This window comes from Cydia strobilella, chromosome 1 (assembly GCF_947568885.1).
Source record: "Cydia strobilella chromosome 1, ilCydStro3.1, whole genome shotgun sequence".
In the NCBI taxonomy this organism is placed as follows: domain Eukaryota; kingdom Metazoa; phylum Arthropoda; class Insecta; order Lepidoptera; family Tortricidae; genus Cydia; species Cydia strobilella.
In genome coordinates this window covers 28,060,096-28,290,397 of record NC_086041.1, presented here as the reverse complement: position 1 = coordinate 28,290,397, position 230,302 = coordinate 28,060,096, and the positions used below count along the sequence as shown (strand labels likewise).

The 230,302-nt window shown below is 37.1% G+C and overlaps 9 protein-coding genes across 10 annotated transcripts; 5 read left to right on the top strand and 4 right to left on the bottom strand.

The window, feature by feature from the left end:
- The first annotated feature begins 10,274 nt into the window (after positions 1-10,274).
- LOC134747437 (uncharacterized) lies at positions 10,275-13,685 on the top strand. The gene is made up of 2 exons (XM_063682064.1): positions 10,275-10,545; positions 13,401-13,685. Exons 1-2 carry the CDS (start codon positions 10,329-10,331, stop codon positions 13,670-13,672), a joined length of 489 nt encoding a protein of 162 aa, XP_063538134.1. The 5' UTR covers positions 10,275-10,328; the 3' UTR covers positions 13,673-13,685.
- Positions 13,686-19,788: 6,103 nt separating this feature from the next.
- On the top strand, positions 19,789-33,591 carry LOC134743641 (interleukin-1 receptor-associated kinase 4). The gene is made up of 4 exons (XM_063677224.1): positions 19,789-20,135; positions 30,532-30,698; positions 31,748-32,706; positions 33,032-33,591. The coding sequence occupies exons 1-4, from the start codon at positions 19,972-19,974 to the stop codon at positions 33,419-33,421; spliced, it is 1,680 nt and encodes a 559-aa protein (XP_063533294.1). The 5' UTR covers positions 19,789-19,971; the 3' UTR covers positions 33,422-33,591.
- A 1,756-nt stretch (positions 33,592-35,347) lies between these two features.
- Positions 35,348-40,497, bottom strand: LOC134743098 (spermidine synthase). The gene is made up of 5 exons (XM_063676424.1): positions 40,343-40,497; positions 39,944-40,162; positions 39,249-39,374; positions 37,244-37,542; positions 35,348-36,780 (listed from the first exon to the last, which is right to left on the bottom strand). The coding sequence occupies exons 2-5, from the start codon at positions 40,145-40,147 to the stop codon at positions 36,546-36,548; spliced, it is 864 nt and encodes a 287-aa protein (XP_063532494.1). The 5' UTR covers positions 40,148-40,162; positions 40,343-40,497; the 3' UTR covers positions 35,348-36,545.
- A 455-nt stretch (positions 40,498-40,952) lies between these two features.
- On the top strand, positions 40,953-42,148 carry LOC134747430 (ubiquitin-like-conjugating enzyme ATG10). The gene is made up of 2 exons (XM_063682055.1): positions 40,953-41,399; positions 41,704-42,148. Exons 1-2 carry the CDS (start codon positions 41,107-41,109, stop codon positions 41,903-41,905), a joined length of 495 nt encoding a protein of 164 aa, XP_063538125.1. The 5' UTR covers positions 40,953-41,106; the 3' UTR covers positions 41,906-42,148.
- Positions 42,149-42,322: 174 nt separating this feature from the next.
- On the bottom strand, positions 42,323-64,205 carry LOC134743593 (U4/U6.U5 tri-snRNP-associated protein 1). Its single transcript, XM_063677155.1, has 16 exons — positions 63,969-64,205; positions 56,539-56,677; positions 55,896-56,068; positions 55,315-55,447; positions 54,703-54,808; positions 53,969-54,103; positions 53,473-53,586; positions 52,856-52,981; positions 48,109-48,186; positions 47,007-47,135; positions 46,578-46,659; positions 45,751-45,884; positions 44,889-45,047; positions 44,249-44,529; positions 43,633-43,867; positions 42,323-42,784 (listed from the first exon to the last, which is right to left on the bottom strand). Exons 1-16 carry the CDS (start codon positions 64,105-64,107, stop codon positions 42,659-42,661), a joined length of 2,289 nt encoding a protein of 762 aa, XP_063533225.1. The 5' UTR covers positions 64,108-64,205; the 3' UTR covers positions 42,323-42,658.
- A 13,222-nt stretch (positions 64,206-77,427) lies between these two features.
- LOC134743091 (aminoacylase-1-like) lies at positions 77,428-86,153 on the bottom strand. The gene is made up of 9 exons (XM_063676409.1): positions 85,993-86,153; positions 82,511-82,680; positions 81,605-81,776; positions 81,149-81,295; positions 80,653-80,723; positions 80,151-80,267; positions 79,354-79,449; positions 78,877-79,010; positions 77,428-78,321 (listed from the first exon to the last, which is right to left on the bottom strand). The coding sequence occupies exons 1-9, from the start codon at positions 86,072-86,074 to the stop codon at positions 78,117-78,119; spliced, it is 1,194 nt and encodes a 397-aa protein (XP_063532479.1). The 5' UTR covers positions 86,075-86,153; the 3' UTR covers positions 77,428-78,116.
- Positions 86,154-87,468: 1,315 nt separating this feature from the next.
- On the top strand, positions 87,469-90,031 carry LOC134744189 (uncharacterized). Its single transcript, XM_063677912.1, has 4 exons — positions 87,469-87,741; positions 87,864-88,199; positions 88,953-89,140; positions 89,813-90,031. The coding sequence occupies exons 1-4, from the start codon at positions 87,585-87,587 to the stop codon at positions 89,843-89,845; spliced, it is 714 nt and encodes a 237-aa protein (XP_063533982.1). The 5' UTR covers positions 87,469-87,584; the 3' UTR covers positions 89,846-90,031.
- Positions 90,032-90,896: 865 nt separating this feature from the next.
- On the bottom strand, positions 90,897-92,034 carry LOC134744144 (large ribosomal subunit protein uL4m). Its single transcript, XM_063677847.1, has 2 exons — positions 91,269-92,034; positions 90,897-91,149 (listed from the first exon to the last, which is right to left on the bottom strand). Exons 1-2 carry the CDS (start codon positions 91,922-91,924, stop codon positions 90,933-90,935), a joined length of 873 nt encoding a protein of 290 aa, XP_063533917.1. The 5' UTR covers positions 91,925-92,034; the 3' UTR covers positions 90,897-90,932.
- A 1,416-nt stretch (positions 92,035-93,450) lies between these two features.
- On the top strand, positions 93,451-207,150 carry LOC134744118 (uncharacterized). Of its 2 annotated transcripts, none has more exons than XM_063677823.1 (7): positions 93,451-93,564; positions 153,821-154,026; positions 176,173-176,308; positions 177,003-177,136; positions 188,510-188,629; positions 198,778-198,922; positions 206,808-207,150. In XM_063677823.1, exons 1-7 carry the CDS (start codon positions 93,516-93,518, stop codon positions 206,891-206,893), a joined length of 876 nt encoding a protein of 291 aa, XP_063533893.1. In that variant the 5' UTR covers positions 93,451-93,515; the 3' UTR covers positions 206,894-207,150. The 2 variants fall into 2 exon arrangements, with proteins under 2 accessions (XP_063533893.1, XP_063533885.1); XM_063677815.1 differs by lacking the exon at positions 93,451-93,564 and adding an exon at positions 138,947-139,096.
- The last annotated feature ends 23,152 nt before the right edge of the window (positions 207,151-230,302 follow it).

Here is a 230,302-nt window from a genome sequence, read left to right as displayed (position 1 = left end):
TCATCATTACTTTAAATTTTCATAAAAAACAATGTACACCGTGTATATAGCTGGGTAGTTCTTATTCTTATGCTTTTTTGTGTTACACGTAAGAATAGCATGTATTTTTAAGAAAATAAGTAAACTCTATATCAATATACTTAGCAATTTAACTCTAGTTTTAGGTTAACCTAAATGTATTGTCCTAAGAGTATTAAAAACATATAAATAAAAAATTACAAGTGCGAAATGTCATGGACCGTGTAGTGTGCTTAAGGAAATTTTTCCGGATTTTGTGCATTTTTTTTAATATGAAGTGATTTTGCAATAATTTATATTAAATATAAAACACTAATCCCTGTTCTACAACAACACTGTTTAAAAATTGTATGGATATATAACGACTTTATATAATTTGAAACAACATATATTTTGAGCTCAGTTTTCGTGTCACGGTTTCGTGTACCTATGTACAAATGTACCAACGACAAAATGTACGTCGAAGAGTTGTGACTCCATTTTAAATGTAACACCGTACACCAAAAGTCAAAAGTCACAATTCAGTCAGCAAGCAGCAGCACTATCAAGTCAACATCGAGAATTGGAGATCGAGTAGAGCGGGTAATGTAATATTGTAGATCGTTCCTCGAAATCAAAAAACAATCGTTCTCTTAACTAACCGGTAAGAAGAGAAAACTAAATTTTAAAGTTCGCGTTCCATCACTTAACCGGTTTTTTTATGAACGAAAATAAATAACGGTTTAGGAACGATATTAACCGATATTTCAATACCGGTTCCGAGCCCAGTGTCACCGCCGCGCATGGTAACATAAAAATTTTATTCCGGAATACAAATTTCCATATTGTATTAGTAGCTTATTACTAAAATGTTTAACCTATGTTAGTGATACTATTAATTATGTTATATGTAACTTAGTTTTAGAGGGCGGGCAAAGATATCCGGAATTTTTAGCCAACATTGCCCACGTCAATTTTGTGCTCAAATACAGTTCCTATGATGATGATGATATCCAAGGATCACAAAAAGTTTTTGGGCAATCCTACAATTCCCTGTTAAGTAATAACTTAGCGATGTGTAAAAACTTTTGAATAAATTGGGTGGGCAATGTTGCCTACCCGTTTTTGCCGCATTATACAAATGCTTTGCATGATATAAATGCTAGGATTGTCACTTTTGAGGAAAATCTGTTAGAATAGTGTAATGGCCACAAATATGATTTTTGCTGTATTTTTCATGCGTTAAAGGAATAAGGCACCTAAAGAAAGAACAAAAAGACAAATTAAATACAGTACATATTTATAAACTTACTTTAGTGTACAAACATAACCTTCTTTTACTTGTGAAGTTGGATAAATTAATCGAAAGTGACAGTCCTAAGCCGTTTTTGGTGGTGGGCAATGTTCGCATCCATAGGTCTGTAAATTACCGGATTACATTTCCCACCGCCCAAACTTTTGTGTCTTTAGGCCGTTTTAGTTTAAATCTCAATGGATATACCTAATCTATGTTTCATGTTTTATAACTGAAACCCGGAAATATATGTCAAAGGGTTCTCAATTTTTTTCTACATAAATTCAATTTTCAAAATTTTTTTGCCCGCAGAAATATACCCTATATATGACAACTCGCTGAAAATTCCCAAATCCATAGTTTTGTCACAAATATAACCTATTTTCTACTAAAAATAGTCATCATCATCAAGCCGATTTCGGCCACAGCGACTACGTTTTACCGCTGAGAGCGTCGCTGGTGGGCTCTCAGGTGACTGACATAGCCAATTTATGCAGCGAATCTGCGACCACACTCGCTGCAGGTCAGTACCCCTCCGGCATAATTGTAAAATATTGCCACAGGACTGGTGGTCTAGCCTTTAGTGTTACTATAATTGTTATACATTTATCCACGTTAACGAATTTGCTTAAAAATGTGTTTTTCGGCAAAGATACCCTTGGAGGCAAAGTTGGCTAGTTTCATGGTAATTATCACAAACACTTTCACATTCATAAGATTAGTACGGGATATTTATGTAATTCAAGAATATTTCACTTTCGTCATACAACGTCAGCGACGCGACGCGAAAATATTGTTATACTGACTTAGTCATAAGTAGGCACTTCATTAACAAGATCAAGACCAAAACGTATTCGAGCACTCCATTTGCCGTAACTTTCACGGCCAGAATGCCGCGACTGCGTGTTTATTTTTTATTTCGGTGCAGAAAACATGTCAGCGTCATGGACCAAAGAATGCACGGACGCCGCGTCGCTGAGATAGGGATTTGATTCCATAACACACTGATTTCGCACGCTAACACATAGTTGAGCTCATAGCTGATTAAATTATTTTCACTTCTCCAGCCCAAGCCGAAAAGTTCACCTGATATTTAGCTCTATTGTTTCATGTTTGCGCGTTTACCGCTAAGAAAACCCCATTTACTGTGGTCCCACAGTTCGAAGGCACAGCCCTTACCATGTCAGGGAGTATTGGGATCCTCGGTGTCGACATCTCCAGTGACGTCCAATTCCGTAGCCACCTGGAAGGGAAGGCTGATCTGGCATCCAAAAAACTCGGTGTGCTCAATAAAGCACGGCGATACTTTACTCCGGGGCAAAGACTGCTGCTATATAAATCGCAAGTCAGACCCCATATGGAGTACTGCTGTCACCTTTGGGCAGGAGCACCTGGATGCCAGCTTGGACCCTTCGACTCAGTCCAAAGGCGCGCTGTACGAATCGTCGACGATCCCAAACTCACAAGCGGTATCGAACCTTTAAGTCTAAGGAGAGACTTCGCCTCCTTGTGTGTGTTCTACCGCTTGTACAATGGGCTGTGCTCTGAAGAATTGTTTGACATGATGCCAACGGCCGCTTTCTATCACCGCACCGCTCGCCATCGGCAGGGTGTTCATCCTCACACCCTAGCACCTAAATGGTCGCGTACTGTGCGGTTTAAGAGGAATTTCCTCCCGCGTACGCTTCGGCTGTGGAATGAGCTCCCTGCCGAGGTTTTCCCGAGGGGCTACAGTATGGGGTTCTTCAAAAAAGGAGTGTACAGGTTTTTAAAGGGTCGGCAACGCGCGTGTAATATCTCTGGTGTTGCAGGCGTTCATAGGCTACGGTAACTGCTTACCATCAGGCGGGCCGTATGCTTGATTGCCACCGACGTGGTATAAAAAAAAAAAAAAAATGTGTATTGATTGCAATCGCTTTGATTTCCGTAGGCCTAAGCATTATCAATTTGATTTAATTGTCTAGAATTATTCGTTTTTAATACTATTATCATAATTTAAATAGCTCTAATCTACAAAATATATGAGTCATATAATATGACATTAAAAAAAACTAACATCTATAAAATATAACTAAATTAAAAGTAAAAATTAATACTAAATAAAATTAAAACACGAAGGTGGAACACCAACAAACGTGCAAACAATACCGCGAGCGGAAGTTAGTTACTGTATAAACGTAGTACGTAGGTAACTACTTTAATTATATTCGACATTTTAAATTTGATTAACACAGCACATTAAATATCGCTAAGAAATAAATCATACGTACATACCCAGGGCGAATTTGAGAATTGAGTCGTGCTCTGGGGCGGTATTCAAATTCGTTATAAAATCCGTTATGATTTTATATTAATATGATACGAACGCTCGCGCTAATTTATGCAATACAAGCGTGTCAAGGTACATATCATAACAACAACAAAATCATAAAATTTTAAACTAGAATCGGCTTCCTGCTCTGTCTCGCAATGATTTTGTCGAACGGCATGGCTCCAAGTTACCTGAAATCCCATCGGAATTGTTAATTTACGTGGCAAATTATTCCAAGAACACTTGTAAGCAACTTATTATACCTGATTATACTAGGAATTTGACGAAAATTCTTTTATTACTAAATTCGTTATTTAATTCTTTTTTTTTAATTCAGTGAAAAGAAAGGAATTCAAACAAATTTAGTCAATCGCCGCCATAACTTGCATATGTCATGCAGATGTCAGATGTCAGATATAAAGACACGATTTTGCACCATTTGCTGTCTGAGCTCATATTTTTATCTAAAAATAAACCAATGTCCTCTCATTGGTTTATTTTTAGATCCAATATTTGCAGAACAGGGCACAGAAGTCGACCTTTTAAAAAGTGAAGTCATAATAACAATATTTATCTATCTCTCACTATTACGTTAATTTGAGAGAAAAAAAAAGGAAAGTAATATATTTATGAGTAGGTATTGTGTCAGAATGACATAATAATGGTTTCACGGTGTCCATAAAGTAAGGGGTGTACCGAAAAAAAACTGTAAATTTTAAACGGCTGTAATTTTATTTCCAAGCAAGATGACAGCTTTCTAACCGCAGTTTTTAATAGTCCTATTATTAAATTATATATTCCAATATAAATAATTAAATACTCGTAAATCTGGTTTTACGCCATGCGAGTCATGCGACGTTACACCTAGTGCTCTGCCTTATGGGAATATAGTTCAGATCCGGAAACCGCTATCAAATTTTAGTATGCTGTTGGGCATGGTACTGGGTCTCCAAAACTGCCGGGAGACAGCGACGCCGGCCATCTACTTCAGCGGAATGACGTCATCAAAATGACTCCCGCCTTGTTGCGAATATTGCATTTTGCACCCGAACTATGCATTGCACATACACGTGTAGGGTATTAAACGAAAGCCAATAAAATATTATATATTTCACTCATACACTGTGTACCCAAAATATATAATAGTTTAAGAGAAATTTATAAATAAATCAAAAATGATGAAAAAAAAATTCGATTATTTGGGTTTTTCAACCAAACCAAAAGTCTGACGTTAAAGCAATGTAGTACAAAATTAAAGCTGATGTCTCAAGCCATACACTCATATTAAAATAATCAAAATCAGACCAAAAATGTGAAAATTATGCATCAAAATGTAGGTATTTGCTAGAACAAATGAATGAGTTAAAAAAATCGAAATTGGTCATTTTCAGGATAATCCTCATAGGCTTCTAGTGTGTTATTACCAATCTAAAAAATGACATAAAACTGCTGGGAGACAACCTCTATAGTGCCTGAGTGACAAATAATGGCGTCATACATGTGACCGCTGCCGAAATTTGCAAAATCTAAATTATAACTATACCATGAGTCATACATACACGTGTGCTATATCAAACGAAAGGTTATTAAATATATTATGATTCGTTAATACATTATTTATAAAAACAATGTATATTTTAGGAGTTACAAACAAAGAAAAACCACTTTTTTTGAGAAAAGTTCGTGTATATATATTTTATAGCTCAACTAAAAACGTTATAACAATGTTGCGTCTAATATAAAAGAAACCAGTTATTCAACTATACGTCACAGCTTAAATTTTTAATTTTCGACAAAAACTGTGGAAGTTGTACAAAAAAACTAAAGCGCGCCAACAATTCTACCTTAATGCGCTTATATTATGCAAAAAATAGTCCCAATTATCGGGTATTAAATGAAAGAACATTACATAAAACACATGAAAACGATATTTTGGAGTGGAATTATAATTTATAAATTGAATTTGTTTGATAAATAAGCAAAACAACGGTTTCTTTTCGTACCTAATCTGAACTAATCTCCTCCTTTGAAAGTCGGTTTAAATTTAAGTTTTGTGCACGGGCTACAAAGGCGAATGAATTTGACGCCTCATTTATCAAAATCAGTTCAGTAGTTCCATGTAAACAATACATCACACGTAGACAGCAAATTCTGCCTATTTCTATTGTCTGGGAGACGACACTGACTTCTGTAACAGGTTTTTTTTACCTAGCTTAGAAGTCAGGGACTTCAACACCTATTTTGTACTTGCTTAATCAATATTTTTTTTAATTTTTTTTTTTCAAATTCATTGTATAAATTATGATTCCACTCCAAAATGTCGTTTTCATGAATTTTATGTAATGTTCTTTCATTTAATGCCCCATAATTAGGACTATTCTTTGCGTAATATGAGCGCATTAAGGTAGAATTGTTGACGCGCTTTAGTTTTTTTGGTACAACTTCCACAGTTTTTATCGGAAATTAAAAATTTAAGCTGTCATTGTTATAACGTTTTTAGTCGAGCTATAAAATATATATACACGAACTTTTCTCAAAAAAAGTGGTTTTTCTTTGTTTGTAGCTCCTAAAATATACATTGTTTTTATAAATAATGTATTAACGAATCATAATATATTTAATAACCTTTCGTTTGGTATAGCACACGTGTATGTATGACCCATGGTATAGTTATAATTTTGATTTTGCAATTTTCGGCAGCGGTCACATGTATGACGCCATTATTTGTCACTCAGGCACTATAGAGATTGTATCCCAGCAGTTTTATGATCCTTTTGATATTGCTAATAACATACTAGAAGCTTATGCGGATTATCCTGAAAATGACCAATTTCGATTTTTTTAACTTTCATGCATTTGATTTGTTCTAGCAAATACCTACATTTTGATGCACAATTTTCACATTTTTGGTCTGATTTTGATTATTTTGATATCAGTGTATGGTTTGAGATATCAGCTTTAATTTTGTAGTACATTGCTTTAACTTCCTACTTTTGGTTTGGTTGAAAAACCCATATAATCGATTTTTTTTACTTCATCATTTTGATTTATTTATAAATTTCTCTTAAACTATTGTATATTTTGGTACATAATGTATTAGTGAAATATATAATATTGGCTTTCGTTTAATACCCCACACGTGTATGTGCAATGCATAGTTTGGGTGCAAAATGCAATATTCGTAACGAGGCGGGCGGGGAGTCATTTTGATGACGTCATTCTGCTGAAGTAGATGGCCGGTGCCGCTGTCTCCCGGCAGTCCCGGCAGTTTTGGAGACCCAGTACCATGCCCAACAGCATACTAAAATTTGGTAGCGGTTTACGGATCTGAACTATCTCTTCGACCGTTTCCCATAAGGCATAGTACTAACCGGTGAATAGAAGAGATCACTGAAATTTAATCTTTTCCAAATGGCAAGAAAATTTTCAACATCCTCAATGCTTGCTTTCGATACACTTAAAATTACCTCGAAGTTTCGTGGATTTCATAATATAAATAAATAATTTTGTACGTTGTCTCTTGAACAGAGGTCTCGATCCGGCGGACCTCTAGGAACAAGTGACCCTAGGACCATCAGAAAGATTGTTAGGTAATATAATTTGCGCCTGCCCCCGCATGCCGTCATATTTATCGTGAAAAATTGGGGTTCATATGCGGCTTAAGTGAAACGAACTATAAAAAACATAGTATATAGATTCGTACAAAAGTTAGGATAGCTAAAGTAACCGAAAATTTACGTTATTAATTTATGGGCCAAGTCGAAAATCATACAATTTCCTTCGTACAAAATGTTGCATTTTGTAATAGCAAGCAAGCAAAGCAAGCAAGGCAAGCAAGGCAAGCAAGGCAAGCAAGGCAAGCAAGGCAAGCAAGGCAAGCAAGGCAAGCAAGGCAAGCAAGGCAAGCAAGGCAAGCAAGGCAAGCAAAGTAAGCAGAGCAAGCAGAGCAAGCAGAGCAAGCATAGCAAGCATAGCAAGCAGAGCAAGCAGAGCAAGCAGAACAAGCAGAACAAGCAGAGCAATCAGAGCAAGCAGAGCAAGCAGACAAGCAGAGCAAGCAGAGCAAGCGAGCAAGCAGAGCAAGCAGATCAAGCAGAGCAAGCAAAGCAAAGCAAAGCAAGACCACCATACATCCTGCAGTGCCGTTCGTTCGACTATTCAGGGGCTCAAATCAAGAGTGTATTAAAAGAAAAGCATAAAACAGCCAAACAACTTTAACAATTCCAGCAGGTGTTGGGATGGTGCAGGCAAATATGAAAAACAGCTCCGGAAAAAGCTGCCACTGAATGCGCTAGGAAAAAGCTTCTTATTACTCCTGCAGACTTAATAATAATAAATAAAACCTGTCAAGTGCGAGTCGGACTCACACACGAAGGGTTCCGTACCATTAACTATAAAAACGGTCACCCATCCAAGTACTGACCCCGCCCGACGTTGCTTAACTTCGGTCAAAAATCACGTTTGTTGTATGGGAGCCCCACTTAAATCTCTATTTTATTCTGTTTTTAGTATTTGTTGTTATAGCGGCAACCGAAATACATCATCTGTGAAAATTTCAGCTGTTTAGCTATCACAGATCACGAGATACAGCCTGGTGACAGACAGACAGACGGACGGACAGACGGACAGCGGAGTCTTAGTAATAGGCTGCCGTTTTTACCCTTTGGGTACGGAACCCTAAAAACTAATAATTATTTAAATTAAAAGTAGCTTCATATTCTAGTAATCCTAAATTCCAAAAATCCTTATCAATTGCATAGGTTTTTTCCATTGGAATTTACAGTTTTTTTTTTTTCGGTACACCCCTTACTCACATTCTAGTAGAGTTGTGCATGCTCGTTCACTGAAAAGATCGCTCCCAACTAGTGCAATCTCACAACTGTACTAGATTGGTCTTTTAGTACAGTAGTACACAGAGAGAGTCGACGTTTAGTTTTAGTTCGGTCGGATGAGTCGGATCACTCGGATCATATCGCTTTGCTGTCATTGTCACTCCTCGGTCCTCGCTTCCATTCTGTTTCATTCAGGTGTAGTGTACTAAAACGTACTAAGAGCTTCTGCTCTTAGTACGATGATTCTTCATTAGGGAATAGTTCGGTCTAGTACAGTGGAGGGAATCGTGTCTTTTTGATTTTAGTACATGTACTACACAAGCCTACATGCTAGGCTTTATCATTCGAATAGGTATATTACGAGTACATATAACATATGTTTCCACTTTTGACTACAAACTGATGACATAGTACGGTATATGCTTCATTCATGATAATCATGATCTATATCTATACTTACCGTCACAATCCGTCAAGTGAGACTGGGGTCAATGGTAAGTTTCTATTAAATATAAAAATCTCATGGTTTTACGAGCGCGTGACATAAAACCAGAAGCTAGTCAATAGAGAAGACTGTCAAACTTCGTTGTATGGACTACGCCGTGAGAATTCTCGTTGTTGTAGATGGCGCTAAATTATAATAAAATAATAATAATAAAATAATTTTATTTTGGACATAAATTCATAGTTGTTAGTTACATACATTAATATTTAACTTATAAAAATAGTGTTAGTGGAATTACAAACTAATCTTAACCTACATACCTAAGTATGTAGTGTGTGTATGTATTATTATGTTAACATTTTAGTTATTTGGGTTATGAAAACCTTAACCTTAAGTACCTATACGTTTACCATTTGTGCCTACGCCAGCATTCGGACAAGTCCAACTTACGTTTCGACAGTTTTCATACGCACCAAGCTGAAATGCAATAATAGTAAGTAAATTTATAGCGCCACCAACCGATGATGCATACGGTATTGTATGGAGAATGTCGGTCTCCTTTACTTACTAGCCTCTGATAAAACTGTAATTGTTTATACTTAGCCAAACAGGTGAAAAGCAAGTAAGCGAAGCCATTGAGGTCGATGAACGAGATATAAAGCTTATTCGCAATTTCTAACTGGTTCCGGCGGTTCCGTTCCACCCAGGTTCCGTACCTATTCCCTGCAGACTGAAGGTCTTTGACAATCGCAATAATCCTGGGATTGAGAAAGTTGTTTGAATATATTTAGATGCCATGTTGACTCCTTCCAGCATAGTAAATTTCGTTAGGGATATATAGTCAGTATAATGACGATTTGTATAAAACAAACGACCATTGACACTAACATGTTTCTAGATTTTGACAGATGCTCCTATTTAAACTTAACATAACGAAGAAAAGATTCCGGTTCGTTACAGCCAAATATCATAATGCCCTTTTACATATTTTACTTAATCTCAAATTGCCTTAGTTTCAAAATGCCTAAATTCCCAAATTGACTTATTTTCAATACAATAAAATGTCATAATAACCGCATCTTGCGCTCGGATAAAAAAATAGCTAAATTAAGGTTAATCGATTATATTTTCTATCGAGCGAAAATACAACAAATCAGCATAGACGTGTTTGGAAATGTAAGGTCAATGCTCAATTAATTTATGATAAACTGCGTGAAAAACAGCTGCGTGTGATACGCGAATTATTCATCAGACTTTATTGAAGTTATATCACCGTGACGTGATAGCAATTTTCTAAATCACCCGTTATATGCATGTTATGTCATGCAAACTCGTTCCGAAATTTTCCATGCAGGGCAAGATCGAGATCTCAGTACGAACCCAGTTCGAAGCTGTTGGTCTGTTAGGGGGGAGTATGCGCGGCAGTACACTGCCAAAGTGTCCGGCAGAATGGGCGCACCGCGCACGCTGCTCTGCCTCGCGCTGCTGGCGGCCTGCGCCGGCGCCGGCGCCGGCGTCTCGCCGCAGAATGTGCCCGTACGTGCTGAAAAACAAATTGAACTTTTCGATGGAGTCACCATGCTCTTGCCGACTCCCGAAACCACAAACAGGACTGAGAATGCAATAGTTTCCTTTAAAATTGACACTACAAGGAGCATACAGGAAGGTGTGTAGATTTTTTTTTAAATTAAAATTCGTTGTTATATGGCCGTGTACCGTGTATACCGTGTTAAAAAGCTAAACGTGTATTTAGTGGAACATGCACGTGTTATAAGTTAATGAGATAGCTTTTTATTTAAATAAAAACGTGTCAAAATAATTATACAAACATATATTATCCTTATAGCTACAACACGTGACAAAATTAATGTTAACTAAAATTTAAAACTGAAAATTAAATTGTCATTAGGTATTGACGGATAAGTACAAATCCCGCAAATGAGAGGATTGTGCAAACAGCAGGCTTATTTACAACTGCATATGTACATACATAGGTACATTAGAACCCTTTAATCAAATGTAGTTAAGTAATCTCTTTTTTCAGACAATCATCATGATACAAATTCTGCATTGTACCTAAAACATTAGTTTTACAATGCATGTGTTTTTCTTTTTTAAATTGATATGACTAGATTAAAATTGACAACAATGGAAAAAATACAGGCTAAATAGGCTAGGTATTCTCAATTATTCTTTTTCCCATGTTTAACACTGATAGTCCAAAATACCTTTTGCACATAGTTTAACTACAATCAGTTTCAAAAGCAGAAATGAAAGCAGATTTTATATGTACCGGTAAACGAGTTGTTGAAGTCAGTCGAATCGCATTTGAATAAAATAGTACTTAAATAATATTTACCGTTTGACTCAACTCATTTATAATTAAATTTTAAGCGCATCGTGCATAGTATTAAGGTATTAATATTACCCGTGCTGTGCTAACTCGGGGCACGAATACTAAAGTGATGTTATTATGATGTAGCAAAATATTTTTCATTTCTCATGCTCTGAAAGAGGGTCATTGTTGTTCTAAAAGGTGCGCAGAAAATGATACGTGTCTGCACTAGAGCATTTTACGTTCGAAGTACGACTTTTTTAATTTTTTTACGATACGCAATTGAAATTTGAGTTTAAATGGATTTGTAATAAATTTTTCATTTTGATATTTGACTCTCCATTCCATAAATAACGATACTTTTGTCTGAATTGTTAATTGAAAGTACCCTCAAGAAATACTATAAAAATGTATACTTAGTCATGTTTTAAAAAAAATACATGCATTTTACTTTCCTCGTATTCGAAATGAAAAGTAGAGTGTTTAACTCGGGTGAAAGGCATCATTTCTGCCTCAGACTATTGGCGCTCTCACTGCATTCGAGCGCCAAAATACCTCGGCAGAAATGAGTGCCTTTCATCCCTTGGTTAACAATCTACTATTACAGTACATATGGTTAGCACCACTAGTACGTAAAAGAGCACTTTTCGTGCATATGTCCAAAGAGGATATAATAAGATAGAGCGGTACTGTCATAGTAAATTTTGTAACCACTGTAAATTCACTGCCATCTATCGACATACTTTCAAATTAAAAATAAAGATTTATAAAAATACGTTAAAATGTATTCAAACATGGATAAATGATTTTTTTAATTGCATTAATTATTATTATATGATTTTGACCCATGTTCTTTAACGGATATGCGTTAAAATTATAAATAACAAACGAAACCGTCAACGCCCTCTATACGAGAGTAGGCCAAAACTAGTGGTGCCATCTTATCGAGAATCAAATTTTCGTGATTTTCGAGGCACGTTTTTTCCTTAGACTGTATCCATCTATTACGGAGTTATATCTATCTTTGATGTCGAAAGTTTAAAGGGCCATATGTACTGTAAAATGTTGTACGATACACGTGCGAATAGCTTATTCGCAACTCAAGTCGATTTAAAACACTCCCTGCGGTTGTGTTTTAATTTATCGCCACTCGTTTCGAATTTCCTCTTTTCCGCACTTGTATCGTAAATAACTATGATGGCACCCGCCCACGACGCATTAAAGAAAAGTAAGAAAAACGCATTTGATTCCAAAACTATATAGAGATTGTGTTCGAAGAGTAAACAATAGTTCTTCAGCTTGAAAGTCTACAAAATACTGGAATTGCGAAAAATTAAATTTTTTCACAATAACGTCCTTTGTAAACCAGCCACGAAATTTGGCCACGAGAAAGTAGAAATTGCCTTTCGTGTCTGACGTGTATAATAATCAGAGCAGCCGCCTGTCGCGGCCCGGGCATGCCGCCATCATTAAATCGATCAACCATCTGCAAAGAAAGTGAAATGCAATAATGTGCATTCCATTTTTTTTCAACTGCGTTTTAATAATTATGACACTTATACAATTAGTACACAACGCTTTCTTGTTAGGTGTAAAACGATATAAAATCTCATTATCATTGACAAGGCATCGAACAATGCTTGGAACACAATTTTTGACTTCGTAACTTTGTTTGGACTAGTTAGGAGGTGAACATATTAAAAGTCCCCGGCCGTAGCCCTTGAGCCGGGGGGGAAAGAGTGGTTTAAAGGTCCATTTTTCGGTTTTTCATTTATATTTTGGAGGCATGATGCCTGGATGAGCATGGCAGGCATACTAAAGGCATAGGAAGCGGAACAATAATATAAACAATGAAATTTACATACTTACAGGTGGCCCAAAACTACGTTGACAAAGTTTTTTCCAATTATTTTATTAAGTACCAACTTACGTAACTAGTACAAAATAAGTTAAAAATTAAAACTACTTAGTCTTTTTTATGCAACAAAAATTAATTGTCATCAAAATAGCCTCCTTTCGCTTTGATACACATCATGTCATCAATGTCATTAACGCGTCTAACGCGATTAAATTTCATTATTTTACCTTTTTTCCGACATTAATTACACCGACATTAATTATGTGGACAAAACGCTAGAGTTTAAAGTGTTAAATATGTATATACCTAGTTCCTACTAAATTTGCAGGTCGCGGTAAACAGAAGAAGCTGATGGAGCGCATCCTGCCGATGTTCATCATGCCATTTATCATCCAGTCCACCATCGTGCCCATGTTCCTCAGCATGCTCAAGTTCATGCTCTTCAAGTCCATGATGGTCGGCAAGCTGGCCTTGGCCCTAATCCTCTTCAACGCGTTTAGAAACCACAACACCTTCAAAGGAAGGAAGGAGGAGCAAATTGCAGATGTTCACTACGGCTATCATGGGCAAATGGAAGAATACGGAGCTTATATTAATTGAGGATGCATCAACAAATAAAATGTGTGACTTTAAATATGCTATTTTTCGGTTGAAAAGGCGGTAAGCTTAAAACGACCATATTTAAAATTACAAAATATTCTATATTCAATTACAGTCGAGAACTTTTATTTATTGTTTTTAGTCAAGCAATTTATTGAAAATGGTTTGCAAATGAAAGGAATATCCTAATAAAGTACATACAAACAGAGAGCAATACGGTAATTAAAGTGTGTAATAAATAATCACACATTGAATATAATGAGTATGTAGTATCACGAGTACGTAATTCATTTTCTCATCGGGGCTAAATATGAGAAAATATTGTGAATGCGGTAGGTAGGTAAAGTACCTAATGCATATTAGGTACATAATTAATAAATTATTAAAATGTATCCATGAGTGGTTGTGTACATATGTGAATTAGTTTGACATGTTTGACAGTTTGACATGAAGAAAAGCCTAGGTCGACTTGTATTTTAGAAAACATGCCCATACAGAAGATTGTCAGGACAATTCTCATTAAATGCATATTTTTAAGGAAAAGACCGGGGTACAACGAGTACCTATGTTTGGTATTCGTTATTTGTAATAATGACCTTTTATTCCGGCACTATAACGCAAATTACATGAACTCAGTGCATTTTTGTGGTATTTAATATCATTAGCGGTCGGCATTTTTTGAACTGACTATCAAGCAGTGGTGGCGTACGGGGGGAGGGGGGAGCGGAGACAAGACAATAACTTTCGATGATGTACTTAACAGAGAATTTTATAATAAATTCCCGTAAGCAAGTCAAGCATTATTTCTATGTTTTGGTGTGTTCAATAAAAAACCGCTCCGGGTGCCAACCTACGCCACGCCGCCACTGTTATCGACATTTTATTATGCAAAGGCTTTAATTAACTATGTCATTATCTTATTAATTATGTAAATACCGTATATTCTTTGTAACTATTTCTAAGTATTTAGTAATAGCTTAATATAGACTATTTCTCAGAGTATGTACCTACTGTAGCAGCCGTTAGCCATATAACTTTCTAAAAATAAAGAAACACATTAGACCCGAGAAATGATGCTGAGTATGACCATTACTATTTATTATAGACATTGCAATACATACAAATATATAGGCAAAAAAATTTAGAATAGAAAAATCACATTTACTTGTTGACAAAATATTGGAATTATATCGTACTTTGCTTTGTCTTTACAAGACATTCAAAGTACAAGGTGAAAACTGTGATAGTTTTTTTACGTTTATTGTAAAAGGAAATGAGATCGTGTGGCGGTTGGTTCCACTTCCCGTTCCACTTTGCTCAGTACAAAAAATGTCCGAGAATCACTAGCATTCAATTGTGTTGTTGTTTTACCAGAATGCGACTTGCATAGCGAATTGAGCAATCCTGGTAAATAAACAAAACATCCTGATAATATAGACTATATAGAGGTATATAGGTATTCAATAAAAATAAATAAATAGATCGTTTCCTAGTAAAATTAATACTCATTAATACTCAACTCATACTCAAGTTAACTGTTCACTTAATAATAATAAACTACACAAGAGTGACAAGATAACCAGCTATGCGTTACCGAATAGGTAATGTCAAATTATTGTTAAGTATTAAATAATATTAGTACATTGTTGAAGAGTCTGGAAAGTGAGAAATAGATGGATGGGATGGGTTAGTTCCCTCAAAGATACAAGTTCATCTATTGCGCTTTCGGCCGAGAATTTATAGCGTTTGTCACACCTACTGTGAGGAGTGTGAGGAAATAAATTAATATTTCATATTATAATTATTTTACAGAGGAAAACATTTTCATATTATACCTACTGACCATTAACAGATTGGTAATTTTACAGCCACTAGAATTTAATGGCGTTACCTAATATTTTAATATTATTATTATTTTTAGTATAGATAGTCCCATGAATGCTTATTTTTTGCAAAGTGTATTGCAAAAATTAACCATTCATTAAACAAACTACTTAAATCCAGTCTAATCATTTCCGAACAGTGACGGGAAAAAACTATTCATGAGAGTTTATAATTATGTTTCTTGATACATACATATTAATATTGTACATAGATGTTTAATTTATTGTTATTTATATAAAAAATAAATAAAAAAAAAACATCTTTTTTTTTAAGACACGATAAGCATAGCAAGCTCCCGGCCAAGTAGTTTACCAAATTACCACCAAATCTCTTCTCAAGGTCACCTTCGGCAGTCCAAAAAAACTGGCGAAGTTTTTACAACATAAACAAGTATATACAAGTAGTTTTTTATAATACTTAATATTCTAATACACCTTTTTTGTAATATGAATAAATCTGCACTATTTGTGCTATTACCCCACAAATTGATCCCGTATTGGAGCCACGTCTGGGTAAATGCATGATAAGCACTAAGAGCCGTTTTTAACCCTGTGGTTTTTTTAATATTTCTGAGGGCATAAGCAAAGCATGATATTTTCAAGCTAATTTTATCTATATGCATTTTCCAATTGATATTCTCGTCAATGACTATGCCGAGGAGATTGCAGTGCTTTATTGGTTGAATTTGGGTATCTAGGTAAGTGAAATCAAAATTTAATGGGGTTCGTTGATGGGGTCGAAATTGAATTAAATTTGTCTTTTTTAGGTTTAGTTGTAGATTATGATCGCTGAGCCATTGAATTACGGTTTCAAAAATATTATTTAATTTATTTAACTTATGAGTTAGATTGTTACTGTTTGAACAAGAGAATACTATAGATATATCATCGGCATATAGGAAACATTTTGTATATTCGGTATTTATTATTTTTGCCAGATCGTTAATGTAGATTAAGAATAGGATGCAGCCTAAAACACTGCCCTGAGGAATAGAACCTGTGATTTGTCTTTTTTGTGAAAATGTTTTTAAAAGAGAGTTAGTTGTCGTCTTGATCACGGGAGTGTCGTAGGATACGTTTTATCCCGAAAGTCCTACGGGATACAGAGATAATATTTTTTACAGTACATATGGTGCTACTTTCTCGCACTAGTGCGTGAAGTGCACTTTTTGTGCATATTTCGAAAGTTTAAAAGGGCCATATGTACTGTAAAACGTTGTTCGATACACGTCCGAATAGGTAATTCGCAACTCGTGTCGATTTAAAACACTCCCTGCGGTCGTGTTTTAATTTATCGCCACTCGTTTCGAGTTTCCTCTTTTCCGCACTAGTATCGAAAATAACTATTTTACATTCACTTTGAAATAATTTGATATATGAGGTATCATTAGATTCATCTTGATCACGGGAGTATCATAGGATACATTTTACCCCGAAATTCCTACAGGAACATGTTAATTCTTCGTAAACGCAAGCCACCCACGCGTTAGCAAGCAATTAGCAAATAACTTGTTCTGCAACTCCCGCGCACCTCTCGCGTAGCGGTCTGGTAGCGGGCAAAGAAGGGCGTGGCCTGCCTTGTGGCGCGCGGTGCGGTACGGAGGGGGATATTCTCGAGTCTACAACCCGGGGCACATGCACACGCATGACATGAGGGCACACGTCGTTGACGGTCGACTTTTCTAAGTGATTTTTTTCGATACTTCCTCGTCCGAAGCGAAAATTATAAAGTAATAACTCGTTCTTTTTTTCAACTAAAACGTTATAAATAAAAAAATATTTTTTATAAAAAAACAAAAAACCCGACTGCACACTAAAAAGAGGAAAACAAGCCCCACAAGAAATATTGTTTAATCAAATGCTTTAAACCAAGCTATGGAATACCGTTTAAACAATATAAAAAATGCACTATGAAATGTGTATGTAATCGATAGTTAAATAAATAAAAACTTATGAAATAAAACTATGAAAACGGATTATATCGCGTATATTGAACCACCCACACACACCCCCCCCCCCCCACAGTCGAGCGCAGGCCTGCCATTCTGCCTTTTGTCAGGGGGGTCACGGACAGGATCAGCCACATCTTGAAGCGTGCTTCTATAAAAACATATTTCAAGCCAATGAAGAAGATGTCACAATTCCTGAGGCCTGTAAAATGCAATACCCCTCTACAGACTGCAGGAGTGTACAGGCTGGACTGTGAGTGTGGCCTATCATATGTCGGGCAGACGAAACGGAGCATTTCCACTCGGGTGAAGGAACACATAGCTGATGTCAAGCACCGTCGACCTAGGTCTGCTGTCTGTGAGCATGTCATGGATAAAGCCAATCACTCAATCAAGTTTGATAAGCCTCTGGTTCTTGCCAAGGAGAAGCGTTACATACCCAGAATGCTGCGCGAGGCCATTGAGATTAAGAAATATCCAAACTTTAATAGGGAAGATGGCTTTTCTCTACCACCAGCTTGGGATCCTGTAGTCCACCTGATAAAGGAGCAAGCGAGACATAGACTGTGAGACCGTAGTGTTGGATGATGCTGGACATTCTGATGTTTTGAAAAGATGTGTCCCGCCGAGTTTGTTGCCGGTCCCATATTGGGATACCCTCCTACAATTTAGGAGGGAATTAAATCTTCTCGGGTCCGTGGTGTAGGGTTGGAGCCGGCATAGTTTATTTTTATCGCGTATATATATATATCTTTACTTGAAAAATAATTATAGTGTATAACTAGCCTTATGAACCGATTTTGCATGTACAACCAGCCTTAAAGTTTGTAGTCTATGATTGTTCATTATTTTAGTATGTGGGTATTTTTGCATTTTGTAATTTTTCCTCAGTCACCCGTTGACCACGGACGCTGTAAAGAGTTCGAAACGTCGGGATGTATTATAAATTCAATATACGCGATATAATCCGTTTTCATAGTTTTATTTCATGAGTAACTATCGCGGTAACCGAAGACAATATTAAATAAAAACTTATTCTAAATACTAACTAAATAATTATAATTTATAAATGTCGATGGTAAGTATTGCAGGCGGGGACGACCAACGAAAATACCTACCTAAGTAACATTCTGCTAAATAGTGAACTTAACAACCATCAACCAAAATGACTATAAGTAACCCTGTGTTGGTCCCCGCCTGCGATACTTACCATCAACATTTATAAATTATAATTATTTAGTTAGTGTTTAGAATAAGTTTTTATTTATTTAACTATCGATTACATACACAGTTCATAGTGCATTTTTTATATTGTTTAAACGGTATTCCATAGCTTGGCTTAAAGCATTTGATTAAACAATATTTCTAGTTTAGGGGCTTGTTTTCCTCTTTTTAGTGTGCAGTCGGGTTTTTTGTTTTTTTATAATTTTTTTTTTTTTAATTTCTACTCTTTTTTGCCAAACTGTACCTTAAGCTCGCTCCAGACGACGCGGCACGAAGCCGCGAACGCGAGTGTGGAGTCGATTTCGCTGATTAGCGAACTAGACTCCACACTCGCGTTCGCGGCTTCGCGCCGCGATTCGCACACGAGTGTGTAGGGCCCTTTACAGACTGCCGCACACGTGCGCCAGTGTTGCCAAGTGTCCCATATTTCCATGTTTTTCGTGGAACGGAACGGAAATATGGGACACTTGGCAACACTGGTGCACGTGTGCGGCAAAGAATATATGTGTGCGGTAGTCTGTAAAGGGCACTCCACACTCATGCGCGAATCACGGCGCGAAGCCGCGAACGCGAGTCTGGAGGGCCCTCCACACTCGTGCGCGAATCGCGGCGCGAAGCTGCGAACGTGAGTGTGTAGTCTAGTTCGATGATCAGCGAACTAGACTCCACATTCGTGTTCGCGGATTCGCGCATGAGTGTGGAGGGACCTTAAAGTCTAGTTCGCTAATCAGCGAAATAGACCACACTCGCGTTCGCGGCTGCTCGCCGCGTAGTGGAGCGGGCTTAAGGTAGGATCGCACCGTTTTGACGGTTCGGTGCGATAGTGTGGAAGCCCACGCCAGTACTACCTATTCCTAGAACTGCTCCAAGGTCGCGGTGCGGTGCGATGGTGTGTTACGACCTTAGGGATTGACAGGGCAAGCTATGCTGGCGCCATCTGCTAAATACTTCGACCGGCCAATAGCTGTGAGGTGTGTATATACCCTTACACTGTTATGTCAAATTCGGTAAAACGTCAAAAATTTACAATCTGTCAAATCAATTTTAGTTAACTTAGGTCGGGTCGAGTTCAGATTTTAGTTTTTCCACGTTTTACTGAGTAAACCCAAAGAGTTAATAATATAAACGTTGCATAGATTACGATCCTCTTAATTATTGTAACTACTGTGTTAGTGTGTTCAGCACTATTCGAAAAGTGGAGTGTGCTAAGTTTTAAAAACAAAGTTGTGTTTTGTTAAAGGTCATGTTGGCAAATACAGAAATTCGGAACTTAAAAGAGGGCACTCTCGATACCATAATAAAAATTTTGCATATTGTAGAAGACGATTGGAAGAAATTCATGGCCTTTATACCAATGGACCCTCAGAAGGAAAACTCCGATCGTAAATATAATAGTGAAAACATAAGGTGAGTCACAAACTGAAAATTGGATTGTGTTGAATTTGAAAACAGAATTGGAAAATAAAATTTTGAATTATAGTCTCTGCTAAGCTTTTAAGTACCACATTGTCGGTTGTTGATAACCTTGATTTCAAATTGAAGCTATATGGAAATTTTAGCACCTTATTGACAACTGACAATAAGTACCCTTTTGGTTGAAATTGGCACAAATATGAGTCATCATCACATAAATAAGCTAGTTTAAGTTATATATTATGTATGTAATGTTCCAATCGTCATTGGTGAGCAATAAAGAATATTTATTTTGTATTGTATAAATATTATGTCCTATTATAAAAACGTTTTTAAACAAGAGGCTAAAAATTAATCAAAAACCAAATTGTTTAAAACCACTGTCATTTTTTTATTCAATGAGGGCTACCACGTTTAATTTCGCCGCTACGGGTGCTAGTGTAGATGGAGGTCTTTCCAAATGTCAAATGCATAGAAGTGTTTGGGGGTTTCAAGCTTTTTTATCGGGAATTTGCACTCCTTATTCATAATTCAATAAACAATAGATACTCGTATAGCTCAATAAATGTTAGTGGTTTAAAAAAAGGGCCAACTAAAAGATATGCAAAATTAAACAGATTGAAAAAATGGCACATTTAGACATTAAAATACGTTTGTGTATAAATACATATTGATTTTATAAAAATAAGCCTAGAAGAATTTTGACATCTGTTCTTCTCGACCTACATCTATAGTGGAGCCAACTAGTGAGCACAAAAATGGTAGCCCTCATTGAAGTGGTTCATGGCCACTGGTGAGGAGCCATTAAGAGCCCTTATTCCCTGGAGCGTTCATCGATTTCACGAAATAACACTCAATAGATGGCGTTGACGCGCGGTACGCGAGCGCCGGCAACTATAACGCGTTTTGAACGCAGTGAAGAATAATCTTGATTGTTGTCGATTTCAATAGCAAGTAACATTAATAATATATATAGCTACATTACGACTGATTTCTCATATATACGTTTTATTTGGAAACTAAAAGGGTTACACCGAAAAAAAAAAAAGTATTGTATAAAGCTCAAAAAATGTAGGTCCAGAAAAATATGGATTTTTTGGACAAGTGGAAGACGAGGATTCCGCATAAGAGCACGCCGAAACGGTAAGACTTAGTGGGGGGGTGCTCGACCAAATGTCATAGAGGACCCTGGGCAGTTTCTGAAGCCGCCATTTTTTTTTCAAAATGGCGGATTCAAAATGGCGGCCAATTTTCAAAATGGTCCTAGCGCGCTGAAATTTCGGTCACGTAATCTCGGGGTCCCCTAGATTGGTATGGAAAAAAAAAATTTCAAAAAAATTCAAAATGGCGGAAAAAATGGCCACTTTTTTTTGTATGGGAACTTTTAAACGGTGCTAGATAGGTGGGGGGTGCTCGACCAAATGTCATAGAGGGCCCCGAGAGAAGTACGACTGCATTTAAAATTTTTCAAAATGGCCGACTTTTTTTTTTTTTTTTTTTCAAGTTGGTCCGAGCGCGCTGAGATTTGGCATGCGGCGAGCCTCGGGGCCCAAGATTAGTATGTCGAAAAAAATTTTTGGAAAAATCCAAAATGGCGGCGGACAGGGGCAAAGTCAAATTTTCGAGTAGGCGAAGCGAGCCCGAAGGGCGAGCTTCAGGCCGGGAGGCCGAAGGCCGACCCCGCGACGGGCCGTCAGGCCCGGAGCTTCACCCCCAACGGCCAGGCACCCCCAACCTCCAGTAATTTTGGGCGAGGCCGAAGGCCGAGCTGCGTTAAGGACGAACAAAGCAAAATCCTATACAAAAAGTGTCTTAAGCGAGCCCGAAGGGCGAGCTTCAGGCCGGGAGGCCGAAGGCCGACCCCGGCGGAGGGCCGAAGGCCCGGAGCCTTCACCCCGACTCCCAAGCGTGCCAACTCCAAGTAATTTAAAGCGAGGCCGAAGGCCGAGCTGCGTGAATGCAGCGCTCCCAAGCGTTCTACCAAGTCAACTGTCTTGATAAGCGAAGCCGGCGGGCCGAAGGCCCGACGGCAAAGCGTCTAGGTTTGCGAAGGCCGAAGGCCGAGCTCCGCGTAGGGCCGAAGGCCCGAAGCGTCACACGAGAGGGGGAAGTTGGAGCTTAAACACGACCCAATAGTGAAAATGTCTTAGACGAGCGAAACGGCGGGCCGAAGGCCGAAGGCCGTAGGCCCGACGTGAGCTTGTCAAGACATTTTTACTATTGGGTCGTGTTTAAGCTCCAACTTCCCGCTTACCGCCCAAAGCAGAACCAACCCTCCAAGTGTTTTAATAAGCGAAGCGGCGGGCCGAAGGCCCGACGGCGGAGCGTCAAGGCTTGCGAAGGCCGAAGGCCGAGCTCCGCGTAGGGCCGAAGGCCCGAAGCGTCACACGAGAGGGGGAAGTTGGAGCTTAAACACGACCCAATAGTAAAAATGTCTTAGACGAGCGAAACGGCGGGCCGAAGGCCGAAGGCCGTAGGCCCGACGTGAGCTTGTCAAGACATTTTTACTATTGGGTCGTGTTTAAGCTCCAACTTCCCGCTTACCGCCCAAAGCAGAACCAACCCTCCCCAAGTGTCTTAATAAGCGAAGCCGGCGGGCCGAAGGCCCGACGGCGGAGCGTCAAGGCTCGCGAAGGCCGAAGGCCGAGCTCCGCGTAGGGCCGAAGGCCCGAAGCGTCACACGAGAGGGGGAAGTTGGAGCTTAAACACGACCCAATAGTGAAAATGTCTTAGACGAGCGAAACGGCGGGCCGAAGGCCGAAGGCCGTAGGCCCGACGTGAGCTTGTCAAGACATTTTTACTATTGGGTCGTGTTTAAGCTCCAACTTCCCGCTTACCGCCCAAAGCAGAACCAACCCTCCAAGTGTTTTAATAAGCGAAGCGGCGGGCCGAAGGCCCGACGCTGAGCTTCGAAACCCAGCGAAGGCCGAAGGCCGAGCTCCGCGTAGGGCCGAAGGCCCGAAGCGTCCCCTACGATTTCCCAAGCACGCGAGGCCGAAGGCCGAGCTGCGGGTATGAAGTGCTCGCATGCGGATCTTTTCTTTCTACCAAAAGTACAACTTTATTACTTTTTCCATTGGAAAACAAAACTACTGCACCAACAACAACAACACAACAACAACAGCACAAACAACAGCACCAACAACAACACCTCAACAACTACAGCACCAAAAACAACAGCACCAAAACAACAGCACCAAAAACAACAAGACCAACAACAGCACCAAAACAACAACAGCACAAACAACAAAACAACAACAACAACAACAACAACAACAACACGATGACCGCGGGGCCCTCGGGCCCCGCGCACCGCGCAAAAAACTAGTTAATATTATATATAGCTACATTCCGATACATTTCTCATATACGCCTTTTATTTGGAAAGTACAAGGGTTAAGAGAAAACCAAAAAAAGTTTTGTATAGAGGGCGGAATTTGTAGGTCCAGAAAAATATGGATTTTTTGGACAAGTGGAAGACGACAAAAATGTTGGACGGCCCGGCTAAACGGTGAGAGGTAGGTGGGGGGTGCTCGACCAAATGTCATAGAGGACCCTGGGCAGTTTTTGAAGCCACCATTTTTTTTTCAAAATGGCGGATTCAAAATGGCGGCCAATTTTCAAAATGGTCCTAGCGCGCTGAAATTTCGGTCACGGAATCTCGGGGTCCCCTAGATTGGTATGGAAAAAAAAAATTTTGAAAAAATTCAAAATGGCGGAAAAAATGGCCACTTTTTTTTTGTATGGGAACTTTTAAACGGTGCTAGATAGGTGGGGGGTGCTCGACCAAATGTCATAGAGGGCCCCGAGAGAAGTACGACTGCATTTAAAAATTTTCAAAATGGCCGACTTTTTTTTTTTTTTTTTTTCAAGTTGGTCCGAGCGCGCTGAGATTTGGCATGCGGCGAGCCTCGGGGCCCAAGATTAGTATGTCGAAAAAATTTTTTGGAAAAATCCAAAATGGCGGCGGACAGGGGCAAAATCAAATTTTCGAGTAGGTCAAGCGAGCCCGAAGGGCGAGCTTCAGGCCGGGAGGCCGAAGGCCGACCCCGCGACGGGCCGTCAGGCCCGGAGCTTCACCCCGAATGGCCAGGCACCCCCAACCCCCAGTAATTTTGGGCGAGGCCGAAGGCCGAGCTGCGTTAAGGACGAACAAAGCAAAATCCTATACAAAAAGTGTGTTAAGCGAGCCCGAAGGGCGAGCTTCGGGCCGGGAGGCCGAAGGCCGACCCCGGCGGAGGGCCGAAGGCCCGGAGCCTTCATCCCGACTCCCAAGCGTGCCAACCCCAAGTAATTTAAAGCGAGGCCGAAGGCCGAGCTGCGTGAATGCAGTGCTCCCAAGCGTTCTACCAAGTCAACTGTCTTGATAAGCGAAGCCGGCGGGCCGAAGGCCCGACGGCAAAGCGTCAAGGTTTGCGAAGGCCGAAGGCCGAGCTCCGCGTAGGGCCGAAGGCCCGAAGCGTCACACGAGAGGGGGAAGTTGGAGCTTAAACACGACCCAATAGTGAAAATGTCTTAGACGAGCGAAACGGCGGGCCGAAGGCCGAAGGCCGTAGGCCCGACGTGAGCTTGTCAAGACATTTTTACTATTGGGTCGTGTTTAAGCTCCAACTTCCCGCTTACCGCCCAAAGCAGAACCAACCCTCCCCAAGTGTCTTAATAAGCGAAGCCGGCGGGCCGAAGGCCCGACGGCGGAGCGTCAAGGCTCGCGAAGGCCGAAGGCCGAGCTCCGCGTAGGGCCGAAGGCCCGAAGCGTCACACGAGAGGGGGAAGTTGGAGCTTAAACACGACCCAATAGTGAAAATGTCTTAGACGAGCGAAACGGCGGGCCGAAGGCCGAAGGCCGTAGGCCCGACGTGAGCTTGTCAAGACATTTTTACTATTGGGTCGTGTTTAAGCTCCAACTTCCCGCTTACCGCCCAAAGCAGAACCAACCCTCCCCAAGTGTCTTAATAAGCGAAGCCGGCGGGCCGAAGGCCCGACGGCGGAGCGTCAAGGCTCGCGAAGGCTGAAGGCCGAGCTCCGCGTAGGGCCGAAGGCCCGAAGCGTCACACGAGAGGGGGAAGTTGGAGCTTAAACACGACCCAATAGTGAAAATGTCTTAGACGAGCGAAACGGCGGGCCGAAGGCCGAAGGCCGTAGGCCCGACGTGAGCTTGTCAAGACATTTTTACTATTGGGTCGTGTTTAAGCTCCAACTTGCCGCTTACCGCCCAGAGAAAAACCAACTCTCCAAGTGTTTTAATAAGCGAAGCGGCGGGCCGAAGGCCCGACGCTGAGCTTCGAAACCCAGCGAAGGCCGAAGGCCGAGCTCCGCGTAGGGCCGAAGGCCCGAAGCGTCCCTTACGATTTCCCAAGCACGCGAGGCCGAAGGCCGAGCTGCGGGTATGAAGTGCTCGCATGCGGATCTTTTCTTTCTACCAAAAGTACAACTTTATTACTTTTTCCATTGGAAAACAATACTACTGCACCAACAACAGCAACAACAACAACAACACATCAACAACAGCACCAACAACAACGACACATCAACAACAGCACCAAAAACAACTGCACCAACAACTACAGCACCAAAAACAACTGCACCAACATCAACAACAGCACCAAAAACAACAAGACCAACAACAAGACAACAACAGCAACAACAAAACAACAACAACAACAACAACAACAACAACAACAACACGATGACCGCGGGGCCCTCGGGCCCCGCGCACCGCGCAAAAAACTAGTTAATAATATATATAGCTACATTACGACTCATTTCTAATGTATACGTTTTATTTGGAAACTACGAGGGTTGGACCAAAAAAAAAAAAAGTTTTGTATAGAGCTCGGAAAATGTAGGTCCAGAAAAATATGGATTTTTTGGACAAGTGGAAGACGACAAAAATGTTGGACGGCCCGGCTAAACGGTAAAACTTAGTGGGGGGGTGCTCGACCAAATGTCATAGAGGACCCTGGGCAGTTTTTGAAGCCGCCATTTTTTTTTCAAAATGGCGGATTCAAAATGGCGGCCAATTTTCAAAATGGTCCTAGCGCGCTGAAATTTCGGTCACGGAATCTCGGGGTCCCCTAGATTGGTATGGAAAAAAAAATTTTTGAAAAAATCCAAAATGGCGGAAAAAATGGCCACTTTTTTTTTGTATGGTAACTTTTAAACGGTGCTAGATAGGTGGGGGGTGCTCGACCAAATGTCATAGAGGGCCCCGAGAGAAGTACGACTGCATTTAAAAATTTTCAAAATGGCCGACTTTTTTTTTTTTTTTTTTTTCAAGTTGGTCCGAGCGCGCTGAGATTTGGCATGCGGCGAGCCTCGGGGCCCAAGATTAGTATGTCCAAAAAATTTTTTGGAAAAATCCAAAATGGCGGCGGACAGAGGCAAAGTCAAATTTTCGAGTAGGTTAAGCGAGCCCGAAGGGCGAGCTTCAGGCCGGGAGGCCGAAGGCCGACCCCGCGACGGGCCGCCAGGCCCGGAGCTTCACCCCGAACGGCCAGGCACCCCCAACCCCCAGTAATTTTGGGCGAGGCCGAAGGCCGAGCTGCGTTAAGGACGAACAAAGCAAAATCCTATACAAAAAGTGTGTTAAGCGAGCCCGAAGGGCGAGCTTCGGGCCGGGAGGCCGAAGGCCGACCCCGGCGGAGGGCCGAAGGCCCGGAGCCTTCACCCCGACCCCCAAGCGTGCCAACCCCAAGTAATTTAAAGCGAGGCCGAAGGCCGAGCTGCGTGAATGCAGTGCTTCCAAGTGTTCTACCAAGTCAACCGTGTTGATAAGCGAAGCCGGCGGGCCGAAGGCCCGACGGCGGAGCGTCGAGGCTTGCGAAGGCCGAAGGCCGAGCTCCGCGTAGGGCCGAAGGCCCGAAGCGTCACACGAGAGGGGGAAGTTGGAGCTTAAACACGACCCAATAGTGAAAATGTCTTAGACGAGCGAAACGGCGGGCCGTAGGCCGAAGGCCGTAGGCCCGACGTGAGCTTGTCAAGACATTTTTACTATTGGGTCGTGTTTAAGCTCCAACTTCCCGCTTACCGCCCAAAGCAGAACCAACCCTCCCCAAGTGTCTTAATAAGCGAAGCCGGCGGGCCGAAGGCCCGACGGCGGAGCGTCAAGGCTTGCGAAGGCCGAAGGCCGAGCTCCGCGTAGGGCCGAAGGCCCGAAGCGTCACACGAGAGGGGGAAGTTGGAGCTTAAACACGACCCAATAGTGAAAATGTCTTAGACGAGCGAAACGGCGGGCCGAAGGCCGAAGGCCGTAGGCCCGACGTGAGCTTGTCAAGACATTTTTACTATTGGGTCGTGTTTAAGCTCCAACTTCCCGCTTACCGCCCAAAGCAGAACCAACCCTCCCCAAGTGTTTTAATAAGCGAAGCGGCGGGCCGAAGGCCCGACGCTGAGCTTCGAAACCCAGCGAAGGCCGAAGGCCGAGCTCCGCGTAGGGCCGAAGGCCCGAAGCGTCCCTTACGATTTCCCAAGCACGCGAGGCCGAAGGCCGAGCTGCGGGTATGAAGTGCTCGCATGCGGATCTTTTCTTTCTACCAAAAGTACAACTTTATTACTTTTTCCATTGGAAAACAAAACTACTGCACCAACAACAACAACTACACATCAACAACAGCACCAACAACAACAACACATCAACAACAGCACCAACAACAACACCTCAACAACTACAGCACCAACAACAACAACTACAGCACCAAAAACAACTGCACCAAAAACAACAAGACCAACAACAAAACAACAGCACCAAAAACAACAGCACAAACAACAGAACAACAACAACAACAACAACACGATGACCGCGGGGCCCTCGGGCCCCGCGCACCGCGCAAAAAACTAGTTATTTGTTATAGCCACTCTTTTATTTTATTTTATATGCATGGTAATAGTAATTTTAGTTTATTATGTTAAGAAAATATACATACTTGTACCCAAAGATGACCAGGGTGCCTAGCCAAGATGCCAACCGTTTAGGTACTTATAGTTTACATTAAAACCAAATTTGCAGCTGGCCTCTGAAATGGGTAATAGAAACGCGATCCGTATGTCTTTCGCTTTCCAAATTACCAGGGTGCCTAGCCAAGATGCCAACCGTTTACGCTCCGTAGCAAACGAAATGTAACTGTCTCTGTCGCACTAATATTGAAAAGTGATAGAGAGAGATTACGCTATTGTTCGCTCCGGAACGAACGACTGGAATCTTGGCTAGGCACTCGGGTTTAGTACCTACAGTTTACGTTAAAATCACTTAAAACCAAATCTGTAGCTGGCCACTGAAATGGGTAAAAGAAACGCGTTCCGTATGTGTTTTGCTTTCCAGATAATCAGAGTACCTAGCCAAGATGCCAGTCGTTCGTTCCGTAGCGAACGATAGGGTAATCTCTCTCTATCACTCTTCCATATTAGTGCGACAGAGACGGTTGCGATTCGTTCGCTACGGAGCGTAAACGGTTGGCATCTTGGCTAGGCACCCTGGTCATCTGCAAAATGAAACACATACGGAACGCGTTTCTATTACCCATTACAGTGGCCAGCTATAGATTTGGTTATAATGTAAACTATAATAGGTACCTAAACCTGGGTGCCTAGCTAAGATGCCAGTCGTTCGTTCCGCAGCGAACGATAGGGTAATCTCTCTCTATCACTCTTCCATATTAGTGCGACAGAGACGGTTGCGTTTCGTTCGCTACGGAGCGTAAACGGTTGGCATCTTGGCTAGGCACCCTGGTCATCTGCAAAGCGAAACACATACGGAACGCGTTTCTATTACCCATTACAGTGGCCAGCTATAGATTTGGTTTTAATGTAAACTATAGGTACCTAAACCTGGGTGCCTAGCCAAGATGCCAGTCGTTCGTTCCGTAGCGAATGATAGGGTAATCTCTATCTATCACTCTTACATATTAATGCGACAGAGACAGTTGCGTTTCGTTCGCTACGGAGCGTAAACGGTTGGCATCTTGGCTGGACACCCTGGCCATCTGGAAAGGGAAAGACATACGGAACGCGTTTCTACTACCCATTCAGAGGCCAGCTACAGATTTGGTTTTAATGTAGACTATAGGTACCTAAACGGTTGGCATTTTGGCTAGGCACCCTGGTCATCTAGAAAGCGAAAGATACAAGGAACGCGTTTCTACGACCCATTTTAGAGGCCAGCTACAGATTTGGTTTTAATGTAAATTATATTCTAGGTACCTAAACGGTTGGCATCTTGGCTAGGCACCTTGGTCATCTGGAAAGGGAAAGACATACGGAACCCGTTTCTACTACCCATTCAGAGGCCAGCTACAGATTTGGTTTTAATGTAAACTATAGGTAACTAAACGGTTGGCATCTTGGCTAGGCACCCTGGTCATCTATAAAGCGAAATACACAAGGAACGCGTTTCTATGACCCATTTTAGAGGCCAGCTACAGATTTGGTTTTAATGTAAATTATATTCTAGGTACCTAAACGGTTGGCATCTTGGCTAGGCACCTTGGTCATCTGGAAAGGGAAAGACATACGGAACCCGTTTCTACTACCCATTCAGAGGCCAGCTACAGATTCGGTTTTAATGTAAACTATAGGTACCTAAACGGTTGGCATCTTGGCTAGGCACCCTGAACAGACCCGATCACCTAGGCGAAAAAATTTAATATTTGTGCTATAAAATGTACTTATGATCACCTAAGGATCTAGATTTTCTAATCGCAGTATACACCATTTCTCGGAACTAGCTCGCTGGTTACGAACGAAACAAATGCCTGACGATCGAGCACAGGTCCGTCCCCTAAGCGCGCCCGGCGGCGACTGAGCGCGCAGCGTCGGTGCAGCGTGATTTATACGTCTTTTAAAAATATTTAAATTTACGGGAAAATAGGTCCTAGAGTAATCTCCATAAAGTTAGAGTTTGCTATAATATTATTTTGAGGGCAAAATATAAGTACAATTTGCGATAAAAAAATATAATGCGACCCTGTTTTCACCGAAAAAATGAAGAAAACACGGAAGGTATTTTATCAATTTTTTTAAATGAATCTTTGACTTTCAATCATTTCAACCCCTCGTACAAGATATGGTGAATTGAATTGTAATCATTTATGTACCAAATGATTCTTGTTTACTGCAAAATTGGCAACCGAAACGACACTTCTCACTGCAAATTTTGAAAAATACTCCCTGGAAAACTCATTTATTTTAGGTTTAAAAAGAGAAAATGAAAACTTTAACTATTTCAGCCGCTAGTTTAGGAAATGATTATTTAAGAACGTTAACAGTTTTTGAATAAATACTAATAGTTACGTCGTAATGTTGAATGAAAAAGGAAGCATTTTGCAAAATACGCTCGTTTGTAGGAATAAGGCCTCTATTTTTGACCAACTCCTGACTGTCACTTTTTGTTTTACAGATTGATTGAGGATCATTCCAGGGTTGTTAATGAAAAATGTGCAAAAATTTTGTTTGATGAATGGGGGACCTCCGGCCAAATCAGGCCCACGCTGAAGACAGTGCAACAAATTGCATTGAAAGCAGAGATGATGCGACTTGCAGATGAAATAGCTGACATTTTGGGAGGTAATAAATGTGTAATATGGCATCCAATTATAAAATTAATAAATATATTTTTCATTATTGTTCAAGAAAATGAAATAAGGTCAGGTGGGATAAGAGAAACATAGTTTATTTTGTTGGTGCAAGAGAAAAAAATTGAGGAATAAGAGTATTTTTAATTTAATTTTGTTTGTGCATTATTTTATTTTTAATATTCAAGTATCTTGAACTGTTTATTTTCCCTAAAAGTGTTTCTCTAGTCCCAGGGTCTTTCTTACCCGACCTAATCTTATATGAATCCCTCTAATTTAAAATCTGGGTAAATATATAATATATAAAAACAAGGTATTCCTTTAAGGAGCTCAAACTAGACTTAATTTGTAACAAATGAGACACTATTATCCGTGGGTAAAAAATAAATGGTTTCCAAGATAATAACCCTTTTGGTGCCGTGTCAAACACAAAAGTTGTCACTCGGACGCCACATCACCAAAGTGTCAAAGCTGAAATTGAACTTTATGCATATGCATGTAGGTCTATGTTGCTCTGTGGTCTATGACCGATTAATCAGTCTTTGGCGTTGAACTTACGGTGCGTATATATCGGTCATTGGCGTCCAAAAGGTTAAGAGTCCGCAGTAAGCTCGGCCGAATTTCACCTTCCCGTACAAACGGAGTTTCATTCTCATTTTAAAACTACGTGTCGGATTGTAATAAAACTTTGCACATACAATAACATAAGGGTCTTTTAGTTACTTTCAGTGCCAAGCTCCCCATTTCCAATACAAAATGAACCCACCTAGCAGGTTCTTGGCCGTGAATGTGTAAATATAAAAATGAAGATTAATTGTGGATTAAATGAAAATGATCCTAACATCTCATTCTCGGAGCTCATCTGAGGTCAGAAATAAGGGTCTCATGGGAAGATCAGCACTAGAACTCACCAGCATCATGCTCAGATGAGACCATTAATTCATGGCATTTCTTTCTTCCTATTTTTTCTGTTTTGTATAATTTTCTCTTCTGTGTTTGTTTTAACAAATAAAATTATTTTTATTCTATTCACATTTTCAGAGCCTCTTCCCCCGCGGCCAACACAAGGACCGGGAGCTCCTGTAACTGAAAACATCTCTCTTTTATTGAATGAGAGCACCTCAGAAATAAGGGACACAACTGCACAAATGAAATCTGTAAATAATGAAACTAATAATGACATACAAGGACAGAAAACTGAACAAGTATATAACATGCCTAATTTTAAGCTAATAGCAAAGTCTGTTGGCAGTGATGAATCCTATAAAAAAGAATCCAGCAATGAACAGTTTAGTGAACAATTGAATGATCAACAACCCTATCTTCAACAACTTAACTTCCAGCCTTCCAGTCATCAATTGGATTATCAATCTGAATATCAGCAATTTCAGACTTCTGTGCCAAATATTCCTGTATTTCAAGGAACAACTGAAGGTCTGACCCTGAGTAGTAAAATAGATTCATCAATCCTCCAAGATCCGGACTTGACTCACTTTGATTATGAGGAATTACAAACTGCCACAAATAATTTTTCTGATATTTGTAAAATAGGATCTGGTGGGTTTGGGGTTGTATTCAAAGCTCCCCACCCGAGACACGGCATGCTGGCCGTCAAGAAAACTCACAACCAGCCCAACCAAGCAGAAGTGATGAGAACATTTAATTCCGAAGTACGCTATCTTTCGCAGTTTCGACACATAAATATAGTTCCAATATTGGGATTTTCTAAAAATGGTCCGGTGCCTTGTATTGTTTGCGAATTCATTGAAGGTGGTTCTTTGATTGAGAAAATAGCTGAAAAAGTGTTAAATGAGAGACAGAGGATAGCTGTCATGCAGGGAACAGCGGAGGGGCTCCACTACCTGCACAGCAACCGAACAGACCATCCCGCCGCGCCGTCAGCAACAGACCCCAGCGCACAAAATGTTTCCAGAATTAACTTCGTCCATGGTGACGTCAAAAGCGCAAACATTTTGCTTACGAAAGACTTTGTCCCCAAGGTTTGTGTTGAACTACATAATATGCATGTTGATGAAGACTATTCTGTACGCTTTGTAGACGAAACTGCAAACAAATGTTTTCATGCTATAAGTACAATAAAGTCTTATCGAGGCAAAAAATAATACAAATAAAATTTTGCCACAGTCAACTACATACTCTTTATTAGACCAATGCCCTCATTTTCTTTAATTTCAAGTAGAACTAATCATATACATCAATGACTCTCCTCACTATGAAACTGACGTAAAAAAGACTACTCCTACAATTAAATGCTTTTTTTTATGTTAGTCAATGCCGATTAAAAACAAAATGTTTTTGTTACAGCTCTGTGACTTCGGTCTAACGAAATCGTACGAGGAAACATTCATCATGCCAACAACATTTGGAACACAAGTTTACATGGCACCCGAGGCGATGCAAGGAACTGTCACTCAGAAATCAGACATATTCAGCTACGGAATCGTCCTACTAGAACTCTTAACTGGCCTCAAGCCTCTTGTCCTAACAGACAATACAAAAATAGACATTAAGACTTACATTTATGAAGGTACGAGTTGTGGGAAAAGTATTTATGAATTTCTGGACCAGACAACTCAATGGACAAAGGCCGGAGAGATCTTTATGTTAGTTAAGAAATGTTTGGAGAACAACAGGCATGACCGGCCGACAAGTGAAGCTATATGTAATATATTGAATGCCTTTAATGACAACTGAGGTGCTATACATCCGTGATGATTTAAGGACTAAGACCTAGGTCCTAGAGACCTGAATTTTGAGTCTATATTTTAGGAGTTATATCTTGATAGTCAAAATATTAAAATATTTATAATATAGGTATAAGTGTAACATATGTATAAGAGAAAGATGAATCTACACGTCATTGCAGATTACTTTATTATAATAAGGTTTTTTAAATTGATATTATAAAATTATGCTATAAAATAATAGTTTGAATACCTTATACTTTTTAGTTTCCCATGCTTTACAAAAAATTAGAAGTGCTTGAGAAAAAGTGACGGCTTCAATTCTGATTCTGACTCATACTTTGTGCAGCAAATATTTTTTCACATCACCAATTCGAAAAAGGGGTTTTTCTTCCCTGCTAGGAGGGATCAAAGTGGCACTTTTCTACCCTGCTAGGAGGGATCAAAGTGACACTTTTCTGTTCTAGGACATTATTTTTAATTTTTTTTGCACATTATTTTTTTAGCTTAAATAATATTTTCAAACATCATAATTACCTCATAGGTGATGTGAAAAATTGTATGTGTCACATGGTAGCAAAATTATTTACATCTTGGGCGTAACACACTTTAGAATCCCTCGTTACTCTCGGGATTCTATTATTGAATCCTTCGCTTCGTTTAGGATTCAATGTACGGCCTCGCCGTAAATATGTCATTTTGCTCCCTTGTAATACAATCTACTAAAATTTACAATGTTTTTATTTATTTATTCTAATGTTACCGATAGCTTTGGAAGGTCGGGAAGCAGCTGGTAGCCTGGTGATAAGGCGTGTGGCTTCCAAAATTGAGGTCGTGGTTTTCGATAACTCACTCACCCGCTCTGTGCAACCGTGCCAATGCCAACTAGCGGACGCTTGACGCGCTGGCCACGACATTGCGCGACTAGCTTATAGGCTAAGGCGTCAACGACAACCATAGGTGGAAGCGAAAGCCCCGATCGCGGTGTCTCGCTCCAACCTATGGTTGTCGCCTTAGCCTAAGGTAGTTGCGCAATGTCGTGGCCAGCGCGTTAGGGTCGGTTATTTTGATAGAGAAAAATGCATAACTTACGCATAGTAGCTCTGATCTGATGTCATACGGAGTTCTAAAATGTTTACAATCACTCACTAAACATGTATGCACAGCACAGCGCGATATAAGAACGACTATGAAAAAAAATCGCACTGGAAAGTGGAAAAATCTTTTAGTCTACTGACATCACTCACTGACGTGACATCATTATTTTTTGTTTAAGCTTTAAAATCGGAAACTAGAAATAGGTTTGCAAAAAAAAAAACAAAAAGAAAGATAATTGTAATGAGGTAATGAGCCCTGAAAGCGAGTATTTAATTTTTAGGGTTCCGTACCCAAAGGGTAAAAACGGGACCCTATTACTAACTCCTCTGTCCGTCTGTTTGTCACCAGGCTGTATCTCATGAACCGTGACAGCTACAGTTGAAATATTCAGAGATGACTTATTTCTTCTATAACAACAAATGCTAAAAAGTACGGAACCCTCGGTGGGCGAGTCCGACTCGCAATTGTCCGGTTTTTTATTTATACATTGTAGGTACCTATATGTTACATATACCTAATACTTTTAAAATAAGCCATTTAAACCTATGTTTATTACATACTCTGTTCGTCTGGCTGCCTATCAAAAAGACTAGCTTGTTCTAATTTAAATTATTACTATAATTATAGTCCGTTAGCTAATCAGCGAATCCACACTCGCGTTCGCGGCTTCGCGCCGCGTAGTCTGGAGCGCGCTTTATGCCAAGTGGTTCCTCAAGAATGGTAAGGAGCTTATAGGGATATGTATGCTTACTGCCAAGCTTGTGCAAAGTTAGTGTGGCTAGAGTGTAGCATATTTACTGTAGGCCTAGGCATGTTGGATGGAGAAAAAAATACACAATAAAAAACATAATTTATTGTTATCGATGTAACTTGTACATAAATGTTTTATAAATAGGTATACAAAAATATGTATAAAAATGTCGTATTATATAGATTCTGAGCAAATCTTTCCCAATAGTCTAAATGCATTTTATTTATTAAATTCACTACAATATTGTATACTTATTTGTATAATATTATAAGTAAGCTTGTACGTTATGTTTGGTAATAAAAAATATGGAATGTCAGAAATGAGACAAGCTTCAGACTATTCAGACGCGTCTTCGCAAATATCAAAGCGTACATATATGTATGGCCTTATAACATTCAGTCTTACATTATAACCATAGCCCTATTAAAATAATCAGTACCTTCGTTTTCAAAGATATGGAACAATTTGGAACAGTTGTATAAAAATAAATTTTTTAGACAGTATAAAAAATAAATGCTCAATGAACAAAGTTTGGTACGGAGTACAAAATTTTAATGTCTTAACGAATAACTATAAATTAACAATTAGCCAACAGTGAAAACATCTATAAACAACAACAGAATGATATGCCTTTCCTTATTGCATTCGCTATACCTAAATAGGTATAAAAACTAGGGGTATTTCACATTTGAAATTGTTATAATAAAACTGTTCATAATCGAGAGAAAATACTAAATTTGTTATTTCATAATAATCATAATTTAGAGTCAGTGGACTACTTATAAATTTCACTTCCCACTGTGGCACACGCTACGAAAGTATGGTCATGGATGGTCCTTGGTATAGTCTAGTTTTCAAGTCGAGCTAGTTTGGGATTAATATACCTATTATTGTCTATTGTATTAGAAACCGCAAACCGGAGGTGCCCGAACGCTATTTAATGTTTATCTATTGTCATCCCAATGGTCCAAAGCAGTTGATACATAATGAACTGTAGTGTAGGTATATAATGAGGCAGGTGGATAATGCCGCTGGTTAGTACAAAGAAGGCTTGCAAAGTTAGCTTGGTCCGACTCTAGCCTTCTGAGCCTTCTTTTATGGCGCCTCCAGTTTGCGGTTTCTAATATAATAGAATCTCAAACTGGCTTGGCTTGACAACTAAAGACTATGCATATGACTTACGTCGCGCATGCGACGCAGTGGGCATTTCTTTAAGAGCAATATCATTATACAAGTGAACTATGCTTAAATGTACCGTTAACTAGACCCGTTCCGAGTTAAGTACCTACGCGAGCTGATATTTAACAAACGTCGGCAGCACGAACGCAGCCTTGTGCACCTCCGAGTTGTAGTACCTCAGCTTCATGGCGGCTTCCTCGTCTTTAGTAAAGGTAATGGTGGGAACGTCGAAACGCGCGTCGGGGGTGAGAGAACCGATCACGAACCCGATCTGGCCGGACGGGTAAGTCGGTACTGACGCGTAGGCGTAAGCCGCTGAGGGGAACTGTTTTCTGCAATGGCTGTAAAAAGTATGTGTTAAACATAGGTTTTTCAAAAGTATCCTAATATAAATTTGTCATTAACTGCGTATTCCAAGGCCTTCGGGATATGTGTGTTGTGTGCTGATTCTTAAAAAATACTAATTATAGTTTGGCAAGTCCCTTTTTACTGCAGTTTAGGTGGAGAAAATCATACTGTCTTTTTTCTAACACTAGTATTACAGTACACCCACAAAAAGGGACGAGGATAGTCATTTTAACCTACCGCCACTGAAAAAATTGGTTTGACGGACTTTATGTACCAATTTGAACCAGATAAATATTCAAAAGAATGTTGCCATTATTATTTAAAAAAAATATATATATTTTTATTAGCCTAATTTTGTGTCCCACTGCTGGGCAACAACAGCAGAATGATATGCCTTAAATATGAATTATTAAATACTGTGAATATTAAAAAGCTCGTAGAAAGAGGTAAACTTACCTCAGTGTACTCCTGACAAGTTGCAAGTCATTCCAAATAGTACCCGCCTGCGAGCACACAATACCGCCCTCCCTCAAGGCACTCTTCATTAAGCTGAAGTAATTCTCTTGGAACAGAGTGACGGCCGGGCCGACGGGGTCGCTGCTGTCGGTGATGATCACGTCAAACTCAGCGCTGTGATGCTTCATAAAGTCGAAGCCGTCGCCAACGTGCAGCGTCAGCTTTGGACTGTCGAAGCCTACGGCCATGAAGGGGAGGTGTTTCTTTGATACTTCTATTACTTTTGCGTCGATTTCCACCTGGAAATAATAGTTTTACTTACAATATAGTGGATTTCTGGCTATACTCAGGTTATTGTATCAGCTACGCAATTAACTGACTGTTGGTAGACCTTACTCAGTCGCAATAAGGTTCACGTTTGGTTATCTGCGTTAACGAGGGTATTGCATTACCAATAAAAGAAAAAACCTACACAAATATTTTCGGAATGAGAATAAACGAGCAAAGCTTAACGCAGATGGCGCTGAAATCGTTTAAAATAACGTATTGAGAGGAGCTGAAGATACACTTAACCTTGTACCTTTTTCTTTCGGGCGACAGTGATTAAGTAAGGAATAAATTGCTACAATGTTCATAAACGTTTTAGCTAGCCCAAGTATGAATTACTTAAATATGTGGGTTACTTAAAGAAGGGTCCTTATGCTCATGTGCACCTATTATCAGAATTTCTGTTTGAATTTCAGATAAAAAGGACCTTATTGTACATGAAGCATAAGGATCTTTCTATGTGGAAAGCCACATATAACATACCTAGGTATATTATCAGGTTGACCGCCGTTATCGTTGGTCGTACGTCCAATTATTTCAGTAAGTCTTTCAATTATGAGTAGACAAATATGCAAGTGCGTGTCTCACTTAAAAAAAATCTTTAAATTAGAAACTTACCAACCTTATTATATACCAACAATAGGGTATTTGACTGTATCTAAAATAAGTTATTTTACACCATGCATGAAATAAAGCACCAGAAGATTAATAGAGAAATGTAGACAGCAGTTATTTTTAGACACTATTATTTGTATTTTAAAACCCGTATAAAACTATAAAGAGTAGGTAATTTGATTGTGACATCACATGCTAGTGTTTCATATAAATTCCATAGTAGCAAAATCGTTTTGACAGATCGAAAAAAAGACTGATTTGACTGGTAGTCAAATACTCTATTGTAAGTAACCTACCTATGCTGCTAGCTGAATCGAGAATCCGTAATTTCAAAGTTAGCATACTGAATAAGTTGTCTTTATAGGTACATCCTGTTGTTGCCGGGTCAGCCTGGGGTACTGATAAGAGAGATAACCACCCGACCTTACAATTCCAAGTTCAGATAACAACACATTTAACTGTCTATCAGTCTAAGCAAACTAATACTTTATCTATGCTTTATTACTAACAATGTTGGTATCATCAACTATTTCAAATCCTTATCTAAATTACTATTCTACTGGTATTTAAATAATTTTGGTTATTAGGTGTGTTGAGGGTTAATATGCAGTTATTGCAATTACTAATGAGATTGTAAACAAGCCTCATTGTACTTATTATTGTTTAATAGCATAATTAACAAGAAGCATCATTACTAAGCAATGATTTTTATTATTCCAATATTAATGAATAAATAATGATTGCCATCTTATGCTGTTTCAATTTAAGGCACTATAATTAATTACAAATAAGTACTTACCTATAAATAATGTGTATCACTGTTTTCATTATTAGAGTTACGATGTTGGATGTAATTATCATATCTACTTTTAACACACTTGCATCAAATTCAATTGTAAAAAACAATTTAATAAAATCTAACATGTTGATTTTACCCTAGCCATATCATTTTGGCCATATCCATTATAGCCATATCATACAATAATATATAATACAGATGACAATACAATAATCAAATACCGAAAACCGTCAGCAGGTTTTTTATGTTTCATATAAAGCTTACCTGAACAATTTGTTTCACTTTGGGATGCTTGGCAACTTCTCTGGCTACTCCGCCATCACCTCCACCCACAATTAGTACTTTTTCAGGATTTTTGTGGCAACATAAAGGCAGGAATGATATCATCTCCTACAAAAACACCATGTTATTTACACACAATTTAACTTAATTTGAACTGATAGTAATTTTAACAAACTCAAAACTGTATCATTGGTAGTGTTCATAATACTCCAATATTATAAATAATGTTCTCATATTTTAATACATACATTTTTTAATTATTTTATAAATTTTACAGCTATCTTCACAGTTTCCCAATGCGATAGTGTAGGCAGGCTATTAACATTAAAAAAATATTTACTATAACTAAGTATAACACAACACAAATAAATTCAAACAATGTAACTTTTGTAAATTTACTTTCGGAACAATAACATATGTCAGTTCAATTGGCAACTTGGTTATGTGCGCAGGGTTTGCCATCATATGTATGTTGCAAGTTGAGTGATTCAGCTTTTTATTCATTATTCTTTTTGTTTCAATGAACACTGTAAACTGTAATTCACCACATTTGTACTTATTTAATGCAAATAAATGTTTGTTTGTGAACTGTAACATGCAGTGATTTAGTTCCACTAATCCTGTATTTTAAATTTCAATAGGTAACTGAAAACTGAAATAAACCCAGTAAAACTTACCTGATAAGAAAATTCGTCTTTTTCAGTACACTGTATGATCCCATCCAGTACCAAAACTTTACCTAAACTTGTAGTATCAAAAACTTGAACATGTTGGTATTCAGATTTCTCATCACAAAGCACCTCCTTCACTTCGAACGAAAACGTGCCTCCGGGCCATAATTCGCATGCCTCAGTAAACCAGTTTTTTTTAAGAGAGTCCATTACGAGAAATTGTCTCTAGAAATACAAATAATTCATGAAAACTTCAAAACCCAAATATTGAAAAAAAATTACAGAATTCTTATTTGAATATATTTGAGAAATAACCATAATTAATTGAAAGGTTACAAGATTTTTGAGTTATTTCAGACAAAATGTACCAAGACGGTAAGTAATTAGTTTAAAAAATTAACTTACTTTCTGATGCGCGAACAAAATCAGAGCACAGAAATGAATATATGAACAAAATTAATATGTTTAATAACTCTTGAAGCGTCAGAATGCGTTAAAACTTCGCCGCAAGTTTAATCAGACTACAAGCAGTCGAGCAACTTCGTAAACTTCGCATCCAGCCATCCACTATAGTTTGACATGGTTTGACAGTATCAGTGACACTGACAACTTGACAAACGTGTCAGCTGATCCTACCAAAGTATTTAAGATACAAATTAAACCTCGTAAACGCAGATAAATATGCGCTGTTATATTTACTAACATTTAATTTTAATTTTGTAAAAGGAGAATCTAAAGGTTCCTCCACACACACGTGCGCGAAGCCGCGAACGCGAGTGTGGAGTCTAGTTCGCTAATCAGCTTCGAGCTTTCGAATAAAATGAAAACTAATGTAATGAAGGCAGCTAAAATTACCATAATTTTAATAAATATGGTTGTGTTATTTATTCAAGGGATGTCTCAAACTCTCAAACACAGACCTAGAATTCGCTGTCTCAAACGTTTCCAACCTGTCATTTGTCATTTTTATGCCAATGTCATGTCACAGACTCACAGTCACGGTCACACCCTCACACCGCCGACCGAACCGTATTGTCGGTTGTTGCCGTACCGGCGTACCGTATCGTAGTCCGTATAAGTTTTGTTTTGATCAACAGCGATAGCTTAATTATTAAAAAATATTACTGTAGTTTATTGAACCTAATTGCTTTTATTATGAGTTTTACAGTATGAGCGCAATATCTTACGAAGTCTTTATCATTGCTGCTGAACAGTTTTTAAAGATATCGCAAAAACTAAACGACGGATGGCAACTGTTGCAACTACAAGATAAAAGTAAGACATACCTCAAGAAAGAGAGCTTTAAAGTTTGTGAAGAAACAGATGACTCTACTCTTCTAAAATTTGAGTATGTAATATATTACAACCATAGTTATGGCGTACCATCATTCAGTTTTAATGTGTGGAACTCAACAGGAGCCCTCCTGACTTTGGAGAATATTAGACAAATGTCTTTTATCAGGTAAAATTTGTATTTGATTTGGCTAGGTTGTTTACGCACCATACCCTCCACTAGTACTTTTTCCCAAGTTCCTATTTACCGTTTTCAAACATTTTGATTATACAATCATTAACTTTTTGTCATTACTCAAGGTTTATTGATAATGGCAACAGAATGGGAAAAAGTTGTTTTTCACAAATACACTGCAACATAAGCACTAATAATAAAATGCATTTCTTTTTCAACAATCTACTTAACTACAATGCTATGACCATGTTTAGTTTTCTGGATAGGATTCTTGTAAGATTTTCCAAATTTGTTTCAGTATCAGTGAAAAGGACATTTACTCTGTTGTAACTCAACAGGAGCACCCAATTTTCTTCCGTCCATATTTCATGGTGCACCCTTGCCACACTGAAGAACTGCTCTTGGTTTTTAAGAACAAATCAAAGAACATTATTGTGACATTTCTTGGATTAATAATTCCATTGATAAAATTAGATTTACCTGTAGAATATGGCTTGTAAGTTAATTTTATTTATTTCTGATGTTTTATTTTATTATGTAGCTTACACTATGTTTTTATTTATTTGTAAGCCGTTATCGCTGATTATTTGTGATTTATATGTAAGATTAAATCAAGTCGTTTCTGTACCAGCGTATGCAGTAGACACAGTCATAATTTTTACCAGGGCACTGAAAAAATTAATAATACATATATTATTTAGTAACTAATATTTTTTCGTACAATAAAGTGTTTATTTAATTACTTTACTAGTTTCGACTGAAAAATCCCAACTACAGTAACTAAGGCGTTACGCAAAACTAGTTTTAATGAGTTTTAAAACGCGTTTTCACTTAAAATGGGTTAACAATGCGTAACATGGTAACATATTTATTTGTGTGTGGACTGTGGATGGGTCAAAATTAAAAGTAAACACAAGTAGTCTAAACAAATTTATTTCCAGAATACTATTATTGAAAACTCATCATCATCTCAATTATATTTTTACTTCCAGTAACTGAATTTCATGGTTATGTCAAACAAATTCTGTTTAGAATGCAGAATGAATTAATTTGGTATTTTTAGCAAACATTTTGTGCATTTTTTGAAATGCCAGAAACATTTGTACATTTGATTTATTAGGCAATTTAATTGTATTACGTTCGGAACTCTGATGGAACATTTGACATATTATTAGTATGGATAGGCCCTAGTCTAAATGCCTATATTTAAAGGGTTTATATATCCACTTTTACCAATATCTGCTACATTACAGTTAGCGCGGTGGATCGCGCTTTGCACCCGACAGCACAACATAGGCTGATTTTGTCTCCTTCTGCTTATCCTGAAGCATCTGCAGCGTGCCTAGCGGCGTATCTGTTGAGCTCATCTTCTTCATCAGCTGTAAAGTAAAAAAAAAATGTAATACCCAGAAAGCTTAGCAAACCAAAATGTTGCAAACTATATGTAAAATTTATTATATCAAATGTTTACAGTCAAGTGAATTTCATGGTATAATCAAGATACATTTTTAATTTAGGCTGATAGTGGATTCAGAATGATTTACACTATTCCACTGTTGATGAAAGGACACCCCTCTGACCTCTACATAATGTAGTGCTCAGGTACGCCTTTTAACAAAGTTTTTACGTCCTTATTGGACTATTTCTTATTCAATTTATTTAAAGGTCTCTGCCCACTACACCATATCATATTATGACCGAGTAGTCAGATAACAAAAAATCTTTGTATTGAAAAGTTCAGACTATACCCGTGGTAGCCCGTTTCGTGACCGACCAACACCATCGCGTGGCATGCAGGGAACGTCAAAAATTGTCGGCGGGAATATTTTGCCGGTGCCGAAACGCTCCGTGCATGACACGCAACGTTGCCGGATTGGTGCGTGCAGGCGGCGAAACTGTGAGCATACTGGGTTATAATTATAACACTTATAACCGCGTATGGTGATGGTTAAGCCCGATTAAACGAGTTGCTGTATCTGTTGCTCGCTCTTGCCAGTCCGATAACGATTCGCTCGCTCTTTCTGACGAGTCTGGCTCTCGCGAATACAACGCGGGTACTAAGGGATGCTACGGGGATGACACGCGGTTACTACGGTCACTAACAACGTTATGCATGGTTATGAAACAATGTTTATTTAATGGTCATGGTTCAATACGATATGGTATAATGAGTAGAGACCTTAAACCTTGAAATCATGAAATAGGGCCTAAATAGCTGTATACTGACCCCCTCCTGCAACTGTTTCTTGATGCGCTTCTCCTGCTTGTTCTTGCCGGGCCCCTTGCCGTGGAACTTGTGCGAGAGGTAGCGGAAGGCCTCCTTGGGCGCCAGCGGGCGGCCGTCGTCGTCCGCGTACTCCAGCTTGATGCGCGGCCGGAACGAGGACTTCTCGCGGAACTCGGTGAGCGGCCCGCCGCCGCCGCCGCCGCCGCGCTCGCGCCGCCCGTGCTTATCGTCGTCGCTGCACACAAATTATTGCTAAATAACTCCATCGGACGTGCTAGAAAAACCCGCTCGGTTACCTAATTACGTACGTCATTTATGCTAAAAGATGATAAAGAAAAATTGATCTTTGAAGGTTCCTATTTATCTTCGGTAGCCCAAATTATAAGGTCAGGGCTACCTCCTTAGCACCTGGAATTTTTTTCTCACCTATTACCACTGGGTAAAAGGTGGAATATAAGAGCCAAGTTTTAACCATCTACCTACTTATTTATTTAGGTGCTTTTGCTAGTGGGAACCGTGGCTGTTCGCAGTGGGAACAGATGTGTTTCTTTTTTTTCCTTAACCCAAATGATCCATAGGAGGAAATTCTGGGTCGTAAGAAGCGTTGGAAAGTTACCCTTGCGTCTTGTCCTCGATGGAGTAGTTTTTGGCCTGCAGCAGGTGCGCGAGCGCGGAGCGGGGCGCGGGCTGGGGCCCGGCGCGCTCCAGGTAGCCCTTGCTGAGCGCGAGCTGCAGCGCGCCCGCCACGCCGTGGCCCAGCGCGGGCTCGGCGGCCAGCGCGGCGCCGCCCGCCAGCAGGTCGGCGGGCGCCTCCTCCGCGATGTCCACGCGGCTCCACGCGCCCCCCGCGCCCTCCGCGCCCTCCGGCTCCGCCTCCGCCTCCTCCCGCTCGAAGTCCTGTATGTGTGGAATATCGATGATGACTAACGACGAGAGACGAGTTTCGGGAATGACAAATGAAATGATAGCCCATGGTTTCTTTTTTATCAACAATGGTAAAAGTCGTGACAGAGGACGAATCGAGGTACTCTGTCGCCTTTCTTAAAAAAACACCTACAGATTGTTCTATCTGGAACCTTTTCATCGCAAATATGATGCATTCTCTCCCAGCTAAACTTAGGACAAAACAGAAAAAATAATGTTAAATATCAAAGGTGTATAAGGAATTATGTGAAAACCGTTGTCGCTAAAAACGACCCTCATAGAATTTGTGTGTTTTTCCAAAACTGACTACGTATTTCGCCAATAATATTTACCATAATCTCCTGCGTTTGGTCGCGGTTGCCGGCCTGGCCGTAGGTGGGGATGTCGCCGAGCGTGCGGCAGAACTCGGCGCAGGCGTCCAGAACCATGACCCCGTCGGCCGGCTCCTCGCATACGGGCTCCTCTTTCTCTTTTTCCAGGATTTCCTCCACCTTTGAACAAACACGACCGTATACATAAAATTTTATAACACATGCGGAAAAAAAGAATAACAGAGATCTCGTCTATTGAGCAGAATAATAGTTATTTGTTTTACAAGGGGGCAAAGTTGTTGTTTAACCTCTCGTGCTAATATAATATTGATACCAGAACAAGCGAAAGATTCCAAAATTCGATAAATTGAATTTTGAGCGTGGCGAGGGTTTCAAAGCACGAGGGTTAAACAAATTTTGCCACCGAGTGAAACACAAAAAATTTCACCACACCAACACAAGGAAAATACTAACAGTAAAATATCAAACAAAATCAAAGCATAATCGATTCAACATGAATGTTTTTAAATATTTATCATTTAAAAGTCAATTCTACCAGCAAACATACGAAAACAACTCAAATTTAGCATTTGATTACTTTGCCTCACATGTGAATAAAATGCAACTTTCTTATCAGTTTTTGAACAATTAAGAGAGCCTTTACCAGCTGGTGTGGTGAAAACAAATATGTACATAATTGTGACTATTAATACAATAGATCAACGCAAGTGTCCGACCAACCGTGGTAAAGTAAGCATTGATGACTAATTTTTTACGCTAGAAACGTACGTGTAGATGTAGATCTCGTGTAAATAACATAAATTCCGTGCATTTTGCAAACTTCAATAATATTATATTAAATTGCAATAGTATCGTAACTGACCTTGGGTACGATGGGCGTGTGCTGTGCCTGCCGCAGGCGGCGCGCTCGAGCTAACGCCGTTTGCAACTCGGAGTCCACTTCCACCTCTTCCTCGTCGATTACCAGAGAACTCTTCAGCTGCTCCACCTTTACATCTGCAAGGATAAATTACATTTATAAAAAATACGAGGATTCCAGGTAATCTATTCGGTTAAAATAACTACAGAAGATGACTAGACAACCTACAAACAAAGCTTTAGTATTACATACTTGTGTATAATAAAAAATAGCGTAAGTTGAATGACGGCATTTAAAACGCTTTTACATATTAAAGTCTTTATAATATAAGGCAGAGGGAATATATTTCCCACCTGATTTTGAACTTTATTTCAAAATGATAGATTTAAATTTAGCATAACTGATTAATGCCTTATAAAGGGTACCTATAAAACTTCCACATATTAATAATTTCAAAATAACGTTCAACCTACTTCAGTATTACATAACTCAATTGATGTTTAGCAGACTCAAAATTTAGGTCTTGTTAAAGTAAAATTTATATCTCACTAGCTTTTGCCCGCGACTTCGTCTGCGTGGACTTAGTAACCCCAGCTAGAGTAAGAATAGCGCATGGAGAAAATCTTATAGCAATTATTAAATTTGAGCATATATGCACACAAATTAGCAGACACTTCATTACTTAATTATCTCAATTCCACCCCGCTTTTTACTTTCTTAAGGGATGATTTTCGGAATAAAAACCATCCTATGTCCCAGGGACTCAACCTATCTCTATGCCAAATTTCATCTAAATCGATTCAGCGTGCGCAAAGAAGTTGCGAGCGTACCTGTGTCGTCGGTTTCGAGAGGTGCAGCGTCATAATCATCGACATCGATTGGCTCCTCCTTCGCCTTCTTGCGTATCTTACCCTGCCGAAACACACACACAAGTAGTTATTAATATGCTAATACATAATTCTTAGATTAATGAGCTTAGCTGCTTATTTTAAATATCAATCAAGACAAGAACTAAAGACCTGTATAGTACTACACTGTTTTTGTCACTAGTGTTTCTATTGCAGAGTACTTGCACTAATATCGCGTATTTATAAAATGACGACGGCCACTTTATAGACTGGCAAAAAAAAGTAGAAATTTAAAAGTGGCAACACTGTAGTGTTGTCCCTTTCAAATCAATCTAAGAAGAACGGGACGACACTTATGTTGCCATTTTTTAATTTCTACTCTTTTTTGCCAGACTACCAAAGAGCACCTACCCTGCGCTTGGTCTTCTTGAATTTGGCGTTTAACTCAGCCTCGCTGAGGTAGTCGGACGCGAGCTTGAGTTCGGGCAGTTTGAGCGACTCCAGCCTCTTGTCTGGCCCGCCACGCATCCGTTCTTGACGCTAGAATAATAATAATTAGGCGTTAATTCGAATCAAAGTAAACAAGCCACATTCTCGACTCAAATATTGATTTTACGTATCGACCACAGCACAATTCGCAAAGATTTATGCCCGGTACACATGTTGAGTCAACGTAGGCCAATCTAACTAAAGGATACAATTATGCAACAGAGGGAGCCAGCAAAGTATTTTTCTCAAAAATGGACGGCAAAGTCGACGTTGCCGGTTAAAAAGTAGGTCGCGAAGTGCGTAGTTTATGGTCAGTCAAAAAATTAAAAAGTTAAAAACATTGCAGTCTCGATTTTGGGACTTGGGACTCCATTTTTAATTAAAAAAATAAAACGGCGGCAAAGCAAGTCTTTTTACTTTTTTCTGTGAAAATATATACACAAGAACGTTGCTTCTGTAAAATATTTCTACTATATTTGCATTTATTGCGCCATTTTTGAGAAAAGCACTATATATGACTCGGCTGGAAGGCTACTTGCTGGCTTCGGATTCAATTAAACGGACTCCCAAGGTCGTCCGTTTAAAACGAATCCTCAGCCAGCAAGTAGCTACTTCCGAGCCTCGACAATAATGTACTATTATTGGCTATGAGCCATGCGTGTGATACGGAGAACTCAAAGCGATGATCGCTCGACGTATTTGATATCTATCGACAGTGAAATGAGTCATGTGTTCCACAGCCACCAGGCTAGCGCCACTTGCACACAGTCAATAAAAGCATAAGGCTCAGTTTAATTGGTCGATATACAGCGTGCGGTGACTCCCCGTAGGCGGTAAAACGACCAGTGAAACTTATAATAGCATGCGTTTTGGACTGCCGCACCCCGCATGCGGGCCCATAGAGCAATGAAAACAGTTACCAGAATGCGGGGCCTATGGCATACTTTATGGAAATCTCCCCTGTCCCGCATGTGGTATCAACCAATGACAATGAACCTTTATAGTAGAAGCAGTGGGCACTCACCATCATGTCTCGGAAGCGCTGCGCCTCGATGCCGGCGCGGTCGCCGAGAACGAAGCCGCGACGTTTTTCCGCCGCTTCCTATGAAATAATCCACAATAGTGGAGTCAATATAAAGTTTAAGTTACATTAAATGCACACTCAAATTTTTCTACATGGGTGAATTCTATATCATATTGAATACCCGTCTGTAAAGTAACAACTTGATATCAGTTCCCGTTTTTGAGAAATAAAACTTTTTTTTAAATCTTTTATACTACTTAAACAATAATTCCCACATAAGATATTTTTCGTAGAATGGGTTATGAAGCTTATACGACTACACGGTCAGAATATCTCTCGACAATAATGTAAATTATAGATTTATTGAAACAAATTATTATTTTGTAAGTTTTTCATGACCGAGGAACTCCCACACCGAGAGAAAAGTTTACTATAGTGGTTATGAAGTAGTTGTATCGATCATGTTTAAAAATCTCCCGAGTCACTACTATATTTGTAGAATAGCAGCAAGATTTTGGAAACAAACAGCAAATAATGTTCTGCACAATTAATGGACATTTCTAGTTTTTTGCCAGTAACTGCACAAGTTATGGAAGAATAACATATTCATTTTTCTCTCGATAATTAAATCAATTTCCAGCATAAAAAATTTAAAAAGTATGCGGTTTTTCCAGGCATTCACAGAGGCCAATTCGAACTTTATTTAAGATGTCAATAATATATCATTTTGTTATCATTCGCCCGACCGTCTCGCTCGCACCAAAACATATTTTAACTAGTACGAGCGAAACGCACACGCAAATTAAAAAAATGACATCTTTAATAACAAAGTTCGAATTAGCCTCAAGGTATATTAGGAAATTATACCTTATGGCTTATGGCATTGCGTTAAGGTTCAATAGTTCAATGCATTAAGTGTCTGTCTTTATATGAAAAACGATAGCTGTCAAATTTTTATATCTATTCACAAAACGTTTAGAATACTGGATGCTGTGTCAGATATAAATAGACCCTTGAAGTCTTACAACTATCTATTATGCTTGATCTGAATCTTACTGGTTAGTAAGGACCGTCCACTTAGTTATACTTCGAATAGCCGCCCGGACAAATTATAAAGCTAATTTCGAATTTTAAATTTTGACAATTCACGAGAAGAGTAACGTAACGTCAAACGATATGTTTGTCCCTTTTCAACGATCCTGTCATCCGATGCTTTTAGTAGCGGGTGCTGTGAGAGTGAAAAGACGCAAATGTCAGCAATTCTTACCGCTTGGTATTTGTCAGCGAGCGCATCGCGACATGAAACCAGCATGAACCTGGCCCTCGATTACGTATAATTGTAAGGAAACTTGGGATCAAGTTATATTAGTCTAAGGTATAACAGTTGAGAATAAGACGTGCTCTGAATATACAGTGTGGAAATTTTTTATGGGCCCTGAAGGGAAAGTGCCTTAAAACCTTGTTAGTTCATTTTATTTCTAAAAAGAAACAAAACTGCATTTAAAGGTTTTTTGAAATTCGCTTGTCTCGCCTGGGAATCGAACCGACTAAAAATTCCAAACAATAAACACTCCCTATTTTATTGTACTAGTCGATACAGTTAATGTTAATGATAACATTTCTTCAAGGAACATTAGGTCTTACACTCGTCTGTCGTACAAAATTTCCATAAAATCGAATATTTAGTACTCAAGAATATTTTTAGACAAGCAAAATTGAAAAAAAAAAACCTTTCAATGCAGTTTAGTTTTTTTTTTAAATAAAATGTCTCCTTTAAGTAAAATGAGCTTGAGAATTTCCCTCCAGGGCCCATTAATTTGATTATTAAATTATAGTGGTAAGTAAGCGCATTGAGTATGCACTTTTGTCTCAGGCGATGCCGCTTGGCACGATTGATTGTTCCTTACGGCAAATAAAACTGATTCAGCCCGGTAGCCACGAGATCGTAACGCCCCCCAAAAGGGGGGTGAAAGGGTCGGCTCCCCAAGTCCAATCTATGCTATATTTCTTCCTGTTCTTAGCAACTAGGGCAACTTATATATAATTTTCGTATAATTTAGGAACGAGGAATTCATTTTTGAAATAATTATTAGACCTTTCCATACAAAAAAATGAGTTGTTTACAAAAAAATTAAATGTTATGTAATTTTTTGTGACAATTTTCCCTGTTACAATTACAGTGTGGCGATTTGCACTAAATATAAAAATGGACAATGTAGCCCATTTATTGTTCATTCTGGAAAATATCACTTTAAAGGAATAGCTGCCGAAACGCCTGTCAAAAAAGAGGCGTTTTTTCTTACTAAGCGGCTTTTTAAGTTTCCAAAGTTTTTATTGCTTACTTGTTGTTTTTATTCCTCACTTGTTGTTTTTATTATTTTTTCTCAACTGTGTTAAAAAACGTCGTTCGATACACGTGCGGAAATGTCATTCTTCACTCGTCCCGAGTCTTGCCAAGATACCTATCTCGGTACTCGTGAAGTAATGACATACTTTCCGCACTAGCATCGAAATGTACTATTTATTTCATTTGAGCACCAAGAAGTATGTTGGTAGTAAACCTTTTAGTGCGAGTAAAATAGTATGTAATAATGATTTAATATAATATTGTTAATTTACTAGTTTCATTATTGCGTCATTTCATCTTATAACCCTACTACCCATTGAATTGAATGACCTTTTTCACGTTTTCTGCAGCAATGCAGTCGACTGCAGCAATATTGAAGCGCAACATTGCTGTCGACTGCTACGGCAGTAGCCGTAAATGTCAAAATCAAATTTCCTGTCTGGTTTTGGACGTTCATTTAAAATAAATAATCAAAGGGGATCATCGATTTTGGGCCCGGAGGACAAACCATCGCGTATATTATGGTACACTACACAGACGGTTACAGTAATTATAAACGCATTTACGGAAAAGTATATAATATTGGGTGTAAATGAAACGGGAATGTACCTATATTATACAATAAAATAAATTATATCTATTATTAGTTTCCGTAAATCACACCATCATTTATTAGCATAGCATAGCTTAACGCTCAATTTCGCACAAACCGTGAGGTTTTCACTAAGGAGTTTAAAATTCTCTTTGCACTAAACTTTATGGTTGGTAGAAAAGTCTGTATTCTAATTTGGCACTAACTGCCACTGTCTGTCATTGCTATGTCATAGCCTCATAGCTGACGTACGTGAGATATATGCCGCAATGTATGCATTGCGCGTTTTATCGGAGCTTTGCCTGAGGTGTGTTAAGTAAGCGCGCAATCAAAATTAAACATGCGTAAACAATCGTTACGCGTACCGATTAAACTGGGTAAGTTAGTCATGGGAGAATTAACGGTCGACCGCATCGCGAACTCTCGGCAGTTCAAGCGGACCGATCGTCTACCGCGAACATTGAAGTGAGACGGAGATATGGAAGTCGATCAAACGTTCTCTACAGTGAATCAGTACCCGTCAGTTAGTGTCTGCGTGGGTAATTTAAATAGCTTGGACGTCGTAATAATTATGGTTGTGTTCCATACAATATTACATATACGTGAGAATTTTTTTGTTATTACACTAACATGAGTAAGAGATTTATGAAGGTGAAACAAAAGTCGAGTGTCCATTTTCTATAAGCAACAAAAAAAAATTCGAAACAAAAATGGTTAATAGTAATTAAACGGATTCATTTACGTTAGAGATTTTTTTGTAGAATATAGTAAATATAAAGAGCTTAATTAACATGTAATTTTTATGTACACATTAGTTGTTATTTTTATGTAAAAAAATTTTTTAATAAAGAAAGTTATTGGGGGCAGGTTTCTGTGTCAAGCTGGAAGAAAATATAAATACTTAATGAGTATATGCTTGAGAACAGCATATTAGAAAATCTCTAGTGTGGGGATTGATGTTTTGGTTTATTTTTCTATTTTAGTAATAATTTGGATTTATAAAAAAAAATTGACATATTTTGTGGAGATTTTTTTCAAAATATATTATTTGTAACATAGGTAATCACATCTCAAAAAATCTCTAATGTGAGAATTAATGTAGATTTCTCATACATTTTGAACTGTGGTGACCGGCCTACAATGTTAAACTCACAATGTGATTGATAGTGAAAATTCTATTAAGCGTATTGTTGTCAAAATTATTTTATTTCGAGTTGTGATAAGTCTGTAATGTTTTTCGCTGGAACTTTCCAAAAGTGCGAAACTTCTACAAGGGAAGTTTTCGGAAGCCTCATATTTTTATATGAAGATTGAAACATCCCGTCTCCAATTAATTGCTATGAAATTTTCCAGAAATTTTTGAGAACATTTCCAACTTTTAGGAAATTTTCCGCAACCCGCACCCATTTTAATAAGGATAAGAAATGAAAGCATGGCAAAATCTTGTAATCGGGATTTCATAAATTTAGAAATTTATTCCACCAGATTGTCGCTTGGGCACGCAATTGTCTTGTTTTTTTTTTGCGATATGTAGGAAGCCGTTTTGAGTTGACACAAACAATTTTAATTCAAGCCATGAAATATCGTCAACACTATTCTAACATTTTAGAAATTTAAAAAGAGCAGCTTTCGAACATGATGCTCTACTGGAATACTCCGTCATCCTAGTGTTTTCTCATTTGTCCCCGCCCCACGTGACCGCCGTCATACGTGAGGCGGGAAGAAATGGGAATGATTAATATGAAGCGCTTATTCCCATCTGTGCCCGGCGGGGACAAATGGGAATACACCATCATCCTCTTGGTTACCTTATCCAATTCTTCATCGTATTTGGAGAGCACGGGTTTCACATAGCCCAGGGCGGCGGCTTCCAGGTCCGCTTCGTCGTCGTACGCCTGGTAGCCGGTCTTGGCCTTCTTGCGGGACTCGATGTTCTGAGGACAGATATAAAACATGTTGAAACATAAATGGCATACATTTATGTTATGTGTTACACAAATAAAATATAAGGATTTGTTTTTTTGTTATCGGGGCATTAATCTGATACGAAACAAAACATTTAAGCCTTATTTACAGTTAGCTGTTGAGGGCAGGGCAGTGAGCAGGGACATTAAACACCTTGACGCTGTACAAAGTAACTTGTTGAGACTTGAGGCAGCAGCAAGAACATAAGTAAAGGTTAAAAACTATTCCTTGATCACGATACGGCAAACTGTTTTAAAGTTAACACAATATTGAATAAAATCAACAGAGGCTTGTTCTGTTTATAAAGATGAGCGCACCACTTTAGATGTTTCCAGGAACCACCAGTTAAGGACCACTGTGCTACAGTATAGTTGCGGAAATATTTCCGACAACAATCTGTCGCTCAATGTCCTGCCCGCAGCGCAGCGGCAGAGTGAGCGTGTTATGTATCGTGTCGTACCTTCTTGTAGCGCTCGTCGTCCACGATGTTGACGTTGACGAGGACGTCCTCCGCGTCCTCGGCCAGCACGTCCTTGTCGGCCAGCGTCAGCACTGTGTCGCGTTCGTCTGCCAACTGGTGAATAAATACAGGTATTTAATTTACACTTAATTCTACTGACAAAACCTTATAATATATATAAAGAACTGACTTCACAAAACATGCCATCATTTTATAGTCTTCACCAGCAGTTTGACTTTACCGTCATTATTCAACCAACCATCAAGTATACCTTTTAAACTAATACAGGATTTTTATAATTGGCCCAGGAGCCTTCAAGTTAACAGGGAACATACATAGTAAAATATCCCAACAAATTGAGAAGCTCCCCTTTCAAAGATTAAAATGAATTATTCAACCTTCAAATTGTCTAGGTTACTGCCTATGCAAAATAAAACCATTTATCGCCTTAAGGAGCCCTGTTTCCATAACCCGTGGATCCGAAATGTGTACTTACAGAGTTGAGGTCGTGTGCGACCCGCAGGCCCGTCAGCGCAGATGCACTGTAGGCTAGGGAGCGGTCGGCACGCTCCTCCTCTTCGACCAGGGCTGACACACCGAATACTGCGTCCATCTCATCCAACAGGGCCGCCTGATGACAACAAACAATTATTATAAAAAAATCTTTACATTTTATAAGTGGATATGGTTTCCAGTCGCTGAAAAGCTTATTGGAAGGTTCGTTCAGAGGCCGTAGATTATTATACACTGTATATTTCTCAACGTGGCGTTAGGAAATCCTCAGGGGTTAGAGTGATTGTAAAAGGTTCGCTATAAATGAGTTTTGAAACAATTGCTTAAAGATGAGATTTGCAGTTGTGTGGCAGATTTTATAAAAGTATGTAAGGTTATTAGCAATAGTTTGAGAAACCCTGGTATATCGGAAAACTGTAAGAATGTTTTGATCGGAAAACTGTAAAAATATGTCGACGCATCGTTTTTATAAGTTGTCAAATCAATTTGATATGTTGAAGATTGACTACGTGAATTAGATGAATTTCATAAGTTTAAGTAAGTAAGTAAATATTCTGTACTGTAAACACAGATATTTTTTTAACCTATCATGTAAAATTGCAATTTTTTTATGTGTCCCAATGTTTGTTATTCTTAAGAGCTCTTCCTACTATTCGGTCATCTTAAAAAAATCTAACTATACAGTCAGCACAGACAATACATTTGAAAATAGATTACCCTCTTAGCAGCCTCTTGTTTCTGTTTGTCAATGTCGCGAGACTTGTTCACCCAGGCCGACGCATCTTCATCGTCGGAGCCCTCTGCCAGCAGTGTTGTTTGTAGCCTGAAATATTATTACTCTTATTATATATACAAAAACTGGCAGAAGTGATATGATGACTGTAGCTTTAGTGCTGCAGCGAGAATTGGACCATGTTACTGTTAAGTTCCTTGACAAGATGAACAATGAAGTTGAACGTTCCAAGCCAGACAGCAATGTATATAGTAACTACAAGGTAATTTATAAACGAAAAATTGACAGTGACAACGCCTGTATTCCACTGCAGTAACGCTGCATCAGTCTTAATCCGAATATGACCTTAATCCACGTAAGTTTTTACTGGGTTCTGATGCGAGTTCAAAATATTTTGTTGTGACCACCATTTTACCTTTCATTTGCAACATAAATGTAAACATAGCTTCAAATAACTGATTGTTCTAGACATTCTAGACATGTCCAGCCAAGTTCAAAGAAAAAGGTTACTTATTCCCATCCTATTTAGCCATTAAGAAACTATTTTGCCAGTAAACCTTGATCCTTCGAATCAAGTAAATCTTGATTGCACTTACTTCATTTCCATTTGTCTTTTTTCTTTGCGCAACTCCAGCCGCTCGCGTAGTTTCTCGGTGCGGCGCTGCTGCGCGAGGTTCGCGGCCGGCTTGTGGTAAAACTCCCCCAAATCATCTTTGAACTTGCCGTCATCTGTGGAAGTAGAGCAATTTAATTTATAATTTAATTTAATGATACAATAAAGCTGCATTCGAGCACTAAGAATTTTCTACAAGATCTGCCATAACTTCTCGTTAACCGGATATGTTGCTCAACAAGGATCAAAACTCCTCGTATTCGACGATCGTACCTAAAATACATTATTTGTCAGACTAACCAGCTGCAGCGGGGCGTCAAACTTATTCGTAAAATCGAAAAAGAGGTGAGAAAGAGCGCTAACCGGTTACTTGCAGCAGTGCTGGTACTGATCGATCAGGCGTCTGGCGTATTATTTACCAAAACGAGCTTGAGTCAGGCTTGGCTTTCGGTCTATTTCTCAATGGAGAGACTATGCCAGCGCCGGTGCTCTTTTCTATACTTGCGATTTAATAATAAGCTACAACTTACAAAAAAATATATCTTATGCGTTGCTACTACTTACCATCTGGTTTCTCCTGAACTTCTAGAGGCTTCAGCCCGAGCTTGGCTCGCAGTCTGTTCGTGTCCTGGATGGAGAGGCTCTCCCCAGCGCCGGCGCTCTCGACCGCGCTCCCACCTGCGCGAGGTGACGATTCGCGCGAGTGACTGTCCCGCGGGTAACTGACTTCGCGCGTGCTGTAAAAAAGGAGAATATTAATACTCGCAAACGTGCGGCAGAGGCTTTTGCCCGATGCTATCGCAGGCTGCGCTGCGCGACTAAAGCGATTGGCCTTTATAATTGTCTTAAGGAACCTCGTACTTTATCCACGCAAAGTATGTAAATGTGTATGGATGTTTACGCTAACGCGACTACTCGACTGCTGTGGATCCAGCAAGATAAAAATAAGAACATGTTAGTATATTTCATTACTTATACAGGCGTTCGGTTTTTTATTCAATAGTATTTAGTCCATCAATTTCTCCAAATATTATTAAGTCTAAATAGTCTTTACGCCGGCGGGTGCTGCCTCTGCGAGCATCCCATGACACGGGCAAGGACACATCTACTCTGTATCCCTCACATTTCATTAAATTATCAATAGGCCCTAAAAGTGTGGTAAAAGGTGGCGGGTATCTATCTGATCCCCAACTAAACTACAGCATACCTGACAGGATCCTCGCGCACGCGCTCCCTCCGCAAGCTGCGCTCTCGCTCACGCTCGCGCTCGCCGTTGCTGCTAGGCGACGACTCGAAACCCGGCTCGTACCGCTCCGTTAAATGAGAATCCACTGGCACCTCCTCAACTGCAACAAATAAACACAGTATTAGGGCAAATTATACTTTGAAGCAGGGACCGGCCCGCTATCCCTTATCGGGGTTTTATAAGGGTATTGCATAAGGCTTAACTCACCATACCCTTTGCCAGACGAAACCCTTTGTTTTGGTTTTAAAAACCCTTATATAAAGCTACCACATTTGAGTAATCGGTAGCCCAAATACCCTTACAAAACCCTTATCATCCGCTCACCAACACCTTGCATATTGCTTATAAGGGTTAGCCTTATAAAGGGCTTCCCTTTTAGCATATAAGCATGCTAATTTAAGTCGTCTACCTTGTTCATAAAGCACACATTACTTCGAATCCGAGCGATCGTCGGCGGCGACGGCGGCGTTCTTTGACTAGGCACGTATTTTCCTTACTTTTCATACACTACCGTAGATATATACTAATCCTGTCTCTTTCACGCAAAGGGAAACCTTTATAAAAAGCGCTTAAAGATAAGGGTAACCCTTATTGAGAGCTAGCCTTATTTTTGGTTAGCTTTTCGGTAAGGGTTAGTCAAAGGTAAGGGTATGAATGGGCTTGCAGTTCAAAAGGGAAAGTCTTTCAATGTGTTAGCCGTGTTTAAGTGTCGCCCATTGAAAGGGTTTTATCGCGGAAAGGGTTGTCCGGTCCCTGCTTTGAAGTGTGTACGCCCTCCATCGCGTTCGTCGGGGCATACCGCGTAGCGTCGAGCTTTCAAGGGATTTGAGCAGCGGGCACGGAGGCAGCTCAAATACGTTTCCATTGGCTTACCATGGACGCCCCGTTACGTTACGTTTTCCTGAGTTATAAGCTTTTCAAAGCTTCGTGTTAAAGAAGCTTGAGTCGGGCTTGGCTAAGCCGGAAAGTGCAGTGTGCGTTTTAAGACCATTATCATTGACAACAAACATAACATTGTCATTTTTTGACATTGGCATTTAATATGGATATTGGAACATTCCTTTTACCTGACACCGACAGCGCAACGCAACGGAGGGTAATGTGTTTATCAGTCTATGGGTCGGTTGCACCAAACCGTCAATCAGCGTTTTACCGTTCGCTAAATTTTATAGTATGGAAAATTTGAAAGTTCTCTGCTGCTTGACGTTAATCAGTCTGTTAATTGTGGTTCGTGCAACTGGCCCTAAGTATGTACTTATGTCTTCTTTTGTGGCATTCTGGAGACTATAAACGAGTGGGCCGTTTTTGATGATTCTTGCGTCAATCGATTTGTCTTAAATGGCCGAGTGTTACTAAAGACATGAATATAAGAAATAAACAACATAGCGACAATCAGACGCCATATTTTGAAAAAGAAAAAAATACTTGAAAATCATCGTTGTATACCACGAATTAATAAACTAGTGGATGTGAAATGACTCCTATTTAGTATGAAAACCAGTGTCGCTAAACTCACACATTCATAGCCACGTTAAAATACGTCACACACTTACAAAATTGCTCTGATTCGTAGCAACTTTCCATACCAAAAGGTTATTACCGGTGGACATTTCTCGAACGAATATCAACTGTAGGCTACATGAGTGACGGTTTAAAATATAATGTCAAAGCTATATGACATACGACTCTTTCATTATCTCATTAATCTCACAAAAGCTCGCTCAACGTTCACCTAATACAACTACTCAACACCAGATGGCGTTATTTTATAGTTTTAAAATCACTTACTTATTACAGGCGAGAAAAGGGCTAAAAAACCAGTATAAGTAAGGTCTAATTACGCATGGTTTGTTACGGATCTCACGGTCACGTTACACTGGTGTTTTCGAGATCTCTACACGCCTGCGAGTAGCTAACCGTTGGAACTTCGTTCCATTCGATATAGGGAGGGGACAGTGTAATCGGAGTGTTTTATCGATATTTGTGTGTTCAGTTAGGTATTGATATTTCATTACCGTATGTTTTAACACATTTAGATGATACTTTATTTATGATTATAATATAGGTAGTGATAATCGTGATTGTTAGAAAAATAATATGTAGTACAGTACAACAAATATCTAACTAGAAATTTGTTTCTTATTAATTGACCAACTAGGTTGTTAATGTGAACATTAAAGTCAAACAGATAAAATCATAGTTCTTTAAAGGTCTATTAACTCGGTATTGCTGTTATTTTGTAATAACAAATCTGCAATTACTTACATAGGTAAGTATTCGTCTTTAACAATATATTTACTTGTAGCAGCATTTAAGGTCAATCTAGACGGGACAACCTGATTAAATTGTCAAATTAATTGTATGGTGTGAAAGCATACATGAAACTGGCTCATCGATCCCACTTGATTTGATTGTAAGATTGTGACCTATCAAATCAGGAAGGGGGGCGGCAAAATTCCAATATTTGACGCTAGTTTGCGTGGTATGGAACACTTAATAATTACTAAATTAGTAACTAAGTTTTAGGCGTGTGGACGCTAGATGAGATGTATGGCAATTTTATCCCCAGAAATCTTTCTCTAAGAAATGCTCCGAGCAAATGGTGCTATATTTTTGCGGAAACTAATTTTCTTGCCCAGTAGCATTGATCCATTTATTTTTAATATCGGCATCTTGTGGGAACCTACAATAATTAATAATAAAGAAATAGAAAATATAAATCGTTTATTCATGGCACATTGCATGCATTGTACGCATAAGTACATTAAGTACCTAGTCTAATTATTTTAACGATGAAAATATGATGGGTGTAAAAAACAAAAACGTATGTAAAGGAATACGAAGGTTTGAAAGATTGCCATGAAATGACCCCGACTTAACTTAGTGCTTGATGACCAGAGCTGCCATATTTACTTAGACATTGATTATCCCAAATAATAATTAGAAACGTGTCTAAAATAATAATTTATTACCGAACCAAACATCAAACTTGAAATATCGTAACTTTAACTTTATCGATATAAATATCGACATTGCGCAGCATCTGAGTAGCGAAGTTATTTGACATTTAGGATAGCGAACATTCCAGATAAACGTAAAGAATAGTGACAAAGGATTGTGAACTCTAAGTTCTAACTGATAAAATATAGATTTACTTAACGAACATTCGTAAATAATGCAAAATAAACAGATTTTTCGTATTAATCGGATTATATTTAAATAAATAACCACCGGTGATGGGAAATACCTCCACGTGAAAGATTTTTTAAACCGCTGTGATTTCTGCAGCTTAATACTGCACAATACGGCATTTTAAATTTAATTATCAATTTTTGTTAGACGAGCGTACGTACGACGTGAATGTCATTCGAGCATGAAGTTTACACAACAACTGAGCATAGTCTGTGCATAAAGTGAGTCGGTCGCTACTAACTGTCGGATAGACGGGAACGCCCACTTGCCATCTCCATCCTACTCCGTGTTGTATACATTGATTTGATTTAGGTATGCACTTATCTAAATTAACTCTAGATGTATTACACGTAGACAGCGTTGTAAAAAAAGCGTACCAAATGCTCGGCTTCATAATACGTACATCTAAACCGTTTAAAAAGCAGGGCATTCTTATCTGTATCAATCACTGGTAAGATCATATCTTGAGTATGCTTCAGTAGCGTGGAGCCCATACTATCAAATTTATACATAGATAAAATAGAAATCGTGCAGAAGAAATTAAATTCCTTCGTTTCTGAATTTCAAAATAAAGAGTCCGCGTTACGCTGATCTTTTGATCAAGTATAATATACTGTCTCTGGATACCCGACGAGCCGTTGATGACGCAGTGATGCTGCGTAACATCTGCGTAGCCGATGTAGACTGTCCGCAGCTCCTCTCACTCGCAGCCCTACAGTTCCGCACTCCGCAGAAGTTGACCAGGTCCAAACACTTATTTAGTTTACCGCTTACGCGTTCTAACTCAGGCAAACGGGCTCCTTTACACAGAACTTGCGACCACCACAACAAAGCTACTTTGTAATGTTGATTCATTCTCATGCTCCCGTGCCTCATTCAAGGCTGCTGTCACAAAATTACAAAACAAAAAAATAAATAGATAAGTAGTAATATAACATAACATAACATTCATAATATAATATACTAACTCTTGCCCGCGACTTCGTCTGCGTGGAATCAGTAACAGCAGCTAGAGTAAGTTTAGCGCCTGGATAAAGTGTAATAGGAATCATTCAATTTGAGCACAGGCAATTCATTAAATCTCTCAATTTGACCCGCCTTTTCACTCTCTTCCGGATGATTTCCGACATAAAATCCTATTCTGTCCTTCCCCGGGACTCAAACTATCTCTAATATCTCTATACCAAATTTCAACTAAACGGTTCAGCGGTTTAAGCGTGACACACTTTCGCATTTATAATATTAGTATGGATAGTATGGATTATTATGTTTATTAACTGTAAATTCAAGTAGTTTTTGTAGTTAAAATAATTAAGTGCTAGGTTTAAAAGTAGTTTAATTTAGATTTATATTTGCAACTCGTGTTTTATCTGTATTTTTTCGCATCATCTTATTGATAAATCTACTGAATTTCCTAGTCCTCACGACACAGGCTTGACCTAGTGTGAGGGCTACTGCTAACCAAATTGTCATATTTGTAAGTGAAACCAATTGTTTTATCCTATATTTCATCTATGCCTGGTAACGAAATAAATTTTTTGTATTTTTGTATTTGTATTTGTACATTCTAATACTACTTATGAGTCGCTTAACTTCAAACTCGGGTAAATCCATTTGTCATGCGATGTATTGTATGTATATATTCTTTATTGTACAAAACACAAATATGACACAGGATAGGCAGTACAAAGGCGATTTCGGTATTAGGAAAAGGTAATAGGGTAGATATTTGCTGTGAGGGTCGAATGGATTTACCCGAGTTTGAAGTTAAATGTTCTCGGTGAGATATGCTCAAGGAAACATCGTAAATATCATAATCTATGTAGTTATGTATATTCTGTCGATATTGTTCTTCCTCGTATGCTTCTGTTTTATCTTCTTGTAATAAAATAATTAAAAAGTTTTGCAAACTATATTGTGTGATATAACAAGTCGTAAGTACTTCTGTTTGTGTGTTATTGTGTGTGTCGTACTGGCCTAGTTGTGAGAATATAATATATACTACTGATAAGAAAATAAGGGCCACAAAGAAATTTGATCATTACAGGAAAACTAATTTAATGTTTATTGAAATATGTGAAACAATTGACTACTTATTTAATTTCTATAAGCCTTAATAACAACCAAAGCCTTGTTTTGCTGTTATTAAAACAAAATACAGGATGTTTTGTAAAAAATACAGGGTGTGTAAAATGTAAGATAGATTGGGAATTTGCTATCTTTTCCGGCCACCAAAAAATCTAGTGCCCACGGATTTTTAAAATTAATATTGAAAAGTCACTTCCACTTTTTTAAACTTTAAGTTGAAATGGGAAAGATCTTTAGGACTTATCAAAATTAACTTTAAAAGGTCCTAAAAAAATTATCCGCGGGCACAAGATTTTTTGGAGGTCAGAAAATATAGTTAACGATCTAACCTAACATTAAAATTTGGCAAACGAGGCACCTTTTAGTTAAGTCCGTTTATTAGCCGGCCGCCACTTGGCCGGTTTTTTTGAGTTTGTTTTAGTGTGTTTAAGGAAGTAAGTGTTCATCTCAATAATATAATTATGTTCCATACAATGTAACCTATTATCCTGTTGCATACTTCTGTTGATTCTACAATAAATAAATTAAAAAAACCGGATAAGTGAGAGTCGGACTCGCCCACCGAGGGTTCCGTACTTTTTACTTTTTAGTATTTATTGTTATAGCGGCAACAGAAATACATCATCTGTGAAAATTTCAACTGTCTAGCTATCACGGTTCATAAGATACAGCCTGGTGACAGACAGACGGACAGTGAAGCCATTGTAATAAGGTCCCGTTTTTACCCTTTGGGTACGGAACCCTAAAAATGGCTTTTATCTGGCCTATCATCCTCTGTTAAGTGAACTTACACAAAATGAACAAAATGCATTGGCTGGTTTTGTTGTTCTGCTACAGGTTGTATTTAGCCTAGTCAGTATACAACTGGAGACCTTGAGTTTCAATCACATTAAAGGGATTTATTTATATGTTTAACACAAAGATTTCTCCTTAACTATGGACTTAATGTATTTAAGTATTTATCTATCTATTATCATCATCGTCATCATTTTAGTCTTCAGTCGCCCACTGCTGAGCATAGGCCTCTCTTCATGTACGCCACTTATCCCAGTCTTGGGCTAATCACATCCAAAAGTGCCCCGCGATTTTTCGAACGTCATCCACCCAACGAGCCAACAGATGGAGATTGGATTGGCTTTCGTATGAAAGCCAATGCAATATGTCAACATTTAGGTTCACCTGCCCTCACTGCCTGGCAACATGTCCCGCCTAACTCTATGGGCCAGTTGCACCAACCACAATTAACAGACTGATTAACGTCAAGCAGCAGAGAACTATGAAACTTTCCATAGAATAAAATTTTGCGAACGGTAAAACGCTGACCGACGGTTTGGTGCAACCGACCCTATTACATGTATTGTCATCTAGTACCAACCCTTATGGAGCTTTCTGTGAGCCTAGGCTGATTCATCTAAGATTGTCACATAATATTTACTGTTTTTTTTTTGTTGATGTGTTGTCCGGCTGGTTTTGTTCAGTCCAATCTATGCTATGTTTTCATTGTGTGTTTTTGTTTTGTTCAATAGCCAAGAGGTTTGACTGCCCATAATTGAGGCATTGTGATGATTTGCATGTTTCTAGAAGTACCTATTATGTTTAACAATTATCGAGGTACTAGAAATTAATTATTTCTTCCTTTATGAAATATAGTTTTTTAACATAGCTACAAGTCCATCGATACTAACCATAAATTCGAGTCTGATAGTTACTTGAAATAAATGACATTTATTTATTTATTTTATTTTATTTGCCTTAGGGTTGAATAGTATGAACTATGTATGTGGTTTTGAAGAGAAGGAATACTGTTTCAATAACATTGGAGAAGAGGCAACTATATTACAGTACCCACCTGCCGGCACCAGCACTCCGGGCGCAGGGGCCCGACGCGAATGCCACCGAGTCTGAAATAACGAGCAGATAATGCCATTATCAAGTCAAACGGGGGAGACGTCCCGCCAATTATCATCTCTACACAGTACACAGGGTGACAGAAACAACGCATAAAGACTAATCATCTGTTGCACACGGTTGCACAATCACAAATGTTCCCAAAAGAGAGATGATCAACGGCGTAAGACGTAAAAAAATAAAATAGTGGAGGTGAAACTAACCGTCTGGGGACCGGTCCTTTTTGCGATCCTTGTGTTTTCTGTGCCTTTTCCGTTCACGTTCTTCGCCTTCCAAAGGAGACCGCGACCGACTCCTGTGCTTCTTCTTTTTTGACTCCTTCTTATGTTTTTTGGAACCCATTTTGAGGTGTTCGATTTAAATACAAAATGTATGTATGTTTTCTGATAATAACACTAAATTAAACAGCTTCAAACACATTTAAACACAACACGTTTTATCTGTCAAATACAACGACGCCATATTGATTTTAAAAAGATGAAATGAACGGAACGAACGGAACGAAATGAAATTCCACAGACATCACAAACCCAGAATTTCAGGGACTCTATTTCGAAATGATTTTGAAATATGGGTGTTTATCATCAAAGAGTAGTATAATATTTTATCATTCACGAGTGAAGAACAAAGAGTAGTTTTCTTAAGGTCCCTCGCGAATCGCGGCGCGAAGTTGCGAACGCGAGTGTGGAGTCTAGTCCGCTAATCAGCGAAATCGACTGACTCCACACTCGCGTTCGTGGCTTCTCGCAGTGATTCGCGCATGAGTGTGGACGTCCCGCACTAACAGACAACAGTGCCTGAGTGAGTAGCGGTCACATCGGGGGGGCGTCACGTACTGCTCTCCGAAACATGTCGCGCGAGTGACTAAAAATACGTGAGTGAAACCGCTAAGTTAGTATGTCTCACGATAGTTTAAATTCGGTCAAACTTCTATGAAATCATGACGTATAAATACACTATACACTTGCAGTCTTATCTATGCTATCAAAGCGCTGCAGAGTTATCTGTGTCTAACTCTAGAATCCTTTTTGTAGAAAATTTTATGTGAACATTTTCCGCTATGTCGTTTACGATTTGTTTAAAAAAACTAAAAGAAGGGACTTTTACACGACAGATTACATTTTATTATCATACCTATTTACACAAAACATTGCTCAAAGGTCAACTGGAAGAGATCGCTTAAAGGGATAAGTTCGCCTTTGTTTTTGTAGAATAGTGTTGTACCGGCTTGATTTAGTTTTTAAGTTACCTCCACACGTAAGCGAATCGCGGCGGGAAGCCGCGAGCGCGAGTGTGGAGTCGATAATCGTATATCTGCGACCCCGCTCCACACTCGCGTTCGCGGCTTCGTGCCGCGAGTTGCGCACGAGTGTGGATTAGCCTTTAGAAATAATATATACATTTTTATTACCTAAAGGGGCCCACTGACTATCAGTCCGCCGGACGATATCGGCCTGTCAGTTGTTCGGAACTGTCAAATTTTTGTACTAACTGACAGGCCGATATCGTCCGGCGGACTGATAGTCAGTGGGCCCCTTAAGCTTATTCTGCCGTCTCAAGGAAAAAAACCATAACTGACAAAAAGTAAGTTTCGAGAAAAAGCCAAAAAACTTTGCGCTCCTGTTCAAATAGGTTAAATTCTAAGTACAAAGTTGAAACTTTTGTTAATGAACAAAGTAATAGTGTAGAATTTTTATGCATTATAAATTATTCGATTATCTATTTATTTAAATAAGTTATTTAGAAAAAATAGTTACTACCTCGTAAAACAAATAGAATAAACTTTACTAAGATTAAATGACATAAGTGCGTACTTATGTTTTTTGTGTTAGTATTGCACTATGATGTCTAAGAAATAAAAGCACAAGTACACAGTTGTGCTTATGTTACTAATCGATCTAGAAGCTGAAAAAGCACAATTGGGTACTTTGTGGTTTTTTTGCTTAGTTAAAGTAATCAAATTATGATTTATCTCGTTAAAGGAATTCATAAAAATACGATGAGGAATCAAAATTATTTATTAAAAGAAAGCAAATAAGATACTTTTAGAAATCTTTGAGTAATAATGTAACACAAAACTAAAATTAACCACAATTTTATTGCACTAAGTAATTACTAATTCTTTGAGATACCCTTAATAATAGTAATAATGTAATACAAAACTCAAATTTATTACAATTAGATTCCACTAAGTACATATGCTTTTAGAGATCTTTAGGTAATAATGTAATGAAAATGAGGTACAATATAAAGATCGATAATGTCACTACTAGAGGAATTTAAAATAAAAATTGCAAGTGGTAATACAAGAATGAACAAAGGATACATTATCGCAACTCATAAAACAATTACGATCATCGCCAGGCTCAAATCAGAGTATCGTCGACTTACGAAAATTGCTTCCAGAATAAGAAAAAACCAAAAACATTAAGATGTCACACCAGTTATGCTCCGTATTACGAGTTTAGAAATTTTTTGTGGTGGAAATTGGAGGAGTTACGATGAACAACTGAATTGTTATAATTACAAGTTATTACATGAAATTTCGGAAGAAAAAAAGGTCTCTCTCTTGATAACAAAATTAAATAGTAACATTTATGACACATTGCCATTAGGTGCTCCAAATATACCCAACTGTCGTCAAGCTCACTATACTTATTAACCTATCGAATGAGCTGATGCCTTTACTGAATGAGCTGATGCCTTTACTGATACTGGAAAAACGATATGTAAACATACTGCATACCTATACGAGGCCTGGACGTTAGTGAGATGACGATAATTCATTGCTGGTGTCCTACTTTGTTACCTACGTATAACATGAGTTAAACCTGATTATCCATCTGGTTACTTGGGCTTCATAGTCGCCTCCAACCTCCCCTTATAGCGACCCCTTTCCGCACACTAAGTTTACCTTAAGTTCATATGATGAGTGGTTACACTTTCTCGTAACTACAATGTGTTCTATAATTCTAAATTACTAATATCTTGGGACGAAACCCTTCGTATAATTATGATTGAACTTCACTTACATTAGCCATGAACAATTCCCTCGGATCACTGTTGACACTCTGAATACTGATATCACAATGAATGTTAGTCACAATCTACAATAGACACCTCATTATTCTAATAACACCATTAGAAACTCCTTGAATAGATCCTAAAGCAAATATCACTCTTGCCGTAGCTTTGTTCGCACACAACCTCCTTTTCTTACTGTCGTTCGCGCGTATACCCTCTTGTTTTACCCTTAAAAATCACAACAACCTAGAAGCGGTTATTTCACTTAAACGTGACTACGAGCGCCATCTACTCCATGACGTTGGCAGCTATTAGCCGATTCGCGATATTCGCGACACTCGCGCCCCGCAGGAAAAAGCTACTCTTTTAATTGAAGTTAGATGCCAATAGGCAAACATGTAAATAAATCAACAATTAGATGATAATTGAAACACCAATAAGATTGAGTTGATGATAAGAACACTAATGTGAATTATAATGTATTTTAGCCGTTCAATCTCGAACTGCCTCTCTCGGCTTTTGCGCTGTGAATTGGTATGGCCTGAGATTTCGTATAATTTCTGATGACGTTGTAGAAATGCGCTGAGGCACGCCGTTTCTGAGACTGATCTGATTGTTCATCTGTATTTTTGCTGAACTGATAAAGAATCCCTGAGACTGGTCTGAGCATTCATCAATGTTTGTGCTGAGCTGATTAATAACAGGATACTGGGACTGGTCTGAGCATTCATCAATGTTTTGTGCTGAGCTGATTAATAATATGATCCTGGGACTGGTTTGAGCATTCATTAATAGTGTTAAACTGATTGAAAGCAGAATTCTGAGATTGGTGTGAGCGTTTATTGATGTCTGAGTTGAGCTGAGTAGGATCACGGCTGCGGTTTGTCATCTCTGATCCGTTACTGGTCTACCTATGACCAATGGTATTACTCACACTCTAGCGCGTTCTGTTCCAGATTGCTTCGAGCAGTCCTTAGTTACAATCTAGTTCACGAGAAAGATACAGCGTCATGCGACCTAATATGTCAGAGAGTGGCCACGCAATTTGATATCAATCATCGGTGTTGTTAGACTGTGAGAACTCCGTTCGCGATATATTTTATCTATGACTACCATCTGTGATGTAATATGCTGCTTTGCTCTTATGATATCGTTAACATCTTATTTCACTACTTCAAGTGTCACAACTTTTACTACAGCAGACGTAAACATAATGACCAGCATAATTTGCGTGTATAATTAAACAACTGCAACTTTATTAAACACCGCGTCAACCGCGTGATCGAACTGAACCCACGTTTTTATAAGCACTGATAGTTATTACACAGACAAATGCGACCGTCTTATCCGACCGGGAAGTGTATGTAACCTAAGTTCCCACTTCTCTTTACTGAATACTACTGGCAGTAATCTACTATGTCAAGTATTTTAATCTATTCGCTTATCTATTATACCTAAGTAATTGACATATCCATCTCTGGGTGTACCTACTTAATATCCGGTAGCCCTCCCAATCCAAGGAAGAAACACGCTATTCTCATATGATCACAAATCAGAATGTAAAATAGAACCTATCTACAACTCACAAGAGCCACATTCTTTTTTTTTTTTTTTATTAAGCTAAGCTAAGGATTATCAACCGACTTGCCAAATCAGGCTGTTATTTCGGACTGTCAAATCCAAAACAAGTGATGTGATGTCAGTTCATTCTGATTTATTGTGGCCAAAATAACTGCGGTTTTCATTTCTCTAATCATTTTCTGGTGCTTTTATTTTTCGCCTGGTGTGAGATAATCTGGTTTAAATAAGTTGGTACAGTCAAATCGTCAGCCTCTATTAGGTCTAAAAGCCATCAATGCATTTAACCTAAGCTACACTCAAATAATTTAAACTAAGTACCTACATTATTTTTAATTAATTACAAAACCTGAAAACAACTCTTTTTTACTGCGTTACATCCCCGTGTACATAATCAGTCATGCTAAGGACCGTAGAAACAGCATAGCAATAGTAATACATATACTGTACATCCGAGGTGCCTATTAATTACGACTTTACATGCCTATTCCTTAATTGATGTAATCGATCAGATCTTAAATTAAGTGTAATAATCGCCAACTTCCCGTACTACGGTATTTTAACTGCTGTGTCTATCAAACTGATCCACTTTGTTTCCTTTATTCACGAATTTTCACATCACAACTCGGTAGCAAATACTCAACGTGTGGCAATTTTGGCGCAGCGTCTGTATACTCTTTATGGACATGTGCTTTATTGACTTCGCAAAGGCTTTTGATTTCCTTAACTGGAGTAAAATGTTCAGGGTTATGAGCGAAATGAGGAGACCACCTCACGTTATCTTTTTATAGTTGATCAACTGTTCACTAACATCGGTGTGTACATAATGAGTAGGAAGGCTGTGAGGGTGGTGTCTATGTCTGAGTTGGTGGTCAGCTAACCAATAACCTCCGTTTTGCAGATGACATGACTATATTAGGTTAAGTGTCTGTGGAAAATAACTTGCGGTTCTGCTTCAAAAATTAAGCATGTCAGTAATTAGTCCATACTCAGGATTCAGACCAGATCCATACCCTAGGATCAATAGAAATAAGACGAAGTTGATGAATGTCGATCCAGAATTTTATTTTATTCTTGAGGCTTGAGGATAATTGAGGTTGGTTTACTTGGGATTTTAAATAAGCGACGATGGCGCCTGCGACCAAAGCATGGCCAGAAGAGCTCAGATGGCCAAAGCTGTAGATGGCTGGGATGGGCAGTCGTATCTCGAATACCAGCAGTATTCAAATTAGTCATAAGTAGTTATATAATTGTAATACAATTGTATTGTGATATGCCCATTATGTTAACTTTTTCAATTAAGTATTTCTATTTGACATTTTATATTAATTTAGATTTATTGTGTGTAACTTTATTGATATTAAATTTGCACGCTTGCATGCAAGCTAAATACATGAACTGTAAAACAAATGTATTGTAACATCCCCAAACTGTATCAGTGCATATAAATAATTTCTGATTTCTGCAGTGAAACGACTCGACAGAGAACATAAAACAAGGATAAGACTAATGCGGACGCCTTATTCTCTCGTACTTTCTGTAAGTACATGTCCGAAACCTAGACCATTACAAACTGAAACCCATCATAGGAAAGATGCATTTGAGATGTGGTGCTGGCGATGAATGCTTGAACGCACTAAGTGCAATTGCACCAACTTTCGATGAACTCAACGTCAAACCGAGGTTATCCACTGTTTGTACCCATCGCGTACTTAGTTTCTGCGGCTATCGAGGCAAAACAGGACCATGTAGTCTGCAGAAGCTCATAATCACTGGCCACATGGCAAGGAAGCGTAGGGATGGACGTATGGCCACACGTTGGGCGAACAGATAATATTAAAGACAAAGTCACATTACAGGCTAGCATACCTACACCGAGCCCAAGAAAGAGCGGCTTAAAGAGCACTGGTGAAGAACCACACAGTACAGGTGTCCAACTGTTCACAGTGACACATACGGCAACGAATAATACTGATAAATCAGTCTTGTGATCATTGCTGCTGTAGTAGTCGTACATAAAACAATTACCACGTCCTGAACAATACGATATTTTAGGGCAATATTATAATATTAAAATTAATGAAGAAGGATATCGCACTTCCTTATAATATGAGTAATATGACATCTGATTTTAATTGTGATCCTGATTTATGTGTAGCTCCAGCCTGCATTTTATATATCAATCTGATTAAATCTGATAAACAAGCGAACAGTTGATGTCACGTTCATACGCCAATACTTATTTGGCCCATGATTAAAATATTATCTTCCTTTTACTATAACATAAAAAGTTTAATACTTAATTGAAGTTACCTATAGCCCTTCTTCACAGGTTTAAATCGAAACATTATATGTTAAAAATAATGTTCACTTGCATCACAATGTCTGTTGTGAAAGACGACAGACAACCCTACGTGCCAAAAGTATGCTTTTGACTGGTTTTCAATAACAGGCATTATAACTAATATTACAATCACCTAATGTTGGTACATTCTGTATTAGCCATACTATTGTATTGACATCTAAGCAGAACTCTGTGTTGAGATAGATAAAATGCTAATTTCTAGCTAAGTGTTGAAAATATACTGTTACTGTTTCGTCTAGCTCTAGTATTATTGCAGTTTACTACACAACACCTATCGTGACCCATTTTTATCGTAAATATGATTTTTAAGCAAAAAACGTGAACAAATTAACTGAAAAGTATGGGAATTGACACTGCTTGCAAACTTGTCATTTTTGGCCACATCAAGCGCTGCGATCGTTTCGGCTTCCCCCACCATTCGCTTTACATGCATCGAATACCTAGTGTTCCTTTTCGTAAGACATAGGTAAATACTCTGAAACATTACTCTTGTATCTTTGTCATTAGGCCATTATTTAATTTCAGAACTACTTGCACGGACTGAGACAATAATTACTATCATTGTTAAAAATACGTTATCATATTAATTAGTTTGCAATGTGGTAGGTACCATCATAATACTTTTATAGGTTTAATGGTCTGAGACTTTTGCATAGTAAAATAATTAATAATAATGTATAATATTTACTTAGTTAGATTAATTTCACTAAAGGTCCTTTTTAATGTTTCCAAACATAATATTATACAACATAGGTACTATCTGAACCTGTGCTGCAGCTGAGAGCCTGAGCAGCTTTAACATTTCGGATAGGTGGAAAGCGGAATGGTCTGCTTCGGCAAAGTCATATATCTGACCCGACTAAAAAACCATAAGGGTTTGAGCTTCCACGGAAAATCTGACGCCGCCTGAACAGGCTGAGAATCAGCCTGAGCCTTGAGCCTGCTGAGGACCTGAACACCCTGACACCTGACTTGGTTGCTTGGCTTGGCACCCTCAAGGCTACACTGTGATTGGCCTCAATGTATAACATGCCATACGATTAAATAAATACTATCTGAATTCCTTCTGTTATCCCGTTTATTAAAATAACCGAATACTTGAGAATTTCCTCTCTAATTCAGAAACTTTTCCACCATGGTCTTGCTACCGTCTCTTTAATTATTATGAATACCTATATAGGTTCGTATACTCCTATGTACATCTACGACAAGTATACTCGATTGGGTAGGCGACATTAATTCATTTATGTATTACTCGCAATTCATTTAACAAATATCTACCACCTTAAATTAGATTAAAGTATGTATTGTGTACTTAGAAGTATCTAAATCATTTAGCAGATAATATAGAAATCACTAGCCCATTCAATCAGTATGCCTTCCATTTGAAACCTTCTCAATAATTATTTAGTTTAGCATTTTTAACCCTTTACGTTTGGGTCATCGCATGTACATAGGTACATACAACAACAACAACAACATGTAACAATTGTTATCAATAAATATTTTCATTTCCATTTTACACAATTCAGAAGTTTAGTTAATCTTTATCTAATCGCTAATCTATGGACTTTCCATACTAAGAATCAAGAATCAATGGTTCAATAATAATGGGAAGTCATTATACCTTAGGGTAAAGTGTATTGCTTCGCTGCAAACATATTAGCGGTCGCTTATTTATACCACAGATTTGCCTTTGTCATTTACTGTTTTATCCAAGTTGATATTACTGATTCTCTTATAACAATCTCTAGATTGGAATGTTAATTGGGAATAAATCGAGATACTGTGCTGTGCTACATCAAGAGAAAACCTTTTGGAACCTTAATGTAACGCTGATTAAACGCAATCCATAAAGTGAATATTATTTAAAAATAATTAGTGCGTCATGCTTCAACCATTTATTCTTTCAGAGCAGAAATATCATGCATGCCAATTGAGTACCTATGTTACTACTGTTAAATCCATTTTTGGCAGTTTGCTGGTGCCATTAGTCGGAATGGCTGCGCGATTCTGATTGAGTCCCAGTGATGGTTCTGGTCCTTTGAGTTTGGGTAGCCATGTGCATTGTACATATGACATCAAATTGTAATCTGATTTCAATTGGCTTCTGCATTTTTACTCAGGCACATTACAGGTTACTACAACTAAATGATACCAACTTCTAAGAAACCAACTCGTTAGGTACAATTACAACTGTAACAACAAACAACATCGAGGCATGAAATTCCATATTAACATCTCTTATGATATGAGTTGTTCTAGTCCTTCAAACGAGGTGAAAGGGTAAAATTCGAATTTCGAATTAAACTAAATGGTTCTGAGTTTAGCTCAGTGAAAATATGGATGCGCAAAAGATACAATTATAATAGCCCGGTTTGTTTGTCTGGAAGATATCGCTCTTTAACGATAAGACCGCCTGTTGTGTACCATAGTTTAATGAAGTTTATTTGTACTGTATTGTTTTAAACATAAATATTTGTACATAAAACAAATTTTGTTTCTTTCTAAAAGAATATGTAGGTACGGATCATATAAGTATAAGGAACGATATATTGTTGAATCTAGTTCCTATACCTAACACATTAAACATGATACGTTCGTCTCATATAAAGACGCGCAATATATTTATTTTGTTTTTGAATTCACCACACTTGCGCGCACGACTAGTTAAATCAGGGCTGAGCTGATAATTTGGATGAAGCGGGTATTATGCAAGCAATGCATGTTATAGAAAAGCATGCAATCCGGTAAGAATGAACTTGGCACAGAACATCATGATTAGGCGATCTAATTCACAAAATATTGTATATCACCAATTTAACTAGATCCCGAAGTAATAGAAAATATACCAGACCTGATGCCACGCCCATAACAGGGTCGTTCACCATGTCTAATTACGAATGCTTCCTGATACCTTTTAGTAGGTATGTAGATGATCTTTTCTGATGTGACAATCTTTGCCACTCTCATTCTTATAACATAGAAATGTTGAATCTGCATAATAATGTCGCACATGACCACGAGCGTAACAAGTGGTTGAATAAGTGGAATCCTGAGCGCTGCTAGGGTTTCAAGGCACGTGAGTTAAGAACAAACTGCTGCCCTGGTGAAACAAACATTTTTATCAAATCAACCAGTAACAAATACTGGCTGTAAAACGTTAAAAATATAAATTAATGCTTTTAAAAGTTTATAACTTCAAAACCATAACTTGAAATTCTATCCTACTGCTTACCACGAGGAATCAACTTCAAATTTGCACTCTATAGAACTGATTGATTAATATTGTTTTCAAAGATTAAAGATAGCATTTTAGTATTTTGTATTTCAAATAGAATTTTTGAAACTACGTGAAACCGGAATAAGTGGGACCTGGGCGGTCCTGTCGATTTTTTCGTCAAAATTACCTCTATAACTGAGACAGTGAGTGGTTTTAACCTCTTTTACTGAGACTTATGTAGGACGAAAATAAATTTCCGTTTCGTTCTCAGTCTACTCGCAAATTTCGGACTTTGGCTTATTGTGCATAATGAGATGAGTACATATTTGTAATATGCCGAAACGAAGCCTTAAGCCTTCATCAATACGTGAAATACAACAGTCAATATCCGATTTTGAGTGGCTAGCCACGCGATGAAATAAGTATATATTTGATATAATTTATTGCATTGAAAACATCTTAGTGCTGATGGTTCCCAAAGACAAACTAAAATGACAGATTTCTTTGAGTGATTCGCTTCTGTGTACAACAAACGGAAACTTGATTATTTTTGTTGATTTGTTACCTTTTTGTGATTACCTATATCTAAAGATTACATCTGTTTGTTTAATATTTACAAAAAACGGTTGTTTCATTTAATTATCTCACCTCCAGGTATTACTGAACCAACCTGTATTTTTGAGACCATCTTTAAATGAGACACATTTTTTTTCTTCAACCTGGATATCTGAGAAAACTGTGTAAGTGGAATACCTGTTAAAGTGAGACTAATTCACAGATCCCTTGAAATCTCAGTTTTCCAGGTTTCACTGTATTTTGCATTTAAATAATATACCAAGAAAGTGTTTGTATTTTGTTAGGTACTTACTTTTTAAAAACTATATTTTTTTTATACCTACTGACATTTGCAATCTCTTGTATACCAAAGATCAAAGAGCAAGAATGTTTAATAAAATGTAGGTACTTAATTGCCTATGTGTTCCGGTTAACTACTAACATTATCGCCTGCTTAACGCCTTTTTGCAAGAAAAGGATTACATAAATATTATGGGCTTCATGCCTGAAATAAAACATTAAATTGAACTGAACAAGCCAAAAAATTTAGCACTTTAATTCTACAGTCAGCTGCAGAGAAAAACTACCCCCTGCATAGAAATTTGTATGCAAAGGTGCTAAGCTAATAGTATTGTTGACTGTGCATGCGTAAGAAAATTGACTTTTCATCTGTTAGAGAGAAACATACGTTACATTTGATGATGATAACAGTGAGTGCATAAAAAATCCCAGCATCTCCACCATGTCGTCAAGCTCACTATACTTATTAACCTATCGAATGAGCTGATGCCTTTACTGAATGAGCTGATGCCTTTACTGATACTGGAAAAACGATATGTAAACATACTGCATACCTATACGAGGCCTGGACGTTAGTGAGATGACGATAATTCATTGCTGGTGTCCTACTTTGTTACCTACGTATAACATGAGTTAAACCTGATTATCCATCTGGTTACTTGGGCTTCATAGTCGCCTCCAACCTCCCCTTATAGCGACCCCTTTCCGCACACTAAGTTTACCTTAAGTTCATATGATGAGTGGTTACACTTTCTCGTAACTACAATGTGTTCTATAATTCTAAATTACTAATATCTTGGGACGAAACCCTTCGTATAATTATGATTGAACTTCACTTACATTAGCCATGAACAATTCCCTCGGATCACTGTTGACACTCTGAATACTGATATCACAATGAATGTTAGTCACAATCTACAATAGACACCTCATTATTCTAATAACACCATTAGAAACTCCTTGAATAGATCCTAAAGCAAATATCACTCTTGCCGTAGCTTTGTTCGCACACAACCTCCTTTTCTTACTGTCGTTCGCGCGTATACCCTCTTGTTTTACCCTTAAAAATCACAACAACCTAGAAGCGGTTATTTCACTTAAACGTGACTACGAGCGCCATCTACTCCATGACGTTGGCAGCTATTAGCCGATTCGCGATATTCGCGACACCAACCCAAATTTCGTATTCTAGACAAGCTAAATATAATAGGCTTGAATAAATGTGCCAATTTTCATATGTGCAGGTTATATAAAGGTTTCAAGTTATGAAGGGGTCAAAAGTAGCTTGAAATGGTTTGTGTAATATTACACACGGTTGCTGCTTTTTCTTTTAACTTGGCTGGACACGCTGCCGCGTGTCGAGATGTTCCAACTAAACAGCTAGGCGTATCTAGAGAAAATAAAAAAAGAGCTCTTTTGTATTTGAACCAGGCTGGGGTAGTTTTAAAAAGGCAAATATAACCCTGAAACTGAAACCAAATGCCGAGCCAAAATTTTTACCTGCAAAAATGTCCTTTTGTATTAAAATCTAAGGTTGAAACAGAATGCGGTACCAATACACGTTAACACTTCTCATGTTTTTCAAAATAGGCAGGAGTATTAATACGTGCTTACTGCGTCGTACTCGCAACGTCTTCCAAAGGAAAAAAACCGATCAAGCCGCGCGCGCCAAGTGAACCGCCCGAAATCTGTCTTTGAGGAGACCGGAGGGGGACTACCTACTAGCCTGATAAAGCATAACTGACAACAATGTTTAAGAAATAAACCACAAGTTCACTGTTTTTGAAACCGACACTAAGCAGAAAAAGCATAAGGAAGAGTCATACGAGACAGAAAAAACATAACGTGCAACTTATGTTTTTTTAGGTTCCAAGAGTTATGACTAATAATATTTTTTTACTAACAAAAATGAACATTTCAGTCAACTTAAGGGTTTTTTACATAAAAATTTTATGTAATACTAAACTATGGTTTTTCTTCTTATAAAATAGATGTTGGGCTTAAATTCAACACAAAAGGGAAAAAAACACAAGTCGTCACTTTAGTACTTTTCTGTCTATGAATATATACTTATGCTTTTTCTTTCTCAAAAAGGAACTAACTTTACCAAAATGGCGTGTAGTTATGCTTGTCTAAATCTTGACCTGTTAGAGATAAAGAAATAACTGCTAGATAGAAAAATCACATTTTTCTTCCTGATTTCGAGGGTGTCAATAACTCAATTTCGCAAAAATTGTCACTTATGGTTTTTCTCCTTAAGGCGGCAGTATTACGGGCTTGGCGGAGTTGGTATTCTACCTAATCGTGATCAAAGAATATAATACTCACATCGTGATTACTTAAATAGATTAATATTAGGTAAAAAAAACTAATTCAAAGGGGTGTATAAATCGTTTAATAAAATTTACAATATTAACAAATAAAATGCATTCAACTTAACATGAAATAATATTAATTAGTTTTATATGGAAGACCACAATAAGTTATTAGTTTCATTTACGTGCATTTTTATAAATAAATCAAGAAATAAAACATTTAGCAAGTTTTTTCGAATTAACTCAGTAGGTATTCATTCATTCATTATTGTCTTAGTAAATGAATCATATATAAAATCATATATAAAATGAATATGCTTAAAGAACTTGATGATATATAAATTATATACCTAATTGTAAAAATGTAATTTTACATACGGCTATAAACAAACCACGTAATACTAGATAACATGTCGGGTATAATTAATCACTAACTACATCAGCGGCCTCCAAACTTTTAGGGCAGAGGGCCAGGCTATTGTTTCCTTTCTGCGGGTCTAATTCTATAGAATTTGGCACTTTTTGCGGGCCAGGCTTCCAGGCTCCGGGCCGCGGGACGCAGTTTGGAGATCCCTGAACTATACAAATATACTTCTTTACGAAATGTGTTACATTAAATATTAATTAACTCTTACCGGAAATCAACTGACAACGTACTTAGAGTAACAAAATTTGCTCAACAACATAAAAAATTACAAATTAATTTTCGTCAATAGGTAAATAAATACTACAGTACAAGTAGTCCAATAATGATATAAAATCCATATGATAATAAGGCACATTGTAGACATTACATACATAATTAAACCTATAGGTTTATTATCCAAAAGAAGCTATTTACCACACGCACTTATTCTTAATCTTTTGACAGCCATAACCGACAAAGATTACAATATAAAATGAACCTTAAAACATCCTATTAAAGTTTACTATTGCGTGTTATATAAAATACCCAGGGTGGTCAACAGTGCCTCGAATGAATGAGCATAAATTATAGGTTAGCGACAGCTGTTATCAGTTTAACATATATATCAATGCCCTTTAAAAAGGTGTCTGCCTTCAGAAACTCGTCGTGGTCATGTAGCAGCACTGGGGTATAGTTCATCGGCGAGAATCCCAGGGCGGGGATACCAACTTTGCGAACGTACCTACTATCCGTAGCAGCGGGGAAGATTCTGCAGTCCAGTTTAATATTCCTGAAATTTTACCAAAGATATGTAGATATTCAGGAGTGTCATACAGTTAGTCAATAGTACTAGTGCGAGTGAGTAACAATCCTGTGGTTTCATTCTCTCTTTCGGACCGTTTTCTCTAGTCTGTCTTGCTCGGTAATAAGAGACAATTTTGATTAGCAAAAACAGAAACAGTACTATTCGTCATCTATACGTGAATTTTACAGACTTCTATGAGCTATAGACTATAACCAACTACTAAATAAACAAACGGTAGAGAAATGGATTATTGTCTACAATTACAACATAACAACAACTTTACAACTTTAAGCAGGTCAACATTCCCAATAATCACATTGACCTTTGTCCCACATACGAAATTGTCAATTGAAATGTTTAGAGATTACTAAGTATAATTTCTGTAACTAACGTAATTTATTGGGGCTATAGGGTGGAATTCTTCAAAAAAGGAGTGTACAGGTTTTTAAAGAGTCGGCAACGGGCAATTTAAAACCCCATCCGGCGGACCGTACGCCTGTTGGCTACCGACGTGGTATTAAAAAACCTATTGATACTTACATCTCATCGCCGGCAGCTTTGAATGCTACCCAGTAAGGGTTGCTCGCGTCTAGTTTGGTGGACTCCACCTTGTCGTTTCTCTGTTCAAACTCGTAAGTTACGCCCTCCCCGGCTTCTTGGCACCATTGTTTGATCTGAGAAATAAGCAAAACAATTGAAAAAAAAATTCTACTACCGTCATAATGAACAATTGAATATATTTATTTCAGACACCAGGAATCCATGTATGTTTACAACATTATGTTAGTAACAATAAGAAATAAATAAAATGTGTCTACTTTGCTCCCCATTGCGTATTTGTGCTCCAAGTTTTTATATATGAAAAATAGGTATATCATAATCTCACTTAAAAGTTATAATATGGTAGTATTGATAGTCTACTTTAAATTGATATATATCAACATACCTACCACAATAAATTTTGTACATAAATTATTATTCAGATTGTTATTCATTTCATTTAGAAATTAGGCTTACCATATTCTCGAATTGCACATGGTCGACGGTAATAGCCAGCCTCATATCGAAAACCACACTTAGTTTTTCGGGAACGACATTTGATTGCACACCACCCTATTGAAGAAAATACAATTTGGTCAGCTTTTGAATTTAACGAAAATATTGTCCTTTACAGATTTACTACTAGGTAGTTCTTTATAACATTTTGTCTGATTTAAAATGACAAATAAAACGGCTTAAAAGGAGTGCAAATTTATTAATTGCTTCTGGCCACTTACCATTTTCAATTAAGTGGTCAGCTTGAAAATAAATCGCACGTTGCTCAATAATTTCTCAAATTTTTCCAATAAAGAGTTAGACCAAGCTAAGTTGGCAGACCGGAAGACGAACTGCCGGTAGGCCTCCAACGAGGTGGAGCGACGACCTGGTGAAGGTCGCGGGAATTCGGTGGATGCGAGCGGCACAGGATCGGTCGGAGTGGCGAGCCTTGGGGGAGGCCTATGTCCAGCAATGGACGTCTATCGGCTGACATGATGATGATGATGATGAAGTTGGCAGCGATTTTGATAGCCCAGACTTTGCAAGTGTTATTCTAAACGTCAATCTTCTATGAAATTATGACGTTTAAATAACACTTGCATATTAACATTTATGAAAATAGTTCGCCTTAGAACTCGTCATGGAAATAATATTGTCACCTAAACGACGATATTAGTTAGATTTGGGCCATATTTGGGAGAATAAGGACAATAGTTGGGTGGTTTTATGGTACTTTATAATCTTGTGACATACAAAAGGTAATAGAATAAACTTACAAAGATCTGCGTCATATTTATCGTGGTCACATCTCCAGTTGTTAGTTTGGGGTCACTTTCCAGGATGCGTTTTTGTTGTTCCCGCAAATCCATAAACTTATCGATGATGTATCTCAGCTATAAAATAAACATTATTGGTGAAAAAAAATACTAACTAACAGCAACACCAACACTGTTAACGTCTTAACTTTTAAACCCCTGGCTTTATGGTCTTATAAATAACCAAACATATTTTTATGGCAGTTTATAAGTCCTTTTTAAGGTTCCGTACCCAAAACGGGTAAAAACGGGACCCTATTACTAAGACTCCGCTGCCTGTTGAAATTTTATAATACTAATACAAATAAAAAAATATTTAAGTGGGGCTCCCATACAACAACCGTGATTTTTTTGCAGTTTTTTGCGTAATGGTACGGAACCCTTCGTGCGCGAGTCCGAATCGCACTTGGGTCATTTACTAAGCATATTTAGTAGAATGAGAACGTAGTATAACATTTCTCACCTTTTCACCAGCCGTGTTCGGAAGAATGAGGGAACCATGTCCGGGCGTTCCAGGGCAGTGAACGTGAATTTCTAAAAATACATAATATTTCTTTATTTCGGGTCACATAATAGGTATGTATGTACAAGAAATTATTAATTTTCTCGTGTCTAAAAATAGTAAATACATTTAAAAGCGAGTACAATTACATTAATAATGCCTATGCATATCTCTCACACCTGAGACGAATTTAAAAGCTATGGACCGTACGAAAACTTACGTGCATACATACAAGATTGGATTTATAATTCATAGGAAAAACATAACCCTCGGCAGTCGGGTAAAAAGTTAAACACCTACTGTCATCATTGGGTCTAAACCTACTACACCGTCTACACCTATGAACACTAAATTTCAATCGCAGCGCTTATCGCATATTTTAAATAACTTAGGTATAATATTAATGTTGTATAACGATTTTTTGTTTAATAAAAATTGTTGGATTTTAAAAACTTACGCCATATGCTACGCTCGCCATAGAACAAGATAAATTCTTCATCAGGGCTCGCGATCCCTTCGTCTAACCCGAATCCCACGTTTAACGCCTTGAACTCAGGAGTATGCACGAACTTCATCATGCCATCATGACCCCCAATTTCTTCATCTGCAAAAGTTACACAGTACTCAAAACGTTGCTCTTAATAAAGATAAATTATTTATCTTCGACGAAACAGTATTTGTTCAAACAATGAAAGTACTCGTTTAATAATGGCTCAGTAAACATCCAGACACGGTATCTTAATTAGTATGTTGATAATAACATTTTCCTTTATACTTATATATATGTTTTAAATGATAGTTTACTCAGTTTATATACTTGCATTACATCTCAAAACTTTTTTGTAGTAGGAGAACTGCGTTGCGAGACTTGCATCTTTTTACATGTAATGTTTTTGATGGGATTACTATTTACCTGGAACGAATGTGATGTGAAGAGTCCTCTTTAACTGCACTCCGGCAGCCTTTAGTTTACGAACAGCCTCCAGGTATTGTATACCAACGCATTTCATGTCTTGAGAGCCACGGGCAAAGATTTTTCCGTCCTTATCGATGTGAGCACTGAAGGGTGGGTATGACCAACTTTTCTGCAATAATAACAGATGGTCACCACTAGTTTACATAGGGTAGATCTGTTATAATAGTAAGTATACGATAACAGCGAAAAACTTTTTTAAACTTAAAGCAACTTAAGCTCTGTGCTATTGCTAGTTTCACTGTGTGATCCTGGCCTGACTACGACTAGATTAAGATTTGAGTATATCACATCTAAATATCCTACTGCAGCTGCGGTCTCCTCATAATCGTCAGACATAAATCCCAATTCATAACTATAGGATCGGAATCAGAGTACCGCGATAATTTAAATGTACTATAAACGGATTAATGACACTAAATATCACTAACCTTATTATCGTCCCGTGGTCGGGTCATGAACCATGAAACAGTTTATCTCCCTCCCTTCCAATAGTTAAATTAACCCCTCGCATCCGATCGATGCGAAATCGGGTTAGTAAAGTGAATCAACTTTCAATTGTAACTTTAACAAATTTAGACCCTTGAGGGTTGTGGTAAACAAATATGGCGTTTATCCTCCGAGTCCCACGGACGCGAACCGCGAAATGACAATCTAAATTCAATTCTTAATTTATAAACGTCAAGGTACTTTTTTGATTTGCAAATTTTTATTTATGGTGGATGTTTATTAGCGAGCAGTCGTGTTGGAGGCCAGCAAGACACTTTGGGCCGCTGCGCCAGAGTACCTATTTTTTTTTTATTTGAACCCCGGTCCAGGGTTCAGTGGTACTTATAGAATACTAACTTCGAATACAGGCACGACATCCATGTGAGAGTTCAGCAGTATCGAAGGACGAGCCGGCTCCGAACCTCGCCATGTTAAAATGACGATTGGCTTCTTCGGTACGATCTCATGAACTACAAATTCCAGACCGAGCGATGACGCTTGCTTTTTCAGGAAACTTACGCACGCATCTGAATAACATAAATATTAATAAGGAATGCATAAAGATGATACTTTTTTTTGTAGTTGTTGAAGATCACACCAGCCTATGTCTAAGAGTCACAATAACCCGCCGCAAAGAAGCCCCAATACAATTGAAGATACGCTTTTATTTTAAGACGAAATGCTGAAATGGGGCATTTTCAATGAAAAGGGACCTTATTGTCGATGGCGCTTACGACGCGCGGCATTGTATTTATATCAGAGCATCGTTTATAATGGCGTCAGCGCCATCGACAATAAGGTCCCTTTTTATAGAAAATACCACAAATAACGTAAAGTTTGGTACAAACACTAAATTAAGTAACAAAATATCTATGGCTGGTATTAGTTTTCGTTGCTAAAAGAATATCACGTATGGGAGCATGCCAGTAAAATGAGAGCGTAATTTAGATTGGATAGCAGCGGCTAGGTTTTTGTGACTTAATTACCTATGATATTTTTAAGATGTTGGTGTCCAAATTGTAGACACTTCGCTGATTGAGATATCGTCACTTGAAGTGGCATAAAACATTGAGATACCTATCTTGACACTATCAAAAGTGGGCACTATTCTCATTATTCAATTGTGCCAGGATAAACTCAATTGGTTGCACGTCAGCCCTATCTTACAGGCCAAATGGTGCACATCCTGAGGGTTACTGCCACCTAACTAGACCTTGTTTATTGACAGTAATAAGTTATATATATCTATAGCTAATGCTATAAACCGACATAATGTAATGAATTTCATAAGACCTTGACAAAAATGTGACAAAAAAGTGATCTGTTAAATACATGCCAAACCTTACTTACTTCCTTACTTGCTTGCTGAACCCATGTTTTATGAGGAATTGGGGAGCTCTTCAATTCTTGATGGATTTAGATCCAGACCTTTAAATTTGAAATATGTATACCCAAAATACTGACATGACTGTTTGTTCGTCACTCATAACAACACTAAAAAAACCGGACATGAGTGCGAGTTCGTACAAATTTAATTTTTAGTATTTGTTGTTATAGCGGCAACAGAATACATCAACTGCAGTGAAAATTTTAACTGGCGGGAACGAGTTCGTCACTCATAACAAAACTAAAAAAAACCGGACATGAGTGCGAGTTCGTATAAATTTAATTTTTAGTATTTGTTGTTATAGCGGCAACAGAATACATCAACTGTAGTGAAAATTTCAACTGGCGGGAACGAGTTCGTCACTCATAACAAAACTAAAAAAACCGGACATGAGTGCGAGTTCGTACAAATTTAATTTTTAGTATTTGTTGTTATAGCGGCAACAGTTACATCAACTGCAGTGAAAATTTCAACTGTCTATCACGGTTTATGAGATACAGCCTGGTAACAGACAGACAGACAGTGGAGTCTTAGTAACAGGGTCCCGTTTTTACCCTTTGGGTACGGAACCCTAAAAAAAACTTCAAGCGCGAGTCCGTCACGCACGTTAGCCGGTGTTTTTTATGCAGATCTACTCTACTCATTTTTTTTTTCAAAGATGAGACGCTTACATCGTGTCGCCCATGGTAACGACACGATTTAATCGTAACGCACAGCAGTAGGCCCTGTGCCGGTGCGGTGCGAAGAAAGGCCTTACGGTGGAAAGGAATGTGTCGGCATACAAACAGCCGGGCTAGCACAGGATTGGCGCGACCGTATCTCGCCGCGAGATAGACTGCCCGTCTTTTTCTAACTGCATTAATTAAAGAGGGACGGGTAGTCTATCTCGCGGCGAGATACTGTCGCGCCAATCATGCGCTAACCCGGCAGGGGATGTAAATTTATGGGATTGTATGCAGACGCTTTTATACTATCGTGTCGTGTCGATTAACAGTATATCACGTATGATATTGTCTATGATAGTATAAAAGCATCTGCATACAATCTTTGGTTCTCTGCTGTGTTGTCCACAGTAATGACTCATTACTGTTGACCAGGAACCGGAACCGGTTACCTTAACCGGGGGTTTCCATAGGGTTATTTTAGAGGTGGTTATTAAAACCCTTACCATATTGGTTACCGTTTGATTCGGTAACCGTATTAGATCGAGTTAACCTCCAGCACAAAAAAGTTTTTGCCGGTAACTTCGCTTATTGTCATATTTGTTTAGTGGTCAATATTATAATTTAGCCAAGATTTAGCCTAATAACATCAATAAAAAAATGTTTTTAAATATAAACTAATTATAAAATTCAGGTATAAAAGAATAAAATAAATAAAACGAATAAAATATATATGATAGATAAAATAAATAAAAATAAAATAAATTAATAAATGAAATAAACAACATAAACGACAAACGAAATAAAAAATAAAAAAATAATAAAAAAAAAGTACCTAAATACAGAAATAATACATATAAAAATAAATGCCAAAAAAATAATTTTTTATATATCATACAGCCACAGATTAATGGGAATTTACTGGGTATGGTAATTTACTGACGGCACATAAGACTGTATAGAAAGCTACTTTAAATGTAGCAAAACTAGTAAACCTTTAAGCAACCAACCTATTAACCGTGATGGGGTTTTGAAATTAACTCAGTTAAACGTTAAGGTTACCCTTTCAGTAAACTTACCGTTACAACCAGGTAACAGTATGATAGTGTTACCAAATGATAAGGTAACTGAATTGATTGGGTTACCAAATTGATAGGTAAAGAGGGGTTTTCCGGTCCTTGCTGTGGACGACCATGATAAGGTATAAAAGCACCCAATGGCTTCTCCTCTAAAAACAGCAGACCTCAGAATTTGTTATGCATATCAACTTGATCTTGGAAGACATATGGAAGGAGTGATCATTTTAAAGATTATTATTGTAATAAATAACAAATACTGCATAGAGTTAGACCCAGCTAAGTTGGCAGTAATTTTGATAGCCCAGTCTATGCAAGTATTTTACACATCAAACTGTAAGTTTGTCTATCTGACCTGACTAGATTTTTCTACTCGTCTACTCGAAGGTTAGCTGGAAGAGATCCAGGGATAAGTTCGCCTTTGTACTTCCATTTTTGTAATATTTTTTTTAAACCTGTGTTGTGAAATTATGACGTATAAATAACACTTGCACAGTCAGTGCTATCAAAATTGCTGCCAACTTAGCTTGGTCTAACTCTATGTCTAAATGCAGATATAGCTAATTGTACAATATAATATTGTTTTCATTAGTGAGAACTGTTAAAGGAATAAGTCAACGTTTAACTGAATATTTGCAACCTTATCTCCCACTTATTTGTTTCTGTATGCTTTACAAATAAGTAATTAAAATAAAATATCGTGATATTGCTTACCATAATTGATGTTTGGCTGTACACTCGGTATTTGCAGATATTCCACAAAGTTTGCAATGGCCGGGTTACTGGCATACGACATGGCTGTAGGTGTACTATGTTCATTCAGAGCTCTAGGGCAGAAATGATAGCAGATTCAAACTCCGCACCTTATATATATACCAGCCTACGTCGTCTAGAGATAACAAATTTTATACTCTTCCAACTATGATAAATGTCTCTTTCTTGTAATGTTCCATTAGTTTATCATTTTATCAATAAAACAAACAACAAAGTTTTTAATAAACAATCGTGTGTATTTCAATTTAAGTAGAATTTCCACAAGATAAAAACTGCTTTTTTGTTCCAATTCACCGTTTAATGGTATAAATCTTTGTACATTTAATAATCCAGGTAATTTTTTTACTTAATGTTTTTAATACTTACTTTACTCTTTTCTTTGATATTTTTTATGATTTAGTTTAGTTTGACTTTTTGACGTAACACGAGTCTTTTGACAATGACATTGACAGATTTATTAACGTAACAGACTACCGCACCGCAGCGGAACCTTGGTGCGCCAAACACATGAATCTAGTATAAAACTGGATTAGCATGAGTGGTGGGGGGAACTGTCAGAGCGGGATAGTCTTATGTATCTTTTAGGTTCTCCTAAAAAGCAGCAGCAGGGAAAGCGTTATTATTGTTTGTCCTTGTTACAGTCTCACATTTTTTTTAATTCCCCACCGTAAATTTGTATGGTTTATGGTGACTACAAATCTACTCGACCAATCATATTGTCACGCACGGTAGGCCGCTTCTATAGGATCCTACCTTCTATGGCCGCACCCATATGTGAGAGCGAGGAAGAGAAGGACACAGCTATAAGTGAGAGTGTGCGCGATTCGCGCACGAGTGTGGAGGCAGCTTAATGTATGTTTCCGTAGGAGTAGCAGACAAAGCGCTATTATTGTTTGTCCTTGGCACAGCCTCAGTTTTTTTATTCCCCACCGTAAATTTATTATTATTATTTGTAATGCAGGCAGGCAGTTTAAACAACTGATAATAATAATAATAAATAAATTATTTATTTGGCAGGCAAGAAACCCAATTTTTACAATTTACAAAAAAAAAAAAAAAAATACAGTGCAAAATACTAAAACTTACAACCTAAAACAATGAAATAAAACATTTACAAACTTATGGTCTAAAGATGGCCGTTCTCGGACCGGTGCATAATGCCTGTATCCAGAGTCATAAACCGAGTTCTCAGTGTTGAGTAGAATTTGCTGCTTATCTAATTTATTCTTAAACTCATTGACACTTTGGGCCGCTACTACATCCTCTGGGAGTTTGTTCCAAATTTAGTATGGTTTATGACAGTATCTCTTATTAGTCTGTGTTTATGACAGGACGCACCAGGACGCACGCGTTTAGCTCATCTATAGTATCTATGAACGAATGTCAAATGAACTGTCAATGTCATTTTATTTAGGACGCACTGCGTTTTGCTTTGCGTTGCGTGTTCTTGGTTGACCAATAAGTGATCGTTGCAGTTAAACAGCGCAATTTACATTATTAGATTTAAAGTTACAAGTTTTCGGTGAAATTTCATGACGCACTTATTAAATCGTAGTAATAACAGTTCCGTTATGGATGACGAATACCATAAGCTAACCGCGGAACTTGACGCTAGGGAAGTACTGCAGTACTTAAACCATCTAGGAATTCAAAATATAAGCGGAGAGGTTTTGAAACACTTTATCACAGGTATGGTGCTATTATTTAATGACTGAAGCACTTTCGAACTATTGCAGGTGTCGCCTGGTATAAATTAAACAAAGTAGTATTTGTTTTTGTTTTGAAGTTCTAATTTGTTATTGCTTTCACAGATTTAAAGAAATTAATCAAGTATGACCTTCAGCAGAAATATGCATCTGATCATGAGAACATTCCAACACAAGGTCCGGAAAGGCTACACAGTGCTAGTACATTTTCATCCAGAATTAGATCTCGAATGTCGGATAGCACAGATTTGAAATGTAATAGAGATTGCCTGAGTAGAAGAAAGGCATTGCATGTCCGCAATATACAGTCTGCTCCTAACATTCAACAGACAGTGCCCGACGAGAAACCGTTAAGAAGGGCTTGCTCTTGTGTCCAAGTTGAGAAGAAGGAGTCTACATCCAGCCATACGAAAACAACTAATACCACCTCAAACAATAATAGTAAGTTGTGTAATTAAATAATGCGCCATGACTAGAGATGGGCTAAATATGGAATTCGCCGAATACGATTGTTCGGTATGAGCTGAACCGAATATTCAGTTGGGCTTAAACTGCCTAAAATGCACCATACAAGTTTATACAGATCCACGGTCTGCACTTCGCACGTGTTTTCAATTTCTGAAGTAATCCACATGTAAATCAAATATTTGTCAACATCTGAACTAAAAACTTGATTTGATAGTGCTCAAGAGTCACAAACTTTGTACAATTTAATTTACTGCTTTAATTTAATGTTATAGGATATATCCTATAAATTACCAAAAAAATTGCTCCAGTTATGTTGGTAGATTTTAATATTCATATATTGTCTATTAGCAAGATGGAAATTACACAGTCTGCAATATTAAAAAACCGGCCAAGTGCGAGTCGGACTCGCGCACAAAAGGTTCTGTACCATTATGTAAAAAACAGCAAAAAAAATCACGTTTGTTGTATGGGAGCCCCACTTAAATATTTATTTTATTCTGGTTTTAGTAGTTGTTGTTATAGCGGCCACAGAAATACATAATCTGTGAAAATTTCAACTGTCTAACTATCACGGCTCATGAGATACAGCCTGGTGACAGACAGACCGACAGACAGACAGTGGAGTCTTAGTAATAGGGTCCTGTTTTTACCTTTTGGGTATGGAACCCTAAAAATTACATTTATTAGTGTCATGAGTGTTAAAATTAATTATGATTATTATTTCAGTAATAAGAGTAGTAAAGCCACCAGCAGTGAAGAAATGTGATCCCGTAAACCTGTATCATTATTACACATCACTCTGGGAGAAGTACAAGCCCAATGTTCCCGGTGAAAATAACTGGTCTGACTTGAGGTGGAGTGTGAGACAGAAAATGGCAGGTCAGACCAGCCAAACAAATAATAAAATAAGCAAGGTGAGACTAACATTTTAATATGTGCAATAAAAACAGGTCAATTTGTATGGAACTGTGTGTAGCATGTGTAAGTTTTACACCTGATACTTAATCAATGTACCACATTCATATGTCTGTTAGTAGTTGAGAGATAATCTGCTTATTGCTAGCTGCTGCTAGGGTAATAGTAACATGCGGTCAAGGAATTCAATTTTGTTACCATTTCATGCCTTATAACAGCAATAGTCAGTATGAAAGCTGCTAGGGATCTCATATTATTGCCAGTGTGACAAGGTACCAAAAGGTACTGAAATCAAATTCCGTCAGCCTACAAAGTCATACAATTAAAGAGATAATAAATTTACTTTTCTCACACTTCTTAGTAATTATTAGAAACATTAACATGATCAGAGAATAGTATCATGAGAGAGAGAACAGAATGGGCAGACTTTAAAGGAACTTGCTGTGCATAGCTCAATATCACTTGAGGCTTTGAGGCTGCATGTGTTTACTTACTTTGTGTGAGTTATTACATTTATACACAGAGTAACCTGATTTGTGTTGTGTGTCTCAAGACTACTCATTCTGTCTGGAGCCGCCTATATAAAAAGGTATTACTGTGCATGTAAATACAATAATACATAATATGTATTTTTCTTTCTTGTTTTATTTATAGTTTTTATCTTGTTCCAGATTCCGGATAATCCCAAAATATTGGATAAATGACAGATATTTTTTAACATCAATTTATCTGTGGAATCCAGCCTATATTAACAATAAAGTTGATGTAAAGTAGCAAATATGTATTGCTAATATTGTTTAGCCCCTCGTATGCTTAGACAGGGATCTGTGCATGGGAACTTAAATCCATTGTATTGGGACACGTTTAGGGGGGGGGGGGGTCAATGAGACATGTTGTGACAAGGGGGAGGGGGAGGTAACACACTTTGTGATGTCACATTAACTTATTTAAAATATTTTATTCGCTGTACAGTTAAATAAGTTTTATTTTCGTAACGTTTAATTTTCTTTCCTATTCTGTTTTGGGTTATAAAACTACAAATATTTTTGTCAAAACTATTTTGAATTTTTTTTAATAATACTTAATTCGTTTTGCCGATTTCATTGAAAAAATGTCACACCAGGGAGGGGTTTGCCAAATGTGACCAAGTGTGACAAGGAGGTGGGGAGGGGTCAAAAAACCTCTAAATTCGTGTGACGTAATTAATGGATGAACCGTTCACTTCACTTTTTCAATCGTTCATCAAATTTGACAGGCCGCATACGAGGGGTTATAGGGCCAGTTTACACTTTGAGTAGTGTTTAGTGTAATAGTGTTACACTAATCATTAACCAATGTGTAAATAGGGCCATTTAAGTGAATGGTGTAACATTACTTGAGAAAAATACAATTCATTATTATTAGTTTCTTGTGCATTGTTTAAAAAAAAACATATGTGACTATGTCCATAATATTGCTGCAGCTTCTGTCTATATTCTCTTTGTAAAATGGCAGCAAAGTGGTAATAATTTTCAATGAATAATATCAGATAAAACCATTTGTTTCATATTAACACATTCCTTGCCAAACAAGACATCCGCACCCGGTCACAAAAATATAGTTGTGTATAGATGTAGTACCATGATCCCGATTATCAGGGCGTCAGGCCTGGGAACGGAATCATAAAATACCATATAGGTTTTTTGCACTGAATGTGTTAAGCTAAATCACACCTGGTGCTGTAAATATAAAATGAATAATACCTTATATTTGCAATTATTTATTTCTAAACTTACTTTTTGCCCTAAATATTTAAACCTGATCTAATTTATACTGTGACTGCCTCTCAGTCGTAATGCCGTGCAAGTGGCTCAGAATCCGATCTTCAATTCTTTCAGCTGCAGACATTGTCAGAATTAATGTGTCATGTTTCAACATGGAGTACACATTCAGTCCATAAACTGGCATAATATTGACATGTGGCATAGCATCCGTGGCCACTGTTATATTTCTTGATACAAAATCAGTACTGAAAAAGATACAAAATTAGAAAAATCAAAAACTGTTTATTTTAACAATGCAACTATTCATTTCTATACCGTTGTATTGTGCAATAAAATGAATAATAATTTATATGATTAAACTTACTCATCAACAATTAGGACAGATGGTCCCCAATTCCTTTGCTCAATAAGCTCAGCAAAATATTCTGGTTCATCTGTGGGCAGTTCAAGGTCTCTGACTATGTGTAGGTCATCTTGGGCAAATTTAGCAGATAGCGTAGATGTCAGACCATGTAGTCTTAGATGAAAGGGCAACATGAAGAAGTGGGTTGTGCCTGAGCGGGGTCCATGGGCTATACCGCCTCCACGCCATAAAGGCGAGCGAATCGAGCCGTGTCTGGCTCTGCCCAGACCTTTCTGAGGCCAAGGTTTTCTACCTCCTCCACGCACCTCTGCTCTGGTCTTTGTGTGAGCCCACGACACCCACCGGTACTTCCTCTGCCACACCACATTACGATGAATTATATCTATTCTAGGCACCGTTGCATATACCGAAGGGTGCAACTCGAACAATCCCAACTTCTGTTCCTCGATTGTATCCAAGTTTTCAATCCATACTTCGCGAGGCTTGGTATATTGGGGGGAAACTTTCCACTCTTTTTTGCTCACCGTTAACGACTTATCCTTAGGTGTTATAACAGAAGCATTGGCGGAAGCAATGGCTCTTATTTGCGGCTTAATTGTTATATGAAGGTTTTTCAATGCGTTTAACAGTATCGAATTCATTGTTAGTTTCAGCATATAATAGCTTTTAACCAGAAATTGTATACCATAATCGCTTTTAATTCTAAAATTAATCAAAATATCAATTAATTAAATAACATAACCTCAACACTAAAAGTCACTTTGCTAAAATTAACCACAGATATGAGAAATATTTGCTACGGAACGGAATACATGAAAATCATAGACAACTAAACAAAGTAAATAAGGCGTAACCACACTACACAATAAAAGTATAATAGACTACCGCACCGCACTGCGATTTTGGTGCGGTGCGGCGCACGTATCGATAGTGTGTATGGTGGTCGCCGTACGTGCGTTATGGACGCAGCTATAAGTTAGAGCGAGTAAGAGATATTTTGACCGCACCAAGGTCGCGGTGCGTTGCGGTAATCTGTTATGGCTTTAAGATTAGTTGACGATAAAAAACTTTCATGAATAGTTTTGACAATAGTATTTTATACAATCGTGATATAATGGAGAGCTTTTCAGACGAGTACAGTGGTAAGATTGAAAAACTTTATTATGTCAATATTGTATACAATATTTTTTCTACGAGTAGCGATTCATCTAAAATAATACTTTTTTTACTATAATTACTATAAAACCTAAATAATGAATAACAATTGGTAAGTATCTCATTAGACAAAAATGAAGTACAAAAGACATATAAACAGACATATTAACTCAGAGGATGCATTACCACCAGTTAATCACACTTTCATCACAAAGGCTGTGACTTCAGGCAAACTATGCGTTCCTAGAATTAATAACTACTACTGGGATAGAACCCTTAGGAAAAGAATTCCATATTTTCTTAATAGTTTGCCCGAAGCCATAAGATGTGAAAATAAGAAGTCTGAATTTAAATCTATGTTAAAAATACACTACCTCAATATTTTGTAGTAATTGCACTACTATAAAATTAAGTTAAGTACATATGTAACTAGAGACTGATGACCCCACAGTCAAACTCTTTATTGAGTTTTGCGGGGCTATGATTATTGTAAGAATACTCTGTATTTTATTAAAAAAAAAAAAAAAACGCGCTACTGTTGTCGCCCGTTTAGTCTTCTGTGGGAGCGCGGCGGCACGTGATTGGTATTTTTTTTATAGTTGACTACAGCGTATCGAAACGAATATTATAATTGAGTTGGGAGCCCATACATGAAAAGTACGCAAGCATAGTTTGGTATATGAAATCTTAATTCAATAATTACGGATTTAACACACTACCGCACCGCACCAAGGTCACGGTGCACTCATTAGTGTGAGCGAGAAAGAGATATCTCTGCGGTAGTGTGTTACGACTATTATAGTCGCAAGTAAAAAAATGATGATGAAGGTGAAGATGTATATAAATTATAAAATTATAATATACAATGTCTCACATGGACCCTGTAAGGGCACTGCATATCTAGCTTATTATATTTATTGTATTGTATGTTACGTTACGTTCTCGAGACATATTGACCGGGATATAGACCGTGATTACCTTTTGCATTGTTTATGAGCCGACGCGCAAGAATGAGGGTAGACCGAGCGCGGTCTACACAACTTTAATTTGACACCCACCCGCTATCTTCACCTTCAGTCACCCGTGAACAAGATGCATGTAACTGCGTCGAAATATCGGGAGCTCATGAACAATTCAAAAGGTAATCACGGTCTATATCCCGGTCAATATAAGTCTAGTGAAACTAACCGTGAATCATTCAAAACGTTACGTTCTGTTCTGTTCTGTTATGTTGTGTTATGTTCTTCGTGTTCGTGTCTGTGGCCGTGACGTCCGTGTCCGTATCCGTCATCCTCATTTTCATTCTCATTCGTCTCATTACGTATTTCTCAATCTTATGGGTCGTGACGGTCAAATTTTACACTATTTTTCACGCCGTGGCCAGAAACGCGCCGCTTATCCAGAATCAGAATAAGATATTGAGCAGCATAATATATTAATTTTTATTAATTTTAGTAAGTATTTAACATCTCTTGTTATAGTTGCATCGTCCGGTTACTTTGAAAAGGACGCTCAAGGCCCACCTATTACCAGTCCGCCGGACGATATCGGCCTGTCAGTTGTTCGGTACTTAACTGTCAAATTATAATGAAATAAGTTTTTGGCAACAATTTCATTTTTGGTACAAGCTTTTCTTGCTGACTGTACTTTTTTTAACCACAGGCAACTCATCCAGGCAATTCTAAAAACCCCAAACACAATTTGGTTAATTGCGTTGTTTCATCACAGAATTCTACTAACTAAATAACAAACTTACATACTGATAGGGCAAGTTAAATAAAAGCTTGTAAAAACTGAAAATGATTTGGGGTATTAATTATTAATTACAGAAGAGATGCCCTTAAAACATATCATATTATTTTTAGCGATGTATCTCTTGTCGCCCGTATACATTCCGCAACACCAAAGGGATTGTAAGTGTGTTGCCGTTAAGATGGGAGTACGTTCTTTTTTTGAAGGTTTGAAGGTCGTATCGGTCCGAAAATACCGCAGGCGAAAGTTCATTCTATAGTTTAGTTGTGCGAGGCAGGAAGTTTCTGGAGAAACGCAGTTGAGGACTGCCAACCTATCTATAAGTGGTGAAGATGGAAATGTAGTCGCGTAGGGGCCTCATGCTAAAAAATTGGGTGAAGCCCTTCGGTCGAAGTGCGCTACCTGCAACTCATGCTGCATGCTACAAACGCACCGCTGTTAAGTATAATATATAAGCCGTTGCCTAAAAGCATCATCGCCATTCATTATCATTTGTCAGAGGGGTGGGTAATTAATTAATTATCACCTGCCGAAGTGGGCTTCGCTTGCCATCTATCTGACCAGTGTATAAGATATATAGTAGCCAGGCCGCGTAGCCAACATGCCAATCGCTTACGCTCCGTAGCGATCGAAACGCAACTGTCACTGTCGCACTAATATGGAAGGGTGATAGAGATACACAAAACGTTTCGTTGTCTAGGCCGCACCTTGGCTAGGCCGGCAGGATGGAATGATGTATTTTCATATTTCATATTATTTCATATTTGTATATTCATAATAATTCGTATTACATGTCGTTTTCATAATTACATTAAAAATTTAAAAAAAAACAATTAAAATAAAATTAGCGTTATAAATACAATAATTACATTCAAAATAAAAAAATAAATAATTTACAATTAACTTACAATTAGCGTTATCAATATACATGTCAAATAAAAGTATACCTACAATAATCTGCAAAACTATAGAAAGTGTGCTCGATAAGCCACCGTTTTAGCCTGGATTTAAAACTGTTTAGTGACGGCGCTTCTGTCACGTGTGGTGGCAGACGGTTGTAAACCGCCGGTCCCATTATATGTGACTGTTTTGCGGATTTAGTCAATTTATGCCTGACGCCCACGAGTTTTTGGGCGTTTCGTAGGTTTCGCCCATGGATATCCGCTCCACTTGAGTATTCGTCAAGGTGACATCGCACGTATGTAGCCACTTGGAATATCACAAGGGAGGGCAGAGTAAGTATCCGAAGATCCTTAAAGTAAGGTCTTGCGGAGGAGCTTTGACTCACCTGCACAATTGCTCGGACGGCTCTCTTTTGCATGCGAAAGACGCGCTCCCATTCGGCAGCGCGACCCCACAGCTCTGCGCCATATTGTAGGAGCGAGTGTACAGTGGCAAAGTAACACGACCGTACCACATTTCTGGGCACCACTCTCGCTAGACGGCGCAGGGCAAAGCAGGCGCTCGCTAGCTTGTTACACACTGCCTATGTGCGATTACCACTGCAGCCCTCTGTCCAGTTCAAAACCCAGGAATGTGGCAGTCTGAACCTGATCAACTTGGGTACCATCCACAAACACTCGTTTCTTGGGCCCCGACCCCCGAGTCTTTAGCCTTATAGTAACGACATCACTACATTTTACATTTGAAGAACTTATTTTATAAGTAAGTCAGGTACATATGTATGTATGTATGTATAAACTCTTTATTGTACAAAGACATAGAACACAAATATGGCACAGAAATAGGCAGTACAAAGGCAAACTTATCCCTTTAAGGGATTTCTTCCAGTTAACCTTTGAGTAGATGAGAATTGATGAAGAACGGTAGACAAATATAGCACTGCGTACAATAGACTAGAGGAAAGTCAATAAATTTATAAAAGAGGGCGAAAATAAATAAAATAAGATAAAAAATTGAAGTAGCAGTATAACAAATATATATAATACCTACGTTTTTATATAATAAATATACATCCATATATACATATATAGGAAGTAGGTTCGAATGTTCTGGAATAAAATAGCCTAGGTTATAAAAATGGAGGAGAGATGATATTTAACAGCTGCCGACTGGACTTCGTAGAAACGAAGTTGGAATTTTCCTTTAAGTAATTATACTCATGATCGACTTCAGTTAAACTTTTATTGGAAATATATATATATATCTTAAGAAAAAACTTCTCATTATTAACAGTTCAGTTGTTAGTAGGTACCTATTACATTTAAATTGTTACCTAATTGACTACGATTAGGGTAGCTACGATTTAGTATTTAAACGATTTATTTATTTTATAGGTAATTGTTAATTTATGTAGTATTATGAGTGCACATTGTAAGTAGTGTAGATACTAACTTGGTAGTCTTGGTACCTACCTATTGTACTAACAAGAGCTGGAAAAAAGTGTTTGCGTTGTTTGAAGTTTGAGATACCTACCTAATCAAAACCAGAAGTCATCTCAGTCAGAATCTGTAAATATTGAAAAATTGAACATTTATATACTTCGAAATTAAACTATCGTGAGACATATTTCCAAATATTTAGATCAGTACGGTTTCACTCACTATTATTTTTAGTCGCTTCCCTAGAATCCGAAACATGTCGCCAAAAGAGACTAAAAATAATAGTGAGTGAAACCGTTCTAAATATTTATATACTTTTTTTTTAAAACATAAACGGCATGTATTTTCATCGTCTTTGCAAATGGTATGCAGAATAGGGTTGTTGACACATGTTGAATTTTATAACTACGAACTAAATTAACCTAAATATAAAACTAAATTAATCTAAGACAGATAAAACAGATCATATTTTTTTCTGCTTTAAATAAGCCTTAATTTGAATAAAGTGTTGTGAAGTATGTTTAAAGCTCCGCATGCGTATTGCAAGCCGCGTTTTGCCGAACCCTGGTATAGATATGTAGGTGTAGCCCCGATACAGAAAACACGATACATTAATCTGGATTCGAGTTATTTGCTTTCGTGTACGACGTATTTCCAATACAATGTAATGTAAAATTCAATACAATGCACCGAAACCCAAAGTAAACAGGGGTTTAATTGCTTTTGGTTTAATCTATTTTAAAATAAACTTGTAGCAAAGAAAACTTTAGCGAGGTTTTTAGAAAGAGTTTGTGAGTTGAAGGTTGCTGGCTGGACTGGAAACCCTTTTGGCATTCATTGTCAATCATGTCAACATGCACTTGAGTGATACAGTGATACTGATAAGTGATACCTAACCTTTGTACTTAGAAAAAAAAAACATGTTTAGTCACGTGGTCCGAGTAGGGTGACCATAAAAGAAGATAAGTAGGGATCAAATTTCCTTTTTTAGAGATAATCTTCAGCAGCAGTATCGGAAAACATGGTTACGGTTTACGATTAAAAAACATCCTGTATAGAGTAATTAGGTAGCGTCAGACCAAGCTAACTCAGACTTTGAAGTGACAAAGTTGGTAGGTACAGTTTGCTTACACGGACTCTGGGTAGTTGTTTTTTAACTTCAATGTTTAATTAAGTAGTGTTTGTCCAATACGCAAGATGGATGTTGAAAATGTAGACATTAGACAAATTTTTTCTTGTTTCAGGTAAGCGCCTTCCAAAGTTTACTTACGAAACACCTTTCCTGGAATAGATTGAGCCGACCGTGGCCCGTGGCAAATACGATGGATTCCGGATATTTAATACGGATAAAGAAATGGCAATTTCCTCTCCCGTTTATAGCACTGGGGTATTTTTTGTATCGGCGAAATGTGCGCATAGCAGTCGCGTGAAGGCATTAATTACGGCATTCCCGGCCGTAGAACTCCCTCCGCCTTAAGATGCGGCTACACGATAAGTGCTGCTGCGCTACCTAAGTTCCCTTTACTCTACATTTTATATTTGGAACGAAAAAAATGCAGCAAAATTTTTTTACGTCAATCTCAGATGAATTTTAAATTGTTTTTCATTTAAACTCCAGGGGTTACCTATCAAATAGGAGTAGCTATTGAAATACTTGAAGATGCTCCATTGAGCTGATATTTATGCTTACATACCTATGTAAGTAAGTAGTGCATAATTGTTTGCCATCGTATTTTCACGGCAACGCACGAAGGTGTTTTGCTATTTCAGTCAGTCTCAGTTAAGCATAAATTTTAGGTCTGTGGTCTCAGTACAATAAGTACTGAGGTTGACAGAAGTAGCATGACAAATACGAACAGTTCAGAGAAAATACGATGGCAAACAACTATGCACTGCATCTGTACCTACATTTGTTTGAATCAGGGCCCTATCCCACGAAACTTGCAATTTACAAGTGACAAGTTACAAGTATGTATTTAATACAATTGGGCTTATCACAAAATTTGCAAATGACAAAATTGTGATGAAAAATTTATACACATGTAAATTGTCGCGACAAATCTACAATTACGCGTATCATAAAATATTACATTTAACAAGCAATTTTCCGGATTTTTTATATATTTTGTAATTGACAATTGTACTTAAAAAAATAGTTACAACCAATTGTAGAAGAAGGTATACATATTTGTGGAAATATAAATAGAAGTTGGCAATTCTCTCAGCGTGTGCCAAAGCACATTATAATTATTGTAGATCCATTCTACCGCTACAGTAAGTCACATTGGCAAAACGTAACATTAAGTGTTTGAGTACCTAGTGATTCCACTCGTATTAGTTTCAGCAAGCAATTTTAATATTTACTTGTATTTGGTTGTTGGCAAAACCACTTGTTATATAATACACACAACCCCAAAATTATACTTTTTTTATAATTTTGTGTGGCTCTGCACAAATTAGTGTTCCATATACGATGGACTTATAAGTGCTACAGAAGTCTCACAAGAAGAAAAAACACTGCCAGCACCGCAAAAGGAACCTAGTTAAAATACACAATCTTTTATGATCGTACCAATTACGATTGAATCGAGTTGTAAACCATTATACTTCGCGTGTAGCACCGCCTTAAGTAGGTATATGGCGCCATTACACAGCCCAATCTCAATTTCAATTTTATCTCGCCGATTTAGCTCCGAATTAGGTGCGATTTATTTTCATTCTGTACGTTCACTCGGTGGAAGGTAAATGTTAAGGTTCTCACAGATTTATTGCTTTTCCTGAGCGACTTGACGGGCCTACTGTTCTATTATCACTGAGGTGGAACCACTCAAAGCGATTTGATAAAGGTTCATTTTATAGGTACTGTATAATATAGGTCGATTAACCAAATCTGGCGTGGAAGCTCGAAGGAAATAATAACAGATTAGTAGCATGGATGTAAGTAACGGGAGGTAGATATGGTACCCGGCGCTTGATCATGAGATTCGGGAGCCATCAAATTTAGGTTCCGGAACTTCCGGAACCTATATTGAGTAAGCCGTACGGCTGACGCCAATGTGTCAAGATTCACAAGATTGTCATATAACAATCATCTTTTTCATTCTTTTCATCATTTTAGTTTTGTCAACTATGAACGTCACGCGTCTATTATTAATAAAAGGTCATTGATTAGTAGACACTTTGTTAGTTCTTATAAATTAACATAACTATTATGTAATTACTTGCAGGCTACTTTCCGCCCGCATCTTCGTCTGTATAGGTATATATGTCGACCGCATTTCTATCTCCCTTCAAATTTTGTCTAGGTCACTGCGAAACTGCTGTTTTGACTGAAAAGTCCTAGAGTTAAAACTAGTCGTCACAAAGCCTTTCTGAAAAGTAGTTTTAACTAAACGCATACGCTAAAACGCATTTTCACTTAAATCGGGTTTTTACGGTAACATATACACAATTACACATAGTTTGCGTCTGTTATAATTTATCAACTATTATTTTCATTTTAACAGGAAGCGGTATCCCAAAAGAAATTACAACATATTAGCCGGTAAAAACAACAACCCTTTTCTCCTCTAGGAGTGCGAGATCAAAAAGCTAATAAATAATTACTTCAGAAACAAAAGAGAAGGAAGGAACTAAGTCCCTAACTATAAAAATACCTAATAATGCTCCATACATCCATTAACACATTTTTTATATTTCCCCCAGGGGACCAATTGTCAAAAATGTTGAATTTCATTTTATTTTATTGTAAATAAGGGCCTTTTCCACGGAGCGTCAAGTATTCCGGGAACTGTTTCCCGCATTAATAAACTTTGCCCTGTGCTTTGCCCCTATTGGGAATGGAAAGAATATGCGCAGTTTTTTACTAAGTACCTGTATAATAGTTACCTAGTGTACTAGTTTTGTCACGTAATGCCATTTTTATAGTTTACTATTTTAAATATTAATAATTACATTTAATAAATAGGCGGCCATTACAAAATGTCATATCAAAGGTACTTATGCTGACGGTCTGCGTAGAATTTTTCTTTATGTAATTTTCATTACGTTTAATATGTAGAATGAAAACTGAAGCGCAATATCGCTAAGAACATAGCAAATTATCGCCCTACCGTAGAATTTTCAACTTTTTAAGATACTTACTTCAGACCTAAGTCGCTTTTTGATAAAGTGGCGGGTGTGTTGCATTTTCATCCCTTCTGTCTCTGATGACGTCTACAGGTTATAGGTAACAGGAGGCCGATTGTGATTTACAATTTTTTTTTTTTATTTTTTTTTTATTCATTACATTTCACAGCATAACAGTGATCCAAAGCACTGTGAAACCAATAGACATTTCATACACATAGTACACAAATCTAAATTAACATATAACAGAAGAAGGCCGTTCATTCCTCGTCTCGCAGAACCTCAAGCATTCATAACACACGTCCAACCATCCACTCGCAAACACATCACAGTTTGGTGCTGATTCGAGGAGCGAGTTTAGCAGGTGCAAGGCTTGAACAAGCGGTGATGTTGCCAGTTTTATCTCGTTTTGATACGACCTTGACAATAAGGGCCACCCCATACTATTTTTTAAGCGTCGGCGTTTAGTCAGCGCTATGGAAAATGGCGTCGCTGCGCAGTTGCGCCAACGTTGCGTCGAGCAATAGCCATTATAGAGTTAACTAGACGCAGACGCTAGTGTGGGGTTTAACGATTAACGATAACGACGGGAAATGCAAAGAAAGTCTTGTCTTAAAACGATCGTTAAGGTCGTATCGAAACCGTAACAAATTGTTAAATCAAAATTGGCCTCCAGTCTTCACCGTCCCAATTCCCTGTCGAGTGGTTTCGATGCCAGCATTGCCTGCATTGCTCACTTCAAATAGAGCAGCGATCGCAAACGCTGCAGTTCTAGTGTCAATTTGCTCAATCTTTGAGATCGTCATCATGTACTTTGAGAGGGTTGAATATGCTTTGCAAGGATTTAACTGTTTATGTTCATATTCCTGTTTATGGAATGCTTAAATTGGTCATTGAGGGTACATATACCTACCGTGCTGCTACGCGATAATGGTCTTAGGGAACTTTTCCCAACTTTTATTTGAAGATGATGAATAAACGATTTCTTTTTTAAATTATGATCTAGGTCAAGCCACCTAGAAAACTTCAAATCAAAGACCATGTTTACCCTACATTAATTATGGAGAAAAGTAAACATTTTCAAGTGGTTTTTTTACGCCAATTAGTCCTAACAGCTAACACGCTTGAGGCGATAATAAACATGGAGGAAAAAAGAAACGAATACGCGCTGGATGAAAGGAATGATTGGAAAAAAAATATACGACAATTACACAGATCGAAATAGAAATAGTTTATTTGGTGTTGAATACAAGCTTAACCTATAATACAAATATCTTATTCTAATACAGGACACCAAAATGGATGCGACTCAGCATGTGCCGATGATTATCGTTCTTAGCCATGGCACTGGTTTTCAGGGCAACCAGTTTAAATTAAAAACACATTATTAATAGAAAAAAAAGCAAATCTTAATACAACATGTGGGAGAAGAGGTGACAGTTGAGTTAAACTATAATTGACAACAGTACATATTCCGTGCTTGAACTAAAAAAATAACAACATGTAATAACAATATCTAGCGCAGTACGTCAGCTCATGTGTTGGAGGACTTTTAAAAGTTGCTATTGTCGAACCGTTGGCCCACGGCAGACCTCAATGGAAAGAGCTATAGGAGGCCTTTGCCAAGCGGCACACTGAGCTACGGGACATACTCTAGCTCAGAATAAAAGGGCTAGATAGATAGATAGATTGTCGAACAATCTTTAACAGGAGGTGGCAGATTGTTCCAGCACTTCGTGGCGGCGTATCGAAAGCTGCCACGAAAGCAGACGTACTGTGCTTCGAGCCAACAAGCCGTTGCGCGCTCCGCATATTCACGTTTAGAGCAATTTAACTTATTAAATAAATATGAAGGTTTTTTGGTATGCCCATGACTCCAAAACTCAACAAAGAGAAGTGTAAAGTTCGCCTGTAGATATATTCAGTAGTTTATTGTTGTAAGCTCAAACAGGCTTGTGTTGTAATGGTATATAATGATAATGGTAGATTATTTTTGTTAGTTTTAGTGTTACAATTGAGATGTCTTTTACGAGTGTAGTTTTTGCTCTACACTTGATTGATTATTGGAGTAAAACAAACATGAAAATTTTTACTTTTCGTGTAGTATAAAGTTTCTTTTCGTATAGTAAGGAGTCTTATTTGCTAGTTTTAACGTCTAAGGTGTTTCTAAAACGTTGCTTTGCGGTCTTAACTATTTCAATGTCATCTTTAGCATTCTCAAGTTTCTCGTTAAAGTCGGCCCTGGAAACAGCTCTTTCTTGTGCAACAGTACTTTTAGCTTTCAATTTTGCTTTCTTATATTTTTCATGGTCTTCTTTTGAGCTGCTATTTTGCCAGACTTTAAAACAATCTTTTTTCTGTTAGAGACTTCTTTTAATGTATGGTTCCACCAGGTGGGATCTTTATGTTTTATTACGCTTTTTGATACACCTAAGATGACTTTTGCTTCAGCTGTACATTTCTCTTCAAACTTGGACCACATATCTGTGCTGTTATGGTGTTCAATGTTCATATCTCTCTCTAAATATTCATTTAATGTTTTCATCAGGGTTCCACCCTTATCACAAGATAAATTACGCCATTTAATTAATTCTACTTTGTCTACTTATTGTCTAATAGGTTTTGGTAGCTTAAATTTTGTCAATAGTATTCTGTGTTGTGCGGTTAGAGACTCGCCAGGGATCACCTTACAATCTTTGAAACAGTGTCGTAGCTTTTTATCTCCAAGGATAAAATCTATCTGAGAGGATTTTCCGCAGCTTTTGTAGGTGACCAGATGTTCTTCTTTCTTTTCAAAATATGTATTTACCAAAAGTAAGTCATGCTTTGTTGCAAAATCTAAAATTTCTATTCCCTGTGAGTTTACACTACCAAATCTATGGCCTCCATGTACATGCTTATAATTTTTCGTCGTAACTCCAATATGCCCGTTTATATCACCTACTATGATCTTATGTTCATCTGGTTTAATCGATATTACGAGATCATCAAAATCTTCCCAAAATGCGGTTTTTTCCCCTTCCATTTGAGGAGCATAGGCATATCTTACTTACTGGTGACTGATCTTCCAAGGCAATCTTCACTGAGATAAGGCGCTCTGATTTTCTTTCTACGTTAATGATTCTATTATTGATCCATGGTAGATTAGTTTATATCCTAGTCCAATATCTCTCGACTTTGAGCCCTTCCATTTGGTCTCCTATGAATACAGCAGACGTGAATGTTTCTTCTTTTAAGGACTTCGCTCAACTCACTACTCCATCCCGTTAGCGAGCCCAGGTTCCAAGTAGCGATCCTTAAGTTGTCAATAGTACGCAAATGTTTTTTGCGCTGTCCGTCGCTTACGGGGAACGCGTTCGTATAGTAAGGAGTGGTTCGGAAAAAAAGTTGCAGCACATTATGTGGCGTTTTCATTATATTTCGTGATTATTTTTAAGCAGTGCATTTTTATAGTAATCTGTAGATACTATTCGATAAAATCAAATACAATCGTATTTAAAATAAAAGGGCGAATTCAAGTTCTCGCTTTTTAAGTTACGTATCTCCTAACACATTTTGGACAGCGTCTTCTGAGAGAATTTATAAGGTGTTTCTCATACCCATCGTTTTTTCTTTAAGTTTGATGAGCTAATTAATACCTTATTAAATTGTCTTTTGTTCAATATTTAACTTTTTTGGTATTTGCCATTTTACAGAAATTTGTCTCCCATAGAAAAACCTCTGTCAGAGGTTAGATTGGAGAGACTTCCTGACTACCCAAGATAAAATCCATTTAATTGGTATAACTTATTCGTAGCATGATAATCCTAAAAGCATAAAACAAGTTGTGAAAATGGAAATGCAATTGTGGCATTGGGGAAAACGGCAAGTGAAGATTGTCAAATTGCGTTGTTCAAAAGTTTTTTAAGTACATTGCAATAAAAATGAGTAAAATCATACAATCTCATATTTTTCAATATGATTTATTTTTATTTTATAGTATATATATATATATATATATATAATGTGCGTTACACACAATGATCTCTATGTGGAGGCGAAATAAAACCAAAAATGTGTTGCTCTGAAAAGAGATCATTGTGTGTAACGGACATTATAAAAAAACATTAAAGTTATTATTCCACCAAGTATTTATTTCTAATTTTCTATTCAATATTAATCTTATATGCGATCGTTACAATGCACTTTTTATGAACACCGTCTGACGTTTAACCTGTCAACTGTCAATGTGTCATTGACTGCCACAAGTCCAAACTGAGGAAAGATGAATGAAGTTAACAATGCTTCATCTACATATATATATACATATTATACAGATTACCTACTAAAAAAAATTAACTGCTTCTTAAGTTTTAGATAAATGACGATCATCGATAGTTACTTTATAGTATATATATATATATATAGAGATTACCTACTAAAAAAAAATTAACTGCTTCTTAAGTTTTAGATAAATGACGATCATCGATAGTTACGTGCATTTGTCGAGAAGTAAATTTTGCGGTTGAGTGGGTGTACTTTTTCTTTTCATATGTACTTTAATTTCCAAGCAAACGTTCCACTAAGAGAACCTTAAATGCGGAACCAAACGATGTGGGCGGCGTATTATTTATAGTATTTACCCAGGACTCGTGTTTAACAGCAAAAAATGCCTTTGAAGTCTGGATTTTTATACAATGTACATATTTGCTTTAGCTTCGAATTTAAATGTATTTTGGAGCATCATTAATCGAGTGTGTACTGTATTTTCCGGAAATCGTTTTTTCCAGAGTGCGATTTTTACCATTCGCAATTTTTACCATATTATTTTTCTCAATAGCTTCCTTTCCCGAATTTCCCATTTCTAAGCATTCTCATATTTTCCCATTAATTTTATTTTCCAATAGCCCATTTTCCTATTAGGCTTTCTAACCAATCGCATAATTTGGATATGTATTCTTATTATAATATACGAGACACTAACTAAAAAAACCGGCCAAGTGCGAGTCGGACTCGCGTTCCAAGGGTTCCGTACAAAAACCCGTAGGGGTCGGATCAAACACTAACTAATTAAGTCCGACTCACGCTTGACTGCACATTTTTATAGGTTTTCCTGTAATCTACAGGTAAAGATCTATATAGTGTATTTTTTTCAAAATTTTATACCCAGTAATATAGTACTCCGAAAGGAGATAAGGGGGGGAATGGTCATGGTTTTTGCCTATTTTCTTGAATAACTTCTAAGCTGTTAATCCTAAAATTATTTAAAAAATATATTTGAGATCCTCATAATAAGCTCTTTCATTTGCTATGTAACACGATATAGTTTGAAAAACTATTTTGTTTAATTTTCTCATTTATCCCCCAAAAGTGGCCCCTATGTTTAAAATTAATGTGTTTACGTTACATGTCCGTCTTTGGGTCACAAACTTACATATATTTTTTTTTATACTACGTCGGTGGCAAACGGCCCGCCTGATCTTAAGCAGTCTCCGTAGCCTATGTACGCCTGCAACTCCAGACGAGTTACATGCTCTCCTACTCTACTCTCTACCCTCTCTACTCCTCTCCCTCGTTGAGCTCTGGCAATCTTACTCACCGGCAGGAACACAACACTATGAGTAGGGTCTAGTGTTATTTGGCTGCGGTTTTCTGTAAGGTGGAGGTACTTCCCCAGTTGGGCTCTGCTCTAGATCTGGAATGACATCCGCTGTCCTGTGCCCTACCACACAAAGCGAGATGTCATTCGCAGTGCCTATACCTCTCTTGTGGATGTGTACCAAATTTCAACTTAATTGGTCCAGTAGTTTCGGAGAAAATAGGCTGTGACAGACGGACAGACAGACAGACGCACGAGTGATCCTATAAGGGTTCCGTTTTTCCTTTTGAGGTACGGAACCCTAAAAATAACTTCTGTTTGTAAATCAGTATCGTACAATAAAATAAGTCGGTTCTGGCGCTCGACGGCCGCTACCGCGGCACGCTCGCTATGCTCGCTCGGCTCGCAGATCACCTAACACGATTCTCCTCACTTCGCTCGTCGTCGCACCTATCTATTTTCTGTCTTCCGTGATTGTAAACAAATGAAATAGAATGGGAAATTATTAAATATAATGGGAAAAAATTAAATGGTAAAAATTGCGAATGGTAAAAATCGCAATCTGGAATAAACGATTTCCAGAAAATACAGTACACACTCCTTTAAACACGGAGCGTTGTACGTTATTATCACTAACTTGATAAAATATTGTAGACCATCAGTTGCTATGGACGGGATATTAATTAGTATTAAGTTCGTCTATGTAAGGGACTGACTCGTAATTAAGCCCGCCACTGAAGCATTATTAAACAGACACCGTATTATGGATTGTTTACGAAGAGTGAGCGCGAGTCTACGGGAGTGCCTGTGTGGTGTTCGCGAGTTGTCAACATGCACCGTCTTGTAGTCAAGGTGATCTGCTCCCTGAACACACTACTTATGTCCAGTCGTCTTTCGCATTGCTTACAAGAGCCTCGAACCCCTAGGTGTAACTTGAATCTTGAGATCCATAATCATAGGGTAATACTCGTCGTTGTTAACGTACCCACACATTGTAGATACATCGGTGGACCTTGTTTCCTTTGTAATAAGGGCCACCGATGTACAGTTAGGAGTGTTGCTGTTTGTACCTGTTTGCATTATCCTAAATTCCTCTTAGATGCCTCTTACTTTCTATAATCTTCTTTTATTTAAACAAAGTAACAAATCATTTGCAAAAAATATCAGTGTGGTTACATTTGGATGGCGACTGTATCAGTGTTGACGCGAGTGATGTTAGGTACTGTCAATTTATTTGATAAATTGCGTGGCTGTCGTTGCCGCAATTTAGTTGCGATTAGAACGTACAATCCGTCGCACAAATTATCAAGGAGATTTTCAGTGATCTCGCGCATTTTCCGCTGCTATATATAATGCTGCACCAGGAACGCTTCATCTGTGCTGCAATCGCTAACCGAATCTCAATTTAAAAGTGTCACAATGCGGCCAGCGGTACAGTCACAATCCTGTCATACACTAAAGCTAATCCGTAAAGGACTGGTTTGCCTCAACCTTTGTCTGTACTGTTTGCAAGCGATTAGAACATCCCTAGAGAGTTATTCTACGCAAGCAGGCAATAATAAGAACAAATTGCCGTCATTACTTAGAGTCAGAAGCCCCGCCCGGCGAGTTACCGCAGACTCGGATTGGGATACACAATGACCTGCCCAGTACCCGCTCTCGGTTACGCAATTACATATTTTAATTGGTAACTTAGGTATTATCACTGGGTTCTCTCATGATTAGGAAGCTTTGGAAAGGTGTTTTAACTAGATTTATAGGTGGGCCTTTTGTAACAGAATATGAATCCACTCTGTGAAAATATGAACGTACTATTAATGCCTGCTATTTCATTTGTGATAACAAGTAACCTCTTGTCCAGCTTTTAACAATCCATATCGGTCTGCCTGTTTTTACTACTGACACAATTGGGTACTTGACACATGTTGAATATTATAACAAAATTTAGCTAAAGCCTGACCAGAAATATATGATCATTGTCAAGAGGGCGCTGTTATTCTCATGTATAGGGTGACAGTTCAGTATAGTATGAAAAAAATAGTTCCATGTGAAATTCCGCAACATGGCGCGTTATCATATATTCCTGGTCAGGCTTTAAATGGATAGACGTCTTGGCAACATTTTACATAAAAACGTTTTTGGTGGGATGGTATTTTAGGGCCACCCCACACTAGCGTCTCCTGAGCGTCGGCATCTAGTCAACTTTCTGGCTGCTGCTCGGCGCAAAGTTGGCGCAACTGCGCAGCGACGCCACTTTCCATAGCGTAGACGCTGACGCTCCAAAGACGCAAGTGTCGGGTGGCCCTTAATCTGCCTTCTGATCTGAAGAGGGAGGGAAAGTAACATAGACCACGAGTATAAATAACTGCTGCAGCCGCTAGTATAACTTATCTAATATGTAGCTACCTAAACATTCTTAGAATAAATTTTTACCGGAGCGTGTTTGTATGGGCTGCTTTGCTGAACACAAGCACATCTACAAAGTACAGCACATAAAGGGATAAAGTCTGTACAGGACAAAATCCGGGCATGCATGATATGGTAAATCTTTTAAATGAATGTGCATTATCAAGCAGCACTTATTTTTAAATCATTTGTGGTTATCAAACTGCCTACATAATAAAATCACAAACATAATTTAGCATTAGGTTGTCTGTGACTTAGACCATTATATGTATATTCCACAGTACCTACCAAATTAAAATAAAAGAACCTTTTAAATATGTGCATCCGGTAAAAAGATATATAGCTGGTCAAGCAAATGTTGTCAGTAAAAAGGGCGGCAAATTTAAAAAATGTAGGCGCTCGATTTTTCTACTGAAAAGATTTGCTTGACCAACTATACCAGATCATGCATGCCCGGATTTTGTCCTGTACAGTCTTTAAGTGCTTTTGAAATACCTTTTCATTGTGATGATTAGGAACAGAATTGCTGAGCATAATTGCGTTAATTATACTCCGCAATCTCGTTGCGCTATTAAGACGTTCGCGTAGGTTGGGGAGTGAATGAACAGGTTAAAATTAATAGTATGTTCTTAATATTCAACCGAAATCAAATAAATAATTTTTGACTGAAAAAAAGCAAATTACTTGGTCTTAAAATTGAGTTCGTCAACACTTTTTTGTACAGAAAATTACAGACAAGGCGTCCCCGGACCCCGGTTAAAATATATTTTAGAAAAATAATAAAAACCCTTATTTATATTTTAAGACTTACTTTTATTATTAGTTTCATTACACTTAGGTCTCGTCAAGTTTACTACAACATTTCCTAATAAGTATGTGTACAGTAGGTATTTGACTTACTGCGGACCCCTGATAATCATGCTACGAACCCCTAAGGGGTCCGTGGACCCCACTTTAAGAAACCCTGCTTTACTTTCAGTACACCCAAAAAAGTTATGATGAAAATGTTACAAAATTTATTTTAATACCTGCATCAAATACGCTGGTGCCTTTCATGCCATACCTTGAAATCGTGAATAATTCGAGGCACATAATAACGTGAATCCGCAACATTGTAATTATACATTCCTTGATATATTCTCGCTCATTTTAGAAATGTTTGAATTTTCTCCACAGTATCGCGCTATACAAAACTCATTAATTTAGGTAGGTATTTACTTAGCTATTCAACGATCCTTCTAGAATGATTTAGATTTAGATATTTATTCTCATAATATAAACATATAATATCTACATACTCGTATCGAAAGTGTCTAAAAGATGCGAAGTAAAGGCTTCTATCCCGTAATCGAAAGGACGTTAATGTTGAACTTGAACAATAACTTAAAATAACTTTAAAATTCAGTATGACATTAAATTTGTAGAGAGCTGTGTGGCTACCACCAGTTTGGCACTGACATAAACGCTATCGAGAACGTAACTTACTTTCTATGCATCTCGCTCGTACTCGTATATTAGTGCGAGCGAGATGTATAGAAAGTAAATTACGTAGACGTTAGCGTATATGTCAGTTTTCACACGTCAGTGATTCATGGTACGGGTACTGTAATATTTTACGAGTAATTGAATAAAAACGCAATCTGAAAGTAGAAAATGTTGTATTCAACGGCTACTTATTCAAAGTGACACCTTTGTTGTAATTTATTTTAGAAGTGAAACTTGTGGCTTTAAGTTAACACTTTTCAAAAATAAGTACGGTCTGCTGCAGATAAAAGGTAGCCCCACCCCCTGCATAGAAGTTTGTATGCAAAGGCGCCAAGCGAATAGTATTGCTGACTGTACTTACATTGTACAACAAGGTTGAGTATCTACATACGGGTACAACTGTATTTACATTATGATGCCCAAGTAATGTACCTTTACGATTAGAAATATCGAATTACTTTAAACGACGCAAGCACTTTCAGAATTCTAGTGAGGACCCTTTCGTTGATTTAGTCTTAGAGATCGTGATTCTGCTACTTGTCATCCGGCCTATTTACAAGGGAGTCCATCCACCCCTGCGCATGGGGCCTAGGGCGACGACCCATTCAGCCAGAATAAACAATTTTCCGGGTCGGGAACTAAGCATATGTAGCGCTTGATAGCAGAGCCTTCTTAAATACACGGTGCTTTTTCATCAACCTTTAGCCACATATCGCGAGGTAAATATAAGCAATTCCGAATGACATTTATCAATTTATCAATTACCAATAGTCCACCTAGTTTTTGACCTAATTACGCTTAAGCCAAAAAAAAGAGGTTATGTATTTGACCTGAATATTTATAAGAATGTATGTATGTCCGTAGAGTTAGCAATGATAGAATACGCAGTGCGCTATAACGCACTTGCACTGTAATAACACTGGCACTGCGTGTGCTATCAAAATCGTTGCAGCCTTGTCTCACTCTACACAGGAGGAATGGAGAGGTTTGGTGCACAAATAACGACCTCATGTGGTAGCGACCCTCAGTCATGAGCAAACGAGGGAGAAGAAGACTTTCCCTCCTTAGGTACTTAAATAACGTCTGAACCGGTTTAAATTAATGGCGTGACGTTAGATAAAAACGATCTAAAAGGTGGATTTTCAGCAAAGAAAATTATGGTAGCAAAACTAAAATCTTAACATATCGAGTTGGGTATCAAAACAAACCCGTAATCGTATTTAAGTTTTGAAATTTTATATTTTTTAATCATAATCGTTTTGCTAAACTTATTTTATTTTCTTATCATGAAAATAAGTGTGCATGTGAGTGTGCTATTAAATGAACAAATACGATGATAAAAAAAAATATTCTCCATAAAAAAATCTGGTATTCAAATGAACGGAACTTTTTAGAATGTCATAAGCCGTAATAACGGTTATACGTATCTAATAGGCATATTCATCACTAACATGTACCATGTGAAATTTTATATTATGAATTCAATATTTTCATTCATTATTTTCCACGGCGGCAGGACCGCTTAACCTTGAGGCAGAGTAGGCAACTTTACTGGCTAGGGGCCCTGCATCGGCTTAAGGCCCCGCGGGCGCATAAAAAAAATGAAATGTGCCCCGTGAATTGCATTGCCTAGGGCCTGGACATGGTTAATCCGGCCCTGCACGGCGGGTCGAGACGTCTTTTAAGATGCAATCCAGCGCTCCAGCGGCTGGAAGGGGAGTACGCGGCGCCGCGCGGTCGCGCCCGCGTTGGCACAGATCTACTTGGCGGCCGCACTCAATGCGTCGCATGTGAACCCGCATTCATTTCGGGATCTGAGGGTATTCATTCACTTTTACGCGATGGCGATCTTTGCAAAAGTCAGACCCAGCCTCTGCGCATACTTTGAATGCAGTGACAAAGTGTGATGCCACATAAACGTCAAATTTCTATGAAAATGTTACGGTTATACTGGTATTCCACACTTTGTTCTGTCAAAGTTAGTTTAAACGGACTATATAAGACGAGCCATTTTGGTCATACAAACGTGGTAAGTGGTAAGTAAGTACTTAGAATTAAACAGGTAAATGATAATTTTTCGGCGACCGTTATGCATATATTTAATTAATTATCAAATTATGGGTCATATTTCTCTTCAGGTTGGTTAGAAAATAAACGTCTGGAGGGAGTAGGTTTCTCTCAATCTAGCGAATATGCTGATTCGTGGCATATTCGCTCGCGAGCTTTTATAATATTAAGAAGCAACTATAATGGACCAATTTCACCTGATACGGTCGCTGCATTCGCGGTCGCAAAACAAATGGTTTAAACTGAATCGGATTCATGCGTAGTGCATAGTGCTGTCATGCTAGCATATCGGTGGGATACGTGTCGCGCTCGCGTTCAAGCGTTCACTGGCCATGTAATTTTTTGTATTATTTTGTATAAGTAGAAGTTAAATCTTATATTCATAATTTTACCTGTTAAATAGTTACAAAGGGCCAAAACCTCTGTCCATCGATATAAAATAATAATAATAATAAGCCCGCAGGGCAGCTTGTGGCGAGCTGTTGGGGAGTGACGACCCACGGACCCGAGTGCTCCAGAGAGTCGGTCAGGGTCTCCGTCTCCGGCGTGTCTTCGTCGGTCGGAGTGGACCCCAAGGGGACCCGCAGGACTCTCAGCTCTGGCTTGCCTTCATTGACCGTCCAGAGGGGAGTCGTAAGAGCTATATGCTCCAGGGGTGGAAGTGAAAGATGCATAAGACGCGAGTTGGCACAGTGGCTGTTAACCCCTGAGCCGCTCACACCGGTGTTGCTCCTGGTCGTCTTCACGACGGCAGTTTCAGGGGCCCATCTAGTCAGCGGCAAGTCACCACCTGCCTCGATAACGTGTTTTAACATTGTTATGGCAGGTGTCCGGACTTCTTTACAATAGCCCAGTCTCATTGTCCACCCAAACTTCAATCCATAGACCAGTATACTGTTCACTTTTTCTGCAATAGTCCCAATGCCTGCTGCGACCGGTTCATGGGTGTCTATTGTTGCGCCTGTGAACGGGTTCCAGCAGGCGTTCTACATGACATTAAAGCTCTCCAAGGGGCCTCTACGTGTTGGATCTATATCCCCACGCAAGCCTATCAAAAGACCGGGATTTATAGGCCCGTGATATCCAACGAGATACAAATAATAATAATGCACAAGAGACGCTTCACTTCTGAGTATACCTGTACTGTAAATAAGGCGCTGAAGGCGCTCTCAATCATTGGCTCTCGAAGACGCTTGCCTTAATAGAATACATGAGAAAAGTTTAATGTTTTAATTATGAAAGTTGCTCATCAGCAAGATCACGAGCTGCTTTCACTCTGATCAAACTTCCCTCGTTCCTTTGGACAGCTAATTAAACAAAGAGGAGCGATGAAGCGCGACGGATTAAACTTAATCCACGAGTGTGTCGCTCCTTAGTCAAAGACATAGCAGCGTACTCGAAAATATTTAGTACCCGTAACTTTAAATAATGTACCAGATCAATTAAGATCCTGCCGAGACGTATCAAAGGTTGTGTATAAAAAACGATTGAAAAAAACATTTTTGCTTAGACTGGAACGGGTCACATGATTAAAATGCCAACCGATTGCTTTAAGGATGACTCACGTTAGACCGGGTCGTGTCCGGGCCGGAGCTTCCGGAGCTTCGTTTTCTATGGAAAGCATCACGTGATCACCTGTCATGTCATAGAAAAGTAAGCGCCGGAAGCTCCGGGCCGGACACGGCCCGGTCTAACGTGAGTCATCCTTTATGCTTTTTGCCCACAACCTTATGTTAATATGGTTTGTCAAAGGACTGTCTCATTTCTTTGTCTTACATTAGTACTGGCACCCAAAAGAAAAGGAAGTGAGAGAGGGGAAGATCTCATTTACTGACAGTTTGGTTTGACCAACTATACCTTTGCACGTGTTACCGTAAAACGTATAACTATGTATAACGATAAAATAACAGTTACAGTGCTGAAGGGTAGGATAAGTTTTCTGCCAACAAACTGCTATGCAGTTTGGTAGATAAGTAGCAACAATTACTGTACCTCTTTTTTTAATAATAAATAAATTGAAAAAAAAGGTATATAAAATGAGAGTAAGGAAATCGCTTATTAGTTTGCCCGCAAAACTATTCTGTTGGGTAAAAGGAATGCCAAAGTACGACTTAAGTTCCGAAGTTGTATAATTTATAATCATTAAAATAAACAACATTAGGTACCTACTAACTACACATTATTGCGGAAATAAATCCGCAGACGATGACTATGAATAACGTTGTACAGTCCGTTAATCTCTCAGAATGACATTCGTTTTTCGGGTAAAATCGGACGTAATCGCGTAATAGAAAATGACAGTGTCTTACTGATTTAGTTGCAATCCAACACGAGGTTTAGCCTAGCAAGAACTTGCATGCAATTTACGTTACATTGCTGACTACTAAGGTAAACTGCATTCAAAATGTTTATCAGATACCGCAATGTAATGAAAATTGCATGCAAGTTCTTGCTAGTAACCTCACTAGAGTGCAGTCGTCTTTTCAGCCTTAAACTATATATTCGGCAATTAATTTAATGGGGACTCATCTCAAAAAGGGTATTTCTGTAAATGGTCAATTAAAAGGTCAAGTATAAAAAGCATTAAATAGTGGGAAAGCACGTCAATGGGAAAATACGTAACGCAAGTAATTAAGTACCTAAATTGAGGACTTCGTAAGGGATAAATATATATGTAGGTACGGTATTTCGGCTTGAAGCCTTAAATGCGTTTCGATAGTTGCTTATAGCTGTCCTGTCAAAGCGGTCAGGTCACCCATCTATTTACCAACTGACGGTGGCTGACATTTAATCTGTTCAACGGATGCGAATGTGCCAGCACCACAAAGCCATAATCGTTTCACATGAGTCTTAGTGGATATAAAGTATTTGTATTTGTCAGGAACAGTAGCGAAGTGCACAAAGCTTGCAGCAAGCACGGGTGGCATGGCGTAATTAATCTGGCCACAAATTCACAATGCTAGCCGAATGCAGGCGACTCGGACGCTCAGACAAACCAGTGCGATCTCAAGACCTGTAGCCTCTGTATGTAATCAGAGAGCGTACTTATATTGGTTGGCTTGAGTTTTCCTCTCGTGTGCACTCAGTAAACAATTGAAATGACATCGCAGATCGGCGCGCTATGGTGGCCGCTGCCACCCCGCATAGCCATAGCCTGGCTTCAGATGGAGCGCCGCCGACCCCGCAATACCGCGTATCGTCACGTACGCGCTATTCCGCAGACATCCATATGATTTCTTAATAAAGCGCGACCCAGCCCGGAGCGTTCGTCGCCCATATCAATAAGAGGCACGAGAATTTAATGAAATTCCCTTGAAGAATTCCTCGCAGCTCTCATACCTAGCAATATTCCTCGGCTATAGCATATCTCCATTATTTTAAATTAGACGCAAGATTACGTTTGGTGGAATAAACCTATTTTACTTTCATGTGAACGGCTAGATATATTTGAAAGACATGTTTACACGCTAACCATCGTTACACACGAAAACGCGTGAATTACGTATTTCCCAGGCTAATTGAAAGTTTCAGCTAAGGTCAATGTGGGGAAGACCAGCATGTACCTATATATATAAATGGCGATTTACTGCGATGGTTCATATCCTATATCGAGAATAGGACCCAGGCTTTCGTTGTGAATAATTATATGTCTGGTTGGGTGACTGTTCCTAGTGGGGTACCGCAAGGGTCACTACTAGGGCCATTGCTCTTTAATATATTTATTAATGATATTAATAAATGTCTTCTGCATTCAAAGCTTCTTTGTTTCGTCGATGACATGAAAGTTTTCTTAAAAATAAATTCTATTGTTGACTCAATACTACTTCAGTCTGACCTCGCACGCCTTGATGATTAGATTTGAATCCCTCTAAATGTTTTGCAATGACCTTCTCGTGCCAACAGTAAGCGCCAAATAAGTTGAGTTATGTATATAATAATACATTGAGATATTATTGCTCGCACACATACACAGGTAAATGTTACTTTTCTCGGAGCAGGTTAATTTATTTGTGCAACTTAAAGGTCAGACTAAGTAAAATTAATTAAATATTTTCGTAGACATAAATACAACAGCAACAATAGTAAATTGGAGGGAGAACAGCTTTCTGCCCTTTTTTTGTCTGAACCTTTGTAAAGTTGACGTTAAATATTGGTTTACATTTTTGCACCTTACTCCAATGTAATAAGGAGGAAAATACGAGTACCGAGGTATATCTATCTACTTATCTTTAACGTCGTCTGTACATAGGTTGTAAAACGAAGTACATTTTCAAAACAGTCTGCAGCTGCTGTTTTTCCATTCTATTTGACTCCCGCTTTATGTAGATCCCGCGGCACGGCATAAAATGCGCTACGTACATTGACAGTTAAGAACAGGTTTTTCAAACGGCATACCTAAGCTACCACATATTTTTTTGTTTAAAAAGCGCAGTATTTAAATGTACCTATTTAAATACTGCGCTAAGTTAATAAAAGACAACTAATCTGGATACCACTTAAACATACCACATATTATTTTTTTATCTGTACCTAATAATTGTCTTACTTTCACCCGATAGAATTACATTAATGCTCCATACTAATTTTATAAATGCTTAAGTCTGTTTGTCTGTCTGTGTGTTACCTCTTCACGCTTAAACCGCTGAATTGATTTAGTTGAAATTTGGCAAAGAGATAGTTTAGTCCCGGGGAAGGACATAGGATAGTTTTTAGAGTTCCGTACCCAAAGGGTAAAAACGGGACCCTATTACTAAGACTCCGCTGTCCGTCTGTCTGTCACCAGGCTGTATCTCATGAACCGTGATAGCTAGACAGTTGATGTATTTTCACAGATGATGTATTTCTGTTGCCGCTATAACAACAAATACTAAAAGCAATATATGTATTTAAATGGGGCTCCCATACAACAAACGTGATTTTTTTGCTGTTTTTTTCTGTAATGGTACGGAACCCTTCGTGCGCGAGTCCGACTCGCACTTGGCCGGTTTTTTTATGTTGGAAATCATCCCTAAAGAGAGTGAAAAGGGGGGTGAAATTGAGGGATTTAATGAATTGCCTGATAATTGGTGTCAAATAATTAAGCTTATGCTCAAATTGAATGATTGCTATTACACTTTATACAGGCGCTAATCTTACTCTAGCTGCTGTTACTGAGTCCACGCAGACGAAGTCGCGGGCAAAAGCTAGCATTATAATATTAGAATTTATTCGTTTCATTTCAATAACAGAGGCCGGAATTCTCGTGGGAATTTGAATTGTCATTAGGGACTTCTCATTTATCGACTTTCGATATACCAATATCGATACAATGTAGAATACAACATATTAAAAATATTTTCCCCTCACTAGCTCGGAAAGCCGTCTTTTATCCTTTAAAACAAGCGGGGAAAAACGCATTTTATCCACTAGTGGGGAAAGTAGTTTGACCTTGGATGGAGCGTGTTTAAGTAGCTTGACAGAGAACAAAACGTAAAACGCTCACAATAATGGTTCGTTCGATATTAATTATCATTAAATAAATGGTTTGAGAATCTAATAAAAAATACCAAATGTAGCTTTATTTAATAATTTTAAGTCATAAACCTTAAAATTCCATAAGAAACGTTAGATTTTTATAATGATGTTAAATATAATTCTGAACGCACAAGTTGAGTCGATGCAATTTCAAAACGCATCGTTGACATTTCATACGTCAGAACAGAAATGTCAACATTGTCAACAAAATTTTTACTGTTCTTCTCACCGACTCACGTAAAAATCAGAATTTCTAGTGTTTTTTGTTATAATATCGTAAAAAAATTAGTGATTCCAATGATGAAGATGATCTAACGCCTGTGGATGTTGCACTTTCCTCGCTATAGTGAGGGGAAAAGTTTTGTGTTACACACGGGTGCAAATGTATTTTACTTCTCGTGTGTTGAAACACTCGCTACGCTCAGGATTCTATTTTAGAACCACTCGCTTCGCTCGTGGTTCAACTATAGAATCCTTTCGCTTGCTCATATTTCAATTCCACACTCGCGGGTAAAATACAACTTTGCACCCTTGTATAACAAATAACTATTTCAACACACTTGAATATATTGAACCGCTTTTAGGCTAATAATCCTAGATATTAAACACGCGTGCTTTTTCTTTATATTATAGCACTTGTGTGTAATTAATGATAATTCGACTGAGTTAAGAAGGTAAGGTAACCAATTCCTAATAACATGTATAGAAACGGAGCCTGCTTAATTGGTCAAGTAATATTTTTTTTGTAAACCAACTAAGTAAGCGGTTATAGAAGTTCAGAAGTTTTATCTAGCAAAACGTAATTTATAGATTACATTCTCTCGTAAATTACAATAATAAATAAACATTAAATTGTCAGTAAATAAGAACAAAAAAAAACTATACTCATCCTTTTCTTTTGGGTGCTAGTACCAGTGTAAGACAAAGATAGTATGATTCTCTCTGTCTATGTTTGAAATGACATGTCCTTTGACAAACTATAACATTTGTTCGATTTAGTCTAAATCCATCGCTTATAAATACGAAAATATTAGTTTTTTACATTTTTGATATTGGCTGTTTGTCGATTCCGTTCTCGCCTTTGCCATGCGCGCGCAGTTGGATCGCGCAAAAAAAAAAAATAAGGCGCCATTTTCCGTCCTATTTGTTACGACATTGGGATAGTTTAATAAGTAACTACAAGCCCAGTAGTAGTAGTGCAATTATTCGATGTTAAAAGTGGAAGACGTGCACCATTTTGTAAAAATACTTTTACTGTTTTAAAAATTAAAATTTGATTTTTATATTAATCAGTTTAGTTTTTTTCCTCACAAGTGTGTTGAAAAACGTCGTATGAAACGCGTGTGCATTGATCATAACACACATCAGCTCTCTGGTTACATCTCGCTTACAGCTCGCGCGCCCAATATCGCCTCGTGTGTAATATGCAATAAAAAGAATGAAACTAAATAGTTAATAGTTTCACATTTAATTACTTCAGTTCCGTGTTTTTTTCAATTTCAGGTTCAAAGTCTGTTTTAGTGCTTACAAATATTTCATTATTTTCTCTATAAAAGAAAAAAGTAGTCATCTCTTTTTCCATATTATCTGCTTAAATTACTTCTTTTACAGTCAAATATTCATTAACTATAATAACTTTTTAATATTTTGTGTTCTACATTGTATCGATATATGTGTATCGGAAGTCGACAAATGAGAACTCCCTATGACAGTTAAAAAATGCCACAATAATTCCGATCCCTGTTCATTACAATCACTGCACTGATAATAGCAATGTTATTACTTAAAAGTAATGTCATTCTTACTGATGCTGGCATTTCGTAATTTTACTTTTTTAAATTGTATTGAGTTGAGTCACAAACTTTCATAAACGAGCAAAAATGTGGTCCAATCCGATACAACGATCCGATACGACAATGACAATAGGAGCCAAGTTTAACATTAAGAATATGTTTGTTTGTCGACTACAATGGCAAAAAAGTTAAATGTAAATTAGTGCCAACTTCATAATTAGGTAGTTACATACATATGTAACTTATAGAATCGGATTTCGCTATTATCATGTCAAGTGCTACGGGATATGTAATATTGCGTTGTCACTGCCGACTCGGTCTAAACTTATAGCTCGGTCGGAGTTTAGACTAAGATAAATTTTGGTGACCTAGGTACTACCTACTTAATCTCCCACTTTGATAAAGCAAACGAGTCAGAGAGAGAATACATTTGGTATTAAATTTGCATAATATTACCTTAGAAACTCGTATTTAGTGGAAACTCGTTGTCCCTATATAGTCAAAACTAGTTTAAACTGAAATTAATTTTGACTAAATAGTGAAAACTAGTATTTACCAAGACTGAGAAATCGAGTTTTAAGTAAAAAATCCTAGTTAAAACTAATTTTCACCACTGGCATTTCGGAAAACTAGTCTTAACTAGAGTAAACACATTTACATTTAAAACGGGTTTTTACGGTACGTAACTGCATAATAATATACATTTTCTGGGGCTGGGTCTCTGTCTATTAGGATATAAATTAAAGCTCTAGACAGTCTTGACTTGGTTGGCACTTGGCTAATTTTTACTTTCAAACCTAGTTTTTAGGGTTCCGTACCCAAAGAGTAAAAACGGGACCCTATTACTAAGACTCCGCTGTCCGTCTGTCCGTCTGTCTGTCACCAGGCTGTATCTCATGAACCGTGATAGCTACACAGTTGAAATTTTCACAGATGATGTATTTCTGTTGCCGCTATAACAACAAATACTAAAAAGTACGGAACCCTCGGTGCGCGAGTCTGACTCGCACTTGGTCGGTTTTTTTTATAAAAAAGATACGTATGAAAATCTCTTTACACACACATACATTCTCAAAATTGTTGCCTTGCTATAGTTCTCTAATCAAAAAACGCATCTTTAACTTACCAATTCCAGAAGTCCGTTCCGCCTGTGGGAAACGTTTCGGGGAAAGAATCCGAGTGACCACTTACAACGCTTTGCTTAAACATTGTAACCTTAACGACTGCACCATTGTAGAAGCTAAGATACTCTTATTTAAATTTTTACATTCACTTTCTTATGCCGAGACAGAAGATATTATAACTAAAATATTTTAGTTTAGTTTTCAATATTGTATAAACAATTTTTTCTTTTTTCATACTTTCAAGTACTTCATTTAAGTTTGTTTTTTCAATACCTACTTTGTTGTGTAGTACTCTATATTTTAACTATTAATAATTTTAATTGTACCTGGTTCCCCGCGATACAGGCGTAGCCTAGTGCGGAGACCCCTGATATTCTCTGTTAGATATATATTTCATTGATAATAAATTTATTCTTATTCTTATTCTTATGTGGTTTTTAACTTCCTAGTCGAAAATTACTTACATGAGAATACTAGCCAAAGTCAGGGTCCCTTGGTAAGGTCGACAAAACTGTATCAAAAGAGAATCGGGGCAAAATCTAATTAATTATCATCAACGCCACAAATAGGAACAAATTTAGCATTCTATCTTGATATTTTATGATTGGCTCACTGGCTTTAAATACACTGCCACGAAATGCTGGAATAATATACCGCCTCCTCTTAGGAACTCATTGTCAGTAAATTCGTTCAAAGTGAATTACAAAAAATACATTTTAAGTGTACAGAAAAATCGTTGTTAAGTCTGTGCTAATTATTTTTGTGTACTTATGTGTTTCTGGCTTCTAAGTGGATCTAATTGTACAAATAAAAGAAGTATGACTGCTACTGTACTGGTCAATAGTTTTTATATTTTAATGTGGATCAATAGTTATAATAATTCAACTAAAATTATATTTAATTTGTATAGCTGTAGTATTATATATTTATTTATTTATTTTATATTTGATTCGTATAGCTGTTGTAATTATATTTAAGTTGTATTTGTTGCGCTCTCTCGGAAGGGTTTCCACGGAAGACCAGCGTCGGGGGCCTCATAGGTTCCTTGACATGAAGCTGAGTGGAGACCATTTCAGGAACGCTTTATAACCAGCAATCTATGTCAGTGTTATTAGTTAAGTTTTAAATTAAGCGTTTTTGAATAAAGCATCTTCTATTCTATTCTATTCTATTCACTGCCATATTTGAAGTTAATGATATTATTTTGATAAGTACTCCTAATATAGTATGTACTTAATTTACCTATGTATATTTACCTTAGTTAGGCTGTTTACTCGACTAAGATATCAAATATCGTAACTGAATGATTTTGCTCTATTGAAAAGTTTAGAAAATATTGGGTACAGTACACTAACTAGGTATTAATACGTTGATACGGAAAATGAGATCTCAGCTTTAACAAAAGGGTTTGAACCAAGTAAATATAATAAATGTTGTTTGATCTCATATTCCGGACCCGCTGGGGAATATGATAATTGCGAGCTAACTCCCGCATCGATCATACACTCCCCTCCATTGATACGCCTTTATATGTGCCGTCCCTAATCAATCATCTTGATAACCGAACTGGCGCGTAACGTTCCCTTCTTAAATAAACACGCTGTTCCGTGGGTAATGGACACTGTTTTGGTCGAATGGTTGATAGAGGTTTACTTTCATATTATCAACCTTTTGTTAAGTTAATTAACAATTAGTCCGAAAATCCTTCTTGCGCGTCAGACACTATTGTTAATTGCATTTATTAGGTTGATTATCTGATGAGACGAAGCCTATGAGATTCAATGTGGGTATTAGTACCTATTTATTGTATACGGATAGCCTTTAATCGACTAGGGTTGTATACCTACTTTTCTTACTCTTCTTACTAAAAAAGTAGCAGTGATAGTACATTACTACAGAGGCTGGGAAGTAAGGGGTTGCCGGCCGAATGCATATATACGGCCGAACGTAGTGAGGCCGGATAGTTATAAGGCCAACAACCTCTTTCCACGCCGATGTATGTATAGTGCTGTTCTCAAACATGCAATGAAATAAATAAAGAAATCTCCACGAAATTAAAGTTTTATTTCTAAAGAAACTAAAAGTAAACAAGGCACAAAATATAACTACCACCTATACGTATCTTTATCACACGTGTCGTATATTTTACACATGTAGTTTACACAAGTTTTTAAGATATATTTATGTATCTTTGATTTTTTTCGCCTTGCATCCGTCTGGCTGTAGTTTTAGCCACACAACTAAGATGACATAGTTTTTTATGTTGATATTATGCTTCACATACATCGTTGCCTTAAACATGAAATATAATTAACAGGTATTATCTAATGTAATATTTTCGTCGAAACTCATATTAAATAACACAATAAACAACGCACAATAAATCCAATAAAATAGAATTACAGAATTGAAAAATGTTCAACTTTACCTCCAAAACGATTAAAAAAATACCTACGCGTGTTTGAGTAGACATTTTTACCGCTAATATTTAAATGAAATATTTTAAATCTGTAGTTGTATTATAAATTTGCAATTTAATATTATTGGAATTTGTTAATAATGTTTTATTTGTGATTTTTTGGAAATTCTATACAAATAAAACAGCAAAATATATCAAATATCGTTTATTGTTTTTTTATAGTCGTATTGGCAGAATGTCATTGCAAACCAATAAGCAAATATTGGTTATAGTTTTATTTATGGTTGAATGCTATGATGCTGTGTGTCACAAATATATGTAAAATGGAAATTAAAAAAAAAAAGCCACTTCCCGGCCTAGGCCTGCAACTTTGTATGAAATTTCATTACAGTCCTCTCGTCTAGCCGCGCCTGAGACGTGATACTTCCCAGCCTAATATAAAGAACGTAATATCAATATTACATAACATGTTTGAGAATAGTACATTTCGATGCTAGTGCGGAAAGTATGCCATTACTTTACGAGTACGGAGATATCTTGCCACGAGCCGTAGGCGAGTGGCAAGACTCGGGACGAGTGAAGAATGACATATCCGCACGTGTATCGAACGAAGTTTTTTAATACAGGTGCGAAAAAATAAGAAAAGCAACAAGTAAGGAATGGAATTCGAAACTTTTATATTATTAATTCTGTGACACTGACATCATTGACATTGACATTATGAAGAGGTGTTTTTCTAGCTTTTATTCGACTAAAATAGATTTTGTTATTATTATTGAACCCACTTTAATGAAAGTTTTTTTTTCAAATGCATGTTCTATAAGACAGAAACAATTGTAAATATTAAAACATTGTACTATTACTACCTAAATATAGTTATTTACGATTATTTGTGTATCGTATATTTATAAAAACAATATCGAATGTTGCCTTTGAAAACTTAAAACATTCTTGCAGTAAGAAAATACGCCTCTTCTTTGACAGGCGTTCCGTTCCATTAACTTATTAAGAACGGTTTTACAACATTAAAAAATAAACGTGTTATAATACTTATAATGATGAAGAGGTAAGTAATAATAGTTATTTGTTATACAAGGGTGCAAAGTTGTATTTTACCCGCGAGTGTGGAATTGAAACACGAGCACGCGAAAGGATTCTATAGTTGAACCACGAGCGAAGCGAGTGGTTCTAAAATAGAATCCTGAGCGTAGCAAGTGTTTCAACACACGAGAAGTAAAATACATTTGCACCCGTGTGTAACACAAAACTTTTCCTCTCACTATAGCGAGGAAAGTGCAACATCCACAGGCGTTAGATCATCTTCATCACTGGAATCACTTATTTTGTACGATATTATAACAGAAAACACTGGAAATTCTGATTTTTGCGTGTCGGTGAGAATTGTTTTTAAGTAAAAAATTTGTTGACAAATGACAATGTTGACATTTCTGTTCTGACCTGACGTATGAAATGTCAACGATGCGTTTTGAAATTGCATCGACTCAACTTGTGCGTTCAGAATTATATTTAACATCATTATAAAAAATCTAACGTTTCTTATGGAATTTTAAGGTTTATGACTTAAAATTATTAAATAAAGCTAAATTTGGTATTTTTTATTAGATTCTCAAACCATTTATTTAATGATAATTAATATCGAACGAACCATTATTATGAGCGATTTACGTTTTGTTATCTGTCAAGCTACTTAAACACGCTCCATTCAAGGTCAAATTACTTTCCCCACTAGTGGATAAAATGCGTTTTTCCCCGCTTGTTTTAAAGGATAAAAGACGGCTTTCCGAGCTAGTGAGGGGAAAAATATTAAATATGCATATTTTTCGTATTTTTACATTAACAGTAGGTTTTTATGTTGATTACGACGTTTAAAGGAAACTAATATTAACACTCATCAATAAGTTGTCATGAATTGGAACAAGTAAACATTTAAAAAAATTGGTAAAGTAAAAAGCACTAGTTCGCAAAAACCAACTTTCCGCACGCTAAACAGCCACGAAAAATAGCACTTTTTGAGCAACTGTATTAAAAAATTATCTTACTTACTTACTCCGTTGGCTCAGCGACCGAAAATGAGACTTGGCTTCCGACACAAGACAGCGCGACTTTTCTCGGTCCCGTGCGACCTCTCGCCAATTGGTGACTCGAAGTTCGCGCAGATCCGCTTCCACCATGTCCCATGTCGCACCAGCGATACCTCCAATCCAGCTCCAGCGATAGCGTCCAATCGGACGTCTTCCTGCTGGGCGGCCTAGGTATGCTCTTCTCACGTGAGTGAATTATGTGGTATATTTTTTTATCTTTTGCTAATCTCTGACAGAGGTTTTTCTATGGGAAACAAATTTCTGTAAAAATGGCAAATACACAAAAGTAGCAATTCCATGTAACTACCTCAAAGTGAAGTCTAATCAAAAACGTTAAATATTGAACAATAGACAATTTAATAAGGTATTAATTAGCTTATCAAACTTAAAGAAAAAACTATGTTTATGAGAAACACCTCATAAATTCTCTCAGAAGACGCTGTCCAAATAGTGCTAGAAGAGATGTAATATAAAAGGCGAAAACTTGAATTCGCCCTTTTATTTTAAATACGATTGTATTTAATTTTATAGAATATCACAAAATATAATAAAAGATTCACATAACGTGCTGCCACTTTTGTTATGAACCTCTCCTTAATTGAATTAGAGAGGACTGGTCCAGCATATAACGTGCCCGATTTACCCATCTTTGTTGACTCAGCGAGCACCCAAATAAATTATTATGTTTCCTGATTTACCCTAAACCTTATTTCCATTTACATAATATATATATATATATATATATATATATATATATATATAAGTATAAAAGGTTATATGTATAATCAGAGACCGGAATTATTGTGGCATTCTTGAACTGTCATAGCGAGTTCTCATTTGTCGATTTCCGATACACATATATGGATACAATGTAGAAAACATAATATTAAAAAGTTATTATAGTTAATAGATATTTCACTGTTAAAGAAGTAATTTAAGCTGATAATATGAAAAAAAGATGACTAATTATTTCTTTCTGACAAATGGAATATTTCTTAGCACTAAAAACAGACTGAATTTGAACGTGAAATAGAAAAAAAAACACGGAACTGTAGTAATTAAAATTGAAAACGATAAACTATTTAGTTTTCATAATATTGTCTTCGGTTACTGCGATAGTTACTCATGAAATAAAACGCCATACAATACGCGATATAATCCGTTTTCATAGTTTTATTTCTATTCAGTTTTCATTGTTTTTATTGAACATCTCTATTCGCACTTTCAACTACTCAAAAGTTATCTGGAAGAGATCGCTTTTTAGCGATAAGACCGCTTGTTATTTACCTCTACTTTCTTATATTATGTTGTATTCTACATTGTATCGATATAGGTATATCCAAAGTCGATAAATGAAAAGTCCCTAATGTCAATTCAAACTGCCACGAGAATTCCGGCCTCTGGTATCACAATATTTGTAACACAAATGTGTCCATTCGTTTTGGGTTATTTATCTATTTGAATCGACACCCTAACTTATTTGTCTGCGAATTTTTCCTTTTGCTCCCTTACTTTTGCAACTTGTAGGGGATGACATATTATTTGTTGTCAAAGGGAGCATTCGATTGATAAGAAAAACACGCTACGTTTTACGCTATTAAAGCCGTTTCTGTTAAATGGGACATTGATGTACACAATAGTTTTATATAAAAAAAATATGATTTTTTTATGAGCCAACAGCTCCTGAAAAAAAAGCTATGAAGATTGCAATTTTATAAAGCTGTCCTAATAATATTTGGTTTTGTTGTTTTTTTTGTCCCCAAAAATTTTTTCGGAGTATCGGAGTTTCGGAGCTTTTTGTATGAATTGAAATATAGCTTTTAATTTTTCTCATTTAAAATGTAGGGGAAGGTGGGGAGAGTCGATCCCTAGGGGACACTCGATTATCTTAATTTCTAATTTAACCAAACGTGATAAAAAAAATTACGCTAGCAACACTCATTCATTAGTTCCTAAATTAACAGTCTGTCATGGCGCCGTTTCGAAAGTCAGTGATTTTGTATTTTAAAATTAAAAGAACATGGAACATTATGTGTCTGATTTCTTGATAGATTAATTTCTTTTAAATCAAATCAATAAAGTAACTTGGAATCAAGTCTCGAAATGTGGCATTACTGCTTGAAATCTATTAACAAAGTGTCCCCAAATCTTATTGAAGACATCTTATTGCCGGAAATATAACTTCTAAGTATGAAAGATACAGTACATATATGTTTGCTATGTGTTTTCCTAATTCTAGATGCTATTTGCGATCCGAGTATCAATGAGAATCTGATAAATCTGTTTAGGTACCATGTCTCCCAAGAACCTGGGACCCTTGATCCCTCTGGGATCATGGCTCCCAATTAGGGGTATACACGTCTCCTTGACACTGGGGACACATGGTAAAAGTCTACAGTATGGCGTTTCATTAAATAATGGTCTAACTTGTTGCACGATCCTGTTCTAATTCAAACTATTAATGAATAGATAAATTCTAAATCGGTATATAAAGTTTTTCAATACTACAAATAATTAAGAAAATTCATTCCAAAATCAAAAGGGCTGATCAACCCTCCCCAGTTTCCCCTAATCTACAGCTAGAAAGACATCGAGTTTTTTATTTATTTGATAGAAGACACAAATACAACGTGTCAGAGTGGTCAGAAACAAGACAACAAAAACAATTTAACCCATTACAGCGGACCTATTAGTACTGCCAGTGTCCTACCCTTAGGTTACGATGTTCAAAAGCCGATATTGTGGAATCGGTTTATATTCATGGATCTAGGATAGAGGGTCGTGTCTCTTCTTTTATGTTTAAAGTGTACATTTACGACAACATTGTGCTAGTTTTAGGTACTTTTTGCCGGTAGAATAGTTGAGAATGTTTTTTTTGTGTTCATGTCGATGTCAACTAAAAAAATATGAAGATCCTCGTGAAGAATGTTGATGACTAGAAACATCAAAAACGTGCTCCCCGGCACGTGGTCGGCAAGCTTTAAAAGCGTCAATTTTGTTATTTGTGTTAACGTGCTTAACTAGGGATGGCCCGAGCAAACTGTACTTGGTTTACTTTTCGTATTATTACTGTATTTTTGTGAAAAGTGAAACGTTAATCCAATATTTCACTGGAAATAATCCATTGAATCCATATTAATACAACAAATCAAGGTTAAAGAGCATGCAACAGTTTTAAACTAAGTAAATGCATTTAAAATATTCAAGGTAAAATTACTTCTAAATTAGGTTTGTCGTGTTATCAATTGTTTTTTATATTTAAAAAAAACTTTAGATCAACAATTAATATATTTCGAGGTAATCATAAGCTAGGTGGAATCTACGGCATTAACCCCACAGCTGAAGTTTAAGTGATCAATGTTAAATAGAAAAGCAATTTCAGCTAATAAGTTAAAGTCAATTGAAGCAGGGCGGCTGTTTAAACACGGACCGATACGGTCTCCATTCCAGAACAAATACACAGTTACGGCACAGATTTCGCTCAATACAGCACTTTAAACGGGTGATTTTTGTATGTAGACGATATACAGTTACAATGATAAAAGAACGTGCTATGCTTTAAAATTTATTAAGAGTATTTACAAGGTAAATATTTAATTCCAGCCTTAATTGGGTAAATGCATTAAAATGAGTTTAAGACTATGTCATACTATGTCATATCATATTATATATATGTTATGCTATTGTATAATAATATCACCATAAGGTAAGTAAAAAAACCATCACAGATTAACATTTTGAATAAGTATAGCTAAATAAATCTAAATCTGAATATTGGTATTTGAACTAAACGTTTCCATTACAGGGTGAAGAAGGAATGCGCCTGTAGATAGAGCATGAAAGGAATATACCAACTGCCACTTGGACCGATTTTTGTTCAATAATCTCGTGCAGTTTAAAATAGCGTTTCTCAATCTTGAATTTCCTCTTTCGAAATTCAACCAAAACCTAAATACTGTATAAAAGATAACGGAAATTGATCGATCGATAGGATCGAATTGCTAAAAGTTATAAGAAGGCCCTCTGTTATATATTAATCAACGAAATAACAATGGGATTCAAAAGTATAGTTAGTACAACAGTACGTCTTATAACTTATCCATGATATTTTCATTAATGTACGCACGCACCATGTTACGGAATTTCATTGGAACTAAATTTTACATACCAAACTGAACTGTCACCACATACATGAGAATAACAGCGCCCTCTTGAGAATCTTCTATATATATAAACGTAAAAGTCCTGACTGACTGACTGACTGACTGACTCACTTAAATCAACGCCCAGCCCACACCGTTGGACGACGAGAGAGCTGATTTTTTTTTACAATAGGTAGTTTTTATAACGTTAGTATCCACTAAGAAGGGGTTTTTCAAAATTCATCCCCCAAAGGGGTGAAATGGGGGTCCAAAGTTTGTATGGGGTTCAAGTTTTATTTTAAGCTATGAATTCGAACCTTGGGTAAAAGATATATTATTAAAAAACAAGAAAACTACTTTCAGCGTTTTTGAAAATTCATCCCCTAAGGTGGTGAAAAAGGGGTTAAAAGTTTGTATGGAGATCAAACAATTTATCAAATGCGGGACTTAAAACTTTGTATATAGGCATATTATTAGAATACGGGAATAGTAATTTCAGCGTTTTTAAAAATTCATCCCCTAAAAGGGTTAAAAAGGGGTTGGAAATTTGAAACCATTACAAAATATTAATGCCTAGAAACTTCTTAGAAAGGCATAATAGCCGCTTACAAAAAAATATTTCGACGTTTTTGGAAATTTTAACAGGGGTGGGGAGGGGGTTAAACACGGGATGAAAGTTTGTCTTGGGGTTCAAATTTTATTATAAGCTAGGAACTTAAAACTTTTCACAAAGTTATTATATGAAAAAAAAACAAGGAAACTAATTTCAGCGTTATTAAAAATTCATCCCCCAAAGTGGTGAAAAGGGAGTTGAAAATTTGTATAGGGTTCAAATTTTATTTTAAGCTAGAAATCAGAAACTTCGTGAAAAGTATATCATTAAAATAGTAGAAACGTGATTTTAGCGTTTTTGAAAATTAATACTCCATGGTGGTGAAAAGGGGTTAAAAAGAGGATGTAGTTTATATGTAGTACAAGTTTTCGTTTAAGCTAGCAACATGAAACTTGGTAAAAGGGCATTATATTATAATAGACGAAAACTGATTGCACCGTGTTTGATGTAAAGTTTGTATAATGTTACAAATCCACACGTACGAAGTCGCGGGCAACAGCTAGTGATCATATATTTCTGGTCGGGCTTTAGGTAATATATTCATTGGTAAATCAGTGCTATCTTGTCAAGTGTGAACACGTATTGAACACGTGTTGTTGTGCATGTGTTGACACGTATTTAAAAGTATTATTTACAAGCTTTTATTTGTTCCACCTTTCCTGCTGTATCTTGCAAGCTAAATTAGACCAACTTTCCAATACTCGATTGAGCTGAAACTTCTCATACTAGGAAGTTGGGTGGCAATGGAATTATGGAATATTATGGAACCTTTAAAGCTGATATGGAGACCGGAGGCGGCCATAGGAAATTTGTGATATAACTACGCAACCCCATATGTGTTTGAGTTTCTTAGAATTGTCTTGTTGAGTATTAGTTGACTGCTGTAATCAAAGTGCAGTCGGTGATAATAGCTTGTATCAAGAATGAAATATTTGACAAACAGAAATAATTTATTTTGTTAATGATTTTAATTGCCTGTTTTCGAAGGAGGCTATCTGGCCCAAGTAAATGTACTCATCAACATACTGTATATCCTGCCCATCTACCGTGACCCTGTGTTTTGCTCCATTGGTCATCAACTGAGTTTTCGCTCTGTTCATTGTGAGTCCAATTTCGAAAACAGGCAAACCATAGAGGTCAATAGACGTATTGACAACGCCTGGAAGAGCTTCTGGTCCAAGAAGGCGCTATTGAAGGGCGACCTTCCCCTGTGTCTCAAGCGCAAACTCATCGACATGTGTATCCTGCCTATCCTAACCTACGGTGCTCAAACATGGTCATTAACTGAGGCGTTAAAGTCCAAACTCAAGGTTTGCCAGCGAGCGATGGAGCGCAGTATACTAGGTGTTCGCAGAACTGATAGAATCAGAAACACGGAACTGCGCTCCAGAACTCGAGTTGTAGATGTAGGTGTCCAGACCGCTAAGCTTAAGTGGGACTGGGCTGGGCATGTCTGCCGCATGCACCCTGAAAGGTGGGCCAAAATGGTTACCGAGTGGGACCCACGGAACACCATAGATGGTGCTGGCCGGGGTGCAGGCAGGCCGAAAAGGAGATGGCGGGACGACTTAGACGCATTTTATCCGGATTGGCGGGACACTACAAACGACAGGGTCGAGTGGAGGAAACGAGGGGAGGCCTTTGCCCAGCAGTGGGACACTAAATTAGGCTAGTAAAAAAAAAAAAAAATGATTTTAATTTTCGGTTATATTTAAACAGTTACGCAACAGTTACATAGCATTTGTATTTTTTTCCTAGTTTTAGAACGTTATTGTACTAGAATAACTTCATTTATCTATTTGCATTTATGTATAATTTAAGTTATCCATATTAAAGTTATAAAATACAAAGACTCAAACGAAAGATACGGCTCTTGTGGGAAAAATATTAGCACATGAAGTTATTAGGTACTTAGTTTTTAAGTTATTACCTATTAGGTAGGTAGGATATAATAACATTTGAAAAATAGTAGTTTATGCAACTGATCATTATGTATGGCCTTAAACACAAGTGTATTAAACTGTAAACACACCTGCATTGCTACTTAGTGCTACTTGTACAATATACAATGTACAATACTTGTATAGATATTAAAATGATGCAATAAAAAACAAATTTGAACAAATACAGAAACAAACTACTCATATTTTCAATTAAAATATAAATTACAAATAATTTTTCACAATTCTACTTTCGTAACAGCAAAAAATCAATAAACAAATGACAACGTAATGGCGGCAATTCGTTCCTCCAAATTTAAACTCATACATAACCTTACAAAAATCTATAATGTAATAACATTAAAGTACAGATTTTACCTACTACCAGATAAGAAAGTTCTCATAGTAAAATTGGTTGTAATAATGCTGGTCATTTCCTACGGTTTCTGAACGCATTTTAGAGCACTAACGATATGTGCGTAGATAAAATATATTTATCTACTAGATCTACTAGATAAGGTTAGAAATTAGAACTTACTTATAATCTAGCTATTAAATAGTACAGTCAGCAGCAGAAGTTGCTAAGCAGGCGAGGTGTTCAAAATTACCTTGACACGCTCTTATTCTCTTAACAATAAAGTCGCGTTAAGATCATTGTGAACACCTCGCCCGCTTAGCAACTTCTGTTACTGACTGTACTGTGGGTTAGAGGCCTACGAGACAGAATTCGAAAATAACACTCACTAGCGACCCGCCCCGGCTTCGCACAAGTTACACAAAACCTTAATAAATTATACACCTCATCCTTCCTCAAGAATCACTCTTTTGATAGGTGAAAACCGCATGGAAATCCGTTAAGAAGTTTTCGAGTTTATCGCGAACATACATACACACAGACAGAAACGGTGGGGAGCTTTGCTTTATAAGGTGTAGTGATACTGTACCTAGGTACCTGGTGTAGGTTATCCTAACAGTATCCAAGGGCTAATTGAATTTCCAGTGAGAAACCCGAGACAAACCCTTTGAATAGGAACGGAAATCCCTGCATACATTATTCACTGTTCATAATTTAACCATTACGATTTTCAAATTTCTCTCGAGTGTTCCGCTCAGCTTATGAACGCTTTGCAAACGTATTTAATATACATGAAGTACGTGTGAATTGGTACGAATCTTACAAATGTAAATTGTTCATTAATTTTCGGTTTGGTTAGAAATATGTCAGAAGATAATGTTGACTGTAAGTATTTATTTCATTTCCTAACACAAGCTGGCCAAATTCTTAACAGATTTCCATGTAGTGTAAGAGTGTAACTGAGACTAAGGAAGTTAGAACAAAAAGTAGGTAGCCAAGGACAGAAGAACTTTTTCCACTTCTTCAATAGATATCTTCCTCGTTTTAGCACCCAAAATTCCAATAAAATCTCTGTTTTCAAAATTTTGCGTGGGTACAATTTTTTTAATCTGCTTTAAGACCTCCTCACCGAGAAACTAGGCCTTGATTTTCAAGATAAATAAAAAATAAAAAATACTCCAAATTTTCTCGTATATGTTCCATGATTGGTGCCTTTACTATATATTATATGGATATGGATAATAACATTGACCCCGGAATAGGCGAACTGCATTATTGGTGCAATATTATTTCATGAAAACTGAACGTCGATATATTATTATCTCATGTACCTACTACGTGTTTTCCTGCTTGCGTCTTAAAGGAGCTCGGAGCCCACTTAGCTACATTATATTTTATGGGCGGGACAATCGGCCTGATTCAAACTTTAAGATACGTCAAAAATTTGCTAAAGATCCAAATTCCGAATAACACACGTTAAAGACAAATCTTGCACACCTCGATCTTCTCTTTTTGTGTACGGACGAGTCACAACACGCATCGGCATAGGCACAGGGCACAGTAGTGCCTATGCTTCGGCAGAGGGGAAATAGTACGAATGCCATCTCCCTTCCGTGTTGCTCGAAGGTCAGAATGACTAGGTTGTAGGTAACGTATTTCTTTACGAGTATAACCATGACACACACATCACACACATGCATGCAAGTACAAGTATACGCATATAACTTACACAGGCGTATAACGTATAACTAATTATTAACTATACCTTTAAGTGCTACATTGGTTATAGGTGGGAAGCGTAAGGTTGGAAACTTATTTCGCAGACACAAAAATTATATAAACCAGATGTTAACAATTACCTTCTTAATTGACGATTTACAAAAAAAGACAACCGTCATTAAAAAAAACCGGCCAAGTGCGAGTCGGACTCGCGCACCGAGGGTTCCGTACTTTTTAGTATTTGTTGTTATAGCGGCAACAGAAATACATCATCTGTGAAAACTTCAACTGCCTAGCTATCACGGTTCATGAGATACAGCCTGGTGACAGACAGACGGACAGACGGACAGCGGAGTCTTATTAATAGGGTTCCGTTTTTACCCTTTGGGTACGGAACCCTGATTATTAAATAAACTATTGTCCTATTTAAGTATATGCGTTACCATCTGATATGTTTTAAGTTGGTGTCAAGCCAAAAAGTAGTGTCAAGAATATAGTTTACTTAATACCTTTATCATTTATTTATTTTCTACCAAATGAAACAATTATACCTATTAACACTGATGTGGTAGTGGTGGTAGGTATAGTGACCTAGAGCACAAATTATAGATGGCGCTGTTTTTGTATCGTATTTACTTTACAAATACTATACCCTGAGTTAGACAATGTTCGAGCTATAGTTAGCTCGTTGTTACCCTGAGCTATGGGGCAGCAAAGTACGATCTGCTGTAAAGATTCTTTTGAGAAAAAAGTGAATCGAATATAAAATAAACAAATTGTCAAGTAAGAAAAGGCTTTCCTTCAAATGAAAACGAATTATTATGCAGTCCTGAATTTGTCCCGGGGCCTCGGAGCGAAATCACACAGAATACTGAAGAGTCGTGTGCTGAATGCTTAATGTTCTTTACGCGGCTTAATTTTTTCAAGCCCTCTAGGGTGAATTAAGAAAATTTACTGCCAGATGTCATCTACTCTTGCTGTAAGTAGTCTTGCTAATATTTATTTTTGTATTTATAATTAATTTAACAATTTCATCTCATTATGACATTACCTGCCGGGGCATCTAGCTCGTATTTTTATGTATTGGTGCGAGAGACAAGCATTGTGACTACTATTGTGTCATATGAATAATATCAATAGTATCAATACCAAATCAATAACAGATTTTTAATATCTGAATGTAGTTTCTTGTAGCAGTAAAACGTAAAATGTAGAGTAAGCCACGCCTGTAGGCCGAGCACATGATTGACGCGACAGTATCTCGCCGTGAGATAGACTACCCGTCTTTTACTAACTGTATGAATTAAAGCGGGACTACCCGTCTATGTTGCGGCGAGATACTCTCGCGCTAATCATGTGCTAGCCCGGCTGTGGCTCACAAAAACTAGTTACGTTACAGTCAGCAAAACTGTTAGCTTAGCACCCCTGCAAACAAAAGTGCATGCAGCGGTGCCAATAAGCTAATGTACTTAATATGTAACACAATTTTTAGGTTTTGAATAAATTGCCTATGGATAGATAGACTGACGAAACTATTAAGGCTAAGTTTTTGTAAGTAAGTAAGTAAGTATCATCATATTATTATTTCTTATACTCGTAATTACCCTATTTCACCTCTTACTAAGTTTATTCTGCTTTACTTGTGTCAACCAGAAATACACGCGGAAGCAACTTAGTTTCAATTACGGAAATTATTACGTGAGTACTTTTGGAATTACCTATGTGACGTAATACGACGTTCCTCATTAAAGCTGTCACATAATGTACATAGTAAGTATAGGTATACATAGTATAATTTGCTTCAACTTTGTAGCGTTCATAGTTTGTATTGTATTGTATTTATTTATTGCATTTCACATGTACATTACAGGTTTTACAAGTACTTAAGAGTATAGGTAGGTACACAAATGACACATGAAACCCTGATGGGCGCAGCAATGTAGGTAGATAGCTAAACAATATTAATCGTTTCATTATACAATTAGGTACATTGTTATTATCGCACCGAGACACAGGTACACAAACAAATATGAGCAGATAAACTGGATGAGCTATATTTAGTATTTACTTACAAGTAGGTATTTAATTTAGTTGAAAATATACCTCTTGTATGTGTTTAAAACCTGAAACCGATGTGAATTTAGTAGGTATTTAAAAGTTAGACCAGCGTTTATATTTATTTCCCTGTTTACTCGTTTTCATTAAAATCAGTTTGCGCGTTTTAAGCAATTTCTAACTAAACGAAATAACCTTCAGTAGACTATTCTTGAACGGTGCCAGGCTTGGTCGTAGGTGAAGCTCTTGTTGACGTTCTTCGATCAGTTGATTTTAGTAAAATGTTGACATCACGAATAATCACGATAGTGTATACCATGTTCGAATTTCAAAACTACTTTCATTTTTAGGGTTCCGTACCAAAAAGGTACAAAAGGAACCCTTATAGTGCGACTGTCCGTCTGTCTGTCTGTCTGTCTGTCACATTGCTAAATATCTCAAGAACTACTGAAGCTATCGATTTGAAATTTGGAATTGTTATGAACAACGCTAACCCAAACACATTGGAAGTATGTATGATATCGAGTGGGATATCATTTGAAAAAGCTCGAATTGACCATAACAGAACAATTTTTTATTTGTTTTTCATAGTGAAAAAAAATTTACTTATGAAGGAAAATGTGAAAGAAAAAAATACCATTCCCCCCCTTAACTCCGAAGTTTACCAACGAAAAATTATAAATTTTTTACATAATAATAACATTATCATAAATATTACAGGAAAAATATAATCACACCGTCTTGAAAACTTTTTTTTAATTATCATAAAACATTTTCTAATTTAATTTGCAATGTAAGCCCATTTGCGGGTGTATGTTATACTTGAAATGTCTATGAGATTACACTAAAAACACCTTCTTTCAAATTAAACAAAAATTGTTGAAATCGGTTCACATGATAAGGGATTATCCCAGAAAAAACCAACATACAGGTCGCGCCAATTAGTTAGCCAATTTGCCGATAAATAAAGGAGTGTACAGGTTTTTAAAGGGTCGGCAACGCGCGTGTAATATCTCCGGTGTTGCAGGCGTCCATGGGCTACGGTAACTGCTTACCATCAGGCGGGCCGTATGCTTGATTGCCACCGACGTGATATAAAAAAAAGATGGCGCTGTACACAATTACGCTTTATACTTCTGGCCAAAAGTCTTTCGTGATTCTATCTATATGAGAAAATTTAAAGTTTGTACGGAACCCTCGGTGCGCGAGTTAAACGAACTCGCACTTGACCGGTTTTTAATGTAATGTGTAACTAGTTTTTATCCAGAACATGGCGATCATTAGGAGATAATCGTACTTAATTATTCTCATATTTTGTTTAATAAGTACATGAATTAATAAAAATTGTTGACATAAGATTGATTATTTTTAAGACATTTTAAATTTGTATCGATAAATTTATTAAATGATATTATGTAAATATTAATGACGACCATAATATAAATTCATGTAGATTAGCATAATTGCAATTTCATATTATGAGAATGAATGTGACATGTTCAACCAAAAGGTACCACATTGTCGCTTGTCAATAAGGTTGATTTCAAATTGAAGCTGTATGGAAATAACGCCTTATTGATAACCGACAATAAAGACCGTTGTCATACTGTGCGGTGAACACCACGGGGCATAAAGAATGAGCGCGATTTGTCATACGCGCGTATAATCCGTTATAATTACTTCCCTTAATGTCTGCGCATCACGAGAAGTACTTACGACGTGTCCCCCGGCGCGCACTCGACACGCGAATCACAAAACTAGCGTCATCGGCATTAGGCTATTAAATTAAATTAAATATTATTTATTTTCAGGCAACTAAGGCCCATAGCTACATACCTTACAAACTAACATATATACAGTAATATAATAAAAAATCTTAAAATCATTTTGGAGACGCAATTTTCAGGATTCGGCAGATTCCCACGGAACCGCCGAAATATCACACCGAACCCGTCAACAACTGCATTCGTTTTACTAAGTAAGTAATTCTCCAAGCTGCTCAGACGTGTGCCTGTGCAACAATGTCATCAGCAAAGCAAATAAACTGTATGTTTTTTTCCATTAAATTCAACTTCTCCTTTTCCAGACTACAAGTTTTCTCATACCGCACTATAAAAAAGCTAACCAGCTGAAAACATACTTTTCACCACACCAGCAGGTAAAGGCTCTCTTGATTGTTCAAAAACTGATAAGAAAGTTGCATTTTATTCAGATGTGAGGCAAAGTAATCAAATGCAAATTTTGAGTTGTTTTCTTATGTTAGCTGGGTAGAATTGACTTTTAAATGATGGTTTTGAATGATAAATATTTAATAAATTCATTTTAAATCGATTTTGTTTGATATTTTACAGTTAGTATTTTCGTTGTGTTGGTGTGGTGAAAATTTTTGTCTCATTCGGTGGCAAAATTTATTTAACCCTCGTGCCTTGATACCCTCGCAACGCTCAAGATTCCATTTTAGAATCTTTCGCTTGCTTGGGTAGCAATATTAGCACGAGAGGTTAAACAACAACTTTGCCCCCTTGTAAAACAAATAACTATTATCCTAGAGTTTAATGGACTATTTTTTATATTTTGTAAAATAGTCTCATGTAAAATATCAAAAGTATCTAAATAAATGTACGGAACCTTCATTTAATCAAAACCGAACTTGAAGGGATATATTTATACGTTACAGTTATTGCTCGAAATGCTATGAAAACATTAGAATATCTCTCACGTAGGTACATTTATATTTGTAGAGCCTATTGTTACGGACCATGTTATATATTTTTCTCGCGAAAATAAGGTATAATCCCTGGCTGAGCAAGACAAATAGGGAAAAGTGGAACATTTCATTTTAATCCTGACGGGAGAAAGGTCCTTGTTACCCTGGCGGGCGCTCCGCGCAGTCGGCTCGTAGGCGCGCTACGGACGGACGCGTCTACGCCCACATCGCTACGAACTGTGCGTATTTTGTGCTACGAAAAGTTTAAATTACGTGTATTTATAATTATTATTATATCAGTGTATATTCAGCGGGTATCGTTGTAAATAGAGATTTCGTGTTCAGTGCTTAATTGTTCAGTTTATTGTTAGGAAATGATTTGTAAATTTAAGAAAGTTTTATGGATACTTCTCTATACATTAACTGTTCAAGGTAAGATTTTTCATTCATGATCGGGCCAAGCATAATGGAGGGTTCCGTACCTTCATACGATATAAAAAGCCATAGCCATAGTCATAGTTTATTCATAAACAATTTTCATTGTATTTGAAATTAATTTACATATAAAGGCCGTATCTTTCCGGCACTTACGTCCTTTTAATAAGAAGAAAGAGATAAACGTATTGGAAAATACTCATTGGGATGTTTAAATAAATTTTTGTGGAAAGTATTTATTTAGCTTTATATTCGTGTTTTTTTTTCATATATTTCATACGCCCGGTTCGGTTCACAAAAGTTAGTGGAGGGGGTATACTTTTGTCGACTTTCGAAGCGGTTATTCAATATAGCTGGTTTATACTTCTTCAAAAAATAAATAAAAAACTTAGCCTTATTTTAAAGACCTATCAAATGATGTGTATGTATACTCATCGTTGATATTTCCTAATTGCACATTCGGGCATCTGTAGCTACCTAATGAATCTAACCTACCTATTGATTTAGTTTTAGGGTGACGTCTGTGAAAACATTACACTTTGGGGAAAAAAGCGTAGGTAGGTAGGGAGGTTAAGTGGGCGTTTTTAGAATTAAGGTCCGTAGCGTAATGGAATTCACCCTACAAAAAAAAAATAACTAAAAGTGGGTTTAATTAAATCTACTATTTCCATATTTTATGAAAATGTTGTTTTCTTTCGATATACAATATTTATATTCTTAATAAATTAATTTAAACGTAATGACACCCAATGTGACTATCCATTACGTCACACATTTAAGGTAGGTTTTAAGTGAAGATTGGAGTGTTCTAAGTGATCTAGTCTTTATTTATTGAAATACAAAACAAAAATAATCGTCTAAAAACGAGTAACATCTGCAATACTAATAAGTATTATAATGAAGTAATTTAACAGTCTTTCCAATAAGCTACATTTTTGTTTTAATCGTTGCTTTACAATAATTTTAGCTTAAAATACGTAAAATAAAATACGCAAGGTAAAAGTACTATTAAAAGTTGTTTTTCACATCACCAATTCGAAAAAGGGGTTTTTCTTCCCTGCTAAGAAGGATCAAAGTGGCACTTTTCTTTCCTTCTAGGAGGGATCAAAGTAACACTTTTACATAATTTTGTTAGCTTAAATAATATTTTTAAACATCATAATTACCACATAGATGATGTGAAAAGTATGTGTCACATGGTAGCAAATTTATTTCCATCTCGGCCGTAACACACTTGAATCCATCACTACGCTCAGGATTCTACTTTAGAATCCCTCGTTACTCTCGGAATTCTGTTATAAAATCCTTCGCTTCGTTTAGGATTCAATGTACGCCCTCGCCGTAAATATGTCCTTTTGGTCCCTTCTAACACAATCTACTATTTTTAATTGTTTATTTATTTCTTTCTTTATTTCAAGGCGAGGTAACAAAATGTAAATTGGATACATACATCTTAATAATATTATTATACTAAACTTACATTTCAATAACTACCAAGCACAACATTCATTAGGAATTATAATATTTATTAGTAAACAAAATTATTTATGAATCTTATAATTACTAATTAACTAGGTAATCTAGATATGTAATAATTTTATTCTACTCGTCGAGTATAATCTGTGTATTACAACTTCATATGCAACACTACAACCAAACTACAACCTTACTCTTTTCAATGCTGGATAGTCTATGGCACTTCCGACTCGAGCATAAGAATTGTATCGATACGGTTTAGTCAATTATAAAATTTTTGAAAATAGAACTTCATACATTTCGATAAAATATTTCTTGTTTAAGGAGACTCGATTCAATGCAAATTGGTACTTAAACACGCTGCTGCGTCGCATCTGCTTTGTGATTGGTTGGCCAACAAAAACATTTTATTTTATGTTGTAGTAGAAACAATTGCTTCATAAGTCAGAAACGCGCATGTGACACCCTTCATATAGTAACATCCATACCTTACGAAAACCGCTTAGCGTTGCTTGTTAGTCTCCATAGGCTACGGTGGCCAAAATCGAGAAAAAAACTGTCTTAAAATTGAATTTAGCAAGAAGCAGGTACCAGGGCCTCATGAGTTACGAGGAGGTGTCGTTGACCAACCCGCCGGGGGCGCGTACGAGTATGAAGGTACCACGGGCTGCGGCAGCTAGCGTATCTTAGCTGTATACTTTTGGTTTGTTTACCTATATGATTCTACTAGTTGAAAGAAAGTATTATTTTTTTGTCTCGTAGACAAAGTATTCTATACAATAGTGATATAATCAAGCTTTTCAATCTCGTACCTTAACTTAAGCAACTCAGCAAGCTTCGTTGTTTAAACACGGCACTCGACTGAAAAGCTCTCTATTATATCACGATTGTATAAAATACTATATTCGACTGTTTCTAAATCTATTATAACTCAAATGAAAAATGTCTACATCATTACAAATCTTGTGGTAAGAAGTGCATATACGAGCCAGGGGACTATGTTGTGAAACATTATTTTCTCAAACATGCTATGTAATATTGATATTACGTTCTTTATATTAGGCTGGGAAGTATCACGACTCCGGCGCGGCTAGACGAGGGGCCTGTAATGAAATTTCATACAAAGTTGCAGGCCTAGGCCGGGAAGTGCCTCTTTTTTAATTTCCATTTCACATATATTTGTGACACAGCATAATGGCATTCAGCCAAAAAAAAACTATAACCAATATTTGCTTATGGTTCGGAATGACGTTCTGCCAATACCCCTTTAAAAAAAACAATAAACGATAATTAATATATTTTGCAGTTTTACAAAAATATATAAATAAAACACTAACAAATTCCAATAATATTGAATTGCAAATTTACCTACAAATACAGATTTAAAATATAGTTGGTCAAACCAGTTTGTCAGTAAAAAAGAACAAAAAAACTATACTCATCCTTTTCTTTTGGGTGCTAGTACCAGTGTAAGACAAAGATAGTATGATTATCTCTGTCTATGTTTGAAATGAAACAGTCCTTTGATAACCTATATTTCATTTAAATATGCGGTAAAAATGTCTATTCAAACACGCGTTGGTGTTTTTTTAATCGTTTTGGAGGTAAAGTTGAACATTTTTCATTGTGTATCTGTAATTCTATTTTATTGGATTTATTGTGCGTTGTTTATTGTATAATATGAGTTCCGACGAAAATATTAAATGAATACCTGTTACTTATACTCCATGTTTAAGGCAACGATGTATGTGAAGCATAATATCAACATAAAAAACGATGTAATCTTAGTTATGTGGCTACTAACACTACAGTCAGAAGGATGCAAGGCGAAAAATCAAAGATTCATAAATATACCTTTGAACATTTGTGTAATAAATTGATTAACTACATGTGTAAAATATACGACACGTGTGATAAAGATAGGTACAGGTGGTAGTTATATTTTGTGCCTAGTTTACTTTTAGTTTCTTTAGAATTAAAACTTTGATTTCGTGGAGATTTCTTTATTTATTTCATTGCATGTTTGAGAAAAGCACTATACATACATCGGCGTGAAAAGGGGTTGTCGGCCTCATAACTATCCGGCCTCACTACGTTCGGCCGTATATATGCATTCGGCCGGCAACCCCTTACTTCCCGGCCTCTGTAGTAATGTACTATTGTAGCAGCTGGAACTAAAACCTGAGTTGGGTTACGGCATGGTTTAGGGTACACCCGGAATTGTATGTTATTAATAAGGTCAGAATCTATTTTATTGTGAATAACTTTATGTAGTAGTAATAATTTGTTAATATGTCTTTGATTTTGCAAACTATTAATTTTGAAACGCTGCAGCCTATTATATGTGGGTAGTTTATTTTTAAGGCGCAGTTTAAATACTAGATGGCGTAAAATTTTTCTCTGAACAGACTTGATGCGATCTATGTGGGTGTGGGTAGTGCGGTGACCATACTGCGGAACAGTATTCTAGAGAGCTTCTTATTATAGAGCGCGGTAAATTATTAAAATACTATTGGCATTGTTAAAATGTTTTACGGTTCTAAAAACGAATCCTAATAGTCTAAATGTTTTTCCTACTGTATACAAAGTCCAGGAGTCATATGATGTACATGCAAACTTCCACCGAAAATTGGTTTGAACGAGAAGTAGTTTTTTTTTAATACGTCATAAATCGTAAACCGCCATTTACCTTTCACTCACGTTTCACATAAAAAATACATTGTTAAAATTAGGTAATGTACGGAACCCTCGGTGCGCGAGTCCGACTCGCACTTGGCCGGATTTTTTTTCTTTGGAGCAGCCTGTATGTATAAGTAGCTCCTGAGGTAATAAATAGTATGAAACCTTCTTCGACCTTATCGATTATCTTTTTTATTTATGACATTAATAAGATTCTGACTTTTGACAAATGTCATCATTGCCGCACATTTGCCGCACATTTTTGAACAAATTGTCAAAAACACTGCCAATGATTAATACAGTATGTTTCTTTTTGTTGTCGATCATTGAAATTAATTTTATTGAATTTTTTGTTATTATCTTTTGTTTTAATTTAAAAAATATTAACGTTAGAGCATTCCTGAGAAGTAATCCTACGTGGGATTTCAGGGTTTGTCCAATGGCTAAGGTCACCCTGTATATATTCTCTCCAGACATAAATAAGCTCTCATATTTACAAGTGGTAATAAATGGAACACACGCAGATACGAAGTTCTCAAGGAACGAAGCCTTCGACTACTTTTTTTAAAGGGATCGGCTTTCAATTCAACCAACTCGTACGTTATAATGGGCAAAGTTTTAAGCATGAGGGCTTAAAATTGTTTTGATCGACGGTACGAGTTTTTGCTGGCCAAAGTTATTTAATTATGTAGGCAAATGATAATTTTATAGTACATTGTGATACAAGTGTGCTATGTTGGTCATTACACACGAGGCGATATTGTGCGCGCGAGCTGTAAGCGAGCGCGCAATAAGAAAGCCGATGTGTGTAATGAGTTAATGACCAATGCACACGTGTTTCATACGACGTTTTTCAACACACTTGCACACATATACATACAGATTGGTCCCGTTTTTGTCAAAACGCAGTTCTGATGATGGGATCCATGAGGAATCGAGGGAACTCCTCAAATGTTAAAGGCATACATATAGTGATTTTTGTATTTTTATCAACAAATCCAGCAGTTACATTTGAAAAAGTGACATTTGATGAAGTGGAACTGCTGATGATGATCAGAGCGGAGCTCTTTAATGACGCATAGTTTATGTTTGGCGATTTGTCCTCTTCTTTATGTTTGTTAAGCAACTTAAGTTTTCAAGACACATTTTTGTCAAGCTCGAGTTCTGATGATGGGATCCATGAGGAACTGAGGGAACTCCTCAAATGTGAAAGGCATACATATAGTGATTTTTGTATTTTAATCAACAAATCCAGCATTTACATTTAAAAAAGGTTATATTTGATGAAGTGGAACTTCTGATGATGATCAAAATGGAACTCTTCATTGACACATAGTTCATGTTTGGCGATTTGTTCTCTTCGTTATGGACCCAGACCCAAACTTGGACCCGGACTCGGACCCGGACCCGTTCTGGACATGGACCCCAATTTGGACCCGGACCTGGACCGAACTCGGACCCGGAATTGAACCCGGAGTCCGACTCGGACCTGGACCCAAACCGGACTCGGGCCCAAATTTGGACCCGGACAGCAGGACACGGACCCGGACTCGGATCCGAAGTCCGAACTCTGAACCCAGACCCGGACCCGGAAATCCGGAAACCAAACCCGGAAAAACCAGAAAAGTGGGTTAGGTTAGGTTAGAACTGCGACGACGACGGCTTGCCACCACTGCAACGGAGGAGCCGTAGATACGGCCCAACACACGCGCGAAGAGTGCCCTGCGTGGGCGGAGCCCCGCGCTACCCTGTCCGCAGCTGTGGGAAGAGACCTCTCACTGCGGGCGCTAATACGCCGCATGCTTAGCAGTGAGGTGGTATGGGCGGCAGTAGCCACCTTTAGTGTCACTGTCCTGACACAAAAGGAGGCTGCAGAAAAAGTGCGCGAGGACGATGCAAATTCGCTCCCTCAGCGCCGTAAGAGGCCAGGCTGGCGACGAAGGGCCTACGCAGCCCGAATGATGCCGCCTTAACGGGGACCTGCGGGCGATGGGCCGGGAGTTCCATCACTCGCCTGAAGAGGTTCTGAGCTGGAAGAGGGCCTTCCAGCTCAGAACCGAAAGTGTTCCGAGGCGCCTTCAGCGGAGTAGGCTGCTGGAGCAGCCCCAAAAGACGAGCCCGCGAGGGCAACGCCTGCGGGGTATCGGAGGTCTAAAGTCGCGATCCCGAAACCCCGTCCACAAAGCGTGCGGCGGAACACCCCAGGGGGTTTAGTCCGTGGGAGTCGGACATACCCACCTGGCTTCTCCCGGGCCGGTGGGATCCATAACGGATTCCTCCTAGGTAAAAAAAAAAGTTAGAACTGCGACCCTTCCAGAAACGAAATGCTACTAGAAAAGTGGGTGGTTTTACCTCCTTTTTTACATTATTAGGCAAAAGATGCTGTCTTTTTCTCTTTGTCTGGAATCTAAGAGTGCACCATCAACAATAAGTAATCTTTCAACGGCATCCCCCATTGAAGTTGGTTTTTTTTCTTAAAAATTTGGCCAAGCCCGCAGTCACAACTGCGGCAGCAAAGTGTTCCGTGAGCCGTGACTATCGTACAGTCATCTACAATAATATGTTACTCTTCGAAGACCGCAAAAATGTCTGACATGGTCTTATTTGTAGAGCCTGAGCGTGTCTCATATTTTTGCGGCATTCGAAGAGTAACATATTATTGCAGGTGACTGTACGCATCGTTATGATGCATTAAAATTTAGGCATATCTCAAACACTATCTCTCTCTTTATATCATTATTTACCAAACACCAAGATAGAAGCGAGAAGAGGCCGCGGAAAACCACGAGCAAGCTACACACAACAACTGAAAGCGAAAGCAAATGTCGTGTCTTACAGGGACCTAAAGAACCTGGCCGAGGACCGAGAAAACTGGCGCATACTCCACCGACAAGAGCCATGCTCTTAAATTATGAATGAACCAAACACCAAAATAACAACCATATACGTCAAAGTTGACAATAAAAATGACAACTTCGTATGTAAAAAACTAAATACGTCAAAAACAGTAAGTAGGTGCAAAACCTCATGTTATTATAACCTATGATTGTTGTAGGTATGTGAAACTTATAGACTGGACACGACTCAAAATGAAAAGTCAGTTTTTGTCTATTAAATACGTTTCTTACAACTTTACCGAAAGCAATAAGAAAAATACATTTTATCTATATTGATTTGAGTTTGCCTGTAGCCGCGGACGTAATGTGACGTTCAAAAAGTCAAGCCAAAATGATAAAAGTAAGTGCATTTTATTAAATCCCGTTTCAGTAATAAATTATGCGACATTTAATTTATCGCCATTCTCTCGAATTCGCGCTGATTGGTCACGGTTAGCCTAACATACTCCTTCTGGCTTTGCTCATCGTCGCACCTATCCTTTAACTCTGGCAGAATACCTACAGTGAAAACTAGTGTCACCTAATGAAAATGCGTTTTCCCGAAAAGTCAAAACTAGTTTTAACTGCAATAAATTTGAAATAATTATTTATTTATTTACATACTCCTTTGGAGTTGCAGGCGTACATAGGCTGCGGAGACTGCTTAACATCAGGCGGGCCGTATGCTTGTTTGCCACCGACGTAGTATTAAAAAAAAAAACATTATTGCCATGAACCTGTGTTGTGCCATATTGTATAAATGACCATTAATTTGTAATATGTATTAGGTTCCTAAATCATATCTGTCCATCACACAACCCTTATCCAGGTTTACTTAACTCGACAGTATAATTTGACTAATCAGATACTGAACTTGTCAGTCGTAGTTAAAATTTGAAATAATTAACACTATTAAATAAATTAATTTATCTAGCTATCTACGATTTAGTAACTCTATGCACATATAAATTCCACAAACAAATTTACTAAATGACTTAAATATGTGAAAAATCCCGTTCCAAATTTAAACATTTCTATTCGAATAAGGTTGTTTTTTTAAAGTTAGGTCAACCATTGTAAAGTACAGAATTAGCAAGTACTGATTCCCTAAGTAACCTAAGATCAGGCTGCAGTCAAAAAACTAGTAAAGGTTACGTTATCCTGATAATTTTCCCGCCGTCTTCATGCTCGTTTTAGTTGGCTATTGTCTGGTTAGCTACCTGTTAGCTATAGTTTTTGCGAAAATCCCCAGGACAGAGGCAAATATTTTTGTACGAAAACTTGCAACTTTAAATGCATTTTTATCGAAACTACTGCAGTCTAAAATGAAGTCAAAATCATTCCATCGACTAAATTTTTTGCAAGCTTCCTAATGGTACCCCACACGATTCTTACAAATGAAATAAAAAATCTGGTTACCCCTCTCAACCCCCTAAACTTCCCCCTAAAATAAGAAATAAGCGGTTTTGACTTGTTTGCAATATTAGTGGTGGTAATTGCTGTAACTATTTCAAATTTTAGGTATCTACGTAAAACGAAGTGATCCCATAAAATTGCCATTGTCAAAACAAAGTTTTAAACGGAACACTAAAAATTATGAATAATTCTAATTGGCCACAGTGCGCGCATGCAGCCTTTGAAAAGTTTGAAAACACTTCCACATCACTATTCCGGATCATTTTTATTTGCTAGATAATTGAACGGACAACTAAATTTAAACATTTATTTCGAACGGCAAAAGCCGTTAGAAACTGTTTTTCAATATAGTCTGCTAAATGGGGTACAAATTTCAAAAACTCACCAGCAGTTTAGCTTCACGACCTTCCAGATAGAAAAACAGCAGCAAGCCAATGACTTGGAAATTGATTTATTTCGTTAAAGTACAATTTTAAGTTTACATCATGTTGTTCACGTTTGTAACGAAATGATTCCTCCGTACCTACTAGTAAAAACTGTATGACGGCAGGAAGCACCACCTCTCCCGGATCACATTTACTCTTATCTAGCAGTAGGTATACATGTATTTGCGCAGTACTAGATATACATACTTATATATATATATATATATGTAGTATTGTATAAAGATGACAAGAAAATAAAAAAAATAAAACAGGTTGCAACAAGAAAAAAACAAAGCAAATAGTATTGGAAATAAGTGTTTGTGTATGTGCACGCGCGCGCGCGCGCGTGTTGTGTGTGTGTGTGTGTGTGTGTGTGTGTGTGTGTGTGTGTGTGTGTGTGTGTGTGTGTGTGTGTGTGTGTGTGTGTGTGTGTGTGTGTGTGTGTGTGTGTGTGTGTGTGTGTGTGTGTGTGTGTGTGCGCGCGCGCGTGTGGTTTGTGTGTGCGCGTGTGTGTGTGTGTGTGTGTGTGTGTGTTTGTGTGTGTGTGTAGTTGTTATCACTAGTGAGATTCTAAAGATCATGAGAAGCATAGCATGTATGGAAGCATATATGGATATGTAATATTTATGTGAGGGAAGCACAACGTATATAGAAAAAAATTGATATCAAGATTATCAAGCATTGCGTGACTGATGGTTCATTTTAAGTGGAGGGTAATACTTTAAAAGTCCAGGTTTTGCTGTAACTGTCAAAGAAACTTCCTGTGGTGGGAATGTGGGAGAGAGAGGGACGTATAGGTATACTAGAAAAGGACAACGATGACCGACAGCAGTGTTGCCACTCTCAATACTATCTTTAGGTTCCGACTAGGTATCGCTACAGTTGTTTAATGACTTGGATATCAGCCTGATATTCTAAGAGATATCTTACAACTTACAAGAGGACCTGCTGAATTGCGCATTATGTCAACCTTCAACCAAAAACGACACTTTTGACACTGACAGATCAGTATCATATGTATCAGTTCCACGGATTTAGATTTTAATAAACCGGATGGAGTACACGGGCCAAAAAGTGTGTCCACATGAGAAGTCAAAGTGGGCGGTTGCATCTCTTTCTAATTAGGGTGACCATAAGTCATATGTATGTGGGATATTAGGATAAGTTGGAATGTATAGTTTGGCCAAGATCTTTTTTCATTCATGCATAGGAAGTCAGAGAGAATGGATATAGTTTTTTTCTCCTCTGTAAAACGCTTCTCAAAACCTTACTTAATTTAGTCGTTATAAAAGCTGTTACTGATGACAGACAGACTGACAGACGGACAGCGGAGTCTTAGTGATAGGGTCCCGTTTTTACCCTTTGGGTACGGAACCCTAAAAATGGTCACTTTTTTTCATTTGTAGTCTGCCTCTTTCGCACTCATGGTATGTTCATATACGTAATGGCTTCTCTTTTGCACACTTCAGCAGAGCTATTCTTTAAGCGTCATCGTAGTTAATTGCACCATTTTTTTTTTAATTTGCCGCCTTCGTGTACTGACGGAAATGTGTGCTCAACTTATATAGAATATTATGTATAAATGTGTCTGTAATATTTAAGGATTTTGGATTTAAATTTTGGCAATTATATAGCTCTCATTACGTGCACAAATAAATCATTTATCTATCTATCTATCTATCAACCAAATAATTAAACATGCCGAAATAAAGATATACTTATTTAGGTAAACTTATTTTTACATTTTACATTAAGTAAGTACGTAGGTAATAAGAACTCTGTAAGGCCGATTCACATCGTGCCGACATCATAGTCACCCTAATGAGTTTGACAATGTTTTCTTGTATTTTTATCGTAAACTTTAATAGTTGAGGCTTACCTGTGAAAAGATATACCACAATCAACAAAACTTTCACTTCTGCAACCTTTCACACAATATCTTTTACCCATTTTATACTTTATTTCGCAAATAAATCTTGAGCGCCGCCATTCATGTATTTTGAAAATTTCTTTATCAAGTTGGGGATACCAATTAATATTCAAAGTTACTACAATGTCTACCATATTAAAATTAATGTATTTTTTGTTGTGCACATGCTTGGTTAAATCAGTTAATAATATTGACATTATAACTATTTACAAATTACGTAAAAGATATCAGAACCGCACTCTGAATACAGCACTTAAATAATATAAGAAGGTATTTAATTTTAGTAGTTATTGATATAAATACTACCAAAATGGTATTTTTTTAACATTGGCAACATGTGCGAGTGGGACACCGAGACCCACTTTTGCTATCTCATGTGGACCGTTTTCTCTAGTCTGGTACGAACACCTTTCTGGCTCGGTGATAAGGTTCAATTTAGTATGGCAAAAAAAGTGACAGCTCGCTCCTGTTTAGGGTATAACTTCATGATCAGTTCTTGAGCTTACCGTGGGGCTTAGTCAATTTGTGTAAAAATGTCATATAATATTTATTTTATCATATTGGAAATAGATCGAATAACTAAAACTGGAATTGGCCTGTAAGTCAAATAATTGTTAATTAATGTGACAAATTTCGTATTAATTAGCGTATGAAGTACAGTCTTCCCAAAATTATTATTAAACTGTCCTGAATTCGTAGTTTTACACAAAAATTCGCGCGAACTATGCTGCATATATATAGTTGTAAAGGTAAAGTTTTAATTAGCATAAACACCCGGCAAAATTTCTAACATTTTGATAAGGAAATACAGAGTAACTCGGAGAGCACATTATTGCAGGGTTCCAAGTCGGCACGAAAAGTTTTTGACAATCACGCGCAGCTACTGGTTTCCCTCAGGGAGCAAGAAGCTAATTAATCTTCAGGCAAAGTATTCAACAAACTTGGCAAATTCAAAAATACCGGCACTTGTCCTTCTTCTGCTACGCCCTTGGCATTTCTAAAGTTTAAACACAATAAGCCAACCATAATAATCAATTCTCTAGGGTAATCTTACAGTTTCTTCATTTAACTGCTGCAGTTCTTTAGATAAGGTAGTTTTATTTAGCATTGCTTTTGTTACGTACAATAGTTTTTAATTTATTTTACTTACTTACTCACTTACTCCTCTGACGCAGCGACCCAAAGTGTGTCTTGGCCTCCAACACGACAGTTCGCCACTGATCCCGGTCCTGACGGGTAAATTTATTTTATATTGTGTAATTATTTATTTAAAATTAATGAAGTATTTTACCGAGAATTCCAGGTATTTTACATTCATTTTTTCGGTCAAAGATACGAAATAACTTCCACCCAAACAGAAAATTAACCTTTATTGCACAACACAAGAAAGAACATATGGCGGACTGAATGCCTTAAGGCATTCTCTACCAGTCAACCATTGGGTTAAACAGAAACTTACAATTGGTGCGGAAAAGAAAATCAGTACAGAGAGATAAAAGTCACTATCTAAATAATACTGTTATCAATATTATACATACATAAATACACAGCATAATACATACATTAAAAAAAAATCTACGAAATGTCCATCACATTCGGGCGAATCGCATCAAACAGCTCCGTAATCTATAAAATTGGTAAACCTGTATAGGTACTATTACGTATTAAAACACTCCCAACCCCAACAAACCCACACTCGTATTTTAGTGCCTTTCATTATGTAGGTAGCATAAACTACTAATTGGACACAGCGCAAAACGTAGATACCTATTAATTAATTTATCGACACTGATTCTTAATGTTTCTTTTTTCTTATAAGTTATTGTGACGAATTTTACTCACTGATAACTGTGATGGTTGACTCGTAGAGAATGCCCCATGGCATTAAGTTCGCCTTTTGTACATTAAGTTGTTCTTTTGTGCAATAATGTTTAAATAAATAAATAAAAAATTTGCAATGTATGTATGCTAAACGTAATTAATAGTGCTGAATTAAGAATATCATTCAGGTTCAAGGGAAAGTTCGTAACTGTAAGTGTAAAGTACTCATGTAAACAATATTAAATTTGTTTTATTGTGATTTTTTCGCAATTGTTTTTAAAATATTTTTGTCAGTGCATATATTTAATTTACAATTAATGAACGTATCGATATATAAATCACGATAAATCGATTAATTGAAATTGACAAATGTCAAATAACCGGTTGGTTTCCTTTCATATTTCTTTCCTACATAACTACAATGTTTACCAAAGCTTGACGTCACAAACGCTGAAATACTGCGTTTTTCGGAATCAATACAAGCGTACCGACAATAATATTGTCTTCGGTTACCGCGATAGTTACTCGTGAAATAAAACTATAAAAACGGATTATATCGCGTATATTGAATTTATAATACATCCCGACGTTTCGAACCCTTTACAGCCTTCGTGGCCAACGGGTGACTGAGGAAAAACTAATCCCATCAAAATCATTACATGTAAAAAGATGCAAATCTCGCAACGCAGTTCTACTACTACAAAAAAGTTTTGAGATGTAATGTGAAATCAAGTCGGTTATTTTAGTCAGTGCCAGGGGGTGTTAAAACCGTAACAATATTAGATACCTTTATTTTTTTTAATACATACCTATAATGACTTGGCAGTCGCACGGCTACATAGTGCATGACGGGTAATTCGTCAACTATTTAAAATAATCCTAATTGAACATAGCGGTAGCCCTAATGACATGCATTTTGAGCAATACAATGTGTACAAGTAAAGCATTGTGCGCGATTGCCAAGTCATTATATGTATGTATTAAAAAAATAAAGGTATTTAATATTGTTACGGTTTTAACACCCCCTGGCACTGACTAAAATAACCGACTTGGTTTCACATTACATCTCAAAACTTTTTTGTAGTAGTAGAACTGCGTTGCGAGACTTGCATCTTTTTACATGTAATGTTTTTTTAATGGGATCTCATCTCTTTTTGTAGGCAGTCCTTCTTTTCGTGTACTCATACCCATACCATACTCGTACTATGTATACACATATCATATTTATACACATCTTAATTCATACTCACATCGTACAATGTAGTGTACCTATACTTAACCTACTAATTGTAGGAACTGCAATCGTAACGTTGTTATCGCATATATTTATATAGGATTACAAACTTACTTGTGCAGTTATTAAATCTTTAAAATGTGACTGATATTGCAGTATTTTAAAGTTTTTTATTGGCTTAATACGCTGAAACCTAATTACGTTTCGAATTTATAGCTTGTGGGTCTGCTTGAAGTACCTTAGAATTATGATGATCGTGAGATTCGTGAGTGTGTCAGTGACAAAACTAAGGAACTTTGACATGCAATAATTCCTTAACTACATGTTTAAATTACATGTTATTGAGTATATATCTAAATCATGTCATGCTCTAGCTCTAGCTTTAGCTATCACAAAATTATAAGACGTTGAAAATGGCCTGAGTGGCTTCGAGAAAAGGATGGTACGGCCGTGAATTATTGTTTTGCTCGACTTGGCGGGGGCACTGCCGTGCCCCCAGAAAAGTGCAGAGTTACCCACATACTAAAAATAATGAACCATCAACATCATAGACTATAAACTTTAAGGCTGGTTGTAACATGCAAAATCGGTTCATAAGGCTAGTTATACGATACAACTATTTTCAAGTAAAGATATATAAATATACGCATGTATGTGGATGTATTATAAATTCAATATACGCGATATAATCCGTTTTCATAGTTTTGTACCGACAATATTAAAAGGGATTTAAAAATTTGTCATCATGCCAATTATCAGATTTATTTATGCTAGGAAATTCTTCGGTATTCTTAGCCGAGGTGTGTAAGTACATACCAGCGCTTACATATTGACATTATTGACAAACAACGGCTTTGTTTACAGGATCCTTATGCCTACGCAACGTTCACGTGATCGTCCCAGACGCCGCGGAGAGGGGCTCCAAAGTGCGGATGCAGTGTCTATACGACCTGGAGCAAGAAGTGCTGTACTCTGTGAAGTGGTACCGTGGGGACCGCGAGTTCTGTCGGTACCAGCCGCGCGATGTGCCGCCTTTGAAAGTTTTTAGAATTCCTGGGATCGAAGTTGAGGTCAGTTGGCTGGAGTAAAATGTATTTTCTAGTCTTAGCGAACGACTTGTATTTTAGTCAGTATAATGTTTATGATCTCATCATTATCTCATGTAAATAGGTTAAATTAAGTATAATGTGTCGCCTCTCTTCAATGAATGACTCCGAATCTTACTATAAGGCACTAGTGGTATCAATCGTTGGGCAGTTTACCATACCTATACTTAAGCCATGTATTCACTATAAACAATGTTTGGGATACACTGTTTCTGAAACACTATGCAGATGTTTATAGAAACAATGTTTCAGCTCAATGGCGAAAATCAATAGTGTTTTACCGAAACTATTTCTTCTGGTAACGAAGCACGTGGATTTCTGTCTCTGAAATCGAGTTTTTAAACAAAATGTTTACAGAGAATACGCGGCTTTACAGAATATTATTGAACAGACTAAGAAAAAGTTATTTTAATAATCAAAAAAAGATCAAATTTCATATATCAATAAACAAGACAAATCAAAAAAATATTTCATAAAATAATTTGATTAGTTCGATAAACAAGCGGTAACAATGTCTCTTTTTCTAACAATAATTGTATCAAAAGTTACGGGACACGAGATATGGGAGCATACTGAGGGAGCGAGTTGAATTGAGTTATCTTGCAATACTTATTCATATAACCCTTGTCACAGATTAGCCCTTATCAAAAATTACATTAGGTATCGTATAACTTTTTAAAGGAAAACCAAATATGGTAATAAACTCAATTAGTAGTATTTGCTTTCTTGTACAAAATATATATTTTTACACATTCTTAAGAGTTCTCGACAAGCTCGGCCGAATTACACCTTCCCATACAAACGTAGTTCCTCTCTCATTTTAAAACTACGTGTTGGATTGTAATGAAACTTTGCACATACAATAACATGAGGTATATCTAGGTCTGTTTAGTTTATATAGCTCCAGTTTATAAAACAAACGAAATAGAACAAAAACAAGTTTTGTATGAAAAACTTAAATTCGCTGTATTTTTTAAACTATGGTATCTGAAGCTACATAAACTAATTACAGACTAGGCTAGACTATAATGATATACTTTATCCTATTACAAGTACAAAGTTTCAGAGCAATCTATCTAGTCGTTTTAAAATGAGAGCGGAACTACGTTTGTATGAAGAACCGAGTTTGCCTGGGACCCTTAAGAAATGTACCTAGGTCTGGTAGAAAGGCGCACCCGTCGAGCTTCTATGGAAATTCGTGGATATTAGTGAATTTATTCACAAAAAAAACAATTTGAATTATTCCAAAAATAATGTATAGTTCGTTGTTTTTAGCATTAGAAAAAAGGTCTTGACCTGTCTTGAGAGACACTGCGCCTTCACGTCATGTGAATCAAAACCGCCATAAAATAAGCAATTTCGTCAGAAAAACAACAGCTTATGTCAATGTATTGATGAAAAAACCGGCCAAGTGCAAGTCCGACTCGCGCACGAAGGGTTCCGTAACTTCCGTACCATTACGCAAAAACGGTAAAAAAATCACGTTTGTTGTATGGGAGCCCCACTTAAATATTTATTTGATTCTGTTTTTAGTATTTGTTGTTGTAGCCGCAACAGAAATACATCATCTGTGAAAATTTCAACTGTCTAGCTATCACGGTTCATGAGATACAGCCTGGTGACAGACGGATAGACGGACGGACAGACAGACGGACAGCGAAGTCTTATTAATAGGGTCCCGTTTTTACCCTTTGGGTACGGAACCCTAAAAGAGACTACACTGTTCAAATATAACAAAGAAAATTAAAAAGTAAGAAAACCCGCGCAGCAAGTGTACTGAATTAGAAGGAGACTATCACCTAGTAAGTTAACACCAATGAAATATGGTTGCTATGTTTAGAAGCGTAACTTGAGACAGCTCTGCGGATTTTGATTTATGAACCGCATGTAATACATAGACTAATAGCTATCCGCTGACTGGATGACCAGGCAGTCTACTTTCAGAAACCACAGTTATTTATAATAAATAAACCTTTACAACTTTCCTTAGTTACGGCCAGTGCCGGCTTGAGTCCTTGATCAGGGTAGAGCGAAATCGGGTTTTGGCGCCCTTCGTTGAAGCTTTTTACCCAAAAGCAAAACGAATCGTATTTTGGGCCCGCGTCACACTAGCGTCTTTTAAAACTTTTTTTCTCATTTCCCATTTTGGCGCCCCCCTTGCCATCCGGCGCCTAGAGCGGCCGCTCCACTCGCTCTACCCTAGATCCGGCCCTGGTTACGGCTATTATTTCGCTAGAACAAAAACAGAATAGGAAAACATACACACTCACAACATTTGGAGTGTGTATGTTTATGAGTAAAAATATACTTAAGTCTCGCACTAGATAACTTAAATATTCAAAGAGATGATGATGTGACGTTTGTCTGTCTTGGAATTTAATATTTAACGGGAAATTATCCAAGCAAATTACAATATTTCCCATTATTTATTATAATTAAATAGTTCCAAAGAAACTAGACAATGCCTTTCTCGGTCGCGTTTTGAATAGGTAGTTAACAAGCTGACTTGCACATAAATAAGGGTGCAATGACATTGGATCGTTCACCTAATGCGGTCGCCGAATCAAAGTAAGGTTGCCGACTTAGAGGATATAACCAAACGGAGACGCCTTGTTTGTAATAATGTTTTGTACAAAACAGTCTGCTGATTTTTGCGGGCAAGTTAAATGTATACGATAAACATCAGTCCATACATTGTGTATGACCATTGGCCGCCTATTTTCGACAGAGGGGAACGCCTGTTAATGGCTACTCCGTTTGGTTATATCCTCTAAGGTTGCCTAGATATATATTTAGGAACCTACATTGTTTTCATGTGACGGACGACCCAGTATAATTGCATCATAAAAAAGGCCTGCGCAATTTTTACAAATTGATTGAAATAAAAGGGACATTTGCAAATACAGTCGATTACACCAGAAAATATTGAATGTTTGGTCATCGGGCGTTCCGAGTGTTATGTAACGGTCAATTGAGTGTACAGTCAGTTTACAATAAAGACCGAGTCCGCCGGGTTGTTCAAAAGACTTCACAGCGAGACGATATTGATTCCCGGACGTAAGGTTTTCATCTTAAGTACCTAGGTACTTAATTTGTTTGAAAGCCACTACACCCACGACACACTCTAAATCCAAAATGTCGCTTTTCTGGCCACTGTTAAGCCTGACAAGGTTTATTGAATTTAATATAATTTTAATACAGTTGCTCAAAAGTGCTACTTTACGTAGCTGTTTAGCGTGCGGAAAGTTGGTTTTCGCGAACTAGTGCTTTTTACTTTTTAAATTTTTTTAAATTTATAGTTGTTCTAATTCATGAATACCTACTTATTGATGAGTGTTAACATTAGCTTCCTTTAAATGTCGTAATCAACATAAAAAACCTACTGTTAATGTAAGAATACGAAAAATATACATATTTCATATTTTACAAGCTTTTTATTAACTTGTAATGTACCTATGTATGTAATATGTATGCAACATGTTTGTAAGGGTCAAATTTTGCAAGTTAAATTTGACCCACTTCCTGGTTTCCGATGAAGCTGAGAATTTGCTTACATATGTAAGTCGGGTGACAATGCAATATTATGGTACCATCGAGCTGATCTGATGATGGAGACAGGTGGTCATAGGAACTCTGTGATAAAACAACGCAACCAAATTGTGTTTGGGGTTTTTAGAATTGTCTCGATGAATATTAGTTGCCTGTGGAAAGAAAAGTACAGTCAGCGATAAAAGCTTGTACCAAAAATGAAATTTTTGCCAAAAACTTATTATTACCTATCTCTTCATCATTATAACACGTTTATTTTTTAATATTGAAAATTGAAAACCGTTCTTAATAAGTTGTCTGAATGGAACGGAACAGTTGCCGAAACGCCTGTCAAAGAAGAGGCGTTTTTCTTACTGCAAGCATGTTTTAAACTCAGAACAAGGACGTTCTTCTTCTTTTATTTAGTGGCGTTTTATTTAAGTTTCCAAAGGCAACATTCGATATTGTTTTTATAAATATACGCTACACAAATAATCATAAATAACGACACTTGGGTAATAATAGTAAAATGTTTATATTTACAATTGTTTCTGTCTAATAAAACATGCATTTGACAAAAAAAAAACTCATTGATGTAGGTTCAATAATAATAACAAAATCCATTCTACTCGAATAAAGCTAAAAAAAAAACACATCTTCATAATGTCAAAAATTTTCACAGCGAAAGTTCCTTACTTGCTGTTTTTCCTATTTTTTCGCAACTGTATTAAAAACCGTCGTTCGATACACGTGCGGAAATACTTTCCGCACTAGCATCGAAATGTACTATTTTCTTGCATCTTTGACAATCTTTTTGTCGTTTTTGTGGTAAAATCGTATAGTTGAGAAATATTTTGTATATAGTGGCACTTTTCTGTTCTAGGGCATATTTTTGCATACATTTTTTTAGCTTTAATAATGTTTTGGGAACATGAATATTTCCTCATAGGTGAAGTGAAAAGCGTCAACGTGACGTGGTAGCAATAGTACATTTCGATGCTAGTGCGAAAAGTATGTCATTACTTCACGAGTACCGAGATATAGACCACGAGCCGTAGGCGAGTGGCAAGACTCGGGACGAATGAAGAATGACACTTCCGCACGTGTATCGAACGACGTTTTTTAATACAGTTGCGAAAAAATAAGAAAAACAGCAAGTAAGGAATTCGAAACTTTCATATTATTAATTCTGTGACATCATTGACATTGACATTATGAAGAGGTGTTTTTTAGCTGGGTGTTATTATTATTGAACCCACTTCAATGAAAGTTTTTTTAAATGCATGTTCTATAAGACAGAAACAATTGTAAATATAAAACATTGTACTATTATTACCCAAATATCGTTAATTAAGATTATTTGTGTATCGTATATTTATAAAAGCAATATCGAATGTTGCCTTTGGAAACTTAAAACAGAAAGAAAAAACGCCTCTTCTTTGACAGGCGTTCCGTTCCATTCAGACAACTTATTAAGAACGGTTTTTCAATATTCAATATTAAAAAAATAGACGTGTTATACTGATGAAGAGGTAAGTAATAAAATATGAAATATGTACATTTTTCGTATTCTTATATTACAAGAAGGTTTTTGTTGATTACGACGTTTAAAGGAAACTAATATTAACACTCATAAATAAGTGAATTGGAACAAGTATAAATTTAAAAAAATTGGAAAGTAAAAAGCACTAGTTCGCGAAAACCAACTTTCCGCACGCTAAACAGCTACGTAAAGTAGCACTTTTTGAGCAACTGTATTAAAAAAATATGTTCACATCTACGTGTTGGCTTCGGCTCCGCGCACGCCTCCTAAAGGTCCGTAACACCATTGTTCCGTTCCGTGATAGCAAAGACATACAATAATAATAATTAATGTGATACCCCCATCCCCCATGATGAGAATCTAGTGAAAGCCGTGAAGGACAAATCCAGTAAGTACCTAGACTTGGCTCACGAGATAACCGCCATGACTGTGGGATGTTGATTCGACGAGCATTGTACCGATAGCTGTTTCAGAGAACGGTCTAAGAGTCTCGATCAGCATCTTGAGAGACTATCTCTAGGTGGTTGGATCAAGGGTTAGATGTAGAAGGCGGTGATTTTGGACACGGCGTGGATATTCCGGCGGTTCCTCTTTCTGCGGCCCTGACCACCGGCAGTTTGGGCCTTGCAACGCTGCTAGCGGCACCCTAAGTTAGGTTTTTTTATAAAATAAAATAGAATAGGATGTCATAATTTACTACTTTTATTCCTCTATTAATAATGATTTCATGTCAAAAGAGCAATAGGTACCTACAGGATAAAAATGTCAACGTATTTTAATTTATAATTCCGACTTATGTACGCAGGATGGAACTATCAGGTCTGTCGGCGATAACCTTCAGTAGTATCCTGTTGTCGCTGCGTCGAATGCGGTTAAAATAACGTACACAAATTAACGCACTTTCAAAACATAGGTACTTTGAAAATATTTGGAGATTCATTGAATATATATAATATATATGTATCAAAACCATTTTTCTGGCCACTTACTTGAAATTGCAAACTGATCACATTTTTCGATCAAATCGACTACGGACCTTTGATTGCACGCACATGACTTTATATTTACAAGTCGCGTAGATTCATTCCGCGCGAGTTGCTGCAAGAGGTGCACGTGTATTATGTCTATAGTATTTTGTAATGTACCTACGTTTTTGTACTCCGGCACTCTTATTTGTGGATTAAATGACTGCCAGTGAGATCAAAATCAACTTCATAAGAACTGCGGCGCGCGGCCCCCCCCTGCAGTGTTCTTAGGAATATTCATACAATATTATGCAACCGTTGTTTTTTAACTTCGGCTTGTAACTTGAATTTTAAGAACCCTTATTATGTACTGTTGCACAAAATACTATTTTGGTCAAATCAGCTAATATGATCGCTCGCCGCTTGTCGCTGCCGCTGCAGCCACCGGGCGATGTTATGGCCGAGCCATTATGTCGGAAATAAAGAATAGCGTTCGTTCGTGGTTAATAGCCCTTGTAAATCAGACTGTTAATGACTTTTTAAGTCCTGCGAGAATCACGCATTGAATGAAATATAACCTTTGAAAACAACTGGCTATCTGAAGTACAAATGTGACTTTATCTATACCCGGAAGGTCCTGTTTGAAGTATCGAGATTGAACCCAAAAGTAGGTATCGCTTATATACCTACGATGTTAACTGGGCCAATATTTATATATTATATTGTGACAACCACTTATAATTTAATTTTGATTTAAAATTTATTTTGTTACTTGTAGCGCTCTTAAATATACCAAATGTGAAATAATCTAATAATCTAATTATGTATTGACCTATAACTGTGTGTTATGAATAATAAATTTCATTTCATTTCATATCATTTCTTACATATTTTAACCGACTTCAAAAAAAGGAGGAGATTTTTCAATTGGTCGGAATGTTTTATTTATGCATTAGTTATATAGGTAGAACCAAACAAAGATTATGAGTAAGAAAATGAAACGTTATGACGAAATTACCTAGCACTTACGCCGCCGCTAAGACGTTCCTGTACCTACCTGTTCCACATCCGCATCCGCATTAAGCTCCGCATCGATTTTATGCGGATGCGAATAGTTTGTTATATGTGTATTAAATTATTAATATTGACTGTTTATTTTGACGTGTAGGCACTGAAACTATTGTCAAGAAACAAAATGAGTAATAAAATGTTTGTTTCTAAAGAAACAGACCAATTCGAGTTTTAGTTATTCGACCCGTTTCCGATATGATACTGAAAGTGACAATGTCACTTTTGACACTGACAGATCAGTATCATATCGGAAGCAGATCGAATAACTAAAACTCGAATTGGCCTGTAAGTCAAATAAGTTTTGCAAAACTTTTTTTAGTCATTTCCATATTGCAAGCCTAGTCCACATTTAAGGACTTTCCTTTGTTTAAGTAAATTGAATCATTCAATAAAAACTTGATATATTAATCGCTGAGTGTAGGCCAAGACAAGTACCTATGATTTACCGTGCAGTACATTTTGGCTAGCTAATATTACTTGATGTTAACAGGGTTAGGTTAATTAGTAATATCCCTTTATCATGATAATATTGTTTTTCGGTTCACGGAATAAATAATATACTCGCTTATGGTCAGAAAATGCACAAACAATACTTTGCTTGTAGGGATCCATTTAAGAAATTTGTGATTCATAATTCTTTATAAATTATTTTAATTATTAAAGTCCTCTATAATATTGTTATATAAATTTTGGTGTAACATAAAATAATAGTATAATATAAGGCATTTACTTTTTGTCTACACCACCACCATATTAATCTAAAAAAAAAGCCTATTAATTCTCTACATATTTTTTTTTAAATATGTTTATAAAAGTAAAAAAAAAAGTTTCCACCCCTCTACGGGTGAAGGCCTCCTCCAGATTCAGCCAGTTTTTCCTGTCCTTGGCCTTCTGTGACCAGTCTTGACCGGCTGTATGCTTGATTTCGTCGAGCCATTTTTCTTTAGGTTTCCCTGTTTCTTGTCCCCGAAGGGCCCCGCCATAGGGTGGTTATTTTTGCCCATCTGTCCCTATGCATACGTGCTGTATGGCCACACCATTTCCATTTTAATTTTTGCGCAAATAATAATGCGTCGATTACACCAGTTATTTGCCGTATGTCTTCTTTTTATGGATTAATTTTATATTAAGTATGGATCTTTGGCGCGTTGGCAGCGTTGTATTTTATTCCGCGCTTGTTGATTGTATATCCATGTCTGGCACGCATATGTCAGGCTAGGCAGGAGACAGGTATCGAGTACTCTTTTTTTCAGCTTCATTGGCAGACTTGATTTTAAAATTTCTTTGTATTTCCAAAATTTAGACCATGTAATGGCGATACGTCTTGATATTTCGTCTATATTTCTGTTTTTGTTGAAGGATATTAGTTTACCTAAATATACGTATTCTTTCACATATTCCAGTGGGCTAGAGTTTACGTTTATTTCTATGGAATCTAAAATCTATTACGTATTAATACTTACGATATTAATGCACCGTCACGTCTATATTTCACATCATTAAAAAGTTTTTATAAATTCACCACATTTCACGCGGCTAGCCTCCGTGAACATAAATTTTTAACTCCCTTTTACGCGGATGTCGTTTTCGACCCTTAAATTTTATCACACTGCCGCCACACAGCTTAATTACTACCAACCGGTAGCGCAGGAACCTACAGACCACAAATTATTATGGAGGTTATGTTACAAACTTTGATGGTTTATACTTCATTACTTAGGTTAGGTAGGTAAGTATTGGTTCTGTTTGTTGAATCATTTTGGTTTATATATGTCGGCGGCAGATCGTAAAACCGGGCATATCGAGATATTCCTAGGCATATCATGAAACACCGCCATTTCACGATCTGACTAGCGACTACCGGCCATATCGTTCAAACATCAACGTTTGACGATTTGCCCGGCGACGTTTAGGCATATCAAATAAGTAGGGTGTGATATTCCTAGGCAGATCATGAAACGCCGGCATTTCGTGATCTGACTAGCGACAACTAGCCATATCGTGCAATCTTCAAGGGTTTCAAGTGGAAAGATAAATATCATTTTAAATTAGAATTATATTGTATTAAGCGACTATATTTTACGGTTTTACAACAGAACAAAATGGAAAAACAGCTAAATCACATATGATGCCGTAGATAAACTAACAGTTTAACTCGATCAGCTGATGGTTTTCCGCCATTTTGCCGCAAACCAAATCGCGAAATCGCCGTGAAGGGGTGATATTCCTAGGCAGATCATGAAACGCCGGCATTTCATGATCTGCCTAGCGACCACTAGCCATATCGTGCAAACTTCAAGTTGAGATATTCCTAGGCATATCATGAAACGCCGCCATTTCATGATCTGACTAAGATTAACCCAGGCATATCACGATATGCCTTACAAAAGATGCGGCAGATCGATAGGAGCAATGTATTCGTCGAAATTCCTAGCTTCATACCGGGCGCATCGTAAAATAATTGCATTTTTTACCAATGGTGGCGCTGCATTCTATGTGGCGCTGCGTCCGCCAGTGTTGCCAGATCGTACCCATTAGTGCAGAGCAAATTTAAAAAATGTAGCCGCGAAGGAATATCGTAGGTACGTATCTTTTCTGAAAATTGTGTATTGGTAAAGCGCCCTCCAGACTATTACAGTACGAACAGTAATAATAACACGTATTTTCTGAAAGTTTGGAGTAACTATCTGTCATGGTTCCAAATACACAGCCCTTTAAAGATTAAACAAAAAATGTCGTCAGCGCCGGACCGAAACCCCAGTAGTGAGGCCTCATTTGGGCACAAAACGTATCTGAAGGGCTTTAATTAGATTTTATATTATATGTATTAATTAATTAATTTATTCAATATTTTAGCCATTTATGAAGTCATTAGGACATTTAATATATGTGCTTACAGTAAAACTTTTTTTAGTGTAAAAATGCGTCTATTATAAGAATATGAGCATTCGAACGAATATGTAATTAATCAATCGTTTCATTAACGAAGGCCAAACAATCTAAAATGATAGTATTTACGATAGGTATTACTTAAAATTCATAACATCAAAAGCGTTTGAGAGGCACGCTTTTGGTTCACAGATCAGCACAAATCTGACCTCCGCATGAGGCCGAGGGCCGTGTACGTCCGACAGGCAAGTATCTCCTCAATTGCCAAGGCCGAGCTGCAAGAGTGTAATGCTTAAACACAGAACGATAGTACAAGTGACTAAATGCAGAGGCCGTAGGACGATTTCCACGTAGGTCCAAAGGCCTAAAGCTTCCGAGAGAAGGGCGCTTCTACGCGTACAAGTGCCTAAATGCGATGACTGGAGACCCATAGCGTCCGACAGGTGCGCGTTTCCGCGTAAGTTAAAAGTTATCAAAGCACTCTTACTAGTGGGTCGGGCATAAGCTCCAAATTCCTGAAAAGTAACCAAGTATCTTGATTGTGAAGGCCGAAGGCCGAGCTCCGTTTAGGGCTGATAGGTGAGCGCAACTAAGCGAGGCCGAAGGTCGAGCTGCGGGAAGTTAGTCCTTCAGTTTTCGCATTTAGACACTTGTATTTTATGCTTAACCACAAAAGGCGCATCTCTCTTGGATGCATTATAGGCCTTCAGAGGTTGGCCCTATGCGGAATTCGGCCTTCGGCTTTCTACTTTGCTTATCTACTTGTGGAATTTGCAGTAAGCGTACCTTCAATGTGCCTAAATTGTTCTGCGTTACAGCATTTATTACCTCCTTGGTTGGAAGCCTTCGGTCTCGCTTGATGATTTAAAGTGTTTAATCACTAACTTGTCACAACTTGACCATCGCGCGTATGGGCGCTTCTCTCTAGAACGCTACGGGCCTTCTGCCTACGCAGAAATCGCCCATGGGCCTTCGCAATTAAGATATTTGTGGGAATTGTAGGAAGCACCTTTGCATTTAGTTCAGACACTTGTACTAGTTTTCTGTGTTTGAGCACTAATCTCGAAGCTCGTAAGCGCCTTCGTTCTTAAGTGTAAGCGCGCCTCTCCCAGTCTCTTCGGGACTCCGGCCCTACGCGGAACTCGGTCTTCGCAATAGCTCTCCACACCACGATTTAAGGGAACCCTTGGGACTGTAATTTTTATGACACTTTGTATACTGGTTCTAAATACCCTAATGAATATGCACATTTCTGCTCTGCCCAATGGCTAGGGACACTGTATAAGTTCCATGTCCGTCTTTGGGTCACAGATTTAGATTTGGTGTGACTATCAAATTTCAACCTAATTAATTCAGTAGTTTTGGAGCAAATAGGCTGTGACAGACGCACCAGTGATCCTATAAAGGTTGTGTTTTTTCATAAATTAGTCATTGTTCAAAATAATATCATACTCACTCTTACGTCCGTAACATTTAGAATTATTTTTGTTTTATAGGTCAATTGCGTAGCATAATTATGGCTCATAGTTCTCTTAATAGACGCATTTTTACACCAAAAAGTCCTAGTATGCGTACATAGATTAATATCCCAAAAGCGTATTTAATGATTAAAATATTGAATGAATTATTAAATAGATATATATATAAAAAATAAAGACTAATTAAAGCCCTTCTAGTCCATTTTGTGTTGTAACAATGCCTTACTACTGGGATTTCGTATTTCTGTGCGACGCAGACGACGACTTTTTCTATCTTTAAAGGGCTGTATATTTTGAACCATTTCAGGTAGGTACTCCATACTTTTAGAAAATACGTGTTATTATTACCTACTGTTATTTCCTGCAACAATTATTATAAAAAAATGTATTGAAAAAATATGGGTCTCCATACAAGGAACTCATTAGTACGGTGTAGTGTAATAGTTCTGACTTATTTCGGGGGTCTATTATAAACCGTCAATATACCGTTGAATGACGTTTGAACCTTTTTTGTCTCTTTCATTTTGCTAATGACGTGAAAGGGACAGAGGGAATAGAATTCAAGTATTTCGAACTTGTATTAGGCCCCACTCGTCGAAGTGACATTCGAATTAAAGGTCACTTGAATGTCATTTTGTCTCACTCAGTGAACAAAATGCGATTTTGCTCACTCTTTTTGAGCAGCAAAGAACCCTGTTCGTGCTGCTGAGATGAAAGATTATTTACGTATCTGATACCTAGTTTAATACGATAGGTACAACAACAATTGGGAGCCAGTAAGTTATTGCATTACTTACTGTTTTCAAATTACTTTTGACCCAAACATATTTACGTTTTTTACTCGGGTTTGATTATTTAACGCTACATAAATAATTTAAAGGACCCTTGTAAATCTCGTAATACATGCAAAGTTTCTTATTTCAAACAACGGATTAACATAGGTACCGAGGCCATTGTTCGCAGTATGGAAATGAGAGAGGCCGTTATATAATTAACCTCTGGTTATTTAACGCAGAATGTGGCTTTGTCTCTATGCGTGCTACTCGTACTATGAGATAGATATATATGACCTACCTAGATGTATGAACTTCAAAGCTTAATTAGTATGCTATCGATGTATGAAATAAGCATTTGGACTCATTAACCATACTACTGCCTTTTTTTTGTTTTCGGAGTGGGAAATGCATTTACGCACCGTCCCATCGGCCGCGGGAAGGCCATTGATGGGGGAGTGTGTGGGACTCGCCGCTCCTGTCCCCTCTCAGCTGGAGAGGGGAGGGAGAACTTGGCCCTACCCACTCTGGCGTTTCACCCTCTTTGCCGTTTGCGAGAGCGCTATGGGATCGAGTACATTCACTCCACCACTGGCAACCATACTAGTGCCCAGGGGCGTAGCTAGAGGATATGGCGCCCGGGGCAGTCACCAAATTTGCGCCCCCTGACGACTGACAAAAGTTTCCCTGCTGCTGCCTTGCCCCCCCCCCCCCAGCCCCCCCTAGTTACGCCACTGCTAGTGCCTACTACATTTTAGTAGTAAAGGATGACAATAACTAGTTCGTACGATGGAATCGTATTCAATTAAATGATCACATTAAAACCGAAAAAATCTTTATTTTACAATAGTAAACTTCTAATGACTCATAAGAAATCAAGACAACATTTTGGATTCTATAAGCTTTCAGAATAATCCTTCAGGTATAAACCTTCAGGAACGCGGCGTATTAGGCACCAGGTTGGCTAGCGTCCGATCTCTAGCACGGTCCGATCAAGAATGCCGGCGGCGGAGCCTAACTGCTCCCGCCTGAAAGTCAATGTTGGCGAACCTACTTGACCAGTTTACAAACTTAACGACAATACTGCCACCTCGTACCGAACTTCACCCAAGCTAAACCACTTGATGTTCCAAAGCCTTCTACAACAATACTCCAATAGATGGCGTCACTCTCAACACAATTTAATGAATTAGTTACAACTAAGGAGTCACGCTCCGCATATATACATAATTATTTAGAGAGCTTATTGAAATTGCTCCTTACAACATACTATTGTCTGACCAGCAGCCTTAGCCATACGAGCATGCTTAGCTCATTGAAAGCATTCCAAAGAAAGAGTGGTGCACAGGCACCCTTATTTAATCACAGGATTAAATAAGGGTAGTAACTATTTATTAATCTGTGATAAGGGTCGGCCGGTTTTTCCTGACGCCTCATCTTAAAAATACTTAATGCAAATCGCACCCAAACAGTTGATTTCACATACACATAATTATGGGATAAGTATGTATGAGCAAACAACTGTTAAGGCACAAGGCATTTGATGACTACGTACTCAGGAAGTTGTCTCTTTCATGGTTATTTATATGTACTAAGTAACTGTTTTAGACGCCTAGTACTCCTAGTAGGTACCATGACTAACAAAATACCTATATTAAAAGTCGGTTCTGGTTACCAGATCTGAACTATGTTTAATATTGTATTGACATTTAATAAATCAAGTCACTTTGTGTAGCTGTATCTCAAAATCTATAAGGTCTATGTAGACTAAATCGGACTCATTTTGATGCTTTAATCAGTAGGCGTAGAAACCGTATAGCACTATATTGGTCGACAGGTTGACACCGAAATGCCTTGTTTTAGCACAAAGCTCTACTATAAATAATTACCTGATCCAGGTTTCCGACTGTTCTAACCACAAGCCTCACGGCTCACGTTGTCGAATTACAAAATCTATCCATCTATTCTATAAATATAAATGCGTGTATTCTGACTGACTGACTGATCAACGCAGAGCCGAAACTAAGAAGAAGAAGAAGACAGTTTGTATGGGATTCAAGTTTGATTTTAAGCTAGTAATTTGAAACTTTGTGGAAAGGTATTTTATTAAAAAGCAAGAAAACTGATTTCAGCGTTTTTGAAAATTCATCCCCTATGGTAGTGAAAAAGGGGTTGAAAGTTTGTATGGTGATCAAACATTCTTTTGAGCGCGGGGCTTGAATCTGTGTATAAAGGCATATTATTAGAATACAAGAAAAGTTATTGCAGTGTTTTCAAAAATTCATCCCCTAAAAGGATTAAAAAGGGGTTAAAAATTTGAATCCATTACAAATACTTTTAAACTTCTTAGAAAGGCATAATTATAAGATTGCAAAAAAAGTTAATTCCACGTTATTAAAAATTCAACCCCTAAGAGGGTTAAAAAGGGGATGAAAATTTGGTAGGTCTCAAATTTTATTTTAAGCTAGGAACTCTTCGTAAAAACGTATTTAATTAAATAGGAAGAAAACTCACTTCAGCGTATTTGAAAATTCATTCACCAAAATGGTGAAAAGAGGGTTAAGTTTGTATAGAGATCAAACATATTCTTGAGTGCGGGACGTGAATCTTTGTATAAAGGTATATTTTTAGAATACCTACAACAAAAATAATTTCAGCGATTTTAAAAATTCATCCCCTAAAAGGGTTAAAAAGGGGTTGAAATTTTGCATGGGCTTCAAATATAATTTAAAGCTAGGAACTTGAAACTTCGTGTAAAGGTATTCTATAAAAAGAAACTGATTTTACTTTTTTTATTTTTTTTATTTTAGCGTTTTTAAAAATTCATCCCCCAAGGTGGTGAAAAAGGGATTGAAAATTTGTTTAGATATCAAACATTTTTTTGTGCTGGACTAGAATGTATAAAGGCATATTATTAGAATAAAAGAAAAGTTTTTTTTAACTCATCCCCTATAAGGGGTTGAAAGTTTGTATGGAGATCAAACATTTTTGTAAATGCGGGACTTGAATTTTTGTATAAAGGCATATTATTCGAATACAAGATAAGTAATTTCAGCGTTTTAAAAAAATCATCCCCTGAAAGTGATAAAAAGGGGTTGAAAGTTTAAATCCATTACAAATGTATTAAATATATTAATAACGGGTCACTCACGTATTTAAGTCGAAAACGCTCGACATGTTTCACTCCGTACCAAATGAGTGACCCGTTATTAATATATTTAATATGTCTGTGTCTCACGGAAGTTTTGCCATTACAAATGCTTTAAAACTTCTTAGAAAGGCATATAATAAGATTACAAAAAGTTATTTCAACATTCTTGATAATTTAACCCCTAAGGGGTTCAAAAGGGGATAGGAGTTAAATCTTTATAAAAGGGCTTGGTAAAAAATTAAACTACAAGAAAACTGCTGATATCACCGTTTTTGTAAATTCATTCCCTAAGTTGGTGAAAAAAGGGTCGAAAGTTTGCATCGGAAACTATTTTTTTATATAAGCGAACTTGAAATGTCGTAAAAAACATAATACCTAATAGAACACAAGATAAGTGATTTCAGCGTTTTTTGAAATTTATTCACTAAGGGAGTAAAATGGGTTGAAAGTGCATCGGGACCGAGCATTTTTTTAATAATATATTTTTATAAAATATTTTTATATGACTCTTTATAGAAAATCTTCTAAGGGGGTTTAGAGGGATTATTACTGAGAACAATTGTTTTCAATTAGGGGCTTGCAAATTCTTAATTGTTAACAAATGATTAACCGTCCCTACTGCTATCCTTTGCTGCATAATATTCTATGCTCATGTAGAATATATAACCACAAACATGTAAATCCACGCGTACGAAGCCGCGGGCAACAGCTACTACTTAAATAAATATGCACATTCACGTCAATCACTCACGCGGCTAGGAAATTTTAAATGTCCATATTCGCTGTTAAATACAAGGTTAAAATTGTCATAAAAAAGTTGAGGCACTCTTTCATCTATTTGACAATGGACCTTCCAAAAATGTATTATTTATTCTGTACTATAAGGCCAAATATAAGAAGGCCTGAAAAGTTGCAAGCATCAAACGATCTCAGCCGGGCTAGCACTTGATTGGCGCGAGAGTATCATGCCGCGACATAGACTACCCGTCCCCCTTTCATTCATATAGTTAGTAAAAGACGGGTAGTCTATCTCGCGATTCTCGCGGCGAGATACTGTCGCGTCAATCATGTGCTCGGCCCACTGGGAAGAAATCGTTTAATCCATACTAGAGGTTTCTGGCTAGCAAGGCTATTACTCACTTAGCTTTCAGATAACACTATTTTCCGCTTTTATCTTTCCGCTGTCTAACTCTGAATCTTTGGCTGCTATATTTATTGGTCTGCAATTACTTTATTTTATATAAACGTTCGGCCAAAATTATTAAGCACCCATACAACCTAACCCTTTTTAGGGTTCCGAAGTCCACTAGGAACCCTTATAGTTTCGCTATGTCCGTCTGTCTGACCGTCCGCGGCTTCGCTCCGTGATTGTAAGTGCTAGAAAGCTGCAATCTGGCATAAATACATAAATCATGCATGGCGACCGAACGGTAAAATAAAAACTACAATTATTTTAGGGTCCAAAATGTTTTATTTTTATTTATTTTTTCGCCTTAACTTAATATGAAAAAATTCGCAATACAAAAGCTTAAGAAATACTTCAATGAAAACTATAGCCAACATGATCACTCCAGCCGTTTTTCAGTTATGGCAAAAAGTCCTCTCTTCTTAGTAAAAAGACGTACAAAGCGCTGCGAAGGTAGGTACTCCCTTAGGTAATATGCTTGCTTGTAATGTACATGCATGATACCTATTACCTCCGTTTAGCCTATTCTGACAGAATGGTAACTACGGAACTCTATACTGAGCATGGCCCGACATGCTCTTAGTGGTTTTTTTTTTGTAGTTATAATTTCGGCATGTGTCTGTAGCTTATCCCAGTGATGTTGACTAATATTCATTTAAAAATTGTGAAATAGAGTTTAAATAATATAATGTCAAAAATATTTAACTCATTAAAAATACCGTATACATGTCGACACTGGACGGGTACTTAATATTCTTCACTCTTAATTTATTGTTGATATTGCTTGTTTGTCACCGACGTGGTAATAAAAAAAAGGCCAAGTGCGAGTCGGACTCGCGCACGAAGGGTTCCGTACCATTACGCAAAAAAACGGCAGAAAAATCACGTTTGTCGTATGCGAGCCCCACGTAAATATTTATTTTATTCTTTTGGGTTCTGTACCCAAAGGGTAAAAACGGGACCCTATTACTAAGACTCCTCTGTCCGTCTGTCCGTCTGTCTGTCACCAGGCTGTATCTCATCAACCGTGATAGCTAGACAGTTGAAATTTTCACAGATGATGTATTTCTGTTGCCACTATAACAACAAATACTAAAAAGTACGGAACCCTGGATGGGCGAGTCCGACTTGCACTTGTCCGTTTTTTTTTGTATTTGTTGTTATAGCGGCAACAGAAATACATCATCTGTGAAAATTTCATGTAACTATCACGGTTCATGAGATACAGCCTGGTGACGGACAGAAGGACAGACGGACAGACGGACAGTGGATTTTTAGTAATAGGGTCCCGCTTTTACCCTTTGGGTACGGAATCCTAAAAAAACAACTTTGGCTGGAGGTTGAGTTATATATGACCTTCAATCCGCGAGACCATTAAAAATCAGACTCATTTTTAAGGTTTCGAAACAATTACTCATTTTTAGGGTTTCATTGTTACGAGAACCCTTATTTTGCCATGTTCGTCCAAGACTTAAGAAATTACGCTTGCCATGAGGAATTCGGCACGTTGACGCGCCTGTTCCTATGTCTATCGCACGCGCGTAATTATATGTGTCATTGTCTATAAAACCGGCCAAGTGCGAGTCGGACTCGAGCTCGAAGGGTTCCGTACCATTACGCATAAAGACGGCAAAAAATCGCGTTTGTTGTATGGGAGCCCCACTTAAATATTTATTTTATTCTGCTTTTAGGAGCCTTAGTAGCCTTTACTAGCCTTCGTGCGCGAGTCCGGCTCGCACTTGCCCGGTTTTTTTTACTCCACATCAATAAACAGTCTAAATCTTGATTTGGCAGAGACACACTTTTATTTAACGTTTTTATGAGATATATTATAGTGTAAAGATTAATACAGGGTGACCTTAGCTATTGGACAAACCCCGGATGCCCACGTAGGGTTACTTCTCAGGAAAGCTTTAACGATAATATTTTTTAAATAAGAACAAAAAATACAAAAAATATTTTTTCTAGAAAAAGTTATTTCCAATAATCGACAACAAAAAGAAACATACTGTATTAATCATTGGCAGTGCTTATTTGACAATTTGTTCGAAAATATGCGGCAATGATGACATTTGTCAAAAGTCAGAATCTTATTAGTGTCATAAATAAAAAAGATAATCAAAACGGTGAAAGAAAGTTTCATACTATTCATGACCTCAGGAGCTACTAACACATACAGGCTGCTCCAAAGGGCCAAATAAAAAATTGTAATTTGTTAATTTCTTCGTAACCGCTACACCGGTTGTTATGATACTTTGTATACTGGTTCTAAATACCCTAATGCATATTTACATTTCGACTTTGTCCAATGGCTAAGGACACCTTGTATAAGGGACCTTGTTGACGGTTGTTCTTACTGTGGCCAGACAAGTCACCGACATCAGTATAGAAATGGTAAATGTTTTTGTAAAAATCGTCTATCAGTAAATTTTGCATCATAAAAACCAGCCAAATGCGTGTCGGAACATGCACAATGGAGGATTCCGTTCCACCATATACAGTACAACCCGCTGAAGAGACCACACCAAAAAACGCGTTATAAACGGTAAAGTGTATGAACTGTGAAAAATTATTCTTTATTTATTCTTAACAATAATTATTGTGTAGAACATAGTTTCTTAATGATTAAAATTATGTACATTGTACCTGAACAAGTTTGGGAACAAATCAAATTATTTTATTAAATATTTTGATTTGTGGTTTTTTAAGTAGTCACACTACTATATATAAATTAAAAACTGTAATAGATGTCATATATTAAAGAAAAAGTGAAGAAGCCCTCCAGTGGTGAAGGCCGGATTCGAACCGGCGTCTTTAGCTATCGCGGCTAACGCCATGAACCCCTTAGCCACCCCGCCACGGCGGTGCCCGTCCGAATTTCTCAACTATATGCCATCTTAGTAAGACTAGACGTCTTTGACCAGCTCTAAGGGCAAGCAGTGCGCGCTTGCACCTCCTAAACGAACTCCTTTCGGATTTACGTTGTAGCGAGAGAGACTGGTGCTGCCATCTATGAACAAGTTTGGGAACAAATCAAATTATTTCTATTACAGTTTTTAATTTATTACTACTTAAAAATTATATTACTACTTAAAAAACACAAATCAAAATATTTAATAAAATAATTTAAGCGTGAAGAGGGAACACACAGACAGACAGATAGACAGACAGACAGACTTTCGCATTTATAATATTAGTATGGATTGCAGCGGTAACAGAAGTTGGAACTAATAGTTCTTTAAGGGCTCTATACATTTTGAGATTAAAATCTCATTTTCCAAAAAAAGTGACTATAATACAATGGAAAACTGATAACGCGAGCTCAAGGGTTTTATTGCCCTAGTCGTCATTTTGGTTGAGGGCGAGTATAGACATGTTCTTTCCGTGTACCCTTCACGCCGCAGACTTGACATTGTCTATACTATCCCCGCATCGAAGACTGCTTTTGCACGAAAGTTTCAAAAAAAATCTAGCCCCTAAACTGTACAATATAATAAGTAAATACATTCAATTGCGTAGCTTAAGTTTATATGAGTGTAAAAGACTATTAGACAAGTTTCTGAATACCCTTAACTACGAAGACACAGAAAAATTATGAAAATAAATGGCAAAACACATACCTACCTATCCATACACATACACACACACATATGTATGTATATACGTATATGTATATATATATATATATATATATATATATATATATATATATATATATATATATATATATATATATATATATATAACACTGCACCCCAGGTATAAATAATGTATGTAATATATATATATATATATATATATATATGCGCGCACACACACACACACACACACACACACACACACACACACACACACACACACACACACACACACACACACCATATACATACATACATCCACATACACAGTACATACATTATTTATACCTGGGGTGCAGTGTTTTTTAAAATTAACCCCTTAATTTAATTTAACTGTGTAGTACGATTTTTATTAAGTAAACATCTATTTGTGATTACAGAATGCATCTGTATTGTTGCATACTCTACTTGTTTACGATTAAGTTAACGCTTAGCAACATGCTGATGCCGGCATGCTAGAAATAATGCAAGATACCGTCAACTGATATTATTTGTTCGTCTCATAAATGTATACGATTCTAATTTTATTTTTGCTTACACATTTGTAACTACTGTTAACATAAATCCTATGCAATAATATTATGTTTGCGGGTGACGAATCTTACTTCACCGTGATACAGTTTTAACTAGTACGGGGAGTAAAGGACTTATTCTTCTCATAATGTATAACTTTACAACTAAATTAGTTTATTTACGTACCTAAATCAGACTGATGTATGTACCTCCATCCTTACCTATTTATAAGTAATGTAACTTTTAGTTGTGTTATTGAAATAAAGAAATTTATTATAAATTTATTATTTATTTATTTATAGAAGAGATGTTAAGAAACTACTGAAACTAATAAATTTAACAGTTTGTTACTGTTATATTATTAGTATCCTGGATATGCGAGGGCTGTAACTCCGACTAATTGATAATGTTAGATGCATTGTTCAAATTTGCTTTGTGTATATTACGAGATTTACGAGAAGTTCCACTACGCTCTCGAGAAAGACACATTTACATCCTGAGCACTTTGAATTAAGTAGGTATATACACTGTGTATTGTTTTGAGAAGTACATTTATAAAGTTTATTTTAGTTAAAGTCTGAATAGCTAAATAATTATTGCTCGTATCCTTATTGCTTATATTTATATAGGAGACCGTTTAAGCGGATGCGTGAAATTGAATGTACGGGTGAATCAACATTTAGAATAATTATAGTTACTTTTATATTAACAGATCTAACCTATTAAACTCATCAAATATTCCTACATTCACAAAACCGTAACGCAGGAGATATATATTTCTCATACAAAACCTGGGGCCAACGTTGTCTGCTGTGTAACCATTCATAAATAATAATTTAAAAAAAATTGTAGGTAAACTTTATAGTCTGAAGTGTTGGCCTGGTTGTCTTTAAAAATAACTAAACAAATAAGTTAAGTAGTATTAGTAATTCTAAAATTGGATATTAAGTGGATTTCGATGTCGAAAAATGGGGAGTGTTCTAGTTGTATCAGAGTATAGGTACACAGTAGTTTGGATTCCAGAGAATATACTTGTAGAGGGCCCCATTTTGATTTTGGCAGAGTCCGCAAAAAACTACATTCATGCACAAGGACTACGAGTTTAAAGGATGCCTTTTGAATCTATTCAGATAGTAATTTCTTGTTATCAAACGGTTTGATAACATCTGTCAGCTGGCTACAGTGACATTTAATCTACCAGAATAGGTATCTATTGTATTACTATTGTGTAAAAAATACCAAGTGCACAAGAAGAGCTTTGGTTAATAATGACTATCAACTAGGTGATTATTTACCATAGAAATGTTCTTTTCACTCCTGGACATTTAGAATTCAACGTAAAAGCTTATTGAAAATCACACCTATTTATGCGCAGCGGGACGAGACGGACGCAAAGCAGCTGGTGATCACGGCAGCGACGCGCACGGCGGGCGGACGCTACACGTGCGAGGTGTCAGCCGACGCGCCGTCCTTCCAGACTGCGCAGGTTCATACGCACATGTACGTCGTTGGTGAGTACATTTTTTTTATTGAAAATTTAACAAGAATTACAACATTATAAGTACCTTAATCTAATGTTTCGCCAAACTGTGAAATTCTTTGTTGGCGGTGCGCTCTAAAATAACCTTAAACTAAATAGGTACCTACACTAAAAATTGTTGTCGTCACTGGACATGGTCTATTGGCGTGCCTATGGTTGTAAAATTATGGTGCAATTGAAGAAATAGGATCGGTAGTCAATTTGAATAAGGAAATCGAAAGTAATGAAAAGAAACGTGCACATTTTCGCCGCACTGCACCGCGAGCAAGTTCGATCGTGTGTAACTGTAAGGTAGTCCGCCGTACGTCCGATAAAACTTTACGACACGCAATGATGCGTACGGAGTATTATATTAAAGTACGATTATCAGTAACAAGTAAAGCTTAAGGTTCCACCAGTGTGCGGCACAACACAAGCTTTTTGTACTGATGCTTGTGTACTGGTGGAATCCACTAACCTCTCTTTAGAGGTTAACTGTACAAACCGTACAAACCGTATGTTGCAATCACTTTTGATTAACTTTTTTTATGTAAATTGTATATTATGTGAATGTAGCGTTCCACACTTGATTTAATGGCAAATATAATTGAAGATTGTTGCAACAGACTAACCATAAAATTAGCTTAAATAATATAAAATGCTAACATGTAGAACATTGCCAACAGATCTACCGCAGGCTGATCCGCAGCTCATTGGTATAAAGCAACGGTACCGTGCCGGCATGACGCTCAAAGCAGAGTGCTTCAGTAAAAATGCAATGCCCGCAGCCAACCTCTCTTTTTTCATCAATAGTGAACCGGTAAGTAGCACTGGAGAAAGGGTTGTGTAGTAAATGTGGCGAGGATCGGGCAGGAAAAAAATGTTGCGGGTCGTAAGTGGTCAACCGAAGTATATGTACGCCAGTCCGAAGCCGAACTAGTATTTTTTTTATTTTACTACCACAGTAACCAATTGAATGAATATACTAGTAATACATATGTTAAAAACTGTAATAGATGTCATATATTAAAGAAAAAGTGACGAAGCCCTCCAGTGGTGAAGGCCGGATTCGAACCGGCGTCTTTAATAATTTAATTTAATAATTTGATTTGTTACCAAACTTGTTAATACATATGTATGTACAGTACAGGCCAATAATATATCACCTCCATGTTTTCACGGTATCTTTTTTAAATATTTGTGTGTGACTTCCACCTCACTGCTTTAGGTAGTCTAGTAGTATTCCTTTGTACGGGCGATGAGAAATAAAAAACCGGCCAAGTGCGAGTCGGACTCGCGCACGAAGGGTTCCGTACCATTACGGAAAAAAACAGCAAGAAAATCACGTTTGTTGTATGGGAGCCCCATTTAAATATTTATATTATTCTGTTTTTAGTATTTGTTGTTAAAGCGGCAACAGAAATACATCATCTGTGAAAATTTCAACTGTCTAGCTATCACGGTTCATGAGATACAGCCTGGTGACAGACAGACAGACGGACAGACGGACAGACGGACAGACGGACAGACGGACAGACGGACAGACGGACAGACGGACAGACGGACAGACGGACAGCGGAGTCTTAGTAATAGGGTCCCGTTTTTACCCTTTGGGTACGGAACCCTAAAAATGGTCTCATGTAATGGTTTTTTCATAGAGGGTTTTTTTAAATGTATTGTTAACTATTTTTTTACTAGAGGTTTTTTAGTAATATGCTGAGTATCCTATTAATTCACAGTATTTCATTGCAATATTCATCATATATTTGTATAAAATGACTAGTAAAATATGCTAACTACAAACTAACCTATATTGTTTATTCTATACATGCTCATACAAAAACACTCAAAGGTGATATATTATTGGCCGGCACTGTATGTTACATACACATGTATGTTAGTCTATAAGATATTTGTAATAGTGGGCCTCGTTGCCTGATTTAAAATTTAAATAAATAATACTAAATAATTTATGGTTTGTGTCGCGATCGTTCATTACTTCACTAAGCTCCATAGCAAATAATTGTGAGAGATACAACGTATAAGAAAAAATCGTGCCCCCGAGTTTGAAAGCCGAACTAGATGCCACTATACGGCGGCGCCATATGTTTTGTAGTAACTGAATTGTCAAATATCAAGTTTTGACAACCGAAGTTACAGCATAATCTACGGAGCCGTACAGTGACATCTAGTTCAGGGCCGGGGCAGATTTTACACCTCATTTCTTGTATAATCAACTCTTTATACATATTGAGCGAGCTTACATAATCAATATGTTCTCAGTATCTATTTCAAGTTTATGAATAAAATTGTCTTCGGTTACCGCGATAGTTACTCGTGAAATAAAACTATGAAAACGGATTATATCGCTTATATTGAATTTATAATACATGAACATGTCATGGATAAAGCCAATCACTCAATAATGTTTGATAAGGCTCTGGTTCTTGCCAAGGAGAAGCGATACATACCCAGAATGCTGCGCGAGGCCAATGAGGTTAAGAAATATCCAAACTTTAATAGGGAAGATAGCTTTTCTCTACCACCAGCTTGGGATCCTGTAGTTCATCTGATAAAGGAGCAAGCGAGACATAGACTGTGAGACCTTTGTGTTGGATGATGTTGGACATTCTGAGTATAATATGTTTTGAAAAGATGTGTCCCGCCGAGTTTGTTGCTGGTCCCATGTTGGGATATCCTCCTCCTCCTCCTACAATTTAGGAGGGAATTAAATCTTCTCGGGTCCGAGGTGTAGGGTTGGAGCCGGCGTAGCTTTATCGCGTATATATATATCTTTACTTGAAAATAGTTGTATTGTATAACTAGCCTTATGAACCGATTTTGCATCTACAACCAGCCTTAAAGTTTATAGTCTATGATGGTTCATTATTTTTTGTATGTGGGTATTTTTGCACTTTGTAGTTTTTCCTCAGTCACCCGTTGACCACGAACGCTGTAAAGGGTTCGAAACGTCGGGATGAATTCAATATACGCGATATAATCCGTTTTCATAGTTTTATTTTATGAATAAAGCCCATTACTGCCCTTCAAACTATTACTAATAAATATTCAAACTCCAGCCTGAATGCAGCGCTAGGCAAACCACAGCCCTAAAGAACCTCCTACATACAAGTGGTGTAAAACAGAATAAATCAACTCCCAAATCAGCCAAGAAAAAAACAAAAGCTGACTCTAACGAAACCTCCATTGACCCGCTGATAATTCCGACAGAAAATGTTGATATTAGTGTTCAAGTTCCAGTAAATTCACCAAATGTTGAACTACAGGATGATCAAAAATCAGTTACGGAATCAATTGAAATTCAGGAATTTGCCCAAAATCAACGAACTCAGCCAACAATATTTGTATACGGCGGCCAACAATGCATCGGAGTAGGCCCTAGGCTTCAACAAATGCAGCAGGAGAGTAATCTTATAAATTACAGAGTAAGTGCCTTCGTTAAACCCGGTGCGTCTACTAGATCTATTTTAGAGACTATGAACAACCATAAGTATATCGAGGGTGATAGAATTGTACTGTCAGTAGGCGAGCATGATTCAAACCCAATGGATATATATTCTATTATTTGCGAGTTGCACTGACAACTTTTAAAAAATACCCTGTTTTGTTACTAAGTGTTGGCAAAAATAGAGAAATTGATGTAAACAGCCTAAATCATATGCTAAAGTGTAGTTATGTAAAAATGGAAAATGTAATATTTATAGATAGTTTGTATAAGTTAGGAAATAATTTAAACAATAAACGGTATTTGAGAGAAATATGTACGGAAATACACCTGAAAATTGACCAAATAGATTACAAAAATGCATATTATAACTATGTAAGTGTAAATGTAGTAAGTAAAAACGAGTCTGTGGTGCATTCAGGTTCCCAAAATAACGTACACGCAGAAAATTCTGAAAAGTGCTTAAGGTTAGATAAACCTCTACCTCAAAAAGGAACAATACCGTACTACTTTTTTCGCACCAAGAGTGCAGCATAACAGTAGTCAGAACGAAATACAAATAAATGTCCCTAATGAAGGTAATCTGCGCATTTTCCATCAAAATGTGCAAGGTTTAAAGTCTAAGGTTAGTCAAATTGAAATCTTTGCTGATTCGGCAAAAATTGATGTCTTATGTTTTTCTGAATCTTTCTTAAAAAGACACGAGGCATCTATTTTACAAATCGAGGAATACAAAATGGCCGCATATTTCTGTAGGACAAAAAAGACGCGCGGAGGAGTTTGTATTTATGTTAAAAACTCTATAACATGTCGTAATGTACAGTGGGTTACGGATATGTCTATCGAACAACATTTTGAAACCTGTGGGATTTTCTTACCCGAACTTAACCTTGTTATTGTATGTGTGTATCGAAGCCCAAATAGCGATATTGAAATATTTATGAAGAATTTTGAAACTCTACTTAGTAAGTTAACACTTCGGGCTAGACAGTTAAAACGAAAGCTAGTTGTTGCAGGGGATTTCAATATAAACTTATTAAATAATGACACAGCTCAAAAAAAATTTCTCTCAACTCTTAGAAATTTTAATCTTTGTCACACAATTAAGGAACCAACAAGAATTAATGTTCAGTCTCAGACATGCATTGATAATATTTTAACCAATTGCTCTAAATATAGTGCTAACGTTTTAAATTTGGGAATATCAGACCATACTGGCCAAATAATTATAATACCAACTAGTCTTAGCTTTAAGGAAAAGCATTGGTATAAGAAAATTAGGCGAATAGATTACCATCTAGACATATTTTTAAAATACTTAAAGCAAATGAACTTTACGAGTGTCTTCATGGAGTCAGATCCAAACGCTGCTTATAACGAATTCATAAACGCATTTACAATGATATTCAACCTCTGCGTGCCACATGAGAGTGTAAAAATTTATCACAGGAAGAGGCAAAATTGGAAATCGCGAGGCATCTTAAAGTCTAGTAAAAGCAAACGTATAATGTATTTAGGAATACAGAAAAATAAGCGAGATGAGACTATATTATACAGCTATAAAAAATATTGTAAAATGTTAAAGAGAGCTATACGTCTATCAAAAATTATAACAAATGATAATTTTATAAAAACAAGTGTTAATAAATCTAAAGCTACTTGGGGCTTAATTAAAAAACATACAAGTACTACAAATTCAATACCAACTATGATCTCTGAAATACATGCTGATGGGGTAAACTTATCAAATGCTTCTGATATAGCAGAAGCATTTAACACGTATTTTATTAATCAAAACGCACACAGCTCTACTCAATCGCCAAAATATAAATCATCTCAAATAAACACTACAAATAGCATATTCTTAGCTCCCGTAGACACTTATGAAATTAAAAGAATTGTTAGACAATTAAAGAATAAAAAGAGTACAGGTTATGATTGCATACCTATGACACTCATTAAGTCGTGCATAGACCAAATTGCTGAACCTCTTGTTTATATTATAAATTTGACGCTCGAATCTGGCATATTTCCCAACCAACTGAAAAAAGCGCTGATTAAACCGCTATACAAAAAAGGCAACCTAACTGATATGGGAAATTATAGACCAATAGCATTACTTCCTGCTTTTTCCAAGGTATTCGAAAAAGTTATTCACGAAAGGCTAAGCAAGTTTCTCAATAAAAATGGTACCTTAAGCCCATCCCAATTTGGATTTCAAAAAGGGAAATCGACCTCACTGGCTGTGTTTAATTTGTTTACGCAAATCTGGGACAACGTTAATGAGCGTAAGCCGTGCGTTTCCCTATTGATTGATATGTCAAGAGCTTTTGACTGTGTGCTACATAACGTACTTTTACAGCAACTTGAATACATAGGAGTTAGAGGGAACGCATTGCAGCTATTCAAAAGCTATTTAACCAATAGAGAGCAAGCTGTGTTTATTGAACAATATGATAGGCAAAACAAAATAATTGAGCACAAACAATCAACCTTTCAAAAGGTTTTACTGGGGGTACCTCAGGGAAGCGTATTGGGTCCGCTTCTTTTCCTCATTTATTTTAACGAACTTCCAAATCAAATTGAGGAACCATGTGTGATGTTTGCAGATGATGCGACTATATTATTTTCATGTGAGAACAGGGATACAGATATGAACGATAATATTAAGCGCAGCCTTAGAACAATTCTAGATTGGCTTGAGACTCTAAATCTTAAAATGAATCTAAGTAAAACGAAGCTGATTCAATTTAGGCATTATAAAACTCCACCAACTCCTTTAGATATATCTGACGCAGGAACTCCTATTGAGGAAATTGCAAGTGCTAGCTTTCTTGGTGTGAAAATAGACTCTCATTTAAATTGGAAGACTCATATTGAGTACATAAATAGCAAGATTTCAAGTAGTTGTTATGCCTTATCAATACTTTCACAAACATGTTCCGAAACTGTAGTAATAAATGCTTATTATGGAAGTGTGTATCCACTACTTTCATATGGAGTTATCTATTGGGGCAATTCTGTCGATGTTCAAAAAACATTTAAACTACAAAAAAAATGCTTAAAAACGGTATACCGTATGCGCACTGAGGAATCGCTTCGTACTGTATTTAGAGAAAAACGTCTTTTAACTTTGACATGTATTTACATCCTAGAGATATGTTTATTCATAAAAAGTCAAGCTGCATATTTTATAAATAAGTCATCATTAAAAAGCAATATCCGAGACCAGTACAAATACGATATGTTCCTTCCAAGGGTTAACAACTCTATGTACAAAAAGAGCACTTTTGTTATGGCTATCCGTATTTTCAACCATCTCCCTCTAGACATGAAAGCGCTAGACGGATTTATGTTCAAACGAAAGCTCAAGAACTGGCTGATAAATAAAGTATTTTATGATATCAATGAATTTTTTGCAAGTTAACAGACACCTATGTATATATAACGATGTAAGTACTTAAGTATAAGTTTAGTTTTAAGATAGGTAGATTGTCTACCATAATTGTACGCCCTAGCAGGCAACTGTTGATACTTATTATTTTTAATTACCACCTTTGTACGTACACAGTTATACAATAAACATTATTCTATTCTATTCTATTCTATTCTATAATTTTGCAAGAACAATGCTTTTCAGCTTACACGAAGTGGCTATTTATAAGCGATATAAACTACATCTACTTATTACACAGATAAAGTAATATGTAATATACTGAGATAAAAATCTTTCCAAGGTCGTTGTAAAAATAGTGCTTAGCCAACAATACTACGTCTCAAAAATGTCCGGCAAGGATGATGTTGCTGGTTACAAATGCCAGATTTCAATAATTTGGTGAGGCGCTCGATGTCATTAATTATGCTTCCAGTACCTTGAAAGTGGTCTCGAAAAGCCTTTCTAGCCATTGATTGACTTCGTCGTGAGATAAAGGGGCCGCCAAGCTAATCTGATCAGGTGCTAAACCTAGGCAAGATTTATTACAGATATTGTTTACGCTGTAATTGAATTATTGAGAGTAACAAACATCGTCTGGGCACAAAATCCATTCCGAAATTAATACCCTTAATGAGAGAAAGTAAGTTAATCAGGACTCAGGAGTTTATTATATATAATGTCTCATATAACAATCTACTATACAGCTATCTTTGTTATATTTATGATACCTATACCTGTGGATTTTATGATTATTGGGAAAGATATTTATTGGACACGTTGGTAGAAATCTAGTCGATAGGGTCGATAGGCCCTGGAGGGAAAGTGCCTTAAAACCCTAATTTTACTTAAAGGAAACATTATTATATTTTTAAAAAGATACAAAACTACTTTCAGATATTCTTTTATATTCGCTTTTCGCCCGGGAATCGAATCGACAAAAAATTACAAAAAATAAACACTCGCTATTTTATTCTACTAGTCGATACAGTTAATGCTAATGATAACATTTCTCCAAGAAACATTAGGTCTTACACTCGTCTGTGGTACAAAATATCCATAAAATCATAAACAAAAATAAATGTCATATACGAAGGAAAAAATGGCCAAAGCCTCCAGTGTCCAGAGCTGGAATCGAACCAGCGTCCCCCGTTTACCGGACAGGTGCCTGAACCGCTCGGCTATCCGGTAATGGTGGCATGCGGTGGCGGTGGTGGTGGTGGGTTTTTTCCTTCGTATATGACATTTATTTCAGTTTAGAGTTTAAATAGTAGTGTATCTACTATAGGTAGACAAAACACAAATTAAAGTATTTTCATAGAAAATAATTTAATTTGTTCTTAGAGTATCCATAAAATCGATTATTCAGTACTCAAGAATATTTTTAGGCAAGCAAATTTGAAGAAAAAAAAGATCTTTGAATGCAGTATTGTTTCTTTAAAAAAATAAAAGAATGTTTCCTTTAAGTAAGATTAGCTATCTTAAGGTTTGGTTTGTATCTTGAGCAAAACTAATAGAGGCACAGTAATACTATTCTATCCTTAAAGCGATTCATGCCATCTTCGATCCCCTGTAACTTTAGTTAACCAAAAACCAAGACATCTTACAACTTACGTGGAATTTACGTAAATAACGTTCAATTTGAACCTGTATTTAAGGAACTATTGCAAAACATAGTTTTACAATTTTGTCATCGACACGCGTAAGAATATCAAAATATATTTTTTCTACATATTAAAACATGCAATATACAAATTGAAATAAATATGTTACATACAGTTACGACGATAACGAATAGGTCACTTGAGCTGTAAACGGAAAAAGGAAACATGGTCATACTTGCGTAACCCAAATATGAACAGAAAGCAAACATTTTGGACACGCTGAAGTTTATTAAGTTGCTCCTCCCTTATACCAGGATATGAAACGTCAGAATAGGCCAAAATGGGGAAGAGGAGAAAACTCTCCTCCTACCCTTTCCTCCCAAGCATTTTCATGCTCAAACGGGCAAGCGTAATTTTGATCGGAATAGATAGAACATTTCGATGCTTTCTTGAGAGCTCACTGCTGTAAACCTGTTCTCGGTTATTTCGCCAACTAGAGGTGTCATTTAATTTATCAAAAAATAGATATATCTATCTAATATTAATAGTGTCACTAACTATGTGATGCTCTAAGTTAACGCTAGTGGGGATCGAGTGTCACACGACACTCGATCTCTACACCTATACCTACTAGATAGGTAGGTAACTAAAGTACATAGGTACAGTCAGTATTAATAGCAGCGGATGAAATAATGCACCAAAAGTACCATCTAACATTTTTCCAAATCGACTTCAATCTCTACTGTTTTTGTATAAAAATTTTCATACACTATATTCAATATACAGAGACAGTCTTTTTTGTCGAGTCATACGAGAATGGAAGATACTTTTGACGCTAAGTCTGATCCGCTACTTTTGATGCCGACTGAACTGTATAGACTGAACTGTATATTCTAACACAATATCATATTGTTATAGAAATAAATAAATGAAATGAAAATGAATATATGCATGGACAAATTTAGAGGAACGTAAAAAAAAGGATTAATTACTGGAATACAGCGCACCTAAAGTAATTTCAAAATTAGTAATTAAGTTCCTCTAAATTTGTCCATGAGTGTAACATACTAACCGTCTTGATTTTACCTTGGCTTCACATTTAATTAGATTCCGAAACTTTTTGCGGTAGAAAAACTGCGTTGTGAGGTTTTTTACCGTTTTATGTATTTTGATGAGATTTTATTTACGGAGTAACAGGGACATGCGTTGTGATAAAAGGCAGAGCTCATGAGGCTTACGGCTATCATTTATTTGAGTTATTCGAATAATGGAACAGTTTTTTCATTCGTCTAATTCCCAACCCATCCATCCCGGTGTCATGCATTCGACTTCCCGTTGTGCCCCAGATGTTACGTCATCCGTCGAATAAGAATTGAGTTATCACCTTCTTACAACGCAGCGTGCTTGTTCTGTTCTTTTATATTCATTAATTTGTTATTATGATTTTATTGTAGTTTTGTGTCTATGACAGCCAGCGGTCAAGTAATAATATTACTGCTTATTAGTTTTCATTAGGTTAATTTACGCGCAATAAGGCAAAATTACGAGACCTTTCACCACTTAAGTAATAAGACGCAACGAAACATTACATTAAATAAATGATTTTCACATCGTTTTCATATGATATTTTCATCTTAATGAGGCGCTTCAGGTCGATCGAATAGTTGAAATAAAAACCAATGTGACTGAGCTACACAATACCGGTCTTTATGGTGTTAAATAAGTACTTGTAATTATTTATTTCAATATAATGTAAGAGGAAACCAGTGTTACCTATGTATTTTAGAAGCTAATTGGTTATGATACACTCGCATTGAATCTATAAATTTATTATTTTATTATCGTTGGATTTTTGCAATTTACGTTTACTTAAACATTATTAACAATATAATTGAAACACCTCACTATAGGACATAATTACTCTACAAACATTGAAATGTTGTATATTCCAAAAAAGATTTCCTTATTTTTTTAACCGACTTCAAGATTTCAAAGGAGGAGGTTCTCAATTCGGTTGTTTTTTTTTTAATGTTTGTTACTCCATAACTCCGTCATTTCTGGACCGATTTTGAAAATTATTTTTTTGATTGTAAGTATATACATACAGATTGGTCCCTTTTTTGTCAAAAAGCAGTTCTGATGATGGGATCCATGAGGAATCGAGGGAACTCCTCAAATGTTAAAGGCATACATATAGTGATTTTAGTATTTTCATCAACAAATCAAGCACTTACATTAAAAAAAGTGACATTTGATGAAGTGAAACTGCTGATGATGATCAGAACGGGATCTTTAACGGGGACTTCAATGACGCATAGTTCACATTTGGCGATTTGTCCTCTTCGTTATGTTTGTTAAGCAAGTTAGGTTTTCAAGAAACATTTTTGTCAAGCTCGAGTTCTGATGATGGGATCCATGAGGAATCGAGGGAACTCCTCAAATGTGAAAGGCATACATATAGTGATTTTTGTATTTTTATTAACAAATCTAGCACTTCCATTTTAAAAAGTGACATTTGTTGAAGTGGAACTGCTGATGATAATCAGAACGGAACTCTTCAATGACGCATAGTTCACGTTTGGCGATTTGTCCTCTTCGTTATGTTTGTTAAGCAAGTTAGGTTTTCAAGAAACATTTTTGTCAAGGTCGAGTTCTGATGATGGGATCCATGAGGAATCGAGGGAACTCCTCAAATGTGAAAGGCATACATATAGTGATTTTTGTATTTTTATAAACAAATCCAGCACTTCCATTTTAAAAAGTGACATTTGATGAAGTGGAACTGCTGATGATGATCAGAATGGAACTCTTTAATGACGCATAGTGTACGTTTGGCGATTTGTCCTCTTCTTTATATTTGTTAAGCAACTTAAGTTTTTAAGACATATTTTTGTCAAGCTCGAGTTCTGGTGATGAGACCCACGAGGAACCAAGGGAACTCCTCAAATGTAAAAGGCTTACATATAGTGATTTTTGTATTTTCATCAACAAATCCAGCATTTACATTTAAAAAAGTGACATTTGATGAAGTGGAATCTGCTGATAATGATCAGAATGGAACTCTTCAATGACAGTCCACGTTTGGCGATTTGTTCTCTTCCTTATGGACCCAGACCTAAACTTGGACCCGGACTCGGACCCGGACTCGGACCCGGACCCGGGTCTGAACATGGACCCCAACCGGACCCGGACCCGGACCGAACTCTGACCCAAACTTGGACCGGGACAGCCGGACACGGACCCGGTCTCTGATCCGGACCAAGACCCGGACCCGGAAATGCTACTAGAAAAGTGGGTTAGGTTAGGTTAGAACTGCGACCCTTAGAAAAACGAAATGCTACTAGAAAAGTGGGTGGTTTTACCTCCTTTTCTACATAATTAGGCAAAAGATGCTGTCTTTTTCATTTCATTGTCTGGAATCTAAGAGTGCACCATAAGTGAACTTTCAGCGGCCCCCATTGAAGTCGGTTTTTTTTTAAATATTATTAGTTTGTTTCATTTAAATTAATTAGGCATTAATGAGGCATGTAGAACTTAATTCTGGAGTCGGACCAAGTGACCTCTGTATGACATTTGCAGCGAAAAAGTGACGTATATAATGACAATTTACACTTTGTTTCGCCAGAGTCAGTGCAGAGTTAGCGTAAACGGATTCCTAGACTAATCCTTCGTTTTTGTTCCATTTGACAGGCGCAGTCGCAGCACGTGTGGCACCGCGTGGACGTTTCCGACAACGGCAAACTTATGACCGCCTACAGTACCATACAATTCGTCGTACAGCGGCATCACTTCGTCAACGAGCGGATAAAGGTTAGCCAATACAGACCCTGACACAATAATATGGTGTACAGGTAAAATTAGTTATTTACAATACAAGTGCGGAAATTCGAAACAAGTGGCGATAAATAAAAACACGACCGCAGGGAGTGTTTTAAATCGACACGAGTTGCGAATTACCTTTTCGCACGTGTATCGTACAACGTCTTTCAGTACATTTGGGCCTTTAAACTTTCGACATATGCACGAAAAGTGCTCTTTACGCACTAGTGAGAAAATAGTACATTTCGATGCTAGTGCGGAAAGTATGTCATTACATCACGAGTACCGAGATATCTGGCAAGACTCGGGACGAGTGAAGAATGACATATCCGCACGTGTATCGAACGACGTTTTTTAATACAGTTGCGAAAAAATAAGAAAAGCAACAAGTAAGGAATGGAATTCGAATGAATTCGAAACTTTTATATTATTAATTCTGTGACACTGACATCATTGACATTGACATTATGAAGAGGTGTTTTTCTAGCTTTTATTCGACTACAATAGATTTTGTTATTATTATTGAACCCACTTCAATGATAGTTTTTTTTCAAATGCATGTTCTATAAGACAGAACAATTGTAAATATTAAAACAATGTACTATTATTACCTAAATATCGTTATTTACGATTATTTGTGTATCGTATATTTATAAAAACAATATCGAATGTTGCCTTTGGAAACTTAAAACATTCTTGCAGTAAGAAAATACGCCTCTTCTTTGACAGGTGACAGGACAAATAAACGTGTTATAATACTTATAATGATGAAGAGGTAAGTAATAAAATATGAAATATGCATATTTTTCGTATTCTTACATTAACAGTAGGTTTTTATGTTGATTACGACGTTTAAAGGAAACTAATATCGATTTAGTTGTCAACTTGTCATCTGTCACACGTCACTCTGACAAATTTGATGCGTTTCGTTACTGCATTTTCTCTGTTAGTGGATTTTTTTTTGTGCAAATATTTCAATGAATAACGAACGGAACGTGTCTCTGAAATGCTAATTTACAGTTTAGTTGGAATGTTATTCTTTCTATATGTACCATTTATTATTTAAGTTACTTTTTGTCTTGTTTTATACCTATGTACTTTTATTGTTAGTGTCAATTTTTTTTTAATACTACTTTGTGTTATCATACTGTGTGTAACCGGTTGGCTGGTGGGTTAACGAGAACCTTGTTGGCTTATTTTAGTTACATGTGCTTTCTGGCACGGAAATATAATATTTATTTTATTTATTTTGTATATATTATCTGTATTTTATATATTTGTGTACCTACCTTTGGAATATTATGTCCGATGATGATGATGATGATGGATCTTTTTATTCTGCTTGCAGCATGTCTGGTTCTTTTCATTCACTAAATAGAACAATATCAGAGCTCGATACGCTTGGCAACTGCATATTTAACACTTTTCAAAACTACCCCAAAAACTTTAACGTGTGTCATATCAATGCACAAAGTGTTCCTAGCCACTACAATGATCTTCTCGAGTCTTTCTCCTCATGTAATGTCCACGCCATACTTGTGTCTGAAACATGGCTTAAGCCTAATCTCGCGTCTACTTCCTTCGGACTCCCTGGCTATGTCTTGCTGCGGAACGATCGTATTGGCAGGAGGGGTGGTGGTGTGGCCATATATCTCCACAGTAACGTTCCTTTTAAAATTATAGCTACATCCTCACCTCGATTATCCGGCTCTATGGAATATTTATTTGTTGAGGTTAACATTGGTGGGACTAAGGTAGCTTTAGGAGTGGTCTATTGCCCCCCTACCATCGACTATTTTGCGGACCTCGAAACCTTGCTGGCCCCTATAAGCACCGAGTACGCCCATCAGTTAATCATGGGAGATTTTAATACGGACCTTGTCAAAGACAACCTTAGAACTCGCAAATTGTATGCAAACGTAGAGTCAGTTGACTTAGCTGTTCTCCCACTCAGGCCCACTCACCACAATGTAGATACATCAGACTCCTGGTTAGACCTTATTATTGTCTCGTCTATTGATCTTTCGGATGCGGTCGGTCAGTTTCCGGCCCCAGGTTTTTCGCATCATGACCTTATTTACTTAAGCTACCGTGTCCGGCCTCCCAAGCCACAACGCGTCACTGTCCAAATTCGCAGCTTCGCTAAGCTAGACATTGAAGCTTTAAAACGAGACGCGAGCGCGCAGGACTGGTCGACGACCTTTTCGGCAACATCCGTTGACAAGGCTGTGGACACGTTCAACTCGACTGTATTAGAATTATTCAACACACATGCTCCCATCCGTACGGTTAAGTTAAAACGCCCACCTGCTCCGTGGATTACCCAGGTTGTCAGAATGGCTATGGCGAGACGCGATCGGGCATTTAGGAGGTACAAACGAGATCGTTGCGAAGATAAATGGAACATATTTAAAACAGCCAGGAATAAATGCAATCAGACGGTGAGAGCTGCCAAACGGAAATATATCCACGACAGTATTGCATGTTCGTCACCAGCTGAAACATGGAAATTCCTAAAATCGATCGGCATTGTTAAACCTACTTGCTCAACTCCCTCCTCTTTCTCTCTTAATGATTTAAATTTACACTTCGCTAAAACTTTGCCTTTAAATTCCGCTACCTTAACCAAAAGTTTAACCTACATTAGAGCCTTGCCCTGTCTTTCTAATATAACCTTCTCACTCAATCAAGCCACTGACGATGACATTATTAAGGTGATAAAATCGATTAGATCGAATGCTGTAGGCCATGATGAGTTGAGCAGATTAATGATCGTAAGCATCTTGGAATGCGTTCTTCCAGTTCTAACATACATAATTAACTTTTCACTCACTACCGGAGTTTTTCCTTCAGCATGGCGGAAAGCCTATGTCATACCACTTCCAAAAGTTTCGAACCCCATTACACTAAAAGACTTTCGTCCTATTTCCGTTCTTCCGTTTCTGTCAAAGATTTTAGAAGCAATCGTTCATAAGCAACTTTCGTCTCATGTTTATTCCAATCAAATTCTCTCTCCTTTTCAGTCGGGTTTTCGCCCAGGGCATAGTACTTGCACTGCTCTGCTCAAAGTACTCGAAGATGTTAGACAAGGCATGGAGCTGTCTCAGTTAACGTTGTTGGTACTAGTAGATTTCTCAAATGCATTTAATGCGGTTAACCATGACCTTTTACTAGCCTGCCTAAGTCACTTAAATATGTCATCGTCGGCGGTTCAGTGGTTTTCCTCTTATCTTCAAGATCGCCGTCAATCAGTTCGTGCTGACCGAACCTTCTCTGACTGGTGTGATCTTTCTGCTGGAGTTCCACAGGGTGGCATTCTCTCGCCTCTTCTTTTTTCAATTTTTATCAATATGGTCACCCCTAACATTGGCTGCTCCTACCATCTATATGCTGACGATCTGCAGCTTTATACACAAGCAAACGTTAAGGACATGGATCATGCAGTCTCTATCATGAATAGCAATTTAAGCCATCTTTCTGCATGGTCACGTTCTTTTGGGATCGTAGTTAACCCAACCAAATGTCAAGCGATCGTACTTGGGAGCCCACGCATGCTGGCGTTGATGGATTTACATAGTGTAGCACCTATCAGGTTTGAGGATGTCGTGATACTGCTATCACCTAAAGTGAAAAATCTGGGTCTGATTATAGACAGTGGCCTTACGTGGGAACCCCAGGTGTCTGATGTATGTCGCAGAGTGACGTACACGCTGAGATCGCTTTACAGGTACAAAAACTTTTTGCCAATTAGCACAAAGATCCTTCTCGTTCAAGCTCTTGTACTTCCCACTATCGATTATGCTGATGTGTGCTACTCTAATCTAGTTCAAACTTCACTTAACAAACTGGACAGACTGCTCAACAACTGTATTAGGTTTATATTTTGTCTTCGGAAGTACGACCACGTATCAGCTTATCGTAAGCAGCTTAATTGGCTTCCTATTCGTGAGCGAAGATCTTTGAGACTGTTAGGTACACTTTACTCTCTTCTATTTGATCCCAATACACCAGAATATCTCAGATCCAAATTTAAATTTGTTACTGCTCGCCCTGGTGGTGTTCTCCGTCCCTCCCGTAGCCTTAAGCTTTCCATTCCCCCTCATCGCACTGGTTTCCTGACCAACTCCTATACTGTTCAGGCGACACGCCTATGGAACGACCTTCCACTCAATATCAGAAAAGCTCAAAGTAAATTCACGTTCAAGCGTATGCTGCGCAAGCATTTGTCTGAAAGATGTAAGTAATGTTTCACAGTAGGTACATGTATAAGTATATATGTAGATATGTATGTAAGTGTATCATACAAAGTATATGTTTAAGTTTATGATTTAAATATAATAGGTATACTATAATTAGTATTTAATTTGTAAATAGTAGGTAGTGATATCGTTTAATTATTTTCAAATACAGTACAAAGCCTGCACCAACAAACGTCTCTTTTTGGCCCAGTGGTTGACTGGTAGAGAATGCCTTAAGGCATTAAGTCCACCATTTGTACTTATTTTATGTGCAATAAAGTATAAATAAATAAATAAATAATAATTAACACTTATCAATAAGTAGTCATGAATTGGAACAAGTAAAAATTTTAAAAAATTGGAAAAGTAAAAAGCACTAGTTCACGAAAACCAACTTTCCGCACGGTAAACAACCACGAAAAGTAGCACTTTTTGAGCAACTGTATTAAAAAGTACGATTTTTTTATTTTTTTTACGATAAGCAATTGAAATTTGAGTTTAAATGGATTTGTTATACAATTTCCATTCTGATATTTGACTCTCCATTCCATAATAATTAATATAATAAATAAAATCATTTAATCCAGATAACATTGATCCATATGTAAAACATAAATAACGATAGTTTTGCCTAAATTGTTAACTGAAAGTACCCTTAAGAAATACTATAAAAATGTATACTTGGTCATGTTTAAAAAAAAACACATGCATTTTACTTTCCTCGTATTCGAAATGAAAAGTAGAGTGTTTAACTCGGGTGAAAGGCACTCATTTCATCCCTTGGTTAACAATCTACTTTAGTACAATAGGTACTACAAACACTGAAATGTTTCCATTTCAACACTACTTATATATGTACGTACCTCTCCCGTCGAATGATGATCCATAAGACAGTCAATTTTATATGAAGTAGCTGTCACGTAAAACGTTTGACTGTTTGTAAACATTTATTGGAAATTTAACACTTTAATTTATTTAGAAATATAACATTACATTACAAAACTTTCTAATTAAAAAACCGCAAATCGATGTACAGGTTAGCCGTTTGGCACACGCATACTAGAGGTCAAAACAAAATTTTTGACACGCAGTTCCTAAAAAAATTTCCCCGTGGGGGGGGGGGGGGGGGAGTGGTAAAACATTTTTTTTTGTATGGAAAAAAAATTTTTTTTTCCAAAACCTTTTGTGTGTAGTATCATGCGAAAGGGCTTTTTGAGGCGATTCTAAAAATATATCACATATATAATATCACATATAATATAATATATTTCGGCCATTTTTTTTAAATTACAATAAAAAGAATTTTCGAAATATACCAAGTTTGGGCTCCTCCAGATACGATATGGCTGATTTTTTTTTGTACAATATACCACAAATGATACGTGATATCCTCATATCCAACCCCAAGAAAGCAATTTTGAAAATTATATCATTAACATTTTTTTTTTAATTTTTCAATTTTACAAACTGACACAGTTCTACTTCAATATCTATTTTACGAGACTTATGGAACTACTGCAGATACGGTACATATTAATCATAAAATGATACGTAATATCCATATATCAAACGGGAAATATCTCTTTAACCCTTTAACTGCGCCTTTTCATCGGTTGGTATAGTTTGTTTTGTTTTTGACACAAAATAATGTTTTACCACTCCCCCCCCCCCCCCGGGGAATGTATGCGTGTGCTAAACGGCTAACCTGTACATCGATTTGCGGTATTTCTTTGTAATTTGGGTCGAGCGGCTTCCGCTATTTATAATCCGAAATACACTTTAACCCCTTTTTAACCCTCTCAGGGGCTGAATTTTCAAAACCACTAAAATTATTTTTCGTATTTTCTAATATTTTTTTGCTCATTAGCGATAAGACCGCCTGTTGGCTACCATAGTTTAAGTGCTTAATTTGTACGTCGTGTTCCTTTTTATATTGGTAGCGATAAAGAATATTTGTATTGTATTGTATTGTATTTTACTATTATACTAAAATCGTTCCCGTTACAAACTTTTAACCCCTTTTTAACCATATTAGGGAATTAATTTTCAAACACGCTGAAATTACTTTTCTCATATTTTATGAAAATGTCTTGTTACGAAGTTTCAAGTTCCTAACGCTGCGTCTTACGTAAGCGAACAACTCGCAAACGCGAAGCGAAGCGGCGCGGCGCGGCGGGCCCACGGCGTTCGCGTTCGCAACGAGATCGCTCACTTAGGACACTTCTATAGGTATCAAAGGATTGATTTACCCCGCGCCGCGTTGCTTCGCTTCGCATTCGCGTTTTGTTCGCCCACATAGTACGCTGCGTAACATAATAAAAAAAAACGATCCCCATACAAACTCTCACCCCCTTTTTAACCCGCTTAGGGGATGAATTTCCCAAAACGCTAAAACAACCTTTCTTTTGTTTTAATATAATACCTATTCACGAAGTTTCAAGTTCCTAACTTAAAATAATACTTGATCCCCATACAAACTTGCATTCACTTTTTAACCCCTTTAAGGGGCCCACTGACTATCAGTCCGCCCGACGATATCGGCCTGTCAGTTAGAACAAAAATTTGACAGTTCCGAACAACTGACAGGCCGATGTGCGTCCGGCGGACTGATAGTCAGTGGGCCCCTTTAGGGGATGGATTCCCAAAAGCGCTGAAATCACTTTTATTTTATTTTAATGTAATAACTTTTCACGAAGTTTCAAAATCGTAGCTTAAAATAAAACTTGAACGCCATACAAACGTTCAACCCATTTTTAACCCCCTTAGGGGTTGAAGTTTTCAAAATCGCTTCTTATCTCTTACGCTTTATAAATGCAACCTAGTGTGGAATTTTCAACTTTCTCGCTTTTGTAGTTTCGGCTCTGTGCTGATGAGTCAGTCAGCCAGAACACGTGCATACATATTATTCGTACATATTATATATTAATAAATAAATTATTCGACGGGAGAATAGGGGCTTTAGTAAAGCTGCTTAGGTTTATTAACTATATCTTAGGGATGTGGTGCGCAAGGTTTATTTACAGCTTGACAATCATATGCTCACTCATGCCAACTCATGCTAATTTCATATGATCACGCCAACTTCACTTACACCTCAATATACGAGTATTAGTGTGCGGATTGTAGGTAGGTATAGTATTATACAGATATGCGTATGGATTGGGATTACAATGGCATACAGCTCAATGACTCCGTAAACCTGACGCATCCCGCTACGTTCGAAGACTAAATTTTGATTCACTCCCAATCAAGTGCATTGATGCGGATGGAAGCTTAGGGGTGTAATTCCATTTGCTTAACAAACGCGGGAGAGTCGACGGTAAAAGTGAAACAGTAAATGTGGGTCATACATTCGCAGATTTTTGTTTTGTATTTTGTTTCAAAAGTTAAGGATAAGGTCCGGACGTAATTTTGAGCTTTGCCTAAATCGTGTAGATTTATTTCACAAAAACGTTTTCAACAAAAACGTGTCTTAGAATTTACACAAAAACGTTTTTGATACACCAGTCATTGTATAAATGTTCTAAAGATGGCATGGGACACAAGGTATAATAGGGTAATTTTGGAAATTGGGTATTCACTCACTCATATCATATTCCGTAATAAGTCCCTTTTCAGAACTGTCCTAATTTTTTAGTGTTTTCCTTTCGAAATTACGCGAATATTCCTTATTGAAATTTCCATTTGAGACAGGGCTAAAAAGTGGTTTTATAAATCCTTTAGACTTACAAGCGCCCTTTGAGCATTATGAATTTAATCTTTATTGCTCTAAAGAAAAACCTGTCTTACAAAAAAATGGACTACATTCTGCTGTGATGATTTAAAATATATTTTCTGTTGTAAGCAATATTATTCATGTCGAATCCCTTGGGTTTGGGTTAATTAAACGACCTTAAGACGAAAGTGGAGGACCCTTGCGAAATCGCCTTTTCATACAAACGTAGTCCTTATTTTCCTCTCTGAATATAACATTATTGAAAATATTTCGAAACAATTTGCTGTGTATTAACCACTAGGAGTCAAGTCTAAAAGGTGTCAATGTTGATACCATAAATGAATTCAGCACCCCTGATTTATATGAAAACATTACCAAACCCGGCCTAGCAGCTTTACTGATGTAGATAATCAAGATAAAAATGAGAGCCCTAAATAAACCTTCAAGAGCGGATATCTTAAAAACTATACAAGATATCGAAAAACTTGACTGAATAAAACTTGTAAAAAATTAAATCTCTTTTCATTTTGTATAAGTGGCCAAGTCGCTCAGACGCATAGTTTCCGAGATATAATAAAAAAACCGAAAAATGGAACCTTCAAACCCCCCTCTCCATCCCAGCACCAGGGTTACGGCCGGGGTCTTTTGATATGTTCATCTCCTAACTAGTCCAAACAAAGCTACGAAGTTAAAAATTGTGTTCCTAGCATTTCCCTCTATACCTTCTTATTGCTTGGCCTACACAGCCATGTTTGATTTTTTTAATTTTTAATTATTATAAGCATTTAATTTTTTTATGAAATCTGTTTCTCCTATTTTTTACAATAATCAGAAAATCGAAAAATGTCAAACGTAGGGGCATATCTATGGTTGGTATACATCAAATTATATAAAAATATTTTCCATAATGTCAATATCCACAGAGGAAAATGGGGACTACGTTTGTATGGAGAAGTCAGATTGTACCTAGTTAAAGTCGAACCAAGACAAGCCTGCAACGATTTTGATAGCACACGCAGTGTTATTTTAAACGTCAAACTTCTATGAAATTATTACGTATAAATAACATTTGCACTGCGTTTGCTATCAAAATCGTTGCAGACTTGTCTTGATCTAACTCTAACAGTTCTCTTTGTTTCTAACAATGCAACGGGATAATGGTGCTCCAACTAGGGTTTATTCGTGAATAATTTCGCTTTGCTCGGTATCCTAGCTAAGCAAAGCTTCTACTATGGGTGCTAGGCGACGATATAAATACTTATATAAATAGAAAACACCCATGACTCAGGAACAAATCTTTGAATTTATTTGATAAATTCATGAAAACAAAGTAAGTCGCAGAACCGATGCACGATGACGAGTAAATCCCCAAGTTTACAACAATTTACTATGTAATAGGCTGCCTCTAAAACCTATTACTAAACCTATTCATTAAGTTGATTGAACGAGATTGAATCACAAGAGTTCAAGTATGATCTAATGAAAACCGATATTACATTCGATAAGCCAAACATCGTGACAGTTCTTCTAAATTCACTGGCATATTTGAAAATTTGTGTACCTTCGTATTGACGAGTTTTGTCACTTATTTAATCACAAGCGACCCGCCCCGGCTTCGGGTAATACAAAACCTTAACAAAATATACACATAAACCTTTCTCAAGAATTACTCTATTGATAAGTGAAAACCGCGTGAAAATCCGTTTAGTAGTTTTTGAGTTTATCACGAACATACAGACAGACAGACGCGGCGGGGAACTTTGTTTCATACTAGCGACCCGCCTCGGCTTCGCACGGGTAAACCTTAATAAATTATACACCTAAACCTTCCTCAAGAATCACTCTATTGATAGGTGAAAACCGCATGAAAATCAGTTTAGCAGTTTTTGAGTTTATCGCATATAATATACATGTATTGAAGCAGCAGCAAAATAAATCGGTTTGGGTGAATTTTGGAACCCAGGCACGTTAGAACCTTGGGTAGGTCATACACACATAATGTCATAGTATAAGATAATTTTATAAGGGAAATCATCCCTCAATGGGAGAAAGGCGCCTCTGTGAGGGATGACAGTTTGTATAAGGGAACCGTTGATAAGTTACATGCGGACAAATTCGCAAGCTGTACCTTGTGTTTAATCTGTATATATTGAACACATGGAACTTATGTATTATTTATAATGCAGGTCCGATGTACTGCCATCATATACTCCATATATTTGAGGAGTGTTGAGAAAAGCGCAGAAGAAGAACGGATACGGACGACCACGACCAGTGGCCCCGAAGTGCGGCAAGCTAAGATCTACTCCGTGCATCGGCAGCCTAAACCTAGTAAGTACATCCTTTTGTACATTATTTGCCCTCAATGAGAAGATACAGTATATGCACTCACATACTTAGTAGCAAGTGCTAACAAAGTATTATGAAAAACAAAAACATATTTCCCCATCCCCATTCATACGTTAATCGAATAATGGAACAAACAATCATAATATAGACAAAAAATTGTACATACCGTTTAACAGTTAATGTGCTGATGCATATTGAACTTTCATAAAGGCAGGTGCAAGCAATGTTAACAGAATTTCAGTCGTTAATATCTGGCAGAACTCCATTAGTAAAACTGCCTCTGGCTGAAAGTATTAGTATCGGCTAGTGGCAGTTTTACTATTACAGCCAAACCAGACCCAGAGCCAGACCCTTTCGGCAAATTCTTCGTGACAACGGCCCATGCAACATGTTAGACCACTTAGCGCCACTTGTACCATCCCACTAACCCGGGGTTAACCGGTTAAACCGTTAACCCAGTGTCAAATTGTACTGGTAACTATGGTGTCTTCAGGTTTGACAGGTTAACCCCGGGTTTATTGTTTATTATTGTATACATGTACAGTACAGTGAGGGTTAGTGGGATGGTGCAGGTGGCGCTTAGATCATTCGAACTTCATACGCGAGAAACGGTTTAATTAGAAGAGCATGCAGGATGTATGATGATAAATTTCAAAATATAGATATTTTCAATGAAAAGTTTTGTAGCTTCAAATGACTGACCTTGAAGTGAGTCATTAGGCTTTTGATAGTTAACTTTATTGCACTTTTTGTCTGTTTTTACAATTTGTTTATCCATTTTTGTTAGAATTGAAGAGTATTTTTGTAACATCGATTTGACAACTTATAATTTCTATTTCTTGTTTAATTTAGTACTTATATAAGTTATATGGTTTTCATACTCTATTTAAGGAAACTGTAGGTTTATAAGTCTGATTACCCTATACTGTAACAATTTATTGATATAAGGCCAGGATTACACTTGTAAGTTTTACTTACGTAAGTAGGGACAAAGCTATTTGCTAGAATGAGATAACGATATTAATATCTCATTCTGTAGTATAGCTGTGTCCCTACTAAAGTAAGTAAAACTTACGAGTGTAATCCTGGCCTAAGAGACTGTTTGTTTCTATATAAAGGGGCCCACTGACTATCAGTCCGCCAAACGATACCGGCCTGTCAGTTGTTCGGAACTGTCAAATTTTTGTTCTAACTGACAGGACGATATCGTCCGGCGGACTGATAGTCAGTGGGCCCCTTAAGGAAAAAAGCAAAAAAGAAACCATTGTCATTTTGAATTGAGAACTCCGCTTCAATGAGAATGCCGTTGGGAGTTAAATATCAAGTTTAGTATGATGTCTATGTTAGAGCCAAAGTGCTCTACATCTACATTGTCGTTGGTCGTTTACTTCTGTGCATGTACGTACTGTACAGCAAGATACGGAATCCTGCAAACAAGCTTCTGTACTGAAAGTTAGGTCATATTTATCTGCAGTTTGCAGTCTTTAAATAATAAAAATATGTGATTGACGATGACGGTTGGAGGGACTGGAAATCGTGTGGAAACTGTGGAAGGTATTTGTTGCATTACTATCAGGGCATTTTTATTTAAACTGGTACAGTTACGAGTAGCATCCACAACAAGTGTGGTTTGACTGGTTTGGCGACAGTCAAAGTGACGAAATATAATCGTTTCAACACTCCATTGTTTCTCACTATATAGGAATAAGTAATTGGATGACACCAACTTTTTGATGCTGACTTTAAGGCCTAATTCAATTATTTTTTTTAATATTTTTTTTTTCTAACGCCTGGTCAAACCTTGTTTCGTTTCTTTTCTGTTGACTTTACACAAGCAGTAAAACCGCTTCCCGTATGCGTATACGTATACGATACCGTTACATGAAACACAACACTTTGTGCGCTATAACGGAAACAGAACCCCTAATGTAAATTTCATTAGATAGCGTGACGAGCGTTCGCGTTTGTATGGGATTTTGAACAGCGCGCCAAGCGGGTCGTTTTAGAAACTCAAAATCCCATACAATATGACACTTAACGCAAACGCGTACGTCACGTCACGCTATCGAATGAAATTTACACTAGGGGTACAGTAGAGATGTATGTGTCGTTGTCGCCATTACACACTTCCGATGCAATAAAGCTTATCTCTGAGTGGCTTGCGGCTCAGAATACCATAAGATACAGATTCAATTACGATTTGGAGCAGATAGTGGGCGATATGCTGGTTTCACTGTGCACGTTACGAGTTTAAATATTTCTACACAAGGAGGCAGCGAACCAAGCTTCAATTCACTATGTTAGTAAAGACCGACCGTATCGAAGTGGAAAATACTAAAAATCCAGTTCATAATCAATTATTATTTTTTACACCAAAATAGAAAAGAAAACAAAATAAAATATTTATTAGAAACATCGTTACAAGTCGGTCTGTAAATCAACATTTAAAGCATTATACTTATAATTAACATATCATTATTTGTGTATAATTAACATCAACATTAATGTATATACTAGATATTACATTTTGTACATATATTTCATACATTTATTTATTGTTTACTAATTCATTTACTTATATCATAAAATTGCACCTGCAGGAGCCATTGTTTAAGTTTGCTTTTAAATACATGTGAGGAAGGTGCATCTCTGATGCTGTCTGGTAGCTTACTGTATACCATACCATGGTTGCAATAAACGGTTATGATTATATTAGAGGGCCGAGGACGTAGACTGACCGTTTAAATTTCGCGAGCTTGTGGGGCACGGGGGCAAGCCGGCCCGTGTTTTTATATAAAAAGTTATGCAGCATTCCATTGCGATGTTAATTGATGTTGAGATTTAAAAACCAGCCAAGTGCGAGTCGGACTCGCGTTCCAAGGGTTCCGTACATTACACAAATTTAAACAATGTATTTTTAGGGGTCGGATCAAAAACTAAGTAATTAAGTCCGACTCACGCTTGACTGCACATTTCAAATAGGTTTTCCGGTGATCTATAGGTAAAGATCTATTTTGTGTATTTTTTTCAAAATTTTGACCCAGTAGTTTCGGAGATAAGGGGGGGGGGAATGGTAATTTTTTGCCTATTTTCTTGAATAACTTCTAAACTATTTACTTTAAAATTATAAAAAAATATATTTGAGATTCTCACAATGAGCTCTTTCATTTGATATGTAACACGATATAGTTTGACAAACTTTATTTTTTAATTTTCTCATTTACCCCCCAAAAGTGGCCCCCGTGTTTAAAATTAATATGTTTACGTTACATGTCCATCTTTGGGTCACAAACTTACATATGTGTACCAAATTTCAACTTAATTGGTCCAGTAGTTTCGGAGAAAATAGGCTGTGACAGACGGACAGACAGACAGACGGATAGACAGACAGACGGATAGACAGACAGACAGACAAACGCACGAGTGATCCTATAAGGGTTCCGTTTTTTCCTTTTGAGGTACGGAACCCTAAAAAACCAATAATCATTAAGAATCATCATCATTCGCTTGCCCTTGTCCCATTCACTTGGGGTCGGCGCAGCATGTCTTTTTCTTCCATACCTCTCCTGTCACCCGTCATCTCATCATTCACTTGCGTTAGTTTCATATCATCATAGAGTAACTTATACTAGAGCGGTACTGTCATAGTAAATTTCGTAACCCCAGTAAATTCACTGCCATCTGTCGACACACTTTAAAACTATAAATGAAGATTTATAAAAATACGATAGAATGTATTTAAATATAGATAAATGATTTTTTTTATTTGCATTAATTATTTTTATGATTTTGACCCATGTTCTTTCACTGATATGCGTTAAAATTATAAATAACAAACGAAACGGTCAACGCCCTCTATACGAGTGTAGGCCAAAACTAGTGGCGCCCTCTGATCGAGAATCAAATTTTCGTGATTTTCGAGGCATGTTTTTTCCTTAGACTGTATCCATCTATTACGGAGTTATATCTATCTTTGATATCATCTTTTCCTCGGTTTTCCTCTCCTCGTACCTCCCTCCACATTCATTCTTAATACCTTTCTCGTCACATGACTTTCATCCCTCCGCATCACATGCCCGTACCATGCAGGCGATTTGCCCTTACTTTTTCTGTTATGGGTGCAACTTTCAGGCTTCCTCTTATATACTCATTCCTTATCCTATCCATTCTCGTCACGCCACACATCCACCTTAACATTCTCATCTCCGCTACATGCAATCTCTTTTCATCCGTCACCCTTAGTGGCCTAACACCTTGATCCATACATGACGACAGGTCTTATGATCGTTTTATAAATTTTACCCTTCAACCGAAGGAGCATACGGGCGTCACAAATGGTTCCCGTAACCTGTCGCCATTTCATTCATCCTGTGCTAATCCGGTTTTTCACGTCACGTCACGGTCAATATCGCCATCGCACTGTACGCGTGAACCGAGGTACTTGAAGTCGGAGCAGACCGGCAATGTAACGCTATCGAGTTCTATGGCAATATCGCAGTATATACATTTGATATTTATTTAAACCGAAAACATTATAAGTATAAAAGAAATTTATTTGTTTTAGAAATGATTTTAACTAAAAATCTGTTATATGTATTTTATTTTGAAACCTTGAGTATTTGATTGTTTAAATGTTAAATAAAAGAAACATACACCAATGTTATCTTGCCTGGTGTCGGGTCTCATACCTACCTTGCAAATCAACGGCAAATAAGTCAGTCATCTTTATCAACATGAATGAGTGAATTGACTAATGAAGTTATTATTTCCTCTCTTTTATTTCAATAAACAACTACCGGTATCGACAACATAAAACAATAACTTTTTATTATTTATAACGCTAAAAAAAACGAAGTCTATTAAAAAGTGCAAAGACCGTAGATTTTTATCTGACTTCGTAGTCCAGATAAAATCTAAAACGAGAAATTGTTTAGTTTTTTTTTCGTCGAGCATTTTCACTAGTGGCTGTTGAATTTGTATACCGGTCACGATTCACGGGCTGTTTGTTCAGCGAGCGGGCGATATGCGCTTGAAATATCGTAGCGGTTAGGCGTGAAGCTTTTTGTATGCTAGGAATTGCAAATTCATTTGTTTTGCTGTGACGTAAAGGGCTTAGATCCACACGGCCGCCGGGCACTTGCGATCGGATGCCGACGTCTGGCCCGATGACCCTTGCAAGGGTCGTTTTCCGTTAAGTAATGTCATTAACGGGTCTAACGGTAACGTGATTTAATTTCATTATTTTACCTTTTTCCGACGCTTCAGCTAGTTATCGTCAGTTAGCTGTCGTTTAGTTATCGTCAACTTGGGGACCAGTGATTCAGATGTTGAAACCAAGGGATCTATCTTCGGACCAGTGTGCGGATATTGTTAGTGAAACGGGTAGATACATTTATTTGTCTACCCCGAACATTTATATAAAGTTTAGTGTTGTTTACTAATTATCTGAATATGGAGTGTCTCAAGAAGAATATTTTAACGCTCAACCTTGAATAATCGAAAGCAGTGCGTTTCCGTCTTCCACACTCTTCAAAACCTCCGGATATTACCGATACAGTGGGGGTCCACACCCGCCCCCCTGAATCCACAACTGCACTTGTACCTCCCTCTCTGTAGTCATAGACATAGACATAATTTATTGGTAATAAGATATTACAGGTCACAATTTTTTAACTTATTTCTACACATCACCTATTCCTCAACATTAGTTATTTAGGCGTGTATGTGGATCACAAGCTTGATTGGTCGTCGCATATTGACGCTCTATGTACTCGACTCCGTAAGTTAATATACATTTTCAAGCAGCTTCGGCACGCTGCATCTACTGAAATCCCCTCTCGTCTATCAAAGCTTGTGCCAAGCTGTCATCACGTATTGCATCCCAATGTGGTGCGGAACCTATAAAACCACACGACTTAGGGTAGAGAGAGCGATGCACTTCAAAAAACGCGACTACCCTACAACTCAACTCTACTTATAGTCCAAAGTGCTCTCTGTAAGGCTGATATACCTGCTGCGTACAATTTTGAGATAGCATTAATTAGTGCCATTTAATAATGCCTAAAAACGACAGGGACACCCTGTCTGTAAACCGGTGTCTTGCCGCACAGCGTTTGGCCGTCGTCAGATCGAAGCTCAAGGCGTACGTCTTTATAACAAAATCAATAATTTAATCGCAATTTATAGCCTGACAAGGCGGGAAGTCAAAATTAACGTACAAGACTGGCTGCAAAATTTAACATTTGTATTTGTGTGACTGAAAACTCCTCGTTATAATAACATACACACAGGCAACTAGCTAACATAATTAGTGTATTCCTATATAACTATTTAAATAACTTAAATAACTATTTATAGCAATTAGTTTAATGTTTTACCATCTTACTGCTGTTACACGACCTAAACATTTTGTTTCGACATCGAATTTGGACGAACTCTAGCCCCTAAGGCACAGGTGCTTACCTAGTTTAGGAGTCGAAAGTTTGACCTCTCCATACTGTCATGTTTACAAACCCTTGTGTATTTGTTTATTATGTAACGGGCTCTTTATGTACAATAAAGTATTTTATTATTTGAATTGACATTTTGCTGGGACGTCAGTTTTCGGTGACCACAGCTAGTGCAACCTAGCTGACACGTCCGAAAAAGGTAAAATAATGAAATTTAATCGCGTTAGACCCGTTAAATGACATTAATTATGTGTACAAAACGCGAGAGTTTAAAGTGTTATATCGTTAACAATATTTAAAAAAATATTGTTAAAATGCTAAAATATCGAACATTGATCATTTTTGGCAATTCGAGACCATTTTTAGGGTTCCGTACCCAAAGGATAAAAACGGGACCCTATTACTAAGACTCCGCTGTCTGCCTGTCTGTCCGTCTGTCACCAGGCTGTAACTCATGGATCGTGATAGCTAGACGGTTGAAATTTTCCCAGATGATGTATTTCTGTTGCCGCTATAACAGCAAATACTAAAAACAGAATAAAATAAATATTTAAGGTGGGCTCCCATACAACAAACATGATTTTTTTGCCGTTTTTTGCGTAATGGTACGGAACCCTTTGTGCGCGAGTCCGACTCGCACTTGGCCGGTTTTATTTACGTGTACTATTGTTGACGAAGTTATTTTATTTCGTGAAACGGAAAACGGCCCTTGCTCGGATCCGACATCGGGCTCCGTTCGCAATTTAAGTGTGGATCTATTAACCGCTCGAGGTGCTTAAGTATTATAGGAAAGTTGCCAGTTTTGGATTACTAGCGTATTAATTATTGTTTCTACTTCTAGAAACTTCTAAAATAAGAATAGTTAGGTAATGATACAACAAAAATTAACTCAAAACTTGCCAAAGGGGATTTACTCGTGTATGTGTATAGTTGACAAAATTGAATCAAATAAGTTACTCGACAATGACATCTATTTATGTTTAATCTTCATGAAAGTAAAATTATTTGTGTATCACATTAATCACGCTATCTACTTAGTTATTTAAGTCATCGCAAGTCAATGAAAGTAATAGAGATTTGATGGAATCGAATTTTAATTACAATTCATGATTGTTATCCGTGATTAAGCATTCTTTGCATCGAGTCCTTCGACCCGTTGTTGCAAAGAGCGTGTTAAAATGAAACTATAGAAATAAAACTATGAAAACGGATTATATCGCGTATAATGAATTTATAATACATCCCGACGTTTGACCAGTGACCACGAACGCTGTAAAGGGTTCGAAACGTCAGGATGTATAAATTCAATATACGCGATATAATCCGTTTTTATAGTTTTATTTCATGAGTAACTATCGCGGTAACTGAAGACAATAATTATTATGAAACTATAGCTTATTCAATATTATTTTTTTCAGATGCTAGTCCAACCGTCATGTCCAGTAGCTCATCGGCCAGGATCGTCCCGTTGGTCACATTACTTCTTCCAACAGTGCTAAGATAAACGTCACAAGGAAACTAGGTAGACAATGTAATTAATACAGTTTTCTACTAAATTCAAATTTATCATACCGAAATCGTGTTCTGACTGACAAAAATCTCTATTTCCGCTGTTGTTAAGAATTAGTAGTTGTGCCAACCCGAATTTATGTATTTCATCAAATGAAATGCACTGTCATTATTCTCTTCTAGTTTAAGTTTAGTTTCTAAGGTACATGTTGTTAAGTAGAAATCTGTTCCAAATTAAATAATACAATATATATATAAGTTGACGTATTTTATATTTTAAACGTATGATCCTATTGATCCTTATTTATAAATGAAAAAATAAAATAAAATGAAAAACTAATGAAATTGCATTACACTCGCGCTCCTAATAATGTCTTATCTGAGATATCACGTAAGTATAGTAGATTAAATACAACAAAGGTATAAAGTACCCCACTTCATCCGAGGCAATTTGCGTAAGCGTAAGCGAGGCCGATATAGGGTAAACCCGCCAGTGAATGAACACCCCCCAGTGAATGAACAAATTCACGTTTTTTGTCTAAAATAAGAAATATAGCAATTTCTACCACATCGTATTTTTTTTCTTATAAACAACTTTATTTCCTATGCAATAGCAACCCGTGATAAATTTATTTTCAACCAGTTTGAATGTGACTGGCGTTAGAAGTGTACGTGTTTCTGGTTTTGAAGTTTTGTATGGAAAAATTTGATCCTAGATAAGAACAGTGTACGTTTGGAGCAACACATTAAGTGATTATTTAATGTTTACCTGTACAAAGTTTAGTTATTTGGATAAATTAAGAGTTAAACCTTATATAAGTGCACACTTTGTCGGCGTATTATGCGATTAAGTCTTTATTTTTTAGTGTTCCATTACTGGCTTATCAAACGGTGTGTTCATTCACTGGTGTGGTCTAGATTTCATTTTTTTTCTAAATTTATACAGTACCGGCCAATATCACCTTTGAGTGTTTTTCTATGAGCTTGTATAGAGTAAACAATATAGGTTAGTTTGCAGATTGTATATTTTACTAGTCATTTTATACATATAAATTATGAATATTGCAATGAAATACTGTGAATTACAATAGGATACTCAGCATATTAATAAAAAACCTCCAGTAAAAAAATGAAGTTAATGATACATTTAAAAAAACCTCTATGAAAAAACCATTACATGTTACCAATTTTTCTTATCGCCCGTACAAAGGAATACTACTAGTCTACCTAAAGCAGTGGGGTGGAAGTCACTCACAAATATTTAAAAAAAGTTATACTGTAAAAACATGGAGGTGATATATTATTGGCCGGTACTGTATGTAAACGAAATGGTATTGAGTTTTTTTTTTGTGATTCTGCATAGAAAACGATTCTGATTCATTCAGCCAGTATTGGAACAAACCAAATTTCTAGACTTTTCATGCCTATGTATGAACAGTACAAAATTTGGCTTGTTCATTCATTAGGTTTCTACTAATTTTATGTATGAACAATGTAACCACGAACAACGGAATGAAAAGTCTATTATTTTAAGCATTATTTGCTGAGCCTGACCTTTTTTCATCAAAATATGCACGTTGTTTCTTGTTTTAAATATTGATTCTCTTTTTCTTATTAATATGTAATAGATTTCTGTGTTATTGGTGAATAACCATGATTTTATTACATTTTTATATATTTAATATCAAATAGAGGGGATAAAAAGATATGAATGCTTTCGCTATACCTACTAGAATAGAGCTGGAAACGGGTTTTGTGTTAAAAATGTCTTTTTAATGCTGATTAAAAAGATCGAAATTATGTTCATTCACTGGATTTTGCGGTGTTCATTCACTAGTTTCCATGTTCATTCATTAGGTTTTTGGGTACTTTTCAAACTTGGATAATTGCTTAAGTGTTCATTCACTGGAGGTCTTACCCTAGGTCGAGGTTAAAACGAGCATTTATTCCCAAGCTATATAACTATGTACTATGATGAAAATATACACAGAAATTTCAAATACATATTTAAAAATGAGTAAACGGACCCGTGCACGACTGCGTCGGGACGAGAGCGCGCCGGCCACAAGCAGCAGCAATGGCAGGTTATGGACTTTATTACTAAATCAATAAGGGACGTAATAGATGATTTTACTACAGTACATAATAGATATGCACTAGAGAACAAAAAACCGGCCAAGTGCAATTCGGACTCGTGTTCCAAGGGTTCCGTACATTACACAACTTAAACAATGTATTTTTTATGCCAAATGTCTTGAAAAAACCCGTAGGGGTCGGATCAAAAACTAAGTAATTAAGTCCGACTCACGCTTGACTGCACATTTCTAATAGGTTTTCCGGTGATCTATAGGTAAAGATCTACTTTGTGTATTTTTTTCAAATTTTTGACCCAGTAGTTTCGGAGATAAATGGGGGGGGGGGGGGGAAATGGTCATTTTTGCCTATTTTCTTGTATAACTTCTAAACTGTTTATCTTAAAATGATATAAAAAATATATTTGAGATTCTCACAATCAGCTCTTTCATTTGATATGTAACGCGATATAGTTTGACAGACTTTATTTTTTAATTTTCTCATTTACCCCCCAAAAGTGGCCCCCGTGTTTAAAATTAATTTGTTTACGTTACATGTCCATCTTTGGGTCACAAACTTACATATGTGTACCAGTAGTTTCGGAGAAAATAGGCTGTGACAGACGGACAGACAGACAGACAGACAGGCAGACAGACGCACCAGTGACCGTATAAGGGTTCCGTTTTTTCCTTTTGAGGTACGGAGCCTTACTTACTTACTGCTGTGGTGCGACGACCCGAAGTGGATCTTGGCCTCCGACACCAAAGACCGCCATGCTACTCTGTCCAAAGCCGTTTTTGTCCAGTCGACGGCGCCGAGTTCCCTGAGGTCTTTCTGCACTTCGTCTCTCTAGCGGTACCTAGGGCGTCCAGACGGTCTTCGGCCACTTGGTACTCCAGAGTACGCCCTCCAGACTGCGCGATCTTCCCCCATCCGGACTACGTGCCCGAGCCATCGGAGCCTGGCGGCTTTCGTTTCTCCGATGATGTTCGGCTCGGACAACAGATCCTAAATCTCCTGGTTCTTACGGAGGTACGGAACCCCAAAAAGTAAATTTATGCCGCTTACACGCGACTTAAACACCAAATTTACGAACATGAGAAGTGAAAAAACTCTAAATGACTATATTACTCTTTATATTACGAGTATATTCATATAACAAAATGCCTATAATAGCACAAAATGTCGTTTTGGGAAATTAAAACTCGGTAGTCACAACATACCACTACCGTGGTACAGTCAAGTGTAAAAATATAGGTGCACTCATCATACTCAAAAATATGTCCCATAGTTCTTATGTCAGCGAATGAAGAACTACTGGAGAAGGCACTGGCACGGTAGCTTTTGGGTATATACCTACCCATCATCAATTATCAAAATCGGTTCATCCGTTTTATTGTGTTGGGATTTGTTATATTTTAATTTAATCAATAACTAATTTAACTAGGAATAAACTACAAGCAGCTGCCAATTAACGAAAACTTCATCATGTTAAGACGTCACTTTATATTGTTTTGGTCTACTTGACAAAGTGTGCCTTAAAGACATTTATTTCATGCATTGTTTTTTGTTTACAAAAACAACTCACTAGTGACTAACTACTTCAAAACCTTATAAATCTTGTACTTAATACTCGTAAAACTAGGGTAAGTAAGTAAAAGTAAGTTAGCAGTAAGCTGTCGACAAACGTGAAGACGACAAAATGTGGCTATTGTTAACTTAATTTTTTACCCAACTCGGCTCTACTTTCCAATGATGTTACTAGGTAATCATGAAAGTTTCTGAATTGAGCCAATTACAGATACGTCAAGAAAATACATATTGTATACCTACTATTTTATGTGAGTTTTAATGACTGTGGTGTCTGTCTTATAAGATTCTTCTATAATTTTATAAAGAAACTTACGGAACCTACTTTTCGTGCGACTGTTTGTAATTTATATCGAGATTATCGAGAAAAACGACGTCCGCCGTAAAGAAAGTGTTTAGAAAATTGATAAGGAGTTAAGTAAGCCTCATATCCCACCGAAAATACTAATACCTACTATACCTATTATACCTATACTATACTATATACTTTACCTATTATATACTAATACCTATTATAATTTTTAGTACTACAAATAACTTACACACGAATTACTTATATACGGGTGTGTCCTGTAATACGAGCAAAAAATTAAACTGCTGTACTCTTCAAATTGACGAAGGCTAATATTATTTTCAATGTATGTACTTATATAGTCTCCATGGTATGTACGCTGTCATCAGTGTAATTGACGTTGCTTGTCACGCTTTATAACTAACAAAATTCGCGATACATTGCGTCTTAAAATAAACTTTAAAGTGTGTTAAAAATCAAAACACAAGTTATTTTTAAAAGTCGTTGAACATCGGTCAGTTTGAGCCAACAGTTTAATTTTTTTCTCGTATTACAGGACACACCCAACATCAATCTGTGAAGTGCAGGTTCCTCTTGTAATTCGTTTACGGATCGCGAAATTATTATTGCATTCCGATATATTCGACAGCAGCGTCAATATTGTCACGTTATTTCGGTTCAAATTCAATATTTGCAGCCAACTTGCATTATTTATTTAGGAACGTTATGACAGTTTTATCCTAAAATTTCAACAATCTATTATGAGTGATTAGTCCACCTCGAAAGTTTGCCTTTATTAACATATAAGATTTAGGAAAAAATTGAATCAATGTAAGCCGTCGTGGTGATCTATTAGTTGGACTTAGTTTGACGCTCGCTTGGGGCAAGTTGTGCTATAAACACCACCTGCGCCTCAACTCGGCCTGCCATTAGACCTTTTCGTTGGAAAATACAACACCCCGACATCATGCTCCGGTCTGTTTAAAAGTCAAAACATTTAATTGCAGGTAGACACTTACAGTGCAGGCTTTTGGGAATGTGTTGTAGTTTGTAGTGCACTTAATGCGCCTTACCATATTTAGAACTAAGTTGATAGATTTGCCATCAAATTTCAAGTTTACTTTGACACACGTATGACCAGATGGGACCTAGCTATGATGACAATCGTTTGCGCCGTAGCAAACGAAAAGTTTGTTACCTTGGTTAGGCTCCCAGGCGCTTAAAGTGCTTGCCTTTTTCACTGGCCTGCTGTAACTTAAAAGTATTTTTTGCTTTACTTGAGTCGTTTGAATATGAATCGCATTTTATGACCGTACTTGAATTTTAAACAATATTAAAGGATTTTACGGCGAATAAACACGCGAATCAGAAATCGACCCGTGACAAAGTTTTCCACGAACTGGAAACGGCAAAAAATGACTACTTATTTACAAATTTTAATCACTAACATTACACTGACGGAAGTGTTTTTTATTTAATTTAATTTATTCGGTAATTAATTTCTAGTGTTTTGCACATGTGCCACTATTGGAAAACTCAAGGGTTAGAAGTCAACACTTCAGTATATCTAATGTATTTTTCTCATCGGGGATATCTTAAACCTGGATATATTGAAGTATATTAGATATCTTTTAGGTAAGCATGTTCATCCTAGACTGCGTCGTCGGCACTCAGGTGAGATTGTGGTCAAATGCTTACCTTTTTGTAATAAAAATTTTTTTTTGGCGCATAATTAATAATATCCACTTTCTTCTCACTATCTTCTGAAATAAGTTTGTTCTTAATAGAATACTGCGGCAGCGTAACAAAAATCTGGTTTCCGCCCATTTTCTCCCTCTCTCCCTCGATAAAATGATAAGATTTCGAAAATTACCGTGTCATAATTCAACTAGCATTTCGTTTACTCCGAAACCTAATTTTTAAGAAATTTTAGATACAGAGCTACACGTATTCGTATCATAACAGCTAGAGGACCACGAAGTACTTTGAGCAATTTTTCAGATTCTCGCAAAATCTTTGCTCAAATGTTTTACAGCGCGGTGAACCCCCACAGTTCCGACGTTACGATATATTAAATTACCAAAAGCAATTTATAAGTCGGCTTAGAGCTCCCCTATTACCGGGAAGGTATAATATACGGAAGCCAGCGAGTCTAGCTGCCACTTAAAATATTATGTATTAAGAAAGTTAGCGTGTACTTTAAGATCAATCGTGGACTGGGCAGTCATGTATTTGAGGTTTAAGTTTTAAATGACACTGGGAAGGCTCCTAAAAAGCGTTTTAGCATTTCAATTCCTGCGCATTTAAATTATATTATGTAGCATTATTAAAAACTTACTTTTTTATACCATTATTAATAAAAATTGGAATGTGATTTCGTAAATTGGCCTAATTGGTCACTGAACAGTCGAAATAGTGTTTCACCCCTAAAATGCATCCCTATTCTCCACCCATGTGTCTCTCACTACATATTATAAAACAAAGTCGCTTCCTGCTGTCTGTCTGTATATGTATGCTTAGATCTTTAAAACTACGCAATGGATTTTGATGCGATTTTTTTTAAATATAGATAATAATACATCAGCATTGCACCCGTGCGAAACCAGGGCGGGTCGCTAGTCCCTACTAAATTAAGTCTTTTAGTAGGGATATTATTCGGCCCATGTATAACACGTGTATTTTTAATTAGTTATGTTGATATTTTTGAAAGTGAACTCTTTGTCGTGTCGTGGGTACATTTTGTTTATAAGTATTTAAGGGGATCTTAGTACTGAAAGTGTTAGGGTATTCTTTTGTTCACTATACAGGATGGAAAAAATTAATGGGCCCTGGAGGAAAGTGCCTTACCTTAAGTTAGCTCATTTTACTTAAAAGAAACATTATTTTATTTAAAAAAAGAAACACTGACTAAAAATAGAAAATAAAACACTCGCCATTTTATTCCACTAGTCGATACAGTTCATAATAATGTTAAAATTTCTATAAGAAACCTTAGGTCTTAACCTCGCCTCTCATAAAAAAATATCCATAAAATCGAATTAATAATTTAATTTAATTTTTATTTTAAGTCGGTTCGATTCCCGGGCGAGACAAGCGAATTAAAAAAAATCTTTAATTGCAGTTTTGTTTCTTTTTAAAAATAAAAGCATGTTTCCCTTAACTAAAATGAGTTAACTTAAGGTTTTAAGATACTTTCTCTCCAGGGTCCATTATTTTTTTCCGCACTACCTAATAAATACCTTCACTCCACATTACCTAATAAATAAAAGACAATACTTTTTGTCAATATAATGGTACAATGTTAATCGTAATCATGTATGTATATGTTGAAGCATAGAAACATACGACCTGACCGGTTCCTAAGAATTACCTACGGGCCAGGAATAATCTCGCTGCGACTGTGAATTTGCGGTGTATGTCCGTTGCAGCTTGTGGATTGCACCGTCGATCCCCCTCCCGCAATGCGACATGGCCCGCGAGCATTTGCAAGGGGATAGCGGAATGTCTTAGGGGATGCTCTTACGAAAATAGTTTACGATCTACATTCGCCACTAAAAATACAACATTTAGAAGCAGCGGTTTGTACTTGACTTCGGAATGTTTTATATTATTGCGAATTGTTACACTATAAGTATTTGAACTACTGTATATAATAAATAATTTAGTACCGGGTGCGACCCTAAATAGGACCCTAAACTTTCTTTGGGGCAGGTAGAAGTAGTCCAAGCTGGCCAGCCTTCCATACAGTCCAAAAATTTTTCGCGTCAAAAAATTTTTTTTTCCATTTTTAGGGTTCCGTACCCAAAGGGTAAAAACGGGACCCTATTACTAAGACTCCACTGTCCGTCTGTCCGTCTATCTGTCTGTCTGTCACCAGGCTGTATCTCATGAACCGTGATAGCTAGACAGTTGAAATTGTTACAGATGATGTATTTCTGTTGCCGCTATAACAACAAATACTAACAGAATAATATAAATATTTAAACGGGGCTCCCATACAACAAACGTGATTTTTTTGCTGGTTTTTTTATGTAATGGTACGGAACCCTTCGTGCGCGAGTCCGACTCGCACTTGGCCGGTTTTTTTCCTAATCAAAACACGATACCAAATATGCCCTTAAACAGATCCTCAAAATTTTTGTTACACCTTGTATAGCTTATCTAGAAACAATAAAAAGATAATCTAACTAATCCTCTTATTAGCAAAAATGTTTAGGGTTGAGGAAAAGCAATATTTAAAAAGTAAAAAAAAAACCTGTAATTAGTAGAAACTGCTAAATACACATGTTAACATGCTGGTCAAGATAGTCAAGAGTTAGAAATAAATACTTGAAAAGATTACATTCATTAGGCCTTATTTACACATTGATTAAGTGTTAAGTGCGAGTTCATACATTTGCTACTAAACGCAAGTAAAAAATGTATGAACTCGCACTTAATACTTATTAATGTGTAGACAGGCCCTTAGTCGCAAGTTGTAAAGTGTTAAGTAGATTCTGCGACTGAATTCACAAATACCCTGCTTCACGTACACTTTGTTTGTTCTTATGCACCGCGTAAGTAGCTTTTCTGCTCGACTAAGTTATTGATTTCATTAAACGTATATTCTAGATGATACAATACTCAATTGGGTTCAGATTTATTGCGTTTTGTACATTTCAATTTAGTTGTACCATTTTAAACGCGATACATCTCGCGATGTTTATAAATATTAACAAAAAGAAAACAGTTTCAAAGATACTATAAGCTACTTAGGCATTAGGCAACACATAAATTCCATTATTTCGCAATTTAGGCATTTTTCGCGGATAGGTACTACGGCTAAATTTACAAGATACCGTTGTTGTACACTAGGTACTACTACTTGCTTCTAGGTAATACGGCGTAGCGCTACGAGAGCTTAATTAAGAAAACATAATTACTTTAATGTTATTCCAATACTGTGTGCACGCTAGTAAAACATGGTGCTTACTATTTTTTATTATTCTGATCAGCCAAGTACGAGTACTAGCCGAGTAAGTAGTTACTATCTGGCGTAGTTATATTATTCAACAGTAGTTTTGTATGAGCAATCTCTTTACAGTTACTTTTCCGCGGCAGGAAAACTGTTATTTAAACATAATTCGTTTTCCTAGAAAGCCTGGTCATGCTTTTTTCATACCTATAAGTAAATCATTTTTATGCGTTAATAAATAATATACTATACGTCCGGACTAGCTAGTGAGACAGCCAGCTCAGTTTTGTTATAGGTAATGGAGGTGAGTCAGATTTTGCTATTCGGAAGTTGAAGTATGTAGTTATAGACATTATTAGTTTTATCACGATACCATGAAAATTTTGCCGTATTATATTTTAACACTATTGTATTGTTATAGTGCTAAAATCAAACAACGCTACTTAAATGTATTTTCTCCACACCAGCTGGTGAAGGCTCTCTTGATTGTTAAAAAACGAATGAGAAAGTTGCATTTTATCCACATGTGGGGCAAAGTAATCAACAGCAAATTTTGAGTAAGTAGTTTTGTGTTTCGCTCGGTGGCAAAATTTGTTTAACCCTCGGAATGCTCAAGATTCTCGATCTCGAATCTCGCTTGGTCGGATATCAAAATTAGCACGAGAGGTTAATTAAACAACAACTTTGCTCCCTTGTAAAACAAATAACTATTGTATTCAACAAAAGGATTACCATCTTATTACCGCAACTTTTCTACAGCTACTTTAATGGGTAAAACACAATAGGTACCTTAATATAATTTATTTTCCATTGTTCAGTTCCCAGCAGATTCTCGAGAGCTGTCAATGAAAATCTTAATAGCTATAAGGATGTTGCGCCAACTCCTCTCAAGAGATACAACTTTTCTATTTCCATGGCCGATATACGACAGCAATAGACATTTCAGCAAAAGTTATCGTGGTTATAGGAAACGTCATATTATAAACGGTTTGGTGAATGTGTCTGAAAGACGATGAACGCCTAATCGCGTCTATCAATTACCGTGTCATTACGCTCGCGCAGTAGTCGCAAAAAACGTTTGTCTTGACAGCTGTCATTAGTTAATTTTATAACCAAAGTTTGATATTGAGCAATATTGGTGCGAGCAAGACGCGCTGCGGATATTGTAAAAAATCAAACCAATATGTAAAATGTGAATGTCGCTCTAAGTTAAATAATGTGAAACATAAGTGTGAAAGCAACATGGCAATGTTTAGCTAAAGGAACGCTAAGATATTATTATACGTACTATTATTAGCTTGATAACTGTAATTCTAGCTAAACTGTATATTGGAAAATAAATATGACAGTGAGTCAGTTGCAGATCAGTGATATGGCAGCGCTGAGTCAGCATCGGTGGCGCCGTCGCGTCGCGTCCCCACTGAAGAATAATCCCAGATCGTCCAACAACCACTATATCTTGACCTTCACTAACACTCAATTCTTCCCGCAAACAATAGAATTAAAGTATTATATAAGTTTCCACTGAGACCATGTTACGCTGGCACCGTCTGTTTATCGGTAAATGTGTCTGATATGCATTCGTGGGGGTGCAGTTTAAGCCGAATTCTTTGGTGGGGTTCTACTCGGAAAACATATTCACATTGAATATCTAGGTTAAGTATTTGTTTGTATTGTAAGTATGTATATTGTTATGTCGTTATAGTAATATCTTCTTCATTATATTTAGTTTTATCCAGTTTCATCAATCATAGTCGGTTAATTTATTTACAACTAGCTATTGCCCACGACATCGTCTGCGTGGAGTTAGTAATTTGGGTAGGTAGCTTTTTTTATATCCAATCTGCTTTTTATCGATTCCCCATACAAACTTCCACCCCCCTTTTCACCCCCTTGAAGGATGACTTCTGGGATAAAAACTACCCTATGTCCTTCCCTGGAACTCAAAGTATCTCTATATCAAATTTCAACTAAATCGTTTTAGCGGTTTAAGCGTGAAGAGGTAACAGACATACACACGGACAGACAGACACTTTCGCATTTACAATATTAATATGGATTCTAATTGATGAAGATGACAGGATATTGTTTTGAAGTGAAGATTGAAGAGGTTTTGTTGTTTTATATAGGTATCTCTCTTTTTTGTCACGTCCTGCAGCTTATACGATGTAATGCATGATAGTCAACTATGAAGAAACGCCCTTATACGAACCAGACACTATCACTAATAACGCGATTACTTTTAAGTAATGCCGGCTAAGGTTTTTGTGTTCTTCGAGGCATCCATGTCCATACTTAATATTATAAATGCGAAAGTGTGTCTGTTTGTCTGTCTGTCTGTCTGTTACCTCTTCACGCTTAAACCGCTGAACCGATTTAGTTGAAATTTGGTATAAAGATAGTTTGAGTCCCGGGGAAGGACATAGTGTAGTTTTTATCCCAGAAGTCATCCTTTAAGGGGGTGACAAGGGCAGGTGGAAGTTTGTATAGAGAATCGGTAAAAAGCAGATTGGATAAAAAGTAAACTACCTAAATTACTATAACCACGCAAACGAAGTCGCGGGCAAAAGCTAGTAGTCTATAAAAAGCCAAACGGTTAGGAAAATAATAATTTAAACTACCCGTTGCTAGTAGCGATGTGGAATATTGACAAATGTGTGGGGGAGTTTCTGGAATAATCGAAATTAAACTTTCGTCCAATCAAACATATTTTAAAATATTTAGATCACAGCGGTTACACTCACGTGAACTATTATTATTAGTCGCTATTGGCTTTCTGGCAGTTTCTGGAATGTCATTACCTACCGAACTAGGAATGACACTAATAGTAACATTTCATTCCAAGTGATAGTGTCTGGTCTGCATTAGAAGCGAATGTAAATGATACATAAAGACATTGAGTTACTTATACTAGAGCGGTACTCATAGTAAATTTTGTAAGGACGTAAAAATACAAAAATGGTACTGTATCGTTCGATATACACCTACTACTCTATGCCGTTTAAATCACGTCAAAAATTTGAATAAGGGCAAAAAAAATATTCATTTTGGAGTGTAATTTTATTTAGTGGTAGAAAAGAGGATATAATATTATAGAGCGGTACTGTCATAGTAAATTTTGTAACCACAGTAAATTCACTGCCATCTGTCGACACACTTTAAAACTAAAAATGAAGATTAAGCTTAGAATAAATTTAAAAGTGGAAAAATTACTGCCTTGGGTGAGACTTGAACTCACGGCCTCTGGATAGCTAAGCTTAATAGCATCGATCGCAGACGTTTCTGCTTGTTAAAAATTAATTTAAAAATGAAGATGTATAAAAATACGATAAAATGTATTTAAATATGGATAAATTATTTTTTTATATTTGCATTAATTATTTTTATGATTTTGACCCATGTTCTTTCACTGATATGCGTTAAAATTGTTAAATAACAAACGAAGCCGTCAACGCCATCTATACGACAGTAGGCCAAAGCTAGTAGTGCCCTCTGAACGAGAATCAAATTTTCTTGATTTTCGAGGCACGTTTTTTCCTTAGACTGTATCCATCTATTGATAAAGATTAGTATTTTTTTGAATATACGTGCGTTTAACTATAGCGCCTAAACAAGAGAGTTTATTAAGAAACCGCAAATAAGGTGTAAATTGGTTTATTTTGATCAGTCAGGTGACGTAGTAGACAAAATGACAATCTTAATAACAAAACTTCATATAAAACTCACTTAATATTAAATATATTAAAGAGGTTACTCACGTAGTTTAAGTCGAAAATCGCTCGACATGCTGAGTGAAATAAGTCGTGATTTTCAACTTTTTAAGTTACGTGAGTGACCCGTTTTAATATACATATTATTTAAGCTGACTATTGCTGATAGAAAACGCCAATCGGGACTTTAATTATTTATGTACCTATAGAAATAGTGATGTTTTTTCGTAGCATCTGTTATCCCAATATTTTTATTATTATTTGACATTTGGTTGTGTTTGATTTGGTTAGTTAAATTATTCTAACTAAATATAATTATTTACAGTAAATACAATTATTTAAAAAAACCTTATATTATTCTCGACTTGTCTCTGCCATCGATTTTTTTACTGTAATTACTAACGCGAAAGACATTTTTACTTTTACGATGTAAAAGGGAAACAGAGAAAAGGCGGGCTGCAGTAAAAAAGCAGTTAAACTCATCGTTATGACGCGTAAACCAAATACATTGACGGTTTTAACTTCTTTTTGTAATAAAGCTTTTGTTGATTCCATTTCAAAACGCATTTTAATCACCGATACACTAGGTTAGAATAACAACTCATACTTATTAGTAGAAAAATTAGCGCTGGTAATGAATACTAAAAATAAAATATTAAACCAATTCGAACACAACGGCTAAAATTCATTTAAAAAAATTGGCATATAGGCAAACTACTTGGAAAGGAAGTATTTGTAATTTCTACTAAATAATGATTAGATATCTAATTCATATAATTTTAACTAGCTAGTTTAGGAGTATTAGGCTTAGCACCCCTGCATACAAATACATATTAGTATGCAGGGGTGCTACTTGAGCTAAAAGCTTTGCTGACTGTACCTAGTAGACACCTTCGCAAGCCAGGCAAGTGATTAAAAATGTTTTTTAAACACAAACTGCTGTTGATTTAAATCTTATAGGTTTAATCACATGATGGCCCACATTTATGCTTATAGTAGAGGTACTCCCTAAGGTGTACCTAAATATTTAAGACGGTCTACCTTTTTACATCACCGGGTTCCTCTCGTGTCTTTTTACTATTTTCCATTTTGGCTTTATACGTAAACTTTATTGTTGGTAATGTGTATTTATGGAGGTAACTGAATAGACAATAATGGTGAAGTATTTTTAGTTATTTACACTTGTGCTGATCTAATATAATTTTTAGGAAAAAAAAACCGACTTCAATGGGGGATGCCGCTGAAAGATCACTTATTGTTGATGGTGCACTCTTAGATTCCAGACAATGAAATGAAAAAGACAGCATCTTTTGCCTAATTATGTAGAAAAGGAGGCAAAACCACCCACTTTTCTAGTAGCATTTCGTTTTTGCAAGGGTCGCAGTTCTAACCTAACCTACTTTTCTGATAGCATTTCGTTTCTGTAAGGGTCACAGCTTTAACCTAACCTAACCTACTTTTCTAATAGCAGTTCTGTTCTGTGAGAATCGCCAAACGTAAACTATGCGTCATTAAAGAGTTCCATTCTGATCATCATCAGCAGTTCCACTTCATCAAATGTCACTTTTTAAAATGTAAATGCTGGATTAGTTGATAAAAATACAAAAATCACTATATGTATGCCTTTCACATTTGAGGAGTTCCCTCGATTCCTCATGGATCCCATCATCAGAACTCGAGCTTGACAAAAATGTTTCTTGAAAACCTAACTTGCTTAACAAACATAACGTAGAGGACAAATCGCCAAACGTGAACTATGCGTCATTGAAGTCCCCGTTGAAGATCCCGTTCTGATCATCATCAGCAGTTTCACTTCATCAAATGTCACTTTTTTTAAATGTAAGTGTTTGATTTGTTGATGAAAATACTAAAATCACTATACGTATGCCTTTAACAATTGAGGAGTTCCCTCGATTCCTCATGGATCCCATCATCAGAACTGCTTTTTGACATAAACGGGACCAATCTGTATGTATATACATATAATCAAAAAAAGAATTTTCAAAATCGGTCCAGAAATGACGGAGTTATGGAGTAACAAACATTTAAAAAAAAAAACAAAAAAAAAACATACAACCGAATTGAGAACCTCCTCCTTTGAAATCTTGAAGTCGGTTAAAAAGTCGAGCTGGCAGAAAATAATCATAAGTATTAAAGTTCGAACAAACATTATTGTAATTATGTTTTGGCATGTTTTTGTTTGGCTGCTCAATGCCATTGTGTTTACTCGTTAAGGACTACTCGGATTTCAGGGCTACTTTTAGGGAGGACATTATCTGCCAAGACGAGCAAAGCGAAGCGCACTACCTACCTTTTCTCGAAGCGCTTCGTCGTGTTTTTGAACCCTCATAACTTGGGTTTGGATTATACCAGATAAACTAAATTCTCGAGAAATGATATCATTAGTAGACTTATTAAGCATAAAAATTTTCAATTACCTTAGACTTATACTTTAGATTTTATTCATATCTAAAAAACCCCGATTTCGTCACTCACTCACTCACTCACTGATGATCATCAAAACCTTTAGGGTACTTCCTGAAATCCTAGGAAGCTGAAATTTGCTAAGTAAGATAGTGTTAGTACACAAACAACAGAAAAATTCAAAGGCTTGAAACTTTTAGCCCCTAAGGGGGTAAAAAGGGGGGTGGAATTTTGTATGGGGAATTAATAACCGCTGAACCGATTTAGTTGAAATTTGGTACTTATGTACATAGTTTTTGTTATGGGGAAGGATATATAATAGTTTTCAACCCCAAAATCACCCCGTAAAGGGGTGGAAAAGAGCGTTAGGAAGAAAAAGGGGGTTAAAGTTTCTTAGGGAATCAGTAAAGAAGATTTTGTAAACGATGACTCCAGATACATATTTCAGGATTTTTAATAGTAAATTACCCCCAACCCTTTAAATTAGGGGATAGAAGATTGTCATAAGCAACTTAAAAAAAGAAGTGAAATCCCACCAAAAACATTTTCATGTAAAATAACGTCTGTTGCCAAGACGAAACCATAAGGCTCGCAGTCGCACTGTCAAAAAATTATCAGATCTCTTGTACTAGTAGAGCCAAGCTTCTAACTCTACAAGCCCTAACTTTACAAACTTTACAGCTTAGTCAAATTATGTGGCATTTACCTTATGGTACCTCAGTAAGTAGACAAGGAATAAATTAAAACTGTAAAGGAATATATAAATCCCTACAAAAACATAAAGATAAGGAAAATACCTAAAATAGATAAACTGAAGCTCAAGACTTACCTTGTTTTAACCTAGAAACCAAATTTCCTCAAGAGTAAGTTATGTTGGTATTTTTAATACAATGTGAAAATAGTTACTTGTGTGTGTGCAGTCTCATTGCGTATATGCTAAGAAATATTGAATGTTGAAATTGAAGTCCCATTTTTGTTTCTTTAAAGACTTATGAAAGATGCTTTAAAATATGGCATACGTATTTTTGACTAGTGACATAAACAAATGTCGAAACGGTTATTTAAATATCAAACAGACGTCGTAAAAAAATGCAATGCCAAATTCAAGTTTCAATTTGTTTATTCTAGGCAAGCAAGTACATTCTTATACTACAAGAAAAGTAAAATGATCTACAATAAAAATTATTTACTTCTATTTTGCAAGTGTCGTCTTAAGGGATTTACTTCAAAACAGAAAGCCGAAACACATAAAAAAGGCCATTGGCAAAGTAACATAATGGTCGGCGTGTGCCGCGAAAGAGTAATTTGCGACATCCAACTTTACCTGGTCCCAAGTTTTCTTGATATATGACTCCGGTAGACAGTCATATATAAAGTTCTTGAGAAATTCGAAATTCTGAAATCGACTTTTTAAGACTTTTAACGCCATCATACATGTCGGAGCGTCCAAGGTGGTCACAAATATCTGGAAAAATATATCGCAGCGTCCAAAGTGTTAACAAATATCAAGACGTTAAAATGTATGTTGAGATATTTTTGAGCACTTTGGACGCTCCTATATATCTGATGGCGACTGTACAAAATGAACACACCTAGCATGTGTTAGCAGTAAATGTGTTAAAACTTTTAACTTAAAAGTCCATGATACTTTGAAAACGTTTGTGGCGGCCTAGCCAAGGTGACAATCGCTATCGCTTCGCCATCGAATCGCTTTGTGTCTCTCTATCACTCTTCCATATTAGTGTGACAGTGACAGTTGCGTTTCGATCGCTACGGAGCCTTAGCGATTGGCATGTTGTCTACGATGCCTGCGGGCTTAGCACGGTAGCATTTTAAACGCCTGTCACCATGCCTGTCACGTTGTAACAAGTATGTAAGTGCGAAAGTGACAGGCATAGTGACAGGTGATAAAAATGCAACCTTGCTGACACCGCTATCAAAAACATTACATGTAAAAAGATGCAAACTCTCGCAACGCAATTCTTCTACTACTAAAAAGTTTTATTGTTCTTCTACTACTAAATACTTAATGTGATACCAAGTCGGTTATTTTAGTCAGTGCCAGGGGGTGTTAAAACCGTATCAATATTAGATATCTTTAATTTTTAGGGTTCCGTACCTCAAAAGGAAAAAACGGAACCCTTATAGGATCACTCGTGCGTCTGTCTGTCTGTCTATCCGTCTGTTACAGCCTATTTTCACCGAAACTACTGGACCAATTAAGTTGAAATTTGGTATACATATGTAAGTTTGTGACCCAAAGACGGACATGTAACGTAAACAAATGAATTTAAAACATGGGGGCCACTTTTGGGGGGTCAAAGAGAAAATTAGAAAATAAAGTTTTTCAAACTATCGTGTTACATATCAAATGAAAGAGCTCATTGTGAGAATCTCAAATATATTTTTTTTATAATTTTAGGATAAACAGTTTAGAAGTTATTCAAGAAAATAGGCAAAAAATGACCATTCCCCCCTTTATCTCCGAAACTACTGGGTCTAAAATTTTGAAAAAAATAAGCAAAATAGATCTTTACCTATAGATCACAGGAAAACCTATTAAAATGTGCAGTCAAGCGTGAGTCGAACTTAATTACTTAGTTTTTGATCCGACCCCTACGGGTTTTTTACAGATATTACACTCACGTTTCACATAAAAAATACATTGTTTAAATTGTGTAATGTACAGAACCCTTGGAACGCGAGTCCGACTCGCACTTGGCCGGTTTTTATACGTATAATGAATTGGCCAAGTTGGCCATCGCACGGCTGCATAATGACATAAGGATCATCTTCAACTATTATTAAAATAATTCTAATTGAACATAACGCTAGCGCTAATCACATGCAGTTTGAGCATTACACAAGTTAATAAGCGAAAACTACTTATGTTTAAAATTTGAAGCTTGTGGGTCTGCTAGAAGTACCTTAGAATTATGATGATCGTGAGTGAGTGAGCGATTAGTTATTCTGTGTGGAGTGAGTGAGTCACTGACACGACAAAACTAAGGAACTTTGACGTGCAAATAATTCTTAAACTACCAAGTTCAAATTGAATGTTCTTGGGAATATGTCTAAGCTATACCATGCCCTATATGTCACTGAAAATTCAGGGTTCTAGATTTAGCCAGCACAAAATTACAGGATGGCGAAAATTGCCTTAATGGACTCGAGAAAAGGAGGGTACGGCCGTGCCTCTTTGTTTTGCTCGACTTGGCGCAGATAAAAACATTGCTTAGAAATTTCTAATAATTATTTTTAGTTAATTCGTTATAAATAAGCTTATATAAATTAAAGGTCTACCAGTTACCTCAGCCGGTTGGTAAAGAAGTTGCGCGATGATTTTCTACTAGAAAGTAGTTAAGTTTTTGGACTAAAATTTGTCTCCTGCTTTCCTTGTTTCTTATTTTTTAATATTTATATTATATTTATTATTCACATCCTCCAAAATGTAAAAATGGCAATGAAATATTTTAATTACTTACGTTAATTATTGGGTAGGTGTAGAAACGAAATGAAACACGTGTTACGATTTGCTGATCTATTATTTAATTAGAGTAGTTGCAGGACACAGTGTAAATCTTTTTTTAACATCACCAATTCGAAAAAGGGGTTTTTCTTCCCTGCTAGGAGGGATCAAAGTGGCACTTTTCTTCCCTGCTAGGAGGGATCAAAGTAACACTTTTCTGTTCTAGGACACTATTTATACATTTCTTTGCACATTATTTTTTTAGCTTAAATAATATTTGTAACATCATAATTACCTCATAGGTGATGTGAAAAGCAGTATGTGTCACATTGGTAGCAAAATTTTTTCTTTCTTGGGCGTAACACACTTGAATCCGTCACAACGCTCAGGATTCTATAATAGAATCCCGAGAGTAACGAGTAACTTCGCTTCGTTTAGGATTCAAAGTACGCCTTCGCCGTAAATATGTCATTTTGCTCCCTTGTAACACAACCTACTATTTCTTACATAGGTATGTAACTATTCCCGTCTACACTCCTCGATAATAGGTCAATATTATTATTATGTCACTCACTAGCCATATGACGTTCCTGCCCTGCCAGATAAATATTAAGCAGGCATTTATTTACAGTTAGTATAGCGATCAAACAGCAAATAGCCTAGTATTTGCGATTTTTAAATGTTATTATTGGTCTCTATTAGCAAGTACCTACCTTTTTAATGTGAAAAAACGAATCGCATAATCTTTAATATATAATTATAATCGGAATGATATTTGAGTATAATAATGATATTTAGTTGTTATGCGTCTCGCCCGCGTCAATACGTGTAGGTACGGACAAGTACGAGCGAAATGCAGGTCATTCAGGTTGTTACGTGTTGAAGCCAGGGAATAATATCTAATGAAACATCGGTGACCAATTTAAGATTATATTCTAAACACACACGAGGGTACTAAATGCTAATAATCCTATAACTAAATTAAAACTATGTGTTGGACGCCAAGAGGAGTTTAAACTGCTAAGGTCTGGGAATCCTGCTATTCCTAAGATACGCCGGCTAGCGTGATAACTGTGCTTTATTGAGCTAGTGGTCGTATTTTCGACCGAACCTTGAAGGGCATGTCCACAGGCTAAAACAAAGGATTTACTTTAACTATGCCAGTCCTCTTTTAGAGGCATTATATTATATTATTTATTTAATGTACATTAGCAGTGTTTGCTTAGCCACTAGCACTTACCCCTTCGCCGTAATGTCACTCACAAAACAAAACAATAATAATGTCCGTAATAAGTATCAAACTTAGTTAATAAACGGTGATTGCATTTTGCAATCTAATTTTACATTTGCAATTTCGATGTCTATGGCGGGTACATTGTTTACACAACAACCGTATTAATCTTTCAAAGACATGAGCTGGAATGACTTGCCGAATGTAATGCATTAATATAAGTATGAAAAATATCCTTAAAAATTTAGAAAAAGATGATGCGCCACCGGGGTTTGAACCCTCGCCCATACGATCGCTAGTCCGACGTTGTATCGCTGTGCCGTCAGTGCTATTAGTCCGACGCGCGAATTTGTTGACTATATACTACGCTGCGGCGTCCATCGGGCGAATCACGCAATGCATACAAAAATGAACTCTATTACTTACTAAATACGACATAACATATTCCTCCTCCCTCAACAAAAAAATATATATCTATATATATATATATATTTTTTTTTTAACATGTTGGCTTGAGGTCCTTAACATGCCAATTTCCTATACATTTGCCATATGCATTGTTTAGACGAAAGACAGTCTCTGAGAGCTTGTCCACTATTATAGCCCTATCATACTTAGGAGCTAGTTTTGCCATGAACTTATTCGGAGCGTTTGACAAACATTTAGTCCTTTTATATATCATCTCTCCAATCTTAAAGGTATGAGTCCTACGTTTTTTGTTATAAAGCTGCCGACTGTTTTCATGTGCTTGCCTTAACCTTTGTCGAACAGATTCAAAAACTTCCTCTCGTTGCTGGAGACTCTCTATGTAGGTCGATACATTTATCGGGTAATCATTGTCCTTATTTTGTAATAACTGCACTGAATTGGGCCGATCTAGATTCGGTACACGGGTCTCTCTGCCTAAAAACAAATACGAAGGAGTGTGGCGTGTCGTTTCATGCACTGAAGTTCTAATAGCATTGCCAATCTGAGGTAGGTTGACGTCCCACATATTGTGTTTCCCTGACTTTACAAACGTCGAAATCATAGTGCCCACCACTCTGTTGACTCTCTCAGTCGGATTGCTTTGGGGATGATAATTCGGCGTAAACCACAATTTGCTATTATATTTCATCGCCAAATCCTTAAACTGCTGTGAACAGAACTGGCGACCATTGTCACATATGATAGCTTTAGGTGCACCATATAACAGTAACTGATTTTCCAGTATATCGCATATCTTCTCTGCCTTTCCGGTCCTTAATGGAAAGAGAAGCACAAACTTGCTGAACCAACATGTAATCACGAGTAACATAGTGTTACCTGATTTGCTTTTCGGAAACGGACCCATCAAGTCTAATGATATTAGCTGCCATGGCCGTGTAACCTCTCTATGCTCACCCATGAGTCCTAATGGGCCTTGCTGTGAAACCTTATGCCTCGCACACGTATCACATTTCGTCACATATTGCTTCACTTCTTCCCACAAGTTAGGCCAAAAATATGTTTGTTTTATTTTTAGATACGTCTTACGAATGCCCAAGTGACCAGCCGTCACATTGTCATGACACTCTGCGAAGACCTTACCTCTTAATGCCTCAGGCACGTACAATTTCCATACATCTTCCTGGCTCGGAAACGAACTTAACTCTATCCTTTTATATAACAAGCCATTCATGACTTTCCACTCGTCCGATGAATTATCTTGTACTTCCATTACCTTAGATCTGTACCAATCATCTTTGTGGCGTTCTAAAATGTCTATTATATTTATTTCCGGAATAGTGCTGCCAATCGAACCCCGTGACAATGCATCAGGTACAACGTGGCTTTTGCCAGGCCTGTGTACTATATCAAAGCTGAACTGTTGCAGTTTCACGGCCCATCTTGCTAACCTACCGTGCGGATCTCTCATCTTGTGTAACCATTGCAACGCACTATGGTCAGTGACCACTGTGAAGTGTACTCCATCAACATATGGCCTAAACTTTTCAATCGCAAATACCATGCTTAGTAGTTCTCTTTCTGACGTCGAGTATTTATTTTCCCTGTCGTTAAGTTTCCTACTTAAATACGCGACCGGCAGTTCTACATCACCCTGATTTTGACATAAGACCGCACCAATTCCGCTATTACTAGCATCACATTGGATAGTAAAGGGCTTAGAATAATCCGGACATGTCACAACAGGCGTCGTGGTAAGTAATGTTTTCATTTTTAAAAATGCCCTTTCCGCCTCTTCGGTCCAACATAGTTGTTTCTTCTTTTTGCCTTTTGTAAGGTCATGGAGCGGAGCAGCTACCATGGCAAAGTCTTTGACAAATCTTCTATACCAACTGGCCAAACCGATGAATCGCCTTAACTCTGAATAATTACGTGGCCTAGGAAAGTTAATGATTGCCGCCACTTTTTCAGGGTCTGTTCTCAGCCCATCTTTATCAACTATGTACCCTAAATATCGCAAGCTCGATCGGGCAAACTTGCATTTATCTACATTTATCGTCAAATTTGCTTTCTGGAGAATTTCCAACACCTTATTTATTAACTGTATATGCTCCTCAAAGCTTGTAGAACAAATAACGATGTCATCCAAATATGCCCAAATCTTATCTTCGTTTGACTGAAATAATATATCCATTAACCTTTGCTGCGTCTGTGAGGCATTAACGAGACCGAATGGCATGACCTTAAAGTGGAATAATCCCTTGCCCCCCACAGCAAAAGCAGTTTTCTCCTTACTGTCCTCATCTAACGGAATTTGCCAAAACGCTGATCGTAAGTCAATAGTGCTTAAAATGCGTAAATTATCTAACACATTCGTTACCCGAGGCAGTGGGTATGTATCCCGTTTTGTTACTCGATTTAACTGTCTGCTGTCAAGACACAGTCTATTATCCCCATTAGGCTTTTTAACGATAAGAACTGGTGAACACCATGCACTATGAGATGGTTCCACTACATCATCCGCTAACATCTTATCCAACTCCTTTATAATGTCTGCCTTAACAGTAGGTGAAAAATTATATTGTTTTTGATGAATCGGTTTAGCCTCACCTGTATCAATACTATGAGTTAACATGGATGTTCTACCTAACCCATTACCGATCTCTAACCGCATACGTCTTATTACTTGCTCTAACTCTTCTTTTTGTTCCAAGTTGAGATCTTCTCCAGAAACTATGACCGGTTTATTTACAGGGATGTCACGTAAATTCATTACCTCGCTTTTATTCCCCCTGAACTGTAGTGATATCCCAAACTCTTCAAAGAAATCTTTACCTAATATCAACTGATGACTTAACATTGGCATGACCTTAGCAGCAATTACCCTGAACTGTCCATCAAATGATACTGGAATGTCGTACACTACATTGAGATTATGCACTGATCCATCAGCCGTACTCATTTGGGTTGGTGCAATTTTGTACCACTTCAGTCCTATTGATGACAATATATCCGCAAAAGCAGGACTTATAACAGTCCGATTCGCACCATTGTCCAACAATCCTACAAACTGTCTTTGTAGAATGCCTATCCTCACGTAATCTCTATTGTCATTCTCTTTTTTTACAATCATAGGGCACAGGTCACCGTCCAATCGCGAAAAATATCTCCTAACAACTGCCAACCACTCCTGCCACTCCGTAGCTTTTTGACACCGGGGAAAGTCTAATGGGCA

Excerpts from the sequence above, each read along its gene's own strand:
- LOC134744144 (XM_063677847.1), bottom strand. The coding sequence starts at position 91,924 with ATGCTGAAACTAACAATGAATTCGATACTGTTAAACGCATTGAAAAAC. Across the intron at positions 91,150-91,268 it reads TCTGTCCTAATTGTTGATGA|TACTGATTTTGTATCAAGAA; the intron begins GTAAGTTTAATC and ends TATCTTTTTCAG.
- LOC134743091 (XM_063676409.1), bottom strand. The coding sequence starts at position 86,074 with ATGTCGTATGCCAGTAACCCGGCCATTGCAAACTTTGTGGAATATCTG. Across the intron at positions 82,681-85,992 it reads ACAGCCAAACATCAATTATG|ATGCGTGCGTAAGTTTCCTG; the intron begins GTAAGCAATATC and ends TATGTTATTCAG. Across the intron at positions 81,777-82,510 it reads ATGTCGTGCCTGTATTCGAA|AAAAGTTGGTCATACCCACC; the intron begins GTTAGTATTCTA and ends TTATTATTGCAG.
- LOC134744189 (XM_063677912.1), top strand. The coding sequence starts at position 87,585 with ATGACGCACTTATTAAATCGTAGTAATAACAGTTCCGTTATGGATGAC. Across the intron at positions 87,742-87,863 it reads TTTGAAACACTTTATCACAG|ATTTAAAGAAATTAATCAAG; the intron begins GTATGGTGCTAT and ends TTGCTTTCACAG. Across the intron at positions 88,200-88,952 it reads TACCACCTCAAACAATAATA|TAATAAGAGTAGTAAAGCCA; the intron begins GTAAGTTGTGTA and ends TTATTATTTCAG.
- LOC134743641 (XM_063677224.1), top strand. The coding sequence starts at position 19,972 with ATGTTGGCAAATACAGAAATTCGGAACTTAAAAGAGGGCACTCTCGAT. Across the intron at positions 30,699-31,747 it reads AATAGCTGACATTTTGGGAG|AGCCTCTTCCCCCGCGGCCA; the intron begins GTAATAAATGTG and ends TCACATTTTCAG. Across the intron at positions 32,707-33,031 it reads CGAAAGACTTTGTCCCCAAG|CTCTGTGACTTCGGTCTAAC; the intron begins GTTTGTGTTGAA and ends TTTTTGTTACAG.
- LOC134743593 (XM_063677155.1), bottom strand. The coding sequence starts at position 64,107 with ATGGGTTCCAAAAAACATAAGAAGGAGTCAAAAAAGAAGAAGCACAGG. Across the intron at positions 48,187-52,855 it reads ACGATGAAGAATTGGATAAG|GAAGCGGCGGAAAAACGTCG; the intron begins GTAACCAAGAGG and ends ATTATTTCATAG. Across the intron at positions 46,660-47,006 it reads TCAAGAAGACCAAGCGCAGG|GGTAAGATACGCAAGAAGGC; the intron begins GTAGGTGCTCTT and ends GTGTTTCGGCAG.
- LOC134747437 (XM_063682064.1), top strand. The coding sequence starts at position 10,329 with ATGGGCGCACCGCGCACGCTGCTCTGCCTCGCGCTGCTGGCGGCCTGC. Across the intron at positions 10,546-13,400 it reads TACAAGGAGCATACAGGAAG|GTCGCGGTAAACAGAAGAAG; the intron begins GTGTGTAGATTT and ends CTAAATTTGCAG.
- LOC134743098 (XM_063676424.1), bottom strand. The coding sequence starts at position 40,147 with ATGGACTCTCTTAAAAAAAACTGGTTTACTGAGGCATGCGAATTATGG. Across the intron at positions 39,375-39,943 it reads AAGACGAATTTTCTTATCAG|GAGATGATATCATTCCTGCC; the intron begins GTAAGTTTTACT and ends GTGTTTTTGTAG. Across the intron at positions 36,781-37,243 it reads CTTGTCAGGAGTACACTGAG|CCATTGCAGAAAACAGTTCC; the intron begins GTAAGTTTACCT and ends TACTTTTTACAG.
- LOC134744118 (XM_063677815.1), top strand. The coding sequence starts at position 139,039 with ATGATTTGTAAATTTAAGAAAGTTTTATGGATACTTCTCTATACATTA. Across the intron at positions 176,309-177,002 it reads TACGCACATGTACGTCGTTG|ATCTACCGCAGGCTGATCCG; the intron begins GTGAGTACATTT and ends CATTGCCAACAG. Across the intron at positions 198,923-206,807 it reads GCATCGGCAGCCTAAACCTA|ATGCTAGTCCAACCGTCATG; the intron begins GTAAGTACATCC and ends TATTTTTTTCAG.
- LOC134747430 (XM_063682055.1), top strand. The coding sequence starts at position 41,107 with ATGAGCGCAATATCTTACGAAGTCTTTATCATTGCTGCTGAACAGTTT. Across the intron at positions 41,400-41,703 it reads AGACAAATGTCTTTTATCAG|TATCAGTGAAAAGGACATTT; the intron begins GTAAAATTTGTA and ends AATTTGTTTCAG.